The sequence below is a fragment of the Podarcis bocagei genome, assembly GCF_964188305.1.
Source record: "Podarcis bocagei genome assembly, chromosome: 11".
Classification (NCBI taxonomy): domain Eukaryota; kingdom Metazoa; phylum Chordata; class Lepidosauria; order Squamata; family Lacertidae; genus Podarcis; species Podarcis bocagei.
The window spans coordinates 17,690,933-17,979,290 of NC_138136.1; the positions used below are offsets into that span (position 1 = coordinate 17,690,933).

Genomic DNA, 288,358 nt, shown 5'->3' on the forward strand with positions numbered 1-288,358 from the left:
CTATTTAGCCCAGGCTTAAGCAGTTTAAGAAAACAACAGACATTTAACTTTTCTCTACCTTAGGTCTACAGATAAATGCCCTGTAACTCACAGTAGCCTGGGTTTCTGACAAATATAGCAATAATAACTTTACAGATACTTCCTTGCTTGATCCTTCTAATACAGCTATTCAAATATGCCTTGGTATCCTAAACTTTGAATGATGCAGCGCAGGCTAAGGTGAAGCATGTTCAGATAGTAAATGCTACCCACAATTTTATTAGAATTGTCCACTTTCAATCCAACAGTGAAGCAGATCATTCTGGCAATTTGGATGGGCGGCTTCCACTCTATATAGTACAGGGCGGTTATTTTGCCAAGTCTCAGTGTGGGACCAGTTTGTGTTTAGGCTTGAAAGGCCTAAAAGATTCCTGGCTGAGAAAGAGTTTGTGGGTATGAGGATCCCTGCTGTTGCTTTGGAAGTGCGGTTGTTATCTAACACGGCCTGCCGGGGTGTTCTCGGCTCGTATGTCTCCAAAATACCTGCTCATTCTGTACATTTGTAAATAAGCAGATTATTACAAAAGCACAAGAAGTCTCCTTTGCTCCCGTCTCCTTTCCAAGGAAACTCACCCTGTGAAGGGCTATCCAGAAATTCCTGCTGCTTTGAGGAGTTTGCTACAAAATATAAAATAAAAATATTTAAACTGGAGAAAGTCAACCAGCTTTGCAATGTCAAAACACCTGTTAATTAACTTCAAATGGGAAAGAAGAACTTCGTGTAATGTAGAAGGATGTATATTTTGGGCCTGTTGCTTAACAACTGAAAAGGGAAGATGAAAACCAAAACATATTTTGACCATTACTGGTGCTTTGAATAGGTTTGCTCTTGGATATGACAGAACTCTGCTTAATTGGAACATCTGCATTGGGCCTATGCTTGTATCTTTGTTTCTGAAGAAGAGAGAAGTAAGGATTACTAAAGGGTTAGAATGAAGACTTTGGTTTAGATTGACTAGGAATGCCAGCGCAGCAGTGGCTTCTTTTTAACTTTTGACTCTTTCACAAATATAAAATGCTAGACCTGTTGATTCTACCTCACTCAGCTAGTGTTTGCCATGATCTGGGGCATGGGTGGCAAGAGTCCGGAAATGACACACTGGGACTGGGGTACAGGCAGTTGTACTGGTAGCAGTTCAACTGGTGGGTCCACAGTCCAGTGGAGGTCAGGGGCCAGAGGAGGCCAGGTTGCAGGCTAACTTTAATACAGGAAACAAAGCAGGAACAGGATGAAACCACATTGCTGTGGCAAAGCCAAGGCTGAAACATAGGCCTTATATAGTCCTCCTGAGCTTGCCTCCAGGTGCAAAACATCACCTCATCTAACCACGCCTGCCAGCCTGCACCTAATTCCCCCAAGGCAGGCATGACCAGGGTCTGGTCCCCGCAAATCCTCACAGCACTCAGGGCCTGGCTCCTGCAAACACTCACAATGCTCATTACAGTGCTCTTTTAAACAGGGGTTAACAGCCTTTCTTCTGTCAAGGCCTGCGTTCCATAGTGGATCATATGTCTGCAATCCTATACCAGAAGTGAGCGGAGCCAGGACTGATGATGGGCAGAGCCAGAGAGAAAAGAAAAGTTCTGGATTAATTAACCCAGAATAAAGACTGCCTCATTTCAGTTCTCATCACAACTACCTCAGAGTAAAATCCTACTCAAAAGTACGTTCCACTACGTTTGATGGGGTTAAAAAGGTAAAGGGACCCCTGACCATTAGGTCCAGTCATAGCCGACTCTGGGGTTGCGGTGCTCATCTCGCTTTATTGGCCGAGGGAGCCATCGTACAGCTTGCGGGTCATGTGGCCAGCATGACTAAGCCGCTTCTGGCGAACCAGAGCAGCGCATGGAAATGCTGTTTACCTTTCCGCTGGAGCAGTACCTATTTATCTACTTGCACTTTGACATGCTTTCAAACTGCTAGGTTGGCAGGAGCAGGGATACCCCGTCGCAGGGATTTGAACCGCCAACCTTCTGATCGGCAAGTCCTAGGCTCTGTGGTTTAACCCACAGCGCCACCCGTGTCCCTCTCTTGATGGGGTTACTCTCAAGTATACAACAGGCCAGTACATCTCCTAACAATTTGTTCTGAAACGACTAAGAAGGGTCATACCTCAATGACAATGCAACTGCTTTGCACGTGGAAGATCTCATGTTCAGTCCCCAGTTTCTCCTGGTAGGGCTGGAAGAGAACCCCATCTGAAATTCTGGAGAGCCCATCAGTGTAGCCCATACTGAGTTAAATGGACCAATGATCTGGCCAGGAGCTTCCTCTGGCTGATGTTCAACTAAACTTTACTCAGAGCTAACCTGTTGAAATGAATGACCATGACTAAGGCCTATGAATTGCAATAAATCTACTCTGAGTAAAGTTTAGCTGAATACCATCCTGCCCTCCTAACTGGAAGAAGCGGAATCCTTTCCAGGAGAAAGGTTTTTAACCCTCCCCTCCAATTGAAACCCCACCTCTGTTCCTTCCAGCAGCAGATACCAGGTGGCACAGCACCAGCAATCTTTCTCCTGAGCTCCCCACCTTCTGCCTTTTTCCTCTCTTGCCACATGCCTGTCTGGAATCCCTGCTAATGGACTGCTAGAATGGACATTATCCTCAAAACGGTCACCCACTGTCACGGGGACAAGCTGGCACCCCTGCTGGCCTCTAATGAGAGTCCAAAAATTTCTGGAGAACCATAGATTACCCCCCATCACCGCTTCAAATGTTTAATATTACAAACCTAACTGTAGCTTTTCATGTCTTTGGGGTAAGGTGGTTTTTTAAAAACTAGCTTGCTAAAACAATTTAGAATATTAATTTTCTAATTGGTTCACTTTTTTTAATGGGTTACATTTTTTTTAATGGGTTAACATTTCCCCCCAGTGAATGATGCCATGAATGATGGTCAACTGTGCTAGCTGAAATATTTTAAATCAGCTGAATAGTACAGTTTATGTTTCTTTCTCTGTTCTCTGTTTTATCATTATCATTATTATTATTAGTAGTAATAATAATATGCAAGTTTCACTTTTATAGAATATTTCTCATACGGAACAGTAAGTTTCAACTGGAAATGACTAATGCCATAGAAAAATAGAAATCTAAATTGTCACAGTGATGATGATTATGATGATTCCAAGTGTTGGACCTAAAGGATTTCTAAAAATAGTTTATCACTGCAAAAAAAGAGAGGCATTTGCTAATTCTGCTTCAGATGGGGAATTAAAAGAAGACAAAACCTTTTCTGAATGCATGACAACAGCTCCCTCTACTGCTTTTTCTAGGGTAACTTCATACAAGGGTTTTTCATTGTGCAAAAAAGCCAAGGCATTTTGGATGGTCAGAGAGTCCCTCATTTGAAACTTGAACTATGTGATTGAATGGATAAGTAAACAAAAGCTTGGATAAACTTGATTTCTTAAGACTTGTTCATTTAGGCCTATGAACACTGCATTTTAGCCTTTGTGAGCTAGTCCTACAAGATCTGATTAAGGGAAAATGCTACGCTACCCGGATCAAAAAGAATTAGTTGTAATCTTGCTGCAAGGGATTTCCTCCCCAGAACAGTGGAACTTCTCTGTTGGTCCCATTACTGTTGACCTTTCATGGAAGACAATCTTACTGGGCTACGAATGATAGCCAAAGAAGAAGACCGTTGACCTCCAGCTAGGCTAGAGTCTGGATGATAAGACACTTCAGTGCCTGAGAGGGGTAGTGTTCTGTATGCAAAAAGGGAATATGCAACAGGGAGCTGAAATAGAATCAAGACCAAATTTGCCTTCCAATCTGGATGTAATAGTAATAATAATAATAATAATAATAATAATAATAATAATAATAATAATAATAATAATTTATTCCCCAGCCACTCTGGGCAGCTTCCAACAAAATATTAAAAATGCAATAAAACATCAGACATTAAAAACTTCCCTAAACACGACTGCCTTCAGATGTCTTCTAAAAGTCAGATAGTTGTTTATTTCCTTGACATCTGATGGGAGGGCATTCCACAGGGCGGGCGCCACTACCGAGAAGGCCCTCTGCCTGGCATGTTATTTTAGGAAATAGAAATCGGGTCAGGTCACCGTCACTTCTAAATGCAGACTGAATGAAATCTCTCCCCAAACTTTGTCTTGATTGAACAAAAATGTTTATTAAAATGTGTCTGTTTTGTGAAGAAATGTATACAAAACCAATGTGAATTTTCAGGCAGCTGTTGTTGTTTAAATAGCAAATTGATACAGAAATGGGAAAGAGCAGAGTTATGAAGGAACAAGTGTAAAACTGCCATTGAACAATCCGTGCATTTCTATGCATTTGTAGAGAATGAGAAAGTACATAGACTGTTTGCAAAGAGGACTGTGCATGTTAGCTCCATCAAGGAACCAAGAAGGTCATTATCATAGGCTGCAAGGTGTAAGCCCAATTTGAAGAGATTCCTGCATTAGGAATCCTATTAGGCTCCTGATTCTAGATTGCATAACTTTAAGATGTGCAGATCAAAACCTTTTGGGACATGATCCACGACGAGATAAAAAAAAATGATAAGGGCATCACACAATAAAAAGGCAGAGGCATATCTACTAGGAATTCTTGATAAAGATATCCCAAAGGATAAAACTAACGTATTCTTATACGCGACAACAGCGGCAAGAGTTTTGATTGGTAGCTATTGGAAAAAGGATAGCATTCCAACAAAAAGAGAACGGCCGGGGAAACTTTGTGAGTACCTGGAGCTAGCGAAATTGACAGATTTAATAAGGAGAAAACCTAAAACTATAGTCATGAAGCAATGGGAGTGTTTAAATGATTACTTACAAAACCAGGGCTCGGCTACTAAAATCTGGTTGTGTTTAGAATAATCTTGTGTCTTATTTCTTTTCTTTATCTTCTTGTTCTTTTCTTTTATATTTTACCTTTCATTTCTTTTCTTTATTGTGAATATTGTTGTGTAGAGGTGTAAATAATTGTAAATATGAGAAGAGGTAAAATGTTTTCTAATTTTCTCTTTGGTTACATGTGCTTTCCTTTTTTGTATATTTGTATTTTTTTTCTAATTTGTACTCAATAAAATTAATAATAATAAAACTTTAATATGTGCAGGTTCAGAGAGAGAAAATTGAATTTGTCACCTGCATTTGTGGATTTGGAGAGGTACGGCAGTTTAAATTACTATCAGCGCTTTTTTTTCTGGGGGTATTCAAAGGTATGCAGTATTGATACCTTTCCCCCCCTAGAAGAAAAGCAGTGGTTAAATGTGTGGCTAAAACTTACTGTAACAACTTCATGGTGAGTACCGGCACCATTTTTCTAGAAGAAATGCACAAATTACTGTTATTAGTTTGCTTATATTTATATCCCTTCTTTCTTCCATTAGGAAACTCAAGGTCAGGGCCGTCTTTACCTGGGGGTGCAAGGGGTGCTGGGCACCCGGGTGCCAAATTCTGGGGGGCGCCAGGCCCCCACCACTGAAGCCGCCTAAGCTCTTAACTATCTACGTGTTATGAAATAATAAACAATTTTGAACAAGCTAGAAAAACAAAATACATATATACCTAGGTATTGCCGAAATGTATACCTACTGTTTCACTAAAGGACTTTTGACTTTGTGCGCTCATTTACCAAAGACACACCGCGCCAGCGGCGCTTGTCATTCACAACGGTGCCATGCATGTGAAATTAACTCTTACCATCATAATAAAAGTTAATTTGGGGGCTAAACTAAGTTTGGGGGGTGCTGGGCAGATCTTTGCACCCTGGCGGTGCGTATGCTAAAAACTGCGCTGTCCAAGGTAGTGTACATGTGGCTCCCAAGCAGTTACTCATCCAGGAATGACCTGCTTAGTGGTGGCCCTATGAACCTTCAGACCCGTTATCAACATCATCAGCACCACCACCACCACCACCAACAGCGTATATGGCAATTTACAAAGAATGCCATCTGCCCCCAAGTGCCCTTCAATATAGAAAACAGACTAAAGAGAGCCAAAAGAATAAAGGGCGTGAAATAGAGGTATAGATAGAGAACGGAAGAATATCTTTTTGTTGCAATTCTGTGTGTTTAGATTTACTAATGCTAGAGCAGGGTTAGGGAACCTGTGGTCTCCGTAGTTGAAGTCCAACAACATCTGGAGGGCTACAGATTCCCTGTCCCTGCAGTAGGGACAGGTTACAATGGCGTCATGGAAATTGTGGGCTTTGAGGAGAGATTTAAAGCAAGCAGGAGACACAGATATTCTGGGAAGCAGCTCCATGCCTAAGTGGCAACAAGAGGGAAAGGATAGAGTTGTTTCAAGGTAGCAGAAGGCCTTTAGACAGTGAAAGGTGCTTCAGCAGAATGAATGAAAGTTGCAGGCGTAAGATCAGAGAGAAAAGGGCAGCAAGGGTTTTGGTGGTAAGGTGGGTTTTGGTGGTATATTTCAAGGAGACCCTATTTCTGTGACTGTAAGTTGTTTAAAACTGTTTTGAACATGGTGTTTTAATTGATGTAACCCACTTAGAGTTGAGGGGTGGGTAATTAATTAATTAAATAATTAATTAACAACCACTACCACCTGTTGGCTTGTCCACCCTTCGCTTGTCTTAAGCACAGGTCTGAGCGGTTTTCCATTTGCCCTGGGAAAACCTGCTCTTTACCATGGAATTGGAGCAAACTTCCATCTGCAGAAAACCTGGTGGACGTATGCTCCGATTGAGCAGTAAAGAGCCGGTTTTCCCAGGGGAAAGTGTGGACGAGCCCTTAGTTTATCTGACTTGACTGCTCAAAGGAAAAGGAAAGAGAGAGCGAGAGAAAGGGTCCTTTGTGAGTCTCCTTGCCGATGTGTATTGGAAGACAGATCATGCGTATATTGCTTTATATGAACACTTCAGATCATAACGTTAGTGCTTTGAAGGCTGAAGGAGGAGGAGAAAAGCACCCCAAATATTGTAATGGGCACAGATGCCCATAGGGATTGCATATTCCCATCCATTTCAATGGGATTCGTGTCAAGAGAATTGTATGCCCCCTCTTGCTTAATGAGTACAAATTAGTAATTATCCCAGTAGTAATTCAAGATGATTATTTGTAATTTATATGTAGGGAAATGCTGATGTTATATCAAATGCAGAAACCCTTATTTGCCAAATGCTTTCCTTTTTTGGCATTCTGAGCTTTGGACAATGAGCATTATTTTTGCCAGCATATAAATATGAACAGGTTTTCTGTATAAATTATATATTCTCTTTGGCAACCGGTCCTTGGCAGTTCCTAACAATTAGAAATATTAGTCATGACTGCATAGAGGGAAGAGAACAGAGTCTGGGGCTTACAAATCTCCTCACGGTCCAGAAATTGCTCTTGGCAGACTGAGCCGTAAGCCTTTTTTATCCACTCACATTATTCTGGTTTTCAAAACTGTCTGCATGAGTCAATGGGGCGTGCTTTGCTTCATGTGGGAAGGGACTGTGTGGATGATTTGTACAATGCAGACTTCCCATTCTCCTCAGTAAGCTCTGCTGTGGGTTTTATTTTAAAATGGTTGTAGTTGCAGTTGTGCAGGATGCTTTACGTAAGACCACTGAGAACTCATGTTCGGCCATTTTGAAGCTTTGGTCTCCAAAGCTTCATTTCAACAATGTTATAGGATGGATATCCTGGATGCTAAGATTTCAGTACTATTATAATAATGGCTGCTGTGGCCTGTGCTTCCCTCTTCTGTGAGGGGAAAACTACAGTTCCCATAATTCTTTGAGGAAAGTAATGCACTTTAAATGTGAATTTGATGTGCATCAAATGCATGGCGAGAGATGCCCAACTTCACCTGATCTTTTGCCTTCATGCTATGTACAGCGGTGCCTCGCAAGACGAAATTAATTCGTTCCGCAATTCTCTTCGTCTTGCGGTTTTTTCGTCTTGCGATGCACGGTTTCCCATAGGAATGCATTGAAAATCAATTAATGCGTTCCTAGGGAAACCGACTTCAGACCAGGTCCGGGGACAGTCTGTCCCCGGACCTCTTCTGAAGGCTGGGGGGGGGGGACAAGGGCTTTTCTTCCCACCCCCAGCATTTTAAAAAACCCTGGGACAGCGGAGGACTTCTCCGCTGTGCGGGGCTATCTTAAAATGCTGGCGGGCGGCATTTTAAAATCGCTCCGGACAGCGGAGGACTTCTCCGCTGTCCGGGGCGATTTAAAAGCCCCTGGGAAGGCAGGCAGGGGGGACAAAGACTTTCGCCCCCTGCCCGCCTTCAGAAGGTGTTCCCGCCCCCCGCCCCACTTCGGAACAGCTTTCTGAAGTGGGGCGGATGGGGCAGGTGTCCCCGCCCCCCCGCCCCACTTCGGAACAGCTTTCCGAAGTGGGGCAGCGGGGCCAGGTGTTCCCGCCCCCCTCCCCACTTCGGAAGAGCTTTCCGAAGTGGGGCGGCGGGGCCAGGTGTTCCTGCCCCCCCTCCCCACTTCGGAAGAGCTTTCCGAAGTGGGGCGGCGGGGCCAGGTGTCCCCGCCCCCCCGCCCCACTTCGGAACAGCTTTCCGAAGTGGGGCGGCGGGGGCAGGTGTCCCCGCCCCCCCTCCCCACTTCGGAAGAGCTTTCCGAAGTGGGGCGGCGGGGCCAGGTGTCCCCGCCCCCCCGCCCCACTTCGGAACAGCTTTCCGAAGTGGGGCGGCGGGGGCAGGTGTCCCCGCCCCCACTCCCCACTTCGGAACAGCGTTTTAAAATGCTGGGGGTCGGGAGCGAAGCGCTGCCGACCCCCAGCATTTTAAAATCTCCCCGTGTCCCGGGGAGGTTTTAAAATGCTGGGGGTCGGCAGCGCTTCGCTCCCGACCCCCAGCATTTTAAAATCTTCCCAGGACACGGGGAGATTTTAAAATGCTGGGGGTCTGCAGCGCTTCGCTCCCGACCCCCAGCATTTTAAAATCTCCCCGGGACAGAGACTTCTCTGCTGTCCCTTGGAGATTTTAAAATGCTGGGGGTCGGCAGCGAACGCTTCGCTCCCGCCCGCCAGCATTTTAAGATCGCCCGGGGCAGGCGGGGGGGAGGCAGGCGGGGGGGGGAGCAAAGACTTTTGCCCCCCGCCGGCCTTCAGAAGAGGTCCTCTTCTGAAGGCCGGCTGTGGGCGAAAGTCTTTGCTCCTGACCGCCAGCATTTCCCTATGGGCTTTCGTCTTGCGATGCAAGCCCATAGGGAAATTCGTCTTGCGAAGCGCCTCCAAAACAGAAAACCCTTTCGTCTTGCGGGTTTTCCGTCTTGCGAGGCATTCGTCTTGCGGGGTACCACTGTAAAGATAAAAAAATGTAACTCATCATCTTGACAGACTCGCATTTAAAGATGCCTCATTTCAGACCCTCCAAGTGTCCCTATTTTCAAAGAACAGTCCTGGATTTTCAGAAGGTATCCTGGTTTCTGATTCTTAAAAGGTAAAGGGACCCCTGACCATTAGGTCCAGTCGTGGCTGACTCTGGGCTTGCGGCGCTCATCTCGCTTTATTGGCTGAGGGAGCCGGCGTACAGCTTCCGGGTCATGTGGCCAGCATGACTAAGCTGCTTCTGGTGAACCAGAGCAGCGCACGGAAATGCCGTTTACCTTCCCGCCGGAGCAGTACCTATTTATCTACTTGCACTTTGACGTGCTTTCAAACTGCTAGGTTGGCAGGAGCAGGGACCAAGCAACGGGAGCTCACCCCGTTGCGGGGATTCGAACTGCCAACTTTCTGATCGGCAAGTCCTAGGCTCTGTGGTTTAACCCACAGCACCACCTGTGTCCCTTTGTTTCTGATTCTTAGGACATCCCTATTTTCATCAGAGAAATGTCGGAAGTTATGGAGTTATGTGAACCTCCCCCCCCCCCGAAGCCAAGGAGATAAGTAACTATACAACCTTTAGAATACACATGACGTCAGCCCTGTTTAGGGAAGTTTTAAAATGTTTAATGTTTTATCATGTTTTTATATCTGTTGGTAGCCGCCCAGAGTGGCTGGGGCTACCCAGTCAGATGCGTGGGCTAATAATAACAACAACAACAACAACAACAACAACAACAACAACTACTACTGTTACTACTACTATTGAATAAGACGTCCCTATTTTCATGAGATAAATGCTGGAAGGTATGTTATTTTATATTCATTCATTCAGTACCACATTTATATCCCCACCTCCTCTCCAAGGAGCTCAAGGTGGTATGATTTTTTCTTCTCCTCCCAGTTTTATCCCCAGAAATTCTTCCTTGGCTAGCATCCATCTTCTGCAATGTCTGTGTTTGGGAGTATTCTACTGATTTATTATAATACATTTTATTCCAGATTAAGCAATCCATGACTATTGTAATTATGGAGCCCTCCTTTTATTGTTCTTTAGCACTAAACAGAGCGTCCACTTAAGAGAACAACAAAGGGCTCAGCTTGTTGGAAGAAGTAACTAATCCATACTAAATGATTTTTGTGAATGCCTCTTATTTCCAAATCAATTTTTACCACAGTACTTGCAATGTATTGCGCCGTAAGAGTTGCCAGATTCTGGATGTCATGAAGCAACATAAAATGATTTGGTGTATAGAAACATTTGTCTTTTTTTCTACACTGTTCCCAAGTAATCTAATGGCCAAATTCCAGTCAGAACTATTATTCTTGAATTTCCTTTGCCGTGAAAACAGGATGTGACAGTCTTCTCTTGTTATTAAGCTAATCTTTGAGTTGCTCATTGCTCTGGCATTACATATTGCAACGCTCCAGCTAATTAGCTGATTGTAGTCAGAGGTTGGAGACCAAGAAACTAGTCCCTAAGGTAGCCAGGTGTTAAATAACACGTATTAGAGCCAACACGTTGATTGCTTCTGAAGAAAGATGGGAAAACAATGCCGTTTGTGGAGCAGAGTTGTAATTTGTTCAGTCTTCTCCATCAAGCAAGTGGACTGCCTCCGAGCTCAGCTGCAGTCCTGAAAAGATCTCCTTCCAAGTGGAGAGTACTATTGCAAGGAAAAACCGGTCTGATTTTAGTTAACTTAGATGTAAACAAGTGGAATCATTTATCATATCCTCTGGGGAAATGGAAAGGAATAGAAATTAAGGGATTGCCTTTCAGACACAGCTTGCTGGCTCTCAACCTCACCCAGGCATCGGTATTATTAATAAGATTTTCTTTCTAGATTGTGAGATGGTTTGGTCAGAGTGGATATACCCTGCTGTCATTGTACAGCGTGAAGCCAGTTCTGTACTCCAAGATGCAAAGGGGAGAGACAGACAGAGGAAGGCACTTTAAGCAAGCCAGTCTCTGTTTCTTTGCCATCATATATAGGGACTTTATATACAAATGAGTTTGTGAGTGCTTGGGAGAGCGCATAACACCAATTCTGAAAGGGGAAACCAGCTGTTATATGGAAGTGCTTCCCCCCTTCCTTCAAGTATGGTATCTCCTGCTAGGAGGCTTGACATGGGTTGCCGTTGTGATGAACAACACCTCCTAACGCAGTTGTAACCCCTTAAGGCAGGGATAGCCGACATGTTGCCTTCCAGATGTTATGTACCACAACTCCCATGATCCATGGCCAATGACAATGGTTGCTGGGGCTGATGGGAGTTGCAGTCCAAAACATCTGGAGGGCACCGTATTGTGTATCCTTGCCTTATTTCAGGAGGAAGGGTGGAGTACAAATTGCATTGGCAATTGCTGGTGATGGAGCAGTGTCCTCTGTCATACTTAAGGGAAGCAGGCTAGATTTGGGGGTACAGGGTAGAGGACATGACATACACAGCTCCATAGCTCAGCAGCAGAACATCTCCAGAAGGTCCCAGATTCAATCCCTGACATTTCCCAGTAGGGCTAGGAGAGAGTTCTGTCTGAAATCTGGAAAGCTGCTGATAGCGTAGAATAGACAATATCAAGCCAGATGGACCATTCATCTGCTTCAGTACAAGGCGGAGCCCCATGTTCCTCTCACATCTTGGAACTTCTCCCTTACTCCCCAGTGTCTGCTGCCTGAGGCAGTTGCCTTACACTGCCCAATGGTAGGGCTGCTCCTGTTTAATCCCTATCACTAGGAGCTGCCAAGCTGCCTGTTCAAGAACGGTGATCCATGGCTGCAGGTTTTGAGGCAAAGGGGATGGAGAGATTTGCTGGAGTCTCCAAAGACAAAGCTGGGGTGGGGAAGAGCAGCTCTTTCTCACCAGTTCCAGCATATGGCACAAAAAGTCCAAATAAATGCACTCGGCAACATGCATGTACTAACATGCACAATGCCCTCAATTCCCCCACTTTTGAAAAATTGTGGAAGACCCTGGAAGGTAGTTGCTAACCAGTGGTGACAATACTGAGATAGACAGACCTCAGCCCACCTCAGTTTATGAGTCATTACACATATGCTCAGCATCATCCCTACTGACTCATAGCTGCTCTCCAGGCTTCCAGACAGGATCTCTCTCTCAACCCTACCTGGAGAAATTGGGGATTGAACCCAGGCTGTATGGAGGACCATGGTAGTGTTGATATTTAGGGCGAGCTGATCCAGACCCTGAGAGAGCTACAGTATCAAGAACTTCCACAGGGTTGCCCATAACTACACTAACCCACAAAAGCTTGTGCCATATTGAATTCCTTTTTTTTAAAATAAAATTTTTATTGGTTTTACACATTTAAGACAAACATACAAACATACAAAGACAAAGACACACACGTATAATCTCATATCCTTAATTTCTTAACCTCTATCCCTGACCTCCCCACCCCTCCCCTTCTTGTATCCCCATTCCAATAGTTAATTCAGCAAGTTCATTATTTCCACTTTAACCTTATCAATATTTTACTTAAAATAAAAAAATTCCTTCCAGTAGCACCTTAAAGACCAACTAAGTTAGTTCTTGGTATGAGCTTTCGTGTGCATGCACACTTCTTCAGATACACAGTTGATGGACTTCCATTTCATGCGGCTCAATGTGGTGCCTTCCATGATTCCAGTTACAGATAGGTAGCCGTGTTGGTCTGCCATAGTCAAAAAAAAATAAAAAATCCTTCCAGTAGCACCTTAAAGACCAACTAAGTTAGTTCTTGGTATGAGCTTTCGTGTGCATGCACACTTCTTCAGATACAATATTTTACTTAATTCGTCTTAATAGCCACATTTATCTTATATATCTAAATTAAACCATAATATAAATCCTTACACCCTTTTCTAAGGTCGACCCAAATTCCCTTCCACAAAATTCCCAGTTTTTATATTGATTACATACTAAAAGACAGCTTATAATTATACAACCTTTACATTCCAAAATTTTCTCCCCCCCCCTTTCCCGGTTTCGACCCCCCCCAAAATAGCCTAGGCCAATCAGTTCTTAGCCTGGATCTCTCACGTCCGAGGCCCTCAAATCTCCCACAGTCCCTCTCAGCCGGTTTTGTTGATAGTCCTTTGAGTTGAACCTCATATCTCGGAGAAGCTCTGTCCCAGTAAGGTCAATGTTTCTTCCAGCCAGTCCTCCGCGATCAAAACTGGAGCCCAAAACATATTTCATATTTCTTTTAAGTCCAAATGTCTCAAATGTCCCAAAGGCTCCATCTTTCTCCTTGTGCAAGATTGTAATCCAAGGGTCTTCCAATATCCCCTTGGGAAAGTCTCTACAGTCTTCCTTCTCGATTTCAAACCAAATTTTAATTGTCCAAATCTTATATTCTTTGTAATCCAATTTTGGAGGCCTCTGGTTGTCCTTTTTCACCAACAGCTTTTCAGCTCCTCCTTCCCATTCCTCTGAAACAACACATTTCTCTTCTTGATCAGCTGAAAGATTTTTTTGAATCCAGTCCTTGGTACCATCAGCAAGTTTGTTTACTGTAGCATTCAAGGTCTTAATATCTGTAGCCATAGCTTCACTCTGGTCTTGTAACTTTCCCACGAGAAAGAACATTTTTTCCAACTCAGCCTGTATTTTTCCATCTGCAGTCATTGTAATGTCCAGAACCCCCTCTAGAGGGATTCTGGTTACTTAGTATTCTTTCTCCAACAGTCAGTTTACTTTGTTTTGTTTTATTTCTTCTTTACTTTCAGCGACTTAAAGTCAAATGCAACAAAATAACCAGCAGAGATAACCACAAGTTGATTTTCCTAACTTTGACAGCTCGTTTGACAGCTGTCAAACTCCTTATGTCTCCTCAGCCGACTCTCTCCCGGATCGCTCCCGGATCCAGGGGAGGTTACAGATCAAATTTTAAAAAAACCAGTTCTTATCCTTAGACACTGTACTTGTATTACCAAATCGTGGAATTAATAACTTTTGTTTCACAACGAGAGAAGTGGTCTCTCGACCTTAGTTATCCAATTCTTGCTTTAGATTGACTACAAGACTGGGGGGGCGGACTTCCTTTTGACGCTCCCCCCGGTTGTGCCGAAATTCAAAAAAAGATTTTAAGTCCAATTTCCGTAGTACTCACGGGTTGTTGCTTTATGGTCCAAATTTCAAGGAAGAAAGTCAGCGCTCTCCAGCCATGGCTTGCGGCTTCACTCCGTAGAAGTAGCGATTTACTCACAGCACCACGCCACACTCCGTCCCCCGCTCCGAAGCCTTTAAAAAGGCTTCTTCGTGGGTTGGGGGGGGCGCAAACGGTGCCCGCTGAGTCACCAAGTCCACAGGCTTCCGCGCCTGTGGTTTCTAAGGGTCCCCGCATCGTCGCCGCGGGCCATATTGAATTCCTTATTTGTTCAAGTGGCCTCGAGTCTCTTTCTTATATCTGTAAAAAATACCAAAAAAGCAAAATCCTACCACATGCGTCTTCTGGTGTCACTGTAACGTTGTGATGAGGAAAGCTGCATCCCCTCACAGAAGGAATTTTATCTTCTGTGCAACACTTATAGAAATCCTCTCCAGGTCTGGATCTGGTAGTTTTTCTGAGATTCTCCACCGTAGCATTGCAGTTTAAGGGTCATTGCTGCCCTGATATTTAGCCTAGCACAATTCCCACCTCCTGATTAAATTAAATGGATTGGATGGAATTGGTTTTGTCGTTTAATCATATTTAGCCTGTTTCATGAAAAGACTGAGCATGTTCTCTTCCAGTGTTTGCTAATGCAAAGAGCAAACGGAATGCTTCCTCACCCCATCAGAGTGTTATTAACACCTGTCTATCTGACACCTGTCTATCTGTATACAGAAGCAGTGGCCAATTTTCCATTGTAGTCTAAAATCATAGTCTGGAAAACAGAAGCATATAAGAGCAGCGGCGTAGCGTGAGTTGTCAGCACCCGGGGCAACGCAAGTAATTTGCGCCCCCTAACCCGGGGCAAGGCAAGTAATTTGCGCCCCCAACCCCTAACCTGCGAGTTGCCGCTGGCGCTGCCGCCCAAACGACGCCGCTTGCCCGGAGGAGGAGGGGGGCAGAGAGGCGAGGAAAATGCAACGGCCCAGCAGCTGCAGCAGCAGCGGTGGAGGCGGGGCTGTGAGGAGGGGCTGCCTGGCGCGTCCTCCGCGGCGAGCGCTGAGAGCCGCTGCCTGCCGGGCGCCTTCAGCCCGGACGCGCGCACAGCTCGTCGGTTCCGCGAGACATGCGGCTCCGCTACAGCCTGCGACCGAGGCTCTTCGGCGACTCCGGAGGCAGCGAGCGCGCCCCCCCAGATGTTGCGCCCGGTGTGGCCGGCACCCCTGGCACCCCCCACGCTACGCCACTGTATAAGAGCCAGCCTGAGCTTCAGTGACTGGAATCACTAGAGCCACACACCCTGTCTATTATAACATTTTGCTGGTTACTAGACGTTAGATGACACATTACATTATTCATGTGCATATTATGGGAGAAGATCAACTGTGCCTATCCTCACTCACAATGCAAACCCTTGCTATTTGTTTTACAAGGCACTGTATGTGTTGACCGGTCCTTTATAAATAAGGGATGCTAGCAGTCTGGAATCCGGCTAATGGCCCAATGAGGCCTTTGATGCAGCAGCACTTTAGAGGAGTGGGCAGCAGGAGAGCCAGCTTGGTCCCGCAACCATGGGTGCTCAGGGCTGTGGTTGCCATGCAGCATGCATGGCCCTGGCACCGAAATTTGTGGGTGCTCGGCCACTTCATGGGGAATTTTGTTGGTGCTCGGGCACCCAAGGCCCTAGGGAGTTGGCACCTATGGTGGGCAGTGAGATGCTGGCATCTGTGCTAATGGAGTGGCCCATATCCATGCATTGGCCCTGGAAGTCTGTTTGTATGGGATGGAGGCAGATCAGGAAAAGTGTTGCTGGTAGCCCTTTCTTACCGACTCAGGGCTACATATTATTTTTGTTCTGTAGATGATATGTTGCACCCTGTTCATCCAGACTATGGGACAGTACGTCATTTCAATGGAATGAGCTACATTATTATTGTTATTGTTATTCTGCCATTCATCTGTAGATCTCAGGGCAGTTCACAACATAAAATTACAATATAAAAATCACAAAATACCTAATAAAATAATAAGAAAAACAAACCAATAGCCCTCCCCCAGCACATTTAAAAGGGCACTGGATAAGGTAAAAGGTAACGGACCCCTGGACAGTTAAGTTTAGTCAAAGGCGACTATGGGGTACGGCGCTCATCTCTCTTTCAAGCTGAGGGAGCAGGCGTTTGTCCACAGACAACTTTCCGGGTCATGTGCCCAGCATGACTAAACCGCTTCTGGCACAATGGAACACCGTGATGGAATCAGAGCGCATGGAAATACTGTTTACCTTCCTGCTGCAACGGTACCTATTTATCTACTTGCACTGCAACGGGAGCTCACCCCGTTGGGGGGATTCAAACTTTCTGATAGGCAAGCCCAAGAGGCTCAATGGCTTAGACCACAGCGCCAGGATATCAATCAGCTAGAAGACCTGGTTGAAGAGTTTTTGGCCTGGCGCCTAAAGGTGTATAATGAAGGCACTAGGTGGGCCTCCCTGGGGAGAGCATTCCACAAATGGGGACCACTGTAGAAAAGGCCCATTCTCATGTTGCCAACCTCTGGACCTCTTGTGGAGGAGACACATAAAGAAGCGCCTCAGAGGATGATCTCGGGGTCCAGTTAGGTTCATTTGGAGAGAGGCAGTCCTTGTGGCAACTTTGCGCTATCTGTGCTATGACTTGGATGCTTTGCTGGGCGCAACACTGGTGCAAAATGAACTATTATCTTCCCCGCTGCAGCGAAAGCCCAGTCAGACTGTATGATTCACTGAGAAACCCTCTTAAATCTGCAGGGAACTCTCAATATGGGTTCCCATCGCCTCCCAGTGGCTTATTAAACTAGATACAAACCTCCTGGAGACAAGTCATGGGCATGTCTTTTATTACAAGTCACAAGGGATTTGCTCAGGGGAGTCTGACATTTTCCAGAATGTTTGATACTTGCAAGACAAGCACACATTTTAATTACAAACAATTTCTTCCTTGGCACCGTACCATCTGTTTGAGTGACTCTTATTCCCCCTCTCGTGGTAGTGAGGAAGTATTTTCCTCCTTTATTAGCCTCTTATTAAAGCTTCACTAAACACCGGCTTGCTTGCTTGCTTACTTGCTTGAGAAATATAAAGGCCTCATTTACCTTTTACAGAAACAAAAACTGAAATTATTGATTACCTGTTTCCTCCGGGACACATTGTTAAACTGCTTCACTTCCAAGCCAGAGAAACTGCACAAAGCAGAAAATCCCCCTGAAAATGTAAAAAGGTCAATGGTGCATTTGATGACATGTGTGCTTATGAAGCCACATAATTCATCATTTGTTACGACAGAGCTTTCTCCTGAGGGGCTGTGCGTTTGCCAATAAATATACCATATGCTTGATTCTGCATGGAGATTTTGTTATTTTTTTTAAAAGTTACCTTCCCTAATCATTAAAGGAATCTCATGAGAACTATGAGCAAAATGCACCAAACCCACCAGGATTCTCTGGACCTGTAATGCAGGCGGGTTAGAGGGTGAAGTCATGTCTTTGTCAGAGCTCAGTTGTTCAGTAAAATGTGTACAATTAAATATTTCACTTGCACTCTTTCTTTAGTCCAGCCAAGATCCTGAGGAAGTTGGAGAGAAGATATTACTCTTCCAAATGTATCTGAAGAATGTCCCTTAGGATGTCCCTATTTTCATCGGAGAAATGTTGGAGGGTATGGAGTTATCTGACCCTCCCGCTGAGAACATCTAAAGGCAGCCCTATATAGGGAAGGTTTTTCTTAATGTTTAATATTTTATTATGTTTTTATATATGTTGGAAGCCGCCCAGAGTGGCTGGGGCAACCCAGTCAAATGGGCGGTGTATAATATTGAACATTATCATTATGGGTGGGATTCAGCTACTGAAACCCACCAGCAGAGGCACTTATAGATGTGCAAAGGGCTCCCCCCCCCCGCACAACCCCAAATCGGTACAGGGGGATTGGAAGACTCCCCAGAACAGTGTGTAGGGGCAGAAGAGGGCAGGTTGATCCATTTTTGTTGTTTAGTCACGTCTGACTCTTCGTGACCCCATGGACCAGAGCACGCCAGGCACTCCTGTCTTCCACTGCACTTCTGAACAAGGCTTGTTTTCAAATATGAAAACATAGCAGCATTAAAACCAGCGAAAGCAGGGGGAAACCTTTAAAACTGCAGAATTCAAGAACTGAACACCTTCTGGAATATTTAAAAATGAGTTTCAACAGCCATCTAAACACAAAGAGCTGGTCTGATCTCCCTGGAGGAAGTATTCTATACCGCAAATAAGGCCTTGGATGTGGAAATACCAACAAAATCTTTGCTAGAGATGGGCCAGAGAGCAAGGGCTCCCATCAGGCAGTTTCATATGGCTGTACTTAAGATAAACTTTAAAGTCCTAATTGGCTGATTTCTGTGGTAAGACAGCTGAGGGACCAAGCATGTTTTGCTGAGCTTCCACATTTCAAGCTGTGCTTCAGAGTGCCTAAGGGTAAAAAGAACCTCTCAGGAATCCAGTTGACCCCATTGGAAGGTAGAGGGTTGCCATTTCCAGCTTAAGCTCCCTCATTAATTGTGCTAATGAGCTGTAATTCTGCAGCTCCTCAAGGGCCTGAGGCCTCTTCCACACCACGGCCAAGCAACCTGCAGTGTGATCTGTCCTCTACCTCAGATGCAGCTGAGGAGAATTATACTTCCACTATTAAAAGCAGTGGGTTGCATTGAACTAAATTTTACTCAGAACAGACTGACTGAAATTAAGGGTTCTAAGTGAGTCATCACTATTCTTCAACATCGTTGTACTGGTCATTTTGTTCAGATGCCCGATTACCGTCTTCCAAAGCAACTACTCTCTTCCGAAATTAAAAATGGAAAGCGTAATGCTAATGGTCAACAAAAAAGGTTTATTTTTTTTTTATAATAATTTTTATTACGTTTTTTCCAAATTACAGATAGAAAAGAAAGAACATAAACAGTAAAAAGAAAGAAAAAAACAGAGAATCTCAACCATTTCATCAACTTATTTCAGAATTCTATCGGACTTCCCCACATCTCCCGCATAGTGCATTCTTAACAATAAAATTTATCAGCAAATTATAACCTTGTTTCATGTGTTTCTTTTTTACTTTCAATTGCAGTTTAAGTTTAAATCTCTTGTTTTCCATTTACTCTTAAAATATAGCATATTGTCATTTTTACCCATTTAAACCTTAATTCTTTCATAAAAATTATCCAATTTCTTATATAAACCACTTTTGTTGCTGGGGCTAACATTCCAAATCATACGGCGTCTTAAAGTTCATATAACTTATAATACTTTTGCAAATAGTCCTTAAATTTTTTCCAGTCCTCCTCCATAGCTTCTTCTCCCAGATCTCGGATCCTTGCAGTCATCTCGGCTAGTTCCATGTAGTTCATCAGTTGCGTCTGCCAGTCCTCCAGTGTGGGCAAATCTTGAGTCTTCCAATGCTTAGCGATAAGAATCCTTGCTGCAGTAGTAGCGTACATGAAAAGAGTTCTATCCTTCTTTGACACCTTCTGGCCGACAATGCCCAGGAGGAATGCCTCCGGTTTCTTAGGGAAGGTGTATTTAAACACCTTTTTTAACTCGTTGTATATCATTTCCCAGAAGGCCTTCACTCTTGGGCAGGTCCACCAGAGGTGAAAGAATGTCCCTTCAGCCTCCTTACATTTCCAGCATTTATTATCGGACAAATGGTAAATCTTAGCAAGCTTGACTGGGGTCATGTACCACCTGTATACCATTTTCATAATGTTTTCTTTCAAGGCATTACATGCCGTAAACTTCATACCGGTGGTCCATAACCTTTCCCAGTCCTCAGACATGATGTTATAACCAATGTCCTGAGCCTATTTTATCATGGCTGATTTAACTGTCTCGTCCTGTGTGTTCCATTTAAGCAGCAAGTTATACATTCTCGATAATAGCTTGGTCTTTGGTTCTAACAATTCTGTCTCAAGTTTCGATTTTTCCACCTGGAATCCTGTTTTTTTATCTAGCTTAAAAACCTCATTAATTTGGGCATAGTGAAACCAATCTTGCACCTTACCCTTTAACCTTTCAAAGCTCTGCAACCTCCAATTGTCTCCAATGTTCTCTATTATTTCCCAATATTTCGGCCATCCGGCCTCCATATTGGGTTTTTTCCGAGCCTTGGCCTCTATTGGTGATACCCACCTCGGAGTTTTGCTTTCTAATAAGTCTTTGTATTTTTTCCAGACCATAAATATTGCTCTCCTGACAATATGGTTTTTAAACATTCCATGTGTTTTTGCCTTGTCATACCACAAATACGCATGCCAACCTAACGAGTTATTAAAGCCTTCCAGATCCAGGACATCAGTGTTTTCCAACAAAATCCAATCTCTCAACCAGCAGAAGGCTGCAGCTTCGTAATATATCCTTAAGTCCGGCAGGGCAAATCCCCCTCTCTCCTTTGCATCAGTTAGTATTTTAAACTTTATTCGGGGCTTTTTGCCCTGCCAGACAAATTTAGAGATATCCTTCTGCCACTTTCCAAAACATTCCACTCTGTCCACAATCTGTAAGGCCTGAAACAAAAACAACATCTTTGGCAAAACGTTCATTTTTATAGCTGCAATTCGGCCTAACAAGGATAACTTCAGTCTTGACCAAATTTCTAAATCTTTTTTAACTTCTAACCAGCATTTCTCGTAATTATCTTTAAATAGGTTCAAGTTCTTGGAAGAGAGATTAACCCCCAGGTATTTCACTTTTTTAACAATGTTTAGTTCTGTTTCCTTCTGAAACTCTTCTGTTTCAGTAGCTGTCAAATTTTTCCCTAACACCTTAGTTTTTTGTTTGTTCAACTTGAAACCCGCCACCCGACCAAATTTCTGTATCAGTTCTAAAACTCTTTTTGTACTAGATTCTGGCTCCTGTAATGTTAAAACCAAGTCATCTGCAAATGCTTTCAGTTTATATTGTTTCACTCCGACCCGTATTCCTTGTACCTGCCGATCCTTCCTTATCATGTTCAGCAAAACCTCCAGGACTGAAATAAACAATAAAGGGGACAGGGGGCACCCCTGGCGTGTTCCTTTTTCAATCTGAAGTTCTTCTGTCACCACATTGTTCACTATCAACTTAGCTTTTTGTTCGGAATAGATTGCTTCTATTCCGTTCTCAAACCCCCTTCCCACTCCCATCCCTTCCAAGTTTCTCTTCATAAATTTCCAAGAAATATTGTCAAAGGCTTTCTCCGCATCAATAAAAATTAACACTGCTTTAGTGTTAATGTTTGTTTGTAAAAGTTCCAGAATATCAATAATGTTCCTGGTGTTATCAAACAAATGTCTACCAGGGAGAAAGCCTGCTTGGTCCTTATGAATTACTTCATTTAAAACCCTTTTAAATCTATTTGCCAAAATGTCTGCAAATATTTTGTAATCCACGTTCAGGAGTGAGATGGGACGGTAATTCTTAAGTTGAGTCTTTTCAGTTTCCACTTTAGGTATCAGAGTGATGAATGCTTCTTTCCACGTATCTGGTGCCCTCCCTCCCCCCATAATCTGGTTGCAAACCTCCACTAATGGTTGTGTCAAGTAGTCCTTTAACATCCTGTAGTACTTGGAGGTAAGTCCATCAGGGCCTGGGGATTTGCCTAACTGCATGTTCTGTATGGCAACCTCAATTTCCTGTTGTGTTATTTTACAATTCAAGATTGATCTCTTCTCTTGAGATAATTCTGGTAGGCCATTATCTTTCAGAAATTGTTCTATCTCAGCCACTTCCTCAGGCCCTTGGGTGTACAGTTTTTTGAAATATTTCAAAAAAGGTTTAAAGACTGTCTCATGGCAAATCTAAAAAAAATGTAGTATAAACACTGACAACTGGGAAACACTGGTCTGCGAGTGCTCCACTTGGAGAACAGCTTTTAGCAAAGCTTTTATCATGGACTTTGAAGATGCACATTTGGGAAACCCTCACCGTGATCAACTCCTGCCCGGAACCCTACGTCCCCACTGTGGAAGGATTTGTGGATCCAGAATTGGCCTCCACAGTCACTTACGGACTCACTGTTAAAACTGTGTTCATGGAAGACAATCTTACTTGGCTAAGAGTGATCACCGAAGAAGAAGAAGAAGAAGAAGAAGAAGAAGAAGAGGAATTCATTTCAATGGGTCTAACTCAGAGGAGTACTTACATTTAATGCAACCCAATGTCAGAAGATTTAAAACAAAATAAATAAATAAAAGTGAATGCATTGAAGAATATGGTGGATATGATAAACCACCATCTGGGAGAAGTTGCAGTGAGGCTGGCACAAAAGTAAAGGAAGGTGATTCCAAAACAAATGCTTAATGAGTCCTGCAGGTTGATAACATGGTTCTGCATGAAAAACCCTCAGACTTGGAGAAACACTTTTGCCAAAACAATATACAAATGGTTGGGCTATCAGAGAGCTGAGAATATGGGTACCCCACAACTTTTGTTATCTTCCTAATTGCATGGAATTTTTTATTTACTTCCTGATTGTGAATTAAACTTCCAAAGGTCTCATGAATCTCCTATCCTACCACCATGGGAAGGAGGCCACCCTTGTACATTTCTTGTAAAATTCATCTAGTTCTCCACCAAGGAACATACCCTCAGACATGATGCAAGAGAGAAGGAAATATTTCGGTGGAAGATCTGATATCCCCTAACCACCCAAAAGAGGTGGGTGCTTTTAGGAATACCCCAGATGGTGAGAAACAAACAACAATAACAAACTGCATAATTTTATATTTCCAGCAATATTTTGTTTTTAACATTTGGACATTTAACAAGGACCTTCTGTGATACAACATTAGCTAAGGATTTCCTGACAATATTAGCTTTACTATGACTGCACCCAAAAGGGACGCGGGTGGCGCTGTGGGTTAAACCACAGAGCCTAGGACTTGCAGATCAGAAGGTCAGCAGTTCGAATCCCCGCGATGGGGTGAGCTCCCATTGCTCGGTCCCTGCTCCTGCCAACCTAGCAGTTCAAAAGCATGTCAAAGTGCAAGTAGATAAATAGGTTTATCTACAGCAGGAAGGTAAACAGCGTTTCCGTGTGCTGCTCTGGTTCGCCAGAAGCGGCTTAGACATGCTGGCCACATGACCTGGAAGCTGTATGCCGGCTCCCTCGGCCAATAATGTGAGATGAGCGCAGCAACCCCAGAGTCAGTCACGACTGGACTTAATGGTCGGGGTCCCTTTACCTTTACCTATGACTGCACCCAGGTAAACAGTGATACACAGTTACACAATAGTAATTTCTTATGAAGATGGGACTTTATGCTGCGTCTCGCCATGAAGACTGCTCAGACAGACTTGAGACATTACTCTAATTTTGCCTGGAATTCCCCTTCTTACTTTTTCCTCTCCCCGCGCCACCATATCTCAACTCCTTTTTCAGTTCCTCCCTTTTGCTTTTAATATACGAATTAGGAGTGGGAGTCTGTTGTTCAAATGGCAGGCATTTATACTCTATTTTTTTTTTTATAAAAATTTTTTATTGCGTTTCTTTCCATAGGTGAACAAATTTGTTTGGACAACAATATACAAGAAACATTTTCCATATATATAAAGAAAAACATAGAAAAAAGAAAAGATCATTATAAAATTTTTTCGACATCTTTTTGGACCTCCTCGCATCCTCTCAGCATTGCGTTCATCATTCTAACCAATTCAGCAATTTATTATCTTATTTCCCAACTTATTATACCTTTGTATTTATTATGTTACCAATTTCAAAAATTTGTAATTTAATTTTAACACTCTTAATAAACATAATATTTTGTTTCTAGTTTGTCTCATTTTTTCCATCAATACTTACTTTATCATTTACTTAAAATAAATTGCAGAAGCATAACGTTTCTTAATCGTGCACAATCTTAACACTCAAACAACTTATAATGTTTTTGCAAATAGTCCTTAAATTTTTTCCAGTCCTCCTCCATTGTTTCTTCGCTCAGATCTCGAATTCTGCCGGTCATTTCTGCCAACTCCATGTAGTCCATCAGCTGCGTCTGCCAGTCCTCCAGTGTGGGTAAATCTGGTGTCTTCCAGAACTTTGCGATAAGAATCCTAGCTGCTGTGGTTGCATACATAAACAAGGTTCTGTCCTTCTTTGGCACCTTCCGGTCCACCATGCCCAGAAGAAAGGCCTCTGGTTTCTTAGAAAAGGTATATCTGAATACCTTTTTCAACTCATTATGTATCATTTCCCAAAAGGCCTTTACTTTCGGGCAGGTCCACCAGAGGTGAAAGAATGTCCCTTCTGCCTCCTTGCATTTCCAACACTTATTATCAGAAAGATGGTATATTTTAGCCAACTTGACTGGGGTCATGTACCACCGGTATACCATTTTCATAATGTTCTCTTTCAAGGCACTACATGCCGTGAATTTCATACCGGTGTTCCATAACCTTTCCCAGCCCTCAGACATAATGTTGTGTCCTACATCCTGTGCCCATTTTATCATAGCAGATTTAACTGTCTCATCCTGTGTGTTCCATTTAAGCAGCAAGTCATACATCCTCGAAAGTACCTTAGTCTTTGGTTCTAGTAACTCCGTCTCCAGTTTCGATTTCTCCAACTGGAAACCCACTTTTTTGTCCATTTTGAATACCTCTTGAATTTGAGCATAATGTAACCAATCTCGCACCTTACCTTTTAATTTGTCCTGGCTTTGGAGCTTCCAATTGTCTCCAACTCTTTCAATCAGTTCCCAATATTTTGGCCAATAGGCCTCCATATTGGGCTTTTTTTTAGAAATCTTGGCTTCCACAGGTGATAACCACCTCGGGGTCTTGTTTTCTAATAAATCCTTATACTTCATCCAGACGGCAAAAATTGATTTTCTGACAATATGGTTTTTGAACAATTTATGAACCTTCGCCTTGTCATACCACAAGTATGCATGCCAACCATACACATTATCAAACCCCTCCAGATCTAGGACATCGGTGTTTTCCAACAGGAACCAATCCTTCAACCAGCAGAAGGCTGCAGCTTCATAGTACAACCTTAAGTCCGGCAGGGCAAACCCCCCTCTTTCTTTTGAGTCGGTTAGTATTTTAAATTTTATTCGGGGCTTTTTGCCCTGCCAGACAAACTTAGAAATATCCTTCTGCCATTTTCCAAAACATTCCATTCTGTCCACGACCTGAAGGGTTTGAAATAAGAATAGCATTTTTGGCAAAACACACATCTTTATAGCTGCGATTCGGCCTGACAAGGTAAGTTTCAATCTTGACCAGATATCCAAGTCTTTTTTAATTTCCAACCAACATTTTTCATAGTTATCTTTAAAAAGGTTTAAATTTTTGGTGGACAAGTATACCCCCAGGTATTTCACTTTTTTAACCACACTTAGCTCTGTCTCTTTCTGATACCCCTCTATCTCTGTAGGTGTCAAATTTTTGACCAAAACCTTAGTTTTTTGTTTGTTTAACTTGAATCCCGCCACCCGACCAAACTCCAAAATAAGTTCCAAAACTCTTTTTGTGCTAGATACTGGCTCCTGTACTGTCAAGACTAGGTCATCTGCAAAGGCTTTCAGTTTGTATTGTTTCGCTCCGACCTCTATACCTTGCACCAACTGGTCCTCCCTAATCATATTCAGCAATACCTCCAGAACAGAAATAAATAGCAGAGGGGATAAAGGGCACCCCTGTCGTGTCCCTTTTTCAATTAGAAGTTCATCCGACACCACATTGTTCACTATCAACTTGGCTTTTTGCTCTGAATAAATTGCTTCTAGTCCATTTTCAAACCCCCGTCCCACTCCCATCCCCTTCAGATTTTTCTTCATAAACATCCAAGAAATGTTGTCAAATGCTTTCTCCGCATCAATAAAGATTAAAGCAGCCCTTGTGTTTCTAATTCGCAACAGCTCCAATATATCAATAATATTCCTGGTGTTATCAGACATGTGTCTACCAGGGAGAAAGCCTGCTTGGTCCTTGTGAATTACTTCGTTTAAAACGTTTTTAAGTCTACTTGCTAAAATGTCTGCAAATATTTTGTAATCCACATTCAGGAGTGAGATGGGACGGTAGTTCTTAAGCTGAGTCTTTTCCTTCTCTGACTTGGGAATCAATGTGATGAATGCTTCTTTCCACGTTTCCGGTGCCCTTCTCCCCTCCATAATCTGGTTGCAAACCTCCAGCATCGGTTGTATCAAACAATCCTTCAGAGTCTTATAATATTTGGAGGTGAGACCATCTGGGCCTGGAGATTTGCCAAGTTGCATATTTTGGATGGCACCTTCAATTTCCTGTTGAGTTATTTTACTGTTGAGAATTGATCTTTTATCTTGACTTATTTTAGATAGTCCATTTGTCCTCAAGAATTGGTCTATTTCCGATTCTTTCTGAGGCCCCTGTACATAAAGTTCCTTGAAGTATCTGTGGAAGCACTTTCTTATTTCTTCTGGTTTCTGAACTATTTTTCCTTGAATCTCCAGGTTTGTGACTGTGTTTAGCTTTTGTCTTTTTTTCAATTGCCAAGCTAACAACTTTCCACATTTATTTGCTGATTCAAACGATCTCTGCTTCATTTGTTTAATTTTCCACTCAATCTCTTGATTAATCAATTTCGAATATTGTGCTTGATGGAATTTAATCTCTCTTAGCACCTCTTTTGACTTCGGATTAGTTCTCAGCTTTTTCTCTCCTTCACTTATTTTCTCTAGAATTTTTTCCTTTTTTCCATTCCAAAATTTTTTCTTTATTGTATTCTGTTGTATCAGAAACCCTCTCATTACAGCTTTGCTTGCGTCCCAGATTATTCTTTTCTCCACCGTAGTGTTCAAATTTATTTCAAAGTAGTCCTTTAGCGTTTTTTGGGCCTTCTTAACGAACTCTTGATCTCTTAGCAAGGTGTCATTCATTCTCCATCTGAAGGATCCAGTTGGGAAAAGTCTCAATTCCATTTTTAAGGCATTATGGTCGGAGCAGGTTTTTGGGCAGATTTCCACTTTTCTCGTTTTCGGGGCCAGTCCTCTAGATATCCAAATTTGGTCGATTCGTGTCCATGACAAGTGGGCCTCAGAAAAGAAGGTTCCTTCTTTACCCAAGGGGTTCCTTGTCCTCCAAATGTCAATCAAGTCCATATTGTCTGTCATTTCAAAAAAGGTTTTAGGGAGTCTGCCGTCTGTTGTTAAATTTTGATTTTGGGATTTGTCCATATTTGTAGACACCACCCCATTCATATCTCCCATCACGATAATATTAGAATAGTCCAAATAGTCCATCATTGTCTCATGCAGCTTCTTATAAAATTCTGATTTTCCATCATTTGGCGCATAAACTCCTAATATCAAAATCTTTTCCCCTTGTGTTTGGATTTCAATTGCGAGAATTCTTCCATGATCATCTTTAAATAAGAATTTTGGTGATAGGTTCTCCTTTGCATAAATTACAACACCTCTTTTTTTGACTTTGTCTGATGAGATAAATTCTTGGCCAAGTCTTTTATTAATTAATACTTTCCTGTGGAGCCTAGTCACATGTGTTTCTTGAAGGCATATTACATCCAATTGTTCTTTTTTCAAAATATGGAATATCCTCCTTCTTTTTTCCGGAGAATTCCCGCCATTTATGTTCCAGCTAAGTAGCTGCAGAGACATCCTGTTCTATTTTAAACGTTCTTAAGATGGGGTGCCTTCCTTTTGCTCAGATCCCGAGGGTGCAGGCGTTGGCCCGCTTTCAGGCAATATTGGTGCTGGTACAGCTGGAAGCCAATCCACTCCTTTTTGGAGATCTTCTCCGTGGTCGTGAAGGAACTTTTGGTTATCTTCAGGTGTTCTAATTTTAACCTTCCTTTCTTTGTAGGTGAAGGATAGTCCTTGTGGGAACTCCCACCTATAGGGAATTGCGTTGTATCTCAGCAATTTTGCTAGTTCTGAATAGGTGGCTCTAAGATCCAACAGCTGTCTCGGAATATCTCTATAGATTTCCACCCTTTTGTCTTGTATTTCAATTGCTTTTTTGAAATGAAGACCTAGGATCTTATCCCTCTCTTCCTTTGATCTTAAAATTATCAAACAGTCTCTGGATCTATCTTTCTTTACCACTCTTCCCAGTCTATATGCCGAGACAATCTTAAAATCTGTGTCTTCCTTTAAACCCCAGAACTTCGAAAATTCTTGTGTTAAGTATCCAATCAAATCTCCTTGCTCTAGTTCCGGGATGCCTCTCAATTTGATGTTATTCTCGCGATTTTTCAGTTCCACCATTGACAGATAAACTTGTTGTTCACCCACCTGTTTGTGCAGGGGCTTAACTTCTCCTTTTATTTCTTCCACTTCTTTTTGTAGAGCTCCCACTTTCTGGATTGCTTCTCCAGCCAATTCCCGATTTTCCGCTGTTGCTCCTTGCAAATTCTCTATGGCTTGTGTGTGCTGGGAAACTTGATCAGTCAATTTTTGAATCGAGGAAGTTGCTTTATCTATCTTCAAAGACTGGTCGTCCACCTTCTGGTTTAAACTTGATAGTTGCTCCAATATTTGTTTAAGTAGTGTATCTGACCCACCTGCTGCCATATCTTCCTCAGTGGACTTCTCAGTTGTTTCCCCTTGTTCCCTTTGGGTCACCAGTACAGCTGGAACCGACGATCGGCGTCCTTGGGTCAGTGTTGTTTGTACAAATTGTGTTGGTTTTCTTTCCTTTTCTTTCTCCTTGGCCTCTTTAGATTCCTTAGCTTTAGATGCTCTTGTTCTCCCTGCACCACTCATTACACATCTGTCAGTGTTCAAGGTCAAATTGTCTATTGTTCCATGGGAAAGACAAATTCAATTATAAACAACCGGTAAAGTGGAATTCAAAACAAAAGTCAGTTCCCAGGATTTTATAATCCGAAAGCCCTGTAGGGGGAGTGCCACCAAGTTTCAAAGACAAAGAAGGAAGTAGTCCGCCATTAAAGTTCCAAATTTTTTTTTGACTCAGTAAGTTCAATATCCAACAGTCCCTTCAAAGATTCAAAATTCCCCAGAGCACCTTTTAAAGTTCAACAAAGTTTCACAGGGGGTGCTTGCAACAATATCACATCCAAACTTTCCTGCTCAAATGTATCAATTATACTCCAACAAAGTTTTTACAAAGTTTGCAACTGTTTCCGCAGTTTAGCACAGTCTCTCTCTCCGGCAGCCCGACGATCTGGCTCTTTAAAGATCACCCCAAAGGGAGGGGGAGGTAGGAGGAGACCCCCCGTTACTCGTTCTTATAATCAAAGTCCCTTTCCACCTTCAGTTCAGCAGAAAAAAGAGCAGATTTAATAGCACGAAAAAGTTAAAGCTTCCCAAAGTCCCGTTTCAAGCGCTTCCGTTTTTTAAAGCTTTGCTTTGATCTTGTCAGCAATGTCGGAAGACGGACTTCCCTTTTTTCGTCTCCCGCTTTCAGCCAAATTTACGAAATTCTTTGCCAAATTTTAGTCCCCTTTACTCACGGGTATGTTACTTGCAGTTTGGTGTTGATTTTAGGAAGAAGGATCAGCGCTCATCTGTAACAGCCGCGCGGCTTCACTTCCGCGGAAAGAGCGATGAACTCACAGCACCGCTACCCCTCCTTCACTCCGGGTCTCCTTACGGGGTCCCTTCTGTGTTTTCGGAGCAGCTTCTGGTGCCCGCCGAGTCCCACGGCCACGGGCTCACTCTACCCGTGGTTTATCTTGATGGGTCGTCGCTATGCCGCAGCGAATGACCCTTTTCCGCGGAGCCCCTCTTCAAAGCTCGAAGAGGACCGCCATTACAGTTTCGCGCCGCCCCCGGAAGTCCCCCCAGGCATTTATACTCTAAAAGGTAAAGGTACCCCTGCCCGTACGGGCCAGTCTTGCCAGACTCTAGGGTTGTGTGCCCATCTCACTCAAGAGGCCGGGGGCCAGCGCTGTCCAAAGACACTTCCGGGTCACGTGGCCAGCGTGACATCGCTGCTCTGGTGAACCAGAGCTGCACACGGAAACACCGTTTACCTTCCCGCTTGTAAGCGGTCCCTATTTATCTACTTGCACCCGGGGGTGCTTTCGAACTGCTAGGTTGGCAGGCGCTGGGACCGAACGACGGGAGCGCACCCCGCCGCAGGGATTCGAACCACCGACCTTTCGATCGGCAAGCCCTAGGTGCTGAGGCTTTTACCCACAGCGCCACCTGCGTCCCAACAGCGCCACCTGCGCCACCTTATACTCTACCCTTTAGCTAAAAAGGCTCTAGAGCAGCTTACAAAAATCAGTACTAATGGGTATCGTTTATGTTTCATAATCTCCCTTTCCCCTTTCTTCGGACCACCAATGTACTCCCCTTCTCGCATTCTTTTTTGGACCCTATCTGTCAAAATCTTCAGTCATTTGAAAACTAGAAAGTTAAATAATAATAATAATAAACATCAGTACCTTCCATGCGTTTAACGATTATGTTTTGCAAAATTATAAAGAACACACATTTCTTCGTTTGTTTTTTTTAAATCTAAACTAAAACAAGTTTCCTTGGATTTGCTGAAAACTTTTCACAGCATCGTCTGAATGATCTCAGCGAACATTTCAATTTCAAATACTCTGATTAATTCTACTTTTAGTTAAATATTTTTATTTACTTACTTGATTTTTTTTTTGGGGGGGAGCAGCTGCCCCCCTGGCTATGCCCCTTGTACCCAGCAATGGAATTTCCCCCCATCGCCCTGTTGCATCCCCTAAATCTGTCTTAGGGGTTCCCACAATCCTCTGGAGCAGATGTGGGATGGGTGACAAGGCATGCGTGGAAATGGGGCTACCTTTGAAGGTGGCCCGGAAACTACAACTAATCCAGAATGCGGCAGCTAGACTGGTGACCGGGAGCAGCCACTGAGACCACATAACACCGGTCTTGAAAGACCTGCATTGGCTCCCAGTGTGTTTCTGGGCACAATTCAAAGTGTTGGTGCTGACCTTTAAAGCTCTACACGGCCTCGGCCCAGTAGACCTGAAGGAGCGTCTCCACCCCCATCGTTCAGCCTGGACACTGAGGTCCAGCGCCGAGGGCCTTCTAGCGGTTTCCTCGCTGCAAGAAGCCAAATTATAGGGCACCAGGCAGAGGGCTTTCTCGGTAGTTGCGCCACCCTGTGGAATGCCCTCTCACCAGATGTCAAAGAGAACAACAACTACCAGACTTTTAGAAGACATCTGAAGGCAGCCCTGTTTAGGGAAGCTTTGAATGTTTGATGGACTATTGTATTTTAATATTTTGTTGGAAGCTACCCAGAGTGGCTGGGGAAACCCAGCCAGATGGGGTATAAATTAATAATAATAATAATAATAATAATAATAATAATAATAATAATAATAATATAAAATCTTGTTGCACCAGTAATCTTTGAACAGATGGCCAAGTTGAATACTGCCCCATACCTTTAAAGCACATCCACACCTCAAATAACCCTGAGAGCGGTAATTGACTCCCCAGAGAACTACAATTCCCAACACCCCTAACAAATTACATCCCAGGATTCTCGGGAGGGCCATAAATATATGGTGTGTACATAGTATTGGTGACTCTATTTCTGCTCCATTTTGTTGGCACTCACCACCTGTGGTAGCAGTTAGAGGGAGCTATACATAAGCAAGACAATTTGTTCCGCATTTCAGGGCAAATTTGCCCTGGGTTTTCACCAAAATACAGTGGTACTTTGGAAGTTGAACGGAATCTGTTCCGGAAGTCCATTGGACTTCCAAAACGTTCAGAAACCAAGGTGCGGCTTCTGATTGGCTGCAGGAACCCATACTTCTGGGTTCCGGCGTGTCCGTAACCCGAAAAAACGCAACCTGAAGCATCTGTAACCCGAGGTATGACTGTACTGAGATTCAACACAATCAACACAACAACTGGATTATACGTTTTGGCACGGAAGGGTTTTAATTTAACATATTTAAAAGAACACAAAGCTGGAGGCCTGAACCGTAATTTACTCCAAGGTTATGTAGAAGAACTTAACTACACAAATTACAAATGATGTGATTAGCAAAGATTAAATGCTGGCAGCGGGGTAGGGGGCTAAGCCTTCTCTCCCCAGCTGCGATCTCAGTTAAAAACCATCTCGTGCCTCAATTAACATTAGGAAAATAGTGAATTCCAATGGGACGGCTTTCCCAATGCTAATTGGCACATGGTGAGAATGGGAGGTATTTTACTGAGGCCTTGGCTGGAAGGCTTAAATCTTCCCGTGTACTGTGGGGCCAGTGACTTTGGCCTTTCTGTGCCTGGTACTTAACTTTTGAAAAATAAAAATAAATGTCCTGATTGTGTGGCACTGGTAGACACACCAGTGCCACACGATGTTGGGTCCTTGCAGACGCCTTGCGTCTCCTTCCTTCTGTGAGGAGGGAGCTGAAAGAAAGTTTCACGCAACACACACTCGGTCCTTCCCAGCGAAGGCCCACAAATGTCTCTGATGATATATATCAGTCCAGGGACAACACAGGACATAACGGTGGAGGGAAGGCAAGGAAAGAAGGGGAAGCAGCCGAGGAAAAAAAGGAAGTGGATTCCCCACATCTCTTCCCTGCAGCCACAGCTGCTACTGTTTATTAGCCAACAAAGCATCTGTTTTGATTTTGCTATAAATTACTGACAATTCATTAAAAAAAACCCAACACACACACACACACACACACACCACGGCATTCACCAAATATCTCAACCGTAATAAACATTTGTTTAATTTGCTTTTTAGGTTTGAACTGATTTTGTAACACAAAGCCTTTCTATATGGCCTCAGGTTCTCTTTTGTGAAGCAAAGGAGAAGTGGGGAGGGTGGGGAGGGTGGGGGGAAAGCTTGATATATCATGTTGTTGGCAGGAAAATAAGTATTACTGTAGAGGGAAAGAATTTATAGAGAGTCATGTAAAACAAATGGTTCATAAACCTTTGGTGCATGGAGCAGTGAGTGATGAGCATTTTTACTGGTCTGCAACCAAACTAGGATGCCATAAAATAGGGGCAGGAAGGCATTTGTGCTGTGGAGCCACTTTCAGTTAACGGTACGGTGCCTTTTCCCACATCCTGACGAAAGACCGCAAGCCAAAGGTGCTCCAGACATAATTTCCTCTTCGTACCAAGTTCTTTTATTGCTAAACGCCGTAGACACAATAAACACTGAGCAATCTCTTATCTAGCTGAGGGATGAGGAAGCTGTGACCCTGCAGATGTTCTGAGGGACTCCAGGGCCCGTCTGCTAAAGCGTGCATGGTCAACAGCTAGGGATGATGGGTGTGGTAGTTCAGCAACACTTGGAGAGACACAGTTCCTTCGCCCTTGCATTCTCCTTCATACAAACAGAATCTGAATAATAATAATAACAACAATAATACAGTGGTACCTCGGGTTAAGAACTGAATTTGTTCCAGAGGTCCGTTCTTAACCTGAAACTGTTCTTAACCTGAGGTACCACTTTAGCTAATGGGGCCTCCCACTGCCGCCGCACGATTTCTGTTCTCGTCCCGAAGCAAAGTTCTTAACCCGAGGTACTGTTTCTGGGTTAGCGGAGTCTGTAACCTGAAGCGTCTGTAACCCGAGGTATAATAATAATAATAATAATAATAATAATAATAATAATAATAATAATAATGGTGGTTGTTTTTACCCTTCCTTCACAAGGTGCCCGGGGGTTACAGCAATTTAAAACTCCAGTATTAAAGCAAGTTTTCAAAAAATAAAAATAAAAATGGGACACACACACACACACTATCAAAGGTCAGGGTAAAGAGATCATACCCTCCAACATTCCTCAGCTGAAAATAGGGACATTTCTCACTCCTCTCCAAGTGACCCTCCCCTCCATTTTGTCCCCCCGCCCTGCAGAGCATTTCCTGTCAGAAGAAGGGCGAGTGCCGCCACCAGAAACCCAACGAGACACAGCACAGTCCTGAGAAAAACCCTTAATCCTGATTTCATTTTACTCTTCGATAGATTTACAAAAGGGAAAACGTGCACCAATAAATACATTTTAGAAAGGGACAAGATTAGACACAGACACACAAAGCATTTTTTAAAATAAATGAATAAAGGCTCCTTGCACTCTGCTCCACTCAGTGGCGTAGCATGGGTTGTCAACACCCGGGGCAAGGCAAGTAATTTGCGCCCCCTAACCCGTGGATTTGCGCCCCCTAACCCGTGGATTTGCGCCCCCTAACCCGTGGATTTGTGCCCCCTAACCCCCAGATGTTGCGCCCGGTGCGGCCGGCCCCCCCTGCACCCCCACGCTACGCCACTGGCTCCACTCCCTCTTTCTTCCCTCCCAGGGTGGCCCTGCCCCCTGCCTGCACCTCAGAGCTGACATGGCAGCAGTTCTCCTCCTCCTCCTCCTTCTTGCCTGCCCTCCAGCAGCCACTACAAGCTGCCTAAGGGAGCAGGCTGTAGTGGTGGCCATGGAGAGGCCACAGAGAGGCAACAGGATATTTCCTTCCCACCACTATTGCCGCTGCCGCTCAGGACAGGCACCAGCTCATCCTCCTGGGGCTTGGCAGAAGCAGCACTGGCAGGAGAAACAGGGACATTCCGGGATCAAATCAGAAGCTGGGATGGCTTTGGGTGTTCCTGGAGAATAGGGACACTTGGAGGACATGAGAAGTGAATCTTCAGCATATGATAGAAACTATTCAATGAAGGTGCCAGGTGTACCTCTTTGGGGAAGGAATGCCACAACCTGGACATTGTTGCAGGAAATGCCCTCTCCTGGACTTTTATTCCCAAAACTTTTGAGGGTGATGGAACTACCTGGATGGCTCCTTCTGCTGATCTTCACACCTAAAAGGGTCTTCAGCTGCCGTCTTTTGGATATTTAGGGTCTAGATTGCTCAGAGTTTTGAATGCAAAGGTAAGCGCCCAGGAATGAACTGGCAAAGAATATTGCTGTTTTAAAACAGAGGTAACATGATTTCTAAACGGAACGCCAGCCAGCAATCGGGCTGCTGTTCCTTTTTGGACTGGGCAAAGTTTCCGAGAATGTAGTAACTTCAGGAAACGCTCATGTGGTCAATTCATGTTTATTTTGGAATGGTCTGTTTAGCTGCACTCACTCACAGCCACTATGCTTGAGTAGTACAAATATGCAAATGCTAAAGGTGGCAGGATTTTGCGGCTGAAAACCCATCCTGATTTCAGGAAGTGCCGGGAACTGTTTTCATTCTCTTTGCTAAAGGCCAGAAAAAACAGTCTGAGTGGCAGGTGTTTGCCTAGGTGTATTACCAGGATGGCTTTTTTAAAATAAAGACAGGCTAGATATAGCACTATTAAAATGGAAACCTCAATAGCAAGCCTGTTCAAGCTATACTGAGGATGGCCTTACCAGAGAGTGTTCTTCTTCCCACCCACCCAACCAGAAAGTGCGGCTGGGAGTTAGGAGCCACCACAACCGATGAACAAATTCATGCAAGCTTCGGATTTTACTAATATTTGTGGGATTAGAATGTAGCCTGCTTTACAAAGGTAAGGATCACATCCGTCGCTCTTCACACTTTTCCCATTGACCCAACTCCCCTGTAAAGTTCCTTGCGGGATTCCCCACCCCAGCCTATCACATACCCTCCGATGTAATAATAATAATTTTTATACCCTGCCCATCTGGCTGGGTTTCCCCAGCCACTCTGGGCGGCTCACAGCATATAACAGAACATACTAAAACATCAAACATTAAAACTTCCCAATACAGGGCTGCCTTCAGGTGTCTACTAAAAGTTGGGGGATTCTTTATCGCCTTGACATCTGAAGGGAGGGCGCCACTACCAAGAAGGCCCTCTGCCTGGTTCCTTGTAACCTCACTTCTCGCAGTGAGCGAACCAGCAGAAGACTCTCAGAAGAGAACCTCAGTGTCCAGGCTGAACGATGGGGGACAATGTTTGAAACCCTACCTATTCCCAGCTTTGTTGGAGAGTCACTTTTAGAGCATCAATTCTATTAGTTATTTCTTATACAGTGGACGCTCGGGTTGCGAATGTGATCCGTGTGGGAGGCACATTCACAACCCGCAGTGTTCGCAACCCGCAGCACTGCGTCTGTGCACGCTTGGGTTGCGATTCAGCGCTTCTGCGCATGCGCGACTGCTGAAACCTGGAAGTAACCTGTTACAGTACTTCCGGGTTTTAGCACGTCCGTAACCTGAAAAAATGCAACATGAAGCATCTGTAACCCGAGGTATGACTGTATTCTCTCCTGAAGCAGTTCACATTAATTTCTTTAAAAATATATATTTTATTTGTTTGTTTTTTGCTATTTAAAGGGAGATCCATTTTTCAAGGCCAAAACGACCTGTCATTTCCATTTGGAGATGGCCTGATTTTCCCCCTGCCTGGGTTTTTGCTTTGGTAGCAAGCAGCGGCTCTTGCTTCTTCACTAGGAGTAGTCAACATGTTACCCTCCAGATATTGCACTCCAGCTCCCATGATCCCTAACCACTGGCCATGTTGGATGAGGTTGATGGAAGCTGGAATCCAAAAATAGCTTTCTGATGGTAAGAGCTGTTCAAGAGTGGAACACACTTTCTTGGAAGGTGATGGCCTCTCCTTCATTGGAGGTTTTCAAGCAGAGGTTGGGTGGCCATCTGTCATGGATGCTTTAGCTGAGATTCTTTAAGAAAGAAATTTTGTATCTGTGGATTGCTAGCACAATCCAATATTGTGCTTGTCCATATAATCCTGCTTTGTAACAGTCGCTGCTTACTGCAACCACTATTATGCTATAAGATCAACTATCCTGTAATATTACATATGGTATGTACAGTTGTTTATGGTTTTGTATATTAATTTTGCTGTAAAAATGTGTGAGATTATGATATTGTATTTATTTGCATTACCTAGAGCCTGTTCTACTGATGAAGCCTAGGATGGCGAAACAAGGCTAATATTCCAGAAACCCTTGTCTTAGACTCTGTGAAAGGATTCTGTGGAACTGTAACAACCCTTCATGTGGACTATTGGACTCTATGAACAGACAGGTGGAATAGACACTTATACATGTATGAACCTTATGCATGAACTGACTAGAGAATGAACTGATCCACTGGGTCTTCTGCTTTTTTCGTTGAACTTTTTGAGACTTCCGTTGAAATCTACAATTTGATACAATGAATAGTTTACCTTATTTATTCAAAAGTACAGCTGGTTATGTCTTGTGTGTTTATTAGCTGAGATTCCTACATTGCAGGGGGTTGGACTAGATGACCCTTGGGGTCCCTTCCAACTCTACAATTCTATGATTCTGTTATTTAGTCATTTCATTGACAGACATCCCCTTCCCAATATTTGCCTCTCTTTCACCAGTGTAGGCATCTGTTCTCAAATATGATGCAACTAACCATTGTCTGTAATATAAAAACAGTTCTCCTTTTCCAGTAAGTGCCAGGCAAGGTTTTGTGTCTGAATCTAGGTCTTGCCATCTGTTTCATCAGCAAAGCCAGCCTCCCTATTAATAGCCCATACAAGGAGAAGAGAATGAGAGTGGGAGACTAGAGGAGGCTGTTTGGAGGTTTCAGAAAACGGGATCGATCGGCAGCCTCCACTATCCACACATCACCTTTTGCTGATGTGTGGAGAATTCGGAGCAGTACCTGAGTACTGGATAGAGAAAGGGCGAGTGTTTATATTTTATAACCCACATTTTCACAAAATATTTCAAGGCAGCTTACAGCATATAAAATGCAGCCTGTGTATATCTATACAACATAATGAAAAACATTTTTTAAAATAAGTAAATACTGGTTGGCCAAAATAAAAACTAAAGAGTATAGTTTGCAAAAGACATCTACAAGGCCGGGATGGTTCCGGACAAACCTCTACAAGCAAGGAGTTTCGTAGGCAGAGCCTGCCATGCTGAAAGCTTAGTTTTTAGTGTATACTTATAACCTTATAAACGCCATCTCCAACTCCTCAGAAGATTCCATCAATGGTGTCTCCAAAAATTGTTACACATCACTTGGGAAGACAGGAGAACTAATGCCAGTGTACTGGAAGAAGCAAAGATCACCTGTGTTGAAGCAATGATTCTTCAACATCAACTTGGTTGGACTGATCATGTTGTGCGGATGCCTGATTACCATCTTCCAAAGCAACTACTCTATTCTGGACTTAAAAATGGAAAGCGTAATGCTGGTGGTCAACAAAAGAGGTTTAAAGACTCTCTCAAGGCAAATCTAAAAAAAAGTAGTATAAACACTGACAATTGGGAAACACTGGCTTGCGAGTGCTCCAGTTGGAGAATAGCCTTTACCAAAGGTGTCATGGGCTTTGAAGATGCTCGAACTCAGGACGCAAGGGAGAAACATGCTAAGAGGAAGGCACTCTTGGCAAACCCTCACCATGATCAGCTCCTGCCTGGAAACCTGTGTCCCCACTGTGCAAGGATGTGTGGATCCAGAATTGGCCTCCACAGCCATTTACGGACTCACTGTTAAGACTGTGCTCATGGAAGACAATCTTACTCGGCTACGAGTGATCACCAAAGAAGAAGCAGCGAAAGCCAATCAAACCTCAGCAAACCCTCCAAGTGTCCCTATTTTCCAGGGACAGTCCCGTATTTACAGAAACCGCCCTGGTTTCCGATTTGATCCTGAAATGTCCTGATTTTCCTTAGGATGTCCCTATTTTCCTAGATCTAACCTAGCCAACACCAGCTTGATTGCTTCTATTCTATTGGATCATAAATTACCTTTCTGTAGAAATGGTGAAGCCGCCAGTAGAAAGCTAGGATGGCATGTCTGGAATACCCTTCAGGCTTGTGTGTCAACTGAGTAGCTCATGAGATATCTATGTGTGAGTACTGGTAGCAATACCCATTCATTTTCCTATGGTGCTAATGATGGGCTTTGGTCTCCTATTCTGTGGGAACTGCTTGGAAGATCTCATTATGATGCCTGGCCACCTTATCATACACACATCACATATAGTTTAGCGATTTCCTCTACGTTGGAGCTGTTCAAGCTGTAGTAAATTGGATTTACCATATACTGCAGTTTGTTTTCTCCTAGGAATAAAATGCAAACATGCTTTGCTATGAATTGGAACCAAACTGACAACAGATGTTCTCTAAAGACACAGCATAAAGAATATGCAATTCCGCTCCACCTGCATTTGACAAAAAAATACCACTTTCTTCTAATGCAAATGTTTTGCTCAAAGCAGGGAGCACTCCCCCTACCTTCTTCCTGCCAGAATCTGCTGCATAGAGTCTGCTATTCTTCCATTGCATCACTCAAGGAAAAACTCTATCACACACATTTTAATCTTTTTATATATATATTGGTGTTTCTGAGGTAGAAAAAATAACCAACATGATGTATTCTCTCCTAAATGTACAGATCTGCCATAATAAATAATTGGAGGTCCTCCCAGGGGCGAACGGAGGCTAACCGACACCCGGGGTGGGGCAAACCGCTGGCTGCGCACACGTTGCGCCGCTATGTACAATGCATGCTTGGCATTGCTATGTAAGGCGCATGTGTGGTGTCGCTACGTACAGCGCATGCGTGAGACACTGCGTATGCGTTGTATGTAGTGGTTTGCCACCGGCGCCATACAGGCGGTAGCAGGATCCTCTGCTTGCGGCTGTGGCGGTGCGATGGCTGCTTGCACCGCCTTGCCCAGGGGCGGCAGGGCGAGCATCCCGTGGGGTGCCTTCTTGTCACCCCCCCCCAGACATGGCACCTTGGGCGCACTGCCACCTCTGCCCCCCTTGCGATGCCACTTGGTCCTCCAGACCTCACCTTCCAGTATCTAGGAGATTGATCCTAACCTGCAATTTATCACATGCCTAGACTACTTTCCCCATAGAATAAAATGATCATTTTATATTTGACTTCCATTAGTAATGTTTCATTTCAAAATCTCTGTGGTAATACTTTAGTTTCCTGTTAATTATGTTGCCTTGAATGTCTACTTGACTTTCTTCAGTAATGTTTTACTTGATGTTTTAACGTTGTTGCAAGCCACTTTGAGACACCCCCCCCCCCCAATATAAAGTGGTTAGGAAATGAAATGAAAAAATAATATCCTGCACACTGTGACTAAAGGTAAAAGGTAAAGGACTCCTGGACGGTTAAGTCCAGTCAAAGGCGACTATGGGGTTGCAGTACTCTTCCTGCTTCAGGTCAAGGGAGCCAGCGTTTGTCCACAGATAGCTTTCCGGGTCATGTGGCCAGCATGACTAAACCACTTCTGGTGCAACAGAACACTGTGACAGAAACCAGAGCTCGTGGAAACACTGTTTACCTTCCTGCCGCAGTGGTACCTATTTATCTACTTGCATTAGCATGCTTTTGAACTGCTAGGTTGGCAGGAGCTGGGACAGAGCGATGGGAGCTCACTCCATTGTGGGGATTCAAACCACCGACCTTCCAATCGGCAAACCCAAGAGGCTCAGTGGTTTAGACCACAGCGCCACCCACGTCCCTCCACACTGAGACTAACAGCATGTCCTCACAGGAGGGACAGTAGAGAGAAGGAAGCCACTTGAGAAATGTTGGTTAGGTGGTCTAAAATTTCTTAAACTTGTATAATCATGGCCCAGTGCAAAAGGTTATTTCCTGGCATTTGCAGGTAGGGCTGCGAGAGAACCGGCATGAAATCCTGGAACACCATTGCCAGCCAATGAAGACAACATTGAGCTATAGGACCAATGTCTGTCTTGGTCTAAGCAGCAGTAGCTAGCAGGGCAGCATAGACAGGGTTACTGAGAGGGCAAGGGGCAAGGTCACCAGAAGTCCCTCTTGGTAACGCACATGGCATTGTAAAGCCAGGAGGGCAGGGCGATCTCACTCTATGCTATCTTACTGGCCTCTATTGGGCACAAGGCAGTTTTTCATGTTTCGGAGAGGAATATCAACAGAAACCCAAATGGACAGAAAAATGACAATCCAGGTCTTGTATTACAGATGAGATACTATACAGTACTTGCATGCTTTGTTTGTACTTGAGAGCAAACCTGTAAATAGTTGATACCAAAAAATATTAAATTAGGGGATATTGCAACTATAGAGAAACTAACAGCAGTAGAAAAGTTGATCAATGACACGAGGTCATTGAAAGAATTTCACCTTCCTTAAATGATTGGAAGAATGGTTGTAGAACGGTACCTTTCCCATATCTCTATTATTTTGTAGCATTGGTGGGTTTTGTTTTTGCTGTTGTTTTGGAAAAAAATGAAAAAGAGATTTCCCCAGGTTCCAACTATTCTTCCCATCTCTTCTCCATCATATCTTCATGCAAAGCTTTGGGCTGCTCAAATTTCAGAGCTGTCATCTCTGCAGCACATTGTTACAGTAGAATAGCTGTGGAAGGGTAAACAGTTTTAACATTCATGAACAGTTCAGAACTGACTCTTCACTTGTCTTTCCTAAACCACATCATGGTCACATTCATACAATTTTCTGTCCATCTATTTCACACTTTCTAAAGCACAAATCTTCAATTTGTTACATGGTTTGGAGATGGTTACTTTGTTATTTGGGTGATAACTGTCAGCGCTCAAGATAACCGGAAAGCATGTCTGACTTTTTATTTCTGAAGAATGTATGGCAGCTGGAAGACTAAGTGTAGACTCTTCTCTTTGTTGTATTATTGTTGTTCATTATAATGATCAAGCTGCAGATCAGATCACCTGGATTCGTTTTCCAAACGAAGAAATTGCTCCTCCTTGACTCTGTTGGTTAACCACACTAGTATCCTGTATCTGCCAAAGCTTCCTACCAATTTTATTTGAGGATGTGTGTATTAAGCAATGTGCACACTGGTTTTGGCAACCTGCCGGTATTATTATTATTTTTGCAACACGTGTATATTTCTCTTAGCATGTGCACCTATTCTTTAAGCAAAGCAACATGCACCTATTTTTTAAAAAAAATCAAGTTTTTTAAAGGGCAAGTGCTGGGATCAAAATACCCCGCATAATTATAATGGGATAGATCCCCTAAATAAAGTCTGGTTTTTTTGCGAATAATGACTCACATTCTGATACTTTAAAAGTTTTATAATTGGATTTGCTAACAAATGAAATGGGTCACAATGGATCACATAAATAAATGAAGCAGAAGTGACATCTGGTTATGTTCACACTGTGTTTTGGTTAACACTGGTTTATTTTCTTTTATACAAAAAATTAGAAATAGCGACAAAACATAGTTCAACAAGAGGGTGGCCGGGGGTGGGGTTGGGAAGAGCGCTTGTCCTGCGCTCAGTGAGGATTTGGCTAATCAGAGTCCTTATTTTTACAGACACAGTTAGGTTCTGAGAAAAGGAAATACAAGACATGTTACATTATATCCATGCAACAAGTAATGGCCACAAAATGATGGATGTCAGAAGATCATTCCAGAGGTTCTTTGCATTGCTATGTTTCCAAATCATGGCTTTTGCTCACCTTTGCCTTAAAACAGTACACCTTACAAACAAGTGACATAGACACATATTAATTTTTTTATATGGTCTAGCTGCTACAAATTTAAGGCATCCTAAGAGTCTGTTATTCTGCTGGTGAAAGTTACGTCTCATAGTTAAGTTTTCAAGTGGGAAGATTTCGGGCCATGTTTGGAGGAAGACTGAGATCCCGTGAGATGCGAGTCAAAGGAAGAATTCTTGCAGCTCTGGTTCTTCGGAAAAATCTTTGCTGTAAGATCGCTGGAGTTTCCTATTCATGTTGTTATGCCTGCAAGGAAAAACAGAAACAAAACAAAAAAAATCACCCCTGGTCATTCAAAAGATGCCCAGTAATTTGATTTATTTCACCATGAAAGGACTGCCTTAATTCAACAGCAGTGCCAACACAGTCCCTTCTGAAATGAGTTGGGCTTAAACTGCCACAGCTGTTTGAAGATGACTGAAAAGGAATTCCAATCTCATGGGCTGACACCACCAATAATGTACTATTGGTGCTAACTTTTAATCCCATGCCTAGCAAACAATCCCAAGTCTGGCAAAAAGGTCATATTCCCTGTTTGCATGTAAGTAAAGCCCATTGAACTCAATGGGAATTCCTTCTGAGTAGACATATAGAAGCATGCTCTGTTACACAGAAGAAAATCACATGTGTGAAATTTGTACTCTTTGGCCATCTAGGAAATACCCTGATTGGGTGTGTGTGTGGATTATTATAAGAAGAATTTACTTCCATCAAAACAGCTAGGGATCAAAGTGTAAAAGTGAGAAGTTAAAACAAACCTGGAAGTTAAACTAAGACCCCTTTCTTCATGTCATAAAATGCAAAATTACCAACCAAGGTTGAAATCCTATACCCACTTTTCTGAGAGTAAACCTCCGCTGAACTCAGTGGCACTTCTGAGAAGATATGCCTAGGATTGCACTGTATTGCAACCAGACCTTCCGCTGGTGAAGTAAAACCGAGCATGAGAATTTTTTGTCACACATGTGTAGATAATAAAAACAAACTGCTGATAATATATAGTCATTTATCATACTTTTTTGGTCTCCTTGTGCACATGCTAATTGTAAAAATATGGATTCAGTTCCCATATCAGAATGTGCAGAACATAAAGACTGGATTAGTCAAAATCAGCCTTTGATTTGTGAACCTTTTACAGAACCTGTTTAAAAACACTAAGGTGAAGATTATGAACACAGATTTAATCCTATGTATCCAGCTACAACTACTTTTGAATGGCGTTAATATCTCTTTTATGAAGTGAAGGAAATGAAATATTTTAGGCTTGTCTGAACTCCTTTGTTTGGGAATTTCAAAAATGGATTCCAACATTTGTGCCTCTTTTATGATGTCCCCCCCCAACCCCCCCTAAAACCACAGAACAACTGTAAATTTGGACAGGGACCTGTCAGATTGACTCTGTACCATAGCAGACAACTTCCAACATGTGCTTATTTGCTTCAGCAGAAAGGAACGTATTGATGTACTGAAAATGCAGCAATATCGCACAATCTCCAGCAAACCTTTCCCTCCCCAATAAACTGCCCATATTTTCCTATTAAATGTAAATATATCGGTATGATAAAAGAAAGCCAGATGCAGTTTGTGTATTTCTTATTTTTAATAGTAGCTGTGCTAACTGCTCTGTGTATTAAATAGAAAGTAGGGCTGTGTGTGCTTGCATATGGCAGTTGTTTTGTTCTTCAAAGTCAATGTAAACAGGAAATTATTTTCCATAGCAGCAGTCAGCCTAAGTAAGAGCTCTAATGATTCTCTCTGCTCCCAGCTACCAAGGTCTTGTATATTTGTGCTCTTAAAGCCCATCTATCACTGTCTGCTTAGAGACATTTGTAATTAAGCCAGATTATAAAAATAACCATCAGCCCTTGCCTACCTGGTGCCATCCAGATGTTTTTGCCTAGACATCTGGATGGAGGACACCAGGTTGGCAAAAGTCAACCTATATCCTGAATAGCAAGACATTTACCAAGACGGCTTGAGAGTTGAAAGCTACATATGGCTTTGGGTGCAGGATCTGTGAAATACCACTGACTTTCTATATGTCTTGGGTACAGACAATGGTCCCCTTCTCCTTTCCTCTCCCAAATAACAATAGTTATTCCATATTCAGAATGGAAGCTCACTGCTTCTCTGGTGGGCGTCAGTTTTGGACCTTCACTTTCTGGCTCCTTCCCAGCCAGCCGGACCTACGTGGTCGCTGAACAATAGGGAGTTTGCCTTGGCCATCACAAACATGGGGGTTACCTCCCAGCCAGTAGCCAGGTTCAAATGGGCCAATCAGGGTCCAGGTCTTGGGGAATTCCCTTTGCTGGCCAGCTGGGCATTGGACACAGTCATGACCAGCCGGGCAGCAACACATAAAGGGGGCTGGATTTCCTATTAAGCAAAATCCACCATTACAGAGCTCAAATTATGTAACAAATCCACCATGCATTACAAATCAGGGCTTCACCCCTCCTCTAAAAAATGCCTCAACCTGTGGGTCCCAGATGTTGTTGGACTACAACTCCCATCATTCCTGACCACTGGTCATGCTGGCTAGGAATGATGGGAGTTGTAGTCCAACAACATTTGGGGACCCATAGGTTGAGAAACACTGCCTCAGGCTCATGGGCTGCCTGATCCCAAGGACTACTATACATACCCAGCAGTCTTTATATTTCCAAGTCGAGCAAATAAATATATAGGATGATATGCATAGTACCACATATTACTTCACTAGTGTGTCACTGATGGTTATACCTTTCTTTTTGGGGGTATTAGGTTAGCACTGGTGTAGACTCCTATAAATTATTTTGCATAAAAGTGGGTCAAGGATATGTTAGAAGAAAAGATACATTAGACACATGGCTGCATTTAATGTCTCTGTTTTTTTCTTTGAAAACCAGCATTAATGCTGACTTTTTTGCAGTATGAACAATAATTTAGGGATGTGTTTTCCCCAGGACCATGGGCCAGAGAGCGAGGAAAAGGGTTAAGCAATCCTTCATGCAATCTTTGTGCCGCACCTGAGGCTGTTATCTTTAAATTTAAAAAACCCAGACCTGCTAAATGAAGAACTCAGTGCCTTGAGTTGCTGCCCTGAGGACCGCCCATGTTAGATAAATAATCAATATGGGTGGCATCCAGTGGAGTTGCCCTGTTAGTGCAAGGACTTCCACTGGGACCGTGGAACTTCCTCTCTCCCTCTTCTCCCTGTGAGCTCCCCAAATCGGCTCCAAAGTGTCGGTGCAACCCCCAGAACTGAATGTTGGGGGTCGGGGGGTGAATCAGGGACAGAAGAGCAAGAGAAAGTTCCATTGTGCAAGCAGAGGTCTTTAGCAGGATGACTTTGGGTGCTTACTGTTGCATTTGTATGCATTTATTATCTACAAAATAATCTATTATTAGAGACCCAGCAGAGGATCGGAGAACTCTACAATGGGATCAAAAGGTCAGAAAGAAGTGCCTTAAAAGTGCCTAAAACTATTGGAAGCTGCGTAAGAGTTTTCTACAAAAAACATTTTAAAAAAAATCTCTGGAATATGTTGATCTGCTTAGAGTGGAGCCCAAGGAAATTAGAACCAAAATGTACTACTTCACCCAGCTGAAGGGTTAGAATTGCTCAGAACCTTTTACTGGCTGGTTTGCTCAATTTGAAGAAATCACCCACAGAAAACTGACTTTCATCAACAAAATACTGCTGTTACCACAGTTATTGCCCATCCTACATTTAAGAAAAATTGTGGTATTTCGGTTGCTGATTCATCATGGTGACCTAAGCCAGCCAAACAGAGAGGGTATCACTGCTTGGATGTGTGCTGCTTGCCAAAGGTTTTGCTTGCTGCAATTCTAAACCATACCAGTGAACTCACTCACATACCGCAGTTATGGAATAACATTTGCAAGCATATTTGTGATCGTAATAGCTACGTTGAGACCTTTTTTGTGTCCAAGCAAATAGAAGTATTTCCACTGAATTCAGATGAAAATAACATCTCCTCTATGACTCTCTGCTAAGGTTTAAGTTCCCAGAGTTAAGTTAGGGTGAGACATGATTATTATTATTTGAACTGAATACGTTCCCTGTCAAAAAGCAGACAAACACCTACTTTTTCCTTTGTGAAAACCCAGGATATTTTCAGATGAACTGCCCTAGTAGACTTGGCTCTCGTTGGGCACCATTGAACTTTAAAAGGGCAAACTGAGCAGGCTGCAATCTGAGACAAAGCTGAGAAGGATGCAAAACCTGCTTCCTGCTGGATATTGGGATCACCAGTGGGAGCCCCGGTCCCCATTGCATTCAATTTTGCCATAAAAGTGGAAGATTCCTATACTGTATATGTCTAAAGGCTGCGACTGCATTCTATGGGAAATAAAAAAAATGGAAGGCAGTTGCCTCTGATGCTGGATTCTGGCTCCACTGTTGGAATGTCTATTGACACTGTGTCCTACGCCAGATTCTAGTTGTGTGTGTGTTTACGCGCAAACCAGCCTCTCCGCCCTACCTCTTGAAGCACTGATTTTATTTGCAGGTAATAAAAGCAGGATTCCCATGGCACTCTGTTGAATGGAGATGTCTACTGCAAGATGCATTCTGTTGTCCACTCACTTCTAGAAGTCTAGACTTTTGTAGTTTCCCAAAATACTTTGGGTATGAGAGCAACATGGAGAGACATCTGAACGCCATGTGTCTTCCATGGTATGGTGCTTACAAAAATCTCTTGTCATCTGAATACAATCCTAGTAATAAAATAGCTTTCGTGGGGACAGAGAAAACTACCACCGATGTGAACGAGTTACTGGAGTGATTCCTGCAGATAAGATAAATATGTTCTCACTTTAATGCACTACATGCTTCACAATAACTTAATCCATGGGAAGCAAATATTTCACTGGCAATACATGGCTAATGTAATTGCAAACATTTGCTTGGCACTGTCAGGGATAAAAACGGGCCCGCATTTTTTAAAAAGAAAGGGGAAGAAAAGTACCGAGCAAATGAAACAGATTGTATGCTTGCACAAAGAAATCTAGTGAATTTTAACAGGGCGCCAAGGAATGTTAATTGTTTTACCAACATCAAGCTGTAGCTGATTAGGAAACAAATAATAATCAGGGCTTTTGGAGGTGGCTGAGATTTTAACGCTGTTGCCAAAATATAATAATAATTTAAAAATACAAGAAGAAACACTGGCTGATTAAAAACAACAACCCTGTGGCCGTTTACATGTGATACATTTTGTCCCTGGGTTGGTGTACAGAGAGTTAACACATTTACCACATGGCTCTAGCAAGTGATTCTTTTTAACTGTAGCTGGATGTGGTTCGCTGGATACAGGACATATGGCAGCTACCAGGACAAAACTAAATTACCCATGGGAAACTGCTGTAAAGCCAAAGCCATGATGTATGCAGAATCCATACTTAACAAATGATTAATACTAGAGTGGGGGTCTGAAGTCTGTTGTATGGATCTGAGAAGCATTTTAACCACCAAGACTGCACTATATATTGATAAAGGGATTTCCATTGAAACCAGCTGCCTAAAAGGACTTAATTCTTAACCTCATTACTAGTCTTCTCCTATCATGGCCTGCTGCTTTGCCACAGTCGGTGCCAAAATGTCCCGATAAATATGTGTTCCAATGGACAAGAATTGGGGAAACCAATTAATTAGTGGGTGTGTGCAACCCAATTATCACCCTTCCAAGGCCTATTGCTTGATTTTCCTGCTGCGATCTGCATCCTGAGCCATTTCATCAAATGATAACAGAGAAGCAGAAGCTTGGTGGCCTAAAGTTTACAAGGTTTTGCCTAGAATAAACTTATAGATGTTACAGCACACGCATTGCCAAGCATGACAAATCCACCATTTCCTCACAAATACCTAGTTCTTAATCAGCGTACAAATGTCTGACTTAATTTATGTGAGCTTATGCAAACTCAGAATTCGGTTCTAGCATAGTTGGATAATGAAACGATTAAATTATATACGTTGTGTGTTTCTGAAAGTGCCATGAATTCTCCGCCCTCCACTCCTAAAATATTTCCATGTTGGATACTTGAAAGATTGGAGACAGAGGTCCATTTCAGACCAACATCAAACTATGATTTATGGTTATGTGTGCAGGTAGCTGCAGGCCCTGTGAAAGTGGGGAAGAGGATATTTGGTACAGGTGTATCGTGGAGAATAGTGGTGTGGTCAAACCACAGTTTGTTAAAAAGCCAGGATATTCGGGCCTGTTAACAAACAGTGGTCTGAACCAACCATCTTCTGTGGACTTCAAACACGGCAACAAAGCACAGATTTCCCCCCAAACTAGGAATGGAAACTTTAAATCTCTTCCTTTTGTACTTGAATGGGAGGAGGAAGCATGAGGGTTGCATGGTTTGTTCACAGATCTGAACTGGACCCTAGAGCACAATATGCATTTCTACATGCGAAATAAAATATCCCAAACAAGTGAAGGCAGTTAACTTTAAACGAACAAGATATAGGTAAGCAGGCACTTGAGATGCATGATTACTATTGTGGTCAATATTCATTTTTCATATTTTTTATGGAAGGAAAATCCCATTAACGCAGATATTTGAATTCACCCTTAATTACAAAGTTGCCAGTTGATTGTTAAATATAAACACCCAAACCTTAATCCCACCCCATCTGACAAGTGCTTAGCAAAAGCTGCACTTCTGTGTTAGAAACATTGGGTGATATCCCAATTCTGTGAAGCCCTGAGACCCCCGGGTATAGGGGGGTATATAAATTCTAATAATAATAATAATAATAATAATATCATCCAGTGTTAGTCCTACTCAGAGTAGACCTAATACAATCAGTGGTCTTAAGTAACTTAAACCAATTAATATCAATGGGTCTACTCTTGAATATGACTTAGCTGGATACCACCTGGCATGTTTCTATTCCTGCAAGGGTTAAAAATACGTTGGTTTTGGTTTACCGGACACTACATTTAAATTAGTAAACTAAATCAAGTGTGAGAAAGAGATGGGATAATGGAGACTGGAGCGCACTGTCTCTTCTGACCGTAAGTGGAGTTTGACTTGGCCTGCTCCTAAGAGGAAATTTAATTTCCATTCTCATTTGGTGTTTGACTTTCATTCAAGAAAATCTGTAATGCCAAGCCGAACTAAAATGCATTTTTGGATTTATGAGCGCTAGTGATTTTTATGCATTACTTTGTGCTGAAGACATTAAACGAGCTCAGCAATGGTTATTAGCAAAGGACTGTAACAGGGATTTGTTTACTTCTTCTTTTTTTGGAGATCAAAATTTCATTTTCTTTTACAGTTGTCGTCAATCGTTTCATTAGTTTAAGCTGCGAACAATTATAAGCTGCACATGCAATGAGGGGATAATAATAATAAAAAGCACAGCAATAGGAAAGCCAACATTTTCACTCTGCATCAGCACATACCATGCATAGTTACACAGGCGGCGTTCAATCAGCATGCCAGTGGAAAAACTGATGCAGCCAGGGTAGGGCGCCTGGGGGGAATGCAATGCATTAATCAGTCGAAAGATCATGCAACAAGCTCCTCACATGCATAGTAGAAAGGCAGTGATTAAAAGTCACAGTGTATTAGCGGAAGCTTTGAGAAACCCACATGCCACAATCTAGCTCCTCGCTGGATCTCAGATGCCTATGCAGGGCTTGGCATGTGGTAGAGCTGCTTCCATTGGCTTCTAGGAGCTACAGGATGCTTCCGCCATTCATAGCAGGCATTCTTTTCCCCTAGAAGGAAGGCTGCAGCTCCTTCGATCGTGCCCATAAGCCTCTTCAGGTAAAAGGGAAATGGCACAGAGGGTTTGGCGCTAGCTCACATCTGTGAAGCGTTATGAAACTACGCATTTCTGACCGAACGTGCCATCTGAAAGCATGCAAATTTTGGCAAGTGGGAGTGCTCCACCCACGTGACGGGTAAAAGGAGGCAGGAAGAAGACAGGCATTGAGTGCCAGCAAAACAATATGGAACAATATGAGGGGGAAATGTAATTTTCATCCATCACTGACTTTAGCTTTTTTTGGGGGGGGGGGTAAAACGTTAAAAACATGTTTCCACTCTTCATCACTGGCTGTGAGTGACGCTTTTTGAATTTCTTCCCAGTTGTTCAGTCTCCATGTATGAATTCTGCAAAGTACTATGGACAAACATAACATTTCACCTTCTTTTGTTACACTTCGTTGTAGAACACTACAGGTGTTCTTTCAACACAAGTCTTTATTAAGGGAGCTTGGCTAGGAAATAGGAAGCTTGCCTTTTAAATGACCCAGTTCAGTTAAACATTATTGGAACTCATTTTCGGTGCCTGGCAAAAACTTTGCTCTTTACCCGCACCTTTGGCCCTTCATTTTAAGGACTTCAAATACTTCTGCCCTCTTTTAGTGGGGCAGATTCTGTAAAAAACCTTTTATATGTATAGCTGTGTTTTCAGGGTTTTTTGTTAGTTGTATGCTGTAATTGGTTTTAGTGTTTATACTGCGTCGTAAGCTGCATTAGGTCACTTTTATAATTAAAGTGGCGAATTAATAACAATAACAGCAGCAGCAATAATTTTTAGGTTCAAATCTTTGGTGCTGGACAGCTAAAAGCAAACTGAATTGTCTGCCTTTACTTGGATTTCCCTTTCTGTAAATGTTAACCCCTTGTTTGAATAATGCATTGAAATACAAACCTCTTGTTTATTGTATAAAACTCTGCTTCCAGGGCCCTGTTTTAATCTGCTTTATTCTCACTATCTAACCAGCCTTTGGACACCACTGTGTTCCTGCACAGAAGTACTTAAGAACCCTTTGTTGTAACTTGTTCCCAGCCTTATGCTCACTTTTTTCCAGTCCCAAGACATCAATCTGTTTGGGCATGTGCTACCACTGCCTTTCTTCAGATCAACAGAAGCTAATAATCCAACACGACTGTCCAGTTCCACAAGGCCCAGTATTTCCACAGCCATCACTCTTATCATGAGCAAAGGTGGAGTCTTGCTCCTTTACAGCCACCAGAGGGAGGCCAGCTTAAAGCACTCCATGCGAGGCTTTTGTGCAGAGTGACTCACGGCTCGCAAAGGACAATTTTCTCCTTTCCAGCACAGACGCTGAAAGAGAAAGGTTTGTAATGGCATGGAGGAAATGACCCCAGACCTGTGGTAAGGCAGTCTGCATGAATAGTTTAACCACATAATAATAGCTGCCAGGTGAAGCATTTTGCTAAGGAGGTCTGAACTTAACACCTTGCTTGGATCCTTGTATGGTTTTAGAAAGAAGCACTTATGTTCTCATAGATTCTTATCTCATTGTTTGGCTTTGTTCCTATGTTTGGATGTATCCAATTCATAGATTGATGCTGATTTTTCTCCTCCCTTGTTTTTTTATGTTGTAGCTGCTTTGTGAATCTGTCTTTTATGGGAAACTGTATTCTATTATGTATTTTTTATTATAACCATTATATTTATATCACTGTTTTGATTTTTATGTTGTATAGATAACATGTTATGTATTGACATCTGTGTTCTATGTTGTAAACTGCCCTTTTGATGATGGATGGAATATAAAATTTAATAATAATAACAACAACAACATCCCCCTTGTCTTCTACTTTTTTGTATTTTAGAAAGTATTTGCATGGGAACTGCTCTTTTTCTGAATTCAGATATTCCTCAAAAGAGTTAAGTACAAAATGGCATACGAGAACTCTGAGCTAACATTATTTACGTGTATAGCAGAGCACGTGGGCTTTGACACTATCCCTACAATCCACACGAGATCAACTTCACCTCAGGGCTCTCATGTCTTGCTTGCAGAGACTGGCTGCACAGAACAAATAGCACCTGATCCCTGAAAATCTCTATCAGACACCTTTAGTAAGTTTACTATCTCTTTCCAGATGTGCCCACATTACCTCTTCCCTGCCTAAAGCCCTTCCAGTGGTGATGTGTTGACATTTGTTCAACGCAGTTGAGGGGGGGAAAACCATTCTAGCCTTCTTCATTCATTAACATACAAAAACATTCCCTCTGCCCCATTCATCACTCACTGGCTTATTTTTTCCTTTTGCAGAAGTTGCTGAATTTCCCTTGCTATCTGTGGCTTTCCTTCCTAATGAGGTAAAGGGTGATGAGGTCTTGATTAGGCTTGAAGTCTGATAGTTATTATTATTGTTCTGGTTCCCGCTCAGTGTCTCCATTATGGAGCGGAAGGTTCCAAAGGGCCTTTTCTGCTGGTCTCCAGATTCGGCGTTGGATGAAGGCCGCTGAAGGACCTTACTTCGCTCTTTGTCCCTTTCCCCATTTAAACCAGCCTCCGTTTGTTCCTGTGCCACAGGCTCCTCAAAGGTCACTCTGAGTTTTAAATTCTGGGCAGTTCTGCGCTTGGAAGATGGAGATTTGAGGGCACTCTTGGGACTTGTGGCGACTTTGTGAGTCGTGGTGGCATCAGAGCTCGGCTGGCAGGTATCTCCCATGGCCTGGCTCTGAGATATAGTCCCAGTCTGGTACTGGGACTCATTATCAGGATCACTACTTTCCGAAGTGGGAGAAGGGCTGTTGCCATCCAAAGATTTTGAGGCTCTCATCCCAAAAGGGAACCGGCGCCCAGATGATAAAGTGTGCCTCTTAATCATCAGATGCAAATTCTCGGTGCTTTCAATGTTTTCTACTATGGGCTGTGGCCTTGGCTTGTCCACTCTATTCACGGGCGTATTCTTCTGATCCTCTGAGTTATTTGAATCTGTATCAGACTCACTGAGAGATCGCTGCATGAGATGCTTCAATCTTGCTAACTTCAACTCCTTTTTTTCCGGGGGAAGCTTCTTTGTACTCTTGGAGGCATGGACATCCTGAAATTCCAGGGACAGCTTTTCTTGCATGCAGACATTTTCAGAGATTTCTTTCCCCAGCAGCTGGCGTAGTATTTTATCTGAGTCTTCATCTTTCATCTTGGGACGGTTGTGGTGTGGAGTCCCCACACTGCCAAGAATCTTCATCCCATCATGGGTGTTCAATTTACTTTTCGGCAGAATCGAGTCATCTGCGTCAGATGGTTTCCATTGAAGCTTGCCAGAAGTAGGTGATGATGGCGAACTTCAATCGGGATAAATTGAAAACAAAAACAAAAACACCGTTCAGTACAGGCAACCACAACCAAAGTTATACATACATATAGTGCAATTCTGACATTTCCATTGCATATGTTTTCCAAACCACCCTAATGCTTTTTTCTTGACCTTTATCCACGTGGAATGTATTATGGAGTCACACTATATTGACTCCATTGTTAAGAATGTAAATCTGTTTCCAGGCTAAGCTTGATCCATTATTTCCTTTCTTTGCTAATCTCTACAGAAAGATTTCTGATTAAAGAGTTGCATTAGATATTGCTCAGCAGAATTTCTGAGAATAGCTTGGGGAAAACTGGAATACTAAAATATACTTGGATCTTTTACATAAAAACCACCAAGTCCTGTTTTGGAATTTTCCAAAATTTAAATATGAAATTCTGCTTCATTAAAATCAATGGGAATTTTGACTTCATGGTAATGATAAAGAATTCTTAGGTCCCTGCTGCAAGAGCTTTTAATGCAAAAATTGAGATTTGGGGAACACAACAGAGAGAGGGAAGTGGAAGAAGGAGATATGAAGAGAAAAGAATTACTGTAGAAGTAGGATTCTGTAGTCAGTTTACAGAAACTGTTTGGGTTGGATCCAGACTTGCAACAAGCAGAGTTTCTGCCATGCAACACTCCAATGGAGCAAGTGTGGGAGGGAGAGAAGAGGTCAATGTCATATATCCTTCTTTCCTCCCACAAAATCTGCTTCAGAGAGTTGGAACAGTGTGCAAAGATGTCACTGGTGGCTGCAGGGTAAAGGGGAAATTTGGCAAAAATTACTTTCCTCCTCTTCTTCCACTGGGAACTTCCACTGAATCAAGGTGTCTCCAGCTGGAGAGGGCAGACTGGATCCACCCTTTATACTTTGCATAGAGGTCAACTTTACAAGGTCCCAAACGGTAAGAAGTATGAAAGCTGTTTAACCAAAATGGTTATCTAAGAATGTTATCTAAACAATGATGAAGTGGAAGAGCATTCAAGAGGAATAACAGCAGGGGTTGGCAAAGTTTTTGTGGCTTCCATCGGTTCACGGTTCCACAAATGCCACGGTGGGCTGGAGTGTGTGCGTGCAAACGCATGCATGCACGCATGCACGCACAAATGCTATTTCGGGCACTCCTTCCAGTGTGGAGGAGGTGTGCACAGCTTCCTATTGGCTGAAGGAGCTTCCTGCAGCCAATGGGAAGCTGGCCAGTGTCGCGGAAGGCGGACCCCGCTCTGCTCTGCGCCGGTTTAGTGCGGCGCACGGGAGCCGACCGAGCAGGTGGTGGGGGTCCATGGGCTGGTTAAATGGCCCCCATGGGCTGCTTGTGGCCCATGGGCCTTAGGTTGCCGACCCCTGAATAAGAGCAATAGCAATCTAGCATGGTTTGCTCAGGAGTAATTCCACTGGTATTGCTGAAACATGGCCTTGCAGATCAAATGGCTTACTGTTTATAAGCTGGCAAAAAAAAGGGTTAAAAAAACTGCATGGGCTGCATGGTGACAAGATCACAGGTTTCATCAGAAGTTTTAAATGCACAAGTAGATGACACAATTTTATATACACTTAAGGGAATTTTGTTCAAGGCAGAACTCTGATGCTCCCATTCTAACCCTATTATTTCAGGCTAACTTCCACCTAAATGGAGGTGCTTAAGGGGTGCTCATTAACTGAATTTACTTCCATGCTTTTTATCAGTAAGTTATATTTATGCCTTTGCCCAATAATGCTCCTAGTGGTCTGGCCCAACTCACACATGGGGAGCCTGCAGCAATGTTCATTCAGCTGAAGTCAAGGAACTGCGGTTAAAACATTAAAATGTACAATTCTATCTATGCTTTTGGTGCTGTCCATTTACATTAAGACAGTGAAGACAAATCGCCTTTATAGCACATGAACAGCAGCCTGCCTATTTTGCCAGCAAAAAATAAAAAAGCCTTTTTATGAATTACTGGGAGTGTAAGATTACTGTAAGCCACCATAAGGTGAGGTTGTGGAAGTTCACAAGATGTTTCCTGTGATGTCTATGAGTCATCTAAAAGTTCCACAATAAATCAAACTGAAAAATGTAGGAAAGTTAATTCCATTTAAACTCACAGAGTCCAGTATTCACACCTGCCAAATTAAAAAGGTATGAATTCCCATCATACGACATTTTGCTTTTTATTCTTTCACAGCATGAACGATTGGATCTTTAGCTGGAGCCTGACCTTCTCATGCAATAACCGTGAAAAGAGTCCAGTTCGAAGTACATTGGAATTCTATTCCAGTACGCCTAGTTACCTTGGGGATGTTGGCAGTGACTTGCCCTCTGATCTCTGTGTTTCTAGAAGCTGCTGGAGTTGGTTCTGTAATGTCACACGTTCTACCGTCTGCCTATAAGGAAATATTAAATTGTTAAACCCACTTCTTCCTTGAAAGAAAAGCTGTTAGTGGATGCGGCAAAGAGAAATGATAGTTTTCACTCAACATCACTTTGAGGCGAAAGCCTCTGTACATTTATAATTTAAGAGTTGCACACACAGAGTGCATACAAATACTAAAATGCACAAAGGAGGTCTCTGTTCTGCAAATTGCTTCTAATCCCTGTGGAAACGCTGTGATCACTCTATTGTACCTTCTGAAAGCTGTCTGCCTTGTATACATTATTTATTGCTGGTAGTGAATCTGGTGTAAGTGGCAAGATTAGAATCCTAAGAAGCGGTTGCTGGAGCTGTGGGACCCACAACAATTAGCTTACCTGTGTCCAATTAAAACTGAACTCTCAGCAAACTTGAAATTAGTTCAATCTTGCCTGTGACTGGGGAGGAAAATTGGCTCAAGTTACCTCCCAAAGTTTCTCTTGAAAAGCGCTAGCTGCTTGGTAGAGCAAATGACACCATACAAAAGTTAAGGATAGCTGAGGGTTGTGGATCAGAGCTAAATGGAGCAGAGCAGTATATTTTATACTGGAGGATGGAGTGCACAGATACCACTAAGGTTGCAGGTTTGATCCCTGTAAGAGACAGCTGCATATCAGTGCATTGCAGGGGGTTGGACTAGATCAGGCTTTTCCAAACTTGGATCTCCAACTGCTGTTGGACTACAACTCCCATCATTCCCCAGCTCAGCAGGGCCCCCAGGGGTCAGGGATGATGGGAATTGTAGTCCAAAAACAGCTGGAGACCCAAATTTGGGAAGCCCTGGACTAGACGATCCACAGGGTTCCTTCCAACTCTGTAATTCTATGATTGTGTAGAATGCGTTTGCACTTTTAAATGGGTTCTCTTCTGTCTATTATTCCACATGATTAATATTTGCAACGACTCATTCATACTTTCTTAAATAATAAAAACAATCAAATAAAAATAATATCAATTAAAAAACTAATGTGTGCTGAGGCTAGATTTTCATTTGGTGGTTTAGATGGTTCACTCAAGATTCAGTGAGTCCCAATGTAGACCTACTTCAGTCACAGCCACTTGAGGAGACAGAGCAGTGTAGCCAAAGATAAATTGCCTGGGTTTTCATCCTGGCAGATGGAAAGCCATCTAAACAGAAGCCAACCTCTGCTCACTTGTCTGTTTTATCTCACCTCTCTCTACCTGTTTTAACTGCACCAGAGATTCCAGCAACATCTCAAGGCACCACATTGGCCTCCTGAACTATAGTTTTGCTGGACAGGTAGTAAATAAGGTGGTTGATCGCAATAACTCAACGCAAATGCATTGGCTCCCAGTACGTTTCCGAGGACAATTCAAAGTGTTGGTGCTGACCTTTAAAGCCCTAAACGGCCTCGGTCCTGTATACCTGAAGGAGCGTCTCCACCCCCATCATTCTGCCCGGACACTGAGGTCCAGCGCCGAGGTCCTTCTGGCGGTTCCCTCATTGCGAGAAGTGAGGTTACAGGGAACCAGGGCCTTCTCAGTAGTGGCACCCACCCTGTGGAACACCCTCCCTTAAGATGTGAAGGAAATAAGCAGCTATCTTCTATTTAAAAGACATCTGAAGGCAGCCCTGTTTAGGGAAGTTTTTAATATTAAATGCTGTATTGTTTTTAACACTTCATTGGAAGCCGCCCAGAGTGGCTGGGGAAACTCAGCCAGATGGGTGGGGTAAAAATAATAAATTATTATTATTATTATTATTATTATTATTATTATTATTATTATTATTATTGTCAGGGCTGCCGCCCAGTCCCAGCTCACATAGGACCAAGTCAGCCAGTGCTTAGTTTCAAAGAGTCTTTATTGGATTACAGGTTCCATTTCCAAACTGCAAATGTGCAGCCCTACTTCTTCTGGGTCAGAACGACGAAGACCCGTCTGAGTCTCCGCCTCTCGCGCACCAGCTTAATACCCTAGCCTTGCTCCACCTCCTGCGCCTTTCCTTCCTTCTCTGGGTCCTTCTGCCCTCCGGGGTCTCTCCCTTCCTACTCTCTTCAGATGCGGACCCCCCTGACCCTTCCGCCTCCTTGCGGCGGGCTTTGGGACCCGGCTCACTCTCGGGGCTGCTGACTGCGCCAGTTTCCGCTACATTTGAACTTGGCGCGCGCGCCCAACTCTCCACTTTCCTCTGGATCGTTTCATCGCTCCCCGAGGTGGGCGTGACTACTCCTGACTCATGCCCTCCCTCTTTCTGAAAGTCTCCGGAACCCGATATCTGGTCCCCTTTCTCCCCGCTGCTCCCGGCTGGGCACGTGGGTCCCGATCTCCAACTGCTGCTTTCTGATCCCTCTCTGGACCCTTCTTCCTGGGGTGTCCCCCTGCTCTCCCCCCTTGCTCTGGCTGCTGGCGCTCCCTTCTGGGAATCCTCGGACTCACTTGACAGGCTCAGTGATCTTGGGTCGTCATCCCCGCTCATCCTTCCTTCGTATTCCTCCCCCTCGCTCTCTGTCTCCTCCCTTCTCTGCGTCTCTGCTCCTGAACCCCTGACATCCATCCCCCCCTCGAAGCCCTCCCTTCCCCCCTCCCCGCTCTCAAGGGTGGTAGGTGGGTGCTCCGTCATCACGGGAGTGAATGCCGGATACAGTTCGCTCCCCGGTGCTGGCCGCCAACTGAAGACCTCCGAGTCTTCCTCCCCGCCTCCGTCAACGGTGATCTCCTCCGCCTCCATTTCGGTGCCGCCGTGCTCGAAACCAAGATCCTCCCCGCCAACGTCCATGTCAGTCTCTGCGTCTGTCGCTGGACCCGGTATCTCCTGCCACTTCCGGCGCCACGGCACCTCTGGCAGATCGTCCCACCAATACGAGTTGTCGGACGCCGAACCCTCTGGCGACCCCTCTGGGGAACGTGTGCGCGATGCGGGTTCCCCTTCCGAGTTGAAACCATGGAACGTGCTGGAGGAAAGCGTGGGCGTGAACAACCAGTCGTCGAAGAAGCCCGCTGGCATAGGTCTGTGTGGGAAAAGGGCGTGAAACTCGTCCTTGAGCAGGGGTTCCTCCAAGGCGTAGTCCGGCACCCAGCTGTTAGCACTGGCCCGGGTGCCCTCTCTTGCCAGGAGATATTCTACTCCGTCTTCCCCCCATCTGGAGTCCAAAATCTCCGTGACTTCGTTGATGGGGTCCTGCTGTGGCAATCTTCCCGTCTCCGCCCGCTCAGGAGACTGACTCGGTGCCGTTCCTGGTTCCTGGAACCTGTGCGGTGCCCTGTAGGGAGTGAGCACCGACCTGTGGAACACCGGATGCATCCTGGAACCCTCCGGTAGCACCAGCCGGAAAGCCACCGGGTTGATCTGCGCTTCGACTCGGTATGGACCGAGTTGCTTGTGCCCCAGCTTCCTCTTGGCTAACGAGCGGGTCGGCACCGCGTGGGCGGCCAACCAGACCCAGTCTCCCACTCGGATCTCCTCGCCCACTCGCCTGTGCTTGTCAGCTTGGACTTTGTATGCGTGCTTCGCTAGCTCCAGCTGCCGTCTGAGTTGATCGTGGACCTCTTGCAACTCAGATGCGAAAGCGTCTGCCGTCTGCGGTTCCCCTTCCCCCACTCTGTCCAGTCCCGGGAAGGTTCTGGGATTCCTCCCATTGTTGGCGAAGAACGGCGTCACCCCCGTGGACACGTGCTTCGTGTTGTTGTAGGCGAACTCGGCGAGCGGCAGGTAATCCACCCACGTCGCAGGCTGTTGATTGGCATAGCATCTCAGGTACTGCTGCATGATGGCATTGACCCTCTCCGCTTGCCCGTTGGTCTGCGGGTGTCTTGCCGATGTCAGGTTGATCTTGACGTTCAGGAAGCCCATCAGCTTTTGCCAGAAATTCGAGATGAACTGGCGTCCGCGGTCGGACAATATGGACCGTGGCAGCCCGTGCACTTTGAACACGTGATCTATGAACAGTTTGGCTGTTTGTTCTGCCGTGGCCACCTTCGCACACGGTATGAAATGTGCCATCTTGGTGAACAGGTCCACCACCACTAGTACAGCTGTCTTGCCCCTCGAGCTGGGTAGATCCGTGACAAAGTCCAGGGCCACTCTCTCCCACGGTTCAAACGGCGTTTGCAGCGGTTCCAGCAGTCCCGCCGGTGGTTTGTGCACCGGTTTGGCCCTCTGGCAGGTGTCGCACCTCGCGACGTAGTCTGCGACCTCCCCCCTCAGTTTGGGCCACCAAAAGTCCCTTGCGACCAATTCCACTGTTTTTTCCGTGCCAAAGTGCCCGGCCGTGGGTGCGTCGTGCAGCTGCTGCAGTACCCGGGCGCGAAGTTCGTCTCCCGGCACGTAGATGGCCCCTTTACGTAACAGCAAGCCGTCTCGTATCTGGAACTCGTCGCCCTTCGCCGTGCCCTTGTGCACCTCTGCCATCTTCGCCTGCGCGAATGAGTCGTCCTGCAACGCCCGTCGCACCGCATCCAGGTCTACTGTGGCCGAAGCGCACGCCCACGCTGTTGGCGCGAAGATGTGCATGGCTGCCGCTGGCGTTGCCTCCTCGAGGTATTGCGGTTTTCGGGACAATGCATCCGCCATGATGTTGGTGTCGCCTGGGACGTACTCAATTCGGAAATTGAAGTCAGCAAAGAACTCCGCCCAACGTATCTGCCTCTGGTTCAGGAACCGAGCCGTGCGCCAGTGCTCCAGATTCTTGTGGTCCGTGCAGACCTGCACCGTGTGCTTGGCGCCGATCAGGAAGTGCCTCCACGCCTTGAAAGCTGCATGAATGGCAAGCAACTCCCTGTCCCAGATGGTGTAGTTCTGCTCCGACTTACTGAGCTTCCTGGAGTAGAACGCCCCCGGCCTCCAGACCCCCTGTGTGTCCTTCTGCAGCAGGACCGCTCCCACTGCTCTATCGGACGCGTCTGTTTCTACTCGCAGCGGTTTGCTGGGGTCGATATGTAGCAGTTGCTCTTCCGACGCGAAGAGACGCTTGAGTGTCTGAAAGGACCGCTCCGCCTGCTCCGTCCAGATGAATTTCTTTTTCTTGGAGCTTAGCGTGTCCGTAATAGCTGCCGTCTGCATCGCGAACCCCTTGATAAACTTGCGATAGAAATTGGCGAAGCCGACAAACCGCTGGACCTCCTTCCTGTTGCGCGGGCTCTTCCAATCCAACACCGCACGAACTTTGGCGCTGTCCATGGCTAGTCCCTTGTCCGACAGCTTGTAACCCAAGAAATCCACCTCCGTCGTATCAAACTGGCACTTCTCCAGTTTGGCGTACAGTCTATGCTGCTGCAGCCTCTCCAGCACCTCCCGAACGTCCTGGTCGTGTGCTTGCTGCGATTCAGAGAAAATCAGAATGTCATCCAGAAAGCAGACGCACTTCTTGTAGAGGAGTCCCGCCAACACGTGATGCATGAAAGCTTGAAAACAGTGAGAACCGTTTTGCAAACCAAACGGCATCACTCTGTATTCGTAGGTGCCCAGAGGCGTGAACATGGCTGTCTTCCACTCATCGCCCTCCCTCATGCGGATGAGATTGTACGCTCCTCGTAGGTCCAACTTGGTAAAAACGCGCCCCTTGCGCACCGTCGCCAGCAGGTCGTCAATCCTGGGCATGGGGAAATCAGAGGGCTTGGTCTTCTTGTTTAAGAGGCGGTAATCCACGACCAATCTTTTTTGGGGCGTGTCCTTCTTCTTCACGAAGAAAACAGGACTGCCCCCTACTGCGTTGGACTCCCGGATGAAACCGCGCTGCAAATTGTGATCTATGAACTGTTTGAGTTCCTGCAGTTCGTCCTCAGACATGGAGTATAGCTTCCCCTTCGGCAGCGTCGCCCCTGGCAGTAGGTCAATCTTGCAGTCATATTGCCTGTGCGGTGGTAGCTTGTCTGCCTCTTTCTCGCAGAAGACCTCCAGAAAGTCCGCATATTTGTGGGGGACGGCTTGCAACGTTCCCAACTGCAGGTGTGAGTCCTCCTCCTCCCCCTCCTTCCTTGGCAGGATGCAGTGTTCTGCGCAGTAAGAGGAGCCGAAGATCAGCTGTCTCTGGTACCAAGCCAGCGTTGGACTGTGCCTGTCCAGCCAACTCATGCCCAACACAATGGGCGTGTCCGACAGTCGGGTGACATTAAAACTGATGACCTCTCTGTGGTTGCCAAGTTGCATCACCATTGGTGGCGTCTGCTTCACCACCTGCCCCCCTAGCAACTCTCTGCCATCTACTGTGACGACTTGCAGGGGCAGCGTGGCAGGCAGTAGCTGTATAGCGTGCTGCTCCACAAAATCCTGTGCTATAAAGTCTGCGTTGCTTCCAGAATCCACAGAAAGCGGCACTTCGATAGTGACGCCATTGGGTAGCTGGAGAGACGCTGTGAGCTGCACTACTGGTTTGGGTGGGAGGGGGTCCGTGGGTTGCAATATCGCTGGGGACTGCTTCACTGATACGTCTGGCTGGGCCCCAGTGCCTCTGTCTCCAGCCAGACATCGTCGTTTCCCTGCTGGGCTTCGCTGCATTGCGTGGCCGCTTTCACCGTTGCGGAGGCTGCAGTGTGCTTGGAGCTCCTCTGGGGACACTCTTTCGCCAAGTGTTGAGAGCTTTCGCATACGTAACACTTCCTGGTCCCTCTAGGAGGTTTAGTCTTGACTGCCGTCGGTGCAGAGGCTCTGGTAGCTGACTGAGCCCTGGCTCCTCCCACCTCCATCGGTTCCACTCCCCCTCCTGGCGGAGGTGTGGATTGCGCACGCGCTGCTTCCCTTGGAACGAAAGAGAAACTTCTAGCTGCTTCGCGCCCCCCACGTCCTTCATCTCTGCACCAAGGACGTTCTTCCAGTCTCACACCCACAGTCAGCGCCCTTTGGACCACTTCCTGCGTGCTTCGGGGCCTCTCCCCCCTCGCAATTTCATCCTTCACAGCAGAGCTCAGACCCTCCCAGAACAGGTCCCTGACGGGGGGCGAATCCCGGTCCCATTCCAAGGCACTGACCAGCGCAAAAAATCGGGCGTGGTACTGCCGGACGCTCGCCCTCCCTTGTTTCAGTCCATGAATCTCCCGTCTGGCAAGATCCACATCAATGGTAGACAAAAAACACGCATCCATCGCTTTGATAAAGGCATCTGCACTCTGAAGCGCTGGGTCTTTATCCCTCCACAAATTGCGCAGCCACGCTTTAGCATCCCCATGCAAATGGGATAGTATAAACCCCACTTTCTCTTCCTCATCTCTAAAGTCTTTTGCCAGCAATTTCAGTGCGCACATTACATCTGCTCGAAAATTGGGGTACTGTTGTAAATTCCCATCGAAGTGAGTCACAAGCCCTCCTGCTCTCCGTGCCAACCCAACCCCCTCCGGTCTGGGTCCTGGCTGCCCATGCTTAACCCATGCTTCAAACCTGGCGTGGAGATCCCGGTAGGCGGCTGCCGCATCCTCCTCCCTTTTCTTGGATGCCAGTACCTCCGCATTCAATTGGGTAACTGCCTGTTGCAGCGCTGAAATTGTCGCCGTTTCCGTCATCTTTGCCAACCGTCGTGAGCTTGCTTCCAAACACCGATCCCCTCCTCCAGCTGCTTCTGTCTCCGCTGCGAGGTATCAGATGTCAGGAGCTTTTTGGAGACGGGTCTTACTGTCAGGGCTGCCGCCCAGTCCCAGCTCACATAGGACCAAGTCAGCCAGTGCTTAGTTTCAAAGAGTCTTTATTGGATTACAGGTTCCATTTCCAAACTGCAAATGTGCAGCCCTACTTCTTCTGGGTCAGAACGACGAAGACCCGTCTGAGTCTCCGCCTCTCGCGCACCAGCTTAATACCCTAGCCTTGCTCCACCTCCTGCGCCTTTCCTTCCTTCTCTGGGTCCTTCTGCCCTCCGGGGTCTCTCCCTTCCTACTCTCTTCAGATGCGGACCCCCCTGACCCTTCCGCCTCCTTGCGGCGGGCTTTGGGACCCGGCTCACTCTCGGGGCTGCTGACTGCGCCAGTTTCCGCTACATTTGAACTTGGCGCGCGCGCCCAACTCTCCACTTTCCTCTGGATCGTTTCATCGCTCCCCGAGGTGGGCGTGACTACTCCTGACTCATGCCCTCCCTCTTTCTGAAAGTCTCCGGAACCCGATATCTGGTCCCCTTTCTCCCCGCTGCTCCCGGCTGGGCACGTGGGTCCCGATCTCCAACTGCTGCTTTCTGATCCCTCTCTGGACCCTTCTTCCTGGGGTGTCCCCCTGCTCTCCCCCCTTGCTCTGGCTGCTGGCGCTCCCTTCTGGGAATCCTCGGACTCACTTGACAGGCTCAGTGATCTTGGGTCGTCATCCCCGCTCATCCTTCCTTCGTATTCCTCCCCCTCGCTCTCTGTCTCCTCCCTTCTCTGCGTCTCTGCTCCTGAACCCCTGACAATTATTATTATTATTATTACAAAAACACCACAGCCCCATTCAGAAATACCACTCAGGCATTGATACAAAGTAAAGGGGCCATGCTGACTAGCTCTGCCCTGACACCATCCATTGTAACTTGCCCCACTTCTTTGCTTCCACACATGCAGGACAACATCTGCACCAGGGATGCCTTTGGCAAAAGCTCTTTTGACCACCAGATCCTGCGGCACAGAATGGGTATGGTGTACAAGCTTTGCTTGCAGAGATCATTCTAGGGGGCAAAAAAAACCAAAAACAATAAACAAAAAAACAAAAACCAGGAGGAGGCTGTTGTCTGATTATGTGCTTCCCCAGAAGTTGGACTGGGTTTAAGTCAGCAGGTCTCGTCTTATTAGTTAATCTCTGTATCAGGGAAAACCAAACATGTACATTGTCACTTGTGAATTGTGATGAATTCGGTCTGTTGCAAGTTCAGGGTTTTGTAAATCCTCTGCTCTCATCAGCTTTCTGTGCTGTGTAACTCACAGGAAGAAACATATTTATTGGGTCTCTCCTAACAAGTTACAGAGCACACATTTCCCCCAACACTGATATTATCATCTCCATGTAGGGAGAATGTCATGAGGGACACAGCTGTCTCTACATCAGCAGAGAGCAAGCAATCAACAGCTCTTTCCCACCATGAATTCTGCGTCTTCCCTCTCCGTTAAACCCTAGCTAATGTTTACTTTTGTAAAAGTAAATTTCTAAATTTCCCCAGCAGTGATTTATTTCCCCATTTAAAACCATGTAGCAATGCTAGCAAGCATGTAAAAACGCATTGTTGCTTTCACTTTCAGAATGACTTCCTTAAAAAAAATATAGCAGAACAAAACTGACAGCGCAAGTCCAGCTGTGGGGTATTTAACCGGATAATTTCCTGGCTCAAAGGACATTAGATTATTAACTCACTTCTCAATTCTAGAGCTTTGGAACTGACAAAGTCGGAGCCAGAAACCATCCACATGACTTCAGCCTATTTGCAAGGCTGTATTTGCTGTATTCACAAAAAGCAAATGCTCATATTGGCACAGTAAAGGATCTGGAAAATGCAAAAGTATTTTAGGTGGGACACCAATATGCTATTTTGTAGAAACCAGATGCACTTTATAAAGATCTTCCCTTCCTTCAATTTTCCCTCTTCCTTCCTCCCGCCTACATGTTTCCTTACACTATTTTAAAAATCACTCCCACCTTCTGTCAGCATTGGAGTGTAATGCAAAGATCCAAGATTTTGCAGATTCAGACCACTTATTTCCATTTGTTATTCCTGACTGTTGCTGGTCTACCTGTTTCACTTTCCCGTCATCATTTTCCTCCTCATACTTGAGTGCCTTGGCCAGGAACCAGAGCTGCCTCTAATGCAAATCGGTACTCCATAAAGTTCATTTATACAAAACAGCTGGATGTACCTTTACACCGAGTGACACACAAATCACACAGAAAACATCGCACCCTAGATTTGAACAATGTTTGGGGATTGCATTTATAACAATGTTAGAAAGACAGTTGTACCTTTGTTGATGAACACTTTGCGACCCAAACGTTTTGGCTCCCAAATGCCGCAAACCTGGAAGTGAGTGTTCCGGTTTGCGAACGTTCTTTGGAACCCAAATGTCCAATGGGGCTTCCGTGGCTTTCGATTGGCTGCAGGAGCTTCCTGCAGCCAATCGGAAGCTGCACCTTGGTTTCCGAACGTTTTGGAAGTCAAACGGACTTCTGGAGCAGATTCTGTTTGACTTCCGAGTAGTAAAGATTATTTTTCTTGTATTAATATGAACAGTCATAACAATGTCAGTGCTGCCTTAAAGTTGGACTATTAAGCGGAGGGAGGAAAGTCACCCTGTTTGTCTATGTAAATAAGATCCAGGTGCTCTTAGAGGAAACTGGTCTTCTCGATTCATATCAATCAGAGTTTAGGCCCTATTTTGGCACAGAAACTGCTTTGGTCACCCTGTACGTTGCCCTATGTTGAGACAGAAACTGGGGGGAATGTGTCCTTGTTAATTCTCCTTGACTTCTCAGTGGCTTTCAATGCCTTCAGAAGTTAGCGGTGGGTGGCACCATTTTGTGGTAGTTCAGGTCCTACTTGGATGGTCGTTTATGGAGGGTGGTGCTTGAAAAGTGTTCTTTGGCTCTGTGGAGCATTCATTGTGGGGTTCCTCAGTTTTATACCCCATGCTGTTTAACCTACAAGGAACAGCTGAGTGGGGTCATCCAGAGTTGTGGAGTATGTTGTCAGCAACATGCTGACGACACACATCCTTTACATCTACAGGTGAGAAGGGGTGTGCTGGACCATTGTCTTCCCTTAGTAATGGACTGAATGAGAGCCAATAAACTGAAGCTCAATTCAGATAAGATTGAGGCACCATTAGTGGGTGGTTCCCCAGACCAGTTGGATAGGAGGCTGCCTGCTCTTGATGGGATTACCCTCCTTCTGAAGGAGTGGGTATGCAGCTTGAGGGTACTTTTGGATCCCCTGCTGTGGCTTGAGACTCAGGTAGCCTCAGTAGCATGGAGGGACTTCCATTCGCCCAGCTGCACCCCTATGTGGACAGGGATAGCTTAACTTCTGTTGTTTATGCTTTGGAAACCTCTAGGTTAGATTATTGAAATACGCTCTCTGTAGGGCTATCTGGAAGATGGTTCAGAAACTTCAGCTGGTGCCGAATTCAGCGGCCAGATTGCTCAAAGGGGCAAGATGGTTTGAGCTTATAATGCCAATCCTGGTCTGACAGCACTGGCTGCCAATTAGTTTCTGGACCCAATTCAATGTGATGGGGGTTTTTTACCCATAAAGTCTTAAACAGCTCAGGACCATCATACATACCTTTAGGTACCTGGCAAAAGCATTTCCCTCCGCCCAGGCCTCTAGCTAATTAAACAATCTACAGCCTTTTAAATTGTGAGCAGGGGGTTGTTGTTCTTGCTATAATGGTGTGTGGTTTTGTGTTGTTGTTTTTTTATATTGCAAAGCACCCTGTGATTTTCAGAGGAAGGGTGGCGTAGACATTTGATAAATAAGTAAATAATTTATCCAGGACAAGCGCCATTCTCCTTTTTGACAGCAGCCTTTTTGCTCCGGCTGGGATGCCTCCGCTTCTTATTTGCCTAGTTGAAGCCGCTACTTTAGTCGTTGGAAGTGCCTGCTGGTCTAAACTGCTTCTTTAGAAAGGAGCACAGCCGGACATGGGAAAACCAGCCCATGCCAATTCAGTGTGTGAGAAAAGAACCTCTGGTTCTCTTACATTTAGCACTTAACTACTGTTCCGTCTGAATGTTGGGAGTGCGATGCCAGACCCTCGAGAAAAAAGCTTTTACAATCAGAACAATAGGCAAGTGGTTAGTCATGAACATGTAAATGTTTTACACTTTAATTTTGCACACAGGCAGCGGGATGGCAGATGAAAGCAGAACCACAGACGTTTGATGTATGAATGGATAAAATGGGGGAAATAAAATGAGGCTGCCAATCGTACCACTTACCTGTGAGAAAGCCCCATTGAACTCAAGATCCATTTTACTGTTTATACAAGGAATGTACATTCATTATGCCCTCCAGGTGTCACAAGGTGAACGTAAGGTCAAGTTTAAAGGGGAATATGCAACACACAGCAGACATGCAGTTGGCTAATGGTTCTCACTGTGTGTCCATGGTTTATTTTAATGGGATGCACCTTCTTTTCCAGGGTTTCCCAAACTTTGGGTTTTTAGACTTCAATTCCCATTATGCCTGACCACTGGTGCTGCGAGCCAGGGAGGATGGGAGTTGTAGACAACTAGGAACCCAAATTTTGGAAACCCTGTTCTATTCAAATGTTACATTCACCAGCACCTGGACATGTTGACATACCTGTTTTTTAAAAAAACAACACACCAAACAGCTAGAATCCCACCATTATGAATGAAAACTTACTCTTTCAGTTGTTTTGTTAACTTCACAACCTGGGATGCCAGCGACATGCACGTCTCCACCACAACCAGGTAACGTGAGCACATGGTGTGTCCCTGGTGCTCAGCACTTTGGGAAGGTTTTTCTCCAGCATGGTTTTGCATAGTGACATTTGCTCCATATTCAACCAGAGTCTAAAATATATACATGTATAGGTCTATTAGTAGGAACAGTTACCTTCAGAGGCAGTTCATCATGGGTAGAAGGGAAGTTCCACTCCCATGATATATGGTAACAGGGACCAGACTAGATGGGTTTTAAAAAGGGCTATGCATAACACTGGCAGCCAAGACATGCGAAATACTGGGGAAGATGAGATGCTCTGATTAAAAGAATGGTATATTAAGCTTTGGGACTGAGAGAAGCTGAATCAAATTACCTCGCATATAAGGGAAAATAAATATAAATAGATTTGAGGAAGAATAGAAGTCTTTTTCACATGCAAACCGAGTACTAAAACTGGCAACCCTTTTCCTATTTTACAAGCAGTGAGTAGTCTGCTGTAAATATATTGTTGGTCTGATTGTGAACTTGCAAATTTTGTACACTTACATTTATGAACAACATTTATAGTTATTAAATCAATTTTTTAAGGAAAATATGGACCTGTACTGAAATGTTATTGATTATATGACTGTCTATATATCTACATTTCAAATCAATTAATATATTTTTTAGGATTATACAAATTAATTGATGAGGATAAGCTATTTTGGGGACATGGCAGTTGCTGTGGGAGCAGTAGTCAAATCCTGCTACTGCCAGCCAGAGGGCTGGACTGATTCCTATATTTCATTTCTCCACCACCACAAACCCTTACTTAATGTAGTGTACAAATGGGCTGAAATTATGCTATCCTAATTAGCAGTCATATCAGATTTTGATTCTGTGCTAGTTCAGATGGTTTGCTCATGTGATAAGCTCAGGACTTGATAAATCTGGTGCCACTGTAGATGCTGCAACTAAATTATTAATTATGCAATGAAATATTTGGAGTGCAATCTGCTCTGTGGGTAGCTTTAAAAATTCCAAAAACAAAATCTTGCAGAATGACTTAAATTTGGGATCCATGGAAACTTTGATTACCTGAAGGTGTTTGTTTTCTTAAAGTGTATAGACTCCGAGCTGCCTGCATGACTGAGCAGTGCAGATAGTCAATCAACAAAAATATATTATATTTTCCCTCCTGTGCTTTGCAATTTCTGTTCATAATTAGATGACTAAGGTTTTGCTGCCGTGTTTGTCTGGTGCCACTATTATTATGGGTTACAGAATTGCAGAATAAACAATGGGTAGGTGGTTAAGACGAAATTAAAGATCTCACATGCCACCACATTCCTGGAACATTTTTGGATCCTCCCAAATGCAGAGGGGAGAGAACATGCAAAAGTGTCTCTCTCACATATCCTGTAAAACTGTCTGAAGTACGAAGCCACACTCATATTTCCCCTGTAGAGAAATGTGTGAGTTCTCCCTGCATCTAGAGCAGGGACTGGAAAGCTCCAGGCCCTTGGACTCTCTCCAAGCCACATCCCCTCTTGAGAGACTACGCATTTTGCAGGCCCTGCTCCATGCCCTCCTTATTTGATTGGGTGGAATGTGTCTTGGTGGAATGTGTCTCTGAATTGTGATTGCGCCTCTTCATGCCTGGGTGGAGGTCTGTGTGCATCTCCAAATGACAGAGGGGCTACAGATGGAAGGAGGAATCTGTGAAAAACATGCCCCCGCCTCCATTCAATGTGCTTATATGATGTATGCATCTCTTAAAAGTACAATGAATGACATCAGCAACGATGCTAAATCATGGTTTAGTGCTATGGGCAAGACCCCAAGCAAAGCCTCCAGCTCACACTCCTCCTTCTCGTCCCACACGGCCAGGAGATAAACCTCTGCAGTGTTAAGTTTCACTTCCCACAAAATCCTGGATTGTTGTTGCATATGAACCAGAAGCTGCAGTTTGCGTGTTTAGACCTTTTAACCTCCCCTTAAATAAATTCAGACAAGGCACAAATTTTGGTTTGGTTTTTGGCAGAATTTAGGCCACAACTTTATTGATTACATCAAGTGAGTGGTTGCATAGGCTCTGGTTCGACTACCTCTCTGCACCGTTGCAGGTAGCACTGACCTAGGGCACCAGCATAGGTCAGCCAAGGGTGAACACTTGGAACAGTGGAAAGCCAAGGCCAGGCTAGTCCACCACCCAGATATCCCCCTGGACTCAGGCATGGGCACAACCCCTCTCAGGGTTGACCAAACCATTGAGTCCCTGGATTCCTTTAACGGAATACCCTTCACATAGGGATGGCGAGAGCGTTCTCCCATCCCTATCACCTGAACCAGAGCCTATCTGCAACCTTACAAGTTGTGACGATTTGCTACCCGGCAGGCGAAACCCAAATGGCAACAGCCAATCAGCCAAGTGGGGAAAATTCCTGCCATGCCCCTGACCCAACGACAGGCGACACACGACGGCATAGCAAGGTCAAGTGCAAGCCCTAAATATAGGGAGAGGTGGGCGGGTGTTCCGATGCACTGGCCCAAAGAGGAAGCTCAGGGTCACGTGCATGGGCATATATAGATCCCTCAATCCATTTGGCTAGCGTCCCATTGGCCTGATTAAACCCAGCATCGAGGGACCTACCAATAGGGTGTTGTGTCCAATCGTACACACCCATAACACAGGGTTTGGCTGCCAGGTCGCACCGCAACATGTGCCCTCTTTGAGGGAGGACATGATTTATCACAAATTCCAGTCAGTTTCAAGACAAGCCAGCTTCAGGCAGGGGAGGGGTTGCAGCTCAGCGGAGCACATGCTGTTCATGCCTGGCCTTGCTGCTGCACCCCTGGTCCCCTTGCTGAATGGCCGCTTGGGTAGCGTTGAGGGGCAGGATACATCTGCCAAGGGCTGTGTTGGCGGGCTGGGTTCCTCTCTGCAAGGGCAGGCAAGCAGTGCAGTTTGTGTTCAACAGTAAGCCAGAAACTGTGGAAAGTGAAGCTAAACACTGGTCACATGGGGGCAGGTGAGAAGAAGGGAAAGCTCATGAGCCTGAGGTTTTGCTCATGCATGTAACACTAAACCATTTTAAAAGTATATGTGAATGGGGCCAGCGTCTTCTGATATAACTGATCTTCTGTTTCCATGTAACAGGCTACTGTGTTTTTTGGAGGGGTTTTTGGTTTTAAATACCTCTATTGTACATCAGAATCTATAAACATACAATACATATATCAAACAATACAGTACATATCTACAAAACATACATTACCTATATACATACCCAACGTGAACGCACCCACAGTGAATTGACTTCCAACCATTCTCGTTGTGCTAGTTTACATTTACAGTGGTGCCTCGCAAGACGAAATTAATCCGTTCCGCGAGTCTCGTCTAACGGTTTTTCCGTCTTGCGAAGCAACCCTATTAGCGGCTTAGCGGCTATTAAAGGCTTAGCGGCTATTAAAGGCTTAGCGGATTAGCGGCTAAAAGGCTATTAGCGGCGTAGCGGCTTAGAAAAAGCGGGGGGGGGGAAAGAAAAAAAATCGGAATGCTAGCAAGTCCATAGGGAAAATCGTCTTGCGAAGCAGCTCAAAAACGGAAAATCCTTTCGTCTAGTGGGTTTTCCGTCTTGCGAGGCATTCGTCTTGCGGGGCACCACTGTATTTAATCTGTACGCATTTCATTTTGGATGTTCTATTCTTCCAAATATTTTCCAACCTAAGCTCGTTATATTTTCTTTATTTTCCAGATTCATTCACTGTCTGTCAGGAGATCTACCTTCTCCACATAGTTTTTAAGGTATTCTTTAAAGTTAGTGCCAGCCCCATTGTTGCATCTCTAGCATACGTTGTATCGTATAGTGGTTAGTACTCTGTGTTGTGTAACGGGCTACTATGGATTTTTCACTTAGAACAACCGTCTGAAATAAATGTAGGTTATTATTTTTTACCTGTATACATCCCAGATACCCATGCTGGGCAGCTACATGGACCGCGCTGTTGCCATCCTGATCAACTTCATCTAAGGAAATCCCTTGTTCTTGCATAAACTGAAGTAGCCACAGAAGGATTTTCTCCTACACACACACAGAGAGAAAAATATTTAATAAAAAAATAAAAAAATTGAAAGGTGGCTGCCATCTTCTTCTGTGTTGAAGGTATTTATAATTATGGAACATGCTCCAAGTCTTAAGATACATTTACATAGCAGTTGCACTGCAGAATCTAACAGAGGAACTGCCTTAGCTATCCTTACTTATCCCATCTTAGATGCTGCTCAGATCACTTTCAGCTTTAGAAAGATCCTTAAACATTCTCATTCTGCAATTGTAAACTCAATTAGTTAGGAGTAAGCCCCACTGAATTACTTCTAAGCGAACATGCAAAGGTTTGGGCTTCATATACAATGGTACCTCAGGTTACATACGCTTCAGGTTACAGACTCCGCTAACCCAGAAATAGTGCTTCAGGTTAAGAACTTTGCTTCAGGATGAGAACAGAAATCGGGCTCCGGCGGTATGGCGGCAGCAGGAGGCCCCATTAGCTAAAGTGATACTTTAGGTTAAGAACAGTTTCAGGTTAAGAACAGACCTCCCGGAATGAATTACCGTATTTTTTGCTCCATAAGACTCACTTTTCTCCTCCTAAAAAGTAAGGGGAAATGTGTGTGCGTCTTATGGAGCGAATGCAGGCTGCACAGGTATCCCAGAAGCCAGAACAGCAAGAGGGATTGCTGCTTTCACTGTGCAGCGGTCCCTCTTGCTGTTCTGGTTTCTGAGATTCAGAATATTTTTTTTCTTGTTTTCCTCCTCCAAAAATTAGGTGCGTCTTGTGGTCTGGTGCGTCTTATAGAGCGAAAAATACGGTAAGTACTTAACCTGAGGTACCACTGTATTAAGTATACACAAAATATTGGTACAGGTGGGCAATATTTATGGATAAAAATTGCTGGTTGAAATGCCCTTCCTTCCTTCCTTCCTTCCTTCCTTCCTTCCTTCCTTCCTTCCTTCCTTCCCTTTTTGTTCAGCATTTGGGAGAGCAAATGAATTGACTGAAAGTGCCAGGGCAAGTGATGAATAAGGGACTGGTGAAGAGCTAGGTGACAAAAGATCACCACAATGTATCGCAGAGTTGCAGTTTTTGAGGGCTACCTCATGGAGCAGATCTTAGATATTGACTTCTCAAAGGAAAATTGGTCATTTTTTCAATAGGGAGTCCTCAACGTTCTGCAGCCCTCCCATAAGCTACTCCAATACTTTGTCACTCAGTATTCTCCCCTTCCTGCGTCTTCTATATTTTTACTGTATTGAATTTTCTGTATTTTTGATCCCCACTTCCACCATGGTTTATTTTGTTCAATTTTGGTTCCGGAAGAATTCTACAATTTGCATTTTAATATTAAATAAATTTAAATTTAAAACAAACATGTTAAAACATACACAGCAAGTTCTCAGGCAGCTGTTAAACTCCAGAAATGTCAAATGTAGAAAAGTATAGGTTCTCAATTGGTTTCAATATGCCAGAAATTTATTTTATGCTACTTATTTTTCATTGGGATGACCTGGACAAAATGTGATAGTTTAGAGCGCATTGCTAACTAAGTCCTATGGGGCTTACTCCCAGGTAAGAGGAGTCAGGCTAGCAGCCTTTCTGTTACAAGAATGAGCCTCAGCAAGTCTCAGTCTTGCTTTCCCCACTCCCTTGGCATGACTGGAAGGAGATTAACCCAAGTTTAGTGTGTTGCCCAAGCTCTAAACCGTGGCCATTGTTAATGATGATGAGTTGGGAAAAGTCAACTTCAAAACCATGGTTTAACGTACACAAAACGGGCTATTCTCAGATAAGCCACACATTGGCAAAAGCAATCAGTGAAGCAGGTGAAACCAAGGGAGCTATTTGGACAGCCTTATGGGGCTTAAGGGACACGGGTGGCACTGTGGTCTAAACCACAGAGCCTAGGGCTTGCCGATCAGAAGGTCGGTGGTTCGAATTCCCGCGATGGGGTGAGCTCCCATTGTTCGGTCCCAGCTCCTGCCTACCTAGCAGTTTGAAAGCACATCAAAGTGCAAGTAAGATAAATAGGTACCGCTCCGGCAGGAAGGTAAACAGCGTTTCCATGCGCTGCTCTGGTTCGCCAGAAGCGGCTTAGTCATGCTGGCCACATGACCTGGAAGCTGTCTGTGGACAACGCCGGCTTCCTCAGCCTATAGAGCGAGATGAGCGCGCAACCCCAGAGTCGTCTGCGACTGGACTTAACGGTCAGGGGTCCCTTTACCTTTAAGGGGCAACTATTTTGTTCCCCCTTAACATGAGATGCACATTAATGGGAATGAAAAAATGTTATGGTGTAAAATGAGCAGACACCTCCCCCTAACCCCTCTGCATGAATGCTATGAAAGGAACTTGGTTAATGTTGTCATCATTGTGGCAGTTAAACTAAAGGCAACAACTGCTATGGGGAAGAAATGAAAATAGCTACAAATGTAACACTGACTGCAACATTTAGTTGGTTAATTGATTTAAATCATTTTATAAACTAAAAAATGTATCCTCATTCAGGCAGATTTCTTTCTATTTTTGTAATATTTTATTAGCACAACATGTAGTATTTTATTAGCACAACTAAAAGGTACAGGTAAAGGGACCCCTGACAGTTAAGTCCAGTCGCAGACGACTCTGGGGTTGCGGCGCTCATCTCACTTTACAGGCCGAGGGAGCTAGTATTTGTCAACAGACAGTTTTTCCAGGTCATGTGGCCAGCATGACTAAGCCACTTCTGGTGCAACAGAACACCGAAACCAGAGCAGTGCACAGAAACGGTGTTTACATTGTGGTACTTATTTATCTACTTGCACTTTTTGGTGTGCTTTCGAACTGCTAAGTTGGCTGGAGCTGGGACCGAGCAACGGGAGCTCACCCCGTCGTGGGGATTCGAACCGCTGACCTTCTGATTGGGAAGCCCAAGAGGCTCAGTAGTTTAGACCACAGCGCCACCTGCGTCCCATATTAGCACAACTACTAAGTGCCATTTTAGGAGATTCTTTTTCTCCTGTGTGAGAGAGAAGGCACAATGACTCTTCTAAGATGTTATCAACTGCAATGCAGTCTTGCATTATCTAAAACAAAGGAAATAATATACCTATTTAAAATGTGTGTCCCGTTCCCCCCCCCCCCCGGCCAATTTACAATGTAATTTGAAACATGTCTACTCAGAAGTAAGCCCTGTTGAATTCCAGGGCAAGTGCTTCTCGGATTCCAGCCTTAATTGATTTATTGATGAATTTATTGACTAAACCTCTTATGATGAATCAACCATCTTTAACTGAATGGCATGTCTAATATATATAAAACCAACACTCCCTGGGGATTTTGAATTAATCTCTCCATCTCACAAAGAAGTCAGGTGGTTCCTGCTAACACATATGGCATCCAAAGAGAGACACAGAGAAACAAGAGGGAGGTATCAGCACGTTCAGGGGAAGCCCAAAGAGAGCAGCAGTCATTTAAAAAAAGCCTTGTTAAAACCCCAAAAGGGTGGGGGGTAGTTTTCCCACAGTCAACAAAGACTGAGCATGCTCAATAACCAAAGGATGTTCTAGGCCAGGCATGCAGTGGCGTAGCGTGGGTTGTCAGCACCCGGGGCAAGGCAAGTAATATGCGCCCCCTAACCCGTGGATTTGCGCCCCCTAACCCTAACCCCCAGATGTTGCGCCCGGTGCGGCCGGCCCCCCCTGCACCCCCCACGCTACGCCACTGCAGGCATGTCCAACTGAGATCTACTCCCACTATAAAAGAAAAAACTGGCAGTGATCTACTAAAGTTGTTGAGCTTTTTTTACCTGTTAGGCGGTCCTGTTCTATGCTAATTGAGAAAGGGGAGGCTGGGGAGATAGGAGAATTTAGTGTCCTGGAGGAGAGCATGGTTAATTGCCTGGAACTCTGAACAGGAACACATCTGTTAGAAGCAAACCCTCCAAGTGTCCCTATTTTCCAGGGACAGTCCTGGATTTACAGAATCTGTCCTGGTTTCTGATTTGATCCCAGAATGTCCCACTTTTTCTTAGGACATCCTTGTTTCCACTGGAGAAATGTTGGAAAGGTGAGGCTGCATTACAACATTTTGCTGTAGGTTTGAATTGTATACAAAAAATACTCAGGTTCCGAACATGACAAACTTTGCCCTGCTGGGGTCAAGATGCGTTTTGAAAGTCTGCTTGTTTGGCAGAAAGTTCAAGTAGAAAATAAATAGGGCTGGTTTTGTTGTTGTTTCTTTTAAAAGTATTAACTGAATTCAGAGTCTAGAGATACACACATTCTTGGAGATATGCTTGATCCCCATCTCTTCCTGATCTCACACTTGGCAACAACTCAGTTGGCTCATTTACCATTTTTTCGGTTCAAGGATATTTCTGAAGACAGACTTGGAACTGAGGCAGGGCAAGTTTTTCTCAAGAATAAAACATCCTGTACGAGCATTGTAGGACAACATCGACATCAATGGGCCTATTCTTTGGCTGCCTTTTTTCTCATGCCTTCTCCATCATAGGAAGTATTTACTTAAAAAACAGGTACCATATGTGCCAAGTGCTAGAGGAAATAATTGTACGTTGAATCCATTCAAAAACACTTCTTCTTTATAAAAATATTTCCCTTGCATTGCAGCCAAGTCTGGTGTTTACACGGGCTATCTTTTGCTTGAGCAACTTTGCATAAGGTTGGAAAGTGTCTAGCAAATGCATGTATGTTAAAATTACTCAATATTTGTTTCTATAGTTCCCAGTACTTGAAAAAAAAAATTGGGGGAAAAATGCAATTCCTCTCAGTGTATTAAAAAAACCCCTCTATCTATGACTGGCACAGACTACATTTCAAAATTTCACATTTTTTTGGGATAAGGGTAAAAAATAACTCACTGTATGGGCAACCCGAGTGATTTATCTTTTATTCATTCATTCACTGCTTTTCATAAAAAGGCAATATAAAATACATAATCATAAATAACTAATAAAAGAACAAGACTGATGAAATCCATAGAACCAACACATAATTTTGGCCTCAATGAGATAATACATTATTCAGCAAATCATAGGACTCAAAGAGGACCTTAAAACAACATTGGCCATTTCTGTGAAGGTATGGATGAAAAGGTACATGTTAAGTAATCAGCGAAATAGGAAAAACAAAGACAATGCATCACTAGAGACAAAGAGGGTGCCACAACCAAGAAGGCCCTAGTTTGGATCATCATCACCCCTCTGACATTGCCCGAAGGCTATAAGAAATGCCCCTTCCAGGGATCTCAATGGTCAGACTAACACACATTGCATTAAATTAAAACAAGAATTCAAAATGTAACTGTACCTGCCCATAGCAACCTGCATAGTGAATAAGGCTTGGGTGGTCTTTTGAGCAACTTAATTCTGCAATGGCTTCTGTTTCACTCACCATCCATCTCACACACTCCAGCTGACCATTCTAAAGAGAAGAAAATGAAGATGTAATTTTTTTGGAACATTTATACTTAATTTTGAAACTTTTTGTGTGTACAGTATGTGTGTGGGAAACATATTTTCTATTAAACATTGTAATAGCAGTGATTGTAGGGTAGGCCTATTTACAGGGGCTGCAATTCACAGGTCATTTCTGAAACAATTTTTATTTAGCTCTACGGGGCTTAAATATAAAAACAGTCTTGGATACAGCAGCAGTGTTTGCTTAATGACGTCCCTTCTGAAATTCCTACAAATCCTGCATATATCCCTTTGCAAATACCTGTTTATTTCATATTCATCCCATTCATAATCTATTGTCATCTGTTCTCTCAACTGCATTTCATACAATTTCTTTTTTTATTAAAAAAATCCCTATTTTAGTTCTTTTTATTAAAAAGTTGCCTTTCAGGATGGAGTCCCTTCAGGATGGTTTATAGAACACTATAATACGTAAAAATCCTCACATAGTTTTATGTGTCAAAATGCTCACATAGTTTTAAAAATGTAGATGAGAGAACAGAAGACAACAGAACACAAGAGTGGAGAGGCAGATGCATTGATATTATAAATAAATTTGAATAACATAATTAACAACACGGCGCAATCAAATACACCTCCACTTAGAAATTCAATCAGGCTTACTCCTAGGTAAGTGAATATAGATTGGCATCCTTCATTTATAATCCTAAACACAAGTAACCAGGAGTAACTTTTGAGTAAGTATACTCTTGCACACCACCCCAATCTCTGAGCCGTGTGAGATTCCAGGGATTCCTCACCCAGGGTTCAGTTTCCTGGGAATGAGGAACAGTGGAGACTGTGGTGTCTTTATGATATATGGCTTAGTTACACACATAGACAACCTGAGCCTACAATGGAAGGGCTCACAGCATTAACACCCCAAGGGGGTCTTGCTTCTCTCATGACCACAGCCTTGGATTCCACCAGAGATCAGACCTGAACATACTTCCAAACTTTTCCTAAAAGGGAGATAAAAGTTAAGGAGCCCGCCATTCCTATTTTGTGCTTTTTCCAGAACCTCTTGCTTTCACCCTGCGAAAGTGGCCCCAGTATTTTGCTTCATTTATTTTGCTTCATTTGCAGAATATCCCAAGAGAAGTTTAACTCCATCATTGTCTTTCCTGTGCACACCACTGAATTTTACAAGGGCACAGCAGTGCTATAAAATGTAGTGTTTTCTTGTATTACAGATTTTCCTGTAGTCTGAACTTTCTTCCAGATGACATTAATTATTTTTGTTTCTGACAGGTTGCCTGCTGTTCTCCACAAGAGGTAAATGTTTACCTTCATGTGATATTCCAAAGTGGTTTTGATATCTAAGACGTTTCAGCTCTGGATGTGGCACATTAAAGTAGACGCTGCATAAGAAAAACCCAGGAGTATCAGCAGCCTTCACATATGTACCTTTCATCTCATTTATCTTCCTTAATATACTCATATTATTACAGCATAATCAACTTGTGCCTCAGGTCTGATTCTGGAAATAAGGGTTTTCAAAAAAAACAAAACAAACCTGAGCCAGTTAGCATATTGTTGCACCATGGAATCATAGTGGAACCCCCTAATGTGTGGATGGCAAATTGTCACAGGTATGTGATATAAAACGGATGATCTGTGGTTGCAGTTGATCTTTCATTGAAGCTGCTTGAATGACCTGCTTCTAAAGAATGTTGCTTGGATCTCACAACGGTTTGCTTAGAAAACTCTCCCAAAACCAAAAATAAAAAGCAGCAGCCAGTGACGCCATTGGATCCTGCTCAATGGCAACCAACCAGGAACAAATGGTCGCCAATTAACTCACAGGAGATGTGGGTGCCCTTGACCTTGAATCCTGCTTCTTGGCTTCCCGCAGGCATCTGATTGGCAACTGTAAAAACATGATGCTAGACTAGATGGGTCGTTGGCCTGATCCAGCAAGCTCTCCTTCTTCTTGTTATTTATTAATTTTTATTTAGACTTTTCAGATATATATGTTTATTGATTTTACAGTCATCTTAACATTTTGAAACTTGACTTCCTTCCCCCTCTTTCTGCAGTTCCTTAAATTTATTTTTAATATCTTCTGCATATCCAAATTAACGTAACTTACTCATTTATTTAACCTCTTTAACTATATACTCATATATTGTTGTTGTTTAGTCGTGTCCGACTCTTCGTGACCCCATGGACCAGAGCACGCCAGGCACTTCTGTCTTCCACTGCCTCCCGCAGTTTGGTCAAACTCACACTGGTAGCTTCGAGAACACTGTCCAACCATCTCGTCCTCTGTCGTCCCCTTCTCTTTGTGCCCTCAATCTTTCCCAACATCAGGGTCTTTTCCAGGGAGTCTTCTCTTCTCATGAGGTGGCCAAAGTATTGGAGCCTCAGCTTCAGATACTCTTATATAGCTGCAGGTTATTACAATAATCCTGCCAGTGTTTTTATCTGTTTACAATTTGTCTGTAAATATTCAATAAACCATTTCCATGGATTTCGCCGGCTTCTCTCGTGCCCGTCAATGGTTTGCCCCACTTTGCCCAATGACCTAGCGAAACTTCTCCAGCTGCCAGCTGCTATTCTATTCTACCATGTTATCAATCAATAAATTTGTGTATGTTTATTCAAAACCTGCCAAGGAGTCCAGTTCATTTTGTTGTCTTTTTAAGTAATTTGTGAAAAGTTCCCATTCTTCTTTAAAGTCACAGTTGTCCTTTTCTCACAGTTTGTATGTCAATTTTGCCAGTTCTGCATAATGGCCTGTGATGCCATTTTGACCATGTCAGGCTCGCTTTCCCTATCCCTGACAGAAAGCTTCTGCAGAGCGTAGGGCGGCGTGTGTCTGTGTCCTGGTGTGTGTTCTGCAACAAGTTTAAACAACACTTCCTCTCTCCCCACAACACTGTTTTTTAAAAGTTTGGAAAGGATCTGGGCTCCCAGGCCAATTTTGAGTTTGGCCTTTAGACACCGTAGGAAGTCACACTACCTTTATTGCTAAGCCAGCAGGGGTTAGCTGCTCGCTGTTGCGCTCATTCAAGCAGTCTTCGCCCATCAGAGAGGTGAGATGCTGTAGGCATTCTGCATGCCCCTGTGATGCGGCAACATGCAAAAGGTTGTTGCCGTTTTCATCGTGGATCTTGTCCAGGTTGTCAGCTGCGAGGTGGGGCTGTGCAAAAGACGACATGGGAGAGTTAGTAATTTAATTCCATGTGAGCCCATTTTAGCAGCTACTAAGGTTTATGTGTCTGCAAATAAATAAAATACTGATTGAATGGCCTGTTGGCTACCTAGTTGGCTTGTACAACTGCCCACTCTAGGAGACCTATATTTACCTTTTTTTTAGGTTGTTAGAAGGACCAGCACATCACATAGACCAGGGATAAGCCAAGATGGTCCCTTCCAGATATTTTGAACTATAGCTCCCATCAACCTCAAACAGCACGGCCAATGGTTGGGGGTTATGGGAGCAACATATGGAGGTCATCAAGTTAGCAAACTCTATCTATCTATCTATCTATCTATCTATCTATCTATCTATCTATCTATCATCTATCTATCTATCTATGGTGTATATGTCTATATATAGAGAGAGAGAGAGACTGAGTACAACCATTGGCAAAGGAACTGCACCAGTCTCAGTTTTATTTCATTGATCACATTTAATTTACAGACAAAGATAAAGATACAGACTATGAGAGTCTTGTAAAAATAATCAACAGACAGATGTACGGACAAGTTTGAGGTGGCCCTGGAAAATGTGCTTTTTGCCCCATCCCTCTGCTCACTTTGGCTGCTCTATCCTTCTCCCTCGAGTAGGGTGTAGGCTGAATTGCCTGCCTTATTTTACTGTACGGAGTGTCAGTTTTCTTTATGTAGTAAAATCACCACATGCCCACTTGACTATGTGATGGCATGGATTCACATGGCATTCCTGGGAAGTGCTGCCAGGCTGACAGCCGGCACACAGAGCCCTGCGCTGCTGCAAGTGTGTGTGCAAGGCTTTAAAAGAAGTCTAGTCTTGCATGTACTCACAGGAATGCAGAGCTTTCTGTGGCAGAATTTCGTGGGATGCTCAGGAGGGCAGCCTGGGAAGTGCCTGCCAGGCTAGAAGCTAGCATGAGACTTCTGTGCTGCTGCAATGATGAGTATGATGCAGGCAGAATTTTTATTACACAGCATTGAAAGAATAATAAAGTCCCCTTATAGCCATGGGGCTGCTGGAGTGTTTGAGGGACCTCAGGGCTGCATGGGGCCCCAGACATGTGCCCATTAATTAGTCCAGTCTTAGTGGTACCACTGTCCACACAGCAAACAAACACACCCAAATACAGATGCTATTTGGGTCTCTTTATTTGTTGTGGATGGGTCCAAATAACCCATTAGGGATGCACTAATAATGCTAAATCATTGAGCACGTTTCTGACTTTGCATATCTTTCTGACTAAGATCTGTTGGAAGAGACTCTAAGAACTGTGTCCTGTATCACTTCCATTGATGTGTTCTTCTAACCTCCACCCTACTCTTGCTGTATGGATTTAAGAGTTCCTTGCTATATGGAAGCAACTCTTTCTGAGCCTTGGCTCCAGGGGTGATTAGAGGCTTTGTTTATGGAGTCTCTCTTTTGTGATAGGCAATATCAGAACTACTTGGATTTGCATAGAGTGCTGTTTCATTACAGCCCATTTTAAAAGTTTTCCAAGCATTACAGTCATTAACTGATACAAATAACTGCTGTAGTAATTGGCCATATACACATCCCAGCTGGGAGTCAAGAAGCTGGCTGTGTACCACCATGGATATAAGAATTCTTAGCAAAATAACAAAAAAACAGAAGTGGATCTACATAGATTCTGTACAGTATATTGATGTGATACATCATCTAATCCTACCCTCCTGTCTGTACCTAAAACTCCTAATTAAATTATGATAAATATAATATAGTCCTTTAAAAGGCACCCACAACAGTATGCTTCTGAAAAGGCACTAGTTAGGATTTATAGTGTTCTAAGCTTTCCTCCAATAGCGGAGTTATTCTGATAGATTCTTTGTGAGTTCCCTCAGCTCCTTCTAACTTTAATATGTGAGCACAATCAAAAGATTGGAAATAATGATTTAGAGCTTGAGACATGCTGTCTAATATCCTAAGTCAAGGAGTAGACATCTATAATGTTTCAAACAAAGGAAAGAAAATAATTGGAATGCCCCGGATGATTAAGAAAAAAACCCCCAACCCTAGAGTTTCCTTCCAGACTGGTGAAGCATTGGATTGAATTAATTGTATAATGTCACTCAGTTTTATGAAGGCAGATCTGGAATAGGCATGAACGAATATTGATCTGCTGCAGTACGACAGTTCCTATGTTCCTAAGGGAATGCCCATAAAACAATATAAGGTTACATTGTATTGTACTGCTCTTTGTGTACTAATCCGTCAGATAAAGGAAAATGCAAGCTAGTTCTACCACAGGATTGCTCTTCATATTTGACATTAGAAACAGACCCAAACATATTTTTTTATTTGCATGGCATCTTCTATATTACATTCCAGAACCAACATGTCTTTCAGCTTTTCACTTTACTACAATATGAAAACTTCAGCTCGTCTCAAGGAGCAAGAAATCTTATAAAGTATTAACTACGAGAATCCCACTGGGCCAAGCGTTGCACTAGACTGAAAATACCATGCCTGATAATTATTATAAGAAAAAAAGCAAGAGATTACAGATAGCTGAAGAAACAAATTGAGAGGGAAAAGCAAAATAAACTGTGATGAGAATATTTGAATACATTACAATCTGAGTTTCTACTTAGTACTTTCATATAGAGAAAAGAAGGGACTGTTCTTATTTTTCCTTTAAGGGTTTAAAGGAAAAAAGCAAGGGTTTTTTGGTCTCACAATTGACTATTTTTATTATTATTGTGCAACTGAATACTAGCTCCTTTTTTAAGCTGCTGCATTCATGATCTGTCTCTGTCCTGCTTTAGGAAAAAACTGTAGGTAAAACATAAACAAAAGTAGGCGCAAAGTAATGAATATGAATGCAGATAAGGCTTGCTTCCCCCCAACCTTGTTAGCTTACATCTAGTTGCTCTGGAAACGCCGTTTAATGATGTTTTATCACAAAGCTGTAACTAGCTAAAATCTCCATGTGGGTCAGAGGCCAATTGGGGCTTCTGTGTGAGCTCCTGTTCATGAAAGCTGTTGCAATAAGATGGGGTAAACACTCTTGAATATTAATCAGAACACACAACAGAAGCCTCTCTGTTACTATTATTGGCCTCTGAGTAGGAACAGAGTTAATCTACTAATAAATGAACAAGTGGAGCCCCGCCATTCCGAAAAGCTTTAAAACAACAATGGAAGATGCAACGTATACACGCCCTGCTAAGTAGCTACATTAAAATCAACCATCCTTGAGTTTTTATAATCTTGAGTTTTTATTTTCCCATGCAACTTGTCTTCAACAAATGTCCTTTTTAGAAAATTAAAATGTGTGGTTTTCTCCAGGGAAAATCTCAACGGCAACTTTTCCCTCCTGCTTGTGTGCCTTATGAATGAATGATTGAACGATTAAAAAACTTACCAGTAGAGATATCTGCCCTTCTTTCACAATATTTAAGATGCTCTTGTTTTTCTTCATGTCCTCACTCCTTTCTTCTGGACCTCCGGGGCTGCTCCAGTTCATACTGAGGTTTAGTTCATCCTGCTTGCTTTCTGGCGCTGCTGCCTGCAGATGAAAAGTCTTTAACTGACAGTGGGGCACCGTCTTCTCCATTTTATCAGCCAACGTCCTGTTGAGGAAGCCCTTGGTCTGGGCTTCGGGTTCATGGAGCGAACCACATTTAACTAGCGGCTGGGGGGACTCCAATTCTTCAGCTAAATGCTTGTGCTGATCAGGGACAATGGGCTGCCCTTTTCTCAGCTGGGAGCTTTTCACAGGGGACAGAACACAGAACTGTGTTGTCCCTGTCGGTGCCTTCTCTGTGTTCCCTGCTGGGCATGACTTGCCACTGAGACCATTCAGTGTTGAGTACACACTCAAAATCCGTTTCTCTGGAGCAGCCTTGGCAAAAGCAGCGAGCTGCTGGCTTGATTTAATGTAAGGCACATCCAAAATTTCATCCATGTCTAGGTCGTAGTGCTCCAACTCACCAAGCAGAACTCCAGGCTCAATGCATTTTGTTTTAAGGCTCTCTCCATTACCTGGAAGTTGATCACCGTTCTGAGGTGCAGGTGGAGAGTCACTGCCTTTCTGGCACTCCATCTTCTGGTTCTTTTGGTCATCACTTTCATTATTTTCTGAGCTCTCTGGTTGGTGCTTAAGGGGAGAAACCCTCTTCACCGGTCTGAATTTACTGTACATATCCGCAATGCCTGTTGGTTTTTGTGCATTTCCGAGGACCGTCGAAACTCCTGAACTCCAATTCGTGCTGGGAACTAAAAAAAGCACAAGAAACACAACCTCAAATGAATACGATTTCATCATCACCCGTGCATGCATTCTTCCTATCTTGTATACTTTGAAAAGAAGATACCTTGGAAACATAATTACCCATAATTAAAGTACTGTGAAAATACCGTGGGGGAAACTATACCTTGTATTTTAATGACCACCGTGCACACCGCATGGTTTCGGTTGCTAAAAATTAAGCGACAGAAATACAGAGCACTATTCATGGCAGGGGGGTGAAACGTGAAAAACTGTGGAAGCCACATTAAATTTAGATCGTAATTTTGGCTCATAGAGAATGATCAGAAAATATTCACAGCCTTGTATTCTAGTTTTGAACCTGAAGGTCAAATACCTGTAGTGTTTTTTTTCTGATTCTGAAACGAAGCTGCAGAGGCAGCAGAGGAGAAGGTTGTGAATGTGCTTTCCGTGGTGGTGGAGGGAAGGAAAGGGTGTTTAGCTCTTTCTCTCACAGTCCTCTTGATCAAAATCTCCCCCAGGCTACCTGCCTCACTGAAAGAGGGATACAGATATTGCTCTCCATGGGACAAATAGCAGAATGGGGCACAATCCTAAGCAGAAGGATGAGAGAAGATTAAGTGCCTCCTCCCTGCTGCTATTTCCACATTCACAACCAGGGCCAGATTTCGGTTTGATGAAGCCCAAACCTACTGAAGGTAATGGGGCCCTTTATACAGGGTGAGTCCATTACAAGAGGCCCCGTGGATACAGAGTCCACATGTTCCATGGGGCCTCTTTTAAAAGACTCACCCTGTATGTCCAGCTGTCCTTGGTCAACAACAAATTGTCACTGTTTTTTGTGTTGAAAATATGCTATATGGTAATTTATGGACCTTATAGGTATCTAAAGCCATTTACACATAACAAAACATGTATTTTATTGAAGTAATTGATATAGAAATGAGCAAACCAATGATATTTTAGAGAGCAGGCTAGCAGGCGGGGCCCATTACCTACATCAAAGGAGCCTACACAACACAAAACACTTGCTGTGTGTAGGTTTTATTTTTTTATCTTATATTTTGGAAATGTACACCCAGTTTTTCCCCCTTTTATAGCCCTAAGCTATAGCTTGTTTAGATTATACAGTGGTACCTCGGGTTACATACACTTCAGGTTACAGACTCTGCTAACCCAGAAATAGTACTTCGGGTTAAGAACTTTGCTTCAGGATGAGAACAGAAATTAACCCGAGGTACCACTGTATGTAACTCCGGCACTGTTCACAACCCGCTAATGCCACTTTTCATTTTTAAAACAAAAGTCGGGAGATGTGGTCACAGATCTCCTGCAAAATGTATCATCTCTCCCTATCACACATTCTTCAGAATTCAAATGGATTCTTGCTATCGTAAGTATTAGCTGATTTTATCAAAGTTCACTTCGTTTAGTAGGGAAGGCCTCACAAAACTGTCTGACAGTCACCCTTTAATGTGTAGGATTGGACTTCGTAAAAGTGTTTCTTCGCAGAGCCACACTTCGATTTATTGCGTGTACTAAATGCAATGCTTCAGTTGCATCTATCTTGCACTCAAGTTGAGCTTCTAAGAAACACTCTGTTTCAAGAAGCAGCTGTGCTAACATTGTTATCAAAACAGCAAAAAAGTACATTTTGAAAGGAACAGAATAAGGTTTGACTTATTACCTGGATATCTTCAGAAGCTTTTGGAATGGTATTATTCGGCTAATTATTTATTATTCCAACAACAACATGCAGCTTAAGATGTTCAATACAAAAATCCCATTGCACAGATTTATTTATATATTGTATACGATCCTGAGTTCAAAGGGTGACAGTTTAATGCTGGTTTTATTTACATGTGAATCCCCCCCCCCAAGTGATAGAGGGAAATGGAAACCACATGTTTCCCAGCTGTTTCATTCTAACAGGGACCAAGACTTTACACAGAAAGCAAATTTTGTCCTAGCCTCAAGGAAAATACTTTTTTTTTTTTTACAAAAGGGGTCTAGACAGCAACAAGGCATTAACGTTTTGTTAGTCATCACCTTCTTTGCACAGAGATGATTATTTGCCTTTTAAGGTTGAATGAGCTTTCTAGTGTAAATCCAAAATATATGGCGGATCTAAGCAAATAGCTTCTGGGCTGAGATAAAAAAACCCCAGCATGTGAATGGCTCTGCCATAGCTGAAAAATATAAAGTTTTCAGAGAATCCACTTTCTCCCTGTGTTGTTTTCCTGGAGGACAAAATGGTAACGTGCAGAAGAATTGTAATATTTTCAGTATTGACTTAGCTATCAATTTGAAGCTTTGGCTCTATGAGTTAGGTTCAGACTTAATATATAAAATTGATCTGTTCAGACAAAAGAAACTCAAGCATTTAGGGTTGGAAAATTAATGCATTTGGGTTATCTATCCTCCTCCTTTATTTGGATTTCATTTCTTAGCCTATACTAAGGATGAGGGGGCTACAATATATCCAGGAGCATTGCTAGGTACTTAAAAGATTTGGGGCACAGGCACAGACACAAACTTGCACATGCTATGAGAGAGAGAGAGAGAGAGAGAGAGAGAGAGAGAGAGAGATGAAAATCTCAAACTTAAATGTGACAGATACTATTATTAGGATGCTAGGTAGTTTTAATTCTGAGATCACTTGGCCCCTAACCAAAATATTTATCTTAGGCATAGCTCCCCAGCTTACTACATTCTTGGTTTCAATTCTCCTTTCCCAAGTCTTCTTCCCAAAATATACTGAACACAAAGTATCAGCGCACACAGACAAAACTCAACAACCTCAGGCACCTTTTCATCTGGGTACAGTGATACCTCTGGATATGAACGGGATCCGTTCCGGAGCCCAGTTCTCATCCTGAAGTAAACGCAACCTGCTCTGTGGGTCGTGATTCGCCGCTTCTGCACATGCGTGTAACGTCATTTTGACTGTCTGCACATGTGCGAGTGGCAAAACACGTTCCGTTACTTCCGGGTCGCTGCAGAGCACAACCCGAAAGTGCTCAACCTGAAGCAACATCAGCCCGAGGTATGATTGTATATAGATTCTTCCAGGTGTTTCCTCTTATTTAAGCAATAAAGGTATAAAGGGGATAGGGAGACCAAGCTGCCTTGCCTGCCACAATATCTCCATCATCCCTGTTCTATGATTCTATGATTTATTCATATTAGAACTAAGCTGAAACTGTGGTGTGGTTTCAACAGCATTCCAGTCTGGCAATTTTTGAGGCGTCCTTCAAAGAGAAAAAAAGGCAAAATGCTCTTAAGGAAGCATTTTCAGAGATGCTAGTGTATAATGAGATCTGACTGGGTACATAGTGCTGTGCTGCTAATCATGCTCGCTACATGAGCCCTGATTAATTCCAATCATTCCTGAAAGGGAAAGAAGCCTGAAACTGTTTGGTGGCGGTGAAATGGCAGAGAAAATTCAGCAGATACACCAGTAAATAAACCACAGAGCCCAACTTCAAAACAACAACAAGATCACAGAATCATCGAATTGTGGAGCTGGAAGGGCCATGAAGATCATTTGGTTCAACTCCCTGCAATGCAAGAATCTGTTGCCCAACATAGGGCTCAAACCCATGACCTTGAGGGAGCGTCTCCACCCCCATCGTTCAGCCTAGATACTGAGGTCCACTTCCGAGGGACTTCTGGCAGTTCCCTCACTGCAAGAAGTGAGGTTACAGGGAACGAGGAAAAGTGCCTTCTCGGTGGTGGTGCCAACCCTGTGGAACGCCCTCTCATCTGATGTCAAGGAAATAAACAACTATCTGACTTTCAGAAGACAACTGAAGGCAGTCCTGTTTGGGGAAGGTTTTTAAGTTTGATGTTTTATAGTGTTTTTAATATTCTGTTGGGAGCTGCCCAGAGTGGCTGGGGAAACCTCGCCAGATGGGTGGGGTATAAATAACATTCGGCTCCCAACCGAATGTTAAAAACACAATACAGCATTAAACATTAAAAACTTCCCTAAATAGGGCTGCCTTCAGATGTCTTTTAAAAGTAAGATAGTTGCTTATTTTCTTGACATCTGATGGGAGGGCATTCCACAGGGCGGACGCCACTACCAAGAAGGCCCTCTGCTTGGTTCCCTGTAACCTCACTTCTCAAAGTGAGAGAACCGCCAGAAGGCCCTTGGCGCTGGACGATGGGGGTGGAGACGCTCCTTCAGGCTTGGATTAAAATCCACCCATGTTCTTTTTCTCTCTCTCCTCTCCAATGCCTGGTGTGCTGTATGGGTGCATGACAGGACCCAAGAGCTCAGCAGTGTTCGGGAAAGTGTAGCTTTTCCAAGGGCTACTGCCATGTAGCATGGTCTATTGTGAACTTGTATCTTCTACGACTGCTGATATACAGTTACAGGTAGGTAGCCGTGTTGGTCTGCCATAGTCAAAATAAAAAAATTCCTTCCAGTAGCACCTTAAAGACCAACTAAGTTAGTTCTTGGTATGAGCTTTCGTGTGCATGCACACTTCTTCAGATAGTTCCTCAGAAGTGTGCATGCACACGAAAGCTCATACCGAGAACTAACTTAGTTGGTCTTTAAGGTGCTACTGGAAGGAATTTTTTTATGCTGATATACAGTGCACCAAGTATCTGGGAGGAGAAAGAGAGACACTTCTCTTTCCTTTCCCCGCAGCCTATTGCTGCTACCAGAGTGGGACCTCCAGACATGCCAGCCTGGCAAGAGAAAGGAAGGAAGGAAAGGAATTTGAAGATCTAGTCTGGGCAGTGAAGATGGTTTGGGGACTTTTGATGGGGGTAGGGGAGCAGGCTAGGCTGAATGTGAATTGACTCGGAAACTAAACGAGCTATTTCCAGAAAATTTGGGAAGTGGCTTGCGTTGCTTCTAAGTCAATCCAATGAACATGACAGGTGTCTCAAATCAGATCTAATCTGCACCCCTTAGACACAACCCAGTGTGTTCTTGCCTATCCTTAAATACCTTTTAGAAAAGACTATGCACAGGATTTCAATCATAAATGTATGTCTCTACAGTGGTACCTCAGGTTAAGTACTTAATTCGTTCTGGAGGTCTGTTCTTAACCTGAAACTGTTCTTAACCTGAAGCACCACTTTAGCTAATGGGGCCTCCTGCTGCTGCTGCGCCGCCGGAGCCCAATTTCTGTTCTTATCCTGAAGCAAAGTTCTTAACCTGAAGCACTATTTCTGGGTTAGCAGAGTGTGTAACCTGAAGCGTAAGTAACCTGAAGCGTATGTAACCCGAGGTACCACTGTACTGAGTATAATTTTTAACATAATTTTGAGCCGTTTTTACATAATTTCTTTTTCTTCTTCTGAATCGGTTTAACTCTTTCATTTACTCAGGAATCCTGACTAGCATATGGAAAGTTGTAGAAGGGGGGGGGGGCTGTTTCCACTTTGCAGCGGCACCTTGCCTATTTCCTTGCCTTAGGAGATGCAAAAGCAATGCTTTCCTCACCATTGCTGGAAGTAAAGTATTGGGAGTGAGGGCTCAAGGCAGAAGTGAGAAGAGAGAAAGATACTGTTTTCGCTTTGTTCTCACATGTGACTCAGTAAGGAGGTGTGGCAATTTAGCCATTAATGGTTGTGGCAGAGAAATTCTACACCTACGCTACAAAGCAATGGCAGTTTTCTCCTTTGTGAAACACAATACATAAATAAAATACTTGCCAACGCCTGGGTCTTCAAATGTTCCTAACCTCCCCCCCCCCCGAGGCCCCAGGTTTCTACAATTGGCATTTTAGCTTCAAATATATTAATGAAATTACCATTTGATGTAAGCACAATGAAATTTTCAGAGGGCAATGCCCTCTCACCAGTATACTTTTGCTCCGTGCTGAAGACAGAAACAAAAGAGCCTTAATCCGATTTACAAAGTGAAAAACAACACGGAATGCACTTTTTTTTTGTCAGTAGGGGAGAAAAGGTCTCCAGCTGGTTCTCATCTGTGTGCCATGGCTCTTCATTTAGTTTACACTATTAAACGCAAAAACTTTGCTTTCATCTTAACTGTTACAGTATGCCTGAGAGTAGATTCTATCTTGTAGCATCCTTGATAGAGTTTCAGAATTTGGCAAAACATCATGCCTCAAACTGGTCATGACCATATGGGTAGTAAATGTATCCAACATTTTTTCATTGGCGCCTACATCATTATGTCTTGTCACTAATGGTTTCTCGGTTTTTTTCAGTAAATTGTTGCATATACTGTGGTTTGGAGCTGCTGAGGTTAAACCCTGCGTTTATCTGTGTGCCGCCAAATCCTTTTATGGAACTTTTGTTGTTATTGCTGCTGCTGCTAATAACCTAACATCTTAAGAGAGAAGAAATTCAGAGGAAAAGCAACAGGGGAGAAAGAAACTCATTGTTACCAGACAGCTATCACACAAATACCAAAGTTTAGAAGAAGAAGACAGTCTGTCACAGTCTTTACTTGAACAAAAATCCCCCTATAAAAATGACGATTGCAGAACAGAAATGAGCAGCATACCTGTTCTGTCTTCATTTTGTGAGTCACACTTCCTACGTAATTCTGGGATAGTCTTGAGGGAAGTTACTGAATACTGAAAAACAAAAAATCACATTTGCTCAGTAATTTTCTTACAAAATCTAACCACAAGTGGATGCCTCATTTTAATGATGTTGTGTATTACCCAGTGCTCTGCTGGAGGCTTAGAACAAAGGTGGTAACCCCCCCCCCCATTTCAGAGCAACATAAAAGTGCCACTTAAGGACACTTGCACTCTGCTGCCAGAGGAAGATAGTGAACAAAGGATTTTTTAGAACAATCTGACCCACAAAGCCCAGCAGATCAGTCATCTAGTTTCCCTATCATGGAAGCAAAGCCCCCGTAGCTGTGGTATGTCACAGAAACATAGAATCATAGAATTTAAATAATAATAATAATAATATTTTTTTTATACCCCGCCCTCCCCGGCCAGAGCTGGGTTCTGGGCGGCTAACACCAATAAAATTACAATAAAACACAACAGGGGAAAACAAACAAACAAACCCAGTTTATTAAAATACGGGTTAAAATACAATTTAAAATGCAGCCTCATTTTAATAGCAGCCCATAGATCAAAACCATAAGGGGAGGTAAACATAAGGGTCAGACTGAGTCCAAACCAAAGGCCAGGTGGAACAGCTCTGTCTTGCAGGCCCTGTCAAGTCCTGCAGGGCCCTAGTCTCTTGTGACAGAGCGTTCCACCAAGTCGGGGCCAGTACTGAAAAGGCCCTGGCCCTAGTTGAGACCAATCTAACCTCCTTGAGGTTCGGGATCTCCAAAGTGTTGTCATCTGTGGACCTTAAGGTCCTCTGTGGAATGAATTAAGTACTTAACCTGAGGTACCACTGTGTGTGTGTGTATAGTTTGTCTAACATATGCTTAGACTCAAATTTCTATCTATATGTAATTCTCTGAAATCTTAGGATCCTACAGAAATTATTCCTTATACAGTAAATGTATACAGGGGAGAAACCAGTTTCTCAAAGAGTATTATCACAGCAAACATACATTTGCTGCAAGGGGGAACACCTGATGTTAATCAGCAAGCTATTCATTGGATTCCCTCTTAAAGCAATGTCAAATGTCTGAGTAAGCAGCAATAATTTCTTCATAAACTTGTGGAATGCCTTCATTCACCCATATGATCCAACACTGTAAAAAGAATTTTCCCACAAACAAAATTCTGTAGGTAATTTAATATTGATCCCCGTAGTCCCTTTCAAAACTGAATGCTACACATCACAAAAATGTTAATTCATGCCAACATTGTTCTCGGTGCCAAAGGTACTCATTATGCCTTTGACAATAAATACCTTTCTGCACATTAGTAACAGCGGTCTGCAAAGCCAAAAGACATAGGTAGGAAAGAAAGAAACATTATAATATTTTTGAGATTATATGGTGATATAATGTTCTTAAATTTAGGGATATATTTAGACATGGCAGAGAAAACTGAATTACTTGGAAAACTCCAGTAGCTTCCCACATAATAGCCGAACTGTTCTATGAGTGGCTTTGCTGTTGGAACTGATAATTTGCCAATTATATGTCAAAATCAAATGATTCAGTCAGTCTCAGGTGACCAGTTACAGAAATAACTTACTTGGCCAATTCAAATGAAGCTGAATTAGCCTGTCACTCCACAGATTTTACCTAGCACACCCATATCTCATTAGCTTTCTTTCCTTTTTTGGTTCTTAGGTTCTGTTGACCTGACTCTGACTGAGCCTACTGCTAAGTCTATGGGACTTTTAGCTCTAAGAATCTGAGAACACAGTCCATTTACTAGATGTTTTATATCCGTAGTGAAGCAGCGGCATAGCCACTGATCAGGAATGATGGGAGATGTAGTTTAGCAGCAACTGAAGGGGCACAAGTTCCCCATTCCTGGTGTTTAGGACTGCAAGACTGGGCAACCTTTCTTAGGGTCTTCAGTCCCTAAGCTGGGGTGAATCATGGGCTATGCTATACCAAGAGAGGCAATGGCCAGATTAAAACAACAACAACAACAACAGTGGAGCAAGTCCACTTTTTGATGATAAAATCCTAGTTCTCTTTCCTAAGAAGGTTGGGAAATAGTCTCTGGCCCGACACCCAGCCTGTAGAACACTTCAGAAAAATCCTTATTCTATGGATCACCCAACATCCAAAAGTTAAATGGGTGGCTTACTGTAAAAAGCTAACCATAACACGTTACACAACAGAAGCTAGCAACCGAGGATGAGTTCAAAACACCAATGTTTACAACAGTACCAGAAATTTAACAAACCTTAAAACTAAAGAAATAAAAATGTCGTCACATGTTCGTACACATATTGAGCAATGTATTTTTGTATTTCAGCAGTGAAAAGGTACCAGGAGAAAAGGAAGCATCAAGTCTCCAAGGAAAATGCTAACTTCTTGAAGCCAGGTGGTACAGGTTGAACTGTTACACAATTGGCAAATCAATTACAAGCAGGCTTTTTATACCCCATTGAAATGTGTTTTGTTAGTCCAGTGTTTTTCTCTATATATTATTTCCCCTCTCTCTTGGAATGGCAAACCATTCCATTTTTAACAGTATTAAAATATATTCAGTTCCCTACGAAAAATCTATTAAACATGCTATAAATTTGATTGTGCTTTTAATGGTGTGTGTTTGATTGCACTAGCAGATTTCCTCCTGCTCAGCTCCTGTCCCAAAACAAAATATGAACGCTTGAAATTTCTGCCTTTTCTATCAATACGATGAACAGGATTTTCAGCTGAGAAAAACTGTTAAAGCGCCAAGAGAGAACATTACTCACTTCTTTCCCAGGCTACTAAGAGGGAACACTTCTTTCCTTGGCTCCTGTCTTTGTTCCATGGAGAGTGGCTACAGATAAGTCTTGCCATTGAGTTTTAAATATTACTTTTTCTGTACCTGCTTCATCTTATTATTGAGACACACTCTAGCCAACATGGTACCTTTCCAGATGTTGATAGACAACAGCTCCCATCAGCTCCAACCAAGCTAAGCCAATTGTCAGGGATGATGACAGCTTTTAATGAGGGAAGCTTTGAATGTTTAATATACTATTGAATTTTAATATTCTGTTGGAAGCGGCCCAGAGTGGCTGGGGAAACCCAGCCAGAGGGGCGGGGTATAAATAATGAATTATTATTATTATTATTATTATTATTATTATTATTATTATTATTATTATTATTATTATCCAATGGTGACTAATTCTGATGAATACATTCTACCTTTGCAGTGGGTGATGGTATGCTTCTGGAAATGGCAGGAAGGGAAAGTGCTATTGTGTTCAGGTCCCGCTTTTGGTTTCTCTGCAGGCATCTAGTTTGCCTCTGTGAGACAGGATACTGGACTAGGTGGGGTACTGGCTTAAACCAGCAGGCTCCTCTTACCTTCTTATAAAAACACCTATACGGCACCACATTGGCTATGTCTGCACTACAATTTTATTTAACTGAACATTTGGGTGAAGCTTGGTATCTCATCATCAAAGGAAGAAACAGCAGGTCTAGTATAGACAATGTCTAGGCACAACAGACATTGAATAAAGTTTTACACAAGGTAGACCTATTCAGTTGAATGGAGGTAACTTAAGGTAAAGGTAAAGGGACCCCTGACCATTAGGTCCAGTCATGGCCGACTCTGGGGTTGGGGCGCTCATCTCACTTTACTGGCCAAGGGAGCCGGCGAACAGCTTCTGGGTCATGTCGCCAGCATGACTAAGCCGCTTCTGGCGAACCAGAGCAGCGCATGGAAACGCTGTTTACCTTCCCGCCGGAGCAGTACCTATTTATCTACTTGCACTTTGATGTGCTTTCAAACTGCTAGGTTGGCAGGAGCAGGGACCGAGCAACGGGAACTCACCCTGTTGTGAGGATTCGAACCACCAACCTTCTGATCAGCAAGTCCTAGGCTCTGTGTTTAACCCACAGCGCCACCCGCGTCCCCGGACCTAACTTAGTCATGCTCATTAATTTCAGTTGGTTTACTCTGAGCTAAACTTTTTAGGTTATTATTTCGGTTGTTCAGCTACTATTTATTACTATTTCCAATAGTGCACTAGATGTTGAAACAAACATTCGACAGACTCTAACCAAAGGTAAGTGCTTTAAAATTAATGAATTTCAATGCTGCCCAGAACCCACGGAAATCAAGCTTGTATCCTTACAATTCAACAGTATGCAACTTTAAGAAGATAGGTTAGCCGCAGTAAGGTAGCACATGACAAATTAGCAAAAACCAGACAAGAATGTTTTTTTGGAAGTAATTGGAATGTTTTTGGAGGGGGTCGTGATTGAATGTTGCTGTCGGTTTCAGCTCTGCTGTTATTTCCCTGCAAAACTGTGAATTTGCAACTTTTGAACAAAACCTGAATAAACGTGACAGAACATATCTATACCCCAGAATGAAGTCCACTCAGTGGGACCAGAATGCAAATGGTATAGATTTTATTTACAGAACTCAATGATGACACATTAGAGAGAGTGCAATGTTTTATCAAAAGTAACAGACACTGTTCTTCAATCTAGCAGGCTGGTAGCAGCCTGAAGTTTATTATTGAGACGTGTATTTTCATTACAAGCTAATCTTTCCTGTGATAGTGGAAGCTGAAAATTAAGAATAATACTGTTCTTATGTATTAAGCATATTAAAAAAAAAATCAGAAAGCATTTCACAGCATTCATTATTAACCTATTTCTAAAACTGACACTAAAGGTAATTATTGAGGCACAATGGGAAAGTCAGGAAGAGGTTACACCTTCTTTGTTTTATGCTGCTATAAAACTGAGCCTAGAAATATGCTCTGGGACATGTCCCTATACCCCACAGTGATAAAAAGCACAGTTACCTCAAATAAATTATTCTTTTGAGATTAGATCACAGTCTAATGAATTTGCAATCTTAGCCTGCCTTCATTAATAATCTACATAGAGATAGTCAAAGTTTAAAATACAATTTAGGAGAAAATGGCTTCTGAATAAAGCAGCTAAAACTTTAAAAAATGAACAATATCCCTATAAAGGCCAGAATAAAACATAAATTCAGCAATCATATGTCTAATTCCCTCGCTAATTAGGCATTTAACACATATTTGGTTTGGAGCTTTTATTGGTATTCATAAAATAGAATAACCTATAGTCAAGATCTCATTAGGGACATTGGAATAAGCTGCATCATTAGTTTCGGTAAGAACTGCAAAGTATGCACCATAGAATGATAGCATTTTAATAATGGCATCACAATTGATTACTGTATTCAGATCCTCCAGGCATATTGCTGGCTTAAATAGATCCTTAACGTCCCTTAGAGATTGGTATAATACACTCTCAGAACTGTTAACCTTTGTAGATTCTAGGAAGTAGTGTGAAATAGGGGGTATAAAATAGGAAAATGTAACAGCAGCAGAAATATATGGAAGTGTTGTTTATTCAGAGTGAAGTTCAATTTTATCCCCAAGGCTTTCCATATTTGGAAATCATAGTAATAGCAATATAAACACTACAAGGCTTAGGCTGCAATCCTAACCTGCTTTGCCTGGGAGTCAGCCCCGTTGAGAGTAGACATTGCTAGGCTCACACTATAAGTTATGAAACTGATCCATCCCAGGGCCTCCAAGTGTCTCAATTTTCCAGAGACATCTCCCATTTATAGAAGCTGTCCCAGTTTCTGACTTGATCCCGCAATGTCCTTCCTTAGGATGTCCCTATTTTCATCAGAGAAATGTTGGAGGGTATGGAGTTATCTGACCCCCGAGCCATCTGAAGGTAGCCCTCTATAAGGAAGTTTTTAAAAAATGTTTTTAAATGTTTTATATATGTTGGAAGCCACCCAGAGTGGCAACCCAGTCAGATGGGTAGTAAAGTTCTTCTTCTTCTTCTTCTTCTTCTTCTTCTTCTTCTTCTTCTTCTTCTTCTTCTTCTGGAATAGGACATCCCTATTTTCATCAGAGAAATGTTGCATACTTTAAGCAAATTCACAACCAGGGCATCATATGTCATCCATACCCTGTGCTTAATGCAAAGTTATTCTTGGAATGGGTGGCAACCCTGCTTTTGGAGGGATTCTTGCACATTTGAATCCGTGTACTGCTGATGACTTTTCAAGACTAGCCTGGGCCCAAGTGGATATATTGCAACTGGATTTACCCAGGTATTACAGAAGAGCACATTCAGGCCTTAAATGTGAGGTAGGTCTTTAAGTCTTCAACGTGCGTGTGTTTCTATCAACCCATCAGTACCGCAACTGAATCTCCTGTTGCATTAATTGAACTTAACCCTAAAACCAGAATATTGGCATGTCGTGTAGCATGGCTTTGGTGATATAAGTTGTCCACAATCTGTCATGAAGACTTACACAACGCTGCATGATTCTGGAACCTCATATCGCCAGTCAGTGCAGCTCCTTCAGTAGATACCATGGTATCAAGAGGATACATCCCCTAGTCAACAATCTTCATTCCACACTAACTGCGCCAAGGGTTCTAAGTCCCACACAGAACACATTGGAGCAATCCCGTCTTGAGGTAACCATTGCCAGGACCACAATGATCAAGCTATCTTGGTACAGGAATGGTTGTAGCTGTCTCAATGGCTTCATATAGATGCAAACTAGCATTAAGGACAAAATAGTGCCCTAAGACACTCCATAATATTAAAAAAATCCTGTCACACCTTACTTTTCATTTTTTCAGGCTTTCCACTCATTTGGTGAAACTGATGGAACATTTAAGCCGAAAACCAAAACAACAGAAAAACTGCCTTTCAATAAAGAAAAGCCTGATAACTTACAGATATATCATCACTAAAATCTATTTCATCCAAATCAAGGTATTCAGGTGCTTCCATCATTCTGCTATGCACATCTTCATTGGCTTCGTTGGATAATAAAAGTCCTATTTAAAAGAGAGAAAAGAAAGACAAAAATTAACACTGTACACTTACTAAGGGGTTGTATTCAACATAGCACTAAGTCCTGTTAGTGAAATAATGACTGCTAGTGTAATGGGACTTTCCTGTTCTCCCCTTCTGCTGAGCAGCCCCTAAATGTGTTTAGGGGTTGCCCTAATCCTGTGGAACAGAATTGCAGAGGACGCAGGTGCACACAGATGGAGGAGAGAGAGAAGTCCCATTGTACTTGAGGTAATATCGCCCTAGATTTCTATTCCTTCCTTCATCAAGGGAGATTTCAGAGTCTGTAGAAACAAATTATAATACAATAAAAGCAAAAAAAACCCACAATTCAATTGAAACGGGGGTGGGAAGAGAGATCTCACAACATCTGTCTGTCCCAGGACAGGCCTAATAAAATAATGTGTGAGGGATATCTTCAGCTTCTACCAGAAGATGGAAAGTATGGACACCAACCAAAATTCAAGCGAAAGGGTGTTCCTAAACTGCCAACAAAGCCGTCTGGTGGGTCTTGGCTCCTCTGAGCTCATTCAAAGATGGTAAATAGGTGCTAAATAGGTAGCCAGGGCAGTTCTTTAAAGACTGTTGTGATTTTGTTTCATGCAGAAAGGGCCCTCAAAACTTTGGCTGCTGCACTTTGCACTAGTTGCAGTCTTTTTGGGGGAGTGCAACCACATACAAAACATGTCACCTTCATATTTTCTGGTCCCAGGAACCACAAAGTCACAGCAACTCCAACTTGTCAGTTTGGTTTATTGAAGCTCATCCAGCCCATTACCATCCCCAGATACTGATCTGCACAGCTTCATCTGATGCAGGTAACACTGAGAAACATAACTAGATGCCATCTGCCTAGTGAAGAATGTCTGGATTTGCCTCAGTTCTATTCAGGATCAGTTAGGTTTTCGAGGATTCTTGATGCACACTCTTGGCTTACAGATAATGCATAAAAAAACCTCTTTCTAAGCTTCAAGTGTAAGCATTCAACTCAGGGAATTTCCTGAAGCTTGGTCATACAAACTCAAGAGACTGCACAGCAATATTTTTCTCAAGGCCTAGAAATGTCCTAATCTGTCCCCTGCACCTCAGCTTTGTAGCCCCACAATTAACCAGAGTGTTAAATATTTAGGGGCTTTTGAACAGAGATCTGTCTGGATTATGATCCAGGGTTTGGACAAAAAATAGGCTGCTTGGCCAGATGGTTTGCAAAGGTTTGCATCTGTAAAATTTTTACTAAAAGTAATGGTTTGACACAAAAGAACTTTTTGTGTATGTCTCCACAACATGGCCAAGTCAGTTTGAATGCTGAACATGCACGTAAATGGTCTTGTTTTACATTTGAAGTCAGAGAAAAACATCTGGAGAAAATGCTACATGGGAGTGTTATAAACTTAACCAATACACACCGTGCACCAGTCGCAAACTTTGGCAACATAAGTGTGAGACTTAACCTCCCCTCGCCCCAAAGTACACAGGCACAAGACTTTTTATTAAAAATGGCATTCAAGATAAGGGAGCTGGGCATGTTTAGCCTGGAAAAGAGGAGGTTAAGGGGTGATATGGTAGCTATGTTCAAATATATAAAAGGATGTCATATACAGGAGGGAGAAAGGTTGTTTTCTGCTGCTCCAGAGAAGCGGACACGGAGCAATGGATCCAAACTACAAGAAAGAAGATTCCACCTAAACATTAGGAAGAACTTCCTGACAGTAAGAGCTGTTCGACAGTGGAATTTGCTGCCAAGGAGTGTGGTGGAGTCTCCTTCTTTGGAGGTCTTTAAGCAGAGGCTTGACAACCATATGTCAGGAGTGCTCTGATGGTGTTTCCTGCTTGGCAGGGGGTTGGACTCGATGGCCCTTGTGGTCTCTTCCAACTCTATGATTCTATGATTCTAAGCCTCATGGTTCTTGCTTACAAGAGCCTTGCATATGGCTTGGTGATTTATTTTCCAAAGTGTCCTCCATGCTTCATTAAGGAAGACATGTAGCGGACACTATTCTTTGGAAGTCTTCAGTGAAGCGGTCCTTGCACAATTCTGCTGTTCAGAAGTTCCAATGGTGGCAGCACATTAGGCACCCTCAAAGCTGATTTCTTCCATGAAGAAGCATATCACTCAGGTGTGCCCAGTTGATTGCTCATCTTCTCTGTTTTTAAATGGCCATTCCAAGGCTCTTTTCCAGCTTAGAAAGGGGACGGGACTAAAATCACAACTCTTATAAACCTCACTTCTGCACTTTAAGCACGGATTTTAATCAAGAGTGAAAGTGGTGTTTCGGGACTACATGACCTTTCCTTCCATTTCCATTTTCCTTGCTTTTTCAGTGTTGTGGCAACCCTATTTGAACTTAAAAGGTACATTCTGAAATACTTGCTCGTAAGCTTTGACTCAGGCTGTACCAATTAAAGTATAATTGGGTCAGTAAGGTTAGCTAGGAAACCAACTTTTAAGAGCCTACCTAAAACTGAATTGGCCAAAAAGTCTAATGAAGACATGAAAGGTGATGGCACAGAATAAGAACCACTGTTGCTGTTCAGGCACAATAGTAAATTATTATTTACTATTAAGTGTATGAGTCTTCGGCTTGTGGGCTCCCCGCTTTCCTCTGCTCCTCTCACATGGCTGTGAGATTACTGAAAGCTTTGGTTCTATTTTGAACTAACCATGGCTACTCATTATATCCAAACCCAAACTGAGTTTGACCTTGACTATCTTTAAACCATGGTTTATGATCTTAGATTGTTTCCCTAAACCAGAGTGTCCAGGCTTGGCTGTAACAAGTAAGGTTAAGGTAAAGGGACCCCTGACCATTAGGTCCAGTCGTGGCCGACTCTGGGGTTGCGGCGCTCATCTCGCTTTATTGGCCAAGGGAGCTGGCGTACAGCTTCCGGGTCATGTGGCCAGCTTGACTAAGCCGCTTCTGGCAAACCAAAGCAGCGCACGGAAACACCATTTACCATCTGCTGGAGTGGTACCTATTTATCTACTTGCACTTTGGCATGCTTTTGAACTGCTAGGTTGGCAGGAGCAAGGACCAAGCAACGGGAGCTCACCCCGATGCGGGGATTCAAACCGCCGGCCTTCTGATCGGCAAGTCCTAGGCTCTGTGGTTTAACTCACAGCGCCACCCACATCCCTTGTAACAAGTAATCCTGGTTATTTGAAAATGGAAGTGAAAACTTTCTTCTTCCTCATGCACCAGATTAGAAGGGAAGAGAAGCACCCAGGCCTTGAGGCTTGCGCAAGCAACACTAAAATGTTGTTAAGCTGCCATAGGGATTTGGGCATATGCGCACAAACTTCTCATCACATACTACAGGTTTGCTGATTCACAACATACACAGAATTAAGAGCATAAGAAAAGCCCGTTGGATCAGGCCAATGGGCCATCTATTCCAGCATCCCATTCTCACAGTGGCCGACCAGATCTCTGTGGGAAAACTGCCCGCAGGAATTCAAGCCAGCTGCTCCACAACATACACAGGATTTCCACCCACCAACCGGGTGAACTGACTCTCATTTTCAAAGGACTAAATTTACATCAACAATGTGAATGAAATTTACTATTAATCTAAAAGACATGGCTATGAAGAAAGCTTGTTGGGACAAGTATAATCAGCCTTAAGGGTGTTTTTTTGTGCTGCAATTGTGTATCCTTTGCAGTTACAAGGCAACAGGAAGTATGTTCAAGGAACTAAACAATCACATCTAACAATGGTAAAGGAACAGCTATGAGTCTCTGTAACCTTTGTGCGTGTGTTTAATCACAATGCAAGGGAAATGAGTGGAGATGCGGCCAATTTAAATGTTGTGAACAGCTAGGTCTGAGGGTCAGGATATGCAGATGAGGAGTTGACAGTAAAATGGGTTATGGTTAAACTACAGTGGTACCTTGCTTCAGGCTACATACGCTTCAGGTTACAGACTCCGCTAACCCAGAAATAGTACCTCAGGTTAAGAACTTTGCTTCAGGTAGAGAACAGAAATTGCTCAGTGGCAGCGGGAGGCCCCATTAGCTAAAGTGGTGCTTCAGGTTAAGAACAGTTTCAGGTTAAGAACGGACCTCCAGAACGAATTAAGTACTTAACCTGAGGTACCACTGTATTCATAACAGCTGACGCTCAAATGTAGAGTGCATGCTTTTTTCCTCAAGGTCTGAGATTTGATCCCTGGCATCTGCTGGCAGGGCTGGGGCAATACTGCCATTTGGCCCAGGCAATACTGAGCTAGACAGGCCAATAGCATGACTTGTTATAAGGCTGCTTCCTAGGTTCCTGTGGCACAGGAGGTCTGTCACCAGCGGGGGACATGAATCCTTTCACTTAACACCATTTCCCACATCTAGAATCATCCTCCCTGCCCTAGTGGGGGCAAAAACAATGACTTGTATGGCACATCTATTCACCACTTTGCTTGAACGATCCACACAGCAACTTCCATGGGGACGATTTAGACTGGGGAATTGATTTTTTTAAAAATACTCTGCTCATACCAAATCAAATTAGCAGCACCCTGTAGCTGTTTTGAAAGAGTGAAAAAAAGATTTAAGGATACAGTGGTACCTCGGGTTACATACGCTTCAGGTTACATACGCTTCAGGTTACAGACTCCGCTAACCCAGAAATAGTGCTTCAGGTTAAGAACTTTGATTCAGGATGAGAACAGAAATCGTGCTCCGGCGGCGCGGCAGCAGCAGGAGGCCCCATTAGCTAAAGTGGTGCTTCAGGTTAAGAACAGACCTCCGGAACGAATTAAGTACTTCACCCGAGGTACCACTGTATCTGTTTTGTAATTCCCACATCATATGTGTGAATAATCAATATGTTTGTTTGGCCCTCAGCCAAGGTTCCATCATGACAGCAGAATCTTCCTCAACTAGCAAATAACTCATTTGATCCAGCAACTGCAGGAGGAAGACTTTTTTTGTTGTTGTTTCTTGGTCCTAGACAGAAGGGAAGGAGCATTGTTGGCACTGAGCTAGCCCAAAGATTAAGAACATTCTTTTGAGTTGAAATCTTCAGGTTTTCACCCAGGAGGGGTGGGGGGTTTCAATGAGAGGGAAAGGGATTTTAGTAGCAGAAGCAATATTCAAAGCAAGGCTCCAGGGCCTGCTTTTCCCTGTGCATTTAAAAATTAAAATTCGGAGAAGAAAAAAGATCATATATTTGAAGAGCATTTGTTCAGGTTACTGTTTCATACCCTACGCTACAAATAGAGAAATAGATGCTTTAGAAGGCAATTCACACTTGGCTTGGGAAAGCTGTCCTTTCATCAGCCTTCCTAAACCCACGGTCTTACATCCCAAGATCAAAGAATGAAGCAACGGAATCAGTGGACGTGTCAGAGTTGGAGCAGGAATTGCTCTCAGTACCAAGCCCTGCTTTCCCAGAAACCCCTACTCACTAGGAGCCCCTTGCTCTACCATCCAGTTTGAGCTGAAGTCCTGTTAAAGTCTAGTGTTGTCTGTTTATGAAGCAACATGCAGGCCTCTTTGTCTGAGTTCCACACAGAGCTCTCCAAGGTCCTGCCTCAAACTTGAACTTTGCATAGCTTTTCTGTGTTGGAAACTGAGCTTTGCCTGTAATTGTTTTGCTGGGAATGGAACTTGCCTTGCCTGGCTTGCTCTGGCAGAACCAGAACTCTTGCCCATCCCTCCTACACACACTTAGCCTGTTTGTACTGCAACCTCCTGAGACAGAATACTGGTATCCCTGTTATCATCTGAACCCACAGAGGGGAATTTGTTTGTGGAAACTCTGGTTCCTTGTGAATGACACCGCTATTGTTAGAAATCAAGCAGTATATTTCTGTTGGGGTGGTGGTGGTGGGGTAATTTACTGAACAAAGGCCAATCACAAATATATGCTGTAGTGCCCGAGTTGTGAAAATAATGCTATAATCAATAGCTTACAGAACTTCTCTGGGAAGGAAATTGCAGCCTTTTATTACTTTATTAATTATTTATGTACTCATATTTTTTTATCTAAATTTGCGATAAAAAATGTATTTCCACTTTAAAAAAGAGCAAAAAATATATCAATGTAATATAAAATACTTTATTGCTTGTGCAACACATTACAGCATGAAATATATAGCCACTTAAATAGGCGTTTAAGGCTTTGGGGGAAAATCACATTACTTACATTCTAGAATAGAATGAAACAGATGCGGCTATCATAATCCATTCTATACATAATCCAAGCCTTGCACATTATAAAGCGCATTTTAGGATACGTTTTGATTGTAAATCATGGGCACAACGACTGCACACCTTTGCAGAGATTGGGCAATGGCACCAGGCTCCATGCCACTTGTCAATCATGGCTGAGCAGGAGAAGGCAGCTCCAGGGTGCTGACGCCAAACAGCAACTGAGGAATGCCAGAGAGAAGAAGATCTGCTAGGTGATGCCCAGCCATGTTAATTGCCTCCACAACCAGCACATACATCAACTGATGCTGCGTGCCAAACTAGGGGCAGAGTATCTCTGCATCTGAAGTGTTCCTGAGTAGAACGTTATGGTGAGATCTGACCTAGTCATAGTCATGTATGCCTTGGAAACCAGTGCTATTTTTTTTTTTTAAGGGGTGCTCCAGAACTCACTATGAACACTTCTCTAATTCTCTTAGAATTGCAACGGCACCAACCTGAGAGATACCGGAACACCTGCTGGAATTGACGCCATGCCTAATCCATTGGATTGAGGGTTGGGGAATGAGCTCATAATAAAATATATGTATATCATTATACAATAAAGATAGACATTGTCTTTGTTTCCAATTCCCACATTCTTTTTTCAGAGTCCTTTTGCAAAAGAATTCTGGCTGCTAGGCATACGGAGACACAGGAGCGATAGCTGACACAGTTACCTGTTTCTTCTCGCTCTTGCAACAGAAGCACCTTATCCTCACTATTAGTTTGTAGTTAAGCAACATAAGCACATAAGGGCTGATAACTGAGTATCCTGAAGACAGGACTGTCAGGACTGGTGGACCAAAGTAATAAGATCTAAATTTCTTCAGGCAGTAAACCAGGCTGAAGTAAGATACCCAGAGAGAAATAATAAGCAATATTAATAACAGAATGAGTTTACATGCCCTGACAACCTCAAGTTCAATAGCATCGCCCCCAATCCATATGCCTCCACACGTTGCCATCTTGTGTTTCCAAAGGAGGTATACTATTCGGAATCCAGCGAGGAGCATAATAAACAGTGGAAGAAGATCAATAGCCACTAGGAAGATTTTCCCATACAAAATCTCCATCAGGTCATTTCTGTATTCCGTCTTACATTCAGCATATATCACATTGCTAAGTTGCTGGTTAGTTTCATTTTCTGTATACAGCTTTTCAGTCCTCCCTGTATACAGTAACAGTGGACAGGATGCTGCAGCGCCAGCAACCCAGAGAGTAGAAATCAGCACCATGTGACACGTCAGATGCTTTCTGCATGCACTCTCAACTGGTGGATGCACCACTCGACACAATTTAAAACAGTAGAGCAAAGCAATATATAACGTGAACCATATGGCTTCAGAAGTAGTAAAATTTGTTAGGAACATGAGAACTTTGCAGCCGGCTGAATCCAACGCCACAGCAGAGGCATAAACAATCTTCAATACATTCACCGCCAAGTTGTGTATAAGATTTACCCATGCAAGACTGAAAATAAGTGTGAATGAGGTGCGCAACTGGTCATCGATGCATCTCCTTGTGCAGAAAATCAACAATATATTTCCAGGAACACTGACAGCAATCACAACAGCACAGGCGACAATCTCCAATGTGCCGACACACAGGTCCGTGTCCCTTAGCCAATTAAGTTTCTCCATAACTAATCTGATCCGCAAAGATTTTGGACTTTCAGAAGCCTCATAAAAATGATTCCCAAGTTCAAAGGCTTTTCCCCTCCTGGTGAATGTTCATATTATGTACCATGCCAGAGAAAGGCATATACAGTAATCAGTCTCTTCACAGTGCGCAAAACTGAAAAACAAAGCCAAGCCAATGTTGTTTAAGCGCATGCACTCAAGTGACCTTTATTTGTCTCATGTGGTGCCATCGTTACGAACAATCACATAAGCAGCATTTAATGAAAGGGTACAGAAATATGGCAACAACCTGGAAGCCTACTGGCTTAAAAACATATCTCAAGATGCAGATCTTTCTAGCGAATAATATAACAAATCTCCCAGACATAAGGTAAGAGAAATCTAGAAAGCCCTATGAAAACAGATTGAAAGTTTATAGATATTTCTTTAAAAAGCTGCTTTTTACAATCTTTATTCTGAAATACAGTCCATACATGTACAAAAGCTATATTTTAGTCTGTGCCAACTGAAAATCTTGTCAGGGGAAATAAAGCTTACTTATTAAATAACCATTGAATACATACATTAAAGGGGGGGGGGGACTGACAAAAGCTTAACTATTGCAGAAGCCAAACTTGTAATTCTTTCCATTTCCTTGGAAACATAATTTTACCCAGGAGTTTTTTTTTTTCATCTGGAACTCACCACAACTCAGTTCCAGCACCTCTCAGGTGGGCGCCATTGCCATTATAAGAGAGTGAGGGAGGCATTCATAGTAAGTTCAGGCACCTCTTTTTCTAGAAAAACAGCACTGATTTTACCGTAGACAAAAGAGACAATGGGTGCAAGGTGGGGAAGAACAGATCAGCCTATTTGGAGTCTCAGTCAGATTTACACAAGTTAATTCTTAAGTTCATTCTGTCTCATTTCAGCATCTGTGATTTTGTAAAACACACACGATTATTATTTTTTTGCATTTTTGGAATATATTTCTTCAGGAAATATGCTTTTTTATGTACAGTGGTTCCTTGGGTTACAGACGCTTCAGGTTACAGACTCCACTAATCCAGAAATAGTACCTCGGATTAAGAACTTTGCTTCAAGATGAGAACAGAAATCTTGCGGTGGCACGGCGGCAGTGGGAGGCCCCATTAGCTAAAGTGGTACCTCAGGTTAAGAACGGACCTCCAGAACGAATTAAGTTCTTAACCCGAGGTACCACTGTATTTTATTCTAAAATCTGCATTTTGTAGGCTTTTAAACTCAAAGCACATCGTTTAGTGAGATATATTTCAATATCCTTTTTCACATTTTTATCTCCAGGTGACTTTACTACAAAGAAAACTTCTGTCAACGCTGAGTGGAATATTAAAGAATCAACAGTGGAGCTTGTATAATGGCAGCGATGCTCCTTGACTTTCTAAACTGTGGGTGGTATTCAACTAACTTTTACTCAAAGTAGACCAATGGCTAACTTAGGTTCATGAATTTCAATGGGTCTCCTCAGACTAATTGTTAGGTCTGCACAACCCAAAACTCTGAAAGCATCAGAACATCTAAAAAGTACAGCACCAATATTTTATGAAGATCAAAATGCTACCTTCAGGATGTGGTAAGTGCTAACAACAGCACTGATTGTATTTTGTGTGCCTATGAAATTATATATACATATGAACTGGATTAGAAGAGTGAAACAAGCGGTATTGCTTTTTACTGCCTTGTGTAATGAGGTACAATGATGATATAGAGCCTGCATTTTAATGTGGTAAATGCTAAGTATCTCAGGATTTCATTATGGCTGCCGGGGATTAATTTGAAGTTTCTTCAGTGAATAAAACAATTTACCTATCCACACAAATTGGGAGGTTTTTAATGTTTGATATTTTATTTGTGTTGGAAGCTGCCCAGAGTGTCTGGGGCAATCCGGTCAGATGGGTGGGATACAAATAATAAAAGTATTATTATTATTATTATTATTATTATTATTATTATTATTATTATGTCTCAGCCCAACAACCTCTACCGCTGTTCAGCCAACAGCAGCAGTGGTGCTTGTCAATGGCATTTGTGAAGCTTATCTAATGAAATGAGTGGAAACTGCACAGTATCACCGCTTAGAATGTTGTATACATTCAAGGAGATATGAAGTGCTCATAAATAACTCTGGGACGGGAGCCTTACTACAGTCCAGGAGCATCATGACAGGCGCTTTTTAATTAGAGTTCTTTTTTCCCATACAATTGTACATCAGAAGTATGAGAAGAACAAAAGCTCTGAGATAAACAAGCTTCAGAGACCGAGAAAAGGCCTTCCGTTAGGACAAAATATATAACAGAAAGAGATTTTCTCTTACAGAACTTGAGTTCCTTTGTTACCCTATCGTCACAATAACTGGTGAGGAGGGGGGAAGCAATTGTGTCTCCTGAGAGGTTAAGCATCACAGAAGTGCAGCTTGCATTGTTCAGATCATCTGTTCCCAGTGTATAGCAGTTCAGGAAGGATGATTTTCAGTGTATTTCAGAAGGCACAAATCTAATGTTAATTTTTTGGCTCTAGTAAATGCCTGGGAGAGAAATCCTTCAAGTATTTATCAGCCGTGAGCGGCTTTTTGATAAGGTTTTGCAGTGAATTATTTTTCTTTGGTAAGTGTCAGTCTTATCCAACGTATGCCATATTGAAAGCTCTGCTTGAAGCTTTGAACAAAGATTAAAGATGAATATGTGTTTTCCAACGAGGGCTGTGGCTTCATTTTTCAAAACGGCAACCAACACAATGATATAGCTTTTCACCGTCTCCACAGCTCATAGAAAGCAAACCTTTCTGGCTCAGTCTAGTGTTCTCGAAATGCGTGCGTGTTAAACTTAAAATGCCACTGCCTTTTTTAAGAAGAAAAGAAAAAAAGAACATGGTTATAAACATTATGACAATGAGAAAGGGCTGCATTAAATTTTCTAGTTCCGAAGTGTCTTGCAGGAGCAGAAACACTATTCTGCCCATGCAAGGCAGTCCTGCCAAATTCTTCCAGTTTCCCCTCTGCCATGCCCCATTACACACCATTTCAAAATGTCTGTCGGATGCCAGGTGCAGTTTTTCAGAGAGCAGGAGATAATAGGAGAGACCGGGGTGGAGGAACTAGTAGATCTCTATCGTACAAGCAGTAGTGCTGCTCATATATTTCTAGATCCAACCCTCAAAGTGTAAGGCAATATCAAATATTTCATTCAAAATAAACATACTGCATGCCACCCCAATCTCTGAGTAGTGTGAAATTTCCAGGCACTTACCCAGGGTTTGGTTTCCTTGGAGTGAGGGACAGTGGAGACTATGGTGTCCTTATGATATATGATTTATTTACACATGCAGTGGTACCTTGGGTTAAGTATTTAATTCGTTCCGGAGGTCTGTTCTTAACCTGAAGCACCACTTTAGCTAATGGGGCCTCCTGCTGCTGCCGCACCGCCGGAGCACAATTTCTGTTCTCATCCTGAAGCAAAGTTCTTAACCCGAGGTACTAATTCTGGGTTAGCGGAGTCTGTAACCTGAAGCGTATGTAACCTGAAGCGTCTGCAACCCGAGGTACCACTGTATATACAACCTGAGCCTACGATGGAGGGACTCAAAGCATTAACATCCCAAAAGGTATTGCCTCTTCTATAGCCACAGCCTTGCTTTGAAGCAGAAATCAAGCATGGCTCTCCTTCTCCTGCTTTTGCCTGCAGCCTGCTTCCAGCCCAGTTCTCACACACATAACCTCTGACTATTGTCCTCACTTCTAAGCCAGCACACTCATTTGGCCTCTGGCACAGAGCAGATGCCTGTTGTCTTTGTCCATGGAAGCAATGACAAACCTAGACAGCATCTTAAAAAGCAGACACATCACCTTGCCAACAAAGGTCCATATAGTTAAAGCTATGGTTTTCCCAGTAGTGATGTATGGAAGTGAGAGCCAGACCATAAAGAAGGCTGGTCGCTGAAGAATTGATGCTTTTGAATTATGGTGCTGGAGGAGACTCTTGAGAGTCCCATGGACTGCAAGAAGGTCAAACCTCTCCATTCTGAAGGAAATCAGCCCTGAGTGCTCACTGGAATGACAGACCATGAAGCTGAGGCTCCAATACTTTGGCCCCTCATGAGAAGAGAAGACTCCCTGGAAAAGACCCTGATGTTGGGAAAGACCGAGGGCACAAGGAGAAGGGGATGATAGAGGACGAGATGGTTGGACAGTGTTCTCAAAGCTACCAACATGAGTTTGACCAAACTGCGGGAGGCAGTGGAAGACAGGAGTGCCTGGCGTGCTCTGGTCCATGGGGTCACGAAGAGTCGGACACGACTAAACAACAACAGAGCAGATTCTTTTCTTATGCTAAAAACCTATACTTAGGGGTCATTATGGCCCTTGCCTGGCTACTTTAACAATGACCCCCCCCCAAATCACTTTGTAATACTCAAGTTTGGTTGGCTCTAACCTGTCAACACCTCAATGACCGAGATAAAGAGGCATATTTTTCAGAAATGCATTCTTTTCCAGAGGATTTGAGCCATTTGCATAAGACATGTTAATTTTTGAATAATTACAAGGTCCCAGAGTTTACAACCCTGTTATGTAAGAGACTAGGCAATTTTCCAGTTTGGTGCTGAACGTAGCTTTGCTGTTATTTAAAATCCATTTCCGAGCATAAAATTTTGAATCTCTCCAGCTACCATTCAACAAGCTTTTAACTTCAGGTATAAAGCAATACCACGGCTCAGGTTTTGGATCTGCCCTGATTCTTTTTTTGCCAGATGTTTGAACATGTTTCAAGATATTCTTCAAAAAGCCCTTCTCCCAACAAGCCACGGTTATATATTTACGTTTGTTTATAGTCATATTTATGGAAAACAGCACGAGTGTTTCAATGAGCAGACCCAAGAACGAAAACGGAGATGTCTGTTTGCCCATTTGCAGAGATGATTTGCTATTAAATGTGTTTTGCTACAGTTTCACATATTCAAACAAAGTGACAACCTGACATACTGCGACACTATTTTGACAGTAATATGCTAGATAAGGATATGTAATGCAGTCTCTGGAGCATTGATTATTCTGTCTTCTAGAACTCCCTTTGCACAATCCCTCCCCCCACACACACCCCGTCAAAATGATGTAAAATAGTGTTGTTTCTATTAGATGTCATCTGCATTGTCTGGCTTTTCTCTCATTGACTAAGCATCTCTGTAGCACCAACTTATTTTATTCATTTCCCCCCTTCTTGTTAACCATGTATGCCAAGAAAAACATATGGTACAGGATGAGTTATCTGCTCAGTCAACTCATATAAAATTTAAAGGGAAGGGTTAGATGGATTTTCACTGCCCATGCATGAGTCTGAAGCAGCACTTTTGTCTAAGAAAAACAAAAAGCTAGCAGCGGGGCCGCTAAAATAGTGTGATTGATTTCAGTGGAGGAGTGAATTCTGGGACTGGGATTACCTTATCCCTTATCATGTTTATTCAGAAGTTTCCTTAAGTTCAAAAGTTCATAGCTGCATGCATATAATGATCTGGTACTTCTGAAGCAAGCCAGAATGAAAGTCATGGTTTCAGTCAGCACACAACAGCTATCATAAAACACACTGCACAAGTGATAACAGATCACCTTCCAGATTGCTTTTAAAAAACACACCACACAGAACACTTACAGAGCGACTGATAAGGATAGAGATAGTCTATTCCTTCCAGGAATGCTTGGAGTTGGATCACCATTATATGCTGTAACACCTCAGCAAGAGACAGTAAGATGAGGTCTGGCCTGCAGTTTGATGGCTCCTCAGCATACAAGGATATTTTTCAGGAGTGGTTTCACCACTGCCTCCTTCTATATTGTAGGGCCTGTTCCCTCTCCCTGGAAAGCACTTAAAAATTACCGTACTCTGATGCAGTAGATCAGTCCTTTTTCTTTCTTTGCAGATTTAAACACTAATCGTATGGGTTCAAGCACACACAAAAACAGAACTTTCACTGGCATGGATGTAAGTGGTGTTATCTGCAAAGTGCCTTGCAAACCACAATGACTACAGTGGTACCTTGGTTCTCAAACGCCTTGGTACTCAAACAACTTGGAACCCAAACACTGCAAACCGGAAGTAAGTGTTCTGGTTTGTGAACTTTTTTCAAAGCCAAACGTGCTCTGTTTTGAGTATTATGCTTCTGGGTTGAGCGCCACACTTCCGTTTTGAGTGTTACGCTGAGGTCTGTCTGTTTTTGCTATTTATTTTGTGTTTTTATTTTTGCGGCTTTTTTGTTTTGTTTTTGTGATTGTGTGGAACCCAGTTCAGCTACTGATTAATTGTGTGACTGCAGTACATTGTTTATTGCTTTCATTTTATGGATCAATAGATAGATAGTAAAATTCATGTTACATTGCTGTTTTAGGGGTTGTTTTTAAAAGTCTGGAATGGATTAATCCATTTTGCATTACTTTCTATGGGAAAGCGCGCCTTGGTTTTGGAATGCTTTGGTTTTGGAATGGACTTCTGGAATGGATTAAGTCTGAGAGCCAGGGTACACTGTACTCTGGAACTCCGATTGTAAATGACCCCCAACCACCAGAAACAGCTCTGCTGGATGAAACTGCACAGAAATAATGTAAACCTTTTTCACCACCAGTACTGCCTTTCACTGCCATGAAGTAGGCTTTAAAATGTCCAGTCCATGTCCTCCTTTGCTCTAAATTTCCTTTGTCACTGCTGTTTCGTAAGCCTGAGATGCAATTTTTTATTTATTTGCCTAACAAATTTGTACCTTCCCTTCCAAGACCACAAGACAGCTTAAAACAAAATTTTAAAAAATACAAGTTTTAAAACAAGCAACGAAACAAAGTTATTAAAAAAGAGAGAACAATGTACAAAATAACTAAAAGGCCATTATAAAAACATTCAGGAAATGCCTAAGTGAAACAAATTTCAGTATTCAGGGTCCGTTTAAACAGAGCAAAGAGGGGTCTTGTTGCAAATGTATGGAGAAGCTACAAAGATGTTGGGATTTTTGGCTTAGAGGGAGTATCTATGAGTAATTTAGATCACTCCCCATGACACCCACTTATTCCAGAGCCCAGACAGAGTCAACAGGATTGACAAGTACATCGGCAGGGAACTATGCAAGCACAGTCAGGAAGTCAAATGGATTCATCAGCCTCAGGGGGCAGATGAGAGAAACTGGCCAGCTCTTACAGTGCTGATCTTGTTGTGGGGAGAGGGAGTGAAACACCCCCCCCCCAAAAAAAAAGGTGAGCCATGCTGCCTGACCTCAATGCTACAGACAGTCATACCTCATGTTACGTTTGCTCCAGGTTGAGTGTTTTCAGGTTGCGGCCCGCGGTGACCTGGAAATACCAGAAGGGGTTACTTCCGGGTTTTGCCGCTCCGCATGTGCAGACGCGCAAAATGACATCACACGCATGCGCAGAAGCGGCAAATCGTGACCTGTGCATGCATGGCTTGCGTTCTGCTCATGTTGAGAATGGGCCTCTGGAATGGATCCCGTTCGCAACCAGAGGTACCACTGTATCTGCTTCCTTTTCCAAGGCTGTCTCTGCATCAGTGGCGGTGGGTGCTGGAATCAGATCACAGACCCAACTTGTGCACACCAGCAGTACACTTGAACCAATGCTGGCATCCTGGCACCTGGAAGGATTCAGAATTCTTGACACAGTGCAAGAGTCATGCTGCTCCAGCAACACTGCAAAGGGATCGTATACTGCACAAATACTTGAACAGGAGATTCAGTACCACCATTGGAAGGTGACACCCAGCTCTACCTCTCCTTCCCATCAGAGGACGCTGTGCAGGTGTTTAACTGGTGTCTGGAGGCTGTCATGTACTGGATGAGGACTGAAGATGAATCTTTATGCCATTTCTCTCTCTCTCTCTCTCTCTCTCTCTCTCTCTCTCTCTCTCTCTCTCTCTCTGTGTGTGTGTGTGTGTGTGTAGTACCTGTCCTTCCTCATTTACTGCATGCTTTATCCAAGGAGTGTGACCTGCTGCCAACCTTGTTATTGAGGAGGAATGGTGGGAGCCCCCCCCTTTTCCTGAACCTTCCCAAGGACAGGAAGGTATTGATTTAGAACAGTGGTTTGCAGAGGGGCATAGTCCAGAGGGGAAAAGCTGGGAAATACTGGGCGAGGAACAGCTAGAAGAGGGAAGACCAGGAGAGAGACAGCTAGCAGATTCAGTGTCCTTGGAAAGCATTCCAGACCCCCCTTCGCCTAAGACTAGTCGGGCTTTGAGAGTGATAGAACAGAAAGCGCAGCGGCAACAAGCTCAGACTACCCAATGTAGGAGTGGCATAGATTAATGGGGATGGAGGGGGTAAACCTTTCCTGGGAGCAACACCATTTCTAGAGAGATATGCATTCTTTTCTCTCTCGCTATGATTATTAAAGAAACTATTTGGTAAGAACGCTCCTTTCATTTGATCTGCTTATTTAATGCCACACGGGGAGGGATCCAATTCCCTGAAGCCTGACAGTTATCATTTTAGACATATTTGTTTTTCTGGGCATTTGGCAGCAGTTACAATATGATATTGTACTTTTACAGTTAATTTGTTTTTAATAACGTGAATGTGATTTTAACTTTGGCTGTAAATTGCTTCAGGACATTTTTTTAAAGTGGGAAGTGATATATAAATTAAATAAACCCGAATAAACCTAAACCTAATCCCAACAAGATGGAGATACTATGGGGATTGGTGGTTCCCATGTCCCAGAATCAGGTTAATGGCCTACTCTGAGTGAGGTTGCACTCCCCATGAAGGATCACATAGATGGTCTGGGGTACTCCTTTATTCTTCCTTGTCACTGGAGGCCCAAGTAGTACACCATCTATGGCTGTTCCTAAACAGTAATAGCCTAGTAATCCATGCCTTGGGCAACCAGATGGAGGGATGGTCTTCTGAATTTATACTGCATATTGAGGACTTGATTTTCTGTGATTCCATGTTGTAGGCCTACCCTAAGATAGTTTTTATGATGATGGATGGGATAAACATTAAATAAATAAATAGTTATTGGCATTGGTGGACAATGTTTCATTTCAATCACTGAAGCAATGCACTTGCAAGGAAATTCCATACTTGCATTTGATAGTAATAACTATGATTCTTTTAAAGACCCATGCTATCACCCTAATAGTTTTTAAAGTATCAGAGCACGAAAACTTGTTTTGCATACACTTGCACATTCTGAAAGGCTGCCTAGAAAAACAAGCATTATTCCCCCCCACCAATTTAACTTGAAGGGCCAATCAGAGAGCCGAAAATTAATATTTGTTATTTTAAAATTTAAACAATACACACAGTTCATGCTTTCTGCAAAAGCTAATGTACTGTTAAGTTTAATCTTTCTGAAAATGCCCAAACAAATTAGAGGTCAGCTTATTTGTTTAAACCGTTGTATATGATTTGTTTTGTTTGATTAATATATGCTGGCATTCACTTGGAATTCCGACAAGGCTATTCACTGATAATATAAAATATCCTTCTGTCATGCAAGATTAACACACTTATTTCATGTGGCCCAGCTCAAATACCCTTCATTTCAGGAAGAACAATTTTCATATGAATTGTAGTTTGCAGAAAACTTATGAGCATTTCTAACCAGCTTTCCATAGCTTCTTGGCCTTATTGTTATGCAGACAGGAGCCAAATTATATGGAAAAATCCATTCTCCATATGACGTGCGTGATATCGAAGGCGAAAGGAACTGTTAAAGGAGCCATATTGAAACAGAGAGCAACTAAGCACTTCAACCTTATTTCTATATTTTGTTTCAACCTTCTTATTTCCCACTGTCATAACAAACGAAAGCCAGGAACAATATTTTATACTGCAACCACATGTATCTCATATGCAAACACTTCAAGATGTTGCGCTGCTGTTGAGTGTATATATCTTTAGTGCATGTTAATAGCACTGTTGCATCTGAAAAAGTGATCAAGGGTCTGGAACAACTCTCTTAGGAGGAAAGGATACAAACTTTGAAGCTTAGAGTAAGGGCGGGGGCATGATAGAGGTGTGCTATAATTATGCATGGTGTGGAGAAAGGAGAAGTTTTTCTCCCTTTCGCATAACACTAGAAAACAGGGCTATCCAATGAAGCTGAATACTGTGAAACTCAGGACAGACTGCACTCTGTCACAGAGGACATAGTTAAACTTTGGAATTTGCTACTACAAGATATAGTGGTGGCTGCCCAGCTGGTAGGGTTTAAAAGAGGATTAGACAAATTCAAGGAGGAGAAGGCTATATCAATGGTTATTACCCGAAGGAGCGTCTCCACCCCCATCGTTCTGCCCGGACGCTGAGGTCCAACGCCAAGGGCCTTCTGGTGGTTCCCTCACAATAGAAGCGAAGATACAGGGAACCAGGCAGAGGGCCTTCTCGGTAGTGGCACCCACCCTGTGGAACGCCCTCCCATCAGATGACAAAGCAATAAACAACTACCTGACATTCAGAAGACATCTTAAGGCAGCCCTGTTCAGGGAAGTTTTTAATGTGTGATATTTTAGTGTATTTTGGGTTTCTGTGGAAGCTGCCCAGAGTGGCTGGGGAAACCCAGCCAGATGGGCGGGGTACAAATAATAAATTATATTATTATATTATATTAGTTATGATGACTATATATTTCTAGGTATAGATACCAAGGTAAAGGACCCCTTGGATGGTTAAGCCCAGTCAAAGGTGACTATGGGGTTGTGGCGCTCATCTCGCTTTCAGGCCGAGGGAGCCGGCACTTGTCCACAGACAGCTTTCCAGGTCATGTGGCCAGCAGGACTAAACCACTTCTGGCGCAACGGAACACCGTGACGGAAACCAAAGCACACGGAAACACTGTTAATCTTCCCGCCGCTGCAGTACCTATTTATCTACTTGTGCTGGTGTGCTTTCGAACTGCTAGGTTGGCATGAGCTGGGACAGAGCAATGGGAGCTCGCCCCATTGCGGGGATTCGAACTGCCAACCTTCTGATCGACAAGCCCAAGAGGCTCAGTGGTTCAGACCACAGCGCCACCCGCGTCCCTTTGTATCAGAGGATACTTGCCTCTGTATACTAGTTGCTTGGGAACACAAGTGGGAAAGTGCTGTTGTACTCATGTCCTGCTTATGGGTTTTCCATAGGTATATGGTTGGCCAATGGGGAGACAGAAAGTTGAATCATGTGGTGCTTTGGTCTGATGCAGAGTAGTATCAACTCCAGATTCTGGAGCAAGAAATCCTCTATGGACCCCCTCCCCCACATGTACCAAGTGTGCCTCCTCACTGCAGCAAGGCTATGGGGTGACCATGTACCAGTCACTTTCTTTTAATCTAACCCAGGGTTTCCCAAACTTGGGTCTCCAGCTGTTGTTGGACCACAATTCCCATCATACCTCTCTAGCATGATCAGTGGTCAAGGATGATGAAGAAGAAGAGTTTGGATTTGATATCCCGCTTTATCACTACCCTAAGGAGTCTCAAAGCGGCTAACATTCTCTTTTCCCTTCTTCCCCCACAACAAACACTCTGTGAGGTGAGTGGGGCTGAGAGACTTCAGAGAAGTGTGACTAGCCCATGGTCACCCAGCAGCTGCGTGTGGAGGAGCGAGGAATCGAACCCGATTCACCAGATTACGAGTCCACCGCTCTTAACCACTACACCACACTGACTCTCTGATGGGGACTGCAGTCCAAAAACAGCTGGAGCCTAAAGTTTGGGAAACAATGGTCCAACCCTAACTCATAGGGTTGTTCTGAGCATAAAATCGGGAGGGGAGAACCATGTATGGTTCCCTGAGGGAAAGCTGGAATATAAATGTATTAACTAATGTGTGAAGCAAAGCTAAGTGTACCGTCGTACTATGAATCATCAACTATTATGGAGCTCCAGTCTGGGAACGCTGAGGGCTTGATATTTAATTCTGCTTCTCCCATGGACTACTTCCCTGACTTCTTCCTATTACGAGCCCCTCTGTGGTTTCAGACAGTAAACCCCCCTCAGTTCAGACCCATTCTCACAGCTAAATCTACAAATGCTGCAAAAACGAGAGACGCAAACCCTAAATTCTGCTCCCTAGGAAGTAAGTCCCATTTAACTTGATGGGATTTAACTCCCAAGGAAATATGCTTAGAAAAGGGCTGTAAGCTACCACCATTTTTATTGGCTTTCAAAAGAAACAAATGTTTTGAAATTATGGTAGTCCAATAGGGCACGCAGGTCAGGGAAGTTATATGAGAAATTGTTTTAATAACCAGTTCAATGAATTATTCAAAGGTAAGGAAAAAGGTCTAAGAACAAGTTGCCAGGAACCCCTCAACCCCCAGGTACAAAGCAGAAAATAGACAGATCAACGGTTACTTCCAAGGAGAACTATTGCTTGTATTCTCAGACACTTGGGCAGGTAAGAGTACCTTTGTAATATGAATCATCACCTGTGATGGAGTGCAAGCCTGGGAACTCTTGAGGGCCTGAAATTTAATTCTGCCCCTATCATGGACTTGTTCCCTGACCTCCTCCTGTTACAAACCCCTTTGTGCTTTCAGACAAAGGAAATAAAGTGACACACAAAAGGGTTCAGCTAACACAGTAATGCTCGCAGAACAAAGAAATGCTTTGGTGTGTGGCATCGTCCCACATTTACTAAGAGATCACGAAAGCATGCCTGAGAGCAGGCATGGCTACTCCAGTGTACAAAAACGTTTTGTGTGAATCAGCTGTGTGTGATGGATGTTTGGTTAAAATAAACCAAAAGTAACCACGGGTTTTTGTAGTTGCTGCATTTTCGATCCTTTCAAGTCAAAAGTGATACAATGATATACATTACAAGTATTTAATTAACAAAGGAAGGAAAGCATGGGAATGTTGTTTTTGGGGAATCCCCTCCTTTCTCCCATTTCCTCTTTGAATGGGTGAGTGTACATGAAAGATACTATCTTTGCATAGTTGTTGTTTAAATAAGTCGTAATTAGAAAAGGCTTATCATTGCAATATGCTTTGCAGCATTATAGATATCGTTTTGATCTGCCCACCCTCCCTTAGTCTCCAAGCAAAATAATTCTTGAAAGCAGTCATTACACGTCCTTCAAAAGGAAGCTGGTGCTGGAAAACAGATGTTCTTTCTAGTAAATATACCCTAATCTCCATTATATTGCTCTGCAAGATGTTTCTCGTAGTATCTTTCCTAAAGGCATTTAGCATACATTTGGCAGATGATAGGAAATTTGCCCTTTCAACTCGCTAGTTTTCATAAGAAACAACACACTAATAGTTTTCCATGTGATCTAACTACACTACAGCGCTGACTGTCTTATCTGAGCTACTTAGATTATGTTCATCCTGTGCATCTGGGTGTACATCTGGGAATGGATTTCTGGTAATCTGCTGGAATTCCTTACAGTGGTCGTAAAACAAAAGGTGCCCCTAAAGGCTATACAAACACACTCACAAATGCTTTATTTGTATTTTGGTCATTCAGGTGTCTTCCACTGACCATCAAGTGCAATTATGAGTAGAGTCAATACAGTAACTTTTGATGTGTCTACAAATAATTGACCTCCCAGCTTTTTTTTATTACTATTGACTCACGTGCCAAAAGCAAGATACATAAACATTCTTCCCTTATTAATGACCACTCAGTTATCTGACCTCATGACAGCACACCTCTATAGTAGGCACACCTCCATAGCGCCAACCTCAGCACCCCACTGTTTGCCCCCCACCCCAGGAAGACGCAGCCATGGTGCTGTTGGGGAGCTGCTGGTGCAGCACCAATGTACACTTCTGTTTGGATCTATATTGTGACATGTATGTCATAGATATCATTTCTGTTTTCATCCAGAAAGGAAAGCCTGTTTCATGCTACCAATGAGGAATGTAAAGGCTGCATCAACATGGTGGCCAAGAAGAGTGCCTTTCCTTGCTGTTCCCTTCTTGTTGAGCCAAAACAGTGCTGTCAGCAGCTGATGGGAGCATGTTAAAAGGGGGTTAATGGGTTAATTTGCAAGGCATTTTCCATATTTTCCAAACTGCTGCCAAATGGATGCAGTTTCAAGTAGTCACATTCAGGCAAAATAGTGTGTCGAAGTTGTTACTTTTCTGCACTGAAAAGCTTCAAAACAGTTGAGAACTGTTTTTTTTAAGAAGCTCATGTAGGGACGGGCAATTCTATCTGTTTTGGTTTCTCTCAGTATCTCATTTTTTTCAATCTTCAATTCAGTCCTACAAACTTGCAAGCTTTTCCTCATGGAAATTTGTCAGCTTTTTTCATGTGAATCTCTCCTAATAAACCTATTTTTGTGTGCAATTTTGACTGAGATGCACATTTTTGCTAGGAATTTTATCTAATATTTTTGTTCACCATTTTCACTAACAGATGCATTTTTATACACAAATGCTCACATTTTGGGGGCAGATTATGTGGAGAATTGTATCAAAATTTGAAGGTTAGTTGCATTTCAGGTTTGCGTATTGATTTAGGAAGTGAACTTGGGTAGTTTCTCATTAAAAAGGGAAAGAAAACTGAATTTCTTCCCCATCCTAGACTCAATGGAGTAGAGTTTCCAGTCACTGCAGACAGGACGTCTGTACTCTGAATCTTGTTTTGTCCCTTTCTATGGTTCGAAGCTCCTCCTTCTCAGGTTCTCAGCACATATTGGCTCCATCTGTACCAATTTCTTTCTGCCACAGTATGCTATGCCAACATATTTTTTCAATATCCACCCAATAACTCATTTATATGTTTGCAAGAGTTGCACATTCCAATTATAATATTTAGATTTTTATGCAGAATGCAGAATTCTGGTTGCCAAAATGAGATTCCCTACCTATGTCCAGCTGAAATTAAGTTTTCAATTATATATCACAGGTCCTACAAATCCAGTTTACTAACTAACCAGCTCGGTTGAGTCAGCAACCATATACTGCATTTTTTATCTTTTCTTACTTGTATGTGTACGGATGTGTGTGGGGTTGCTTTGGAATGAAAACCACAACAGATTCTGGGAATCTATGGTCATTCCTATGAATGAAAGCATGTTTCTTCTCCTTTTTCTAATACATACATTTCTGAAATGTGTTTTTCTTAATGTGAAAGCATGGGTTAGAGAAAAGCATGTGTAAAAGAGCTAGCAGAAACTGACTACTTTCTCCCCCTGAAAGGCTCTCCCAAGATCAGAGAACCCTACTGAATGGGATAGAACGTAGTGTAAAAGGCTGAAATTCTTCTTGCTGTTAGCATCCATCTGTCTTGGGAGACAATGGAAGAGTGAACCTTCAGGGGTTAAGTCAAACTGTTGGGAGAGTTACAGTGCCTGCTGTGGCTGTAGAAAACAATACAGTGGTACCTCGGGTTACATATGCTTCAGGTTACATATGCTTCAGGTTACAGACTCCGCTAACCAAGAAATATTACCCCAGGTTAAGAACTTTGCTTCAGGATGAGAATAGAAATCATGCAGCAGTGGCGCAGCAGCAGCAGGAGGCCCCATTAGCTAAAGTGGTGCTTCAGGTTAAGAACAGTTTCAGGTTAAGAACGGACCTCCAGAACGAATTAAGTTCTTAACCCGAGGTACCACTGTATGGGAGAGACATGGGTTATTGCAAGTGGGGCAGATGAAGGCATCTGGTTTCGTTATTACAGTGGTACCTCGGGTTAAGTACTTAATTCGTTCCGGAGGTCCGTTCTTAACCTGAAACTGTTCTTAACCTGAAGCACCACTTTAGCTAATGGGGCCTCCTGCTGCTGCCGCGCTGCCAGAGCACGATTTCTGTTCTCATCCTGAAGCAAAGTTCTTAACCCGAGGTAATATTTCTGGGTTAGCGGAGTCTGTAACCTGAAGCATATGTAACCTGAAGCGTATGTAACCTGAGGTACCACTGTACAGATGCACCATGGCGTTTCTTCCCTCTCCACCCTTCCCAGCAGTCATTTCTGCTCTGGTCACTGTTGTGGATACATGACCTGACCATCTGTCTCCAGATAGTCGTGCGCAAGCAATTCCCACACGTTAGGATTAATGTTGCCAGGCTTCATGTCACGTTTGCAGACATCTTTTATAAAGCAGAGTTGGTCTGCCAACGGGCCTGGTGCCTGAAGCCTTAAAGCACATCTTTGGGGACCCCGCCGTTATCCATTCTGTGTACATGACCAAGCCAGCATAGATGTCACTGAGAGAGAAGTGTGAACATGCTGGGAAGGAAGGCTGAAATGGAATAGGATGTTCCTTTGGGGAGGGGTGTGTGTGTCTGGGGAGCCTGCTGGAGGCAGGAGACATCTGAAAGTCAGCTTCCACTAGCCCTGTTACACATTTATTTCTCAACATCTTCATCATCAAAAGGGTTCAGTATGACTGGATCCAGACTAACAATTATATACCCCCAGTGGTGCACATGCACAATAGGTCTGAATAGCCAAGTGCTCCCACTCTGATGATTATATAAAACTGCTACTCCAGGTGTAGAACAGTAGTACACAGACTCAGATTGTGCACGTGTGATTGAGTCATAAGACTTCTGCTTTTACCTTCTCTTCCAAGATACAACAGTTAGCCAGATATTTCATTTCTTATTCTTCCCATCATAAAATAAATGTTCTATCGTTACGCTGGACTTTTGAGTTTTTGCCAGACACCGTGTTTTCCTATTACAACGAAGGAACAGACCACAGATGTCCAGCTGCTAAATTCATCACAGTGCATGAAGTGAAAGCTCCTACAATATAAATTATTAAAACTAATAGACATAAAGACTTTTATTTTCTCTTCCTTGGCTGTAAGCTACGTTTGCCACAATGAGCACACCCCTGGGTACATTTAGAAGAGGGTGAAGCAGCAAGGGGAGCTGTTTCTAACCAATTCTTTTTTCACACTCCACAGAGGAAGAAGGTCTGGCAGTGAGTGTGAGACAGAAATTCACCTGAGCCCAAGACTAGCCTAAGGCAGGCTCACAAGGAAGTACCATATTTTTTGCTCTATAAGACTCACTTTTTCCCTCCTAAAAAGTAAGGGGAAATGTGTGTGCGTCTTATGGAGTGAAGGCAGGCTGTGCAGCTATCCCAGAAGCCAGAACAGCAAGAGGGATCGCTGCTTTCACTGCGCAGTGATCCGTCTTGCTGTCCTGGCTTCTGAGATTCAGAATATTTTTTTTCTTGTTTTCCTGCTCCAAAAACTAGGTGCATCTTGTGGTCTGGTGCGTCTTATAGAACGAAAAATATAGTACATCACAGGAAGTGCCTGATGGAGTCAGATGAATTGACGTAGGGCTAAAATTGATTCGAATGGTTAGAGTTAGGACTTGTGTGGAGGAGGCAGATGATCATACCTTTGGATCACAGTGAAGAGGCAAGGCAAGGAGAGATGGGTGTGCCCAATCCACAAATTGACTGCATGTCCCAGAGGCCTCTGCTCCATTGGTGTGGAAGTCCAGTGTATACAAAGGCGTTATACCAAAAGTGAACGATTGATAAAAGCAACTTTTTAAAGCAAAATGTCCCTGTATTCAGTTTCCCTTTGCAAAGTACATGTCAACAATCTGTAACCAAAAAGGGGTCTCCTAGATGTTCAGGCGGGGAAGCAAGCACAATCAAGTTTGTTTGGTTTGGTGTTCTTTTGTTTGTTTGTAGAAGAGATGGAGAGTATCACTTGACTCAGTGTGGTCTATTATTGAGGTAAGGAGGCTTCCTTGAATGGCATCCCTCTTAAGGCAGAAGCAAGTAGTACTCAATAAGCTGAATTCTTGACTGCATGCCCTCAGGTCTGCAGGTCAACATTCACTAAGGGCTCAAGTCCTGACAGAAAGAAAAGCAATACTGTATCGTAACACATTAATCCTCTTATAAAGGCTGAGGTCATGGAAATGTATTTAGTCTGATATGAGGTGGTACAAACAGCTTGCTGAAGTAAGCATATTCATCACAGAAAAAGCACCTTTCTAACTTTAGTGGAAAGGAGAATAAGGGAGTTGCTTCTAAATCTGTTTAACAAATGTATGTGGTGTTCAGCAGTCTTGTACCATGGAGAAATATTTAGCTATCTTTAGTGGGCAAAAAACCAAAAAACACAGTGTGATTGACTAAAGATCAAACTAGACCTGATATTAAATGTATACAGTGGTACCTTGGGTTAAGAACTTAATTCGTTCTGGAGGTCTGTTCTTAACCTGAAATTGTTCTTAACCTGAGGTACCACTTTAGCTAATGGGGCCTCCCACTGCTGCCCTGCCGCTGCTGCGTGATTTATGTTCTCATCCTGAAGCAAAGTTCTTAACCTGAGGTACTATTTCTGGGTTAGCGGAGTCTGTAACCTGAAGCGTCTGTAACCTGAGGTACCACTGTATCTGCATTGAACACGCAGGTTTTTGTTTTGTAATGCAAGTAGCATCAGCTGGAAGGCTAGTAATGAAAGGGATGGGAGGGAAATTTAACCCTATCCTCCCCTTCTGTGGTCCTGAGGAAAGTGCCTCCACTGAAACTACTGCTTGTACTCAGGAGGAAATCCCTCACTGGTACCAATGGGGGATATCCTCCCAATGCAAATAGCAGCTTCAAGCAATGGATTTTCCTCTGGGCAGCAGCAGTGTAGCAAAGAGTTACATTCCCCCACCATGCCTCCATCTCCACAATTATCAGTCCCTCGCAGCTGATGCTGTTTGCATTTAAAATCAGACATTTTCCTCACTCTATGCAGAGACACATATAAACATCACATCTAGTTTGGCCCTCCATTTAAAAGCTGAGCACAAAGCATTGTTCTAACCTAATTGTGTTTAGCTTCCAAGTAAACAAGAGCATCACAGAAAAGTTTGATTTTCATATACAAGTAGCTGCATATTTTGAACTTTTATGAACATCATTTTCTGCATCTATGAAACCTAGCATCAGGCCTGGCAAGTGAACAAATGCAAGCGTAATTCCAACTCTGCTGGAAAGAATTGCAGAAGCTCAGTTGCCAATGGCATCAGCTGTGATTCAGGTTCTCTGACACACCAGGCTTTGTTCATGTCATTTTCAATCTTTTATGCCAGCAGCTGTGTTCAAATAAAACAAAGCTGTATCCCTTCAGCAGACTACAGATACATGTTTCATCCTTGGTTTCAGATCCTTGTAAAGTCTGGCTATGGCGAGACGTTTGGAACATTTTATCTACATTCTGGATGCTAATTTGTTAACACAGACTCGCATCCTTTATAAGGCCTTCCTGCATTAGCTCAAGCCCAGATCCATAGGGTTCTCTAACTGTAAGAGTCCCCACTGACTTTAAACTGATAATCTCATTGAAAGCACCAGATAATAAAAAGACATACACAGTATGGAACCAGGGTATTCATATGAAATGCCACGAGACTCCCTATAAAACTGTGAGAATTGGAAACATTTTTATGGATAGGGATCTTAGAGCAGAGAAAATAATCATTAAAATGGGATAAGTTCAAAGATGGGAAAGAGTTACTGTACTAGATAGTGTATATCCGCTCTTGGCATATATAACCTGTTCCAGAATATTTCACCATTAAAGGAAGAATATTTTGTGAAAGTTAATGGAACAGTTTCCATAGTGCTCATTTCTCATGAGATCTCTCCTCCCCCTCCCTCTTTTTTTGTGCCCTCTTTTTTGTTCTTCAAAATATGGCAACCCTAGCTAGGCTAAGAGACAGTAAGTAGCTCCGTGAGCTTCATGGCTTAGTGGCTGAGTGAGGACTTCTGGTCTCCTGGGTCCTAATCCAACATTCAAATCACTACACTACCCTAGTTCTCAGAAGTCAAAATAACCAGCAAAAGAAACCCAATGCAAAGCGTTGCTGATCAGCCATCCAGCAGTCAAGCGAAGTAAGTAATCAAAAGTTTAGTCACCGTCAGAAAAGATTCAATGCAGAAAATTCTAGGATAGGAGATAAATCGAGAGGATTCAAGCAAGCAAGCCAAGCTATCTCTCAGGTAAGTGAAAGCAAAATATTATATATCTCATGTAACTAAGGATAGCAGGTATTTCTAAAATAGCTCTGGTGTCCAATCAACAGTCTAATTAAAGGGAAGTTGTTCTTAAATGCATTACTGGGACATATATATTCAGAATCTGGAATTCGGAAGCATAGGCCTGAACCAAAAGAAAGTATTTTGAGGATTACAGTTTATCCTCAACTAATGTACAAACTAGGTGACTGAGACACTTCAATAAAAGCCAATATGCATTAGTTCTATTGAAGTCAACTAAGACTAAACTGGCTCAATCCAATCAATTCCAGTTTAACTGGTTTCTGAATCACTTTTGCACATTTGTAGCTAAGAGGCTTTGACATAGCGGTTTAAGTGACCATGTGTGCCTGCAAAGTGTGCCTGTCTAGTGTTGATCAACGGTCCATGGAGACCAGCATTATGTCTCCACCAGTAGACAACCAGCTGCTCCCAAGAAGCTCAAACATGATTGAAAAAGCCACTGCCCACATCACTTGCTCCGTAGCATCTGATGAAAAGACACGTATTGCCCCTGAAGGTTCCATTTACCTATCATGGCTAATCATAGCTAATAGCCATTGATGGTTTTATCAAATTTGAGCATGGAAGGATAAAGAAAAAAATGGCAATCCCTGTTTTATAAAGAAAGAAAGAAAGAAAGAAAGAAAGAAAGAAAGAAAGAAAGAATAAATGAATGAATGAGTATGATTAAGGCTTAGGATCTGTATGTTATCCATATATTTCATAACAGTAGTCATTAATGTGGAGTGTATGAAGCATTAGGGTAGGGGTAGGATCTCTGCAATGACAAACCTAGACAGCATCTTAAAAAGCAGAGACATCACCTTGCCAACAAAGGTCCGTATAGTTAAAGCTATGGTTTTACCAGTAGTGATGTAGTGAGAGCTGGACCATAAAGAAGGCTGATCGCCGAAGAATTGATAATTTTGAATTATGGTGCTGGAGGAGACTCTTGAGAGTCCCATGGACTGAAAGAAGATCAAACCTATCCATTCTTAAGGAAATCAGCCCTGAGTGCTCACTGGAAGGACAGATCCTGAAGCTGAGACTCCAATACTTTGGCCACCTCGTGAGAAGAGAAGACTCCCTGGAAAAGACCTTGATGTTGGGAAAGATGGAGGGCACAAGGAGAAGGGGATGACAGAGGACAAGATGGTTGGACAGTGTTCTCGAAGCTACCAACATGAGTTTGACCAAACTGCGGGAGGCAGTGGAAGACAGGAGTGCCTGGTGTGCTCTGGTCCATGGGGTCACGAAGAGTCGGACACGACTAAGCGACTAAACACCAGCAGGATCTCTGGTGGGGGACACATTGTGTTCCTTCTGGGAGTAGCTTGTCCATCTTTGGTCTTTACCCAACATTAAGCTCTCACTTGTGGCTCCTAGAAGCTGTCAGCATGTGACAGTGGCCACACACAAGGAACGGTTTTGACTGGCCAGTTAAACTAGGTAAGGGTAGTTGATGGGTTTCAAACCCACAGTGAATTAGGGACTTTTCCAGGCATGTGAAGATAGGCTCCAGCAGATTGGACGGGCAAGACCAATGGTGGGTCCAACGGTCAAGAAGGCGGTTTCTGCATGTGCTGTAGGAGGAAGTGAGGGACAGATGGGACATGTCAACCTGAGAAGATAACCTAGCTAGGGAAAACTCTGATCCTAAACCTCCACTTCCTTGTGGGATATCTTTGGGAGAAGAAAAGGCTAAGGAGTAAGCCCTACACAATTCCAGAGTGGAGTCCCTAAGACAGTTGGATGGCACCTTGTATGTCTCCTCCCTGTGGCCAAGCTGGTGCCAAACGTATTGCTCTGCTTTCCTTTGCACCACATCAGTGAGATCTTGTTATTTGGGCAGCCCAGGCCCGCCATACACACTGCCCAGGCTTGTGCTCTAGGAGTAAGTTCTGAACACATGGATAGCTCAGTTGGTTAGAGTGTGGTACTGATAATGCCAAGGTTGCAGGTTTGATCCCCGTATGGGGAAGCTGGATGTTCGGGTTGGATGGGATGATCCTCAGGGTCCCTTACAACCATATGATTCTATAAATTCTATGAATCTAAGTCACTTAGATTCTCATAATGCAGCGGTTTGGAGGGGCACACTCCATTGTCTCTCAACAGATGCCAACAATAGTCATTAATGTGTGAGACTCTGCCATGCCTATTAGTTGTTATGATGAAGTAAAGAAAGGAGTTAAACGGCATTGAGAATTTCACCATCTGATTGCTGTGAAACCGTCTGTCACTACGGTTTTGCCTGAAGAGCTGTCTGACAGGAGCCAGGGATTTGACAAAAAGCACCTTGATGTGTTTTTTATGGGTACAAACATTTCCAGAATAGGCAATTCACTTGCAGTGCTGGAGGTCTGAAATGAGTGCTCTGCATAGGTATGTGAGAAACAGTAATTGCAATTCTGAAGGGGCAGAGGCATATAGACTGAAAGCTAAGAGTTCTTGCTAGACTTAGTGGCAACTGGACATTATCTTTGGAGTGGGAGAACCTGCTACAGAGGTCTAGATTTGCTGCTTTTATATTTTAATAATAATAATAATAATAATAATAATAATAATAATAATAATAATAATAATAATTATTTATTTGTACCCTGCCCATCTGGCTCGGTTTCCCCAGCCACTCTGGGCAGCTTCCAACAAAGATTAAAAATACATTAAAATGCCACCCATTAAAAACTTCCCTAAGTTTTTAAGCGGCCTTCAGATGTCTTCTAAATGTCAGGTAGTTGTTTATCTCTTTGACATCTGATGGGAGGGCGTTCCACAGGGTGGGTTCCACTACCGAGAAGGCCCTCTGCCTGGTTCCCTGTAGCTTTGCTTCTCACAGTGAGGGAACCGCCAGAAGGCCCTCAGTGCTGGACCTCAGTGTCCGGGCAGAACGGACATATAGCATTTATAGGAAGACACTGAAGTGCTCTTGTATCCAAAGGAAGCTAAAGAGTGTAGTAATAATGCTTGGGTCAAAACCATCCACAGTGGATGAAAATGGCCATTTCCACTAGGCTGAACTTAAGATACATGTACAGTATTCTTTTGTTCTATGAGTAACAACTAATAGGCCTCGTTGTCTGGAAAATAGATTGTTCCATGTTGGTAAAGGAAATCTCGGTGCACAGAATGAGCAATCCATTAATAAATATCATATAGAAGTTTCTATCCTCAGAGTCTGAATGGCAGATTTGCACTAAACGGCAGTTACAAAAGATTGGCTGCTAATGCAGCTGAGATTTACTTAACAGACCTTCTGGTGCTTCGCTGCCAATTCAAACAGTAAAGTTCAAAAGCCAAAGAACCCAGACGACACAAGCCATGAGATCTGTGCACATCTCAGTTCAAAGCGAGCCCTGACTTTAAAAGAGACAAGGTGCTGAGTGTCTCTGCACTTTAGCCAAGGAATGAACTAGTAGTTCTGGCATTCACGACACTGGCTTCAAATTACCTTCTCTCTCAGCCAAGCTCAGCACTCCAGAATGGCCCACAACATATGAATGGAGAATGCTGCTTCTTTTTTTAAGATACCAGCTATTCACATTACAACATCAGAAAACAAATGAGCTGCTTTGTTCCTTTAAAATTAAATGAAAGGCTTAGAACCAAATTTGTCCTTCTAATTAGAGGAACAAATAAACGGAAACATTAGTTTATCTTCCTGCTTTAGACTTGTGTTTCATATCACAGCATTTGTTTCCTTCTTTGGTTAAATCTATGAAATGTTTGCTAAATCTCAGTGGTCGGTTTTACATTGTTAAGCGCCACATAAGATCTTTCTCAAGGGTTCTTGAGGTTAAGGCTCCTACCTGTCATATAAGATTACAAAGACACAGCAGATAATCTCTCAAAGGTACCTCCAATATCATAAAGTTGTTTCCTTATAATTAGGAACTATATTACATTTATCCTTTCAAGTGCATGTAATTTTAATGAGTCTAATACCATCCAAATTGTTCTCTGCATCCTCTGGCATTCCGGAATGGTAACAATCCTCACCTTATATTTAATTATGAGAAAGGTGTGGTACATTCATTCACTGTAAGAGGTAAAGGTACCCCTGACCGTTAGGTCCAGTCGTGGACGATTCTGGGGTTGTGTGCTCATCTCGCTCTGTAGGTCGAGGGAGCCGGCGTTTGTCCGCAGACAGCTTCTGGGTCATGTGGCCAGCATGACTAAGCCTCTTCTGGTGAACCAGAGCAGCACATGGAAACACTGTTTACCTTCCTGCCAGAGCAGTACCTATTTATCTACTTGCACATTGACGTGCTTTCGAACTGTTAGGTGGGCAGGAGCTGGGACTGAACAACAGGAGTTCACCCCATCCTGGGGATTCAAACCGCCGATCTTCTGATCGACAAGCCGAAGAGGCTCAGTGGTTTAGACCACAGCACCACCTGCGTCCCTCATTCACTGTACAGTGGTACCTCAGGTTAAGTACTTAATTCGTTCCGGAGGTCCGTTCTTAACCTGAAACTGTTCTTAACCTGAAGCACCACTTTAGCTAATGGGGCCTTGCACTGCCACCGCACCGCTGGAGCACAATTTCTGTTCTCATCCTGAAGCAAAGTTCTTAACCTGAGGTACTATTTCTGGGTTAGCGGAGCCTGCAACCTGAAGCGTGTGTAACCCAAGGTACCACTGTAGTCCTAAACATGACCAAGACTACAGGACTATACTCAGCACAGTCTCTTTAATGCTGCAACTCCACAAAAAATAGCCAAATGTACTCTCAAATTTCAAGTGGACATAGCCACTTCCTTGAGGGTGTGCAGGCCCAGTGAAGGTTTTATAAATTCATAGGATTCCACAGATTTTGAAACATGTTGGATCCACAATTGCTGCCTTTTAGTGCAATTTCCCAAGAGCCTCTAGTCTTGGAAGGGAACAAAAACCTGATCTCTGCTAAAGTTGTTTCAAGAAGGGACACACAAGCACATCATTAGCTGCAAGCTTAATTGGTGCACCTTTAAAATGTTGTTGGCCTGGAGATCTTATGAGAAAGAAGTTTCCTATTTCTTCCATTGCTTTCTAAATCTCCCAAGCACAATTTAACTGTATTAATACACTTATACCCCTGCTTTCCTAAAATGAGCTCGAGGCTGCATATGAGATTCTCCACCTCCCTATTTCATCCTCACAACCACCATGTGTAGGTTAGATTGAGGGACAACGAATGGTCCAAGGTCATCCAGTGAGCTTCATGACTTACTGGGGATTTGAACTCAGTCTCTAAGGTCCTAGTTTAACACCTTAAGGTAAAGGGACCCCTGACAGTTAGGTCCAGTTGCGGACGACTCTGGGGTTGCAGCGCTTTGCAGTGCTGATCTCGCTTTATTGGCCGAGGGAGCCGGCGTACAGCTTCCGGGTCATGTGGCCAGCATGACTAAGCCGCTTCTGGCAAACCAGAGCAGCACACGGAAATGCCGTTTACCTTCCTGCCAGAGCAGTAGCTATTTATCTACTTGCACTTTGATGTGCTTTCGAACTGCTAGGTGAGCAGGAGCAGGGACCGAGCAACGGGAGCTCACCCCGTCACGGGGATTCGAACCGCCGACCTTCTGATTGGCAAGTCCTAGGCTCTGTGGTTTAACCCACAGCGCCACCCACATCTCCAGTTTAACACCTTACTACTAAACTAATAAATAAATAAATAAATCTGGCTAAATTCTTGCAAGATGCAAGATCCATATGATTTGGAGGCAGTAATGTTTCTGAATACAGTGGTACCTCGGGTTACAGACATTTCAGGTTACATACGCTTCAGGTTACAGACTCTGCTAACCCAGAAATAGTGCTTCAGGTTAAGAACTTTGCTTCAGGATGAGAACAGAAATTGTGCTCTGGCGACGCAGCAGCAGTGGGAGGCCCCATTAGCTAAAATGGTGCTTCAGGTTAAGAACAGTTTCAGGTTAAGAACGGACCTCCGGAACGAATTAAGTACTTAACCTGAGGTAGCACTGTACCAGTAGCTGGAAACCTTAGGAAGACAGGGCACTCAGAGCTCAAGTCCCACAGACATCCTGTTAGCACTGGATGCTGGGCTATAGGGTTGCCAAACATCCAGAATTTCCCAGAGATAGCTGGAATACAGCAGTTGGAAGCAGTGTCCGGGTGGAAATCGCTGTAATGTCTGGAAAAATCCAGACGTATAGCAAACCATGTCGGAAGTCTAGATTTTGCTCAACAACTTAGGCTAAGCAACAAACAAGCTCAACCACTTTCCAGATTTTCACCTTTTGAAACATGTCAGTCATATACTAGAAGGGCCATTGACATGACCTAGCAGGCTCTTCCTATATTCTTATTTTATCTTAGATAAAGCATTTCACCTCCAATACAAAAGGCTAATCGTAAGCATCCGTGCGACACAGTTTTCTGCTTTAAATATTATGAAAAAAAGCTATCAAAGTTATCACAGAAACCTGAAATCATTTAAAATCCAACTCTAAACAAATTAACAAGATAACAGAGCCACTAAGATTTTTAAAAAATGGAAATAAACTGGATAAGAAAGAAGACCAGGATCAATCAGTTATGAAGTATGGCATGCATACTGTAATGGGAATGAGGTTACATATATTCTGAGTTGATTAATACATAATACTTCATATTTAACTTGACAACTAATACTTCATCGTACTTTTCAGACCAAGAAAATGTTTCCTTAAACAAACCTGTCCAAAGACATTTCTGAATACATTTGTTTTAAACACTGGTAATTTAATTACAACATTAAACCTCAGTTAAAATAACAAATCTATACTGAAATCAGAAGGAAAAAATCGTATGACAAATTGTTCCCTAGAAATGTATGAGGCTGGGGGAAAATGTACAATAAACATTTCTTTAATCAGGGCATTTAAGGCTGCAATCCTAAACATGGGGTTAGGATTAAACACAGGAACCTAGGGATTAAACCCTACTGAACATAGTAGAACTTACTTTTGAGTAAACATATATGAGGCTGAACTTCAGAAGGAAAAGGTAAGAACTGCAAAACTAGGCAAGCTTCAAACGGTTAAGAACCTTTTCTATGCCTGCTACCAAATGCCAAAACCGCAACATTATACAGAGCAACTCGCGCATAATTCTTATGAATTTAAATGGGAATTATATAGATATGATTATGTGTACAACTGCAGGCTTAAAATTGCTTTGGCGAATGGATGGGATTAGATGCAAAGGCATCTGTGTTGGGGCAATGGTGCTGCAAAGCATGGGGTATCTCTGTTGCTTAGAAAGCCTAGAAAATAAAGAGAAAAATGGGGCCCACAATCAGTAATCTCCCGATCCATGTCCCTAAACAGGTTTTGGCATTCAAGCATCTAAGCTCAAGAGGAATTCACTATCATCACAGAATGCAGATGCTGAGAGAAATCCTACTTACATGTCTATCTTCTTTCTGCAACAAACATGAAATGATCCAACCATAGGAGCTCACCAGGCCTTTTTGTACTCTGGAGACCAGTGAGCCAGCAGAGGGAGGTGTCACAATGGCTTCTGTAAATCTGGGGCTGTCCCTGGAAAATAGGGACACTTGGTGGGTCTGCTGAGGTGCTGAGATGGGAGACCACTAGGGAACCCATGATATGGTACTTAGACAGGGCAGTATTAGGACAGCAATGCAGTAGCGCTAAAAGCAATCATATCAAGACGAGGGAGACATCCCTTTGTCCCCCTATATCATGGCAACTGCAGAACATGAATCCAGGAATTTTTCATCCTGGATTCTTCATCCATATGAAATGTGAGGGCATCTAGTTCATACCAAGTGCGAGCTCCTCCCACAGAACGTGGGCAGGAACACCGTGACAACTCTATGCCCCATACTGACCAAGTGATGAACTGTGGCAACAGGTGGAACTTAAACCCTATTGACATGTCCACATTATCTACAAAGGGAAGGGAGGAAATAAAAGATAGCGAGCAGAGAGTGCATTAACAAAACAAGGGGTCCATTTGGTGAAAATGAGAACTTTGATCCAGCTATGCCTATAGAAGTCCCAATCAGTGATTAACAGAAATAGAAGGTGTCTATTTGTCAGCTCCCTGCATCATCTTCTTCAGTTACTAAGCCTGCAATCCTAACACCACTTACCTGGAAGTAAAGCCCATTGCTTTCAATGGGAATTGTTTCTAACTAACGCTGAATATGCAAGTGGGATGGGCAAACACAGTACCAGCTGTTGAAGTGGGATGAGGGACTGGGTGCCCAGCAACTGTATGTATGTATCTATGTATGTATGGTCTAGCTAAGACTATACATGCAGAAGCCTGCTTCCATACATCTCCGAACAGCTAGCTCACAGAAAGGATGGCAATGATAGAATACGATGGTGGTTAACACACGCGGCTGCAACAGCTGGTACAGCAGCCATTGGGTCGTGCTGCTAAAATAACTTACTCTAGGGACTGCAAAGACTAAAACTTAAATGTTTATTTCAGGGGTCGGCAAGCTTTACCTTGCCTGGGCCGGTTCACTACAGCGGAGATCCCTCTGTGGGCTGGAGTGCGCCCATGATTTCCATTGTCTGTGTCTGCGCAGATGCAATTTCCATCGTCTGCATATGCACAGATGCAATTTTCGGCGCCACAGAAGTGAGTCCCCATGCCATGCCAGTTTAGCACAGTTCGCGGGGACTCACCGAGCGGGTGGCTCGGTTTGGGGCGGCTCGTGGGCCATTTAAATGACCCCCGTGGGCCACTTGTGGCCCATGGACCTTAGATTGCAGACCCCTGGTTTATTTTATTATCAATTTCACCCAGCCATTTGGTTTGGAGACCCCTCTAGAGAGTGACAGAAGATAAACCAATTTCCCATCGCACAACAAACAAGAACTGTAAGAACAGCATATTGCAAAATGCCAAAATGTTTGAAACCTACCCTAAATTTCACCCTCTTGTTTATACGTTTCCAAGGAAGTGACATGAATGTTCTCAAATTAAACCACAAAAACTGAGGACACCAAGGTGCTCCCCTCCTCCCAGTAACCACAGCTGCACGTGCAGCAGAAGGATCAGGACAGGGCTCATTGGAGCCCAATCTTTCGTTTCCTGCCTCCTTCCTCCCAGCTAGCCCTTGGCTAGGCAATCCTAAGAAACTTGCAGGCAAGGTCCCTGGGGAGGAGAGGGACAGCTGGATGTGTATATGGGAGGCACGTGCAGGCTTCCTGTTGAAAGTAATGACCAGCTGCTGCAGTACACATAGCCAAGGGCAAGCTGTGGAGGAGGAATGAAGGGTTCCCAATGAGTCTTATCCTGAAAGCCCATGTGTGTGCAGATGTAACTGGGGGGAGAAAGAAAGAAAGAAAGAAAGAAAGAAAGAAAGAAAGAAAGAAAGAAAGGTGGATCTTGCCATTTGGTTTACCTAATTCTTCCAACGTCTTTGCAAGCCTCCACTAAGTCACGTTCTACATTCGTTCGTCTAACACAGGCAGCACCACAACACTAGATCTGCAAGGAAGAATTCAGAGACATTTACAAGCCACGCTGAGAGGAACAAAATTAATGGTTACACACATGCTGAAGGATGCTGACTTATTATGCATGCACACATTTGGCTGAGTGCACATATTTTTCCATTATTCTTGCTGCTGTTACTTTGGAAGAGCAGTTCGAAGTGTTAAAGGAAGCTTGGAGTGAGAGTTAGTATTCACACGCATATATACTATGTGGCCATAATCCAGCGATGTGATTTGTGTGCGTGCGAGCAATAAACATTCAGATTTTACCAGCTGTTCCTCTTTAGTAACTCCCTGTGATGGTTTTACATTTGGTGAGTTGAAAATACCAATTTGGCAGGGACAGGGAGAGAAGGGTGTGTCAGAGAAGATGCTAAAGGAAGAAATACCCGTGGGGGGGGGGGAGGAAATTGGTGCATACAGAGACCTGGAACATGTACCCTTTTGGATGTAACTCTACTCTTCTGAACATATGTGCCTGAATGCTTGAAATATGTGCTGTCATCTGTTTTTAATACTAAAACACCCAAAACAATTTGTAATGCAGAAATATGCAATATATAGTGAACACTGCACCAAACACACACATATACTTGTACAGTCCAACAATTCTGTGAATTGGCCGTAAAATAATTACATGTGAGACTGTACTAAAGACATATGGATGCCATGATTACAAGCTGGAACTCAGAAAGAATTATATCATACTGGTTCTCACTGAAATTACCTGCGGTTCCCTTCATTATTTTAAAGCACAGGGGGCTAACCCACAGCCTTGATTCAGTCTGGCCAAACATAGGAGGGAACCCCCAAAACCCCCAGTTTTATTTTCCAATTTCAGCACTGGGGTGCTCTGCACTGAGATTGGATGATAAAGCACTCTGATTGTGCTTTTCAGCATTGATACAACCGTAGTAGGTGGCCAATTTAGCTGGGAGAGCTCTGTGGTGGGACTTCTGCCACCCCAATCTGGCATACATGGGTACTGTTTGCGCTGTTAGGCAGCACCCCCCCTTTTCTTTCTGTGGGGGGTGGTGGTTCCTGAGCTAGCTGCCTTTTATGCTTCATAGATAGTTCTGTGAAAACACAAAGGCAGCATTTCCCTGCACCCCAGAACTGGATTGGGGATGATTTTGTAAGAACCCTCAGCCTGCCTTGGGCAAGAGAGTCCCTATTTTCCAGGGACAGTTCCAGATTTACAGAAGCCGTCCTGGTTTCTATTTGATCCCGGAATGCCCTGCTTTTCCTTAGGATGTCCCTATTTTCATCGGAGAAACGTTGGATGGTATGGAGTTATGCAACCCCCAAGCCAAGGAGGTATGTAATCATTAGAAGACATCTGAAGGCAGCCCGGTATAGAGAGGTTTTTTAAATGTTTAATGTTTTTATATATTTTTTTATATAAGTTCACAGATGTATTTCCCAGTGCGGTTAGAGGTGGTGCCCTCTGGCAGATTTCGGGTTCGTCCTCCAAGTTTAGTCCAGATAATATTGTATTTTGTGGGGAGACAAGGCCAATCCAGGCACTGAAGTCACCCCCCAAGACAAACCAAGGGTTGGGCGACAAAGAGTCTATACTTTCGAGTAGTTGGTCAAGTCTTTCCCAATAGGAACTCAGTTCCTCACAGGTTTTTATTGGGGGAATATACACGCAAATACAGTAGAAAACATTATATAGCCGAAATAGCTATCAACTGTAAAGGAGATGAATTCTTTGACTCCATCAACACCAAGCTGTATCTTTCTCACTAAACTTTCTACATAATTGTCTATTGTATTATTTAATATTATTTTTAATATATTAGTGGCCCCACGGTGATTTTAGCTTACAAATTTTATTGTCAATTTGTATATTAAAGCATTTTTATAGCTTTGTGCAGATTAGGTCATGTTTTGACAATGTAAATGTTTTAAGTTTTTGTATCAAACTAGTATATATTTTATTGAATAACATTGTATACATTCCAGCAGCCTTTGGCTATAAGCAATAAACTTGACCGATTGACTGCCTGTTATGTTTTTTATATATATTGGAAGCCGCCAGGAGTGGCAGTCAGATGCGCAGGGAATAAATAATAAAATGGTTTTTGTTGTTTAACAGGACGTCCTTATTTTCATGGGAGAAATGACGGAGAGTATGGTGCATGCATGGATATACAACTCTGTGTGTGCGTGCATGCGCATGCATGCGTACATATGCAGGAGAAAAAGAGAGGTCTGCGTACCTGCAAATTCAGTGAGTGTGTATGTTGTATGTGGGTCTCTGTGTGTGCTCTATTTGTGTTGAGTGTGCAGCATAGCTGTCAACTTACAGATTTGAAAATAAGGGACCAGCAGCCTCGAAAATAAGGGATCATCAGCCAAAATAAGGGATTTTCCAAGCACAGGTATGTTCAACTTCTGAGCCCCTCCGAGCCAAAGGCAGAAAGCCCAGCCAGCAGCCAAATGAAGCCTCAAGCGGTGGTTCCCACAGCGCAGCAACCCGGAAAGGGGATGCAGCAAGGGAAACCACCATCACCTCTCTGCTGGGAAGCGCTGAGCAAAGGCGAGTCCCCAGGCAACGCGGCCGATTTGATCGGCACAAGGCATGCAAGCTCCACCCCCCAGTCATTCTTAGACTCCTTATTGGGTGAGCAACGCAGCCAAGCAACACAGTTGGAGCCTCCCTCCTCCCTGGCCGGCAGGGAGGGAGGGAGAGGAGCTGCTTCCTTTGAAACCCAGGAAATTTAAGGGACATCATCAATAAGGGACAGCAGTGGGACACAGCACTGGGATAAGGGACTTTCCCACCAAATAAGGGACGGTTGACAGCTATGGTGTGCAGGCATGGTCCCCATGTGTAGTGACCACATGTGTGGGCTGAATCTACTTATGTGTGTGGAGTGTGCCTGCATGCATACATTGGCCACACTCACCACTGCCATATGGCCCTAAAAAAGATCATCAGGCGAAAAATGGTTCCCCACCCCAGTTTTAAAGCAGGCTGTGGGCCAGATTATACAGCTACCACGTGTGTGTGTGTTCCTCAACACTATAGTAATAGATGACAACAAGATCAGCTTATAAGGCCCCTTAAATGTGAAGTACCCTGTTAATGTAAACAAGGTAATAAGATAACCCTATGGAGCCTCTTAAATCAACTGTCAAAATAATTCCAGAGAGCTGTCACAGCAGGATAGTAATAGATAGTTAAGTCCCGATTATGTATGACCTCTTTTTTACAGCCTGCCTGATGAAAGCATGGCTCAATGACAAGACGACACACATCTAACCCCTGTCCCTTGCAGCTATTTCCTCACCTACCAAAACATGAGAGTGATCCTGCTGGAATAATTTATTTTGACAAAAAGATCTTGTGAAGAACTATGGTCTATTTTGTTAGACGCTTATGCTATGATAAATTTGTTGGTTAACGGCGCCGCAGTTCACCATGATGCTTTTGCTAAAAACAAGCTAACAAGCTAATACTTCTAGAATTTGTCACTATCTGCCATGTAAGTGAAATGTGGGGGAAGGGACCAGTGTTTCTTCCCATAAGGGGATATGTGGTTTGTAGGGATTAAATATGCTGAATAAGAAACTTCAGTTCCTGGGGGTGGGGGTGGGAAGCTCCCTGTAATAATGTTCTCTACTAAGATTAGAGAAATCTACAAATTACATGTCAGTGTTTTGTAACATTATCGTTGTACTGCACAAATATTAAAAACAGGGGCAGAAAGAAGTATGCATCTATAATATTATATTTACAGCATTTATGATAGAAAAGACTGTGCAGGTCTTTGGTCGTTATTTTAAAGAACTCTACCACATTCCCAGTGAATTATTCACGATAATTTGAAAATCTCCATCTTCAACAGTAAGCCAGTTTGGAAACATTTTGTTCATGGAAATGTGGCATTTATGAATTGCTTCTCAACAAAAATTACATGGGCTCCAAGGCCAAATCCTCAAAAACAGTTGTGTGTGTGTGTGTGTGTGTGTGTGTGTGTGTGTGTCTACTCTGACCTCAGCACTGAAACCACTTGTAAGAAATCTCAAAGGAGCTATTACTTATGAACTTTTATGACCATATATGTCTCTGCATATCTTACTTTATCGAAAGATATAATTGATGATTCACTTCACAATTCAGAGGAGACCAGTTACTGTCAAACAACCTCATATCTAATTCAAAACAAAGCTAATTACGAATTGAAAATAAAACAACAACCATAAAGTTCCCATATATTCTGGAACACTCTAGTACATGGCTTGGAAAACTAAGGCCTGGGGGCTGGATCCGGCCATAGCTGTCAACTTACACATTTGAAAATAAGGGACCAGCAGCCTTGAAAATAAGGGACCAGCAGCCAAAATAAAGGACCTGCAGCCTCACCTGTTCCAGGCACTCCAGTCTTCCTGTCCTCCTGAAGTCTGGTCAAACTCATGCTGGTAGCTTCGAGAACACTGTCCAACCAACTTTGTAACCAGAGGTTCAACTGAATAGAATCTGAATCACATGCCCCACAAGGCCTATGCAGCCTCAACTTAAGATGGCTCCCCAGCCTGGCTTTGCACTGCAAAGTTCGCAGCAGCACGTGCAACAAAATGGTGTCCAGCATTCAAAACCCGCCTCAGCTTGCATTAACTAGCCACACACACACAGCCTCCCCCTCCCACGAGATCTCCTTTCCTTTCCCCCCACCCTGTGCCCCCGCTCCAGCCAGAGCTTTTCGCCGGCAAGGGTGAGTGGGCCGTCAATGACATATCCATCCAATTCCGATCCGAGCACTCAGCACAGGTATTTTCAACTTCTGAGCCCCTCTGAGCCAAAGGCAGAAAGACCAGCCAGCAGCAAACGAAGCCTCAAGCCTCAAGGAAAACCACTGTCACCTCTCCGCTGGGAAGCGCTGAGCAAAGGCGAGTCCCCAGGCAACGCGGCCGATTTGATCGGCACAAGGCATGCAAGCTCCACCCCCCCAGTCGTTATTAGACTTCTTATTGGGTGAGCAACACAGCCAAGCAACACAGCTGGAGCCTCCCTCCCTCCAGGCAGGGAGGGAGGGAGGGAGGGAGGGAGAGGAGCTGCTTCCTTTGAAATTTAAGGAACATCATTTAAGGGACATTTAAGGGACATCCATCAATAAGGGACAGCAGCGGGACATGGCACTGGAATAAGGGACTGTCCCTTCAAATAAGGCACACTTGACAGCTATGGATCCGGCCCAACTGCCTTCTATATCCAGCCCTCAGACTGTCCAGGAATCAGCATGTTTTTACATGAATAGAATGTGTCTTTTGATTTAAAATGCATCTCTGGGTTGTTTGTGAGGAATAGGAATTCGTTCAGTGTTTTTTTCCAAAATATAGTCCGCCCCCCCACAAGGTCTGAGAGACAGCGGACCGGCCCCCTGCTGAAAAAGTTTGCTGACCCGTGCTAGTATGCCTGAGGTTGCATTATATTTAAGCTAGGGTTGCCATATTTCAAGTAGTGAAAATACGGACGCAAATCCTGGCTATGTCTAGGGAATTTCTGACGTATGGAAACCATAATTTAAGCTTTCACACAACATAAAAGCCACTTCTGGAACTCTGCTGCAATATAGTACAAGTTTACTATTCATTTCCATGTTGTTTGCTTCCAGGAAAAAAACCTGTTTGCAAATAATTTGGAAATGAGTGCTAGGCTGTATTACACTGTTCAAAATTAGGCACGCGCCAAGCGCATTTTGCACTTAGCTTTCAACCACTTGCAACCACTGAGCCAAGGGCCTGCTGATCGGAAGGTCAGCGGTTTGAATCCCTGCGACGGGGTGAGCTCCTGTTGCTTGGTTCCAGCTCCTGCCAACCTAGCAGTTCGAAAGCACGTCAAAGTGCAAGTAGATAAATAGGTACCACTCCGGCAGGAAGGTAAACGGCATTTCTGTGCACTGCTCTGGTTTTGGCAGAAGCGGCTTAGTCATGCTGGCCACATGACCTGGAGAAACTGTCTGCGGACAAACGCCGGCTCCCTTGGTCAGTAAAGCAAGATGAGCTCTGCAACCCCTGAGTCATTCATGACTGGACTTTACTGTCAGGGGTCCTTTACCTTTTTTTTAACCCATAAAATTGAGAGGGTAAAGTGGCAAAGTTTGTGGTCATATACTGACATACAGTTCTTTTCTCCTGTTTTCATGCAGGAATTGGGGGGAACAGAAGCACAGGTGTGTGGAAAGAGGGAGGGAGTTACATTGTCAAACAATGTTTGTGTGAACGAAATTTGGTGCGATATGCTGGTGATATGCTGGTGTAGCAGTCAAAAAGCGACAATTCCAGAACGCAGCAGGTACTGCAGTGTGAAAGGAACTTTAGAAAATGGAGCAGAAGAGCTAGCAATATAATCAGGAAAGCTTAATGCAATATTTCCTGCATCTGAGTGCACCCATAAACTCGCATTATGTTTCACTATAGAGACTGAGTAGCTACTTCCCGCCTTAGAGCATCTTTTTAGGCTTTACCACAGTGATCTGTAGCTTTTAAAAATCCCCCTTTGGAGGGATCTGCATAGCTCTATCTGAGTAGCAATGACTGCCAAATGCTCAGACGAAATGTGGATGAAATGTTAAGGCAATATATGATGCAATGCATCCAGCATCACAAGTCAATTTAGAAGTGTTGGCAGGCATGTGTGCAGAGGATTTTCCAAAGGTGGTTGTAATTGCTGACCCAACTCTGAATTAAGCTGAAGGAAGTCCACCTATCGCTACCTCCGTTTCAAAAGTAGTTTGCCATGTGGCACAGGATGCTGATGCTTGAGGTGGGGGAAAACCTCCCACAAATCTAAAGCTCTCTTGGGTCCACAGAACTAGTTTCACTGTTCTTTGGATCCCTGGCTTCTGTTTCCTGAAATTTGGTGCGTAGATCTTCTGTGTTATATTCCCCAGCTCAAATGAAATCATCGCCCATTAGAATTTCAGTGCTTTTGTAATCTCTCAGAGCATTGTGTAGTTACTTTCTTATTGTAAAACACTTTGAGACTAATGCCAGATGGTAGTCACTTTAATTTATTTAGCTTAATTGGTCTTAGACCGCTTGCCAACAAGAATATCCTGCGTTTAATATGAAGACACTCTTTGCTTCATATTATCCCTAATTATGAAAAAAGTAATAATGTGTGTTCCAACTGTTACAATGTCTCTCAAATTTTATCTGCTTAATGTTTAAAATGTGCAGCACTTCCTATCTCTTGTGTGTAAAACATTTTATAGGTCATATCGCGGAACCACAGAAGACTTGCGCACCAATAGAGCAAACAAACATATGCTCTCGCTTCAGGCATCAACCATGTGAAGGGGTCTCATAGGATCATAAGGCAGCATAGCTGCGCAGTTGGACCTGCCTCCAAGTTCTTCCTGTCCTCTCGTCCAAATATGTCATTGGTGCATTAAATATGGACCTCCAAATGAACATGCTGGGAACGTCATCTAATAGTAGTTCCCAATTCAAGAGAAATCTGCATGCTTAGGCCTGCAGACATCTCTGTTCTCTCTACATGTAGGGTTGCCACCTTTAGTCAGGCAAAATAAGGGACAGGTCAGGCAAAATACAGAACAGGTGGGGGGGTCAATTGGATGTGCGTGTTAAAATTTACTTTACCTGGTGCAGAAATGACTTCAAAGCAATGCATTGCAATGGCAAACATGGTTTCCAGTGCTTTAGTCAATGGGAAACAAAAAACCCCAAAAGCCCTATTGGGGGGTGTAATGGGTATGAGTTACTCGTGCGTAAACTGGTGCCTTTCTCGGTTAATTTGCCTTGTTAAACCTTTCTGACTGCACAGCCCCTTCTCATGGTGGCTGCCTCAGTCACTGGCAGAATTCGTCAGTGGGCGTTTCTTGAACCTCTTCCAACATAAAAGTTGTATGACACCCAGTCTCCTCCTCCTCTCACTGCGCGGGAGTCTTCTGCGCAGGGAAGGCGTGGGTAGCGGAGGACCTGGGCTCTCCTCACAGATGTCCAGTGAAGAGTCCTGGAGCCCTCTCTCCACTTCCCCTGTCTGCCCCCCTTTATCCCTGGTGTTGCGCCGATTGGCTTCCCCCTCTACTGAGCTGTTTCTCCCCCTGCTGCTGGGTCCTTCGCCAGCATAATCTGGGAGCCTCCCCTTTGCCTCTCGCTCCGATGTCAGTTCCCTGACAGGGGGGAAGCGCACTTTGAGAGTGTACTTAAAAGCATTGCCAGGTTGGAAATGAAACTATTATGCCCCTACATAAACCTCATCCAAAATATATATCATAAATACAACCAGAGAACAAGAATTTGAGCTGACTCACCACCACCTTTGCATGAGAGGAATAATAATAATAATAATAATAATAATAATAATAATAATAATAATAATAATATATTTATATCCTGCCCTCCCCAGCCGAAGCCAGGCTCAGAGCGGCTAACAACAGTAAAAGTAACACAGCATTCTAAAATCAATTCATTCTAAAATCAATTCAGAATCAAATTAATGGCAACGTTGGGATAGAGTTCTATGAGGATTACCAAAGGAGGGGGTCAGACTGTGCCTTGGCCAAAGGCCTGGTGGAACAGCTCAGTCTTGCAGGCCCTGCGGAAAGACGTCAAGTCCCGCAGGGCACTAGTCTCTTGTGACAGAGCATTCCACCAGTTCGGGGCCACAGCCGAAAAAGCCCTCGCTCTGGTTGAGGCCAGCCTAACCTCCCTATGGCCCAGGACCTCCAAGATGTTTTTGTTTGAAGACCGTAAGGTCCTCTGTGGGACATACCAGGAGAGGCGGTCCCGTAGGTACGAGGGTCCTAGGGCTTTAAAGGTTAAAACCAGCACCTTAAACCTCATCCTATACTCATCCACCGGGAGCCAGCACAGCTGGTATAGCACCAGGTGAATGTGATCCGGCGGCAAGGACCCCATAAGCAGTCTCACCGCGGCATTCTGCACCCTCTGGAGTTTCTGGGTCAGTCTCAAGAGCAGCCCCACATAGAGTGAGTTATGGAGAAGCAAGTGCCCTGGCATTTTAGCTGCCATGGTGCACTCAGTGATTTCTTTTTCTTCCGATCTTGCTCTTTAGCCAGCTGCCCTTCCTCCTCAACGCCTGTGCAAACTCTCCAGCAGACCGGATGGACTAGGCCTGTCCAAAGTGCAGTGTGCTCTTGCCCACACCCGCCTCTGCCCATGCAAAAATGCTCTCCCCCCGCCCACTCTTCACTGCATGGACCAGGCCTGTGAGAACTGCCCCCTCACTCTCCGTGACCCAACCTCTGCCCGCACGAACTCCCACTTCTGCCCATGCATTTTTGAGGAGAGGCTTGAATACGTGAAAAAGGTGTCCCATTTGAAGTCCAACAGGACAGGGGACACCTTTCTCTCCCCCCCCAAAAAAAATGGATGATCAGGTTTTTCCAGGAATGGGTGGCAACCCTATCTACATGTGAACATCAGCACTATGGCAAAGGAGCTGTGCAAATTTGGGGATGGAGCCAAGGGCATATACTCACTGCCCTAGGAAGACATTATGACACTTGGATATACAGTGGTACCTCAGGTTACAGACGCTTCAGGTTACAGACTAACCCAGAAATAGTACCTCGGGTTAAGAACTTTGCTTCAGGATGAGAACAGAAATTGTGCGGTGGCGGTGCAGCGGCAGTGGAAGGCCCGATTAGCTAAAGTGGTGCCTCAGGTTAACAACAGTTTCAGGTTAAGAACAGACCTCCAGAATGAATTAAGTTCTTAACCCGAGGTACCACTGTATGTGCTTAGTAGTGACGATATCCGAACAGAAGCAAGAAATGCATGTGCTAAATCTGGGTGTAGCACTGATTGCAGGATTTGGACCACATGTGTGTGCCATATGGAGAATCAAAGTTCTGGCATGGTTAATCATTTGTATGAGTCGGAGGGAATACTGCACCTGAGACGAGCCCTTTTCCATGAGAAGATGATTAGTACTGTACCGTCAAAACTGAGAGACCTGCTTATTTAGCCAGTATCCACTCACAGATTGCCACAGACAATCCCACTTCTAAACAGATGGATCCTTGGGTCAGGGTCATCATACCTGGCTTCCACCACTTCTCCTTTACAGAGTTAAATTATATCATCGCCGTATCCTCTAATAGTATAGTCAGTGGCCCTGCGCCAATTGATTTGGATGATTCTGCATATCTAGCTAAATCGCAACGTATACAGAAGCACATTTCCTTCAGCGCTGACCTCTCCAAAGATTAGTAAAATCACCCCCCACCAATCACCTCTTCCCGCCCCAACAATCGTTTTTGGTGACAAGGGAATCTGAGACACACCCATATTATCCTCAATTTGTTCATTTCCTAGTATTCAGGTATTAAAAAAAAAATACAGTTTTGAACTCCTACCTTGGAACAAAACAACAGTATGGGGCTTCAACGGCTGCAAAACTGTATTCGACTTCCCTCCTTTAAATCATGTGTTATTTCATAAAACTACACGCTTTGGTGCACACTCCGAGTGCTTATTTTTGAAATTTATGCTAACAATTGTCACATAATATATTTGAAGAGCATATGGAGCATTTGCATAAATGCTCTCTTACACAAGCTTAGGCTTAGGAATGGAGCTACGTTTCAACTTCCACTTGGTAAAACAGCACGATAGCATCATCATAAATGTTAATTAAAAATTGATGCTGAAATAACTCACAGTCAGTACTGGATGAAGGATCCAAAGAATCATACAATTGGGCCCTATTCCCACAGAGTCTTTGAACTTGTGGCTCTTTCTATTTATTACTAAAAAGTTAAACCTTCTGTTAAACAGTGCCCACGGTGACTAACAACAGTAAAGTCAAATTCCGAACTAAATACAGATATAATCAAAACAACATAAAACCCCCAGAAGATAACACACAGCCTGTGCTTTTTTCTGGGGAGACATGGGTGGCGCTGTGGTTTAAACCACTGTGCCGCTTGGACTTGCTGATCGGAAGGTCGGTGGTTCAAGGATGGGGTAAGCTCCTGTTGTTCAGTCCCAGCTTCTGCCAACCTAGCAGTTCAAAAGCACACAGTGCAAGTAGATAAACAGGTACCACTCTGGCGGGAAGGTAAATGGTGTTTCCGTGCGCTGCTCTGGCTTCTCCAGAAGTGGCTTAGTCATGCTGGCTATATGACCCGGAAAAACTGTCTGTGGAAGCAGACAAACGCTGGCTCCCTTGGTCTGTAAAGAGAGATGAGCGCCGCAACCGCATTTGCGACTGGACTTAACTGTCAGGGGTCCCTTTACCTTTAATGCTTTTTTCTGGGGGAATTAGGGGCACGCATATCCCTAAACATTTTGTGAATCTTTGTACTTTTGTCCATTTACTGTATTTATTTTCCCCCATAAAATGGTTATTTTCTTGAGTCAAAATGAGAGTACCCCTAAACATTTTTTTTAGAAAAAAAAAGCACTGCACACAGCAATAAACAAATGCAATAGTCAGCTGGTCAACTCACTGTATTCACAGGAAAAAATCACCCACCTACCAAGTCAGCTTGACAGATCTTTCTTGAAAAACTAGTATTTGCCTTTAAAGGGAAGATCATTAGAGTGGAGTCAAGATGGACCTTCCTTGGCAAGGAGTTTCTGAGCCTAAGTGGGAGAAGCCACTAGCACCCTTCCTCCAATTCTAAGTATAATTGATTTTTATGTAATAGGTGCGTTGTAATTATGCATTGCACCCCCATTCTGGGTTCCACTGTGGTGGCAGGTAGGTTTAAAAATATTCTTAATAAATGCAAACTAAAGCACTCCCTTCCCCGCATCCTATAGAGATTTTCCTCTCCTGCAAGAGTCCAACAGCTATCATTATACACTTCTGAGGTGTAACATTTAGTTTGGCTCCTGGTTTATAAAAGCTTGTCACATGTGAAGCCCTAAACTATAGGAAATATTTGGGGTCTTATGTGACACTGTGCAGGTAAGATAGGTTTTCGTGTTGGTTTCAAGTATGGTTGTGATTATTTCTTGATTTTACTGTTTTATGTTTTGTAAACCTCTTTGAGTGGTTTTTTTTTACCATCAAGTGGTGTATAAATTTGTCAAAAAACCAAAATAAATAATATGTTAATTTAACTCCGCATACACCCCCAATTTCAGATTCTTTCCTTCCCAAGTAGATTCAGACTAGCATTTTCCCACAGCGTGAGATCTGTGGGAAACGATAATATTTAAAGGCATAGCACACATCAGCTCTAAGGCTATCATGAGTTAAGCACAACACAAGATAAGGCCATCATAAAAGCAGGTTGGCCTCATCTCTGGGCATAGTTCTCTATGGATCATGTTGTGAAGTGACTAAAACACCAACTATCAAAAAGATCTTTCACAGAGTAGAATAAATTGCTAAACCATGCACACGACCTCCCAGCTCAGCAAGCTTAACCTTTTAATCCACCTTTTAATAGCACATCATACCTACAGCCTATTAATTAAAACATTTGACAGTTTTGGGACAATAATACAGCAAGATTATTCATCTTCCACGAACTTGTTCTCTTCTTCTGACAAATGTAAAATTCCTATATCGTAATTTACATCTTAAAAGATCTCCACATCCTTCTGGAGCTAACTTAGTATAACGTCCCTGAGAACTGGATTTCTTCAAATCCTGAATCTCAAAATTGTCTGGGGAGATGAGAGGCAGAAGACTGGTTGGAATTTAGCCTGTTAAGTTATCTTGAAGTAATGTGTTTAGGACCAGAGTCTCCTTCAAGCTCAAATGGCTGTGTTGCTAATTTACCACTTACTTCAGCCGCTCCAGTCTCTCCAGTCTGTGTTCTTGTTTATGTTGCATCCCTCTTCTTCAGAGACTTCAGATTGTCCTCCTAGCTGAGACCTATTTCGGAGGGGTTTTTGAGCCTGCCTTCTCTCTTAGTCAGTGCTGTGCTCTGTGGATTATTTCCCTCAGCTAGATCTAGCTTTTCCACCCTTAGTGGCTCTGAGTCAACAGCAGCTTATCCCAGTCTCAGTTCCTGGTAATGCCACCCGGCTCTTCCTGGCCTGGCCTTCACACATGCAAATGGCATATATATATATATATATATATATATATATATATATATATATATATATGTAATAATATGGAAAGAGTGAGGATAGCGACCACTTGAAAAGCTCTTGTTTTCCACTGGGAATCCTCCGTGCTTTGATGACTTCTGATTGCTCAACTCTCATTAATTCAAGTATATATTGTGGATACCAACAAAGATTCCACTGCGCTGAGTTTATACTGTGCTTGAACTGGAGGGTTCCGTAATGCACATTTGCTTACATTCGGTCTAATCCTTCAACGTGATGCTGCCTACTCAAGCACTTTTTTGTGTGTTTTACAGCCTTGAGCCCTAATCGTAAAGAGATGTTAAGGCATATAAATCCCACTCATTCCACAGGAATGAGAGTTGTTGTTTCTAAACTTCTTGCTGCTGTTTTGTGTAGTGCAAATTGGAATAAGGGCATCAGCATAACATACGCCTGGCACTTGTACCCTAAACCTGCTTATGAACATATGCCAAAATGAATGCAATTCATTTAAGGTTACCTTAGTCACCCGAGTGACAGCACTGTGCAGTTATTTTAATTTTGATCTGACCTGTTTCTAAAGGTTAAAAAAATGGGAAAGGCAACATTTCTATAAATTCCATTAGCACTTTCATCATGCTGACAAATTAATCTTGGACATCCAGAGCCACTCCAAAAGTAATTCTCACTGGGATCTCACTTTCATGTTACACTAGGTTTTTGAGTACGATTCTACCTTCTGAAAAAATGTGCCACTATTTGTGAAGACATGCTCCATTTTGTATGGGAAGTTTAATACTCTGAAATAGTATGACCTGCTTCAAAGCTCAAAAAGGGATCTGATGCACATGTGGGACTTCCAACAAAGCTTCTCCGCTTATGGCAATATTGGGTTCATCTGTCCATAAGCATCAATTCATCCCATTACAAGCTCCACCTGCTGAAACTTCCTTGTCTACACAAAGATGGAGGCATCTAGTTTTTGTCTTCAGCTGGCTGCCCTCCAAAAAACAGCACAGGCCCCACTGTGATAACAGAGCAGCTGGTTATTGGCTTCCAAGGTGGCCATTAACCCACCTGACCTACACGCTCCACTACAATGTCAGGGACTCATCTATACGGCTGCAAATAAAACGTTTTAAATGTGTTGTAAAGTGCAATATGCAAATGTGACGCTGGGTGGCGACAGCGAGCTATGCCAAATTCAATGTATTTTTCAAAACTTTTTTTTTAAAAAAAGCATTTTCACAGCTTTTTTAAAATATGTGTGTAGATTCCACCAAGGAAAGACCAGCTAATGGTTACAAAAGAAATGGGGGAGTCCTAGAGGTTGAGCACATGACTGAAAAAAGTAACCATAGCATTAAAAGGTAAAGGTAACGGGACCCCTGACCATTAGGTCCAGTCGTGACTGATTCTGGGGTTGCGGCACTCATCTCGCTTTATTGGCTGAGGGAGCTGGCATACAGCTTCAGGGTCATGTGGCCAGCATGACTAAGTCACTTCTGCGAACCAGAGCAGCGCATGGAAACGCCATTTACCTTCACGCCGGAGCGGTACCTATTTACACTGATAATACACCCTAAGCCTCAAATCCTATACACCAGGGGTCAGCAAACTTTTTCAGCAGGGGGCTGGTCCACTGTCCCTCAGACCTTGTGGGGGGGGGCAGACTATATTTTGGAGGGAAAAATTAACAAATTCCTATGCCCCACAAATAACCCAGAGATGCATTTTAAATAAAAGCACATATTCTATTCATGTAAAAACACGCTGATTCCCAGGCCGTCTGCGGGCCGGATTTAGAAGGTGATTGGGCCGGATCTGGCCCCCAGGCCTTAGTTTGCCTACTCATGCTATACACACTGTCAAGAGATTGCAGCACAAATCACACGCAGTAGAGTGGTGTGACATGAGAGGTGCAGACTCAAGAAGAGGAAGTCAGCAGAATAAAAGGGAAGCTGCTGGCACAGGTTGTGCCCAAAGGGACTGGGAGTCTGGAGCTGTGGAAGATAGAAGATAGGGAGAGGAGGCAATGAAAACAGCTGTAGCATAAAGGAGATGGTGGCTTGTAGCGGGCAAAAGGCAGAGAACAGGACCTGGGGCTTGCAAGCCTGGTGGTGAACTATGGAAGGTGCAGGAGAGGGAAAACTATGTTCAAGAAAAAGCATGACAAACACAGGATCCAGTGATGAAAAGAGTACACAAACTTTCCGAGTAAGAGACTCACCAGCGAATGGAGACGCACTCTAGGTCTCTGAAACTCTTAGGGACCTTGAGTGGAGACAGGGAACTTTTCATGCACCAAATTATTAGGAATAAGTCCTGTTGAATTCCTTCTGAATATGCATGTACAGAATTGTGATGTAAAATTCTCAAAATATTTTAACCCTAAATGTTAAGAGTGTGGTTGTCTTTTTAAAAAAGAACAAAACAGAACTGTGTTTCGGTCCATGAATTTTAAATGTCCATGTAATTCACTTGAGTTCCATTTATAAAGCAGTAGAACCCTTATTGTTCTGCAGATGCCAGCAGCCCAGCATGCATACAAAAACAACAGATTTACATGCGTGCTTTGGGGGATACAACTGGTAAACTTACAATTCTTTTTTTCATTGTTTGAAATTAAAAACTGCCAAGTGCAATATAAAAATTGTCATCACGCTCTTCACACTACGCTCAAAGGAATATTCAAAACAACTTGTTACTATTGTCATCAAAACAAGAAAACAGTATGTTGTGTACACCACAAGAATATCTGTAGCAAACCCATGATGGGCTAAATACAACGTGATTGGCTTTTGGGTAATTTTAGCCATATGTTGTTGGGAGTGTAACTAGTGTTATGGTGAAATCACAATGTGCTACTTTTGAGAGGTGAGCAACTTGATAAATGACCAGCAAATATTTTATTGTTTGTACTTCTCCATTACATTAGGTTTCTTTGTAATTCTAAATCAGAAGTATATGTTATGCATGGACTGTTGTGAACCATCCTGAGATGTTTGAATGAAAGGCGATATACACCTTTAATTTAATAATAATGCATAGGTTTACACCCAACTAAATTGGATTCGGAGTTGACCTATTGAAATCAATGGGCTTGCATTACTCAAGTGCACTAGTTATAATGGGCCTCCTGAGTAGAACTCATATTACATTTCCCCCATGATGTACAGCTGTCAGTAAATGGGCTGCTCGTGTTAATTTATTCAACAATTTGATTCTGTTCTTAGCTTCCAGTCCTCTTTGTACAGTAGTACCTCTAGTTGCGGACTTAATCCGTTTTGGGGTTCCGTTCGCACCCTGAAAAGTCCGCAACTAGAGCGTCTCTTCCGCGCATGTTCACGGAGCGACCAAGCGCTTCTGCGCGTGCATGGAGAGTACTGATCGCTTCTGCGCATGCAGCGAATCCGGAAGTAAACACTTCTGGGTTTGCCGCATCCGTAAGCTGAAAGTCCATAAGAAGAGTGGAACGCAACACAAAGTATGACTGTCCTTTGGAGGAACCAGTTCTATGTTAATCTTTTTCACACTCTGACAAATGGATTGTCAATATTGCCAAATATTAACAACCATAATACTAAAAAGGTGTAACAGTGCATTTGTCTGCAAGGTATGAAGGTAGGAATCTGCAAGATATGAAGATAGGAATCATTTCTTCATCCAAAAATGATTGCTTTTTCTATGCATGTGTGGCATGCGTCTCAGACACATGCATTTAACCCAACATGGAGCCGAATGCACAGGTCTAGAACTTGAGATCCCGCTATATGGAGAAGTAGCCTTAAGATCAAAGGTATGTAGAATAGACACAACTTGGCCCTTTGTCCATGATTAGAAGCACCACTTCTGGGCCGACTTCGCTGTAAGCATCAGCTCTGGCCCCCTTTTCAACCTTTGGAGTGGACCAGAGTGAAGCCTGCTCAGTCACGGTCTGCTCCTCTGGTCCTGCCCCCAGGCTGCAGCAGATTGGACAATTTGAAATTAGGTTTGGCAGGAACCCAGAAGACATCATGGCGATGAAGGAGGTGGGGGCGCAGCAATGGGCAGCAGAGCGGCGTGGCTTCAGGAGGGCAGAGGGCGGCGTGCCGGGCTGCACACCTCGCTCACCGCCGGACCCGGTAAGGGGGCATTGTGGAAGCATGCTAACATTTTACAAACACCATGCTTGCATGCATGTCCACCAGAAAATAGCACCTAAATATGTTCCTCCTGTATTCAGGGGTGTATGTTAAACCACAGAGCCTAGGACAGAAGATTGGCGGTTCGAATCCCCGCAACGGGGTGAGCTCCCATTGCTCTGTCCCTGCTCCTGCCAACCTAGCAGTTTGAAAGCACTTCAAAGTGCAAGTAGATAAATAGGTACCACTCCAGCGGGAAGGTAAACGGCGTTTCCGTGCGCTGCTCTGGTTCGCCAGAAGCGGCTAAGTCATGCTGGCCACATGACCTGGAAGCTGTACGCCGGCTCCCTCAGCCAATAAAGCGAGATGAGTGTCGCAACCCCAGAGCCGGTCATGACTGGGCCAGGGATCAGGGGTCCCTTTACCTTCTATGTTCCTCCTGTATTCAGGGGTGTATGTCGTGCTAAGGGAGGGGCAGTACCTCTGGTAAAACAGTACCTCTGGCATGCAGATTGAAGACCAGTTCTGCAAGGAACTAGGCCAGCCTGTCAGAAGGGTTCCAGCCTGAAAACATCTATTACTGCTGAAAGAGTCCAGTGCCAGAGTTGGGGATGATCATCACACATGGGGCAACCTCAGGGGCCACTTTGGTACCGGGAAAAGACCTCATGCAAGTAGTTCTCAACAGATTACATACAGTCCCTTGCTGACAGTGCTTATCCCAAGTCACAATGTGGTGAACACATCTGCAAAAATGTCTTTCAACATGACGTGAAGGCCGGCAAAATTAACCCTGCCCTGTGGGAATCCCTTGCAGATGACCGCAGTGCCTGGAGGCAGACTGTCAGGTTGTGTATCCACAGCAGTAACCAGAGGATAAAGGACCGCTGGGAGGAGTGCAAAGAGAAGAAACTCCATAGTGCACCTGTAGCAATGAAATAGGACGCCACCATTTGCCCCAGCTGCAATCAAACATGTCTCTCCTGTATTGGTCACTACAGCTACAGAAGGTGCTGTACCTCTCCAATGGTTTGACTTTATCACCAATGGCACACTCTTCCATTGTCTCTCAAGGCAGACCGATGCCAATGGATTCAGGCTGTACTGTGTGGAAGAATTCAAAACATCTGAATTGGCCTAAGTCCCTTTACTTTCCATGGAAGAGTTATGCACATACTTTTCTTTCAGTGGAATCAATGGGACTTAAAACTGATTAACTCTGGCTGGATTATGCCCTTGGATTTTTATTCCTAATATGGCTGAAGCCCAAGAATTTCAGCATAATTATCTTGCATAAGATATAGTTGGATAAAAGCTGGAAAACCTGGCTCTTTCTAAAACGTTATTAAAACAATTAATCAACAATTCCAAGCCAAAGTTAACATCAAAGAGCTAGACTCCGACCAACCCTAACACAGAACTCACACACATAGAAATTAAGATAATGATTCCAAAGCAGTCTCATTTTGTCTTCATGACTGTCACCTGATGGGCATTAATTTCATTCTGGGAATAATTGGTCATGGGAGATAAACTAAATCACAGCCATGGATGACTGGATGGCTGCCTTTCTCCTTCCCCTTCCTAGTGAAAGTGTGTAACAGCTTTTTCCAAGAACAGAGAATGAATATCGCACACCCACACCCAAAGGATATCAGTTTATTCAACCTTAGGGTGTATCTAAGCAAGCCATTTTTCATGCAATCTGCTGCTGGTATTTGTACAAGGAGCGGGCGCAGTTTGCAACACAACTCCAGCTTCTTTTCCCCCAAGCAAGGGCCTGTATCTCATTAAAAAGATGTAAGCTTTCACACTATTGGGTTTTAAGATAAATTTTTATTCCTCCTGGCTGTTGGTTTGTCCCTCTTCTTTTGACCACTGGAATGTTATTTTCTTATTATACACATATAGGATTTATGCAATTTTACCCATGTACCTATTCACCTTGTTACTTTGTTTTGTCTGACTACCACTAAATCAGTTAATATAGTGTTTAACTATTTCTTATGAAAGACAGATTAGCACATTACATTAGCAGCTTACAGCTTTTTCTTTTGTCAAGCAAATTGCTTATTCATGATAGCAGTGTGATGTGTAAGCCAGGAACCTTTAGAATTCCATTGCAGTCACTTTCCTGATTATGGAAACTTGCGAGTGCCTTTGTTATCCAGAAGTTGTTGCTGCAAGGGGACTGCATGTTTTGATATCACATATTTACACTTCAAACACAGCTAGGTCACTTAGGATGTAAATCCTACACACAGTGGAGGGTGTGTGTACAAAATAAGGGCCCCAAAAGTAATATATTAGCTCTTACTGATGGCCTTGAGAACAGATTCTTCTACCCATCAACTGCTGATGCAGAAAAGCTAACTGAAGTTCTTATGCAAAATCTCTCCTTAGCTTTGCCATGGTGTAGTTATCAACACTTTGCATGTTAAATAATGGGTGGCTAGTAAAAGGTAAAGGTAAAGGGACCCCTGACCGTTTGGTCCAGTCGTGGCCGACTCTGGGGTTGCGGTGCTCATCTCGCTTTATTGGCCGGTGTACAGCTTCCGGGTCATGTGGCCAGCATGACTAAGCCGCTTCTGGTGAACCAGAGCAGCGCACGGAAACACCGTTAACCTTCCTGCCAGAGCGGTACTTATTTATCTACTTGCACTTTGACATGCTTTCGAACTGCTAAGTTGGCAGGAGCAGGGACCGAGCAATGGGACCTTACCCCGTCGCGGGGATTCGAACTGCTGACCTACTGATTGGCAAGCGCTAGGCTCTGTGGTTTAACCCACAGCACCACCCGCATCCCAATGGGTGGCTAGTTCACACTAAAAAAAGCAGAGACATCACTTTGCTGACAAAGGTCCATATATCCAGTTACAGATAGGTAGCCGTGTTGGTCTGCCATAGTCAAAAGAAAAAATTCCTTCCAGTAGCACCTTAAAGACCAACTAAGTTAGTTCTTGGTATGAGCTTTCGTGTGCATGCACACTTCTTCAGATACTGTGTATTTTGACAAAGGTCCACATAGTTGTAGCTATGGTATCCCAGTAGTGATGTATGGAAGTGAGAGCTGGACCATAAAGTAGGCTGATCATCGAAGAATTGATGCTTTTGAATTATGGTGCTGGAGGAGACTCTTGAGAGTCCCATGGACTGCAAGAAGATCAAACCTATCCATTCTGAAGGAAATCAGCCCAAGTGCTCACTGGAAAGACAGATCCTGAAGCTGAGGCTCCAATACTTTGGCCAAATCATGAGAAGAGAAGACTCCCTTGAAAAGACCCTGATGTTGGGAAAGATGGAGGGCACAAGGAGAAGGGGACGACAGAGGACAAGATGGTTGGACAGTGTTCTCGAAGCTACCAGCATGAGTTTGACCAAACTGCGGGAGGCAGTGGAAGACAGGAGTGCCTGGCATGTTCTGGTCCATGGGGTCACGAAGAGTCGGACACGACTAAATGACTAAACAAAACCAGTTCATACTCACCTGAAGGATGAAATAAGGATATAAAGCGCAACTGGAATAAGAGTTAGAAGGAGGAGAAATTGAATTCAGCTTAAGAGTGCTTAGCTGATTCCTAACCATTCAACCTCTATACACAGTCGTACCTTGGTTGTCAAACACCTTGTGACTCAAACATTTTGACTCTCAAATGCCATAAACCCAGAAGTTAGCGTTCTGGTTTGTGAACATTCTTTGGAACCCAAACAGCCAACTGTTTGCTTCAGCCAACTTCAGTTTCTGATTGAGTGCAGGAAGCTTCTGCAGCCAATCAGAAGCCGTGCCTTGGTTTTTGAATGTTTTTGAAGTCAAACGGACCTCCGGAATGGATTCCGTTCAAGAACCAAGGTGCAACTGTTTCTGGAAATAAGACTCCTCCAAATAAAACTTAATACCACAAGCTGCCAAGGAATTTCTGGTTGTATCTACCTTTCTTTTAAATGAGAACCAGTGAAGGCGGTAAAGGTACTGTGTGAGTGTCAGGAAGCGGTTGGAGGATGGATGGTGGCTAACAGATTGAGGTTGAATTCTGAGAAGACAGAAGTACTGTTTTGGGGGGATAGGAGGCAGGCTGGTGTGGAGGACTCCCTGGTCCTGAATGGGATAACTGTGCCCCTGAAGGACCAGGTGCACAGCCTGGGAGTCATTTTGGACTCACAGCTGTCCATGGAGGTGCAGGTTAATTCTGTGTCCAGTGCAGCTGTTTGCCAGCTCCATCTGATATGCAGGCTGAGACCCTACCTGCCCACAGACTGTCTCACTAGAGTAGTGCATGCTCTAGTAGTTATCTCCCACCTGGACTACTGCAATGCGCTCTACGTGGGACTCGGAAACTACAACTAATCCAGAATGTGGCAGCAAGACTGGTGATTGGGAGTGGCCGCCGAGATCATATAACACTGGTCCTGAAAGACATAAATTGGCTCCCAGTACGTTTCCAATCACAATTCAAAGTGTTGGTGCTGACCTTTCAAGCCCTAAAGGGCCTTGACCCAGTACACCTGAAGGAGTGTCTCCACCTCTTCTGAGGTCCAGCTCTGAGGGCCTTCTGGTGGTTTCCTCACTGCAAAAAGTGAGGTTATAGGAAACCAGGCAGAGCGCCTTCTTGGCAGTGGCGCCTGCCCTGTGGAACGCCCTCCCATCAGATGTCAAGGAAATAAACAACTATCTGACTTTTAGAAGACATCTGAAGGCAGCCCTGTTTAGGGAAGTTTTTAATGTTTGATTCAATTTTTAATATTCTGCTGGGAGCTGCCCAGAGTGGCTGGGGAATAAATATCTGTTTCCTATTCTACATATGCAATCTGCACAACTTTCCTTGTAATTATCAGGGTCTGTGAATTTTGGTTGGTCTTTGTTTGCCATCAATGCTGCCTGCTTCCCAAGGGGAAAGGTGAGGCCTTGACTCTGACATATCACTGACACTGTGACATATCACTGACCCAAGCCCCTTCAAAGCCTAGCACAACTGAGGTAGTAAGGCACATCCTTCTCCAGAGATTTGGGTGGTTTCCTGTTGTGTTGAACCCCAGAAAGGTTCTGAAAATAAAATAGCAAAGCATCTCATAGTTTCCCAAGCCTTTTTGAAGTCCAGGCAAGATCAAGGAAAGGCCCCACCCTTCTGCTGGCTTTGGGAAAGGGTTAGGGCTCTTGCAAGACTAAAAGATGTGAATTGGCAGGCATATTTGTGGCTCTACGATAAAAGTGCTTTTGCTGATAGTGCTGGGGAGTATTTGCATTTTTTGAACAGTCAGTACATTCTATCTTACACCGGGAAATATGGTATTTCCTTCAGATAAAACGTTTGTTGGTGGAATGTACTGTAGATGCAAGACAATTATGTATACCCTACTGGATATATCTTTATTATATCATTAACAAGACTGGACAGAACTAAGTTCCTGTTACCTGTTTAAATTACTTGATGGTTTGCCATGACAAGTCTGAAATATTTCAATCATTTCTATTTTGGGTTTTAATATTATTTTTGAGTACTGCATGTACCTTGCTGTGCAATTCATGTGATTTTTTTTTAGACAGCGCAAGCATGTCACTCCATTGTGCACTATTAAACTGTATAATTGCATTTAGGGCAGCATCAATATGTTGGGCAGAATTTAAGTGTGTGTATGTGTGTATACACACACACACTTAACACACACACCCTGGACCTCTAAAAATAGCATCCTACTGTTGCTAAATTATAATGTAATGGTTAAAGCAGGGGTAGACAACCTGAGGCCCATGGGCTGGATGCGGCCCAATCGCCTTCTCAATCCGGTCCACAGACGGTCCGGGAATCAGTGTGTTTTTACATGAGTAAAATGTGTACTTTTATTTAAAATGTATCTCTGGGTTATTTGTGGGGCCTGCCTGGTGTTTTGACATGAGTAGAATGTGTCCTTTTATTTAAAATGCATCTCTGGGTTATTTGTGGGGCATAGGAACTCGTTCATCCCCCCCCCCCCAGAATATAGTCCGGCCCACCACATGGTCTGAGGGATGGTGGACCAGCCCACAGCTGAAAAAGATTGCTGACCGCTGGGTTAAAAAGCATAGCTGGGGCACCTTCATAGTGACCACATGAAGATGCCATAAGTCATGTTCATTAAATAATTCACACACTATTTTTTGTCAAACCTGTATCTTGTTTTCTTCCAAGAAGCTCAGTATGTTGTTTAATAATAATACATAACCCTAAGACTAAGAAATAATCCTTAAGCTCACATTCAGCATTATGGTCACTTTCAGCAAGCCAAGGAATCAACTGGTGGTGGGACAAGTTAGGATTCTGCCCCCACCTTGACTGCCTCACAATTTTGGTAAGACATAGATGTGTTGCATAGAGATACACTAGCTCCCCAGCAGGTGGATCATTGATGTTTATTGGAAGAGAAAGGGGGAAGGGGAAGGTGGCAGGGATGCCAGCATGGTGTAAACTCACCAGCAGAGCCAACCTGGTTCTCCTAATGGTGTCTGCATTGCACCAACCACCCTACCACTTTGCTTGTCTTCCTGCTAGCAAGCAACAGCAACCCACCTTCCAGGACGCTAAGGTAGCAGTTCTGCCCCATCTAGCAAGCTGCTTCTGTAGGAATTTTGTTGTTCAAAATCAGGGGTAAAGGTTGAAGGTGGTATCCAACTAAACAGTTCTGCTAGCGCAAGCACTTTTGGCTGCACAACGAAACTTTCCCTCCCTCTCCCCTCCCTGTTCATCTCCACATCAATCTGCTCCAGAGGTTGGGGGAACCCTCAGAACCTATTTAGGAAGCATGAGGGAGAGGAGAATTTTTCACAAGCAGAACTGTTTAGCTGGGCACTGCCCTGAGTGAGCACATAAAGCCTGCTGTGCAGAAATGCAGTGTGGAACTTGCATCAAAAACATTGTATCGCTTTGGTTGGAACAGATGACCCTCAGCATTCCTTCCAACTCTATGAGTATGGGATTCTATCACCATAAAGTCCAGGAGTGAGAAAGGCCAACACCCTCCACTTGACTGTGGTTTTATCCAGTTTGCTAAACTTAGAGTTTCCCAAACTTGGGTCTCCAGCTGTTTTTGGATTACAACTCCCACCCTCCCTAGCTAAGCAGGAACAGTGTCAGGGGTGATGGGAATTGTAGTCCACAAACAGCTGGAGATCCAAGTTTGCGAAACTTTGGTTTAGGGCTATAGTGACTTGTCAATTTGATTATGAAGGATTGTCATATTTGATTGGATTTGTACATCATGTAGCCCAGTACCCTATACTACAAAAAGCTTCCCTACAGCCAACAGCTACTGAACATTAGCCTGACAAGAGTGTGCTGCTAGCAGAATAACAAAATAAACACATCTAATATCAGTGATGAAACATGATACATATCAGTACTTCATGATTCAAAAAGTAATTCTGTATATAACTAAACTAGGTAACTCATGTAAGTGACGCATGCTGCATGCTAGACTGGAGGAAGGCAAGAAAGCCCCTCAGATTTGTCTAAAAACTCTTGAGTCCAAAAACAGTAATAATTCAGACCCTGAACATGAAGAAAACTCCATCCAAAGCAAGCACTAAACACTTTATACTCAAATTCAGACTCTTTCATTCAGATTAATTGGGAATAGTTATCTTCTTTGGCTCTGTGATGATGATAACAAATACAGATTAGATTACTTCTCAACTATAGGATTAAACATAACCTGAAAGACCAAGGTCTTTGACTATACTCTTTAAGAATGACAGGAAGGTAGAAGTGTATAAAATGACAACTAACCTGCTGAACACATCCAATTTCTGTTCTAAATGGCATAAAGGTGTCATTTTGCTTCCTGACATTTGAGAATTCACTGCTGACTCCTTAATGTGTAGGACTTTTCACTCCAGTGGAAACATGAGCAGAAATACACCAAGTTCCTATGTAGATTACAAGTCATAGATTGAACGGGAATCTAAAAAGTAGCGCTTCACTGAGATATAGCTGCAATCCTGTACTCTCTGTTACACACACTGTCTCACAGAAGTCAATAAGGAACTAGGCACCAGACTATAACTGAGATTTTCCACCAATATATTGTTACAAGTAATGACAACAGGAAATCTATTTCCAAGTCTCTTTTTAATTCTGAGACGTGCAAGCTGAATTCATGCATCATGTAAAGTCATTTTCCCATATGGGATGCCTGGCTCATAACAGAAAGATACTTGCTAGGCTTCATATTTCATAGAGAAATTGAAATGAAATGAATTTTGCAGTGGCACTTTACATCTGACATCATACATGTGGTCATTTTTTTTTACTAATAAAGCCATCCATATCCAGTCCAGATCTCTTTATGAAAACTGCTACGCTGCGTTTTTATTCTTTAGAAACCTGAACACTCCTATTCTTAAGGATACCTGTCAACCACAGGCTGATTAGGTCCTTGTTGCTCACTTCAGAAACCCAGCAAGCAGAAAACGACATCAGGGCAACGGCGTCCCCCTCTCACCAGCTATCCTCATGCAAGCAAAACGCACAACAGGAAAAACCAATTATATCTGAGGGTTTTGCCGAAGTAACATTGGAAATTGTCAACAATGGTTATTTCTGAAGGCTCCCTCTTCGCTGCACACAAGAGTTCAGCAGAGAATGCTCGCATTTCCTGTGGAAACTAGTTTCGCTGCTGTTGCCGGTGACATGCCACCGATGCTTTTCCTTTATATGGTTTTTTTAAGGCAAAAAGCAAAATAAAACATGGCATTTTTGCAACGGCCACAATGAAATGTTTGCCCCGCTCACCACCTTGCAGACATTTTTTTTAATCACCACCAGGGAAGAAAGGGGTGTGTGAGAGAGAGTGAGTGTGAGAGAGAGAGATTTCAGCAAAGGCTGCAGGAACAGAGAAGCTCTTACCCCCACATCATGGTGCCTTGGAGATGTCAAGAGTTTATAAAACGGAGGTGGGAAGAAGTGAGCACTTCCACCTCTCTCTCTCTGTGTGTGTTTTCTCTCCCTCCATTGATCTCTCTCTCCCTCTCTCTCCCTTAGTTCTTGATGTCATCCGATCCACGCGCATTCAAAAGCATCTCGAGACCCTTAGCGAGTGGATGACTGCGCGATGCTTGCGATTACAGACACAGTCACACCTCTCTCCGGGGTGTGTGTGTGTGTGTGTGTGTGTCAACTTCAATAAAATGGGGGTGTGTGTGTTCCAGGTAAACCCCGCCCCATACCGTCGATCACGTGGCACTATTTGAATGGCAATGCCCATCAACTTTGGGTGGCCCTGGTCAATATTGTATTGGGGGCCCCCCAGAGGACCTTCCCCCCCTAGGAATCGGCTCTCTTATGCATCCCCCGTCCTCTCTCTCGCTCTCTTCTGCACACTTCTCCATCCCTCGCTTCCTTGACTCGCGTGGGGTGTCAGTCCCGCGACGGGGACCCTCGTGTGCGCAAGGAGCTCGGCGGGGAGCAGGCGGCGGAATAAGCGCCAGAGAGGCGGCCAACACGAGGGACCTGCTGCTCTTGCAGCTTCTGGCTGGGACCTCGCCGGGTCCGAGAGCCCGTGGCTCCTCTCCCCGCGAGGGAGCAGCTCTCTCCCTCGGACCCCCGAAGGCGGAGGGAGTCCCGAGCCAGCCGGGCTCGCCTTCTGCGCCTCCAGCGGCTTGGAGAGGGGCGGGACCCTGGGCGCAAACTTGTGGCTCCCCTCCTCTCCAACCCTCCAGCTCTTCTCCCCTCGGGCGCAGGAGGAACTACTGGCACTCACCCACCCCCGTCCGCGGCTCTCGGCTCTCCCTCCGCCGCCGCCTCCGGGGACTCCGGCTCGCTCCCTCTCCTCTCCCGCCTCGCCGCTGTCTGGCTCCAGCAGCGCGCGGGCTTGGCGGGACGCGAGCGCCGGCTTCTCCAGGCTGCTTGCGTCACAATGAAGCGGAGGCCGTCCCCCGTCCCCCCCTACGCGCCGGGAATTCGGGGGGCTGTGATCGTGGTGCGGGGGAGGGAGGGGGTTTCCACGTGACTTCAAAGGAAGGCCTTGAGCTGGAGGGGGGACGAGGAAGAAGAAGGAGGAGAAGAAGGAGGAGGAGGAGAGGAGCAGGCAAGGCGAGGTGGGGAAAGGTGGTCGGGATGGGAAGCGTTCCGCCGCGCTCGCCGCTGCGTCTGGAGCTGCCCCGCTCGGCCGGCGCTGGATGCTGAAATAGCCCCTGGCAGCCCCCTCCCCCGGCCGCCCCTCGCCGGCCACGCGCTCCCAGGCTCTCCTGCTCATTCGTCTGGCGCTCGCTTTTCTTCCCCCCCCTCCCAGTCGCCTCCCCCCCCCTCCGCGACACACGTTAGCGCTCTCTCTCTCTCTCTCTCTCTCTCTCTCTCTCTCTCTCTCTCTCTCTCTCTCTCTCTCGCAGTTCTTCTGCTGTTCTTTGGCACGCATTCCTTTGCTCTCCTCCCGATTCTCTGCTTCACGCCCCCCCCCCACGCCGTCATTTTCCTCTGGCAACACTTTCCGTGTTTGCCCATCCGACACACTTTCTCTCGTCGCCGCCGCTCTTCCACATCCTCCCTTGTTCTGTTCGCACTCCAGCCTCTCCATCCCTCTTTTCCGCCACCCTCCTGCAATTTGGCTTTCTTCACCTTTGGGGTGACTTTTCTCCAACGCCCGTAGCCAGGATTTATGATATTTTGGGGGGGGGGGGGAGGGGGGCGGGGTTCAGGACAAGTGCCTGTCATCATCCTCTAGCTGGCTCTGTCTAGCAGATTCGGAATGAAATGTCTCGACAACGGTTGTTTTAGACTCATAGAGTCGGAAGGTAAGATCCACTCATGGTTTGTAGTCTGCTTTCTGCCCATTCCTGGTTCAAGATTTAAAAGGATATAGCAGGGTACCCCAAACTTGGTACTCCAGCTGTTGTTGGATTACAACTCCCATCATCCCTAGCTGGCAGGGCCAGTGGTCAGGGGTGATGGGACTTGTAGTCCCAAGAAAACAGCTGGAGACCCAAGTTTGGGAAACCCTGGTTATAGCAAAACTTAGAATCATAGAGTCAGAAAGGACCATTAGGATCACCTAGTTCAAGGTCCTGCAATGCAGCAATATGCAGCCGTCCTAAACGAGGATCGAACCTGCAACCTTGGCATTATCAGCACATGCTCTAACAAATTGAGCTATAGTACATATGAACTAGGGACGCGGGTGGCGCTGTGGGTTAAACCACTGAGCCTAGGACTTGCCGATCAGAAGGTCGGCAGTTCGAATCCCTGTGGCCGGGTGAGCACCCGTTGCTCGGTCCCTGCTCCTGCCAACCTAGCAGTTTGAAAGCACATAAAAGTGCAAGTAGATAAATAGGTACCCCTCCAGCGGGAAGGTAAACGGCGTTTCCGTGCGGTGCTCTGGTTCGTCAGAAGCGGCTTAGTCATGCTGTCCACATGACCCGGAAGCTATACGCTGGCTCCCTTGGCCAATAATGCGAGATGAGCGCCGCAACCCCAGAGTCAGCCATGACTGGACCTAATGGTCAGGGGTCCTTTACCTTTACCTTTACATATGAACTAGTAGCCCTAACTCAGGGGTGAAGCCATGCTGACTGAGGCCTATGGGAGCAGGAGCCCAACAACATACTCCCTTTTGACCCCAAGGGTTCAGGAAACCCTGTCAAAACCTTTCTACAATTTCTACTTTTAGTTAAGTATTTTTATTTATTTGCTTGCTTTTTTGTGGGGGAGGGGCAGCTGCCCCCCGCCCCCTGGCTACGCTCATGTCTATGGCAATTTGTCATTTGATTTTTCTCTTTTTAACAACCTTTCTGTTGGTCCATCTGCTGCACACCCCTCCTTCCGTCATTAAGGAAGAGCTCCGCCAGATTAAAATCTCAAGGAAGATGACATCTTTGTTGTTCGCCTTCGTTTGTGTTGTTCTAAGGACCTGTTGGGATCTGAAATAAAGGAGGACCAGTGAAGCTACAGCAGTGGAGGGGAGGGCGGGGAGGAAGAGGCAGCCCCTTAAAATGGGAGACATTCCCTTCAAACCTAATTAGCCAGTTTCAGCAGGATTGCCTGGGCTTTAATTAAGGACTTTGCCCTCTTCCGAGACTTGGCAGAAGTGTCCAACGCTGGCCTCAGCCGGTAGGAACAGTCTGTTTTGGCCAATGTCCAAGTTACCCTTCTGGCTGAATGTGAAATGTTTGCACTGTTATGGTTCAGGATGCTTCCACATGCCGCTATCCTTCAAGAGCAGCTTCTCATCAGCTTCACAGTGGCCATGCACTTGCATGCATCTTGTGCAGTAGCAGTGCTTGCTCACGTGGTGCACCCAGACTTTCCACCAATTTGCCATGTTGCTTGCAGCATTTCCCTCTGTGACCTGCAATGAAAATACAGCTTCAGGATGTGCAAAAGAAAGCCTTATAATTTACCTTAAGTGCCTGTCTTAGCACTGCCTCGGAGCTTCCTCTTCCTTGCTTAATAGTCCACAAAGAGGATGGAGGGTTCTTCCATTCATTTCTGTTCCCTTCTCTGGTTATTGTTCCACATTCTCCTAGAGAATTCTTGTCTTTGCTAAGAATACTGTACAACGCCAGCCTGCAGTCTGTTGATGCCCCACAACATAGTGTGGAAAACCTTAACACATAACATAAACCACACAGCCCTGCTTATGAGTGTTTCTAGTTGGAATAGCAATCTAGTATCTAAAAAAGCAAACATTTTTCTTTTCATCTGAAACAGTATAGCTGATCTGCAGCAACAAGTTATGATTTGAAAGCTCATGTGTCTGGGGGTGGGGAAATGAAGTTTAAAAATTCATCCAAGTTGCTACCACACCTTGGAATTCAGATACTAATGTTGTCATGAATGAATGAATTCCTATGCCCCACAAATAACCCAGAGATGCATTTTAAATAAAAGCACACATTCTACTCATGTAAAAACACACTGATTCCTGGAATGTCCAGGGTCCGGATTGAGAAGGCGATTGGGGGAGATATGAATGGGGTGGTCTCTACACACATGGATAAGTCACAAAACCAAAATTTAACAAAAGATGGCAGACTACCTAAAACTTTTTTTGAACTAACTGACAGTATGGATTTGATTGATATTTGGAGGACAAAGAACCCCTTAGGTAAAGAAGGAACATTCTTTTCTGAGGCCCATCTATCATGGACAAGAATCGACCAAATATGAACAACTAGAGGGCTGGCACCTAAGACTAGAAAAGTGGAAATCTGCCCAAAAACTTGCTCCGACCATAATGCTATGAAAATGGAATTGAGACTCACTCTAATCGGTTCCTTCAGATGGAAAATGAATGACACCCTACTAAGAGACCAGGAGATTGTGAAGAAGGCCCAAAAAACTTTAAAAGACTATTTTGAAATAAATTTGAACACATCGGTGGAAAAGAGAACAATCTGGGACGCAAGTAAAGCAGTTATGAGAGGGTTTCTGATACAACAGAATACGATTAAGAAAAAACTCTGGAATGGAAAAACCAATCTGGAGGTTGAAGGGAGAAACATTCAGAAACCAGAAGAAATTAGAAAATGTTTCCAGAGATATTTCAAAAAACTTTTTACGCAAGGCCCTCAGGAAGAGACTGAGATAGACCAATTTTTAAAAGTTAATGGATTACCAAAACTATCTCAGGAGAAGAGCACAATCCTGAATTACAGAATAACACAACAAGAAATTGAGGGTGCCATTCAGAATATGCAACTAGGTAAATCTCCAGGCCCAGATGGACTTACCTCCAAGTATTACAAGACATTAAAAGACTTTTTGATACAACCACTAATGGAGGTATGCAACCAGATTATGGAGGGGAAAAAGGCACCGGAATCGTGGAAAGAAGCTTTCATCACATTGATACCTAAACTGGAATCTGAAAAGACCCAACTTAAGAACTACCGTCCCATCTCACTCCTTAATGTGGATTACAAAATTTTTGCAGATATTTTGGCAAGTAGATTTAAAAAAGTGCTAAATGAAGTAATTCATAAAGACCAGGTAGGCTTTCTCCCAGGTAGACATCTGTTTGACAACACTAGGAATATTATTGACATTTTGGAGCTTTTGCAGACTAATATCAATACGAAAGCAGTTTTAATCTTCATAGACGCAGAGAAGGCCTTTGACAACATTTCTTGGAAGTTCATGAAGAAAAATTTGGAAGGGATGGGAGTGGGACGGGGGTTTCAAAATAGTATAGAAGCAATCTATTCAGAGCAAAAAGCTAAACTGATAGTGAACAATGTGGTGACAGAAGAGTTCAAAATTGAAAAAGGGACACGACAGGGGTGCCCTCTATCCCCTCTGTTATTTATTTCAGTCCTGGAGGTACTTTTGAATATGATTAGGGAGGACCGGTTGGTGCAAGGAATACAGGTCGGAGTGAAACAATATAAACTGAAAGCTTTTGCAGATGACTTGGTTTTAACATTACAGGAGCCAGAATCTAGTACAAAAAGAGTTTTAGAATTGATTTATGAGTTTGGTCGGGTGGCTGGATTTAAGTTGAATAAGCAAAAAACCAAGGTTTTGGGGAAAAATCTGACACCTTTAGAAATAGATGGGTTTCAGAAGGAGACAGAGTTAAATGTGGTTAAAAAAGTGAAATACCTAGGGGTTAATTTGTCTGCTAAAAATTTGAATTTATTCAAAGATAATTATGAAAAATGTTGGTTAGAAATCAAAAAGGATTTAGAAATTTGGTCAAGATTAAAACTTTCCTTGTTGGGTCGAATCGCAGCTGTAAAAATGAATGTATTGCCAAAGATGTTGTTTCTGTTTCAAACCCTACAGATTGTGGACAGAGTGGAATGTTTTGGAAAGTGGCAGAAAGATATCTCTAAGTTTGTCTGGCAGGGCAAAAAGCCCAGGATAAAATTTAAAATACTAACTGATGCAAAAGAAAGAGGGGGATTTGCCCTGCCGGACTTAAGGTTATATTATGAAGCTGCAGCTTTCTGCTGGATGAAAGATTGGTTTCTATTAGAAAACGCTGATGTCCTAGATCTGGAAGGGTTCAATAATGCTTTTGGTTGGCATGCATACTTGTGGTACGACAAGGTAAAGGTTCACAAAATGTTTAAAAACCATATTGTCAGAAAAGCATTATTTATTGTCTGGACCAAATACAAGGACTTATTAGAAAATAAGACCCCGAGGTGGTTATCACCAATAGAGGCTAAGGCCCGAAAAAGACTCAATATGGAGGCCGGTTGGCCAAAATATTGGGAGATAATAGAAAAAATTGGAGATAATTGGAGGCTGCAGAGCCTGGACAAATTAAAGAACAAGGTGCGAGATTGGTTACATTATGCTCAGATCCAAGAAGTCTTTAAAATGGACAAAAAAATAGGATTCCAGGTGGAAAAATCGAAGTTAGAAACAGAACTGCTTGAACCAAAGACTAAGGTACTTTCAAGAATGCATAACTTGCTGCTTAAATGGAATACTCAGGATGAGACAGTCAAATCAGCCATGATAAAATGGGCGCAGGATATTGGGTACAACATTATGTTTGAGGACTGGGAAAGGTTATGGACCACCGGAATGAAATTCATGGCATGTAATGCCTTGAAAGAAAATATTATGAAAATGATATATAGGTGGTACATGACCCCAGTCAAGCTTGCAAAGATATATCATCTGTCTGATAACAAATGTTGGAAATGTAAGGAGGCTGAAGGGACATTCTTTCACCTCTGGTGGACCTGTCCAAAAGTGAAGGCCTTCTGGGAAATGATTTACAATGAGTTAAAAAAGGTATTTAAGTATACCTTTCCCAAGAAACCAGAGGCCTTCCTCCTGGGCATTGTCGGCCAGAAAGTGTTAAAGAAGGATAGAACCTTTTTTATGTATGCAACTACAGCAGCAAGAATTCTCATCGCAAAATACTGGAAGACACAAGATTTGCCCACACTGGAAGAGTGGCATACGCAATTGATGGACTATATGGAATTGGCTGAAATGACTGGCAGAATCTGAGATTTGGGAGAAGAAACAGTGGAGGAGGACTGGAAAAAATTTAAGGACTATTTACAAAAATATTATAAGTTATATGAATGTTAAGAATTTGCATGATTTGGAAAATCTAGCTTCAGCAATAAGATTTGATGATATGGGAAATTAAGTTACAATTATGAAAGGACTAAAGTTTAAGGTAACACTATATTTATTCTAGGGTAAGAGTAAATTGACAACAAGTATTTTAAACCTAAAATATAATTATTTGGAATTACAAAGGAATGCACGAAACAAGGTAATAATTTGCTGATATTTTTATTGTAAAGAATGCAGGGTGAGGGAGATGTGGGGAAGTCCGGTTGGTTATGAAAAAATGTCTTGGAATGTTGGATTTCTTATTTCTTTCTTCTTTTTTCTGTTATTTTTTTCTTATATCTGACTTTATATCTGTACCTGAAAAATGTAATAAAAAAATATTTTTAAAAAAAAAGAAAAGAGAGAAGGCGATTGGGCCGCATCCAGCCTGCGGGCCTTAGGTTGCCTACCCATGATCTGGACACAGAGTCAGAAGCTGCAGGGGCACCAAACAGGCAGAACATTGGTCCTGAGGCTGAGGAATTAGATGCCTCCCATTGCACACCACAGTCCGGTGGAGCTGGAAACATACTAGGACAGCAGCTGCGGAAGGAAGGAGTGCTTGTCTTCAGGCCAGGGGTTTGGCATGTTAAGGATCTGAAGTTCTTCACAAAGGGGTGGAGTTAGAAGAAGTAGTCTGAGATAGAGGTCAGCTGAGGTTGATGGGAGTTGGAGTCCAATAACATTTGGAGGGTTGCAGGTTCCCCATCCCTACTGTAGACAACAGACCACAGCTTCTACACCTTCCAAGATTTAAGTCATTAGAGTGGACAGTCAACAAATGACATGAAGAGAGATGGGGCAGGCAGAGATATTGCAAGAGTCAAGAGGTTATAGCAGGGGTCAGCAAGCTTTTTCAGCCATGGGCCGGTCCACCGTCCCTCAGACCATGTGGTGGACCAGAATATAATTTTTGGGGGGTGGGTGGGAATGAACGAGTTCCTATGCCCCACAAATAACCCAGAGATGCATTTTAAATAAAAGCACACATTCCACTCACGTAAAAACACCAGGCAGGCCCCACAAATAACCCAGAGATGCATTTTAAATAAGAGGACACATTCTACTCATGTGAAAACACGGCAATTCTGGGCCCGTTTGCAGGCCGGATTAAGAAGGCAAATGGGCCACATCTGGCCCCTGGGTCTTAATTTGCCTACCCCTGGGTTATAGAAAAAAGAAGTTGGAAAGGAACAAATTAGTAGGCTCTTCCCTATGAACGTTTGCACCACCATAAGATTATTATTGCCACGTTTTATTTTTACCAGCAAATCTACTCTTTCATAAGCTATTGATAATATGATCCAATTAGTAATTAGTTATCATCATTCTGTTTTGTTATAGTAGGATTTCCCTTTCCAGGCTGGTTGGAGCTGAATATATTTTCCATGTAAAGGAACTGACCCTTTGTAAATCTGACAGCCTTCCCTCATATCAAGGACAAAACTCCCATGAGGTTTTTAATGCAAATGAATTTTGGCCTTTTCAAAACTACACCTTCTCTATGTAGCAGGAGAGGAGAAGCTGATTCCACCGCCTCTTAATGTTTGAGAGCATAAAGGGTTACTTAAACTTTTGTGCAAAGCGATATATGTTTCCTTTGCCAGATCAGATCATAAATAAAAGGAGTTTATTTCCAGCTGCAATTAATGAGTAGATGAGGATGATACTGCTTTGTTTGTTTCCAAATAAATATTGACTCTTTTGTTTATTTAGTACAGATTATCTAGTACATCACTAGTGACTGTTCTAATGAGGTCATTTAAGGTGAGCATGGACAGAATAAATATATGGAGAGAATGTCTACGCCCTCCCACCTTCTGCTCACCCCACTATAGTTAATGGCAAAACTTCCACTAACTCCAGTAGGTTCATTTTCAGCCATAAATTCCAGGATTGACAGAGCAGTTCTTCAGATCTAGTCAGTCTGTCATATGCACTGTCAAAGACAGCTTGTTCATTCAAGGTTCAATTGTTGGAAGGAAAGATAAAATCTCTTGGGGCCTGGGGAGGCCCAGCCCAGGGATATGTCAATTACCATGGGGGGGGGGGGAACTAAGGCTAAATTGTTAATAAGGCCTGAGGAAGTTTGTGCAAACTTATTTCCCAGTTATTTATATGGGATGCTCAGATCTTGTAAGATTGGGGTGTGTGTGTGTGTGTGTGTGTGTGTGTGTGTGTGTGTGTGTAGCTAATGAAAACAGAGTTGGGGCCCAGGGCCTCAGAGCTGAAATGGGAAGAAAGTTGCTTGTATAAGAAACTCTGTGACTTGTAGTTGGGAGACAGAGGGGAGTGTACCATTCATTGCATCAAGAACTACAAGCCCCAGAGTTTCTAAAATTTAATTCAGCCTCCAAACTATCATTATTTTGCAGGAGAAACTCAAGTACATACCAAAATGTTAAAAGGTAAAGGTAAAGGGACCCCTGACCATTAGGTCCAGTCGTGACCGACTCTGGGGTTTGCGGTGCTCATCTCGTTTTATTGGCCGAGGGAGCCGGTGTGCAGCTTCCGGGTCATGTGGCCAGCATGACAAAGCCGCTTCTGGCGAACCAGAGCAGTGCACAGAAACGCTGTTTACCTTCCCGCGGGAGTGGTACCTATTTATCTACTTGCACTTTGATGTGCTTTCAAACTGCTAGGTTGGCAGGAGCAGGGACCGAGCAATGGGAGTTCACCCTGTCGTGGGGATTCAAACTGCCAACCTTCTGATCAGCAAGTCCTAGGCTCTGTGGTTTAACCCACAGCACCACCCGTGTCCCCTGCCATTAGGTTTGTGCAATTCAAGTGGATTAAAGTACTCTGTTACCACTTAAACACACGCAGACACACACACAGTGGGCTTTTGTGGTTTGGAAAGTGATGCAGAAATACGTGGGAAAGTGTGGGATGAGCAAATGATTAATGGGATGATGTGTAAACATCCCACAAGCAAATCAGAATCAATGCTGGAGGAATGCTTATCATATATTTCCCCCCCAAAATATATTTATTAAAGTTTTTTTAAAATATAACAATGAAAAAATAAAAAAATAAAAAGAAACAAAATACAAAATACAACATAGAAACAGTTAAAAAACAAATAATTTTCCATACCATATCTTCCTTACGCTTATTTCCCCAGACCTCCTCATACCTCCCTTCTTTGTATTCCACTTCAATTTGTTAGTTCAGCAAATCCTTACCATTAAGCTTTTACCCATTTATAAACCTTTTTTTTGTATCTCCTAAAGCATTACAGCTGGAAACCCCTTAGTTTCTATCCAACATCCTTCTAACATTCATTAATTTTACAATATTTCTGTAAATAGTCTTTAAATTTCTTCCAGTCTTCTTTCACCAACTCTTCTCCCTGGTCTCGGATTCTGCCAGTCATTTCTGCCAATTCCATGTAGTCGGGAATGCTTATCATATAACCTCCCCACAAGCAAATCAGAATGAATGCTCCGTGAAGACTTGACATAGTCTAACTGCCGTGTAAGCTTTGTGCAAACAAATCAGGATGGATGATGAATTAACAGATTGTCCTGAGGAGCCCAGGGCCTCTGACAGCAGGAGAGAGGCTCAATGAGCACAGTCATCAGGGATACTGATATAACAGGTAGGTAGAGATTCAAGGCTGCTGCAGCTGCAGCTATAGGATGGTGGATAGGGTTGCCATATGTCCTCTTTATCCAGGACATGTCCTCTTATTCAGGGGTAAAATGTATGTCTGGGTGGGTTTTTTGAATTTGCCAAAATGTCCGAGGTATGTGGGAGCGGGCTACTTTTTATGTTGCATATGTAGTACTAGATAACTAAGTGCAAAATATACAGTGGTACCTCGGGTTAAGTACTTGATTTGTTCCGGAGGTCCGTTCTTAACCTGAAACTGTTCTTAACCTGAAGCACCACTTTAGCTAATGGGGCCTCCTGCTGCTGCCACACTGCCGGAGCACAATTTCTGTTCTCATCCTGAAACAAAGTTCTTAACCCGAGGTACTATTTCTGGGTTAGCGGAGTCTGTAACCTGAAGCATATGTAACCTGAAGCGTACGTAACCTGAGGTTCCACTGTATACATACTGTGTGAGTTTTGCATTGCAGGAAAGGACCGGGTCCTTGTTTTTGTATATTTTGAAGGGAACTTGTAGAATGCACCCACTCCTGCAACCCCTTTCCCCCTGCTCCAGGCGCCGGCAAATGTTTTCTTTTTTTTTGCTCTTCAAAATATGGCGGCCCTAACTGCAGAACATATGAGAACATAGAAGAACTGACACTCGTTTTTTTAGGTCTGGGAAAAGTGTCCAAAAGTTATTTATCAGTGCATTCGTGCCTGATTTACATATATACATACATGCCATACTGCCCCTGTCTGGCTATTCAGAAGGTGTTTGCTTTCTTTTTGTTCCCTTTGTTTAAAGAACACTAATCCCTTCTCTTTTTCTCAAAGCATACGAGGGATGGAGAGGAATGGGGAATTGTTATGAGTTTGGTCTGTCCCAAGACATTATACTTGGGAACGTTGACAGAATGATGAATGAAAAATAAAGTCTTTATACAATTATTTATTTTTTAACACTAACCCTCCAGCCAAATTAGGAAGGGTCTACCAGTGAGGACAAGATAGCCAAATCCATGGCATTTTTTCAGCCGGAAATTGCCGGAGCTCAGTTCTGGCACCTCTCAGGTGGGAGCCATTGCCATTTTAAGAGAACAAGGGAGGCATTTGTGGTGAGTTCTGGCACCTCTTTTTCTAGAAAAATTGCACTGGTCCAATCCTTTTAACTTAGTGGAATTCCAAATAGCTTTATATAAAAGTAGGTAGAAAAGTAGGTATGCAAACCTTGCAGTTGCTCGCATGTCAGAATATGTAATAAGGTAAAGGGTAAAGGGACCCCTGACCATTAGGTCCAGTCGTGGCCGACTCTGGGGCTGTGGCGCTCATCTTGCTCTATAGGCCAAGGGAGCCGGCGTTTGTCCGCAGACAGCTTCCGGGTCATGTGGTCAGCATGACTAAGCCGCTTCTAGCGAACCAGAGCAACACACGGAAACGCCGTTTACCTTCCCGCCAGAGCAGTACCTATTTATCTACTTGCACTTTGACATGCTTTCGAACTGCTAGGTGGGCAGGAGCAGGGACCAAGCAATGGGAGCTCACCCTGTCGCGGGGATTCAAACCGCCGACCTTCTGATCAGCAAGTCCTAGGCTCTGTGGTTTAACCCACAGTGCCACCCGCGTCCCGCAGAATATGTAATACATACGTGCAATGGGTCAGAAACCAGCAGGGGCCATACAAGACTAAATTTGAACAAGGGCTCACCAGAACGTAGTCTTGGAAAGGGTTTCCAGTGCCAGAACATAGGCCCTAGAACATATGAATTAATAAGAAAGAAGAGGATAACTTTGATGATGTGCCAAGAGCAGCACTTTGTAACCGCAACTAAGCCCACACACATGGGTAAGGGACTTTTAAGTCATGCCTGAGCCAGGACACTTCTCATTTTAGAAACGAAGAACCAGGACAGTATGTATTTTCAGGTGGACAGTCAGCATATGCTTCTGGGAGGTCTTAAATTCTCTTGCGCAACGGGTGCTATGTTTTCTTCGGTTGCTTACGCCCAACGACAACAGCAGGCCACGCTGTCAAGCCTGCTCCTCTGATTTCAGATATGCAAGCAAAAACATATTAGCCAGTATTAAATGGACATGGCATAATCAATAACTATACTCACTGCTGTCTGCAGAAAAATTATTATCTCACCAGCCATTTTCTGATTACAGCTGATCATATAGGGCAAGGGTGGGGAACTACAGTGGTGCCTCGCAAGATGAAATTAATTCGTTCCGCGAGTTTTTTCGTCTAGTGAATTTTTCGTCTTGCGAAGCACGGTGTCGGAAAAGTTTTGGAAAAGCTTCAAAAATCACCAAAAACCTCAAAAAAGGCTACCACACCGCGTTCTATGAGTTGCTCCTCGAAGTCAAGTCGCAACTGTATTAACAGTGTTAAGAAAAAGGAAACAAACTTGCAAAAAAGCAAGACGTTTTCGTCTTGCGAAGCAAGCCCATAGGGAAATTCGTCTTGCAAAGCAGCTCAAAAACCGCAAAACCCTTTTGTCTAGCGAGTTTTTCGTCTTGCGAGGCATTCGTCTTGCGGGGCACCACTGTAGTAGCTTGAAAGCCGCATGTAGCCTTGTTTCATGTGGAGTGGGGAGCCCACAGGGAGAGTGTGATGGCCTGGGATTTGGACTCGGATGCTGAACCTGAGGGATCCCAGCCTGCATAGGAGTCCCTGCCTCCAGAACCAGCAGAGCCGGGGCTGGGGCTTGAGCCTGAAGGGTCCTCACCTATGCTGGATCCTCAGGTGCAGGCACCAGCTGAGTCTGCTCTGGCTCCTGAGGTGATGGAGGACCCATTGCCTGCAGGTGCTCCACTCTCAGCCCCGTCAGGTGAAGGTGAGGTTGCCTCTGGGTCCGGTAACCCTCCAGCCTCTCCTGAGCTGCAGAGGCTCAGGGCAGAGAGGCGGAGGGAACTAAGTTCCCACAGGAGGAGTGCTTGCCTCCAGGCCAGGAGAGGCGAGTCACCTGTGGACCGGGGCTGCCCTATGCCTCGGGACAGGTAAAAGCCAGTCAGCCCCAGTCCCAGGTTGCGGGAGCAACATTGTTGGTAGCCTGTTCCTGTCGGCACCCTGTCCTGCTTTTCTGCCAGAGTCCTGACCTCACCCGACTCCCTGCCTTGGACCCAGCTACAGCTTTGATGGACAGCCCCTTGACCTCGGACTGGACTCGGACCTTGCCGCACGGTTAACCCTCAGGACCAGCACAGCGAGAAGGGGAGGGGCAGGATGTAAAACAACAACAACAATAACATGGGGGGGGGCAGGAAGAGACAAAACGGGATGGGGGAAGGATGGGAGGAAATGCCCTAGACAAGCAGACCTTTGGCAAGAGTAATTGATCTACGATCCCTGGGCAGGAAGGGTTTCAGAAGGAGGGAGAGCTGAAACAGGTTAGCAGAAAGAGGCATGGAATCCCCAGCAAATCCCACCCTGCCCCCAAATGAATGCAGGTCTTAACAGAAAGGTGAGGGAAAGCTCCCCACCCAGTAGTGCTATTTGCCTAGAGTGGAGCAACCTTACAGTTTAACCCATTCATGCATGAATTAGATTCAAATATGCTAGGGTTATATGAGGCTGGAGAAAAGGAGCTTCTCTGCCCCCATCTTTCAGCCTGGACACTGAGGTCCGGTTCTGAGGACCTTCCACTGGTTCCTTCATTGTGAGGTGTGAAGCTACAAGGAACCAGGCAGAGGGCCTTCTCAGTAATGGTGCCTGCCCTGTGGCATGCCCTCCCATCAGATGTCAAGCAGATGAATAACTACACGACTTTCCGAAGACATCTGAAGGCAGCCCTGTATAGGGAAGTTTTTAATGCTTGATGTTTTGTTGTGTTTTTATTGTGCTGGAAGCCACCAAGAGTGGCTGGGCCAATCCAGTCAGGTGAACGGCATACAAAAAACAAATTATTATTATTATTAGAGCGGCTAGGAGGAAAAGCAGTGAGCAGAGGGAGACAGACAGTTGGATTGACAGAGGGGGGGGGGAGATGCAGCAGAGCAGAACCCAATGGCCATGGAGAGAGTCACTGGTGGAGTGTGTAAGGTGACTAAAAGCTCACTTTTTGAGTTTCTAGTCCATGGTCTCTCCTGGCTTCAGATGTGCTGATACATCTCCTTGCCAAGGGTGCAATGGAGCCTAGGTATGCCTCTGATTCCAGCATCTGAATTTCCCAGTACATGTGATTGAATCCCACCCCAAAACAGCAACAGTCTGGAAGCCCCCTGAGATGGACTTTTGCTCTGATCCAGCACATCACATCGTATGTTCTTAAATTGCACCATTTTATAAAACATTAATTACCTAGTTGCATGCATTAGACTAAAAATACCTGAAAACACTAAACAGAATTCGTACACATCTGTTTAAAATAAAGCCATGTTTCTTGGCTTTGTTAAAACCTTGGAAAGCTCACATCTTGCTGCTTCCTTCCAGAAGATACAGATGGAATTGGTGGCACCATTGTAATGCATGAAGCACATTTCCATTAAACTAATTTTAACTCGCTTTGTTGGAAAACCGTATTTTATTTTATAGCATTGAGGGTTACCAGAAGTTAGAAAATGTTACTGTGTCCAAATTTTCCCAGTATATATTGTATATTTGTCAAACGTAAGCCAGGTGATCATTGTACTTAAATCCTGCTGTACTTGCTTTGTAATGATAATAATAAAATTCTCATAATGGAGTTAGCCTAGTAACTGATATTATGTCACACTGAAATCACATGACAATGGGGGGAAATAATTACTGTACAGTAAGTATTGTTTTGGCTGCACTGAATGAGCTTTTAAAAACATGTTTCACTGTCTCCTCATGTTTTATATTTTAATTTTACCCTCTTTTTAAAGCATGTTTTCTCCATCTATATGAGATTAGATTTTTTCCCTAGTGAAAGGCATGCCTTATTCTATACTTCCTTGGGTTTTCCTGTAATATATCCTTTGTGGGCTGGGTGTTGCTTTTACATTTCAAAATAGAAATAACATATTCTTTTATTTTTGTCTCAGATGAGCAGATGCAGCTGAAACTCAAATAATATGTGGCATGAGCTAAAGTTAATGACATGCATATGGAATATTTGACAATACCAGTAGCTGAAATATTTCCTATATAGATAGATCTCACGTAGCATGGCTAGAAATAATGCAAGATTTCACACAATGCCTCCTCAGCATTCCAAAACCTGATTCTCAACTGAATAACCTCAGCAGTTCAGAAGGTATTTTAGCCACCACCGTGATTATTCATTTCTTGGCTTACTTACTGAGTGATGCAATAAAGCTTTCAAAGACAATGACACACAGTGCTGTTATATAAGTGAACTTGGCATTTAATTTATTTAACGTTGTCCTTTGAATATCATTACATTGCAGCCCTGACCCATTTTTGACCATAGTGGATTCCGTATTGGTGACATGAAGATGCAAGGCAAGAACCGTACCCTTTAAGTATCCAGTCCTTTTCATATACCATCAGGCAACTCTTGTGGAAAGCTGCCTGGACTTTCAAAAACATAAGTCTCTATCACCAGTGGATAGGAATTAGCTAAGGTTACAGTCAACATCCTTGGTTCTCCATAGCATCTCTTTTAAAAAGAATAGGAACAGGGCTTTTTCAGCTGGAACTCACCGGAACTCAGTTCTGGCACCTCTCAGGTAGTGGCCAATGCCAATAAGAAGCAAAGCTCACCAGTGTCAAAGCAATGATTCTTCAACATCAACTTCATTGGACCATTCATGCTGTTCGGATGCCTGATTATCATCTTCCAAAGCAACTACTCTATTTAGAACTTAAAAATGGAAAGCGTAATGCTGGTGATCAACAAAAGAGGTTTAAAGACTCTCTCAAGGCAAATCTAAAAAAAAGTAGTATAAACACCAACAACTGGGAAACACTGGCCTCAGTGCGCTCCAATTGGAGAATAGTCTTTACCAAAGGTGTCATGAGCTTTGAAGACATTCGAACTCAAGATGAAAGGGAGAAACGTGCTAAGAGGAAGGCACTTTTGGCAAACCTTCACCGTGATCAACTCCCACCCGGAAACCTTTGTCCCCACTATGGAAGGACGTGTGGATCCAGAATTGGCCTTCACAGTCACTAAATAGGACTGTATCTGAATAACACCCTACTCAAAATGGGATAGAAATCTTACAATGAAAGCATTTTGTGTAGGTAATCTGTAGTTTGTGTGCAGATTATCATCACATGCAATGGCTCCATATATATCAAACGGAGTGGTGTAAATGCATAACTGGAAGCAGCACTACAACACAGGCTCAATAGACAGTCTTGCAGTCTTTTAAAAATCACTATTTTTAAAATGAGCCATTGGGGGGTTTTAAAATTTCAATGCTTCTGCTGTTTTTAAAGTTCGGAATAGAGTAGTTGCTTTCAAAGATGATAATCAGGCATCCAAACAACATGACCAGTCCAATGAAGTTGATGTTGAAGAATCTTTGCTTCAACCCTGGTGATCTTTGCTTCTTCCACTACACTGATATTAGTTCGCCTGTCTTCCCAAGTGATGTGTCAAATGTTTCGGAGACACCATTGATGGAATCTTATGAGGAGCTGGAGATGGTGTTTATAAGTGGTCCATGTTTCACAAGCATACAGTAAGGTTGGTGGTACAATGGCTTTGTAAACAAGCATTGTGGTTTCCCTGTGAATGCTCTGGTCCTCAAACACATGGCGCTTCAATCGGGAGAAAGCTGTACTCACAGAACTCAGGCAATTTTCAAGATTCCTTAAAAGCTATTCTTTGTGATCCTTTTTGTATGTACTGAGTATGCACTGTTGCTGAAGAATGCATGAATAGCCTTGTTCACATGTATACCTCTGGAGATTCAGTGTGTGGAGGGCAAAGCCAGTTTGTGCCTGTCCTCTTCACCTCCAACTTCCATGCACTTATCTAAAAGTAAGAACAGGGCCCACAAATGTATAAGATGTGCCTACATAGATGCTGTATGCACAACTGGGAACTCTACACATGAGTCTATGTGGGTGCATGTAAGATCTGTTCTTCTGACCTTCAGATCAATGCAGGGACATGATCACCATGTGGCTCTCCATATCTGTGCACTGAGCCTATGTGGATATGGAAGGTAAACAGAGTTACACTTACAGGATCAGACTTGGCCTACATAGTCCAGCATTCTTTGGAAGAGTCATTTCAACTGGCAGACATAGGTGAATTGCCAGAAACAAGCTAAGATCCACTGGTGGTTTGTGGTCTGCTTTCTGCCCATTCCTGGTTCAAGGCTTGAAAGGTTATAGCAGGGTACCCCAAACTTGGTATTCCAGCTGTTGCTGGATTACAGCTCCCATCATCCCTTACTAGCAGGACCAGTGGGCAGGGGTGATGGGGACTTTAGTCCAAAAAACAGCTGGAGACCCAAGTTTGGGAAACCCTGGTTATAGCAAAACTTAGAATCATAGAGTCGGAATAGACCCTGAGGATCACCTAGTCCAATGCCCTGGAATGCAGGAATATGCAGCTGTTCCATATGGGAATTGAACCTGCTACCTTGGCGTTATCAGCACTATGCTCTAACCAACAGAGTTATAATGCATGTAAACTAGTAGCTCTAACTGAGGGATGAAGACATGTTGGGTGAGGCAAAGACAACATATGGAGGACCACAGGTTGTGCTCACTTCTGCCATAAATGGTTTGTCAATTGCAAGCTACTCCATCCCTCTCTAATTGCAGATGAAATGAATTCGAACCAGCACAGCCTGCACAAAGCAAGGCTCATGTTTTAAGGACCTACTCCAAGAAATGTTGAAGCCAAAACCTTGACAGTGAGTGTGAAATGCACTGGAAGGTATCACTCCTATGGTTTCCCAGGGTTCTTTTCACTCTAGTTCCCTGAAGCTGGGCAACGGTTCTGTAGCTCTCTGGAAGCATATTTTGGAACCGCATGAAAAATAAGTAACCATACACTCTAGTATTACGAACGTGGAGCATGCTCGGGAAGGGAAACAGCGTTGCTAAAATTCATTCTGAAGGGACTGTGCACTGCTCGGAGATGAGGTGGAGAAATACTGAGCCGGGTTTATTTTGGAAACATCTGACTAATGCCGCGCTCTTTGGAAAGAGTATTTGGACAATACACATTTCACACTTGTACATATATGGAGATTAAGCAACTGTTTGGGGCATTTGAAACGCATTTGATTAAGGTTTTTTATTTTTTTATTTTTTTTGCTTCTTTTAGAAAAAGTGAATGTTGGTCAGCTGTGTGTGATTAAACGGTTTTGAAAGGAATGCAGGTCAGTTGCAGAACAGCATGTCGCAAAGAGCCAGGCCTGCCTGTAGAATGCTGCCTGCATGAAAGGAAAACTTACTTTATAATTGTTTGAACTATAAATGCACACCATGTCTAAATGCTGCCAATTATGCAAATGCCTGCCAAGAGGTTTTTTTTAATTAAAAAAAATAATACTACATGTGCTAGCATCTCAATCGGAGCCAGTGCCTATGGTTTTGAACCCATGTTTGCACTTCTCAATGGGAATTATTGGAACTGGTATCTATAGGGGTAATAATTCATTGATATGCACAATTGAATTTCCACATGAAGCATGAAAGAGGCCATCTTTGTGGACCACATTCTGCAGTTTTATGTCTTGTTTATAAAAAAAATCCTGTGGCTTTACAAAACTCATGCTGCTTACAATCAGATGCAAACTTTTGCTGACATCTACACTTATAAACTGTATAGTTATCACCTCCCCCCACCCCCAATTCACTGAGAATTTTGGGGGGAAATACACAGTGGGAATCCCACGGTGTACTACTTGCTTATTCAAAAAAATAACTTATCTGGATTTATTGCGTGTTTCTCTGGTCATGCTAACCTCATTAAATATCACTGCTCCTTATCCAAACTTTTGATTACCCAAGTGCTTGGATGTCACCCAAGCCATTTGGATACATGTGGTTGTTTGCCAAGATCAGCCTTGCAACACATGGAAATTCACTAATAGTGATGCTGAAATTTCAGCGAAGACTGTAGAAAGGATATTAGAAGACTCTTGGTTGAAGTACAGTGTGCCATTTTATGTCTGTAATGTTCAGGGTTCACCACGGTAGCAAGAACAGAGCATCCTTGTAAACTTGGGTGCTACATGGACTCCTGAAGCACAACAGCACGATAGCCTACTGAGCCAGCACTGAGAAAAATCCGTTTGAACCTTCCTATTAAGATACTAGGCATTTGGTTAATCCCTAAGAATTCAATTCCCAATATACATATACAAATTAATTCTTTAGATAATAAGGGCGAGAGAAAACAAAGATGGTATTAACTGTAAATTATAAGTGTTTTCTAGACGTTGTCTACTGGAATCAAAGACAGAATAGATTCCACCCTAAGTTGCCCTTTTAAGCACAGCTTTATCATCATAGGAAAATATGTGCAAATTTGGTGATATAAGATGAATTAATTAGTTTTGCAACTACTGAAGTGGACTCTAGTACACGAACGTTTATGCCACGATGAATCTGCTTGAAAGTATCCTATGTAGACTGTCCATTGATGGAAAGAATCCATATGCAGAACTGGGAATAGAGGCTTTTTTGCAATTATTCCTCCTCCCTGCAGCCCTGGAACCCTCCCAAATTTGCTTTGGAGAGGTAGATTTTGAGGTGTTGCAGGAATATCTTTTTCTTTGTGTAGGTTCCTATTTATTCTTGGTTCCTATAAAAATAAGTGTTCAATGAATCTAAATGCTCAGTGAGATATACTGCATTCTTTCTACCATATTGTTGCTTTGCAGTGTCATTTTGGAAGAGACTACAACTGCAATTTCTTTCTTGGCTTCCATTTTTAATTGGTAAGGGACACCCAGAAGACCCGTTTTGAATTATTTATTTATTTACTCTGTGGAAGAAGGGGGAGTAGACACCATTAACCCCATACATCATCCTTGGCCCATCAAGATTTTCTCTCACATTGCCTTGTATTCATGAAACGTGGTCAGTCTTCCACGAAGCACTAACTCTCGGGCAATATTCCCTAACCTGGGTCTCCTCAGTTGCAGCCAACATGGTCAGGAATGCAGGCATTATTTGGGAATTATAGGCGCAGAACTACCCAAACTGTATAGAAATTTATTCATGTATGCAGCTACACCGACAAGAATGTTATTTGCCCAAAAATGGAAAGAAAAAGAAGTCCTGACAAAAGAAGAATGGATACAAAAACTTATGGAATATGCAGAAATGGTGAAACTTACTGGAAAAATAAGAAATCAAGGTAACAAACTTGGAATGGGAATGGCTTGTTTTATAGTTACAAACAAACCGTAAACAGATAAGAACATTGGCAGGATTATAGTAACAACCTGCAGTTTTATAAGAGTATGTATTTAAAGTTGATGAAGAAATGAATAAGCTAATTTAATTTGGAATATGCAGGATATATAAAAAATAAATGGAAGGAACCGCAGAAGGGAGTCGAGTTTTGAAACGTTAAAATGACTGTAAAACTATTGAAATGTATATAACTGAAAATTATAAATAAAAATTATTTTTGGGGGGAGGAATGCAGACAGTTATAGCCGAAACATCTGGCTGAAGCCAGGTTGTGGAAGACTGTTCTGGGGAGAGATGGAGCCTTAGCATAGACTATTGCTGCCATAGATGAATGTTTGTGAACAAAATATGTCTTATATGATATTCACAGGAAGGATTTGTGAATGGACGTGGACAGCAGCCTCATTTTCTTGCTCATAGATCTTTCGTGCAAACTCTATGCAGGATATGCATTCTGTCATAATTTGAGGGGGGGGGGCATATTTTTCCATGAGGGAAAATGTTGCACTGCATGGGCCAGCGGGTGTTCTAAATTAAACCAAAACTCTTCTCTGCTTGGTATTTTTTTTTGCAACGCAAGCAGAATTCGTTACCCAGTTTACATCACCTCATCAAAGCTTATTTAAATAAATGTTTTTCTCCCCCTCCAGATTCAGGATCGTAGCATTTGATTTGGAATAGCATGCAGATCTAGAAGGGAGTGTATATTTACAGACTCCTTGCCATTAGATTAAGAGAACAAAGGCGACAATTCTGTTTGAAAAATACCATTACTATAAAACTACTACAAGCTGGAGCCTGAAGTCATTCTTTTTCCTTTACATTATAGCGAACAGTACCATGAAAGCGCTGAAAAATAAATCTACCATTCTAGAGTAATGAAACTGCTGCATCTGAAGAGAGCCAGGAGATTAAACTCCTGAGACTGCAATAAAAATGAATTATATTTTGTACCATGGTCTGTCTTGGCCACACAGGTTTCATTTTTGTGCAATTTTCAATTGATATGATAGTCACGGAATTTGAATGTGATCATCATTCAGGCAATCGCTAATCATTGACACCAAAGAGGGGGAATTGTCCCAGTCAAACTGGCAAGGTGAAGCTCAAGATTAGGGGAAATGAAATTAGAAACACTAGGATAATTAATGTGGACTCTGCTGTTATCTATCTGCAGTATACATTATGGATTTTCCACTTGCATTTATCAGGAGATAGGGCGTGTGATGTCTAGGATGCTTTTTGACTGTCGCTGTTTTTGGGTGGGATTCAATCACATGATGTCAAAGTCAGGTGGCACAATTAAAGTTGATTTGCAATAATATAGTAATCATGATAATAATGGTGGTGGTAGTGATGATGATGATGATAATAATAGTAATAATACTCCACCCATCTGGCTGGGTTTCCCCAGCCACTTTGGGCAGCTTACAGCACATAAAAAATGGTAAAACATTAGACATTCAAAATTTCGCGATAGAGGGTTGCCTTCAGATGTCTTCTAAAAGTCAGATAGTTGTTTATTTCCTTGACATCTGACAGGATGGCATTCCATAGGTCGGGCGCCACTACCAAGAAGGCCCTCTGCCTGGTTCCTTGTAGCTTCACTTCTCGCAGTGAAGGAACCACCAGAAGGCCCTTGGAGCTGGACCTCAGTGTCCGGGCTGAACGATGGGGGTGGAAACGCTCCTTCAGGTATACTGGGCCGAGGCTGTTTAGGGATTTAAAGGTCAGCACCAACCCTTTGAATTGTGTTCAGAAATGTACTGGGAGCCAATTTAGGTCTTTCAGGACCGGTGTTATATGGTCTTGGCGGCCACTCCCAGTCTCAGTCTAGCTGCCATATTCTGGATTAGTTGTAGTTTCCAAGTAACCTTCAAAGGTAGCCCCACGTAGAGTGCATTGCAGTAGTCCAAGTGGGAGATAACTAGAGCATGCACCACTCTGGCAAGACAGTGCGCAGGCAGGTAGGGTCTCAGCCTGCGTACCAGATGGAGCTGGTAAACAGCTGCCCTGGACACAGATTTGACCTGTGCCTCCATGGACAGCTGTGAGTCCAAAATGACTCCCAGACTGCACACCTGCTCCCTCAGGAGCACAGTTACCCCATTCAGGACCTGTTTCATCCCTAAAACTGAACTTTTTACAATAAGGAAAATGTTGGAAAAATACACTGGGCAGCATGGGATATAGATTGCTCAACACAATGTTGTATATCATCCCTTCAAACAAATCAGAGTGGGTGTTCCATAAATTGTCAATGTCAACTAACCCCCTGCAAACCTGGTGAAGGCTCATCAGGAAGAATGCTCTGGAAGTGACCTTAGAGAAAATAAATAGGAGTCATTACCTGCTATAGTTGCTGACAGGCATGTGTTAGAAAGGAACACAGATATTCAGGGACATTGTCTCTACGATGACTGTAATCCTGTTATATGCTTTGGGCAGGATGGTGCTGTGGTCTAAACCATGGAGCCTCTTGGGCTTGCCAATCAGAAGGTTGGCAGTTCGAATCCCCGCAATGGAGTGAGCTCCTGTTGCTCCATCCCAGCTCCTGCTAACCTAGCAGTTTGAAAGCACGCCAGTGCAAGTAGATAAATAGGTACCACAGAGGTGGGAAGGTAACTGACATTCCATGCACTCTGGCTTCCGTCATGATGTTCCGTTGTGCCAGAAGCAGTTTAATCTTGCTGGCCACATGACCTGGAAAGCTGTCTGGTGGACAAACGCTGGCTCCCTTGGCCTGAAAGCAAAATGAGTGCCGCAACCCCATAGTCACTTTTGACTGGACTTATCTGTCCAGGGATCCTTTACCTTTACCTTTTTTTAAATATGCTTTGGGTATCCTATGTGATGGACTTTTCATCTTAACTATCAGAAGAAGCGGGACCTCTACATGTTGTATTTGAGCAGACCTTAAAACCCTTCAAGTGTCCACCAAGAACCTTCAATTAGAAAAAGCCTAGATAGCTTTAACATGACTTAAATCAGTGTAGCCAACACAGTGCCTTGTAGAAGTTGTTGGATTCCAACCCTCATCAGTCTCAAGCAGTATGGCTGATGGTCAAGGGGGATGGGAATGGTGCTGCAACAACATCTGAAAGCCACCACAATGGCTATTTCTGGCCATGGAGGATAAGTGTAAAGGTTTTTAGCCAGGATCTATATCTATATCTATATCTATATCTATATCTATATCTATATCTATATCTATATCTATATCTATATCTATATCTATATCTATATCTATATCCGGAGGCAGGATGCCAGGAACAAAGAACAGGAGATAGCTGTTGCCTTCATGCCCTGCTTGTAAGCTTCCTAGAGGTCTCTATCCCCATTGGAAAAGGGGGTTGGTATTCAACTAAGTTTTATTCAGATCAGATCCATTGGAATTACTGGGCCCAACTTAGTCATGTTCCTTAACTTCAGTGGGTCAGCTGAGCTGAATATCACCCAGAAGAGTGGACAAGATGGACTTTGGGTCTGATCAAGGGAGCCAGTGTGGTGTAGTGGTTAAGAGCGGTAGTTTCGTAATCTGGGGAACCGGGTTCGCGTCTCTGCTCCTCCACATGCAGCTGCTGGGTGATCTTGGGCCAGTCACACTTCTCTGAAGTCTCTCAGCCCCACTCACCTCTCAGAGTGTTTGTTGTGGGGGAGGAAGGGAAAAGAGAATGTTAGCCGCTTTGAGACTCCAGAAAGGGAGTGAAAGGTGGGATATCAAATCCAAACTCTTCTTCTTCTTCTCTTGCCTATTTAAAGAAAATAACTAGTCTGAAATAGGGTACTTATGTGTTCTGCTTCTCAGAGGATAGTCTTTTACAGTGGTACCTCGGGTTACATACGCTTCAGGTTACAGACTCCGCTAACCCAGAAATAGTACCTCTGGTTAAGAACTTTGCTTCAGGATGAGAACAGAAATCGTGCGGTGGCAGTGGGAGGCCCCATTAGCTAAAGTGGTGCTTCAGGTTAAGAACAGTTTCAGGTTAAGAACGGACCTCCGGAACGAATTAAGTATGTAACCAGAGGTACCACTGTATTTGAATGACTGCCCAGTCCAAGTCTGGTCTACAGATAAGGAGCACTGAGATGAGAGAGAGCAACAGGGGCTTTGAAGTTGCCCATCAACAGTTGCTACCTGGAAAGTAAATGGAGCAAGCACATAGGTCACCAGATCATTGTCTTCCCCACTGTGCTAAGAGTACTGTAAATCAATTTAAATGATAGTAATGGTTTCCAAATTTGCAATTTGATATAAAATGAGCACATGCCCCCCCCCAAAAAGCATGAAGAAGTGTCCACACCGTAATCACAATCTAATGTCAGACTCCAGACAAGCTCAGAGACAACCTGCAGTTGAAGACCCAGCTGTGGCTCAGACTCACTAAGGTCCATAGGGACAGAGGCAAAGAGTGTGGTCTAAAATGGGACAGTGGTCACGTTCTGAAGCAGGCAGACAATGATGGCAGACAGGGAGAGGTGAGGCTGTTCAGCTGCTTTTCCTGACACCAAATTGTTCAGACTGTGATTCACAGAGCACTAAACTATGATTTAACATTACATCTGAACCCAGCCATCGCCTCTTCCAAAGAACTACACTGCATTACACTAACTGCATGGCTTCCTTATATAGCCTGTCAGTATCTCTCTAACAAAATTCGCAATGATATTTCCAGGTTGTTAACATTCGGCTTATTGAAACTGATGGCAGCAGCTGGATAGACACTTGGATGAAGCTAAAAATAAAGCTTGGTCTTCACCCATGAATGTCAACAGGAAACTATCAATGTGTATGCTAGACCCATAATTTTGTCTCAAAGAATTTGCCTGCAGCACTCAAAGATGCAGCAGTCAGATTTTTATTACCCTTTGTTGAGGAATTTCACCTTTTTCTATCGCCAGGGTTTGCCAAAGCCCACAGAAAACAAAGCAATGGAAGAAACAAACAACACAACCCATATTTCAGTTAATATACTCCTTTGCATTCCACACAACTGTATCAAATGATGCTGTACTTGTGTTAATAAGATGAGTTTCTAAATATTGCAGTCCTCTTCACCCAAGAAGTGTTCTGCTCTATATAAGCAGCAGAAATAGATAAGGCCCCTTCATGGAGTCATTCCAGCATGGGACAAGTGTGGGCAAAGACCAGCCTATGGTGACTTACTGGTCATTTGCTAGAGCATGCCACCACTAATGCAGAATTGGGTGACTGCATGCTTTTCCTCACAGCTGCCATATGCTAAAATAGTAGTAAGAATATCGCCTTGTCTATGAGATAGCAGCTCCTTCTCTGGCCTCTTCGATCCCTTCCCTGTCCTGAGTAATGCCTGGTGCCCGCTCAGTGGTATGTGGCTTCCACCCCACCCCTTTGTAGAACTGACTGCCATGCCATGATCACAAACACTTTCCAAGCAGTTTGCCATGCAGCACAGCATATGTTGGGAAGAGTGTGTTGTTTGAGAGGGAAAAACAAGTCACTTTTGATTCAACAGAGCCTTTCATTGGATCGAGCAGAGGTGAAGGAACCTTTGGCTCTCCAGTTGTTCATTGAATCATCGAATTGTAGAGTTGGAAGGGACCCAAGGGTCATCTAGTCCAACCCCCTGCAAGGCAGGAATTTCTGCTCAAGCATCCATGACAGATGGCCACTCAACCTCTGCTTAAAAACCTCCAAGGAAGGAGAGCCCACAAGCTCCCGAGGGAGACTATTCCACTAACAGCTCTTACTGTCAGAAAGTTCTTCCTGATGTTTAGTCAGAATCTCCTTTTTTGTACAGTGGTACCTCGGGTTACAGACGCTTCAGGTTACAGATGCTTCAAGATGAGAACAGAAATTGCGCAGCGGCAGCAGGAGGCCCCATTAGCTAAAGTGGTACCTCAGCTTAAGAACAGTTTCATCTTAAGAACAGACCTCCAGAACAAATTAAGTTCTTAACCCGAGGAACCACTGTAACTTGAAGCCATTGGTTCAAGTCCTTCTCCAGAGAAGGAGAAAACAGGCTTGCTCCCTCTTCCATGTGACAGCCCTTTAGATATTTGAAGTTTGCTATCATATCTCATCTCAGTCTCTTTTCCAGGCTAAACATACCCAGCTCCTTCAACTGTTCCTCGTAAGGCTTGGTTTCCAGACCCTTGATCATCTTGGTTGCCCTCCTCTGCGTGCGTTCCAGCTTGCCAATATCCTTCTCAAACTGTGACACCCAGAACTGGATACAGTATTCCAGGTGTGGTCTGGCCAAGGCAGAATAGAGTAGTACTAGAATAGCGTTAGCTTTTGTGTTGTTGTTTGACTCCAACTGCCAGGAGGCCCAGCAAGCATGGACAATGGTCAGGGATGATGGGAGCTGAAGTCTGACCACTTCTCGGGGGCCACAGGTCCCCTAGCTTTAGGGCAGAGCAGGAGTGGGGCCTTCAGACCAGGAGGCCAAATGTGTTCCTCCAAGCTTCTCTCTGTGGCCCTCGGACCCGACCCCCTCCATCACACTCTCCTCGCTCGGCTGAAATATGTCCCAACCTCTCATAATGCCTTCTGCTTGCCCGAGAGGAATGTGTAGAAACTAGTTCACTTTAAAAAAGACTTAAAAACATGCATTTGTTCTTCAGCCCATTTTTAGCCTCTGGCTGTACCTACCACTGTCACGTGAGCCTGGAAAGGTAACCCAGAAGGGAAGGAGAATTTTGGGCTGGAAGAGGATCTCCACCCCTGATACAGAGAATAAAAGCCAAGTTACACATTATGTGTGTGACATGCATTGGGACGCAGGTGGCACTGTGGTCTAAACCACTGAACCTCTTGGGCTTGCCAATCAGAAGGTCAGCAGTTCGAATCCCCGAGACAGGTTGAGCTCCCGTTGCTCTGTCCCAGCTTCTGCCAATCTAGCAGTTCGAAAGCACACCAGTGTAAGTAGATAAATAGGTACCTCTGCGGTGGGAAGGTAAACGGTGTTTCCGGGTGCTCTGGCTTCCGTCACGGTGTCCCGTTGCACCAGAAGTGGTTTGGTTCTGTTGACCACATGACCTGGAAAGCTGTCTGTGGACAAATGCCGCCTCCCTCGGCCTGAAAGCGAGATGAGTGCTGCAACCCCAGAGTCGCCTTAGACTGGACTTAACCGTCCAGGGGTCCTTTACAGTGGTGCTTCGCAAGACGAAATTAATCCGTTCTGCGAGTCTCTTCGTCTTGCAGTTTTTTCATCTTGCGAAGCACGGCTATTAGCGGCTTAGCGGCTATTAACGGCTTAGCGGCTTTAAGAAAAAGGAAACAAACTCGCAAGAACTCGCAAGACGTTTCGTCTTGCGAAGCAAGCCCATAGGGAAATTCGTCTTGCGGAACGACTCAAAAAACGGAAAACTCTTTCGTCTTGCGCGTTTTTCGTCTTGCGAGGCATTCGTCTTGCGAGGTACCACTGTACCTTTTTTATTTTAGCAATTAACATTGGTGTGGTTTTACATGGCAAATTGTGTACTGCTGTGCAAAGGGATGGTTGTTAACCCTTCCCTCTGTTGCCATAGTTACAATGAAAAGCTCCTCCCTTGCCACTCAACTAGACTTCAGAGGGAGGCACCTGCTGGTTGCCAACAAGCCTGCCTTTTAACTACTGTTCTTCAATACCTTAAAAGGTAAAGGTAAAGGGACCCCTGATCATTAGGTCCAGTCGTGGCTGACTCTGGGGTTGCAGCACTCATCTCGCTTTATTGGCCGAGGGAGCCGTTGTAGAGTTTCCGGGTCATGTGGGCAATGCTGCGAACCAGAGCAGCGCACGGAAACGCCGTTTACCTTCCCGCTGGAGCGGTACCTATTTATCTACTTGCACTTTGAGGTGCTTTTGAGCTGCTAGGTTGGCAGGAGCAGGGACCGAGCAATGGGACCTCACCCCGTCGTGGGGATTTGAACCGCCGACCTTCTGATCAGCAAGTCCTAGGCTCTGTGGTTTAACCCACAGCGCCACCTGCGTCCCGTATTCAATACCTTAAATTCCCTCAAATATGACTTTTGGTCCAGCTCAATCCTTTGATTCCTGGTATGCCCAACTGTATTGAACTTGTTCCAGTTGCCAAATATTTTGATTGCTGATGCAGTCAGGATAGCTGGTGTCTTGCTCCCTGAGGGCATCATGCATTGTGGGAGACTTAAAGGCATTACATATAGCTAGCTTCCTCATCAGCATAAGAGTTCAATACACCAGCTGTTTGGGTGACAGCTGGCCAATAGGCAAGGCCATATCTATTGTCTTTGTCAGCCGCTGCTGTCAACTGCTCAGCATCATATGCCTCTGTGTTAAGCGTATATTCAGGGTCCCAGCCCAATTAGGGACACAGCAATGGAATAATTACCTCGGATCTCCTCTTAGTGGAGAGAGGGCTGCCTCCTGTAATGGATCCCTAGCATAAGAGAACTAACATTGTATTCTGAACCCTAGAGGTTGCTGGCTACTGCATCACATGATGGAAAAGAAATAGCCATAGGTCCATTTGTGAGGATATTTGAAATCTCCAGTTTGTTCTTTGGATCAAATGAAACATGAAAATCTAAAAGTGGAGACAGTAACAACCAAGCTCCGACTGTAAGCATGGGTTTTATTTTATTTTATTTTATTTTATTTTATTTTATTTTATTTTATTTTATTTTATTTTATTTTATTTTATTTTATTTTATTTTATTTTATTTTTTATTTTATTTTATTTTATTTTATTTTTATTACATTATATGCCATGCCACCTTTTCTCCAAGGAGCTCAAGCTGTTGAACATTTCTCCTTCCTATGTTATCCTCACATACCTGTGAGGTAGGTTAGGCTGAGAGAGATGGCGATTGGCCCAAGGTTGCCCACTGAATTGCATGGCTGAGTGGGGATTTGAACCCTGGTCTCCCAGGGCCCAGTGCTCTAACCACTACACAACACTAGCTCTTCAACCCTGGGATAGCACTGAAGAGCTCTACTATTGCATCTGTTCCTATAGATTTCACAGGGAGTTTTGGACACTGTCCAAAAACTGGCAAAATCTGATTGACTGGAGACCATTATAGGGGGAAAGAAATTCCTTTCTCCTGCATGAGCAACATTGGCTTCGTCTCCTAATTTCAGCTCTCTGGAGGAGACTTTTGCCTGCTCCACGTCATCCGTACGTGTTTGCATATGTGTGATTGTGCAGAGTGAAATGGAATATGGCTCACGGATTGCGAGAGATATGTGGGAACACTCAGAGACGGGCTTGTACAATGTTTCTGTTCGCTCTACTTTAGTCTGGCTTCTACACGACTTGGTAAAGTCGCCAATTTTATATATATATGTGTGTGTGTGTGTGTGTGTGTGTGTATATATATATATATATATATATATTTGTTTTCGTAGATTTTCACGGGTACAGGAATGCAGGTTTTGGTGTCTTCGGGTGTCTTCCCGTGTAAGAGTTGGGGTGTCTAGGCGATGTTTCGACGAGGTCTCACTCGTCATCTTCAGGCTGGTGCTTTCGGCTTCTTGTTACTGGAACAGAGCAGGATCTCAGTGTTTGAGTTCCTATAAATACTGTATTATTTATAGGAACTCAAACACTGAGATCCTGCTCTGTTCCAGTAACAAGAAGCCGAAAGCACCAGCCTGAAGATGACGAGTGAGACCTCGTCGAAACGTCGCCTAGACACCCCAACTCTTACACGGGAAGACACCCGAAGACACCAAAACCTGCATATATATATATATATGTATGTATGTATATATGGAGGGAATTCCTCCTTAATGATAGAACATCTTCAAATAACATTACCAAATGACACACAGAGAAGAAATATAAAGAAAAGGAGACCATTACCAGATGGGGAAGAGATTGGGGCTGCGGGGAACACAACACAAACATTGTGCTCATTGGTTCGCTGTGAATCAGAGAAGGTGGCAAGCAGCTGTGTCCGCTAAGCAAAAATAGTTTTTGGATCAATTCCTGTTCCTATTGAATTTGGAGGCACAGACCTTGTAAAAAAGAGCTGGAGTGGATTAGCATGTTTGAGGGGAAAGGTATGGAATCCAGGATGCTGACCCTGACGTGCCTCTCTCCTTAGCACATGTAGCTTTTGTGATTATAGTTTCAAAACGGAGGCAGAAGCCAAACAAGTCCAACTGTTTGCTGAGAGAAAAATATGTACGAATCTTTTACTCTCTTCTTTTCCAGAAGTGGTGGTTGAAGGGAGCAGTGCAATGCTCAAAGGCCCCCCTCCTCCTTCTGTTTACTATGCAGGCAAGAGAGTTTTCATTCCCTAAAATAAATTCACTTTTTAAGAAGGGGGGGGCAGGAAAGTGTGGTGTTTCTAACCCACAAATCTGTTATTGTAATGAGCAACACAACACATCTGTTATTTTAGGGCTTGATAAGAAATCCTGTCAGTTTTGCCCCTTCAGAGAACAGGATTTTGTTTTGATTTGAACCTTTTCTATCTTATAAAAAGCTTGTATAAAAAAAGAAGGCTACCAAAACGGCCTTCCATTTTCACTTCCTTTCGAACGGTTCACACACATACTGCACAAAAGGGATGTGAAATGTTAGGAGCTTTCTTTCATGTTTCCTTTAATCTTTTAATCCCAGAGCAGTGTTAGACATTAGCGGTGGCATGCAGAAAGACAGAGTGGATGAGTTGTGTTAGCACGTAACATCTGAAGGGAGGCTCTCCTCGTGAGTAGGCTGTGTGTGTGACATCTGCACATGTGTCTCCCCAGGGAAGAGAGATGCCATTTCTCATTTTTGTTGTAAATTGGACAGCTGTGCAAAGTTGCTTTCATTGCCACCCAGATTGACTCTGTATTCAGTCAATCTGTCGGGGATGCTGCAGCTACAAGACCCTGCGGTGAGCAGGGGTTGGACTAGATGACCGCAAAGGATTGTCCAGCTCTAAATATTCTGTGTTTCAAATTTGAAATCCACACACCAGATCCTCTAAAATTTCAAGGGGGAGGGGAGAGAAATCCCAGCCTCCTTCTGCACCTCGTGGGTTGCATTGCATTGCCAAAAGAAAGGGGGTGTCAGGCCTCAGGGAATCCAATCCCTCCCACAGTGGGCAGCCAAGAAATAGATAAACAAGAAGAGTTCTTACCAAGTCCTTTACTCAGTATTCACAGAGAGAGACATAGAAAGGCCGTCTCTCTTGGATGATGGCGTTGTTCCGAGTACAGTCCCACCCCCTCCGTCTCTCCCATTATACGTCATCTCAATGCCAGTTGATCTGTGCTTTCTGCCTCTGAGCTTTCTGTTCTCCTACTCTCAATGCACACCAAGACATGGGAGTTTGAGGTGTGTGTGTGTCTGCCTGCCATGCTTTCCAAAGTCACTGAGTCTGTCAGCTGTTTCTACCCTGGTGCTTCTTCTTCCTCTCCCAATATTTCCCAGCTTTTCCCCTCTGCAGCTTCTGAACTGTGACCTTCTGCAAACCACTGTTCTAAATCTATACTGTCTCCTGCTCCTCTGGGAAGTGCAGCAGGAGGAGGAGGGGGCGGTCTCCACCATTTCTCCTCAGTCCAGTCCCTGACAGGGGGCGAGGAAACGCATTACCAAACAGGGGTCAGATTTGCATGAAGTCTGCATATGCTCATATTTCGAAATAATTAGAATGATTTAAACAGAAACACGGCACTATACTGGGGACCTAGGTGCTTTCTGAGTCCACTGCTCAGGTGTGAAGTGTTGTTGAGGGGCTCCTTTCAACCAGACTTGGTCTGGACGAACCTTCAAACTGAGGACTGTCCTTTGTAAACAGGGGCACATGGCCACCCTATTCCCCTCTTCTTTTTTCCCCTGTGACAGCAAAACCATAAGACAACCTCCGTTCAACAAAGTGCTTTAGAGGAACAGTTTCCTACGTTGCACAGCATTTTCTTCTATCTCAGACGGTAGCAGTGACCTCAGGCGTATCTGGTCTCTGTTGCATCTAATTCAAAGAGAGGGCTGGGATTCCCCTTCTCCGCTCTCTTACAAAGCCTTTTGCCCTTCCTCCACTCTCCTTTTCCAATATGTCCAGGGAAACTGGGAGGGAAGGTATATCCCGTATACTCTGCAGGGGAAAGGCCTGCTCCCTTTCTAGTCATCCAGCACTCTCTGCCTCAGAAATGCTTTCCAAACTGATTTGTAGGCTGTTGGTGGATTTTTGTCATTGTCTTGTTGTGCTGTGCTGTGTATGTGATAAAGGGGAGGCATACCGGGGTGAAGGTGTCTTCTTCCATTTGTCCACCCACCCCACTCACACATGAAAACAAAACTCACCACAGCCAATCACAAACGAACAACCACACCTTAGGCCAACCCCAACCTCTCTCACCACCAAAGGAACACAAGTGAGTAGCAGAGAACCTGCACAAGCGACACTGACACAAAACCCTACATATATTAAGTAAAATAGAAACATCACCACCCGACCCCACCCCCACTCACCTCTCCCCCCTCCACCTCTCTCCCCCTTTTCTTCCTAACGTCTCAACAAATGAAACTGATCTGTAAAAAAATGTTACTTGGGAAAAAAGAGACATTGCACATACTTTTGTAAACAAAGAAAATCTCTAATAAAAATACATTAAAAAGAAAAGAAAAAAAGGAATGCTTTCCAAAGGAACCAGCTCTGTGTAAAGTTACTTCCAGTTCCCTTTCTTGTTCTTTGTATTATTTTATGTACAGATGATGTGCAGATGATGTTTATTCACATACATACAAATGCATAACAACAACAACAAGTTCTGAATTAGGATTAATCAGCTGATGGAGCCTTCTCGGGTATCTCACCAGAATCCTACTTTTCGTCAACCCTCTTTGTGTATTCTGCTCATGCTTTCCTTTCTCTATTTATCATGTCTGTGTATCCTTCTCACTAATTGGGCTCATACTGTAGCTCTCCATAAAGAAAATGTGGGAAAAAATGTACACATCGCAGTGTTTTGCTTCTTAATCCAGAGAACAGCATCAAACCTCTGCCCCTTCTCTCTCCTTCATAAACAGGAAAGGGTAGACATTTTATGCAGAGTTTCACACCTTTCCTTATTTGGGCAAGTAGGTTGGGGTCTATTTTACCACATGAATACCTTGCAGGTTGGCTGGAGTGCCATTTGGCAAAACCAAGAGGAAAGCAGAAAAAAAGAGGGGGGAAAGTGGCTTTGGGCCACTTTTGTGGCTTTCTGGTTTCAGGTCTGTTGGCTGCTGGCACCAGCTTCCCTAGTTTCCTCGTTGGAAGGGCTTAGAGGTGAATATTTAAACATTTTTGACTGGCTCGAGCCATGTGGATTCTTTTCTCCTATAGCTGAAAATGAGACATGTCATTCCTTCTTTTATATACTGCCAATGTATTTCCATGGGGCCTTGTAAAGCTTAACTTCTAAGCATGGCCCTCGATTAGCATGCTGTTTCTGATTGTTACTCGCTTTGTGATTATAACAGTGGCAGTCCTTCCGTACGTGGCCAAGTATATGAGGAGGTTCCCAAGAAACAAATGGTGTCAAAACGTTCGTTTTAACATCCAGACTGCACTTCCTTTAAGAAAGAAATGAAAAAAAAAACAGCAGCAGCAGCAGCAGGGAGGAAGGAACACAACCCCATCATTGGGCTGAAATTGCTAGTATTATAATGCAAAATGTCCAAGCTCCCATTTGCAGCGTGAAGTCACAGGAGATACCAAAGTATTAGAGTCCATTTTCCTGTGGTTAGTCCATCTGGTCTTTAAAACTCACAGGAGGCCAACGTCCCCATAATTCTGCTCCATAAACTGGCGAGATACTGACCAAAATGCCTGTTGTACAGCTATTAGAGATGCAAGTCTCTCTGTTTCTGTCTCTCTGTATTCATCTCTCTCTTTTTGACTATGTTCCCACCGCAAGAAAACTACAGTGGTACCTCAGGTTACATATGCTTCAGGTTACATACGCTTCAGGTTACAGACTCCATTAACCCAAAAATAGTGCTTCAGGTTAAGAACTTTGCTTCAGGATGAGAACAGAAATCGTGCTCTGGCGGCGGGGCGGCAGCAGGAGGCCCCATTAGCTAAAGTGGTCTTCAGGTTAAGAACAGTTTCAGGTTAAGAACGGACCTCCGGAACGAATTAAGTACTTAACCCGAGGTACCACTGTATTCTATGACCTAGGTTAATCTGAGATATGTGTGCTGAAGTTATTTGGGCTTTCCCACACATCGGCTTGTGCAGTGCCTAGAAATCATGGGTCCAAACAGTTTTCTGCTTGACTCACACTCCGTTCGACTTCCAAAACGTTCAGAAACCAAAGCGTGGCTTCTGATTGGCTGCAGGAAGCCGCAGAAGCCACGTCGGACGTTCGGCTTCTGAAAATCATTCGAAAACCGGAGCACTCAGGAGCTAATTTGTTCAGGAGCCAAGGCATTCGGGATCCAAGGTACAAATTGCAATCCGGAGAAAGCCTGAATTGCTCTTTGCTCTGACTGAGTGCTAAAGAGTGGTTTCGGCGGAGGGATCAGGAAGACAAGAGGAAGTATGGACAAACCCTTAGTCCTGTCATTCAGATTTGGACTAAAATGATTGAAATTCAGTTCTTTGTCTTTATGCTGCTGAAGAGAACTTGCAACTCATTTACGTTGCAGAAATGTCGCCTTCACCCCGGTGTGGCTCCCCTTTATCACATACACAGCACAGCAAGAAAATGACCTATCCTAGGCTTGACATATTTCTAGAAGTAAAATTCAGGACACAAAAGTCGCTGAGCTTTTTTGGGGAAATGAAAGTCAAAGTTGTGGAGTGACATTTTGCCGGTTTTCCTAAACTCGCCCCACCGCCCGGATGCTATTTCTACCGGTTAAATCCTGGACATGCCCGGGAAATTTCAGACCCGTGTCAGCCCTAACCAATCCCCCCCAACAGCATATGAATCAATATGGTTAATCTGTCACAACAACCTACTACCCCTCCCCCCAAAAAAACCCTGAGTCACGCTGCAATCAACTGTATGCATCCAAGCAAGCTGTGGACCCCACAATCTCTCACAATGCCAAAAAACCCACAACTATATAAAGGACCTGTCCATGAGACATTGACATAAAAACCATGCACAAACAGAATGAAAATATCATTATCCCCCTAACCCTCCCCCCACTTCTCTCTCCCTCCCCCCTCTCTTTCCCCCCATTGTCTAGGGCAATGGTGTCTCATACAGAATGTAAGCGGACTATGAAAAAAGACTCTATGAATTGAAAGTGGAAACTGCTATATGTACCTTTCCTTGCTTATTTTGTTTCTTTCTTATAACAAAAAATCTTGAATTAAAAATTAATTTTAAAAACCAACATACAAACTGTAAGCAGGGCCTCGTTGTAGTGCCTGAAGAATAAAATATGGAGAGGATGACGTACCCTCCAACATTTCTCTGATGAAAATAGGAACGTCCAGTGCTATTTTTCTAGAAAATGAAGTGCTGGAACTCACCACGAACACCTCTCGCAATCTCTGAGAATGGCAATGGCGCCTGCCTGAGAGGTGCCGGAACTGAGTTCTGGTGAGTTCTGGCTGAAAAAAAGCCCTGGGGGTGTCCTATTCCATACCCTCCAACATTTCTCCCGTGAAAACAGGGACATCCTAAGGAAAAGCAGGACATTCTGGGATCAAATCAGAAACCAGGATGGGTGCTGTAAATCCAAGACTGTCCCTGGAAATTAGGGACACTTGGGGGGTCTGCAGTAATGATCCAGGCATAGTGGAGATTCCTTGAGTGTTTGGTGCATATATATTTTTAAATGAGTATATCTACTTCTCTTTCCTTCTTTATGAGTTGTGATGAAAGGAAGCATTCCCTTTAGAGGACCACATTCACATTCCCTTACGCCTTGTTTCCCTTCTAGGCAGAGTATGATGTGGCATTGCAAAAATAGACATGGATGATGGAAATACACTTATTTTGCCCATGACACTAACATTCCTGCAGTAGGAAATAGATTCAGTGACATTCTAATTTTTTTTTCATGTGTATACTTTTGATCTTATTGCCTATTTTCGGAATCAAAATTGCAGCTTACCAGCTCACGCAGTAGCATTTATTGTTTGTGCCTTCTTTAGCCAAGGGGGATTGTTCAAAGAAAATATACATGTCCTCTTTGAGTTTAAATTAGTACGTTCATATACATATATTTTTCAAAGCCAATGATGGCATACTTTTAATAGCAACCGTATTAGGCTGAACTGCCATGGTAATAATATAAGCTGTGCTAACAGAATCTGTAATAGGATCAAGCTGGATAAACCTCTCTCCTTATGCATGAAAGACACCTTTATAGTTCACTGTTTCTTTCTTTCTTTCTTTCCGTTATAATCCTCGAAGCACAATCCATGAAAAGTTTATGATGGTATGGGATTTGCACTTAAGAAAACTAGGGCAAGCGTTAGAAATCTAGCACAAGAAAAAGTTGCACGCTTACGTCAAGTTTCTGCAATGTAAACGAAACGTATTTGGTTCTTGGATAGAAAAGCACTTGTCAAAGGATGAGCAAGGTCATCTCTGACCTGCAGTTTCTTCACAATAAATTTCACTGTGCAACTTTCGAAGGAAATATCAAGGGCAAGTCCTTTGTGCCGTTGGACTGATGTATATCCTGTCTCCGTTGCACGACATGCACGTGAAGGAAGAAGTAAGCAGGACATGAGATAAAAAGCACTTAAAAATGAAACACTGCTCTGCTGTTTCTGAGCATGCAGTATGGTGGAAGTTGCATATCACAGTCAAATAGAGCATCCACAATGTAGTGGAAAATGGAACTACTAGAATCACAGCGGGGGGAAACACACCTGTGCGTCATTTCTTGAGCACACATGGTGGAAGAGATAACCGTTCTATTTGCCTAGAGCTGTCTAGGAAGCTTTTAGCTGCAGCTTGCATTGAGAAGAACAAGTTGCGGAAGATTAAGATTTCAGACAAGTTCCGTTGAGGTCACTGTCAGAGATAAAGCCATTTATTTCTAGACTAGAGCCAAGAGAGGAAAGGCAATGGGAGACTAAATCCAAGAAGATAAGGAAGAATACATGATGAGAAATGTCATACCTCTGAAAAAAATGTGATACCTGCTTAAAGATCTTTGATTCAAGCTCTATAAATTCTAAATGTCTACAAAAAACCTTCAGTTCCACTTCAGAATAAGCAGTGCTTTCGTAAACCTAACAAGCATGCCAAACAGCAAAAATAGGAAACAAACTCTGGAAATCTGATTTACAGCTTTCAGTTCTTATCTGCAAAATGTAATACCTGGGCAGGGGCTGTTATTGTTATGTTTAGCATTTCTAATCATGAGACATTAATCGTACATAGTTTATCATTACAAACTAACCATTAACTGAATAATTTTAATGGTATCTACAAGAGTTCTTTCCTTTTGCGCATGCATAATTCTCATTCATGTTTGCTATACCTCTTCTCCTCCTCAGTAATAAAACCAAAGGGATTCATTAAATAAATTTCACTGCCATTCGTAGATCCACCATGTAGGGTTGCTATATTTCAAAAAGCAAAAAACTGGACACAAAAGTTGTTGAGCTTTCTTTCGGCCAAAGGGGGGGGCGGGGAATGAAGTTTTTGAGTTATTTTAAAGAAAATTCGCCAAAATCTACATTTCCTGCCCGGGTTGCCATATGTCTGGATTTTCCTGGACATTAAAACAATTCCTGTCTGGGCGCTCTTAAAGATGGCCATATCCAGGCTATGTCCAGGAAATTCTGGACGTACGGCCACCCTACATAATGATGAGTCCATTTTGGAAGGAAGGCAGAACTACTCCAGATAGTACTGATGGAACTACTGTTCATACCCGCCAAGTGTTCCGATTTCCCAGGGACAGTCCCAGAATCACCAAAGCCATCCCGGCTTCTGACGTGCTCCCAGAATGTCCCTATTTCCCCTGCCAGTGCTATCCCCACTGAGCTTGGGGAGGACGATGAGCCGGCGCTTGTCCCAAGAGATTGTGGCTGCTGTGGCTGCTGTCACAAGGGAGAATCTCATTGCCCCTCCATGGCTGCTGCTACCAGCCCCTTCCCTGGGGCAGCTCATAGCAGCTGCTGGAGAGCAGGCAAGGAGCAGGAGAGGCTGCTGCCCAGTGCTGTACGATGCACCAGCTCTGATGGGCAGGCAGAGGACAGAACCATCCTAGGTGGGAAGAAAAGGGGAGTGGAATGGAAAGACTCTTGGGTTGTTGTTTTTTTAAAAAAATGTTTTGTGTGTCCGCGTCTAATCTTGCCCGTTCCTAACATACAGTTGTACCTCGGAAGTCGAACGGAATCCGTTCCAGAAGTGCGTTCGACTTCTGAAAATGTTCAAAAACCAAGGTGCGGCTTCCGGTTGGCTGCAGGAGCTTCCTGCAGTCAATCACAAGCTGCGGAAGCCCCGTCGGACGTTCGGCTTTCAAAAGTAGTTCACAAACCGGAACAGTCACTTCCAGGTTTGCGGCATTCGGGACCCAAAACGTTTGAGAACTAAGCTATTCAAAAACCAGGGTACAACTGTGTGTTTCTCTTTTTTTGTAAATCTGCCAAAGATAAAATAAAACAAAATTGGGATTAAGGGGTTTTCTCAGGACGGTGGAGGACGTGTGTGCTGTGTCTCGTTGGTGTTGTGGTGGTGACGCTTGCCCCTTTTTGGATAGGAAATGCTCTGTGGGGGACCGGGAATGGAAAGGTTGAGTTGGCGGGGAGTGAGAAATCGCCTTATTTTCATCTGAGGAATGTTGGAGGGCATGACTATTTATCTCTTCCCTCTGCACACTTCAGGTTATGGCCCTATGACACTGTTGCAGAATGAGATATAGAGTCATTTCTTGTGTTGCGTTAGGTTCATGTTGCTTCTTTTTGGCTTGCGAACTTGACAAACCCCGGAAGTGTATACTTCCAGGTTTTGCCGCGTGCACACACATGCAGAAGCATTCTGTGTGCTTCGCGCATGTGCAGAAGTGTTCTGCATGCTTCACACATGCACAGAAGTGTTCTGCGCACATGCGCACATGCACAGAAGTACTCTATCGTGCTCTGTGCTTTCGCAGAAGCACTGCTGTAGTTGCGGACTTTTCGGGCTGCGAACGGCACCCCGGAACGGATCATGTCCGCAACTAGAGGTACCACTGTATTTCCAAACTCCTCTAAGCAAACCTTGGGACACTTCAAAGTGCAGCTAAACTGAAAATGGTTGTCAAGAGAGACTGGTTTTCACAATAAGACGGCTTTGTGGAATAGCTGTGCTAGGGACTTTTCAGACAATCAGAACATTGCGCAGGATGAAGAGCATAAGAATAGGCTGCTGGATCAGGCTAGTGGTCCATCTAGTCCAATATCATCTTCTTACAGTGCCAAATCACATCTCTAACCATCATTTACACAGCATAATGGGCCAATTCTCCCATACTATCATATAGTAGTTGCATGCTTTCTATGAAAGTGCTTTTGATTGTTAGTCCTCACATCCAATTTAAAGCAGCTTTTAAAAGTATCTGCTATAATCCCTTCTCCAGTTATACTGTTTAATCTTCTATATCATTTGCAATTATATTGTTTCGTATTCCCTGCTTTCCAAAGAACCAATATCACTGTGAGGAGACAATTAGTATTGTTCATAATACCTATTTATGTACAAATATACAGGTTGGTGGTGGTGGGGAGCAAGCAGACCTATAGCAGTTCCACCGGGCTTCAAACTCCAACAGCAGCATTCCTGGCAGCACCCTCCATTTTTGCAGCAGCGGTTTGGGGACAGTAACGTATGGTGATATTTATTTCTCTGTTCCGAAACTTTTTGCCTGTTGATTTGCGTTTCTTAAACTTACTGCGGGTTTTTGAAATTGTAAAAAGGTTTTTAGTTTTATGCTTTTAGCCTTATTTGTTCTTTTGGTATTACAGCTGGAGAATTCATTTCCCACCCAAATAGTCATAATAGATAGATAGATGCTAGATAGATAGATAGATAGATAGATAGATAGATGATAGAGAGATAGAGATAGAGATAGATAGAGATAGAGATAGATAGAGAGAGAGAGAGAGATAGAGATAGAGATAGAGATAGATAGAGATAGAGATAGAGATAGAGATAGAGATAGAGATAGAGATAGAGATAGAGATAGATAAAGATAGATAGATGGATACCCTTGGGAGGTGTGCCAACCTGACAGAAAAACAGAGGACAGACGAACAAGCACACAATCCTTCAAAGTGGCTATTCTAACACGTTTCAAGGCACAGAACGTCTCCTTTTCTGGCCAAATTGAAAAGGTGTCTTTGAGACACACCCAGAAAGTACCTACAATTACCTTTCACAATGACAGTGGTAGGTGGGTGTTTTCCAAAAAATAATAAACTCCAGTTGGGCCCCAGGGGACATTAATGGAACAGATACCAACAACAGCACAAGAACTTTGAAAGACCAGCTATCTCAATTAAACAGAATGGTCCACAACAATATATGTTAACAGCATGAATCTATATTATTATTATTATTATTCCAATGTATTGGAATAGACTCAGCATCTCAGCGTATTGTCGTCTGAGGAGCTGTCCTGCCAATTCATAAATTCTCTTCTTTCTTCCTTAAAATATCTTATTCTTTTAATCACATTAAATAGTGAACATACTGTTAAAAAATCCACATGGCAGAAAACAGCACCCCATCTCTATTTGGCTGATATGTTGGTTTTTTATTTTACTTCAAATTATCTATTATCTGTTGGTTGCAATAAATGCAGGTTTAATTACGCCGAGATGCTAATTGAATTATAAATCTTAACAATCTTGTAACAGTAGCAGAAATAATCTCTGATTTATTCTTGGCAAGCAAAATTAATCCACATGCAGAGAAGCAGAGGAAAGCCTGAGGCAACATTTAAATCCTACTGAAAACCCTATTTCGAGAGAGGTAAGGTGGCTGAAGTCACATACAGGCCTTGTGTCAGCCTTCCAAATTATATTCTCCTCTTTTCTCCTTTTTGTAAATCGGGTCCTCCTTTAAAGAGGGCATGTGTTGTGATGAGACCTGGCAACCTAACCCTGTGTTGTGGGTGGGTACGTTTGGATAGCCACAACACCCGATTGGTAGGTCCCTTGATGCAGGGTTCAATCAGGCCAATGGGACGCAGGCTAAACGGATCAAGGGACCTATATATACCTATGCACGTGACCCAGAGCTTCCTCTTTCAGCTCGTGCATCGGAACACCCGCCCACCTCTCCCTATATTTAGGGCTTGTGTGCTTGACCTTGCTATGCCGTCGTGTGTCGTCTGTCGTTGGGACAGGGGCATGGCAGGGATTTTTCCCACTTGGCTGATTGGCTGGTGCCATTTGGGTTTCGCCTGCCGCATAGCAAATTGTCACAACTTGTAAGGTTGCGGATAGGCTCTGGTTCAGGTGATAGGGATGGGAGAACACACTCGCCATCCCTATGTGAAGGGTATTCTGTTAAAGGAATCCAAGGACTCGATGGTTTGGTCAACCCCTGAGAGGGGGTTGTGCCCGTGCCTGATTCCAGGGGGACATTTCTGTGGTGGAGATAGCCTGTTCCCGGCCTTCCGCTTATCCAGGTGTTCACCCTAGGCTGATCTATGCTGGTGCCCTGGGTCAGTGCTACCTGCAACGGTGCAGGGAGCTAGTCGAAGCAGAGCCTGTGCAACCATTCACTTGCTGTAATCAACAGTGGCTTAGGGTGGGGGGTGCAGGGGGGGCTGGCCGCACCGGGAGCAACATCTGGGGGTTAGGGTTAGGGTGCGCAAATCCACGGGTTAGGGGGTGCACAAATCCACGGGTTAGGGGGCGCAAATTACTTGCCCCAGGTGCTGACAACCCACGCTACGCCACTGGTAATCAATAATGTTGTAGCCTAAATTCTGCCAAAAATCAAACCAAAATTTGAGTCTTGTCTGAATTTATTTTAGGGGGAGGTTTAAAGGTCTAAACATGCAAATGCTGTAGATGTATCATGTCTGCAGTGGCCTTCCTTCTAAAGAAACCCAACCTGCAGTTAGCTGGTGGCACCTCTGAAGTCTTCCCTGTCTGGAGACTGTGGGCCATGTAACAGTACATTTCCAATTCTTGCTAAGTTCCTGTCAGTGCTTTTCTTCACCCTTTCCTATCGCCGGCTATCTCAGCTGTCTTTATGAATGTTTTGAGTTGAGTCTCTTTTTCTATATCTGGTCATTGTATGAGCCGGCAACAAATTGGTTTCTCAAGGCATCATTTAGCACCTGCCCAAATGGATAGTGCTATTGCACCTTCCGGAGCGCAGCCACAAACTGTAAAATTGATTCTCTCCTTCCCAGGTGGTGCCGATAACATCCTGCGATCAGAGGGAGAAATAGGAGAAACATCATCTTCCATGATTGCTGCAATGTGTGAATGTGTAGCATTGCTAGGCAACACTGGAGCCAGTAAGACGGGAAGGATCTTGTATCCTGTAGATTTCAACACACTCAGCAAGGTTGCAACCTATGAAGTGCTGAAAAAGTCCAAGATATAAGTACCCAGGTTGAATCCTGATGATGATGGCTACCACATTCATGGAGGATGAAACTACCCATGGTTACTAACCCTTGATATGCTCTACCTCCAATGTCAGAAGTGGTACATCTCTGAACACCAGTTGCTGGCAATCACAGGTGGGGCAACAGTGTTCAAAATTAGAGTTTATGATTTGCTTATGAGACCACTTCAAGCAAGTTAAAACAGGATTTTAACCATACTTGTAAAGTATGGATAATTCAGAAGGATAAAAATTACGATAAATATTGTAAATATCATGTATGCAGTTGTAAATATTATCATTAGGACCCATGGAAGGGGTGGGGGTGGGGAGTCAGGAGATTCAGAGTCATCTCGATATTTGGACTTCAAATTGCTGTTTGTAATTTGTTTATATTATTTAAAATAAAATTAAAAACATTTTTAAAAAACAGTGTTTGAAATTAGGCAGGAGCCAAGTGCATTTTGCATGTGGCTTTTGACCACTTGCGACAAAGTGAAGATGTCTGGGTGCCATGATTTTGCCTGAGAACTCCACCATCTGGGGATCATTGGATCTGGACTGTTTTCATACACTAATACCCCATCCTGTAGAAATCTATCAGTTATAGTTCATCTGCAAAATTGGAATGAATTTCTGGAACCAAAATGCTTGAGCAGGAGCAGTCACCCTTAAGAAAAAGAGGCCGGAATAGGCCAATCTATATGTGGACTGTCCCTGGATCAAGTGGCTTTTCTTCTTTAAGTTCTCAAAGCTCTTAGCCTAGCTCAAAGTTGTCATCTGAACTAGCCAGATGTTTGTTTAACTGAGAAGAAGAAGAGGAGGAGGAGGAGGAGTTTGGACTTGATACCCCACCTTTCACTCCTCTTAAGGAGTCTCAAAGCGGCTAACCACCTCCTTTCCCTTCCTCCCCCACAACAAACACTCTGTGAGGTGAGTGAGGCTGAGAGACTTCAGAGAAGTGTGACTAGCCCAAGGTCACCCAGCAGCTGCATGTGGAGGAGTGGGGAAGCGAACCCGGTTCACCAGATTACAAGTCCACCGCTCTTAACCACTACACAACGCTGAATCAATCACAGCCCATCATCTGAAAAATAAAACTTTAGTGCCATGAAATTCTACTCAATATTGATCCAGAGTAGATTCCAATGTATAGTTAGCAGAACTTAAACATGTTGCGGGATTCCCAAAAAACAAGAGGGAATTAATATTTCATCCAGCAGAGCTTTACTGCTCCTGAAGGCAAATGAACATAATGGTCACAAATCCCATACATTCAGGATTGACCCTGTCAATAAAAATCCAGTTGCCACAGACTTAACTTAAACTTACAATAACTTATAGTAAGTCTGAACACTAAGCATACAGAACACCACACCAGGAAGGGAGATAGAAAGAGAAAGAGAAAGCCAGGCTCCTTCTGGCCCTACTTTTATAGTCAGCATAACCTTGACAGAAAGAGATAAGATAACCAGTTTAAACCAGATGTAGTCAGCTTCTCCGAAGGAATAACCCAAACATCATGAACCTTCTGCTTGTTTCTTTCACATAGAGAAGCTTCCAGAACCCTCTTGAATTAATTAGAATAGGAAAGATCTCTACACATCGGATCAATACTTTCTGCACCAAGAAAGACAAACTGACAGCCCATCATCTGAAAAATAAGACTTTAGAGCCATCTTGCCCAGAAATGGCAACTAGACATTTTGTTTTGGCAACTCCATCCTTGGTTTAAAGAGCCATTTGACACCTAGCTCATATATTTTGAGTTTCTAACACTGTCCAGGGGCAAATATTGTTTTCCTCTAGCCCTGATTGTGAACTGCTCTTATGTTGATACTTCCCACGAGTGGAGCTCAGCTTGCACTGGAGGGAAGAGGGAAGCAATTTGGGCAGATTCCTCCTTTGCCCATAAGATATTTCACCCCTCAAAAATTTGCAGAGACGAGGGGGCCATATGGAACAGAATGGAGGCTACAGGGCAGAGGAGAACTGGCTGAAAATCTCCTTCCTACCACAGGAGCCACTCCAAGATCCAAGTCCTTTCTGCACCCTTCCATGCTTCCCCGAAAAGTTGCCATTTGTGTTTTGTGGGGATGGAGTTGTTTTCTTTATTCAGTTTCTGTAACCATCCTCATTAATTATGACAAAGTGCAGACTGTTCTTTGGCCTAGATTTGCTCAAGTCAAAAATGCTCCTTGTGTTTGCTGGAGTTTGCAGCCAGGAACTGCTTCGCTTATCAGTTTCCACCTGGTTTCCTAACTGCCTGCAGCGGCCTTATAATTGTCCTTCAAGTCTCTCCCATTCTGACTCTTTTGGGTCCCTCTGTAGCCAAATGCTCTCTGAGCATCGGTGGGAGAGAAAAACGCTCATTGCCAGATGGATCGTATGCAGTTTCATGAGCTGAGAAGCCAGCCACAGAGAAACTCACAGCAACAGTCAGCCATGCTAATTCCTCCCTCCCCCATTCCTTTTTTTAAACAGAGCTCTGGGTGCCAAACTAGAAGCAGGAATAACCCTTGTGATATTTAAAGGGGCAGTGCGTCACAAGAGACATCTTGTGAGGCTTCTATGGGACAAAACATGGCTAGCAGATGTCAGAGGGGAATTTCTAACATCCAAAGAAGAATTATATGAAGTTTAATTCTTATAGCTTATATTAATGTTTGTGGAAGATGGATCCAACAGATTCAGAAAGAAAATAAGAAGAAGGTGTTGTGGTGCAAATCTGGCTAATGGAAATTGACATTAAAAACAAGAACACAGCTTTCTAAAGGAAGAGCTGTCTTGCCTGCTTTTATCTAACCCAGTTTCTGCTCTTCAGAAGGGATAAAGCAGTCAGCATTTCCAGAGCTTACCAAGTAAATTCCTAGCGCCATGCCCAGTAGCACTATTATAATTATGGGTTAATTCCTAATAAACCACACATTCCAGCAAGCACTTAAAAGCATATTGTATCCTATCACATACATGAAATTACTATTGGCAACAACAAGAGAAATGTGAAGTATGTCCCATGGTTCTTAATGTGGGTTGGCCCCTCCTGCTTTTTAAATGAAAAACATAAGCTTTGTACCATCACTTCAGGCTAGTTCTTGTGACATTTTCAAATGCACGTTGAGAGAGGGGAAAATATCAGTAACACTTTACAGCAAGAGAGTATCCCGTTTACTGGCACACGATGGAAGACTCTCTAATGTCAGAGAGGGATGTTCTTGCGAGCCAGTTGAAATGGCATATCATTAAGGCTGTCTGATCTGGCACAACACGCACAGTGTGCAAAATCTGAAGGAAGGTTGCGTTTTTCAAGGGGCATACCTCCTACGCTTGATTTTGGAAGAGGTACAAAGTCAATAAAGTTGTTTTTGTACTCTTAGGAAACGAAAACCATGTTAAAATAGCGTTGAGGGTCTGCATGAAATTAGAAACAAATTTCAGCTGTGGTCCACTCTGCTATATTTATAATCCCGTTTGTAGGAATAGCCAGGAGCACCCAAAACCCTGGAGAAATGGATGCTCACGTCCCTCCTTGTTCCGTCAATATTTTTCAGCTTAGTTGTTTCCCTTTCCTTTCTTTGTCTGCAGCTTTGGGAAGGGCAGATACATTAGTTCAACTTGTGTGAATTCTACTCTAGGTCATCCAGTGTATCTGTTGGATAAAAGCACATCCTGCTTTTTCATGTTTAAGCTACTTTTGCACTGCCAAAATGGACCTCATGTCGATACAGCATGGAAATAATCTGGAGGAGCATTTCCCCCCACCCTATGTTTTGGTGGTGTTATACATATCTCAGCTTCTCCTGGTTTAAAACCAATTAAATGTGCCCTATGTTCTAGGTCAGGGTGAGGAACCTCAAGTCAATGCAGCTCTCCAGGTCTCTCTAGGCGGGGCCTCAGGTGGCTTCCTAGACCACAGCCATGACCAGCCCTGCACCACACCTCCTCCAGATCTTTTCTGCCTGGCTGAAATGTGTTCTTGGACTGCAATCATGCCTCTCACGTGCCTGGATGCATGTGTTGTTGTTGTTTGGTCGTTTAGTCGTGTCCGACTCTTCATGACCCCATGGACCAGAGCACGCCAGGCACTCCTGTCTTCCACTGCCTCCCACAGTTTGGTCAAACTCATGTTGGTAGCTTCGAGAACACTGTTCAACCATCTTGTCCTCTGTTGTCCCCTTCTCCTTGTGCCCTCAATCTTTCCCAGCATCAGGGTCTTTTCCAGGGAGTCTTCTCTTCTCATGAGGTGGCCAAAGTATTGGAGCCTCAGCTTCAGGATCTGTCCTTCCAGTGAGCACTCAGGGCTGATTTCCTTCAGAATGGATAGGTTTGATCTTCTTGCAGTCCATGGGATTCTCAAGAGTCTCCTCCAGCACCATAATTCAAAAGCATCAATTCTTCAGCGATCAGGCTTCTTTATAGTCCAGCTCTCACTTCCATACATCACTACTGGGAAAACCATAGCTTTAACTATACGGACCTTTGTTGGCAAGGTGATGTCTCTGCTTTTTAAGATACTGTCCAGGTTTGTCATCGCTTTTCTCCCAAGAAGCAGGCATCTTTTAATTTCGTGACTGCTGTCACCATCTGCAGTGATCGTGGAGCCCAAGAAAGTAAAATCTCTCACTGCCTCCATTTCTTCCCCTTCTATTTGCCAGGAGGTGATGGGACCAGTGGCCATGAGCTTCGTTTTTTTGATGTTGAGCTTTGGACCATATTTTGCGCTCTCCTCTTTCACCTTCATTAAGAGGTTCTTTAATTCCTCCTCACTTTCTGCCATCAAGGTTGTGTCACCTGCATATCTGAGGTTGTTGACATTTCTTCCGGCAATCTTAATTCCGGCTTGGGATTCATCCAGTCCAGCCTCTCACGTGCCTGGATGCATGTGTTGAAACCAACAAACTTTGGAGTGGCTGGGCTGCATCCTACAACACAGAGATCAGAGCTACATCCATTGTCCCACTCACCTAAGAAGACTTCCTATGTGGCCCTCAGACTGAAAATGGTTCCCTCCTCCTCTTCTAGGAACATAAGAAGAACCTACTGGCCCACCTAGGCCAGCATCCTATTCTCACAGTTGCCAACCAGATGACTGTGGGAAACCTGCAAGCAGGACCTGAGGACAAGAGCCCTCTCCCCTCCTGTGGTTTCCAGCAACTGGTATTCAGAAGCATTACTGCCTCCAACTGTGGAAGCAGGGCATAGTCATCATGGCCAGAAGCCATTGATAGTCCTCTCCTCCATGAATAATAATAATAGTTTATTACGGCCATAGGCCCAAACAGATAAAAACAAGACATAAATAACAGCTTGTGCACGTGGGGAAAAACAGCCGCTAAAACACTACTATAACAATAAAATACTATAAGATGGAATGGCATACTACGCCTTAATTAGCTTGTGGTGCTCCTTGGCAACGCTTTTGGGTAAGGACAGCGACCAGGAACCTAGCCACTTTCAGGGTCGTATGGGTATCCTTATCCTGCAAGATTTGGGCAAGGTGGAATTTTGGTGGGGTACCCTCTAGTTTCTGAATGATTGATCCCAACAAATTTGCCCGTGGCACCTTGAATAAGGGGCAAGTGAACATAATGTGCTGAAGCGACTCTGGCGTCTCCTTATCACATTCGCACATGGCGGAGGCTTGGCCCTTTGAGAATCTATGTCTCAGGACATTGGAGGGAAAAACGTCAAACCTCGCTTTGGTGAAGGCCAGCCTATGGGCAACAGTCGAAAGGGAGGAGAGGTATGATGGAACGCGGTAAGTTAAAGTGATACCAATGTTCTGGGGCGAACAAACACCTCCCCCAGCATATAATTTCGCTGTAAATCGATGTCATCCAGTCTTTGGCGGATCAGTCTTTGAGCAGTGGTTTGATCTAGTTTTAGGGAATCTAAGGGAGAGATTCCATAGCTCAGGAGTTTGGCATGAATTCTACTAGTCCAAAGGCTGGAGAATTCATCTCGCCATAAGCATTGGACAAGGTAATGGTCTGGTAATCTATGCCACAATGATAACCAATAATTGAAGACTTGCTTCCACAGGCAAGATTCTAAGGATGCGATCTTCAATTCTAGTCGCATGGCTGCGTTGCTTACGCACAGGGGGAGCATTAGGAGCCAACGTAGGAATTGGTTTTGCAGAGTCTCAAGAGGAGCAAGGTCATGAATTTGTCCAATCCTCTTTTAAAGCTATCTTTGTTGGTAGCCATCACTGCCTCCTGTGGGAGCAAGTTCCAAAATTTGTGCACCATGTGGAAGAAGTATTTTCTTTCATCCATCCTGAATCTTCTGACCTTCAGCTGCCGGGGAGGATAGAATCCCCCAAGCCTGACAGCACTCTGGCAATCGTCAGAGGGAAAACATTCTTTTGAGGATTGCCACAGATATTTTTTTTTGGGGGGGCTCTCCTTGAAAATATTGGGGGCCCTGCCTTGCCCCCCTCTAGATGGCACCCATGTCCTAGGCCCATTTATTTCAATTGGTCTCCTCTGAGTAGGGATGTGGGTGGGGCTGTGGGTTAAACCACAGAGCCTAGGACTTGCCGATCAGAAGGTCGGCGGTTCGAATCCCTGCGACGGGGTGAGCTCCCGTTGCTCAGTTCCTGCTCCTGCCAACCTAGCAGTTCGAAAGCATGACAAAGTGCAAGTAGATAAATGGGTACCACTCTGGCGGGAAGGTAAACGGCGTTTCCGTGTGTTGCTCTGGTTCGCCAGAAGCGGCTTAGTCATGCTGGCCACATGACCCGGAAGCTGTACGCCAGCTCCCTCGGCCAGTAAAGCAAGATGAGCGCCACAACCCCAGAGTCAGTCACGACTGGACTTTACCTTTACTCTGAGTAGGGCTTAGTTGGAGCCAAACTTATGTTTCTATGTCTCTGGCATCCTCTGCAAGATTGTAAAAAGATGCTGGAAACACAATTCCTAGGCTGCAAGCAGATCTGACTCGGCCTGGTTTTCTCTGAAAAACTGGCACATTTTACCTGGTACAGGTCTAATACACGTACCCAAGAGTTCATAGTATGCTGAGGAAGTCTGAGCTCCCTATGGTGATGCGGTGCTGAATTAGTAGCCTGGAAGCTGCCAGCTGGATGTGTCCTAGTTTACTTAATAGGCTTCTTTTAATAGGTTTCTGCACTACAGAGAGCAACACAGGATAACAGAAGCTTAGATGCAGCTGATAAATGCCAAGCATTTTGTGCTTAGGATTACAGAAAGAATAACACCGCACGCAGCCACTCCCATAAAAGTAACTGATACGAAACTGGCGTTAACTTCCCTTGGGATGTGCCCAAGTAAGGAACGCGGCGAAAGGACATACTCCGCAACTGACTCACTGAAATAGTTAACATTCAAGCTTGCTCCGAAAATTTCTGCAGCTCAGCATTGTATTATATTCTCTATTGTTATTTTCCTGGCTCGCTGCGTGGTTGCTCCAAAATGCCATGGTTCTGAAAGCATGAGCAGAGACTCCCCAAGGAGCTAGTGGGGGCAGGAGGCGATGGGAAGCAAAAGCAGCAAAGAACAGAAATGAAGAGCAGGATGGTGGGTCGGGGTGAGAGAGACCAAGGACAAAAGACACACAGAGAGGTGTGTGTGTGTGTTTGCACGCACACATAGACGGGATGAACCAAACAGAAAACACATCTAGCTCTGGTTACTTTTTATCTGTTTGAGAAATAGTATGAATTTGACTTGAAGCAGACAGCACTTGGAAATAGCTGTGGTGCTTGATCATCCTTGGAAAGGTGACGGCATAAAGTTATAGCTTCCATAAAGAAACACCACGTCCTCCAGTCTTGACCCATGAAAATCAGCCAAATCACCTCATCACACCTTAATTGCCCTGGAGTTTCAAGTTCTTGTTGACAGAAATTATCTCGAGAGAAAAGCCCTGAGGCCAGAACTTCACATGCAGAAAAGAAAAGAAAAGAAAAGAAAAGAAAAGAAAAGAAAAGAAAAGAAAAGAGAAGAGAACTACCCTGGTCTGCCAACAGAAAATCAGGAGCCCTGTGTTGTGTTCTCCCCTCTTTGGTAGCATTTAGTTATCTTATGTTCTGACGTGGTTATGATTTTAATTTCTCAAGAGCACCTAGTGATAAGGAATTGGGCAAAGGCAACATACATGGTAATAATGTCAGGAGGACAGAAGGGTAAATTAAAGTGGATGTTACAAAGCAGGAGAAAGAGGTCTTCTCTATAAAATGTGGTTCCTTCCCCCTTGTGGTGGCAACTTCTCAGACTTCATGCGGTAAATCAGCTTTTAAGAAAGTTCCTCAAGCTGATTTACCCATATATGTGCACAGGTGGTTAGGTGAACTGCCTCTTGTGAAAAAAGATGCTGAGGCAATGTCAGGTGAGGTATGAAAACGCAGTCTGGCACTTGGCCAGCAATGGCTGATTTGTGTGTTCAAATCACCAAGTTGACATTGCCACCATCAAGCAATGAACATGCTTGCGTGAGCTCTGTAAAGAGAGGAATGTGAGGTGTCATCTCAGAAACATACATAAGCCTCAGATAAGCAGATGTTTGTCTAAACGAGAGTGGCATCTGCATATGGTTGACTGTGTATAATAACCTCTTCAGACTTTGACCAATGTCCTCAGGTCTGAAAGGAGCCCATGCCTAGGACTGTCAGTGGCAGGGCTCGCATGCAAACTTTTAACTCTTGCGTGTTCAAGAAAATGCCCAAAGAGAATAAGAGAGGTGAAGGAGAGAGAGCGTAGATTAGATCATTTTTGGTAGAGGTACCCAACATGGCACCTTCCAGGTGTTGAGGGCTACAGCTCCCATAATCTCTAAATATTGGCCTTGCCTCTTGGGCTAATGGAAGTTGCAATCCACAACATATGGAAGGCATTACCTCAGCTACCTCTGAGTTAAAGGTTTTGTGTTTTCTTTTACTAAGGAGAGTGTTCTTTGTGTTTCCAGGAGTTTCCAGTTGGATGCACCATGCCCCAAATTAATATGCAGTTGTGCCTTGGATCTCAAACACCTTGGCTCCTGAACAAATCAGCTCCCAAACATTCGAACCTGGAAGTGAGCGTTTGGGTTTTTGAACGTTCTTTTGGAAGGTGAACATCTGATGGGGCTTCTGCGGCTTCCTGCGGAAGCTCCTGCAACCAATCAGAAGCCATGCTTTTGTTTCCGAAAGTTTTGGAAGTCGAACCAACTTCCAGAATGGATTCCGCTTGACTTCCAAGGTACGACTGTAATAGAAAATGGAAGCTATTGAACTAAATTGGGCTAGTTGACTGTCCAACTCTACTATTCTATGACTCTATGAAGCACTTTGTGTGTGTGTGTGTGTGTGTGTGTGTGTGTGTGTGTTCAAAACCCTTCTCCCATTTCTTCATGTGAACTGGAGTTCCCATATATGCACCAATGATACTGGGTTGTGCACAGAAAAACAAAGCACGACATTTCCTTATGTCCCTGAGAATATTTCTGGAGATTAATTTACTTTAATTTCCCAGTTTATAGTTCTGGGGAAACAATTGGTGGGTTAATGGGAGGAAAGGAGAAAGTGCCTTTTTCACTCACAGTGTAGTCAACCTGGAGCTTATGATTGGTTGAAGAACAACTTGGCACCACAGTCTTCCTGTTGGCTGAGAAAGCCTGCAATAGACTCCAATTAAATTTTTGCCTTTCCTCCAATGGGACAAAGGTCCCCATATTGTTCTACAGAACAATATGAATGTCCTATAAGCCCAAGAGAGCAGTATTTCCCCTCTGATCTATTGTTTTCTGTGTTAGTCATCACAATTTCGCTGTAAATCAGGAATAGTAAAAGTTGTGTTTTTTTAAAGAAGGGCTGAAGGCTTGGATTTTATGTGCTTTTATGAGTCACAAAAATGGCACTGTGGTTCGTTCATTGTGTTTTGAAAACATATTCTTCTTTTTGGCCCATCTTGTTTTCTTTCAACTTTGGAAAAGATCGTTCTCCGTTTAACAAGACTAATCTTGTGGCACATGGACAAATGCCAAGATGCCAAGAAAGGGAAGACCAATCAAATAATCTAAGACCCTAAGAACATGTCCTGTCACGTCTGGAAAGAACCACGATGGCCTTGGAGACACCCAAATCCCAAATCAGCCTTGATAAGCCAACAACAGTGTGCAGCTAAAGCAGGCAAGCCTGTCAGACCTTCAGCCCAACAACTCTACTGTCATATTACCACTGCACCATGGTTGCTACTTAAAACAACAACACCTTCCTGTGTATGGGGTAAAGGAAATCTGCTTCCATTGTATGTCTGCTGAACTATGTGGGAAAGGTCTTCATCAGCTGCACCAGACCATTTATTTCACTTTTAATTTGTATACTGCTTTCCTGTGTTACTATGCACAGGGAGGTTTACAGCAACAAAATATACGACAAAGAACACAATCTGATCCAATACAAAAAGTCCTAATAAAACATAACTTTAAAATGGAACGGCTTACTGTATTGGCCTGAATATAAGCCACACCCCAATATAAGCCGCACCTTTAAAAGTCAAGGGGGCGGGAAAGAAAAATGCCAATATCCGGGCTGCTTCCTGGGGGGAAGCCGCATCGCTTTGTCAGCGTAAGGACATGAATATAAGCTGCACTATAACTTTTCATGGTCGGAATTTGGGGGGAAAGTGCGGTTTATATTTGGGCCGATACGGTCTATCATATGAAGTAATACTCAATAATCCATTAGAATATAATAGCACACAATAAAATTAACTCTCAAAACACCAGCAAACGATAATTCAACAGAAATTCACTCTTAACGATTGCAATAAATAATTACTAAACTATGATCAGTAAAAAGAACTGCAAGTTATGATGCGTAAAATACCACAATATATACAAAATCAGGTAAAAGAATCAGACTGAGAAACAAAGACACACAATTTATAAAATGATTAAAAAAATAATAATCTCTAAACTCCTTCCCAGCTGCTTCTGGGGCACATTGCTCTCAGGCAGGGGTTTGTTTGGTCCCCGCCCCCTGATAAAAACAGTGACGGTGTACAGTATTTGCCTGCATGTTACCTTAAGATATGTTGTTTGACACATGAGCTGGATTACGCAGAATTTTATAATCAAGAGCATTACAATAGGAGGGTTTTTGAAGCACCAAGTATCCCAGCACCAAACCAAGTCCATAATTCAAGTCTCTCGACTGCAGACAAATGGATAGACCCCAAGCTGAGCAGAACAAATGATCTGGTCTACACAACAGAGGGGAAATTTCTCAGGCTGAGCAATAGCTGACAGCCACTGGGTAGATCTGAAAATTCATAACAATTTTTCTGCAATGGCAAACACTGCGGAAACAAAGGGAAAGTCTCTCTCTATCCCCCTCCCCCCCAGCAAAAGTGCCATAGTTCTTTAAATCTGTCTGCGCTTCAACTTTGTCATGCGCAACTGCCATGTATACATGCACCATCCATACTCCTTAACTCTTTTAATCCTTCACGGTCCCAGTGCAGTTGGCATGAGTCACCTGAAATGACAGGAGAAGATGGCAAGGAGATGTCAAGCTGATTGCAAAGGTCAGCAGCGATCCTACGGTTTCACCATAGCAGCAGCAGAACAGCTGTCAAGGGCAGTGGTTATGCCTCCTTGAGAATTTTGAAATCCACTGACCCCCATGACCGCTTGGAGACACCCAACGATGGGATGGTTTCCCTATGTTTAGCTGCTTTTATGGTTGTGGGCTGCATCCCACAAAGTCATCCTGATGGCGCAAGGAGTTGGACTTCCCATGGGCCTCCTGTATGTGCCCCATGCCCTACCAACCTGTACTGGATCCACCCCAACCCTGAGGAGCAGATTTTGGAGGTGCAAGGGTGTGTATATGGAGAAGGAGTCCCATTGCATAGACAGAAGTTCTTGAGTTGGCAGGAAGACTTGGTTGGGCAGAACCCTCTATTTTATTCTTATGGTAAATCACTTTGAGGCTTTTTTTGTGGGAAGTGATACATAAGTTCAACAAACCTAACCAAACACCTAACCTGGCCACTAGTTAGCTATTGTAAAAACAGAGTGCTGAATTGGGAGCAGCATCCTGATGGAGGCATAGGGACAATCGTACAAGGGACGCAGGTGGTGCTGTGGTCTAAACTACTGAGCCTCTTGGGCTTGCTGATCGGAAGGTCAGCGGTTCGAATCCCCATGATGGAGTGAGCTCCCATTGCTCTCTCCCAGCTCCTGCCAACCTAGCAGTTTGAAAGCACACCGGTGCAAGTAGATAAATAGGTACCACTGCGGTCGGAAGGTAAACGGCGTTTCTGTGCGCTCTGGTTTCCGTAATGGTGTTCCGTTGCACCAGAACCGGTTTAGTCATGCTGGCCACATGACCCAGAAAGCTGTCTGTGGACAAACGCTGGTTCCCTCAGCCTGATAGCGAGATGAGCACCACAACCCCATAGTTGCCTTTGACTGGACTTAACCGTCCAGGGGTCCTTTACATTTACTTTTTTACCTACAATCGTACAAGTACACTAGGGCTCCCTCTTTCCTAACTTACCTTTGCATTTCCTTTTTTTAAAATGATGGTGGTCAAGATGTTGCAGTATCTTTACTACCACAGAATTAAGATGCATTTTTTTTATGTGGGGAAAATTGCCCACGGCCAAACTTAACTGAGAGTATGCAGTCACTTCATCAGGTGTCCACGGGAAGCATGAGAAATTTGGACTTCCTTTATGGCAAGCAATTCTACCCATTTTATTTTATTTTATTTTTTACAAAGGTATTTCTTTAAATGAACTGTGCCTGATGTTGTGCTGGCTTGCATCAAGCTATGGTATGTCACATCTGCTACGCACAGTAGTTTATGTACTGAAAAACGATGAGGTGAAACGGAGGTCAGGAGGATACTGTAAATGTTATTCCTGCTGTGCATGGGAGTTTATTGCCTCTATGCATGCATTTATGGGGAAATCTTCAATTTATTTTACATTTGTGAATTCGCATAAGGGGCTCGATCCTGAGAAGGGCTGAGCCACTCCAGCTGCCGTAATCATCTTGCAGGATGGGGCCCCCAAACACGCACCAAAGAGTCAAATGCTAACAGCTTTGCCATTTGAACATTTTGTTCAGCGTCGCTTTTAACGAGACGCAAAACCCACCAAGCCCCCCGACCCAAATGCAGTCTCTTGGACTGTTGGTGGAAATGTTGTGCTGCCTTCCAAGTTCTGTGGCTTGGATCCATCCACAGTTGTAACATTTAATTGCTTCTCCTGCCCTCACTGGAAGATAATACACGGAGGAAGAGAAATTCACGCATACAGGGAATCGGAGCAAACATAAGAATAACCACCTGCACAGGAAAGGAAGCCTGAATGTTTTCTTTATTGACCAAGGTCCCACGGCTAAGGCTGTCTCCCCCAGCCAAGCTCCACTTATAGTTACCCTGGTAGGAATCCAGAGTAACTAAAATGTATAAACGAGAGGATAATTGCCCCATAAACTCCTTATGTCAATCATTTTGTTTTATTCATTTTTACATGAATAAACATCTCTCCCATCTGTCCAACAGTACGCAGTCTAATTATACAAAAAGCAAGATTTGGCAGACAGAGAGAGCGCGACAGACAAGAAAGACACAGAAAAGTAAATAGCTGAATAAATAAAAGGGATGGGCTAGAAATGAAATGGAAAGATATTTAACAGAGTGTTTGGTTCTGGAAGTTCAGCTTCCCCATGCAGTCACGAAGACTTGGGCAACCGAATTTCACTATGAGAACTTGGGGCTCAGCTTTTCCCCACCTGCCTGCCTCCTCAGTTAGACCCAGCCCAGCACAACCCATCATCTCCCCTCTCCCTCCCCTTGTAGAATTCAGCAGAGAGTAGAATGGGGACAAAACTGGAATTGGTGGGATCTGCCTGCCATTGCCTCTGGTTCCACTTCAGTTGGTTAAAGTGAAATGGTGGCAGATTCAATCCCGGTATGGAACAAGCTGCATATTCCTGCCTTGCAAGGGGTGAGACAAGATGATCCTCAGGGTCCCTTCCAATTCAAAGATTTTCTGAACAGATGAATATTGGGTTCCCTGGTTTCCCTCTATCAGTCACAATGGGCTCCAGCCACCACTGGGGAGATGAGAAGCTTCTTCATGTATTCAGTCTGAACATGCGGGGAAAGACCCACAGAACCCACTGGGCAGGTTCCCCGGATAATGTTTGATCCGCATTAGTCTGAAGGGGGCTGCCATATTATTTTTGCACATTCCTCTACAGCTGATATGCCTGCAGAGGGCTTATGACAATAAATATTGTGTGTGTATTGATGTGTTGTCCTGTTAAAGGTTTAAGATATGTCAGACTTGGTGCAACTGAAACCACTGAAATTTATCGGTTAGGAGGCACTCCAGTCAGAGCTGGCCCTACCGTTGGACAAACTGAGGCAGTTGCCTCAGGTGGCAGTTGCCGCAGGGGGGACAGCAACAGCAGCTCCCAGCAGATCCTCTTGAGTCCCCTAGCCCTTTCACTCTGTTGCCATATGGCCTCCCCTGGTCCCCCTAAACTGGCTTGCTACCTCAGGTGCACTGTGGGATTCTCTCCTCTCCAGAGTGTTGGAATCAGATCCTGGATATGGAATGAGGAGGAGGGTATGGCATCTTGACCATCTGGTCTTGAGCTGACTCAGCTTCTCAAGGTGTTTGAGGGCCCCTCAAGTGCAACGTCTTAAAAAAATCATTTGGGGGGTGTGTGTCCAAGTGCCTTGGCTCCCAGGAGCCGGCACCGATGCCCTGACTCCTGCAGTTAAGCTCCAGAAGAGGACGGCCATTTGTAAGAATATAAGAATAAACCACATGGCTCCCATTATTCAAAATAATAATTGTATGCATATCATTGTATGCAATGAATTGGCGAAAAAAATCTTTAAAATAACATTTGTCCCAAAAAAACCAACCCCCCCCCCCAAAAATCAGAAGCTTTTCTATTAGAAATTACAGGTTCTGACATCCCAAAAGACCAGGAAAGATTGTTTATGTACACGACAACAGCTGCAAGGATGCTACTAGCCCAAAGATGTAAAGAACCAATGGTCCCAACTAGGGAAGAATGGCAAGCCAAACTGCTGGATTATGCTGAAATGGCAAAACTGACGGGAACTCAGGAACCAAGAAGATAACAACTTTAAAAAAGAATGGGGAAAATTCATAACTTACTTAGACCATTGTAAACAAATAAAAACATTAGCTGGACTTTAAAAATAACTTGTAAAGAAACAAGACAAGGATAATCTAGAGGGATAAAAACTGTGGAGAATGTAATGATATGTAGCTTTAGAAAAATTATTTTAAGGACCCATGCAGGGGATGAGGGGAAGTCATGAGATTCAGAGATTTTTCTGGATGCTAAGGTTGCGAACGTGATCCGTGCAGGATGCATGTTTGCAACCCGCGGCATTCGCAACCCACGTTTGCGTGTCTGCGCACGCGCGGGTTGTGATCCGGCGCTTCTGTGCATGCGCAAAGCGTGATTTAGCGCTTCTGCACATGCGCAACCGCCGAAACCCGGAAAAAACCTGTTCCGGTACTTCCGGGTTTTGGTGGTCCGCAACCCGAAAAAACACAACCTGAAGCATCTGTAACCCGAGGTATGACTGTACTTTACATTTGTTCTTGTAAAAACTAATAAAAAATATTAACAACAACAACATAATTGTGTGCACTTCCTTGATGGTCCAAGATAGCAAACCCTTGTTTAGCCATGAAGCTCACTAGGTGAGCCAATCTTTCAACCTTTGCTGCCTCCACACTGCCTACCACAGTGCCTCCATTGGCTCATGATGTTTGGACTTAGGTCCAAGGCCTGTGAAACCCAGGGGCAAAGGGCATGTAACTGCCAAACATGCAGCAATATGTGAGGCAGTAGCAACAAGCTTGCCACTCCAGAGGCTGCATCGGCTTCCAACCCTCAGAATGGCATTGGATTGGCTGACCTCACTGCCATTCTCCTCACTGGAGAAAGTTCAGCCAATTGAAATGGTGTTAGGCAACTGTTGTTATTGTGTGCTGGCAGGGTCCCTTACCCCATTTGCCAGACGGTTGCCTAGGCAGCTAGGCTGAAAAGCAGGGTGGCAACAGCCAGGTAAGATGGTTGGGCGCAAGGGAGATGAGTATTGGATGGGAACAAAGCAGGTCTGTCACCCAAGAAATCTAAAAAAAGGAAAAGGACTGGGGTATCCATGGTGGTGTTGGACCACCCTCGTCCCAGAGGTAAGCTGCCCGAGACCCCCTCAAATCCAACAGTGCTTTGAGAATAAATAAATGGCAGCAATCCTCTGCGTGTTTGCTCAGAACTAAGTCCAACTGACTTTAATCTGACCTACTCCCAAATGCATAGGATTGCTTGCCAAGGAAATGGATCAATCTCCAGCGATTTCAGCAGGGATCTTTGATCATCTGCAGCTTATTCCGTATGCATTTCACGGGGAGCGGTGAATACTAAAATATTAGAATGTCAGCATCTCAGCTGGAACCTAATGATAATGTTTAAACTGCAAATTCTCATCCAAATAAATGATTTATAACGGAGAATTGGGAGAGGTTCGGATGACAAGATGAAGCCCACGTGTGTGTGTGTACGTGTGTGACAGAGAGAGCTTTTTCCACCCTTTAGGCCGTGAGTCTGAAGAGTTATGCACTGAGGCAAAATCATTTGATATCTCCATGCCACAATTCCCCAAAGTTTAAAAATAGAATTAATGGGCTTTGGCTCAAAGGGACTGGATGTCTTAGTGAATGGGTGGCTGTAAAGGACTTCATGGGGCTAGAAGCACTTTAAAGTGCAAGTGTTTTTATTATGACTGTCTGTCAGATTTCTTTTTCTAACAATGTCTCGAAGGTTTCTACAGCCTTATAGTACACTTGCTTCTTAATTTCACCCTAAGAGACTCTCGGGTTACGTTAATGCCCAGTAGCTTCTAAAGCACATTTATATCCAATGCGCTAATTTTCCCCCCTTTAGGTTTTTTGTTTTTTTTTAAGCATATGTATTAACAGAGCTATACAACATTGGCTGGCTGCTACAAATTGCCTTCCCTGACACATCTCTCTCATATAGGAGATGCCACTCCTGGGCTTCCTGTAGAGAAAGCAATAGCTGGGCGAATGTTTTATTCATAAGTAATATCTGGATTTTCCTTGGTTGTATTTTTAAGTGTCCACAGATCACGGAAAGGACATGATTCACAGGCCTCTCTTTCTCTTTAAAAAAAAGAAAAAGAAAAAAGCAGGTGATTTATTATGGTTGTAAAAAGCCTTTTTGAGATGGCAATGCCTGAGGTAAGTTGTTTAAAAGGAAAGCCTATTTTTACACGAATCCTGGAGCCCTTGTATAAGGTTTGTTCTGTTGATTTTCAAAACGATGGTGGTAAAAGGGGGTGGTGGAATCTTACTATCATATACGGTGACTTTGTCAGCTGCTACGATTCAGTTTAGTAGCACAGTACTTATTACCATTATTCATTATGATCAGTACTATTTTTCTAGAAAAATAGGTGCCACAACCCACCATGAATTCTTCTCTAGTTCTCTTACAGTGGCATATACCAATGGCCTATGTTCCAAGCATTAATAAACTGACTGACTTTCTTATAATAGCAATGGCGCCCACCTGAGAGTTGTCGGAACTGAGTTCCGGTAAGTTCTGGCTTTTAAAAAAAGTCCTAATTGTTATTATTAAATTTCTCCTGTGAATTATTCGAGGATCATAGGGCAGTTTACAATATAAATTAATTCTTAAATCCTGTTGTGGTGAGGGAGGGTATAGGCACTTTGGACCCTGTTCACACGGCATCCGACTTTTTTGTCCCTGAAATTGGGACGGGGTGAAATCCCCAAAAGGGATGTTACTTTTTTTCTGTATGCCACAACAGCTGCAAGAATATTGTTAGTGAAGAATTGGAAGAAACAAGATTTACCAACTATGAAAGAATGGCAGATGAAGATGATGGACTATACGGAACTTGCTGGACTGACCGGGAGACTCCGAGACCAGAGAGAACAGAAGGTGGAAGAAGACTGGAAGAAGTTTAAGGAATATTTGAAAAAAATATGTTAATATTTAAACCTTAGAATAGCTTTGGAAGTGGATATAGGCTGTAGGGTTAGAAGTAGAAGATAGGGTATTTTAAAATAGCATTATTTGTAAGTGATAAAATGTGAAGTTATTTTAAGTGTGATTTTAAAAAAAAGATGGTTAGAAATTATGATATATGTAAACTGCTAATGATGAAGTAAAATGAAAATCAGATAGGTGGGACTTGGGGAAGCCCACTTAACAATGTTTAAGAAAATAAGGATATGACAATAATTTGTTTGTATTGTTTGTCTTTTCTGTTTGTGTTTTCTTATTTGTGTTATAAAATGAATACAGTGGTACCTCGCAAGACGAATGCCTCGCAAGACGGAAAACTCGCAAAACGAAGGGGTTTTTGGTTTTTTGAGTTGCTTCGCAAGACGATTTTCCCTATGGGCTTGCTTCACAAGACGGAAATGTCTTGCAAGTTTGTTTCCTTTTTCTTAAAACTGTTAATACAGTTGCGACTTGACTTCAAGGAGCAACTCACAGCACGCGGTGTGGTAGCCTTTTTCGAGGTTTTTGGTGATTTTTGAAGCTTTTCCAAAACTTTTCCGACACTGTGCTTCGCAAGACGGAAAAAACCGCAAGACGAAAAAACTCGCAGAACGAATTAATTTCGTCTTGCGAGGCACCACTGTAAATGTTTTTGAAAAAAGAAATAAAATGAAATTGGGACATGTGTTGCTCCCAGCGAGTAACATGACCCACACCACACTCTCACCCCGAAAAAAGCAAGACGAGAGCGCATGAAATCACAGCACTGGTTCTCAGGGCACATCTGAGGGTTTTGTCAGAGTGCAAATGAATATGGCGGAAATTAGTGAGGCCAGGTCCGATTTTTCAGCAAAAGGGTGCACCTGAACTGCCCCTCCCTCCAGAGCTGGTAAATGGTGTTCTTGGCTACCAGGACTACCTTGTATTCCAGGAGGTGTTGGACTGCATGATCCTTGTGGCCCCTAACAACTCTACAATTCTATGATTCTGTGACTAGGACTGGGTCCAGGAGCATCAGCAAACTGCAAACCTGGTTTGTAGATTAGTGTGCGACCATATTCATTCAAAACAGCCTGTACCCCTGTAGAGTGCCTGAACAAAGGAGGACTCCATCTTGTGTAGATTAAACTTCCGTTTGTTCACACTCATCCAGTTAAAAAATGATTAAAACCACAGCCAGATGGCTCAAAGTAGTAAAAACAGTATTGGAAGATGCCTGAAATTACCTGCAATGACGGTACGAAAAATCTCTCGAGTAGGGAATACAGCAATCATTAATGGCAGGACAACACACACACACACACACACACACACAAACAAACAAACAAACAAACAAACATGTGCTATCTCATCAATGAATTAGTCCCACAGCTAAATGCATGATCTGTCTCTTTTTAGAAGGAACGTTTGAAATTAATGCTATGGAAATTCTAACCATAGTTTTTGATTGCCTGTGGCTGTTTCTTTCACACAAATCTATTTGGTTATATAAAGGTGATGATTTATTAAATTTGTATACCGTCCCATACCTGTAAATCTTAAGGCGGTTCACAACATAAAACCACAATATAAAAAATACAAAATACATAATAAGAACAAAAACAAACCAATAACACTCCCCTGCCTTCTGCAACATATTTAAAAGGGCATCGGATGTCAGTCAGCCAAAGGAATGTTTTTGCCTGGCACTTAAAGGTGTATAATGAAGGTACTGGCTGAACCTCCCTGGGGAGAGCATTCCACAAGTGGGGGGCCACTGCTGAAAAGGCCCGTTCTTGTGTTGCACCCTCTGGACCTCTCGTGGAGGAGGCATGCAAAGAAGGTTGGTTCATATGGGAAGAGGTGGTCCTTGAAGTATTGCAGTCCTTCTGCACTCTTCTAACATTGCTCACGGGTGGACGTAGGTGGCGCTGTGGGTTAAACCACAAAGCCTAAGGCTTGCCGATCAGAAGGTCGGCAGTTCGAATCCCCGTGACGGGGTGAGCTCCCGTTGCTCAGCCCCTGCTCCTGCCAACATAGCAGTTCGAAAGCATGAAGTGCAAGTAGATAAATAGGTACCACTCCAGCGGGAAGGTAAACGGCGTTTCCGTGCTCTGCTCTGGTTCGCAGAAAGCGGCTTAGTCATGCTGGCCACATGACCCGGAAGCTGTACACTGGCTCCATCAGCCAGTAAAGTGAGATGAGCGCCACAACCCAGAGTCATCTGCGACTGGACCCAATGGTCAGGGATCCCTTTACCTTTAATATTGCTCAAGGTGGCTTACAATTGTTTTAAAAAACACGTAATCTAGATCTTCCCTTGTTGTTGCACTTACGGAGAGTCAAACCAAGGAAGCTGCCTTATTCTATGTTAGACTATTTGTCCATCTGACCCCATACTATCTACTGTGGTGGTGGATCTACAGGAAATAGTCATAACTTGACTACTTGAGTTCCAGAGATGGAAACTGGGATATTCTGCATGAAAAGTTATGGTCCTTGCCTAAGCTTACATGTCTGAGCTCACCTTTAGACTCAAAGTCTCTGACCAGCAGAGACTCTCCTGCCCTATTGGACTCCTTCTCCATTTGCTGTTGGGGACACCTGGTGAGCTACAATGGGAAATAATAGTATATTTCAATATAATGGGGAAAATTCTGACTCCAACAGACCATTATGGAAATACATTTCCACATATTTTTTTTGAGAACTACCAAGATTCTTGGCTTTCCAGAATTTCACCCATCTATATATTTTTTTAATCTTCTGACCTTCAAGCTATATTTATAAGCAGATGAGTTGTCCATTAATAAATATATCATTGCTCATTTGAGGAGAACCAGGTTTTCCGCAGGGCTCAATCACTTCATCTTCACCACTGTGTTGCATTAGCATTCCAATTTGTTCAACTAATATATATCAACTGATGGAAGGAATTCTGGGAGACCACACCTGGCATCCTGCACAATGGAATAACACAAATCACCTAAAGGTACCAGGTTTTTCACATCAGTTGGAGCCATAAATGACCGGGAATGGAATAACGTGCACATTCTTCAATAGTCTGTTGAAGAGTTTCGGGATTTCGGATACCAGAAGTGCCTCTATTGCCACCTGCTGGGCTTTGTCGATTCATGAATAGGATCATTTGGTTCTTTTCCAAATACAGATTTGGGGTTATTGCTGTCCGGAATGTCTCTTGTACAAACAAACTGGCCAATGAACTCTATCCCCCACTCTTCGAGTGAAGAGGACTGCTTCAGAAATAGGAACATTAGCTTTCGGTGTTAATTTATAGAGCTAATCTCTTGCAAGTATTTAAAACACATGCCAGCTCACACAGCTGAGAATTTCTTGTCTCAACTGACATTTTGTGTTGAACAATTCTTCTCTCAACTAATCAATCATCTCTCCCCCCCCCCCCGATTTAAGTGATTTTATATGGGTCACACATGTGTACAGTATTATTAGTATAGTGTGCATGCACACACACACACACATACACCATGGCTGAAAAAAATGAAAAACAGTTGCAAAGAACGCTGGACAGTCCTCAGTGAAACATGTGCTATTTTTCTCCTGCTTTTAAAATGTTTTTCATTGACTTAGTGAGTATGCTTAGGATCGCCACCTCAGACATAGCTCTGAACGAGACACAATTTATGGAAGCATGATGAGATATAGATTTCAAGCTTGAAGGGGCGTGTGGAGCCTGGAAGTTTCGGATGAATTCATTCGATTACTTTAAGTGGTAGCAAATGGAAACATCTGCAAGGGGGGCATTTTAATCCACTTCCAAACTGTGTTTCTGCTTTTAAGGATTCTGTTGTAAAACAAAGAAAAGCAAAAGGCCTTCGCGCAAAGAAGGGTATCATTACAAATCTGAAACTCAGAGAGGTTTCGCTAGGTAGATACAGGGAATAGATTAATGAAGTGCAATGTACGTGGATCCCAGCGCTTTTTGAAACACTGTAAGTATCAGCAAATGTAAGATAAAAGAAATATGAGGACATCCATTTAAAAACTTATACACACACATATGAGAAATAATATTTATTTTTTATATCCATTGTCTCATAACATGAGCTCTCAAGGCAGCAATTAGCAATATGTCAACATAAACCAATCATGTTGAAATAACCACCAACAAATAGGGATGGGATGGGAAGAAATTTGGTTTGGATTGGATTTTTATCCAAACTTACCTAATTCACCCTTTCTGAAACAAAACACAAACTAAAACACAGCAAACCTCTGAAATTCACCCTTCTCCGTTTGTTTTTTTGATGCAGTTCTCCAGATGTGTAAACAAAAATGTGCACATTAGAGAAAAGGGTCACAAAAAACATATACATTAATTAAGATAATATATATGCTGTTTTATATTAGGGGAAACTTGGAAAAATGTGTATTATCAAGCACAATATGTATGTTAAGAGAAATTTACACTAAAATGCTGGTGGATTTTTTGAAAAAGATATTGCGAACCAACACAGAAATGAAGAGAACTGAAGACTGGAAAAATGTGAAACGGAGAGAAATAAGAATGGACAGATCCCTCCACCTCTGCTATCAAGCTGGAATGAGCATGGCAGTGATAGTGTCCCACAGCATCACTGCAGGACATTCTGGGTAACTGTAATAGTGGTTGCCTGGCATCCCTCAGAACACTAGGAAAGGAGACTCAGGAAAGCAAGGCCTGAAATAATGTGTGGTCAACAGCTGTTTGAGGATACTATCTGTTGAAGGAGCGTCTCCACCCCCATCGTTCAGCCCGGACACTGAGGTCCAGCTCCGAGGACCTTCTGGCTGCTCCCTCACTGTGAGAAGTGAAGTTACAGGGAACCAGGCAGAGGGCCTTCTCGGTAGTGGCGCCTGCCCTGTGGAACACCCTCCCATCAGATGTCAAAGAAATAAACAACTATCTGACGTTTAGAAGTCATCTGAAGGTAGCCCTGTTTAGGGAAGGTTTTAATGACTGATGTTTTAATGTATTTATATTGTTGGAAGCCGCCCAGAGCGTCTGGGGAAACCCAGCCAGATGGGTGGGGTATAAATAATAAATTATTATTAGTAGTAGTATTGATGCAGCAGCAAAGAAAGCTAACACTATTCCAGGCTGCATCCACAGAAGTATAGGGTCCAGATCAAGGGAAGAAATAGTACCACTCTATTCTGCCTTGGTCGGATCACACCTGGAATACTGTGTCCAGTTCTGGGTGTCGCAATTTAAGAGGGATGTTGACAAGCTGGAACGCATGCAGAGGAGGGCAACCAAGATGATCAAGGGTCTGGAAACCAAGCCTTGAAGGAGTTGAAGGAACAGTTGAAGGAGCTGGGTACATTTAGCCTGGAAAAGAGGACACTGAGAGGAGATATGATAGCCAACTTCAAACATCTCAATGCTGTCACATGGAAGCGGGAACAAGCTTCTGTTCTGGAGGGTAGGAGTCAAGTTATAAGAAAGGAGATTCTGAGTAATATCAGGAAGAACTTTCTGACAGTAAGAGCTGTTTGACAATGGAACATAGCTGTCAACTGTCCCTTATTTGGCGGGAAACTCCCTTATTCTGTGTCCCACTGCTGTCCCTTATTGATGATGTCCCTTAAATGTCCCTGGTTTCAAAGGAAGCAGCTCCTCTCCCTCCCTCCCTCCCTCCCTGTTGGCCAGGGAGCAGGGAGGCATCAACTGTGCTGCTTGGCTACGTTGCTCACCCAATAGGGAGTCTAAGAACTACTGGGGGGGTGGCGCTTGCATGCTTTGTGCCGATAAAATTGGCCTCGTTGCCTGGGAACTGGCCTTTGCTCAGCGCTTCCCAGTGGAGAGGTGATGGTGGTTTTCCTTGCTGCATTCCCTTTGCCGGGTTGCTGCGCTGTGGGAACCACTGCTTGAGGCTTCGTTTGGCTGCTGCCTGGGCTTTCTGCCTTTGGCTTGGAGGGGCTCAGAAGTTGAACATACCTGTGCTTGGAAAATCCCTTATTTTGGCTGCTGATCCCTTATTTTTGTGGCTGCTGGTCCCTTATTTTCAAATCTGTAAGTTGACAGCTAGGCAGTGGAACGGTCTCCCTTGGGAGGTTGTGGGCTCTCCTTCCATGGAGGTTTCTAAGAAGAGGTTGGATGGCCATCTGTCATGGATGCTTTAGTTGAGATTTTTGCATTGCAAGGGGTTGGACTAGACTGCCCTTGGGTCCCTTTGTTCAGTTTCGGTTTCAGTTTCTGTTAATTGGTTCTCGTGAGAAACTTGCAGATTCTAGCTTCACCAATTAACTCCAGCTGGTGGCAATTTACTCTTGGCAGAAAGCCCAGGTCTGCTTGACCTAGAAACTACTCACTCTGATTGGTTAACGAGCAGCACTCAACTCTGTTATCAAGGGATTGTTAGCTCAGTTTGATGTGAGGTGTGTTAGGAGTTAGAAGTGCTGTGTATGGTTATGAGAGAGAGAAAGAGGATTTATTTTGTTTTTATTTGTATGCAGAAACTCTGCTGGTTTTATTTTTTCCTTTTAATAAATCCTGTAAATAGTTATTCTGAGTCTAGCTGACTAGTCATTACTGCCGCAACTAGCTTCTTCGCTGTGCAGGAAAACTCTGCTACGTTTGGGCTAAAGCCAATAGGGCTATGCCTGACACTCCAAAGTTCCATGAGGTTATGGGCATTGTGCTGCCAGCCTGAGTTGCGGTGGTGTCAGCATCAACGGCGTTGGTTCCAGTAGTTCCAGAAGTTGTTGTTCTCTGGCTGGTTCCTGACCGTGGTGAGCTGGTGACGCAGCGGACAGAAGGACAACAGCTGCAGCGTGTGAGTGCTGGGTGCTGTAGTTCCTGTTTTCTCTCTCGGTGGTCGTGAGTAGCTGGTTCCGGGTTCCAGGGACATCGCTCTCAAGATGGCCTCACAACCAGTTCAGATGGCTTTTGAGCGTCTGAATGACTCCAATTACTTGCTGTGGTCGGAACGCATGCAGGCAGTGCTGCAGAGGGATCGTCTCTGGCAAGTGGTGAGTAAGTTTCCTACGAAGCCTGATGATGAAGACCTCGATAAAGACCAAAGAGCAAGGGCCACAATTGTCTTGGGGCTGGAAGATTCCCAGTTGCCGTATGTGAGGGGAATCAAGACAGCTAGAGGTGTGTGGCAAGCACTTAAAGAACTCCATGTGCGTGAGACAGCGGTTTCCAAGCTGTTCATTCGCAAGGCATTGTACAAGGCAATGTTACAGCCTGGGGTTACAATGCAGGAACACCTACACAGTTTACAGTTAAAGTTTGCTGCGCTACAGGAAAGAGACTGTGCGTTAGACCAGCAGGAGAAGGTGGCTATTATTTTGAGTTCTCTCCCGGAAAGCTGGGACAATTTAGTTTTGTCTCTAGAAGGCATACAGGAGCGTGATTTATCAGTCAGTTACGTTACTGGGCGTTTGATTGAAGAATGGCAGAAGAGGCAAGAAAGGTCGTTGGCTGCAGAGGCTTCTACAGGTGGGCGGTTTGGAAGGAGTTCTCATGCCGTGCCAGAGGTGAAGCAAGAGCAGCGTACTGGTGAGGAGTCAGCGTTTGCTGTTAGGCGTTGTTTCCAATGTGGGTCTTCAGCGCATCTAAAACGACAATGTCCGGAGTTGGTCAAGTCTCAGTTGCCGGTGCAGGAGCAGAGACAAGATCAGCAGCAGCAGCAGCAGCGGAAAAAGAACTTCTTCAAACGAAAACAGTCGGCTCAGCTGGTGACCGGCGAGGTCAAGATTGCTGATGAGAAACAAGCGGTCTGGGTGGTCGATTCGGGAGCGTCTCGCCACATCGTGAATTCAGATGAATTGTTTGTTTCCAAGAACTCAGCACAGCGCAGCCAGGTGGCTCTAGCAGACGGAAGTACTTCCGAAGTGATTTCGGGGGGTGCAGTTTATGTTCCTTGTCTTCGTGAATGCCTGCAAAATGTACTTTGTGTGCCGTCATTAAGGAGCAATCTGATGTCTGTAGATTGTTTGCTAAAAGCTGGGTTTAAAGTGTATTTTGAAGGAGACAGTTGCATTATTAAGAAGGCTGGTGAGATTTTAGGCACTGCTAAGTCAGAGGGAGGCTTGTTTTGGCTTAAAGCAGGATCTCAAGTTGCAGCAGTAGTCAGTAAATCTCAGCCTGCAGTGAATAACAAAGCTATACATGACAACTGTGTGCACTTATTGCATAGGAAAATGGGGCATGCTTGCTGGAAAAGTGTACTAAAAATGTCTGAATTGGCTGATGGGGGTAATTTAAAGAGTTGTAACAAGTACCTTGATTGTAATGTCTGTAAAAAGGTTAAAACCCACAGAGTCTCTTACCCCAGAAGCGACAGAGTTAGTGAGGCACCGCTACAGCTGGTTCACATGGACGTAATTGGTCCATTTGCTGTAAGCAGGGGTGGATCGCGTTTTTCACTAACAATTGTGGATGACGCCACGCGTTACTCCTGGGTTTTTCCCATGAAAAATAAGGGTGACGTGTTCACTAAGTTTAAAGGCTGGGTGGCATCTGTGGAAAGATTTCTGTCCATTAAACTCAAAAGGATTCAGACGGACAGAGGTGGCGAATTTATGTCAAATGCCTTTAAAGATTGGTTACAAAAGCGTGGCATTGGACATAGAAAAACGAACGTTTTTTCCCCAGAGGAGAATGGCGTTGCAGAGCGAAAAAACAGATCTTTACAAGATATGATGTTTGCCATGCTTGAGGATGCTGATTTACCCATGTCTTATTGGGGGGAGAGCATGCTCACCGCGTGTTATCTCCAAAATAGGCTCTTCCATCAAACAATAGGTACAACCCCGTACTTTAAATTGTTTCAGAAAAAACCTAAAATTGACCATTTGCATGTGTTTGGATCAAAAGCCTGGGTATTAATTCCGAAACAAATGAGAAAGAAGGGAGATCCTAAGACCAAACAGCTAGTGTTTGTGGGTTACCAGGAGCTGGGAAAAGGTTTCCGCTTTGCTGAAGGGACAAATGGCATTGTGATCTCCAGGAATGCCAGTTTTTGTGAACATAGTGGCTGGGAGAGACTACATGCCAATACTGAGGTTTGGTTTGAACCTTCCCAGGAGCTTCATGACTCTGAAGGTAGACACAGAGAATCAAAGTCTGAGGGGGAGGAAAGTTCAGATAAGAGCTCTCAAGAAAGTGGAGTTAGCCAAAGACCAGTTGCTAAGCAACAAAAGAGAAGTCGTAGTTCTGAGGAGGAAAGTGGGTCAGAAGAAAAATTTTCTCCCAGAAGATCTAAAAGACAAAACAAAGGAGTGCCTCCAGTGCGTTTTTCCCCAGATACTGCAAATGTGTTTAGTGTAAGTGCAGAACCCAAGAGTTTTCAGGAGGTGTTAAAGTTACCAAAAGAGGAGGCAGAGCGCTGGAAACAGGCAATGGAGGAAGAGATGTCCTCTCTGAATGAGCATAAGGTTTTTACACCAGTGGCAGCGCCTGAGGGGGCAAAGATTGTAGGCTGCAGGTGGGTGTACAAAAGACTTAGGCCCGGTTAGGACATATCTAGGGTTGGAAGTGTGCTGGGCCCAAGATGGCAGCTGTCTAATTAGTCAGCAGAACAAAGTTAAACAACTACTGACTACATACAGGATGCAGGATTGCAAAGGGGCAGCGGTGCCTATGGATCCAGGTTTCATAAAAAACACTTCACATAGATGAGAGTCCTGAATTTGAACAAGACAATGTAATCACCTGTACTTATGTGTCAAGTGAAGAAAATGTAGCAGATGTGTTAACTAAACCATTGGCAAAGATAAAGAACAAGCGAATGTGCAAGGGTTTAGGTTTGCTGGAAAAATAATCTCCTACATAGGTGTATTTGGTGTTAATTGTTCAGCAGAATCTGTGAGGGGGTGTTCAGTTTCGGTTTCAGTTTCTGTTAATTGGTTCTCGTGAGAAACTTGCAGATTCTAGCTTCACCAATTAACTCCAGCTGGTGGCAATTTACTCTTGGCAGAAAGCCCAGGTCTGCTTGACCTAGAAACTACTCACTCTGATTGGTTAACGAGCAGCACTCAACTCTGTTATCAAGGGATTGTTAGCTCAGTTTGATGTGAGGTGTGTTAGGAGTTAGAAGTGCTGTGTATGGTTATGAGAGAGAGAAAGAGGATTTATTTTGTTTTTATTTGTATGCAGAAACTCTGCTGGTTTTATTTTTTCCTTTTAATAAATCCTGTAAATAGTTATTCTGAGTCTAGCTGACTAGTCATTACTGCCGCAACTAGCTTCTTCGCTGTGCAGGAAAACTCTGCTACGTTTGGGCTAAAGCCAATAGGGCTATGCCTGACACTCCAAAGTTCCATGACCCTTCCAACACTACAATTCTATTATGCCAATCCTGCACATCTCATCTCCTTAAAACTCACCTTTACTGTGCAGCCTTAGGCTTAATCTCTCAGTCTTTGCCACCAGATGAAGCCTGGGTATGTGGAATGCATTTACTCAAATGTTCACCTCACCCCATTCCCTTCCCTTCCTTGCTCTGTTGTCCCCCACTGCTGAAATTTAGACTGTAAAATCTCGAGGTAGGAAACCAGTGCGTTTTTGTGTTTCTTGCCCTTTAAAGTGCCATAAACATTTATGGCGTTCACTAAGGCTTCAATCATATACACCGGTATCAAAAGAATTAAAACGCATTAAACCCAGTGGGGCTTACTTTGAAGCAGGCATATTCTAGGGCTGAACTGTCCCTTTAGCCCTGGAAAGATCTGATTGTTGCCATTAATTATCAACAAGGCTTCGAAGTCAGCTTCATAAAGGTGCTTCTCCATTGCTTCCGGTAATTCTTTCCAGAAGGCCTCCCTCAAACATGGTGGACTCTGGAATTTCACCCCAGATTCAGGACACTTTTAAAATATTGCATAGCTGTCAACTTTTCCCTTTTCTTGCGAGGAAACCTATTTGGAATAAGGGAATTTCCCTTTAAAAAAGGGAAATGTTGACAGCTATGATATTGTGATAATTCAAGTTGGCACAAATCCATGCAATAAAGAAATGACATTGTAAACCTCTGCATCATCTGGGTTTTTAAAAAAATGAATTATGACAGGGTTGTTTTTATTATTTTTTAGCAAAATGTTAAAAAAAGGATTCAAGGCATCAATTAATACATTTACATATAAAATCTCCCAGAAGATAAAATGAGTGCAAGGCAGAAAGATTACAAAGGCCAATCCATGACACATGGTGTGTTTACACATGTACATTAATGTCATTTTCCACTTCAGTGAGTAAAAGCAATTATGCGGTGTTCACATTTTCTAGCTTGATGCGTTTTTCGCCATATGCTGCCCAATTTTGTCTCTCTGTTAAGAAATCAAGCAGGGAGTAAAGATGAAATCACATCTAAGACAGATATGATCGATTCTGAAATATGTATGCCTCTTAAAAATTGCCACAGGTTTACGTATTTTACTGTTTGTGTGACTCCATTCCTTACTTTGCCACATTAGGATTTATGCTTGATATTTTTTTTATTAAAAAAAAAATCTTTGGAGCTGGATCATGAATTTCTCATGCAATTTCCCTCAGCGGACAGGAATTTTGAGTAGCAGCAGAGTAACAATCTGATTTATTACCCCATGAATTATATGGCTCCAAGTTTAAAAAGCTTTGATTAACATCAGTTGCTATTTGATCATGCTTATCAGCCATATTTAAATTTAAATTATTTTCTTAAAGAGCAATATACTGCTTTTCCCCATTATAGCAGGAATAGGGAACCAATGGCCTTCCAGATGTTGAGATCGCAGCTTCCATCATGGCCAATGATGAGGAATGATGGGAGTTGTATTCTAATAACATCTGGAGGTCACCAGGCTCTCCATTCCTGCCTTTAAGTAAGTTCTGACCTGCATACTAAAAATATTAGGAGATTAAAGCGACAATGTTATGCCCACGTATCTGTCAGTAACCTCTGTTTAACTTAATGGGACTTACTTTTGAGCATACAGTCACAGGGCTGCATTATACACTGTGTTTTGGCATCTACAGCTATTTTACTAATTTCTGGCCAGAATCCAGAGATCCCTGTAGATTCCCATGAGATTATGAACAACACCAAGCCTTACGCCATTTCTTTTTCCAAAATGAAGCTCATTGGGCTGCTCCGGAGAGTTTTCTGAATGCGACGGACAACTTTTTAAATGCAAATTGATAGCAACAATGAATATACAGTGATTGCAGAAGGAGAAGAAAATGACATGGATGGACTCAAATTATCACTGATTGTTTTCCTTTCCAACAAATAACAAAATTGCTGTGTGATTTTCAGTCTTTCACCTCTTAACTGAACATGATTGGTTAATTCGAACCTGTGCACAGTTCCTATAATGCCAGTCTGGGAAGGAAGAAATTCAGAGAGGCCTTTCTCTTCTCTATTTCTGTTCTGTGTTTTCATTTAGATTAGCTTTTTAGCCTTGATGAAAAGGTTAATCTTTGTATTTAATCTTTGTATTTCCCCCCAAAAAATTCAATATTTTTTTTTCAAATAGCAGCAACAATAAGAATAACAGCCCAGAGCAGAGAATATCTCCTAAGCACCATGTTGAATTCCTCTCTTTGTATCCTATGGTTTTAATACTTATAAGCAAGTTGCCCAGATAATGTTTGCTATTGTTTGGCATATCAGTAATGAAGATTAACAACCTACTTTATATGGTTGTTATAAGAATAAAAATGTGCATGTGTGGGTGCCCCAGGTTTTTACATGTGGCTCGTTAGAAGATAAGTATAAAGATATTTATAATTTTTACTGCTGAATGTCAACAATTGCAGTATTATTTCTAATGCACAATTATCTTGGCAAATAGGAGGCACTCCCTGTGGAAGGAAATGGAAGGAGCTGCCCTCCAACTGCCAGGTTTGCACAGATGACAAAAAAAAAGACTGTTAGAGGCTCAAGGATAAACGTTTCAGCTAGTAGAGGGAGTTGTATAATAGAGTTTCCACAAAGGCTTTGCGATTTCAACCTGCCTATTGAATTGCTAACAGTTCTGTCATAGATAGAAAGAGAGTCTAGCAAGGTAGACAGCTTTTTAAACAAAATGTTTTGCAAGATGCCAAATGGTTTTCAAGCCTTTTTTATTTTTTTTGCATTGTCTGGCAAAAAAATGGAATTTAAATCAGTTGCATGGGTCTGGCACATGGAAAGTGTGATGATGAAGAAAAAAAAAAGTGTTGATGGGTCACAATACAGCCAACATCTCTGAAAGCAAGGAACATGAATTCCTGCTTTCTTTTACTCCTTTAGAATGGATATTTTTTTTAAAAAAATGATAGAGGAGAAAGATAAATGAAAATGGCCAATTGGATCTGAGCTTATGCTGCTGAAATGCAAATTAACTGTGGAAAAAACGTTGGTGTCAATGTGTTCCCTAACGACATCATAAAAATTACCACTTGTCATCATACAAACTACTACAAAAACTGGCACAATTTGTGTTCAGTGTTCATTTTGCAGTAATGTTTTGAATTTTGGCACACTGTTGCTGGTGTGCTTAGGATCAGGGTCTTGACAACAGTGCTCTGAAGGCTGACCATGAATTTAACTCATTGAATTCAGTTTTAACCTCCCAAGCACAGAATATATAAAATTTCTCTTTTGGATGGGTTTATGTTTCATGGAGAAAGGAAGCGCAAGACTTGTACTTCCTGTTCCCTTCAGATCTTGGGCATAGCCAAAGGTACTTTCAGTGCTGGAAAAGGTCCTTTGCTGGCTGAGGTTTCTTCTGTGAAGTCATGATGATCAAAGTGTTATTTTGGGTTTATGCAGTGCAGAACTTCAGTACAGGAACTGACCTTTTGATTTAATAAATTGAACATGTTTCCTCTTCTGTGAATTTAAGGTGCCATTGATTGATCTGAAAATCTTTTCCCTCAAAGGATATGGATTTCAAACACTATTTGAATAAACTTAGGGATTTTGAAAGAGGTTTTTTCCACTTAATAACCTGTGATACTATTTCTTGTTTTCATTACAAAGTAAATTGTGAAACATAATAGCTTGGCAACGAGAAGCAATTGAATCTCATTTAATTTTAAATTGTACAGGGACCTCCAGCACACTTCATCTGGAGGCACAGATGCTGGCGACAATTCTCTCAGAATAGTCAAATTTGTCATAAAATACCCACAACCAGCTTTGTGACCTTAGGTGAAAACTCAGACAGGATTCAGTTCTTTCCTGCAGTTCAGGTGGTTCATGGTATTGTTTAACAACGTAGGTTAGATTTCGCCCCATATTTCCGAATAACTTCACTGGCCACTTAATAAAACACTTTCTTTCAGCAGAAAAAAGTATATATTCCCTGCTTTTTGCCAATCTGTTAAACCATATTTGGTTCCTTCATACTTTTAACCCTCTCACATCAACATTCACTGGACAAGAGCTGTTCCAAATACAGTGGTACCTTGGTTTACATACACTTCAGGTTACAGATGCCGCTAATCCAGAAATAGTACCTTGAGTTAAGAACTTTGCTTCAGGATGAGATCAGAAATTGTGCTCCGGCAGCACGGCAGCAGCAGGAGGCCCCATTAGCTAAAGTGGTGCTTCAGGTTAAGAACAGTTTCAGGTTAAGTACGGACCTCTGGAACGAATTAAGTACTTAACCCGAGGTACCACTGTACAGTAACAGCCATTATAATGCTAAATGTAAACAGCTGTCGAGGGCTTCCTTGACACTCCTGTAGCCAAGGCTGTGTGTCCTCAGCAGGGCTTGCCCTACCATTAGACAGGGTGAGGCAATTGCCTCAGGTGGCAGATGCTGGGGGGAGGGGGGGAAATGGCAGCTGCCCCTCCAGCTTTTATTTCTGAGCTCCTAGCCCTTGCCCTTTGCTGAAAATCAGGGTGATGTGTGAGACAGGTGATCTGAAGCATGCTGACCTATTGCCAATGTTGACATAAGATTCAGCTCCTTCTCCAGTCAGCTTTTGTATTGTACAGTGGTACCTGTGGATATGCACACCTCTGGATGAGTATCCTTCGGGTTACGCACATGGCAAACCTGAAAGTATTTTTCCGGGTTTCGCCATGCGCGCATGCACAGAAGCACTCTACACGCCACGCGCAAGTGCAGAAGCGCTCTACACACCATGTGCATGCGCAGAAACACCCTACTGCGCCGCACCACACGCATGCACAGAACAGGCACCTCCGGTTGCGCATTCTTTGGGATCCGACCGGAACTCCAGGATGGATCCCTTGTGCAACCAGAGGTACCACTGTCCTTTGAATTGGGGGGTGTTTGTGGTGCAGGGAGGTGCCATCTTCTCCTTTGCCTCAGGCAGGAAAATGTATTGGTCCTCAGAAGCCAAATATGCCTGTTCTGAACTCTATCCATCAGGGTAAGCATTTTGGCTTGCCAAATGGAATTATCCCAGAGCTCCTCCCCCTGTACACTGTTCTGGGGATCCTCCTGACCCCGTAAGAAGCAATTTTTGGGGAAAGGCATGTAGTGCAAAGCTTTCACTGACAGGACTCGTCCCGCCTTCTATAAGCAGAACGTTCAAATCCATATATTTTCCTTTTTTGCACATCACTTACAGCTAGAGATGACCTCTGAAGGCCTGGATTTGGTAAGACTATTCCAGCAAATTTGGATCTAGAAGATAAAGGGGGGAACACATGGAGCTCGATCGGAGCCATTCGAAAGAGGAGGGGAGACTTGGAAAAGTGACCAGAATATGAGAGAGTTGAAAACACCGAGTCCTCTCTGACGCTTAGACTTGTCATATACAGTGGTATCTCAGGTTAAGAACTTAATTCGTTCTGGAGGTCCGTTCTTAACCTGAAACGGTTCTTAACCTGAGGAGCGCTTTCGCTAATGGGGCCTCCTGCTGCCGCTGCGCCGCTGACACGCGATTTCCATTCTTATCCTGGGGCAAAGTTCTTAACCTGGAGCAACCACTTCCTGGCTGGCAGAGTTTGCAACCCGAAGTGTCTGTAACCCGAGGTACCACTATAACACTGCCAATCTGTTAGCTGTTAAGTATCAACTGGAAATGTGCTTTCTTCAAAATGAATCCTCAGGTTTTTACCCCCAGGAAACAAGATTCCACATATATTGAATGCATTACTAGGAGTCATAATTCCTCTGTATTGTGATGTGGTTGGTGTAAAGCCCAGTGTGAATTGGTGGAAACAACATCCCCCCCCCCCGAATATGAGAAATGAGAAGATCTATTCTCAGTTCAAATGGGCAAACTTGCAAAGTGTCCTTTAAGCAAGTTTACCTTCTTGCATGCCATGAAAGCAAGATCTCCATATCCAAAGTAAACAGATGCCCTCAGTTTGGTCTACTGCATCAAGTCTGCCGCAAAGACTCAAGTCTTCCATCGTGGGCCTTATTCTCTGCTTACTTTCCCCTGACAAACCTATATAGATGATATAATCGGGTGTTTAAAAGCCTGAGCTATAGCCTCACTATCACAAACAGCAAATGAAGAGATAAACTTGGGGAAATCTTATGATGTAATGTTGCTCCATACACACATGAAATTATGCATATAGAAATCTAAGTTCCAGGACAAAGGTTATCCTTCTTCTTGACAAGTTAGTTTTTTACATGTAAAAATATTTTTTCATGAGGGAGCTTTCTGTCATGTGAGCTGTCAGCTGCAGCCTGAGATGGTTTCTTCCAGAAACTGTTTAATCACTCATCTACTGTTCATGAAACCTAGGACCATAAGTCAGATCTCTTAAGTTCAAATGTCACCATGGTTAGAATTCATTGCATATTAGTCATAGCCAAGCCAATCTCTTCCAACCTCAGATTTTTCATTTGTAATGATGACTGATACCTTATGCTGGTCTAGGACTGTAATAAAGATTTGGATTGGATTGACTGATATCACATATGAAAACTGCTTTGCATACTTAGGAAGAGCACTAATATAAATATTATTTATTATCAGTAGTATTTGTTTGGCTCCAAGAGAGAATATGTTGTGGCGGTTTTAAGGACATAGGGAAACATTTTGGATTGTAGGAAGCTGGAATAGGGAAGAGGTCATGAATGGTTAATGATTTCAACCTCTGTATGACAGATTAGTTTCTGCTCACACTCTTCTCTAACCTCCATTCAAACAAGCAAGAGCCATTAACAGAGTTCAAAGACACATGCCAGCCAGGCAAAAACTCCTGGGGTGCAAAGGACGGCCAGGGAGTTCTGGGGAGAGTTTTGAGGACCAGATAGAGAGTCTTATTTGACATCTGGAGTGAGGTCCTCCATCCCTAGTCCCATGGATTGTGGGAGACAGTGATGGAATGAACATTGAGATGTTGAAGAGAGATGCAGCAAATTGTAAAGTGAGTTGTGAACAACCTGGGAAGTAGAGAAATGGGTAGGACCTGCAGTCAGGGCTGGCCCAAGACATTTTGGCTCCTGAGGTGAGCCACTGCACACAAACCCGCTCAGGAAGAAGGAGTGAGTAGAGCTCTACATTGGGAACAAGTGGGGAATAAAGGTTGAGAATGGGGGCAGGGATTCAAGTCAACCTTACCGGGTGGTTGAAGTGGGAATCAAAGGCCACCGTGAGGGGGGCTGCTCTGAATCATGTGTGGTGGGTGCAGACCCCAGAGGGCAGCCCCTCTCCCTTTCCTCTCTAGGGGTGGGAAGAGACCAGCAGTGCCTCCTATATGCTGAGAGGCCATTGTAGAGAAGGCACAGCAGGGGCTACTGAGGAGGAGGCAGATCTGACCTCCAGAGAGCATGATGCAGCTGTAGGTGCCACCACAATAGTAAACAATGCATTCCTTGGAGGCCACATGTCCTGCGCCTGTGGAACCTGCCGCCCAATGCGGTCACCTCACCTTGCCTCATGGTTGGGCCAGCCCTGCCTGCAGTTCTTTGGGGGAAGGGAACACACTTCTGAGATATTCTCCATATCCTGCAAATAAGATGGGTGCCAGGACTGAAATTGAGTACTAGAGCATCAAAGTTGACATTCACATCTTGTCACAGGGATTGGAGGAAAATGTGACCATTACCCAAGCTCCTTCATATTATGGAGACAAGACTGGATGGATGCCTGTAAACTCAGAGTCAATACCTGAGAAACAAGATTGGAGATTTAGTCTTCAAAACACATGGAATGCCCACTTTTGAAGAAACCTACCAAAGCTTTTATTGTCCTCATTTTGCTGCAGATAGGGCCTTTGAACGGAAACATCCTCAGTAAAAAGAAGTATTCTTAAACATGATTTACTAACTCTTGGGTCTGAAAAGGCATAGCCACTTCATAACAGAGTGTGTATGAGAAACAATGGTATTTACTGTGAAGTCTTAAGGCCACGGTCTGCTCTGAAGAATGCCAGAGAAGTTGGACTCCCATCATCCTTATGGACCGTGTGGTCAATACCACCGCTGCAAAACACTGTTAGAAATGGCATGTCCATATTTCACCTACATAATCAATATTCAGTTAATTGTACACAGGTCATTTTTGGAACTTGATTCGACAAAGTGCTATGATTCTTCACTGCTGAGATCTCTGGCCTCTAGGTCAGAGAAGAGTCTTGTTCTTTAAAAACTTTGGCTTGAAAGGAGGAACATTTTATTTCGGTGTCTTCGGCTTACATGAGCGCTGGTGAACGATCAGCCTGTCTGGCAGGAAGGTACGACCACAAATATTGCATGGAACTAACTGGGCTTGGGCACTTTGCCAGGCAGACTCGTTTAAAGCATCCAGATCATAGTAACCTTTGGCTGGAAAATTAAGAAGAGAAAATATCAGTTTTCATTCTGGAGAGCCATACTCCACTTGCATGGAAAATATTTTCAGGAAATACCTGTTGACTGAGCCTTTCAGTTTTAACTAAATCACAGTCCTTATGAGAGCGAAAACCCACCAAAACTCTGCTTATTGTCTCAGGGGTCAAATAAAGTTAACTACAAACTGAATCATCTTGCATGTACGGAGAAAGCATTTCAGCATGTGCTGTGTTACACATTCTTAACTAATTATTAACACATTTTCCTACACTTAAATATCAGTGAGTTTCACCACTTGGCCTTCTTACAAATGCTGCCTAATGAGCCAATGGGAACTGACCGGAGAGATGGAAGAGAAAAGCACAGAGTGTTCTATATACTTCATTATGCCCTCCCAGTGCTGTTCTTAGGGTCAGCGATCCAATTCTGTTTCATTTTTTGAAGCTGCTTTCATTGTAACTTCGAGGGGAGCTCACACAAAGACCCAGACAGGCAAAAATCTCAATTTAAGTCCATTTTCACCCCACCCCCTGTCGTCCAACTATTGCAGCTGGAGCAGTATCTGCAATTTTTGGCAAGAGATTCAGGGCATTTCAAATGGGCTAATTTGCATCCAAACCCCTGCTTTCTCTTTTTGCCTTAAAATGGGTTTCAAGCCTCTTTTCACCAAGCTACCTCAAACTGAGGTTGTACAGCAACTGTATAAGTTCACACCAACAGCTTCCACACCTTACAGTATAATCCTCCTTGGCAGTGCATAGTGAAAAAATTATAGAGTTTTATTTGAAACAGAGAATAGCTTTCCTTTGCCAAAAGGTATGGTATTTTAGGGAGCAACCTGTGCTATTTTTCTAGAAAAAGAGGTGCCATAACTCACTAGGAACACCTCCCTTGTTTTATTATAATGGCAACAGCGCCCACCTGAGAGGTGCCGGAACTGAGCTCCGGTTGGAAAAGAAAAGCCCTGGAAAGCTTTATCTATACAGTGGTACCTCGGGTTACATACGCTTCAGGTTACATACACTTCAGGTTACAGACTCCACTAACCCAGAAATAGTGCTTCAGGTTAAGAACTTTGCTTCAGGATGAGAACAGAAATCGTGCTGCGGCAGCAGGAGGCCCCATTAGCTAAAGTGGTGCTTCAGGTTAAGAACAGTTTCAGGCTAAGTACGGACCTCCGGAACGAATTAAGTACTTAACCCGAGGTACCACTCTATTTTGCATGCAAGTGACTGATACCAAATCTGTTTAAAACTAGTACTTTTAAAACACACACACACACACACACACACACGACTCCATTGTTTATATGACAAGTAAAAATACAGATTTTTCCATAAGAACCCAGAGAGCTGTAATGTGATTCACATTCAGTGCTTCATATGAGAGTAAGCCTTAGATCTCTTAATGCGTCTGTTCCTAATATTCCTTTTCACCAACTGGAGTTCCTTTTTTGGCTGAAACAAGTATTCTTCTCATTTGCAGGAAATGAATGTGTTCTCTATATACTTTGGAACATTCAGGGCCAAACTGCGCATTACATTGCAGCCACATTAGCCTGACGGCTACTTCTCCATTGCAAAAAATATATATACTTTGGGGGGAAAGTGCTTTATGATGGAGATGGGGAGGCTTAACCCTTTCTTTGCCGGTCACTTTCCTCCACTTTAAAAACTCTGTCCGCTGACTGGGGTTGATGGTAGTTGTGGCTGATACAGAGAATGGGCTCCCTGTGATCGTTGCAAAGCATTTTCAAAATAGCAACCAGTTTATATAAGGCAGTTCATAGAGTTTCAGGGGGATCTCAGCTAAGATGGAATCCCAGGACAAACCCATAGTTGGCTTTTGATATGTAAGAGTGGAATCTGCCACAGATTTTCACTCGTATTCAGAGGCCTTGCAGGACTGGGTGGATGATACAGTTGTAAAACCTGTCTAAGATTTTGTTACTTAGTTCTCCAAAGTTTCGGATACCTCTGCAGTTTTCATTGTTTTGGTGTTAATCACAGTAATCATGGGAAACATGCTTACATTTTTAAGTATCATTTTGGTTTGCTCTGCTTTTCATTTAAAAAGGTATTCCTGCTGTGGGAGAAGCACCCACTGAATGTACTGGTAAGCGAAGGATGTTACAAATGTGCGGCCAGATGATCGAGTGGCTTTCGAACAGTGTGGGGCAACGCAAATATTATAAAAACAGCTTGTGGCTTGGCAATGTTGTTCCGGCGTCCCTGATCTATATGAAGGCTTGAAAGGCTGGATCTAGATACACATCAAAGAAGCATTTCAGTTAAACGTGTTGCAACTTTGTATGAGAAATTGGGTTGGCAAAAACGGAACTCCACAGTGCCATCTGGTGTCACAGAGTTAGAATGCATAAACAACGTTGTCAGGGGTTTAGGAGCAGAGGCACGGGCAAGGGAGGAAACAGAGAGCGAAGGGGAGGAGGCAGAAGAAAAGATGAGTGATGACGACGACCCGAGATCTCCTAGTCTTTCCAGTGAATCAGAGGATTCACAGAAAGGAGCACCAGTGGCCAGGGCAAGGGGGGAGTCAAGGGGGGCACCCCAGGAAGATAGAGCCAGAAGGGACTCAGGGGGGAGCAGCTGGAAATCGGGACCAGCGTCACCGCCAGGAAGCAGGGAAGAGGAAGGGAGCCAGGGGGGAAGCGCTGGCAGCTCACCACAGGAGGGAGGGCATGAGTCAGGAGTGGCCACACCTCCATCGGGGAGCGAAGAAACGGTTAAGAGGAAGGTGGAAGGTTGGGCGCGCGCGCCAAGTTCAAATGCAGAGGAAGGCGGTGCAGTAAGCAGCCCCGAAAGGGAACCAGGTCCTAAAGCCCGGCGCAAGGAGGCAGGAGGGTCCGGGTCAGCGTCAGAAGAATCCCGGAAGGAAGAAGCCCCGGGGGGTAGAGGGACCCAGAGGAGGACAGTCAGGCGGAAAAGGTGGAGCAAGGCTAGGATATTAAGTTGGTGCACACGGGGCGGAGACTCAGACGGAGCTTCGCCGATCTAGCTACTAGACGTAGAGTTTGCGCGCAGCAGCGTGAGAATGGAAACTGTAATTCAATAAAGACTTTTACTTAATGATCGCTGGCTAGCGTGATCCTCTGTGAGCTAGGATCTTCAAGCAGCTCTGACAAACGTGTATAAAGCGATTTCTCTTTGCCAATGTTGTTGTTGTTTAGTCGTTTAGTTGTGTCTGCTCTTCGTGACCCCATGGACCAGAACATGCCAGGCACTCCTGTCTTCCACTGCCTCCCGCAGTTTGGTCAAACTCATGCTGGTAGCTTCAAGAACACTGTCCAAACATCTTGTCCTCTGTCGTCCCCTTCTTGTGCCCTCCATCTTTCCCAGCATCAGGGTCTTTTCCAGGGAGTCTTCTCTTCTCATGAGGTGGCCAAAGTATTGGAGTCTCAGCTTCAGGATCTGTCCTTCCAGTGAGCACTCAGGGCTGATTTCCTTAAGAATGGATAGGTTTGATCTTCTTGCAGTCCAACGTAGCTGAGTCCAACATCTAGTTATCTAGATGTTCCTCTTTCATTTTTGTTAATAATAACTTTTATTAACTTTTCTGCTTTACAATTTCAAATAAACATTTTACAAACTTTAAAATATCCAATGACTTCCCTTCTTCCATTTCCATGGTTCATTTTACATATCTTACAGCCCTGCATATTTTACTATAACCATTAAAATCAATTGTCCACTATTACATCCATCAATAATTATATACTCTGTTGAATTTATATTCTAGGAGTTCCTCTTCCAAATGCTAGAATGGGGAAAGTTGAAAACCATCCAATTCTAAGCAGTGCTCCCCCCCCCTTGAAGGGTACACAAGGGTATACAGTACTGCCACCATTTTGGGAGAGGGAGGAAGGAGGTGGAAGGGCTCTTGGACCCTTTCAGAGCATCGCGCCTCCTTTCCTAAGCTGGCCAAATGTTTCTGGGCTTGGGGAAGGAGGCACAATGTTCTGACAGAGTCCCAGAGCCCTGCTGCCTCCTTTCCAAAGCTGGGCAGGCTTTGGGAAGGTAGCAGGAGGGCTCTCCAACCCCATTAGAGCATCGCGTCTCATTCCCCAACCCCGGGAAACATTTTCCCAGCTCAGTGAAAGAGGCATGATGCTCTGACAGTGTCCTGTAGCTCTGCCACCTCCTTCCCAAACCCGGGCACCAAGGCCTCTTCACCTGGGCGGCAACGCTCAGCTCACTAGGAGTGTCTCCACCCCCATCGTTTGGCCTGGACACTGAGGTCCACCTCCGAAGACCTTCTGGCGGTTCCCTCACGGCGAGAAGTGAGGCTACTGGGAACCAGGCAGAGGGCCTTCTCGGTAGTGGCGCCCGCCCTGTGGAATGTCCTCCCATCAGATGTCAAGGAAATAAACAACTATCTGACTTTTAGAAGACATCTGAAGGCAGCCCTGTTTAGGGAAGTTTTTAATGCTTGATGCTTTATCGTGTTTTTAATATTCTGTATTTTGATATTCTGTCGGGAGCAGCCCAGAGTGGCTGGGGAAACCCAGCCAGATGGGCGGGGTACAAATAAATTATTATTATTATTATTATTATTATTATTATTATTATTATTATTATTATCCTTATTAGTGGGTGGGTGAGGGAACATCAAGCAGCTAACCCATCCTCACTGCCCAGCCTTGATGTCAGGCCACGTCCCTCCCCCATGTTCTGGCCCATTTTCTTGCTTGTTGGTGAGTACCAGCACCTCCCCCCCCCCGAAAAAAGCAGTGCTTCTAAGAAGAGAAGAAGAAGAGTTTGGATTTGATATCCCGCTTTATCACTACCCAAAGGAGTCTCAAATCGGCTAACATTCTCCTTTCCCTTCCTCCCCCACAACAAACACTCTGTGAGGTGAGTGGGGCTGAGAGACTTCAGAGAAGTGTGACTGGCCCAAGGTCACCCAGCAGCTGCATGTGGAGGAGCGGAGACGCGAACCCGGTTCCCCAGATTACAAGTCTACCGCTCTTAACCACTACACCACACTGGCTCTCTAAGCCTCTGGAAAGTCATTATTACCAGAAGGAGCAATTCCTACAGCACACTACCACGTTTTTTAAGCTTATACCAATTCAATGTAAACCCTTTCCAGAGGTGATGTTATCAGCTACCTTTTCAAGGTCTGTGCTGGGCAGAGGGGCACTTAGGTAATTTTAGTCTCTAGTCATAACTGCCTGGTGGCAGGGGGTGCATGCTCTTTCGATGGCGATGTAGTTAATCTCCCTTCAATCCGTTGCCTTAGCCAGTCCAGTCCTGTTGCATTTGGGGGCACTTCTGAACAGATCCCAAACTTCTGTTCTCAAGTGCTTCTTGATGGCACCTCTATTGATGGAAGACTATGTGCCACAGAATTTGGTGGCTCCAAATGTTATGCTAACATGTGAATGAGTATAATTAACAGGCCTTTGGCAATATAGGCCAGGATCCGCCTCACAACCCCTGCCAGCAGAAGCACTGTGCAAGGGCTTCCAGTTGCATCATGGGGCTTCCACACCCATCCCCCAAAATTGGCTGGGGGTGGTGTTTTTGGGGAGCACCCCCAGAACAGCATGCAGCGGGAAGGGGAATCATTCTAGCCATAGAAGCCATCTCCAAGGAGCCAAGGTCTCTTTGGGCCCCCCCCTCAATAAAATATATTGGGGGGCTGGGCCTCCCCAATGGTGTGCGCCCCCCCCCAAAAAAATATTGACACCTCTGGTTCCGGCTGGCAAGCTGATGTGCATACGCAGACAGAAACTTGCAATAGCGAGACACTGACTTCCACACTATAAATCCCATTGATTTTGTTAAGTGGGAGAAGACTTGAAACCAGGGAAATGGCATAGCTTTGATCGGTTAAAGTAAAAATTAATGTGCAAGGTTTTCATAGATGTTTATGCTGCCCCTTCTCCTGCTGTCTCTGTGTTTATCTTTCGAGATGGTAACTTACCTCCTATGGATACGACCTCTGGCTTCTTGGGTTCGGGTCGTCTTAAGTGTTTTGGCAGCTGATCATTCTCAATGTGCCATTTTTTCAGACATTGTGGTTCATGGATGCTTATGGATTGAGTTCCATACTCTCGGCCGCAAATGTAGCAAATAACGGTTGGGGGTCGCCGTATACATGCAGGCTGTGGACAACAAGCTCAGTTAAAAGAAAGGCAATTGATTTTAGAAAATCATTTAAAAACCAAGCAGTCTGTGCTGTTGAAAAGAATCCCACTGACAAAGTGGAGGATGGAGATGCAGGGTGTTTATGCTTTATAACACATTTTAATAATGTGCCTGCAAAATATGGATTCAGTTGCGAATTCCTGGCAGAAAATTCACACCTGTTACTATATTTAGTTTTGAATTGGTTAGTATTAAGAGCTTTCAAATGGGCTCTTTAGGAACAAATGGTCCTTTGAAATTTACTTTGGAGATGGCAGGCAAACTTCAAGATAATGTTGGTAAGAAAGGGACTTAAGATCATAGCTTCTTGGGTTATTGCAAAAAAAACAAACGGAAAGGTGTAGCTTGTTTCTGGATAATGGTTTGCAGAAAGTGCTTGTTTAAACAGTATGATAAATGACATACCGTCCAACTTTTTCAAATACGTAAAAACGAGGATGCGTGTCTTCCGGGAGAGTCATGTGACCTGTGCTGTGATCTCGCTCCAGAAAAAAGTACTTTTTGTGGTGAGAAACCGCGGTGCAAAAGCGTGGCACCCAAAATGGCTGCCATGATGTCACGTGAAAAAATGGGGTGTCCCGTTTTTCCCAGAGCACTTGGTGAGTATGATGAATGACTTCTACTAAGCTGGACCATGGTCTACCTAGTCAAGGACCCACAATTGCGACTGGAAACAATTCTTGAGGGGCTTACTTATGTGATCTTTCTTAGTGTAAGTACGAAAGAGCCTTTAGCTGAGATTTTGAGAGCCAGTTTGGAATCTTATAAATGCAAGGCACGAGATCTTCTTCTACAGGAATTGCCAACCTTTAGGGGCCAGGGCAGAATGGGAAAACTAGAGAAAACTGAAGAAAATGTGATGGGCTGGAAGTTTCCCTTTCAGTAAGAGGAGAATGGGAGAGTTTATTCGTTTCTCGGTCTCAGTTTCGATAATTTGTATATGCTACTACAACAATAGAGGGACGCAGGTGGCGCTGTGGGTTAAACCACAGAGCCTAGGACTTGCCGATCAGAAGGTCGGCGGTTCGAATCCACATGACGGGGTGAGCTCCCGTTGCTCAGTCCCTGCTCCTGCCAACCTAGCAGTTCGAAAGCATGTCAAAGTGCAAGTAGATAAATAGGTACTGCTCTGGCGGAAAGGTAAACGGCGTTTCCGTGTGCTGCTCTGGTTTGCCAGAAGCAGCTTAGTCATGCTGGCCACATGACCCAGAAGCTGTATGCCGGCTCCCTCGGCCAATAAAGCGAGATGAGCGCTGCAACCCCAGAGTTGGCCACGACTGGACCTAATGGTCAGGGGTCCCTTTACCTTTACTGCCCCAATAAGGCATGGTTTAAACCATTGGCAGCACATGGAGTTGGCATTTCTGTCAGGCATTGGCATCCTCTAAGGTGCCCCACTGCCAAGCCCCAGAGCTTCCAGGCCCCAGTCTTCCTCTTGATGTTGCTGTCCCCACCCCCTGATTCCTGTCACTTCCGGCAGAGACAAAGAGGAAAGAGATGGAACAATACGGTACATGACCTGAAAAAAAGATTTGCTGTTGACTGCTGAATCTTCCCCCCCCCCTCTGGCTTTGCATGTTATACTGCAATTTCCTTGCCTTTCTTTGACACACAGAAGCAAACATAATTCAACTTGCCTCCCACTGTAACCAGGCCAAGCATGCCCTTAAAATTGTTTTCTTCTTTTGGACATATTGGATGGAATGACCACAAAAGCTATTGTTATGGGGGGGAAATGTGGGGGGAGGGTTGATAGGCTGTACGGCAGGGCCCCTTCTAATTCCTGCATCCAGCATGGATTCAGTTCCTGGAACAGCTGGACTATTGGCATAAGTATGGGTCGTTGAGGTAACAAAGGAGGTGGCTCTGTGCCAGAAGACACAGGGGTATGTCTCCCTCCCTCAACTGTCTGTTCATTAGAAAGACAAAGAGTTGGGAGCTGAGTGATGTGAGCTAGAAGCTGGAAGGAAGGAGCAGGCTGCAAAGCCAAGGAGCGAGAGCCATGGCTGATTTCTGTTGGAATCCAAGGCCCTCTTGGTGTGTTAATGTTGTGAATCCCTCCATCATAGGCTCAGGTTGTATATACGAGTAAAGAAACCATATATCATAGAGACACCACAGTCTCCACTGTCCCTCATTCCAAAGGACCGGAGTGGTGTGCAACACTATTTTTCTCCTGATGAAAGGTTTTTGCAATGAAATAATGCTGGAAATTGGGAAGCGGGTGGCGCTGTGGGTTAAACCACAGAGCCCAGGACTTGCCGATCAGAAGGTCGGCGGTTCGAATCTCTGCGACAGGGTGAGCTCCCATTGCTCGGTCCCAGCTCCTGCCAACCTAGCAGTTCGAAAGCACGTCAAAGTGCAAGTAGATAAATAGGTACTGCTCCAGCAGGAAGGTAAACGACATTTCCGTGAGCTGCTCTGGTTCGCCAGATGCGGCTTAGTCATGCTGTCCACATGACCTGGAAGCTGTAGGCCGGCTCCCTCGGCCAATAAAGTGAGATGAGCTCCGCAACCCCAGAGTCGGCCACGACTGGACCTAATGGTCAGGAGACCCTTTACCTTTACCTAATGCTGGAAATTAAGTGCAGAGATAAGGATAGGAAGCACAGAGGGTTCAAAATTCTGCCCCCCCCACTCCTCACATTTTGGGAAAACATGGATTCAGTGGCTCAACTTCTAATGACAGCATAGAACAGACTTTGTCAACCTTTGCCCTCCAGATGTTTTGGCCAACAAATGGCCATTGGGAGTTGTAGTCCAAAACATCTGGAAGGCACTGGGTTGGCAAAGACTGAAGTAGAAAAAGATTTGGACCTTTGGTTCTGTGCAGTGACAGAGAAAAGACTACAGGCCAAAATATGCTTTTATTTTGGAAACAGGCATAGAACAGGGAAAAGACAGCAGATGGCAGCACCAGATAGTCAAGATACAACCAATGAAATTACAGAATGAAATTTTTACCATATATTGACAAAGAGAGCAATGAAAAAGACATCAAAAGCATGCAATTGTGATTTATGCAGGAAATGGAGAAATATGCCCTACAAATATGCCCTACAAATATGCCCCCTTTCTTTGCAGCGTGGAACTGGATTGTGAGACTATCTGTCTAAGGGTTGTTTACATTTCCATTGCAGCAGTAAGCCGGATTTGAGAACAGGGCTATCAAAACTGACCAGGACAGCCAAAGTCTATGAGGCTTAGGCTGTTTACTGAAGATATAATCAGGCTTAGTTAATCCAAATGAGCCCATTCATTCCATTACCAATTGGATTACAAAATAACAACTTTGGCCTAACAAACCCATTACAGGCAAACTGGCTTGACTCTACAATTCAGGAAACACTTGGTGAGGGAATCAGAAGAAAATGAGGTCTAGCATAACAATGCAATGGAACAAATTTATTGTCCTGCTATGGGCACTGTGCCCTGCTTAATTGAGGGGAACAGCAATGATTATTCTTATGACCAGACCTTTTAGAGAGTCCTTCAGAACAAGCGTTCCAAATACATTGTGGAAGTTATGGTCTGCCATCTCTTCAGTCCTGCTCTTTATGGGATGGAAATGTGTATGTGCGAAGACATACCCAATGTTTTCTGTTCAACTCAAACCAGGATCTTCACTAGCCCCAATTCCCTTCCATCTCTATGCTATCACTATCTTTCCCTTCTAATTTTTTGTCCCCTTCAGTCCAACTTTGTAGAGGAAGGCCAACGGCAGTTTCCACTGACCTGTTTTCACGCCTATCAATCTTATACCTCCATAGATGAATAGAGCGTGTTCTTCAACAACTTGGCTAAGTATGGCTCAAGAGAGCTTGGTTGTAAGTGTCTTTCCCTTTCTCCAGCATTCTATACTTCAAATGCAAACTCGATTGACACACAAAGGAAGCTATCGGTTTTTGAGGGCATACCAAGTTCCTTCGCAGCACAACAATTCCCTGAATCCTCTAATGGGAAGCCGTGACATTTAAACTGGTTTGAAGTTGGTTCAGATTTATAATATAGCTGTGCCACCTTCCCAAATGTTTTGTCTGGCTGACTTCAATGAAGATGCTAATCCCATGAGAAGGTTCAGAGAAAAGAAACAAAGGAAATGCAAATATTGCAAGAAAATGCCAAGGGAGACAAATTCTTATTGTAATATGCCATAATTCAATAGTATGCCTACAATGAAATACTTCAGTAAGTCTTTTGTTTAGGATCCCCTCCCAAAAGCCCTCAAACTCCTTTTTAAACCTGCCATACTTTAAAAAGCTAACATTAAAAAATAGTTATTATAAACAAATAAATTAAACAACTATATGCTAGGATGTTGCTACTACATGAACTTTATATGAACGCATGCACCAAGATGGGTGGGTGGGTGGAAGAAAAGGACTCTGAATGTAGTTCTGTGCCCTCATCTGGTTGACGATTGCCCCCTAATTACATAAAGAATTGCCAGTAATTAATAGATAGCTGTGAATTCTCTGTAGATTCTTGGGCCATTTTTCGGGGGAAGGTTACAGCAATTAAAAACGGGGGAGTTGGTTAATATCTGAATCCAGTTTTCTTCTTCGTCACTTTCAGATTTAAAATTATAGGATATCGTATTACTCAGATAATTTTTTTGCTTTTTCTTTGTCTTCCATATTCCTTCCCATTTCTCCTTTCATATAAAATTGACCTTTTTTGTTATAAAAGTGGCTAATAACCACAAAGAAAAGACCAGGAATATATGAAACATAACAATACATCATGAATTGTTGCTACGGAGAACATGGCCAGAGTTTAGTCCTCTCTGCCTTGGCTCACGACAAGAAGAATTACAACTTCTTTCTGACTAGAAAGCCAAGTAACAAACGATGTTAAGGTGCCTTCTTGAATTCACTCAGCAGTGTCCTTCATGTAATGTCCATTTGTACACTATTTGTGTACAAATGAGTAACTCCCACAAAAGTATCTAATGCTGTTCGACTTTGCACATGTTAATTCAACCTCAGAGAGATGCAAAGTAAAAACCTGTACTCCAAGGGGATGGATTCTTTGAATTTATAGCACTTAGCAGATGCTCACAGCCTTTTTATTCATATCGGCTGCTTGACAAATATATTTTATCCCCCGAATTCCCATAAATAAATCACAATTAGAGGGCAAGCTGAGGTGAAGGATTCCTTGCAAACTCCGTAGGACGAGAACTGCAAGCATCTGTCCACATCCATTAAACCAACATTCAGAATATATGAAAAGGATTTCATGGGTCCTTTCACAAGCAGAATTATATGTTGGTATGGCTCTAAGTGCTTTTTTTGTTTTAATTATGGTTTCTACATGAGTTTCAGTGGAAAATCTGTGCCATCTGCTTGCCTATATTTGTGCTGCGTCGCAAACTTGAGTTAAGCCACCAACCTTAAACTTGAACATCATTCTGTTGTTATCTATAGCATTTTAGAAACCAAAAATGTCTAATATGGTTTATATAAACACTGAACTTCATGTTAATTAAATCACTGCTACCATCACTACAAAAACCATTGTTGTGATGTTTTTCTTATACAAGCAATGTGCTTACTATGAAATCTGCATTTCTGCTGATAACTTATTCAGAACATGGAAAGTGACCCTGGCATCACCTTAGGCTTGTTCAAGGCTACTCACTCATTTATAGTCCCTGAAATGATCTCCTAGCTTGATTGAAGTCAATAGTGAAGGTTTTACCATTAACTTCAATGGCACTGGAATGCCAAGGTGGAATTTGCACAGGGAACAATTTTGCTTTTTTCGTAGGTGTGATGCCTTCTAATTTACCTTGTCTGAGGTGGAAGATGCAGGCCCAGTGGATCTATGTGATTTAGAGGAGCTGTAGCTTGAAGGACCTGAACTGGCTTTTGGTTTACAACTCTTTTGGTGTACAGCAAGACGATCTGGAAGAAAAGTACGGCCACAGTGTTCACAGGGTAGGAGCTTGTAACTTTGAGCAGCTGCTGCGTTTTCAGCCATCGTACCGAGAGATCCTCCAGGAAGAGCCTGAGGTTTAACGGGCGGTGGTCTTCTGAGATGTTTGGGCAGCTTATCGTTTTCTATCTGCCACTTCTCCAGGCATTTTGGCTCGTGGATAGGAAGAGATTGTGACCCAAACTCTTTACCACAGATATGGCAGATCCTGAAGCCAGGTCTTCTCGGAGGAATGACGGGCCGATCCCACTGATCCTGAGACATGCCCCCAGTACTTGATCGTTTTGATACCACCACAGTCCCCGGCCTCTTCTTCCCAGCACTTGTTTTAAGGGTAGAATTTAAACCCACTCCTGACAAGAGCATGGAAGGATCTGAAACAGTGGATTTTGAAGCCTGTCTTAAAGACGAGCTGGTGGAGATATTAGCAAGGACTTTTCCAGCATTGGGCAGTGTTTTATTGTGTTTGCTCAGAGTCTTTTTCATTAAAGCCGTTTCCATGAAGTCAACAATGTTCCATTAACAGGATGTCTGGATTTATGTAGTGTTTCTTGTTTGGACTTTGTGGTTGTCTTTTGGTTGACCTGTTGTTCCTTTAAAAACAATGAAGCTCTCTGGGATAAAGAGGTACAAGATCCTAAAACAGAGGGCAGCTGTGATAGATCTGAGCACATTTGCAATGTTCTAACACTCCCAGCAATGTTGCCTTTTTGTGGGTTTTTTTCTGTTTTACTATTTTTTTAGTGTCTATTTTTTTAAATCCTGGAAAAAAATAGGAGGAATATGTATGTAAAAACACGGTAAGTTGTAGGCAGATGTTTAATTGTTTTAAAACATTTTTTTAAAAAAAGAGAGAGAGAGAGAGTAAAATAACTAGTGTACCCAAATGCAATATTTTTATGTTGAGCATTTCTGCATATATAACATTTCAGCTGCAATCTGTACACACTTACCTGGGAGTAAGCCCCACTCACCACTGTGGGGCTTACTTCTGAGTAAGCATGTATAGGTTTGTGCTTTTGCGTGGTTTTTGTCGGTCACCTCACTGTCATTCTTCCAAACATTTTTTTTTATTCTGCATTCATAGCAATAACTATTGGTGTTGCCACATTGTACAGCCTCGTGTGTTACATTAAGTTGATTCTGTACAAGACAAAAGAAATAAAACACCTGTAATAATAAGACAAAGTAAATCCTGTCCATAACACTGAGAAGGCACAGTATCTACTAAAACATTTGTCTGTTGCATTTGCCTGAATTCATAAGTCAGACCCTCCAAGTGTCCCTATTTTCCAGGGACAGTCCTGGATTTACAGAAGCCATCCTGGTTTCTTATTTGATCTCGGAAAGTCCTGCTTCCCTTGTCATCTTATAATAGCAATGGCACCCACTTGAGAGGTGCCAGAACTGAGTTCTGGCGAGTTCCAGCTGCAAAAAAGGCCCTGGATGTCCTGTTTTCATCAGAGAAATGTTGGAGGCTATGGAGTTATGCGACTCCCAAGCTGAGGAGATAAGTAATTATACAACTTTTAGAAGACATCTGAAGGCCGCCCTGTACAGGGAAGTTTTTTAAAATGTTTAATGTTTTATTACGTATTTATATATGTTTGAAGCCACCCAGAGTGGCAACCCAGTCAGATGGGTGGGGTATAAATAAATAACAAATATTATTAATGTTGTTGTTATGGAACAGGACATCCCTATTCTCATTGGAGAAATGTTGGAGGATACGTAAACCATATAACCGGGAAGTTGTTTCAACTAACAGTCAAAACATTACACACACACACACACACACACACACACACACACATATACACGAATAATATTTCCTTCTCATATGTACAGTGGTACCTCGGGTTACATACGCTTCAGGTTACATACGCTTGAGGTTACAGACTCCACTAACCCAGAAATAATGCTTCAGGTTAAGAACTTTGCTTCAGGATGAGAACAGAAATCGTGCTCCGACAGCGCAGCGGCAGTGGGAGGCCCCATTAGCTAAAGTGGTGCTTCAGGTTAAGAACAGTTTTAGGTTAAGAACAGACCTCCAGAAAGAATTCAGTTCTTAACCTGAGGTACCACTGTATATGTCTTTTTGAAGAGTTGATCTCTTGGAATTGTTGTTACAAATTGATACATCGGTGTTCCTTAATGGCAATGTTTTCCTGTCATGGATGACATTGCTAGTTCCTATGATGTTCCCCACAGCAATTCCACTGATGGAACACTGCTAGCTAGACATCAGAATGTGTGGCTTAAGTATTTTCTAGTGGGTTGCCATTTGCAGTATCGTTAGGAAGCGAATGATATGTTTAAAGCATTTGCATATCGTGGCGAACTATCCTTCTTGCCCTTGACAGCTGCTGTAGTAGTTGTAATAACGGTAAAATAATAAAAGTGGTTCAGTAAGTAGTAATGCAATTTGAATGTGCCCCAAACTTTTTTTAGGAGGCCCCAGATAATTGTGAGCAAGTGAAACCTTTTTCAAGTCATGGAGAAAGAAAAGGCAAAGCTTACTAGAGGGTCATGGGAAAGGAGTATCTCGGAACATTACCTGTGTTTCACCCAGCTAAGGCTTTATCCACCAGTCCATTTTCCATGGATAGATGTGTATCATGGATGATCAAGCTGTTCCCCTTTACAATAATTTCAAGCAGTAATGCGGGCTCTGGGGTAAAGAATGTTGAATGAGTCAAGCTATGAATCAGTCAAGAAGAGAAACCATAAACAACCTGTTAACAATATAGCCTCTTGTTGGACTTCCAAGATCTCTGCTGGATACGTTTCATAATAGATTTATGCTTTATTTGGGGGATTACACCATTTGGTCTCTTTTCCTTTCTGCCAAGTTGGAAATGTCCTGTAAGTTCACATCCGTAAATCTGAAACCCTCCATCATGTTCCCCGTCGACTAGAAAGCGTATAAGGTTTTTAAAAGTAAATTAACTTTTCTCTATAAAAGGCATGACAAAGTGTAGCTCTCTTTCTGAACGCGAAGACAAAAGCGAGCGGTAGCCAAATATGGGTCATCATTCTTCTTTTGGACAATACTTGAGCCATCAGCAGTCCTCCGCGATGGCCTTAATTCATAAACCATGTGCTTTTAATGAAAATAAATTTCAATGTAATGGACTATCTGGATCCAAATAAGACAATGCATAGAAATACAGAAGCTCATCTAGATGCTGCCAGAAGGCGCTACTTCATATGTAATATCTCACAACCGAAGAGCAACTAATCCAAATTTAGTTCATCTACATTTCAAAAAAAATATTCTATGAGGAAGAGCTCTCCTGTGGTTTAAATTTCCATTAATCTTTTCAAAGTCTCTCACAATATGGTTCTCACTAATCTCCAAGAGTAGCCTTTTCTCTAAGCAGTAATCCTAATGGTTCGGTCAAGTGCTTAGGGGCGAGAGGAAATATGACAGTCAGCTAAAATGTATAGATTTCATGTGAGGGAAAACTCCAGAGGAAAAGGATTCTTTTGTTTGCTTCATGGATGTCTTTGGATATAAAACTCATGTACATACACATGAGGGCTCTTTAGTTTTTTTCCTCCATTGATCTGTAAAAAAATTATCTGTAAAAAAGAAGTTCTCTCTTCCCCCATCTCTCAGGATCCCACCAGGTATAAATGCTTCCCAGAAATCCATCTGTCAGTCCTGCGTCCTTTTAACACTGATTTGGGTTGAAAGAAACGTCGTCGTGCCCGCTAGGTAATTAGATCAGCTACAGTGCCGCAATCCATTTTGATTTCTATTCAATAGGAATTTTGTTAGGGAAAGCCCCTTGAAAAGAATACAGGCAACCCCCTACTTGTGCGCGACTGTGTAAATGCATGGCGCTGGGAAATAATTACCATATTTTTTGCTCTATAAGACTCACTTTTTCCCTCCTAAAAAGTAAGGGAAAACGTGTGTGCATCTTATGGAGCGAATGCAGGCTGCGCAGCTATCCCAGAAGCCAGAACAGCAAGAGGGATTGCTGCTTTCACTGCGCAGCGATCCCTCTTGTTCTGCCTTCCGAGATTCAGAATATTTCTTTCCTTGTTTTCCTGCTCCAAAAACTAGGTGTGTCTTGTGGTCTGGTGCGTCTTATAGAGCGAAAAATATGGTACATTCATATCAGGAAATGGTGAGAGAGAGCTGAAGGGTCCTCATGCATAGCTGTCAACGTTTCCCTTTTTTAAAGGGAAAGTCCCTTATTCTGAATAGGATTTCCCTTTAAAAAGGGGGAAAGTTGACAGCTATGTCCTCATGGCGTGTGGGGAGACCCTCCCCAGAGCCGAAAGAGGGCTTCAGTGAGAGCAGAGAAGAGACTGGTGATACAGCGGGGCTTTGTTTAGGCTGCTCAGCCTCCATGCCTAACAGCAGTGTAAAAGTAAAAAAGTAAAGGACCCCTGGATGGTTAAGTCCAGTCAAAAGTGACTATGGGGTTGCAGCACTCATCTCGCTTTCAGGCCGAGGGAGCTGGCATTTGTCCACAGACAGCTTTCCAGGTCATGTGGCCAACATGATTAAACTGATTCTGGTGCAACAGGACACCGTGACGGAAACCAGAGTGCACAGAAATGCTGTTTACCTTCCTGCTGCAGGTGTACCTATTTATTTACTTGCACTGGTGTGCTTTCAAACTGCTAGGTTGGCAGGAGGTGCGACAGAGCAATGGGAGCTCAGCACGTCGCGGGGATTCAAACCGCCGACCTTCCAATTGGCAAGCCCAAGAGTCTCAGTGGTTTAGACCACAGCACCATTGTAGTGCAGCAGTAACAGCGTTCCTGCACTTCCTCCAGCCTCCCAGCCCCAGAGCTTCAATTCCAGTTGTGGATATTTTAGTTGCAGTATTTTTTATCTGGAGTGGAGTGAGATGAGCAGAGAGATCATTTAAAGGCTCTTTAGAGGGTGCTCCCTACTTTTGCAAATTTCACTTATGTGCGTGTGGCACCAGAACGTAATTCCTACCTAAGTGGGGATTCACCTTACCTGCCTTCAGACTGAAGAATGGAAGAACAACCAAGTTCTTAAAGTGTTTTAGGAGTATCATGATATATCATTGCACAGAAGCACCCACAAACAAACAAACAAACAAACAAACAAAACTCCTTCAGCTTTAACTGTGAAAAAATTGTATTGCTGACTTTAGATTCCTTCCTTTTGTTTTTGGAAATTTATCGGTTTCTTGCTGCTTATCGGCAGATACATCAATATGACTTCACAAGCTTCAGAGGTCCAGATTTTCCACACTGGCAAACAATCAAACAAACATTGGCCAGTACCTCTCCTCTCTGGAAAAATATGCAGTATAACTTCATTTTTGCTGCTTTGATTTTTCAGATCATGAGATGTAGCTAAAGATACAAAAAGGCCTTGCTGAAAGGCCTCTGATTATTTTAATCATTTCCTGCGGGTTGCTGAGGAAGACTGAAATCTCTGTTTAGACCCATCAAAATAGCTACAGTCGTACCTTGGTTTTCGAACAGCTTAGATCTCAAATGTTTTGGCTCCTGAACGCCGCAACCCTGGAAGTGAGTGCTCTGGTTTTTTAACGTTCTCTTGGAAGCCAAACGTCCGATGGGGCTTCCGCAGCTTCAGATTGGCTGCAGGAGCTTCCTGCAGCCAATCAGAAGCCACACTTTGGTTTTCAAACGTTTTGGAAGTCGAATGGACTTCCAGAACAGATTCTGTTTGACTTTCAAAGTTCGACTGTATATTGTTCTTTTATACATGCTGTTAAATTTTTTTTGAAGCAGTGTTTAGACAAAGAAAAAAGAAAAAAGGACAAGTGTGACACTATTGGCCATTGTCAGAATTGACTTGGAAGTTCCATAAAGGAAGGAATGCAGTTTTGCTAGGGTGAGGGGATGGCTCAAAGTGATATTGTGTTTCTTCTACGGCAGAGTAGGGATTCGTGGATCACATGAATTGCCGGTGCTCTCTATATTTTGGTCTTTTTAATGTTTGATGCCTTCTGGCGGTTCCCTCACTGCGAGAAGTGAGGTTGCAGGGAACCAGGTAGAGGGCCTTCTTGGTGGTGGTGCCCACCCTGTGGAACGCCCTCCCATCAGATGTCAAGGAAATAAACAACTACAGTGGTGCCCCGCAAGACAAATGCCTCGCAAGACGAAAAATTCGCTAGACGAAAGGGTTTTGCGGTTTTTGAGCTGCTTCGCAAGACGAATTTTCCTATGGGCTTGCTTCGCAAGACGAAAACGTCTTGCGTTTTTTGCAAGTTTGTTTCCTTTTTCTTAACACCGTTAATACAGTTGCGACTTGACTTCGAGGAGCAACTCATAGAATGCAGTGTGGTAGCCTTTTTTGAGGTTTTTTGGTGATTTTTGAAGCTTTTCCAAAACTTTTCCGACACCGTGCTTCGCAAGACGAAAAATTCGCTAGACGAAAAAACTCGCGGAACGAATTAATTTCGTCTTGCGAGGCACCACTGTATCTGAATTTTAGAAGACATCTGAAGGCAGCCCTGTTTAGGGAAGTTTTCAATGTTTGATGTTTTATCGTGTTTTTAATATTTGGTTGGGAGCGCCCAGAGTGGCTGGGTAATCCCAGCCAGATGGGCGGGGTATAAATAAATTATTATCATTATCATTATCATTATCATTATCATTATCATTATCATTATCATTATCATTATCATTATCATTATCAATCATTATCATTATCATTATCATTATCATTATCATTATCATGCTTTTGTATTTCTTGGAAGCCACCCAGAGTGGTTGGGGCAACTGAATCAGATGGGCAGGGCACAACAACAACAATGATGATAACAACAACAACAACCTCTGTGATTACATCTAAAGGTCTAACCATCCATGTTACATGCCTTTTACTTCATGGAGGTCGAGTCTCCTGAAATGTTTCTTGTTTTTATGGGGTTTCTGAATTTGATCATGTGTGGTGCAGAGATATCTTCAGTCATCCCCACTAAGCCTTGACAGTTTCACTGCGGGCAACTTCTACTTTGCTCCTAATTTTCATCACCGCAAAATGGCCCTTGTTTCCTGTCTTGCAGTTCCTCACATAGCAGCACCTCACTAAAATCTGAGGTTTTAGAGAGAAGTATATCCTAGTTCCATCCGCTGTGACTTTCATTAAGGGATGCAACCAAGATTGTGCATGGTATATTAAATGAAAATCCGTATTTGCCAAAAAGAAACAACTTCATCCGGTTGGAAGCCAAACTGTTCTTCTTCAGACTACAAACACAAAGACTTAATTGCTAAATATCTAATGAAGAAATGGTGCGTGTGTGCTGGATCTGCTTGCTGTGTACACTGTAAATAATCATTTAAGAAGTCCTCTTAATAATTTCCAAATATTCACAGCAATATGAAAGGAAACAAATATACACACTGTAAATAATCATTTAACTAGTCTTCTTAGTAATCTCAGAATATGTTATGCATGGCAGTATAAAATGAAACCAATAATAGGGAAAAATTACCATGATGTTCAAATACATGGTGTCTGACTTTTCTAGCAAAAATGTGTCCCTGGAAATTGTTATAGTTACATCCAGTGGCCAGAATTGTCAGAGTTCGCTTTCAAAGAGCTGTTAGCTCTAATTCTGATGATGATGAACACTGTGAACATGGTGAAACATTTATCAGCTTATATTTTCATGTCATTCGAATGTGATCGTATTATAACTTTTCTACCATTGAAAAGGCAATGGTATGTTTCAGGTTACATAGTGCTCAAAAATGAAGTTCTGTATTTTGCACTAGCTTAATATGATCAGGATTACACTTAAAAATAATTAGTAGAACACTTTATTTTTTCTGTTTGTTACATCTGGCACTGAAAGTTACTAGGAGCCAGTGCTGCGTCCTCTGGCGTGGCAAAGTGAATAATAATAATAATAATAATAATAATAATAATAATAATAATAATAATTATTCACTTTTGATCATTAATAAAACATGAAAGCCCTCAAATAGTTTTCCTATATTACTTCATGAGATAGATACCAGTGATCCTATTAAAATACCAGGAATCTCAAATTTGCAATTTAATTTATTGCAGTGGAGTAAACCTCTCACTAGTTGCAAACTGCTTAGAGATTATTATTTTTATAATCAAGCATTATATACATATTGGTCAAATAAAATAAATTCTATGCTAAGAAAATGCTATACCTATTAAAAGAGGTTCATTGGGATCAATAGCTCAACCTCATCCAAAACAGGGATATGTTTTATTTAGCTGACCTCCCGGTAGTTACATTTCTTCTCTTTGTTCCTTGTTCTTACCTTAAAATCTCAGTACTTAAACTCCCACATAATGATTCCTTTGTGCACACCGAGGAATAAGCAGAAACAAAGCGTTAGGTCTTAGCATATCCTTTCTTATTTAAGAAATTAGTACGTTAGCATCTTGCGTTGCTACAGAAATGGCAAGTTCTCTTTTGTCACTGACCTGTTGCCTAGCTACATATCAACAAAAGTGAATTCACAGTGCTCCTGCGAAGCTGATTGGTCAACTGCATTGTTTGGGAAGTGTGGGGGACAGGTGTATGCGGGAACAATATTTAGAAGTGAACATAGAAATTTTCCTAAAGTTCATCATGGGGAAACGTGATGGTTTGAATGAAAATTCCCTTTCTCCTGCTCCAACTGCTGCGGAATTATTGAAATGGACTGTGCTGCAGAGATAAGGAGCGAAGGAACTTCAGGCAGAACTTCAGGCTTGCTATTAACACACACTTAACATGTAGAATTCATTTCGAAAATATGTGGATATATTACAGCATAATGAGAAGATGGGAAGGATTGTGTCGATGAACACTTTTATTGTGTAAATAATGTTGTCTTTTCTTTTCCTCTTTTGATTTTTTTCTTTGTATCTTTGTTATTTCTTTATTTTTTTTCTTTTCCTCTTTTTTGTTCCTGTAGAAATTTTCTACTCTCTACATAATTTTCTTTTTCTTCATATGTAAAAAGATAGCATATAATGTTTGTATAGATGTGTAATTTTTTAATCAGTAAAGAATTAGAAAGAAAGAAAGAAAGAAAATATGTGGAAGAGGCTACTACCTTAAGTCAGTGAAGTTATATGACGTTGTGCAAAGCAGTGTTATTTCATCACTTTTCTTACTGCAAAAAAGTCCATTTTTTTAAGAAGCGAGTTTTCTTTTTGCTTTGCGGCGCAATTCTACTTGAATTGTGCAACCTGGAATTTACCAGTATGAGATCCCAGCTGCAAAATAGCTACAAACTAGAATAATGCAATTTAAGGCAAGTGTTACCTGCTCTCTGCTCAATTCCACTACCCTCTGTTTCAGGGCACAGTCTTTTACGGTATCTAGAAATGTTGCCTCTTTGTTGTGACTGGTCCTGGAACATGCATTTAGCCCGTCTACGTGAGGGTAATTGAAATCACCAATTGCTACAACATTTCCTCCTGTGGATGCCTCCTCGGTTTCAAGGAGATGACCGTAGGCACTTTGTTCAGGGAAGGTAAAGGTAAAGCTAAAGGACCCCTGAAAACTCTGGCAGCACTAAGATAAATTCAACAGAGTAAATATTTTTTGATGGATGTAAAAGTGGAAAACTGATTTGAATGCTTATAGTAAAATATGCAGGGGTGTATGATATGTAAAACGAACAATGGAAAGAGAATAAGAGAAGTCATTGGATATTTTGAAGTTTGTAAAATGTTTATTGGGAAATGTAAAATTGAAAACTTAATAAAAAACATTTTTAAAGAAAAAAGAACATATTGGTTGACAGTGACTGTACACTTTTTGGATTTTTGAAAAGACAAGACCACCTCTTTGGGTTTAATTCCACCCCCCAACCCCCTTCAGTTTAAATTATCTCCACTTTGCCAATGGTGTTGGCAAGAACAATGTTTTGTTTTCTGCTGCTGAGCAACACGAGTCTATTTTAAACATAGTCGTGTACCAGAGCTGATGCAACGAGGCAAGAACATAATGCAAATACTGACAAGAGTGTACAAACAATAGCTGACTCTCCTCCTACACATAAAGTCACAAAACTCTTTCCTAGACGTGTAGGAATCATTCTTTGGGGAAACACTTTGGATGCCCCTGCCAATTTATAATTTGCAACCACATTGGTGGTTTGATGTCTGATAACCTGTTGCTATCACTTCTCAATCCTGCTGAAGCCCAGGGTACAAGAGAATAGTTAACTCTCTCTGTTATTGTTGTCAAAAAGTTTCATTCATTTCATGACTCATTTCTTAGATCTAATTAAAATCAATTTGCTACTCCTCTCCTGCCCCAGCTGGGAATTGCATTTGTTATATTTCCCCATAATATCTGCATTTAGGACGGCTACAGTTTCCCCGCTGTGAATCTTTTAGCACAGGGGTCCTCAAACTAAGGTCCGTGGGTTGGATCCGGCCCGTCAGGCTCATAAATCTGGCCCGCTGGCCAAAGCTGCAGCCATTCGGAAGCCTCGCCACCCACTCAGTCAGTCCCTGCGTGGTGATTTAAAACCGGTGAGGCAAGGTGTTTCCATGGACTAGATGTGCTCCAAGTGATCCTTACCTCGGAAGTAAGTGGCCAGAAGAAAACCCATGGGGCTTGTTTCCGAGTAGACCCAATCTGACTGCAGGACAGGAGCACAAGGCCTGACACCCACTCCCATCTACCCTCAACCCGCCAACTCCTGTGCACTTTCCTCAGCAGAGATCTTCCAGCTGGCCTTACTCGCGAGTAGTAGCGGCCCAGGAAGCGGAAGCGGCTGTGCCAGCAGGGGCAGAGCGCAGTGGGGAGAAGCCGGGTGCCGGAGGCCGGGGAGGCGAGTGCGTCGGATCCGGGCGCGCGTTGGGGCTGCTGAGCTTTGCGCGCAAGCCGGTGCTGAAGACGCTGAACGCCGACCTGCAGCAGCTTAACCAGCTGAACGCCCAGGTGCTGTGGCCGGCGTAGCAGGTGGTTTGGAAGTGGGGGAGACTTCTTCCCCAAATATTGGGGTGCTGGTTGCCAGACACCCCCCCAAAAAAAAGTGGTGTGGGAAGGAGAATAGTAGTAGGTAGACTTGTGCTGCCCAAACACGAATTGCATGGGTTATTTTGGAGGTATAAAAGTTCATGTTTTTTTCAAACTATAGTCCGGCCCCCAACAGTGTCTAAGGGACAGTGAACTGGCCCCCTGTTAAAAAAGTTTGTTAGCAACTACCAGGCCTTATTGTCTGTTGTTGTGAACTGATTACCGGTATCTTTTTCCTAGATTGAATGCTATGTCCTTGTGTTGGCCAGTTCTCTTCATAAAGAACCTCTGGCCCTGTTCTCTGCCATTAGGAGCTACGCTCTAGAGGGCTTTGCTTTTTCACCTCATCCATCATCTCCTCTTTTTTTTGCCTCCATCAATCAGCTTCAACGTTCTGTCAATCCATCTTTTTCAATACTTTTTTTAAAAAAAAATTAAACTTTTGCAACATATAATGCAATAATAATGAAACAAATCTAATACAAAATAAAGAAAATAATACAAAGAGAGAGAAACATAAGAGCAAGAAAAAGGGGGGGGGGAGAGAAGGAAAAAAGAAAAAGTAATATCCATATATCTATCTATATAGATATCTATCTATCTATCTATATATATAGCTTCCATCACCGTTCTATCTTGATCTTCAATTCACATACAAAGAAATGAGTCTTAGCAGCTCTCACCTAGTAAAGCCTTCCCCTTTTCTCAGCCTCCCACCATGAGAAAAACCACTCTGGCCTGTCTCCCCCGCAGGTGTCTTCTTTTTCTGACCCTCTTCTCTCTGTATACATCTTCTTTTATCACAAATATATTAAGCAAAAATTATTTTAACTATCTGCATTTACTAGTTTGCTGTTCAAGCAAACTAGGGCAGTGGTTCCCAATCAGGGGTCCGTGGAACTCACCCAGGGGGTCTGCAACCCCATACCTTGCCTCTCCCATATCACTAATTTTTTTGTCATTTTTGCATGATAACTACAATTTTTATGGTCCGTTTTAGCGCTGTGCAATTTTTCAACATATTGGCCAAAATCAGTTTTGAAATCACACTGCGATGATTTTGACCCAGCAATAAGCAGCGATATGTAGCTCTTTCCGCGAGGGAGAGCAGGGCAGCCGATTTCAAGGCACTGCCAATATCGCACAATGATCTCAGTTGATAACGCTGCTCATCTGAGCTGCCTTCCCTCACGCTGAAGGAGACCAGGGCAGCCGATAACGCTGCAGCCTTCCCTCAAGCTGAGGGAAAACATGTGAGAATGTTCAGGGTGGCAGGAGAGGATATATTGTTTATTAATATCCTTCCTAACTTGTGTTAGCCAGTTCCTTTACTTAGTAGAGTGCATTCCCCTTTACACAGCACAGCAGATAGCTGGTTGCAGGCTTGTGTAAGCCTCTCACTATTATACAATTCAATCTGTCTCCGATTGAATTGTACGTTCCTGGTAAGTTCCCTTGAATCCCTCTTAAAAAGAATGAATACGCCACAATCTTATTCAAAGTCAATAAAAGAAGTTTACTTACATCAGTTCACAGTTGGATCCCTGAAGGCAGCCTTTGTTACAAATATGTACATGTGGATCTACCCCTTATGGGGGAATGATCCAGTGCTTCTGCTAGCTGAAACGCTAGCAGAGCAGTCCTAGTTAGAATCTGTTCAAACGATGAAGGAAGTCAAAAAGAGAGAGGTGTGCCGTGTGACTCATACTTTTGTCACCTGGCTGGGCACCAGCCTTGTTTTCTTAAGGGGTTACCAATTGTCTATTATATATCCCAGTTTGCTAGTTTAAAACAGAATTGTAGCTAGTGCTCAATAATGCTGCCTGCAGCACTCACAACTGCTCGAACATGTAAAGAGTTATTCTCAGTTGCTGCCTGTCTGCTTTAGAACTTTCTCCTTGAATCTGCGATGTTTCATCTGCTGTTGCCGATTTTCTCTTGTAGACACTGTCTTGTGTGCATTTATTTCCCATTGCTTACACAGATGTGTAGATACTGCAACCAGGGTTACAATAAGGAGGACTGTCACTTCTAGACATCACAGATTTGGAATGGAAGGTGGACAGGATATTAAATAAAGCTACCCAGCAGATAGGGATGATCACATTGCAACCAAAACACATTTGAAATGCTCATAAGCCACATTTCCCTTTGAAGTTTGAAGGATTTCTGTCCATCTGAGCACTGCTGCAGCTGAACCAACAAGATTTTTTTGGCTTGTGTCAAAATTCTGCTTTGTGTGCCAAAATCTGGACATTATCACCCTTTCAAACTACAGATTATCCCCCCATCACCCCCCCAAGGTGTTAATTTTATCATTGTTTTAACAGAAAAATCTTTTGATTTCAGGCTAATAGAAAGTAGAGCAAGTAGAGTATGTGACACTGGACAAGAAAATATACACTAGTTTGTTCAGACATGGAGAAGAGGGAATGGCTCAAAAGTTGGGTTCTATTTTTTAAGTCAGAAAGATTGATACAGAAGAAAGAGAATGGAGTAAGAACAATGTCTGCAAATGGATAGGCTACCATATTAGGTAAGAGGGGTGCAAGAAGGCATTGATTTCTGTTATGCTGCAGTTTCTCTTCTGTCAAAAATTTGTCACACTGTCTGCAGTGGTAAAATCAGGGCTTTTTCCAGCAGGAAATCACAGGAACTCAGTTCTGGCACCTCTCAGGTGGGTGCCATTGCCATTCTAATAGAACGAGGGAGCTGCTCGTGCTGGGTTCTGATACAGTGGTACTTCGGGTTAAGAACGTAATTTGTTCCGGAGGTCCGTACTTAACCTGAAACTCTTCTTAACCTGAAGCACCACTTTAGCTAATGGGGCCTCCCATTGCTGCCGCGCCACCATTGCCGCATGATTTCTGTTGCAATGTTGAGGTCCCCAAGCCACCCCAAATAAATGTTCAGTTTCGGTTTCAGTTTCTGTTAATTGGTTCTCGTGAGAAACTTGCAGATTCTAGCTTCACCAATTAACTCCAGCTGGTGGCAATTTACTCTTGGCAGAAAGCCCAGGTCTGCTTGACCTAGAAACTACTCACTCTGATTGGTTAACGAGCAGCACTCAACTCTGTTATCTAGGGATTGCTAGCACAGTTTGATGTGAGGTGTGTTAGGAGTTAGAAGTGCTGTGTATGGTTATGAGAGAGAGAGAAAGAAAGAGAGGATTTATTTTGCTTTTATTTGTATGCAGAAACTCTGCTGGTTTTATTTTTCCTTTTAATAAATCCTGTAAATAGTTATTCTGAGTCTAGCTGACTAGTCATTACTGCCGCAACTAGCTTCTTCGCTGTGCAGGAAAACTCTGCTACGTTTGGGCTAAAGCCAATAGGGCTATGCCTGACACTTCAGAGTTCCATGAGGTTATGGGCATTGTGCTGCCAGCCTGAGTTGCGGTGGTGTCAGCATCAACGGCGTTGGTTCCAGTAGTTCCAGAAGTTGTTGTTCTCTGGCTGGTTCCTGACCGTGGTGAGCTGGTGACGCAGCGGACGCAAGGACAACAGCTGCAGCGTGTGAGTGCTGGGTGCTGTGGTTCCTGTTTTCTCTCTCGGTGGTCGTGAGTAGCTGGTTCCGGGTTCCAGGGACATCGCTCTCAAGATGACCTCACAACCAGTTCAGATGGCTTTTGAGCGTCTGAATGACTCCAATTACTTGCTGTGGTCGGAACGCATGCAGGCAGTGCTGCAGAGGGATCGTCTCTGGCAAGTGGTGAGTAAGTTTCCTACGAAGCCTGATGATGAAGACCTTGATAAAGACCAAAGAGCAAGGGCCACAATTGTCTTGGGGCTGGAAGATTCCCAGTTGCCGTATGTGAGGGGAATCAAGACAGCTAGAGGTGTGTGGCAAGCACTTAAAGAACTCCATGTGCGTGAGACAGCGGTTTCCAAGTTGTTCATTCGCAAGGCATTGTACAAGGCAATGTTACAGCCTGGGGTTACAATGCAGGAACACCTACACAGTTTACAGTTAAAGTTTGCTGCGCTACAGGAAAGAGACTGTGCATTAGACCAGCAGGAGAAGGTGGCTATCATTTTGAGTTCTCTCCCGGAAAGCTGGGACAATTTAGTTTTGTCTCTAGAAGGCATGCAGGAGCATGATTTATCAGTCAGTTACGTTACTGGGCGTTTGATTGAAGAATGGCAGAAGAGGCAAGAAAGGTCGTTGGCTGCAGAGGCTTCTACTGGTGGGCGGTTTGGAAGGAGTTCTCATGCCGTGCCAGAGGTGAAGCAAGAGCAGCGTACTGGTGAGGAGTCAGCGTTTGCTGTTAGGCGTTGTTTCCGATGTGGGTCTTCAGCGCATCTAAAACGACAATGTCCGGAGTTGGTCAAGTCTCAGTTGCCGGTGCAGGAGCAGAGACGAGATCAGCAGCAGCAGCAGCAGCAGCAGCAGTGTAAAAAGAAGTTCTTCAAACGAAAACAGTCGGCTCAGCTGGTGACCGGCGAGGTCAAGATTGCTGATGAGAAACAAGCGGTCTGGGTGGTCGATTCGGGAGCGTCTCGCCACATCGTGAATTCAGATGAATTGTTTGTTTCCAAGAACTCAGCACAGCGCAGCCAGGTGGCTCTAGCAGACGGAAGTACTTCCGAAGTGATTTCGGGGGGTGCAGTTTATGTTCCTTGTCTTCGTGAATGCCTGCAAAATGTACTTTGTGTGCCGTCATTAAGGAGCAATCTGATGTCTGTAGATTGTTTGCTAAAAGCTGGGTTTAAAGTGCATTTTGAAGGAGACAGTTGCATTATTAAGAAGGCTGGTGAGATTTTAGGCACTGCTAAGTCAGAGGGAGGCTTGTTTTGGCTTAAAGCAGGATCTCAAGTTGCAGCAGTAGTCAGTAAATCTCAGCCTGCAGTGAATAACAAAGCTATACATGACAACTGTGTGCACTTATTGCATAGGAAAATGGGGCATGCTTGCTGGAAAAGTGTACTAAAAATGTCTGAATTGGCTGATGGGGGTAATTTAAAGAGTTGTAACAAGTACCTTGATTGTAATGTCTGTAAAAAGGTTAAAACCCACAGAGTCTCTTACCCCAGAAGTGACAGAGTTAGTGAGTCACCGCTACAGCTGGTTCACATGGACGTAATTGGTCCATTTGCTGTAAGCAGGGGTGGATCGCGTTTTTTCACTAACAATTGTGGATGACGCCACGCGTTATTCTTGGGTTTTTCCCATGAAGAATAAGGGTGACGTGTTCACTAAGTTTAAAGGCTGGGTGGCATCTGTGGAAAGATTTCTGTCCATTAAACTCAAAAGGATTCAGACGGACAGAGGTGGCGAATTTATGTCAAATGCCTTTAGAGATTGGTTACAAAAGCGTGGCATTGGGCATAGAAAAACGAACGTTTTTTCCCCAGAGGAGAATGGCGTTGCAGAGCGAAAAAACAGATCTTTACAAGATATGATGTTTGCCATGCTTGAAGATGCTGATTTGCCCATGTCTTATTGGGGGGAGAGCATGCTCACCGCGTGTTATCTCCAAAATAGGCTCTTTCACCAAACAATAGGTACAACCCCGTACTTTAAATTGTTTCAGAAAAAACCTAAAATTGACCATTTGCATGTGTTTGGATCAAAAGCCTGGGTATTAATTCCGAAACAAATGAGGAAGAAGGGAGATCCTAAGACCAAACAGCTAGTGTTTGTGGGATACCAGGAGCTGGGAAAAGGTTTCCGTTTTGCTGAAGGGACAAATGGCATTGTGATCTCCAGGAATGCCAGTTTTTGTGAACATAGTGGCTGGGAGAGACTACATGCCAATACTGAGGTTTGGTTTGAACCTTCCCAGGAGCTTCATGACTCTGAAGGTAAACATAGAGAATCAGAGTCTGAGGGGGAGGAAAGTTCAGACAAGAGCTCTCAAGAAAGTGAGAGACCAGTTGCTAAGCAACAAAAGAGAGGTCATAGTTCTGAGGAGGAAAGTGGGTCAGAAGAAAAATTTTCTCCCAGAAGATCTAAAAGACAAAACAAAGGAGTGCCTCCGGTGCGTTTTTCTCCTGATACTGCAAATGTGTTTAGTGTATGTGCAGAGCCCAAGAGTTTTCAGGAGGTGTTAAAGTTACCAAAAGAGGAGGCAGAGCGCTGGAAACAGGCAATGGAGGAAGAGATGTCCTCTCTGAATGAGCACAAGGTTTTTACACCAGTAGCAGCGCCTGAGGGGGCAAAGATTGTAGGCTGCAGGTGGGTGTACAAAAGACTTAGGCCCGGTTAGGACATATCTAGGGTTGGAAGTGTGCTGGGCCCAAGATGGCAGCTGCCTAATTAGTCAGCAGAACAAAGTTAAACAACTACTGACTACATACAGGATGCAGGATTGCAAAGGGGCAGCGGTGCCTATGGATCCAGGTTTCATAAAAACACTTCACATAGATGAGAGTCCTGAATTTGAACATCCTGATGTATATCACTCTGTAATTGGAAGTTTATTGTATCTAGCACAGTGGTCTAGACCTGATATTAGCTATGCAGTAGGCATATTAAGTAGATTGGTCTCAAAACCCACACTAAATGCCTGGAAAGGGGTAAAACAAGTTCTGAGGTATCTCAAACAGACAATTGGCTATATGTTACAATTAAATTCTTCAGAGGATGAAATGTTGAGTTGCTACTGTGATAGTGACTGGGGAAATTTGCCAGATAGAAAATCTGTCACAGGACTAGTCATAATGGTCGGTGGAGCTTTAATCAGCTGGCGGTCACGCAAGCAAGACGTTGTAAGTGTGTCATCAACGGAATCAGAGTATGCCGCATTGAGTGAATTGTGCAACGAGGTGATTTATTTCAAGCATTTGATGGCAGATTTAAATGTAAATTGTGGAGAACCAGTACAAGTTTACATTGATAATCAAGCTTGTATAACCTTAAGTAAAACAGAGGGTTTCAAATCGCGTTCAAAACATATCTCTGTAAAATACCAAAATGTACGTTGCTGTGTACAAGACAATGTAATCACCTGTACTTATGTGTCAAGTGAAGAAAATGTAGCAGATGTGTTAACTAAACCATTGGCAAAGATAAAGAACAAGCGAATGTGCAAGGGTTTAGGTTTGCTGGAAAAATAATCTCCTACATAGGTGTATTTGGAGTTAATTGTTCAGCAGAATCTGTGAGGGGGTGTTCAGTTTCGGTTTCAGTTTCTGTTAATTGGTTCTCGTGAGAAACTTGCAGATTCTAGCTTCACCAATTAACTCCAGCTGGTGGCAATTTACTCTTGGCAGAAAGCCCAGGTCTGCTTGACCTAGAAACTACTCACTCTGATTGGTTAACGAGCAGCACTCAACTCTGTTATCTAGGGATTGCTAGCACAGTTTGATGTGAGGTGTGTTAGGAGTTAGAAGTGCTGTGTATGGTTATGAGAGAGAGAGAAAGAAAGAGAGGATTTATTTTGCTTTTATTTGTATGCAGAAACTCTGCTGGTTTTATTTTTCCTTTTAATAAATCCTGTAAATAGTTATTCTGAGTCTAGCTGACTAGTCATTACTGCCGCAACTAGCTTCTTCGCTGTGCAGGAAAACTCTGCTACGTTTGGGCTAAAGCCAATAGGGCTATGCCTGACACTTCAGAGTTCCATGAATAAACTCACACTTCACACATCAATTTTGTTTAAGGTTTTTGGCATGATTCTGGCCACAACTTTATTTAAATACACACAAGTGAGTGGTAGCTTAGGCATTGGTTACGACTATCTGTCCTTGTCCCAGGGACAGAACTGACTTCCGGATTCCAGCGGAAGCCAGTCAGGGAGAACCATATTGGGGAGAAATGAAGCTTGGCATCAGTTCCTCACTTCTCACCCTCATGCTCCCGGGGGCTTGCATGGCCCAAGTCCGGTGCCAGGGACAAGGACGAAAGGATGGCAAGCCCTTGGATTCCTTTAACGGAATTCCCTTGCAGCAGCACCATTGGAGGGGTAGGCACTTACCCCTCCACCAACCAATTTGAACCAATGCCTAACCGCAAACCTTACGAGTTGTGATGATTTGCTGCGCAGTAGGCAAAAACCAAATGGCACCAGCCAATCAGCCAAATGGACAAAATTCCTACCAAAAGCAGGCAACCCAATGACAGGCATAGCAAGGTCAAAGAAAGAACCCTCCCAATTCAGGGAGAGTGGGCGGGTGATCTGGTGCACGCAGCCCAAGAGGACGCCCAAAGCTGTGTGTCTAGTATTTAAAACCTTTGACCCCTCCTCCAAATTGGCAACATCAAAATCTCCCCAGAGACTCAAATTAGCCAATCACTGCCTGTGGCCATTCAAACGTAACTGCCCAGCAACAGTGGGGTGGCCTGCTGGCCCCCACCGCAACACGTGCTCTCTGTTAGGGAGAACACACTTTCTCATCCTGAAGCAAAGTTCTTAGCCCGAGGTACTATTTCTGGGTTAGTGGAGTCTGTAACTGAAGCGTCTGTAACCTGAAGCATCTGTAACCCGAGGTATCACTGTACTTCTTTTTCTAGAGAAATAGCACACTGATGCTCCAAACAACTGCTGCTGACAAGGAATAAGACTGCGAAACTTAGGCTGGCAAGGCCAGTTCTGAACAGGCAACTGAATTTGCTCCAGTCTACGCAATTGCCAGAAACTACACAATTTGTGCTATACTGTACTCACAATGATACATGCCAATCTGGTTTTCTTTGGGGCCCCAAGTTAAACAGAAAGGGGTTGGGCCAAATTAGTTTTTACACAACGAACATGATGCCTCCAGTCAACGGATGAGGAATTTGTGGCCAACTGTCAGGAATTATGGGAGTTGTAGTTCAGCAACCTCTGGAGGGCCACAGATCAACTTTCCATGCTCTAATCCAGGCTTCCTCAATCTCGGCCCTCCAGATGTTTTGAGACTACAATTCCCATCATCCCTGACCACTGGTCCTGCTAGCTAGGGATCATGGGAGTTGTAGGCCAAAAACATCTGGAGGGCCGAGGTTGAGGAAGCCTGCTCTAATCTATCATACAACCTTCAGCTTTTATTGAAAACATCCCTGCATTTCTCTCACATCTATCCTAAGATTGCCCTTGTCCAAACAATTAAGGGGGGCAGGTAGAGAATGTCCTGCGATCAATTCTTACATCCTTTGCCAGCCAGACACTTAAGAAACGCACATGCACAAATTCAAAATGTGCCTTCTGCACATAGCACAGTCCTCATGTTATCCTCTCTTTGGTTTCAGGAAGGCAATGTAGGCCAGCAAGACAGCGTGTCTTGTTTAAAAAATATTTTTCATGAAAGGATTGCCAAGACCTGTAGGAGAGAATGGTACAAATGGCAATAATAACAAGGAATAACAAGCCTCCGAAACAATCTTATATTTGACTTTGCTGGGGGCTTTCTTACTGCTCTTGGCTTCTGGCAACATTTCCCTGCAGGCAGATCAACATCTGGTATCTGCAGCATTGTCTCTGGGCAGGAGTTGTTATTCTTTCATTTTTTGACTCTCTCTAGACTTCCGTTGTATGTCTGTTTGTCCCTTGTTGGATGTGTCTCTTTTCTACCAGTGTCAGTCAAAGTGAGTAATGCTAATAGGAAAAAAACGCAGACCTACTTTCCTCCTAGCTGTTTTTGAATAATAATTTCTGGCTGTGTCAGGTAATCCATTCTGTCTGCATAATAGTAACCATTTTGAGAAGGGATACATGGGAAAGTAGATATTACCATTCATTAAGATGACAGTCATTAAAGCATTAGGGTGTGTGAAGGTCCCAAGATTTGCTTTTTATCTCTCTCCCTGTTTGTTTTTTTTAATCAGTCTGTTTCTGAGTTGTTCTGTGTTCTCTCTACTTCAGTGTGTTTTGGGTTTTGAGTCACTCTGAATAGAACTACCGGTAAGTTCTGTGTTTCCCATTTGCCATAACAAGGAATCTAAAAACATGTTTTTCCTTTTTGGCCAAAGTGGATGAAATTTACAGACACATGAGCCTTGCCAGAGTGGATTAAGCCTGCCAAATTGCAAACAAATAAGTCCAGGGACCTTTTGTGCAGGAAGTAAAAGGGATCCGCTTTCCTCCTTACAGAACAGGAGCAGAGTTTGTCTCTTTCTTGCCTTAAAACAATTAAGAGGTATACTAGGACAGTGAATGCCAAGGTTCAAATTCCCATTCAGCAAGGAAGCTTACCAGGTAACTTTGAACTAGGCACTATGGAGGGGGCAAAATTTGAATGCTGAACTTGGAGGGAAATGTTTCATTGATGAGAAAACCCTGCTGACACTTAGTGCCTCTTCTAATAGGGACTCTATGTGTATGTATACTGCACTGAGACCTGCGGGTATAGGGCAGTATATAAATTTTAATAATAATAATAATAATAATAATAATAATAATAATAATAATAATAATATAGTAAGTGTATGTGTGTCTTTGTGTAATGTATGTTTGGGGTTGCTTTAAGCATGTACTAGCTAATGAGATTCTGATAAGCTGTTTGGTTTGTATGAATTGAAGGAAGACAACCCCTGTTTAGACACAACCAAGATGTTAGGTTTCTGTTTTATGCCACTGTGCAGTGCTTGGAGTCACAAGACTCTATTTTGCATTCCAGACATTCCAGACTGTTGGAAATCTCACAGAAGACGGGAGAGGGATGTGATGTTACTGGTTTCCTGTTCCTTTGTTTTTCAGTTGCCTCTCTGCTCTCACAGAGAGAGGATGTTTCTTTTCTGTCTGCATAGTTAGAAATAAAACTCTTTGCAATGTAGCTCATATTTCTCATCCTTCCCTGCTTCTGGATACTCTGCGTAATGAGGGAACGTTCCTGGAGCCTTATCAGAGGCTCAGGTCTTTAATCATCATCGGAGGCGATTCTGGAGGACTTGACCGGAGAATGAGCTTTTCAGCTCGGCCGTAGCAGAGGCTCCGACACAATATGTGTAAGATTGTACATACAGGCACAGCAATGATTCCCAAAATGACCTGGAAATGTAATAAAAGACGCCACTAAAATGGTGGGGACGGCCGAATGGGGCAGAGCAGGGGTGCAATGGCATGTTTCAATTGTGCATGATTTCACGCAAGCGCACCATGACCCGGAATGTAACTCCCACACAAATCAGGGCTTGCCTATGTGCATCAGAGACACACCAAAGGGATTCTGCAACATATAAACTCCTATCAACATATACTTAAACCATCATAAGAACAGGTGTTTCATTTGCTAGGTAGTTGGTCCAGACAGCTGGCTGACTCCACAACTCCTGGCTCACGCAGACTGCTAAACCAGGGCTAAGCCCTCACAGCATGTAAATGAAAGCAGCCGCAAAACGTATTTCGGGAGGATTTCAATTCATACTTGCACTGTCTGGAACTGTCATATTGGAATCAATCTGTCACTGAAGTGAAAGTGATCAACGAACCAGGACTGGGCAGTGCTCCCTCATTTAATCAAAACCATGTTTCTCTGAGGGAGGTGGCTTGATTTACAATATGGTGAAGCAAAAGAGTTCTAAATTTCATATGTGAAAAATTAGGTACCTAGTTATCCGTACAAACAGTTCTTTCAACCCAATGAAAGAGAGCGCTTATCTTAGAAGATTTTCTGTCATTAGTGGATAAGACAAATACTAAAACTCAGGAAATTGCAGTGCATTCTAATTGTCTACAAATAATGCTTCAAAGAGAGAACATTACAGATACAACATGACTGCCATAATTTAAATGGGAGTAGAATCAAAATGTTTCCACGTAGATTTGCGTGAAGGTTGCCACTTAAAAGAAACTGAAATGAACAATCAAACGAGCCTGTTTTAAAAACTGGATCCATTCAAAGATGGCACAATATACTGCAAATTATTATTCTTTTGAAAAGTCAAGCTGCAAGATGTTTCTCATCATATATCATTAAGTTCCATATGTTGGGCATTTTATTTCCCTACTGAGATATAATGACATTTCTATTGGATATTTTTATTGGGATGAGCTGCAGTAAGGGCTAAAACAGAAACAGTTTTGTTATTATTTTAAAAGGGCATTTCATGTTGAAGCACTTAAACTTAGGTTCTGTTTTGCCTAAAAATCTCTTTTAGGAAGTTTGACAATCAAATAAGGATTGTACTTTTTATTTGTCTTTGTGTCTTTGTGTCTCCAAATACATTTGTGTTGTAAAACACAGGAATCCTATTTCCATGGAATGCAGTAGCAGAATTCTTACTGATTTTGATAGTACCTTACTGTCCTTTCGAAAACAGTTGAAAGGCTAGTTTGACAGTATTCCATTTATTGTTATTATTATTATTAGTAGTAGTAGTAGTAGTAGTAGTAGTAGTATAAATTTGTTACCTGCCTTCACCATATGGTTCCAGGGCAGGTTTACAATAATTTAAAATACAGTATTAAAAACAGTTTAAAATAAAATGCAGTCATAAGAATAGGGTGATTCCTGAAAACATTAATTTCTGGGGTCAAAGGTTATGGTAAAGAGACACATCTTCAGCATATGATGCTAACTGCATGATGAAAACACCAGACATACCACAACTTAGGGGCTTCCACAGAGAATACCCTCTTCCAGGCTGCCATCTCCAAAAGCATCTGAGGGCAACATAAATACCACGAGGGCCCTTCTCTGCTGATCATGACACCTGAGAGTAGAATTGCCACACATCCAGGAATTCCCAGACATGTCCTCTTTTGGGGATCCTATATGCCCATTTGGGCATTTAAAAGCAAATGTCCCGGGTTCTGGTTTTAAAAAAAAAAGTGTGTGGGCAGCCTGGGCTCTGGATCAGGCTCTGGTTCTGGTGTGGGCGGTGATAGCGGCAGAGCTATCGGGCGATTGCCCTAAAAAAAAGCAACCTTTCTGCCCAGATTTTTACTTCTTGAAATATGGCAACCCTACCTGAGAGGGTCTTAGGGGTCACCATTCAGATATTTGTGACCTAAGTCCTTTAGGGCTTCAAGCATTAATGTGAATGCCTTGAAATAGGCCTGGAGATTAACGTACAACTGGTGCAGCTGTTTTAACACAGGGGTTATAGATAAAGGTAAATGTACCCCTGACCATTAGGTCCAGTAGCGGACGACTCTGGGGCTGCGGTGCTCATCTCGCTCTATAGGCTGCGGGAGCCGGCGTTTGTCCGCAGACAGCTTCCGGGTCATGTGGCCAGCATGACTAAGCCACTTCTGGCGAACCAGAGCAGCGCACGGAAACACCGTTTACCTTCCCGCCGGAGCAGTACCTATTCATCTACTTGCACTTTGACGTGCTTTCGAACTGCTAGGTGGGCAGGAGCTGAGACCAAACAATGGGAGCTCACTCTGTCATGGGGATTCGAACCACCGACCTTCCGATCGGCAAGCCCTAGGCCTGGAGATTACCGTACAACCGGTGCAGCTGTTTTAGCACAGGGGTTATAGGAGAATCTAAATGTAGTAAGGTAAAGGTAAAGGAGCCCTGGATAGTTAAGTCCAGTCAAAGGTGACTATGAGGTTGCGGTGCTCATCTCGCTTTCAGGCTGAGGGAGCCGGCATTTGTCCACAGACAGCTTTCCAGGTTATGTGGCCAGCAGGACTAAACCGCTTCTGGCACAACGGAACACTGTGACGGAAACCAGAGAGCACGGAAATGCCATTTACCTTCCTGCCGCAGTGGTACCTATTTACTTGCACTGGTGCGCTTTCGAACTGCTAGGTTGGCAGGAGCTGGGACAGAGCAACGGGAGCTCACCCCGTCGTGGGGATTAGAACCACGACCTTCTGATTGGCAGGCCCAAGTGGCTCAGTGGTTTAGAGCACAGTGCCACCTGCGTACTCTACGATCTAAATGTAACCCTAGCCAGCGATCAGACTGCTGTATTTTGCACCAGTTGGAAGTTTCCAGGTCATTTTCAAGGGCAGCTCTACCTAATGTATTGCAGTAATTGCAGTACACTAACCACACAATGGATATGGGGGGGGGGGTCGCAGCTACACTGCATGACAACCTCACCCATTTAATACCTGCTTATGTTCCCGATACCCAATCTCTCTACGGAATAATGTCAAATAATGTATACAGGACCCATGGACAATTAATGTCATAATTTCTTCCTTCCTGCTGTTGACATACAATAACCCCGATTAATTCATTCCCTAAAATTACACCAGCCTTGGTGTTCACTTCACAAGAATAATTTGAATGCTTTCCTCCAGCTGAGTCAACAAGGCGTTTTGGGGCTGTATCATTCATTATGTTTGCTTTCTTTTATATTAAGGGTTATGGCAGTATATTTAATATTAGTCTTTTATCACTCAAACAAAGTATAGATTTATGTATAGTGTTATTTGCGTGTTCTGCCTCATCTACTGTATCTGAAATATTGAAACACTCCTTCATTGCATCTGCAACCTTTCTGAAGACAATGGATAGGAAAGTTGGTACCATCAAAGTTTTACTGTGTTGTTTACATGCCATTAATGCAGACATTGCTTTTAAATGGCTCCTTTTAAAAATTGATCCATTGAAGCAATAAACTGATAAACACTGCAGTCCCTTGTTGATTTTAACATCTCTGATTTCCTCTCGGAAGAAGCATTTGGTAGGATGCAGAAACAGGATGTTTGAGTAGAGAGGAGAATAAAGGATTTAGATAGCTAAGAAGAGGAAGCCATTCGTTAGTATGGAGGGTTTATTACTTTATCATTATTTTCATCCTTATGTAGGTAGAAAAATAATAATTTAAGGTTTTGAAGCATCTTTCCACAAACAGTGATCAAGACAGTTTACATTGCAGTATTTGTGCAAGAATGATTACCGTATTTTTTGCTCTATAAGACGCACCAGACCACAAGACTGTTTTTGGAGGAGGAAAACAAGCAAAAAAATATTCTGAATCTCAGCAGCCAGAACAGCAAGAGGGATCGCTGCGCAGTGAAAGCAGCAATCCCTCTTGCTCTTCTGGTTTCTGGGATAGAAGCGCAGCCTGCATTCACTCCATAACACACACACACATTTCCCCTTACTTTTTAGGAGGGAAAAAGTGAGTCTTATAGAGCAAAAAAATATGGTAAGTCACAAATTGAAATCAAGAAAATAATATTGTTACAGATTCATGGGGGAACAGGGATCCCCCAGATCCTCAGGTGCCAGATTTCCCCTTCTAGATTCTTGGACGCTGGGGTATAATCAGAGCTGACAGGCTGAGTTTGTTTTCCTGCCAGACAGAGAGGCGGAGGAAGATGGTGGCCCTGCTATTAAACGATCTACAAGACAAAAGACCCTACAGGTAACTTAGGGGGAGGTTGCCAGGACAACTTGGGTATGACATCACACAGGAAAATTGTCACTTTTTAAAACTAGCAGGAAGGAGGAGAAGAGTCGTTTAGCGAGGGGTTTTCTGGGAATGAGAAGCAAGAAATAGAACACACACCCACCCAAGCAGGAGCTGGAGGTCAGAACCATTTTGGCAGGCTGGGACAAAGGCAAACATATGGCTAGGATTGCCACCTTTTGACAGGACGAGACAGGGCGGGGGGTTTGCATACCCCACAAGTGTCCTGGACCAAGACATCCCATTTTTTTTATCACATGAGCATGACATATTTTGGTTGCCATGATCTCATGCAATTTTGCAGTGCAATTCCCCCCAAAAAAGCACTGGGGCCCCCCTGTGATTTTGTACAGGGCCCCCAAATGCATATTTGTGGGTGCAGTGCACGATAAAGCCCTTGGGGGGGGGGGAGCATGTGCAAAATGGCTGCCATGCTGTTCCAACCCAAAACGGCAAAGCGGATTTTGGTTTCAAAGTGTTGGAGGGTGTGGGGAAGACAGAGAGACACAGAGTATCGGCAGAATGGAAATACAGGGCAAACTGCATCCTATACTGAATCTGTTAAGTTGTGGGTGAACATATCAGATGACACAGCGATTCTTCAACAGCTCTTGTTTATTCAGAGGCCAGAACAGAACTGAACTGAAGGGTTCAGTCAGCCTGCTTATATAGAGCTCCAGTACAATGTTACTGTAGCAACTTTCTAAAACTATCCAATCACTGAACGTCACTTTCGATCCTTCATTTGCATAACTATCTACAGTATCCCCCTGCTGGCCCAGGGTGAGAACTTCAGTACATAACAGAATCAATACAGGACATGGCATGTTATGTTGAAATACGGGACAATCCTGTATTATACAGCACAGCTGGCAACCCTAGTATGGCATTCAGGATGCCTTGGGAACCCAGTGCTGCACTGCTGGGGCAACAGGTCCCTCTTGAGAGGAATAAGCTGCAAAGTCTGCACTCCCTCCATGGAAAGCTTTCAGTGTAGAGATGCACAAAATAAATCATTTTTCTCAAAGACACAACAGTCTCCACCATGACTTGATTCCCAATGGAAACATCACCCTGGGTGAGCACCTAGAACCCACTGGATTCTTGCTGCCACTCAGTAGAGATTGGGGCTGGTGTGCAACCTTTATATGAATATCAATAGTTGGAAAGGTTGTTATTAGACACTCAAAAAAACCACAGCCCTATTATTGGCAGATATATTCTGGACCAAGAGAGCCACAGCCATCATATGCTGATGGGAGTTGTCTGAAACATTTGGGGGGCAAAAGGTTGGGGAAAGCAGGCCGATGGGTTGTAGCACAGCCCAGAAAAGCCTCCATGTGGTTAAGGTTACATTTTAAAAAATTATTTATTGGAAGGAATTTTGAAGGCAAATGCTTACTTAAAAGCTAAGTCCAAACTCTTGGGGCTTGTAACTCTTAATTGCCCCTTAATGTTTAATAGGATTGGCTTTATAAGAAGATGAAGGGGAAATTGCACTCTGTCGTGATGGTGAGGAGGAAAGATCAGATTCTGCTTTTAGGAACCACCAGTATCTAAGCAGAATATGTATAAATGGAAACATGCACAGAGCACAGTTACAGTGAACAGCAACATTCTTTGGGTGCAACCAGCTGAAAAATTAGGGTATCACATTTAACTATGCACTTCTTGAAGCACACTGTGGTTTCGATTAAATGTGGTTAAAAACAAGAGCATTGATGTTTTGGGTTATATTAAAGAGGTTCGATTTAAAAAACAGAGATTGGGCATTATGAGATGAACGTCTCTGTTGGGGGAGAGAACCGTGGTTTTGAGTGGAGGGAGAGGAAGCCGAGTGAGTAACAGAATATGGATACTTTCAAGGTACACAAATTGTGTTTTCCAGAGCCTCTAAGGTTGACAATCCAAAATTACGGTTATCTAACATCTGTTCAGGGACGCGGGTGGTGCTGTGGGTTAAACCACCGAGCCTAGGGCTTGCCGATCAGAAGGTCGGCGATTTGAAGTAGTAGTAGGGTCAAGAGAAAGCAACTTTTGTAGAGACATTTCATTCTGAACCTGCAGTTAAACAGAGCCAGACAGAGGATGACGACAGGTGGGTGTCTTGCCCCACCCCCTAACCTAAATTCTAGCTAGGTACATGGGTGGTGCTGTGGGTTAAACCACAGAGCCTAGGACTTGCCAATCAGAAGGTCGGCGGTTTGAATCCCTGCGACGGGGTGAGCTCCCGTTGCTCGGTCCCTGCTCCTGCCAACCTAGCAGTTTGAAAGTGCTAAAAGAAACTTCTGTGATAAACTCATATATAATTTTCAACGCTTCTTGTATTACTGTTTGCCCTCAGAATTCTAAGATCTACTAATATGCTTTTAAAATTGTTCATCAGGGTCCAGTTTTCAGCATCTTCTTCTCAGTTAATTAAACAAAGCAGTTGTTAGGATTTCTATTATTATTATTATTATTATTATTATTATTATTATTATTATTATTAACCTATACTCTGCCCATCTGACTGGATTGCCACAGCCACTCTTTGTGGCTTCCAACAGAATAAAAAAACACAGCGAAACATTAAAAATTTCCCTATACAGGGCTGTCTTCAGATGTCTTTAGAAAGACGTAGAATTGTTTATCTCTTTGACATCTGATGGGAGGGCGTTCCACAAGGCAGGCACCACTACCGGGAAGGCCCTCTGCCTGGTTCCCTGTAACCTCACCTCTCAGTGAGGGAACCACCAGAAGGCCCTCGGAGTTGGACCTCAGGCTGAATGATGGGAGTGGAGATGCTCCTTAAGGTATACTGGGCAGAGGCCATTTAGGGCTTTATAGGTCAGCACCAACACTTTGAATTGTGCTTGGAAATGTACTGGAAGTCAATGTAGATCTTTTAGGACTTGTTTTATATGGTTCCGGAGCCCACATTCTGGATTAGTTGTAGTTTCCAGGTCACCTTCAAAGGTAGCCCCACGTAGAGCACATTGCATTAGTCCAAGCAGGAGATAACTAGATCATGGACCACTTTGGCAAGACAGTCTACGGGCAGGTAGGGTCTCACCTTCGTATCAGATGGAGCTGGTAGACAGCTGCCCTGGACACAGAATTAACCTGTGCCTCCATGGACAGCTGTGAGTCCAAAATGACACCCAGGCTGCACACCTGGTCCTTTAGGGACACAGTTACCCCATTCAGGACCAGGGAGTTCTGTACACCTGCCTGCCCCAGGTGCTGGAAACTAAAAATACCAGGATACAGTTAGCGCTTACATAGAAGCATTTAAAATCCTCACTCACTTGGAAGCCTTTAGCGTTAGCTCTCTGCCATTGGCTCTCTTCAATTGGGAAGCCGTAGCGCTTGTTGAAATGAAGTTACTGGGCATTAATTGGATTGCACCTGATTGAAGAATAATTCCTTACTGAAGAGAGAGCAATCTAAATGGCAAAAATAGGCTTAGATTAACCGCAATGCTAAGTACTCTGTGGAGCAGGGCACAAATTCAATGGAACCTCTGCTGTGATTTAAGTCTCTCTGCAAACTGTGCACAGCGTGGTCCCTGCTCTAGGATTTATTCTGATTCCCCAATGTTTCCCTAGCTGTTAGTTTCCACATTGCATTCAAGCTTTCACACAATGTAAAAGTCGCTTCTGGAACTACAGTGGAATATAGCACAAGTTTAGCACTCTTTTCGCTGTTATATGCTTCCAGGAAGAAAAAAAAAATCTTTTGCAAATAAGATGGAACGGAACACTAAACTTGCACTATATTCCACTGTCATTCTGCAAATGGTTTTTATATCATAAAAAGGTAAAGAATCCCTCTCAGTTAAGTCCAGTCGCGAACAACTCTGGGGTTGCGGCACTCATCTCGTTTAACTGGCCAAGGGAGCCGACGTTTGTCCGTAGACAGTTTTTCCGGGTCATGTAGCCAGCATGACTAAGCCAATTCTGGCAAAACCAGAGCAGCGCATGGAAACGCCATTTGCCTTCCCACCGGAGTGGTACCTATTTATCTACTTGCACTTTGTCGTGCTTTCGAACTGTGAGGTTGGCAGGAGCTGGGACCAAGCAACGGGAGCTCACCCCGTCACGGGGATTCGAACTGCCAGCCTTCTGATCGGCAAACCCTAGGCTCAGTGGTTTATAATGTGGAAATTATAGTTAGGGGAACATTGGGGAAATGGAATAAACTGCCATGTGAATGCAGCCTACTTTGAGGAGTCTACCATGTGATGAACTCGATAGCTTAGCCACAACTCCTTAGAAAAGCCCCTTTGCCCTGGTGACTACAATCATTTTGTGAATTAGACTGTGTTTTCTTATATTTGTTTTCATTGTAGCTCCACGTGAGATTTGTTAACCTCCTTTCAAATAGAAATATTACAATCCAGGACCACGAGAGGGCGGTGAATCCCAATGAATGAAATTGTGATTGTTTGCAAAGGAGGAACTACAGAACTGTGCCTTTTTTTAGCTTGCTTGTTTTTTAAACGTTGTCCTCACTTCAACAATTTGCATTTTCCCTGGCCTTCCCTGTTCATTCATACTAAGTTTCACTTCTGGCTGTGAACTTAAAGACCCTGTCATCTTATTATTATTAGTATTTGAAATGCATATATGTGAAGACAGGTTCTCTAGATGCAAGAACGTAAAGCAACCCAGTGGCTGCTCTTGCGAGCTTCCTCTGGAGCAGATGTGGAAGAAAGTGTTTTACTGGACAGTGTCCCAGACTAAATTCCATGGAAGAATTTGTACTTAGCAAAAGTATTTGGTGCATATTTAGGAACCCACTGTCCCAAAAACATAATCACATCCCTCTCCTTTTCTTTCCCAATCCCTGCCCTTTCTGATGTGTGTACTTGTAAGGAGTTATTTAAAGTTTCTTTACCTTTTGGTGAAATCTGAAAAATATATTAACAGAAAGGGGGCTATAGTTGTTAACATTTTCTCCAGAATAAAATGAACAAAGGTGGACAGGGTGTTACTTCTAGGCTCTCTACAGACGTAAACAACAATAAATAGTTCTACTGGACCCAGGGTTGTAATTTTCTTTGTTTTCCTTCAGAAGGAAACTCCCTCTAGACAGGGAGCATAACTTATAATTTTCCAAGACCCAGCAGTTTAAAAAAAGGAAAACGGAAAAAAGGAAGATGGTGAAAGGAAATATAACTCTGTTCTGAAAGCAATTGAATGTCTTAATGTGTTTGTTAAGTGCAGTTTTACATTTCACACTAAGGAAGTTTTAATAGTGCAGCAGATATTTATAAATAGGTTTGTATTGGTCAAAGTGAAATTCTGGTGACAGAGTCTGCTTTTGCCTCGGTCAGAGTAATAATAATAATAATAATAATAATAATAATAATAATAATAATAATACCCTGCTGAATGTGCAATGGACTTTAATGCTCCTTGCATTATGGTGTGTCTCCAACTATCCACAAGTCTTCTGGGTATTTGCTGAACCCTGTGCCCCAAGAGCTTGGAAGCAAGCATCCTGAAACCAAGATAGAGCACCTGCTATGCTTTTATCAGAGTCTGAAATGAAACTGGCTGAAAAGCAGGCGTCATACAGCAGGCAGTGCAGCACATCTGCCCGTAACAACCTCAGGACCCAGTCAGATTGGGCCATGTGCAATTTGTATATCTATTTTACAACTGCTTCCCTTACTTGTGTGGATTCATATTTTTATGGATGCAACTGTCATGATCAGCATCATGATCAGCTCTACCCAAAATCCATGGGTCTCAGTGAAACTATTATGTGCATTCTTGCTCTCTCCCATTTTAGGCAACAGAACTTCAAGGCTCTTTGTTCTTATTCTCACTACAGTTATCTGCCCAGGTATGCTTAGTATACCTGAAGGAGCGTCTCCACCCCCATCGTTCAGCCTGGACACTGAGGTCCAGCTCCGAGGGCCTTCTGGCGGTTCCCTCACTGCGAGAAGTGAGGTTACAAGGAACCAGGCAGAGGGCCTTCTCGGTAGTGGCCCCCGCCCTGTGCAACGCCCTCCCATCAGATGTCAAGGAAATAAACAACTATCTGACTTTTAGAAGACTTCTGAAGGCAGCCCTGTTTATGGAGGTTTTTAATGTTTGATGTTTTATTGTGTTTTTAATATTCTGTTGGGAGCCGCCCAGAGTAGCTGGGAAAACCCAGCCAGATGGGCGGGGTATAAATAATAAATTATTATTATATTATTTTTATCAATTCCATTGATTTCAGTGGAACTACATATGTGTTACCACGTACATCAGTGCAGTACAAATGGTCAGAACTGTTTGAAAAAACATAGGACTTTTTAAGGAGGAAGTTCTTATACAGTGTTGTAAGGGCTCACATTTTCTATTCATCTCATTCAATTCAGCAAAGAAATACAGTGGTACCTCAGGTTACAGACGCTTCATGTTACACATGCTTACAGACTCCACTAACCTGGAAGTAGTACCTCAGGTTAAGAACTTTGCTTCAGGATGAGAACAGAAATCGTGCTCCGGTGGCACGGCAGCAGCAGGAGGCCCCATTAGCTAAAGTGGTGCTTCAGGTTAAGAACAGTTTCAGGTTAAAAACGGACCTCCAGAAAGCTTATCCATTGCATCGATCTGTTCTTATGCATGTTCTTAAGCATAAGTATTATCATTTATTTCTTTATTTTGCTCATTTTATTCCATTTAGGAATTGCTTCCCACAAAATCTCTGCAAGCAGTTTCACAGTTAATGGGGACACAACATTTGGAAAATGCTTACCTGAACATCCATGTGTTTATAGAGAGAATATACTCTTCTCTCTATAGCTACCATCTGGAAAGTGAGACTCAGATGCATCTGTTAAGCTTCTGGTCCTGCTGCTTTGGATTTTGCAACTGAAATATGTTTTCCATCTTCTGAGGCACTCGAAGGGCTCTTTTTCACAAATCAACCACTTTGTTATGAAACGTTGAAGGCAAAATCCTTTTACTTTGTCTTGTACATTCATACTGAATTTGTGGAATAACCATGATTGGTCAGTACCAAATTGCTTTTAAGCATCAAGTCAAATTGCCAAGAACCTCATCAAGAAATTACAGTGGTACCTCGGGTTAAGTACTTAATTCGTTCTGGAGGTCCGTTCTTAACCTGAAACTGTTCTTAACCTAAAGCACCACTTTAGCTAATGGGGCCTCCTGCTGCTGCTACGCCGCCGGAGCACGATTTCTGTTATCATCCTGAAGCAAAGTTCTGAAGCACTATTTCTGGGTTAGCGGAGTCTGTAACCTGAAGCGTATGTAACCTGAAGCGTATGTAACCTGAGGTACCACTGCATTCTCCTGTCAGGGACGTTTCCATGTTTTAAAGGCCTTTTTGTTTCTCATACCATTTTCTTTGTTGGAACATTGGGTTCATAAAGGCTTAAGAAATGGGACTGATAGGCTGCTACAAGCCTGACCTGCAGGTAGGTCAAAAAATGGCAATTACCAGTCTTTATAAGAAGGTGGATTTGATTTTGGTTCGTTTTTAAATAACTATTTTCTTCTCACT

At 43.4% G+C, this 288,358-nt stretch overlaps 3 protein-coding genes and 3 long non-coding RNA genes across 15 annotated transcripts; 3 read left to right on the plus strand and 3 right to left on the minus strand.

The window, feature by feature from the left end:
• The first annotated feature begins 3,243 nt into the window (after nucleotides 1-3,243).
• On the plus strand, nucleotides 3,244-37,736 carry LOC308597922. Its single transcript, XR_014013289.1, has 3 exons — nucleotides 3,244-3,319; nucleotides 5,138-5,188; nucleotides 37,238-37,736. It is a non-coding gene; the product is annotated as an uncharacterized lncRNA (long non-coding RNA).
• A 4,736-nt stretch (nucleotides 37,737-42,472) lies between these two features.
• SNCAIP (synuclein alpha interacting protein) lies at nucleotides 42,473-163,486 on the minus strand. 5 transcript variants are annotated; one of them, XM_081213596.1, is made up of 13 exons: nucleotides 163,074-163,485; nucleotides 136,106-136,191; nucleotides 98,832-98,935; nucleotides 92,028-92,100; nucleotides 84,686-85,539; nucleotides 81,088-81,267; nucleotides 77,974-78,087; nucleotides 72,565-72,690; nucleotides 68,582-68,751; nucleotides 56,200-56,292; nucleotides 52,863-53,907; nucleotides 50,249-50,319; nucleotides 42,473-43,073 (listed from the first exon to the last, which is right to left on the minus strand). In XM_081213596.1, exons 3-13 carry the CDS (start codon nucleotides 98,889-98,891, stop codon nucleotides 42,989-42,991), a joined length of 2,871 nt encoding a protein of 956 aa, XP_081069722.1. In that variant the 5' UTR covers nucleotides 98,892-98,935; nucleotides 136,106-136,191; nucleotides 163,074-163,485; the 3' UTR covers nucleotides 42,473-42,988. The 5 variants fall into 5 exon arrangements, with proteins under 5 accessions (XP_081069722.1, XP_081069721.1, XP_081069723.1 ...); XM_081213595.1 differs by having other exon boundaries at nucleotides 163,070-163,485; XM_081213597.1 differs by lacking the exon at nucleotides 163,074-163,485 and adding an exon at nucleotides 161,098-161,226.
• On the minus strand, nucleotides 105,765-107,107 carry LOC308597549 (uncharacterized protein). Its single transcript, XM_081213382.1, has one exon. It carries the CDS (start codon nucleotides 106,777-106,779, stop codon nucleotides 105,775-105,777), a length of 1,005 nt encoding a protein of 334 aa, XP_081069508.1. The 5' UTR covers nucleotides 106,780-107,107; the 3' UTR covers nucleotides 105,765-105,774.
• Nucleotides 163,487-164,041: 555 nt separating the features above from the next.
• On the plus strand, nucleotides 164,042-171,039 carry LOC308597019. The gene is made up of 2 exons (XR_014012803.1): nucleotides 164,042-164,099; nucleotides 170,737-171,039. It is a non-coding gene; the product is annotated as an uncharacterized lncRNA (long non-coding RNA).
• A 50,811-nt stretch (nucleotides 171,040-221,850) lies between these two features.
• LOC308597870 lies at nucleotides 221,851-238,236 on the plus strand. The gene is made up of 3 exons (XR_014013232.1): nucleotides 221,851-221,972; nucleotides 223,359-223,397; nucleotides 236,617-238,236. It is a non-coding gene; the product is annotated as an uncharacterized lncRNA (long non-coding RNA).
• Nucleotides 238,237-241,908: 3,672 nt separating this feature from the next.
• Nucleotides 241,909-263,067, minus strand: ZNF475 (zinc finger protein 475). Of its 6 annotated transcripts, XM_081213852.1 has the most exons (6): nucleotides 262,905-263,067; nucleotides 257,188-257,330; nucleotides 255,584-255,773; nucleotides 254,484-255,392; nucleotides 248,467-248,647; nucleotides 241,909-242,514 (listed from the first exon to the last, which is right to left on the minus strand). In XM_081213852.1, exons 4-6 carry the CDS (start codon nucleotides 255,129-255,131, stop codon nucleotides 242,363-242,365), a joined length of 981 nt encoding a protein of 326 aa, XP_081069978.1. In that variant the 5' UTR covers nucleotides 255,132-255,392; nucleotides 255,584-255,773; nucleotides 257,188-257,330; nucleotides 262,905-263,067; the 3' UTR covers nucleotides 241,909-242,362. The 6 variants fall into 6 exon arrangements, with proteins under 6 accessions (XP_081069978.1, XP_081069981.1, XP_081069979.1 ...); XM_081213855.1 differs by lacking the exon at nucleotides 257,188-257,330; XM_081213853.1 differs by lacking the exon at nucleotides 255,584-255,773 and having other exon boundaries at nucleotides 257,188-257,301.
• Between the last annotated feature and the right edge of the window lie 25,291 nt (nucleotides 263,068-288,358).

Coding starts and splice junctions, on each gene's coding strand:
- SNCAIP (XM_081213596.1), bottom strand. CDS start 98,891: ATGATGGAAGCACCTGAATACCTTGATTTGGATGAAATAGATTTTAGT. Junction 78,088..81,087: donor CTGCTGGCTTAGCAATAAAG/GTAGTGTGACTT, acceptor TCTTCTCTTTAG/AATGGTCAGCTGGAGTGTGT. Junction 50,320..52,862: donor CAAAAGGAAAAAATAAGCCA/GTGAGTGATGAA, acceptor CATTCCCCCCAG/GCGCCCTACCCTGGCTGCAT.
- LOC308597549 (XM_081213382.1), bottom strand. CDS start 106,779: ATGGAGAAACTTAATTGGCTAAGGGACACGGACCTGTGTGTCGGCACA.
- ZNF475 (XM_081213856.1), bottom strand. CDS start 255,131: ATGGAAACGGCTTTAATGAAAAAGACTCTGAGCAAACACAATAAAACA. Junction 248,648..254,483: donor CATCTTCCACCTCAGACAAG/GTAAATTAGAAG, acceptor TGTTGTCCACAG/CCTGCATGTATACGGCGACC. Junction 242,515..248,466: donor AGAGGTCGTATCCATAGGAG/GTAAGTTACCAT, acceptor TTAATTTTCCAG/CCAAAGGTTACTATGATCTG.